This window comes from Pan paniscus, chromosome 10 (genome assembly GCF_029289425.2).
Source record: "Pan paniscus chromosome 10, NHGRI_mPanPan1-v2.0_pri, whole genome shotgun sequence".
NCBI classification, from domain to species: Eukaryota; Metazoa; Chordata; class Mammalia; order Primates; family Hominidae; genus Pan; species Pan paniscus.
The window spans coordinates 59,858,431-60,146,788 of record NC_073259.2 but is presented as its reverse complement, the minus strand read 5'-3'; positions in this window follow the sequence as shown (position 1 = coordinate 60,146,788).

The window sequence follows — 288,358 nt, the reverse complement described above, 5'->3', positions numbered from 1 at the left end:
TTGAACACACCCATTACAAAGTAGTTTCTGAGAATGATTCTGTGTAGTTTTGAAACGGGGTTATTTCAATTTCTAAGATTGGCCTCAAATCGCAGGAAATCTCCACTTGCAATTTCCACAAAAAGAGTGTTTCAAAACTGATCTTTCTAAAGGAAGGTTTAACTCTGTGAGTTGAACACACACCACACAAAGAAGTTACTGAGAATTCTTCTTTCTTGCAGTATATGAAGAAATCCCGTTTCCAACGAAGGCCACAAAGAGGTCTAAATATCCACTTGCAGACTTAAGAAACAGAGTGTTTCCAAACTGCTCTATGAAAAGAAAGGTTAAACTCTGTGAGTTGAACACATCCAGTACAAAGTAGTTTCTGAGAATGATTCTGTGTAGTTTTGAAACGGGGTTCTTTCAATTTCTAAGATTGGCCTCAAATCGCAGGAAATCTCCACTTGCAATTTCCACAAAAAGAGTGTTTCAAAACTGATCTTTCTAATGGAAGGTTTAACTCTGTGTGTTGAACACACACCACACAAAGAAGTTACTGAGAATTCTTCTTTCTTGCAGTATATGAAGAAATCCCGTTTCCAACGAAGGCCACAAAGAGGTCTAAATATCCACTTGCAGACTTAAGAAACAGAGTGTTTCCAAACTGCTCTATGAAAAGAAAGGTTAAACTCTGTGAGTTGAACACATCCAGTACAAGGTAGTTTCTGAGAATGATTCTGTCTAGTTTTTAAACGAGGATATTGCCATTTCTAAGATTGGCCTCAAATCTCTTGAAATCTCCACTTGCAAATTCCACAAAAAGAGTGTTTCAAAACTGCTCTGTCTAAAGGAACGTTCAGCTCTGTGAGTTGAATACAAACAACGCAAAGAAGTTGCTGAGAATTCTTCTGTCTAGCATTCTATGAAGAAATCCCGTTTCCAACGAAGGCCTCAACCAGGTCTAAATATCCACTTGCAGACTTAACAAACAGAGTGTTTTCAAACTGCTCTGTGAAAAGAAAGGTTAAACTCTGTGAGTTGAACACACCCATTACAAAGTAGTTTCTGAGAATGATTCTGTGTAGTTTTGAAACGGGGTTATTTCAATTTCTAAGATTGGCCTCAAATCGCAGGAAATCTCCACTTGCAATTTCCACAAAAAGAGTGTTTCAAAACTGATCTTTCTAAAGGAAGGTTTAACTCTGTGAGTTGAACACACACCACACAAAGAAGTTACTGAGAATTCTTCTTTCTTGCAGTATATGAAGAAATCCCGTTTCCAACGAAGGCCACAAAGAGGTCTAAATATCCACTTGCAGACTTAAGAAACAGAGTGTTTCCAAACTGCTCTATGAAAAGAAAGGTTAAACACTGTGAGTTGAACACATCCAGTACAAAGTAGTTTCTGAGAATGATTCTGTCTACTTTTTAAACGAGGATATTGCCATTTCTAAGATTGCCCTCAAATCTCTTGAAATCTCCACTTGCAAATTCCACAAAAAGAGTGTTTCAAAACTGCTCTGTCTAAAGGAACGTTCAGCTCTGTGAGTTGAATAGAAACAATGCAAAGAATTACTGAGAATTCTTCTGTCTAGCATTTTATGAAGAAATCCCGTTTCCAACGAAGGCCTCAACCAGGTCTAAATATACACTTGCAGACTTAACAAACAGAGTGTTTTCAAACTGCTCTATGAAAAGGAAGGTTAAACTCTGTGAGTTGAAGACACCCATTACAAAGTAGTTTCTGAGAATGATTCTGTGTAGTTTTGAAACGGGGTTCTTTCAATTTCTAAGATTGGCCTCAAATCGCAGGAAATCTCCACTTGCAATTTCCACAAAAAGAGTGTTTCAAAACTGATCTTTCTAAAGGAAGGTTTAACTCTGTGAGTTGAACACACACCACACAAAGAAGTTACTGAGAATTCTTCTTTCTTGCAGTATATGAAGAAATCCCGTTTCCAACGAAGGCCACAAAGAGGTCTAAATATCCACTTGCAGACTTAACAAACAGAGTGTTTCCAAACTGCTCTATGAAAAGAAAGGTTAAACTCTGTGAGTTGAACACCTCCAGTACAAAGTAGTTTCTGAGAATGATTCTGTCTAGTTTTTAAACGAGGATATTGCCATTTCTAAGATTGGCCTCAAATCTCTTGAAATCTCCACTTGCAAATTCCACAAAAAGAGTGTTTCAAAACTGCTCTGTCTAAAGGAACGTTCAGCTCTGTGAGTTGAATACAAACAACGCAAAGAAGTTACTGAGAATTCTTCTGTCTAGCATTCTATGAAGAAATCCCGTTTCCAACGAAGGCCTCAACCAGGTCTAAATATCCACTTGCAGACTTAACAAACAGAGTGTTTTCAAACTGCTCTATGAAAAGGAAGGTTAAACTCTGTGAGTTGAAGACACGCATTACAAAGTAGTTTCTGAGAATGATTCTGTGTAGTTTTGAAACGGGGTTATTTCAATTTCTAAGATTGGCCTCAAATCGCAGGAAATCTCCACTTGCAATTTCCACAAAAAGAGTGTTTCAAAACTGATCTTTCTAAAGGAAGGTTTAACTCTGTGAGTTGAACACACACCACACAAAGAAGTTACTGAGAATTCTTCTTTCTTGCAGTATATGAAGAAATCCCGTTTCCAACGAAGGCCACAAACAGGTCAAAATATCCACTTGCAGAGTTAACAAACAGAGCGTTTCCAAACTGCTCTATGAAAAGAAAGGTTAAACTCTGTGAGTTGAACACATCCAGTACAAAGTAGTTTCTGAGAATGATTCTGTCTAGTTTTTAAACGAGGATATTGCCATTTCTAAGATTGGCCTCAAATCTCTTGAAATCTCCACTTGCAAATTCCACAAAAAGAGTGTTTCAAAACTGCTCTGTCTAAAGGAACGTTCAGCTCTGTGAGTTGAATACAAACAATGCAAAGAAGTTACTGAGAATTCTTCTGTCTAGCATTCTATGAAGAAATCCCGTTTCCAACGAAGGCCTCAACGAGGTCTAAATATCCACTTGCAGACTTAACAAACAGAGTGTTTTCAAACTGCTCTATGAAAAGGAAGGTTAAACTCTGTGAGTTGAACACACCCATTACAAAGTAGTTTCTGAGAATGATTCTGTGTAGTTTTGAAACGGGGTTATTTCAATTTCTAAGATTGGCCTCAAATCGCAGGAAATCTCCACTTGCAATTTCCACAAAAAGAGTGTTTCAAAACTGATCTTTCTAAAGGAAGGTTTAACTCTGTGAGTTGAACACACACCACACAAAGAAGTTACTGAGAATTCTTCTTTCTTGCAGTATATGAAGAAATCCCGTTTCCAACGAAGGCCACAAACAGGTCTAAATATCCACTTGCAGACTTAAGAAACAGAGTGTTTCCAAACTGCTCTATGAAAAGAAAGGTTAAACTCTGTGAGTTGAACACATCCAGTACAAAGTAGTTTCTGAGAATGATTCTGTCTAGTTTTTAAACGAGGATATTGCCATTTCTAAGATTGGCCTCAAATCTCTTGAAATCTCCACTTGCAAATTCCACAAAAAGAGTGTTTCAAAACTGCTCTGTCTAAAGGAACGTTCAGCTCTGTGAGTTGAATACAAACAACGCGAAGAAGTTACTGAGAATTCTTCTGTCAGGCATTCTATGAAGAAATCCCGTTTCCAACGAAGGCCTCAACCAGGTCTAAATATCCAATTGCAGACTTAACAAACAGAGTGTTTTCAAACTGCTCTATGCAAAGAAAGGTTAAACTCTGTGAGTTGAACACACCCATTACAAAGTAGTTTCTGAGAATGATTCTGTGTAGTTTTGAAACGGGGTTATTTCAATTTCTAAGATTGGCCTCAAATCGCAGGAAATCTCCACTTGCAATTTCCACAAAAAGAGTGTTTCAAAACTGATCTTTCTAAAGGAATGTTTATCTCTGTGAGTTGAACACACACCACACAAAGAAGTTACTGAGAATTCTTCTTTCTTGCAGTATATGAAGAAATCCCGTTTCCAACGAAGGCCACAAAGAGGTCTAAATATCCACTTGCAGACTTAACAAACAGAGTGTTTCCAAACTGCTCTATGAAAAGAAAGGTTAAACTCTGTGAGTTGAACACATCCAGTACAAAGTAGTTTCTGAGAATGATTCTGTCTAGTTTTTAAACGAGGATATTGCCATTTCTAAGATTGGCCTCAAATCTCTTGAAATCTCCACTTGCAAATTCCACAAAAAGAGTGTTTCAAAACTGCTCTGTCTAAAGGAACGTTCAGCTCTGTGAGTTGAATACAAACAACGCAAAGAAGTTACTGAGAATTCTTCTGTCTAGCATTCTATGAAGAAATCCCGTTTCCAACGAAGGCCTCAACCAGGTCTAAATATCGACTTGCAGACTTAACAAACTGAGTGTTTTCAAACTGCTCTATGAAAAGGAAGGTTAAACTCTGTGAGTTGAACACACCCATTACAAAGTAGTTTCTGAGAATGATTCTGTGTAGTTTTGAAACGGGGTTCTTTCAATTTCTAAGATTGGCCTCAAATCTCAGGAAATCTCCACTTGCAATTTCCACAAAAAGAGTGTTTCAAAACTGATCTTTCTAAAGGAAGGTTTAACTCTGTGAGTTGAACACACACCACACAAAGAAGTTACTGAGAATTCTTCTTTCTTGCAGTATATGAAGAAATCTCGTTTCCAACGAAGGCCACAAAGAGGTCTAAATATCCACTTGCAGACTTAAGAAACAGAGTGTTTCCAAACTGCTCTATGAAAAGAAAGGTTAAACACTGTGAGTTGAACACATCCAGTACAAAGTAGTTTCTGAGAATGATTCTGTCTAGTTTTTAAACGAGGATATTGCCATTTCTAAGATTGCTCTCAAATCTCTTGAAATCTCCACTTGCAAATTCCACAAAAAGAGTGTTTCAAAACTGCTCTGTCTAAAGGAACGTTCAGCTCTGTGAGTTGAATAGAAACAATGCAAAGAATTACTGAGAATTCTTCTGTCTAGCATTTTATGAAGAAATCCCGTTTCCAACGAAGGCCTCAACCAGGTCTAAATATCCACTTGCAGACTTAACAAACAGAGTGTTTTCAAACTGCTCTATGAAAAGGAAGGTTAAACTCTGTGAGTTGAAGACACCCATTACAAAGTAGTTTCTGAGAATGATTCTGTGTAGTTTTGAAACGGGGTTCTTTCAATTTCTAAGATTGGCCTCAAATCGCAGGAAATCTCCACTTGCAATTTCCACAAAAAGAGTGTTTCAAAACTGATCTTTCTAAAGGAAGGTTTAACTCTGTGAGTTGAACACACACCACACAAAGAAGTTACTGAGAATTCTTCTTTCTTGCAGTATATGAAGAAATCCCGTTTCCAACGAAGGCCACAAAGAGGTCTAAATATCCACTTGCAGACTTAACAAACAGAGTGTTTCCAAACTGCTCTATGAAAAGAAAGGTTAAACTCTGTGAGTTGAACACCTCCAGTACAAAGTAGTTTCTGAGAATGATTCTGTCTAGTTTTTAAACGAGGATATTGCCATTTCTAAGATTGGCCTCAAATCTCTTGAAATCTCCACTTGCAAATTCCACAAAAAGAGTGTTTCAAAACTGCTCTGTCTAAAGGAACGTTCAGCTCTGTGAGTTGAATACAAACAACGCAAAGAAGTTACTGAGAATTCTTCTGTCTAGCATTCTATGAAGAAATCCCGTTTCCAACGAAGGCCTCAACCAGGTCTAAATATCCACTTGCAGACTTAACAAACAGAGTGTTTTCAAACTGCTCTATGAAAAGGAAGGTTAAACTCTGTGAGTTGAAGACACGCATTACAAAGTAGTTTCTGAGAATGATTCTGTGTAGTTTTGAAACGGGGTTATTTCAATTTCTAAGATTGGCCTCAAATCGCAGGAAATCTCCACTTGCAATTTCCACAAAAAGAGTGTTTCAAAACTGATCTTTCTAAAGGAAGGTTTAACTCTGTGAGTTGAACACACACCACACAAAGAAGTTACTGAGAATTCTTCTTTCTTGCAGTATATGAAGAAATCCCGTTTCCAACGAAGGCCACAAACAGGTCAAAATATCCACTTGCAGAGTTAACAAACAGAGCGTTTCCAAACTGCTCTATGAAAAGAAAGGTTAAACTCTGTGAGTTGAACACATCCAGTACAAAGTAGTTTCTGAGAATGATTCTGTCTAGTTTTTAAACGAGGATATTGCCATTTCTAAGATTGGCCTCAAATCTCTTGAAATCTCCACTTGCAAATTCCACAAAAAGAGTGTTTCAAAACTGCTCTGTCTAAAGGAACGTTCAGCTCTGTGAGTTGAATACAAACAACGCAAAGAAGTTACTGAGAATTCTTCTGTCTAGCATTCTATGAAGAAATCCCGTTTCCAACGAAGGCCTCAACGAGGTCTAAATATCCACTTGCAGACTTAACAAACAGAGTGTTTTCAAACTGCTCTATGAAAAGGAAGGTTAAACTCTGTGAGTTGAACACACCCATTACAAAGTAGTTTCTGAGAATGATTCTGTGTAGTTTTGAAACGGGGTTATTTCAATTTCTAAGATTGGCCTCAAATCGCAGGAAATCTCCACTTGCAATTTCCACAAAAAGAGTGTTTCAAAACTGATCTTTCTAAAGGAAGGTTTAACTCTGTGAGTTGAACACACACCACACAAAGAAGTTACTGAGAATTCTTCTTTCTTGCAGTATATGAAGAAATCCCGTTTCCAACGAAGGCCACAAACAGGTCTAAATATCCACTTGCAGACTTAAGAAACAGAGTGTTTCCAAACTGCTCTATGAAAAGAAAGGTTAAACTCTGTGAGTTGAACACATCCAGTACAAAGTAGTTTCTGAGAATGATTCTGTCTAGTTTTTAAACGAGGATATTGCCATTTCTAAGATTGGCCTCAAATCTCTTGAAATCTCCACTTGCAAATTCCACAAAAAGAGTGTTTCAAAACTGCTCTGTCTAAAGGAACGTTCAGCTCTGTGAGTTGAATACAAACAACGCGAAGAAGTTACTGAGAATTCTTCTGTCAGGCATTCTATGAAGAAATCCCGTTTCCAACGAAGGCCTCAACCAGGTCTAAATATCCAATTGCAGACTTAACAAACAGAGTGTTTTCAAACTGCTCTATGCAAAGAAAGGTTAAACTCTGTGAGTTGAACACACCCATTACAAAGTAGTTTCTGAGAATGATTCTGTGTAGTTTTGAAACGGGGTTATTTCAATTTCTAAGATTAGCCTCAAATCGCAGGAAATCTCCACTTGCAATTTCCACAAAAAGAGTGTTTCAAAACTGATATTTCTAAAGGAATGTTTATCTCTGTGAGTTGAACACACACCACACAAAGAAGTTACTGAGAATTCTTCTTTCTTGCAGTATATGAAGAAATCCCGTTTCCAACGAAGGCCACAAAGAGGTCTAAATATCCACTTGCAGACTTAACAAACAGAGTGTTTCCAAACTGCTCTATGAAAAGAAAGGTTAAACTCTGTGAGTTGAACACATCCAGTACAAAGTAGTTTCTGAGAATGATTCTGTCTAGTTTTTAAACGAGGATATTGCCATTTCTAAGATTGGCCTCAAATCTCTTGAAATCTCCACTTGCAAATTCCACAAAAAGAGTGTTTCAAAACTGCTCTGTCTAAAGGAACGTTCAGCTCTGTGAGTTGAATACAAACAACGCAAAGAAGTTACTGAGAATTCTTCTGTCTAGCATTCTATGAAGAAATCCCGTTTCCAACGAAGGCCTCAACCAGGTCTAAATATCGACTTGCAGACTTAACAAACTGAGTGTTTTCAAACTGCTCTATGAAAAGGAAGGTTAAACTCTGTGAGTTGAACACACCCATTACAAAGTAGTTTCTGAGAATGATTCTGTGTAGTTTTGAAACGGGGTTCTTTCAATTTCTAAGATTGGCCTCAAATCTCAGGAAATCTCCACTTGCAATTTCCACAAAAAGAGTGTTTCAAAACTGATCTTTCTAAAGGAAGGTTTAACTCTGTGAGTTGAACACACACCACACAAAGAAGTTACTGAGAATTCTTCTTTCTTGCACTATATGAAGAAATCTCGTTTCCAACGAAGGCCACAAAGAGGTCTAAATATCCACTTGCAGACTTAAGAAACAGAGTGTTTCCAAACTGCTCTATGAAAAGAAAGGTTAAAGACTGTGAGTTGAACACATCCAGTACAAAGTAGTTTCTGAGAATGATTCTGTCTAGTTTTTAAACGAGGATATTGCCATTTCTAAGATTGCTCTCAAATCTCTTGAAATCTCCACTTGCAAATTCCACAAAAAGAGTGTTTCAAAACTGCTCTGTCTAAAGGAACGTTCAGCTCTGTGAGTTGAATAGAAACAATGCAAAGAATTACTGAGAATTCTTCTGTCTAGCATTTTATGAAGAAATCCCGTTTCCAACGAAGGCCTCAACCAGGTCTAAATATCCACTTGCAGACTTAACAAACAGAGTGTTTTCAAACTGCTCTATGAAAAGGAAGGTTAAACTGTGTGAGTTGAAGACACCCATTACAAAGTAGTTTCTGAGAATGATTCTGTGTAGTTTTGAAACGGGGTTCTTTCAATTTCTAAGATTGGCCTCAAATCGCAGGAAATCTCCACTTGCAATTTCCACAAAAAGAGTGTTTCAAAACTGATCTTTCTAAAGGAAGGTTTAACTCTGTGAGTTGAACACACACCACACAAAGAAGTTACTGAGAATTCTTCTTTCTTGCAGTATATGAAGAAATCCCGTTTCCAACGAAGGCCACAAACAGGTCAAAATATCCACTTGCAGAGTTAACAAACAGAGCGTTTCCAAACTGCTCTATGAAAAGAAAGGTTAAACTCTGTGAGTTGAACACATCCAGTACAAAGTAGTTTCTGAGAATGATTCTGTCTAGTTTTTAAACGAGGATATTGCCATTTCTAAGATTGGCCTCAAATCTCTTGAAATCTCCACTTGCAAATTCCACAAAAAGAGTGTTTCAAAACTGCTCTGTCTAAAGGAACGTTCAGCTCTGTGAGTTGAATACAAACAACGCAAAGAAGTTACTGAGAATTCTTCTGTCTAGCATTCTATGAAGAAATCCCGTTTCCAACGAAGGCCTCAACCAGGTCTAAATATCCACTTGCAGACTTAACAAACAGAGTGTTTTCAAACTGCTCTATGAAAAGGAAGGTTAAACTCTGTGAGTTGAACACACCCATTACAAAGTAGTTTCTGAGAATGATTCTGTGTAGTTTTGAAACGGGGTTCTTTCAATTTCTAAGATTGGCCTCAAATCGCAGGAAATCTCCACTTGCAATTTCCACAAAAAGAGTGTTTCAAAACTGATCTTTCTAAAGGAAGGTTTAACTCTGTGAGTTGAACACACACCACACAAAGAAGTTACTGAGAATTCTTCTTTCTTGCAGTATATGAAGAAATCCCGTTTCCAACGAAGGCCACAAACAGGTCTAAATATCCACTTGCAGACTTAAGAAACAGAGTGTTTCCAAACTGCTCTATGAAAAGAAAGGTTAAACTCTGTGAGTTGAACACATTCAGTACAAAGTAGTTTCTCAGAATGATTCTGTCTAGTTTTTAAACGAGGATATTGCCATTTCTAAGATTGGCCTCAAATCTCTTGAAATCTCCACTTGCAAATTCCACAAAAAGAGTGTTTCAAAACTGCTCTGTCTAAAGGAACGTTCAGCTCTGTGAGTTGAATACAAACAACGCGAAGAAGTTACTGAGAATTCTTCTGTCAGGCATTCTATGAAGAAATCCCGTTTCCAACGAAGGCCTCAACCAGGTCTAAATATCCAATTGCAGACTTAACAAACAGAGTGTTTTCAAACTGCTCTATGAAAAGAAAGGTTAAACTCTGTGAGTTGAACACACCCATTACAAAGTAGTTTCTGAGAATGATTCTGTGTAGTTTTGAAACGGGGTTATTTCAATTTCTAAGATTGGCCTCAAATCGCAGGAAATCTCCACTTGCAATTTCCACAAAAAGAGTGTTTCAAAACTGATCTTTCTAAAGGAATGTTTATCTCTGTGAGTTGAACACACACCACACAAAGAAGTTACTGAGAATTCTTCTTTCTTGCAGTATATGAAGAAATCCCGTTTCCAACGAAGGCCACAAAGAGGTCTAAATATCCACTTGCAGACTTAACAAACAGAGTGTTTCCAAACTGCTCTATGAAAAGGAAGGTTAAACTCTGTGAGTTGAACACATCCAGTACAAAGTAGTTTCTGAGAATGATTCTGTCTAGTTTTTAAACGAGGATATTGCCATTTCTAAGATTGGCCTCAAATCTCTTGAAATCTCCACTGGCAAATTCCACAAAAAGAGTGTTTCAAAACTGCTCTGTCTAAAGGAACGTTCAGCTCTGTGAGTTGAATACAAACAACGCAAAGAAGTTACTGAGAATTCTTCTGTCTAGCATTCTATGAAGAAATCCCGTTTCCAACGAAGGCCTCAACCAGGTCTAAATATCCACTTGCAGACTTAACAAACAGAGTGTTTTCAAACTGCTCTATGAAAAGGAAGGTTAAACTCTGTGAGTTGAACACACCCATTACAAAGTAGTTTCTGAGAATGATTCTGTGTAGTTTTGAAACGGGGTTCTTTCAATTTCTAAGATTGGCCTCAAATCTCAGGAAATCTCCACTTGCAATTTCCACAAAAAGAGTGTTTCAAAACTGATCTTTCTAAAGGAAGGTTTAACTCTGTGAGTTGAACACACACCACACAAAGAAGTTACTGAGAATTCTTCTTTCTTGCAGTATATGAAGAAATCCCGTTTCCAACGAAGGCCACAAAGAGGTCTAAATATCCACTTGCAGACTTAAGAAACAGAGTGTTTCCAAACTGCTCTATGAAAAGAAAGGTTAAACTCTGTGAGTTGAACACATCCAGTACAAAGTAGTTTCTGAGAATGATTCTGTCTAGTTTTTAAACGAGGATATTGCCATTTCTAAGATTGGCCTCAAATCTCTTGAAATCTCCACTTGCAAATTCCACAAAAAGAGTGTTTCAAAACTGCTCTGTCTAAAGGAACGTTCAGCTCTGTGAGTTGAATACAAACAACGCAAAGAAGTTACTGAGAATTCTTCTGTCTAGCATTCTATGAAGAAATCCCGTTTCCAACGAAGGCCTCAACCAGGTCTAAATATCGACTTGCAGACTTAACAAACTGAGTGTTTTCAAACTGCTCTATGAAAAGGAAGGTTAAACTCTGTGAGTTGAACACACCCATTACAAAGTAGTTTCTGAGAATGATTCTGTGTAGTTTTGAAACGGGGTTCTTTCAATTTCTAAGATTGGCCTCAAATCTCAGGAAATCTCCACTTGCAATTTCCACAAAAAGAGTGTTTCAAAACTGATCTTTCTAAAGGAAGGTTTAACTCTGTGAGTTGAACACACACCACACAAAGAAGTTACTGAGAATTCTTCTTTCTTGCAGTATATGAAGAAATCTCGTTTCCAACGAAGGCCACAAAGAGGTCTAAATATCCACTTGCAGACTTAAGAAACAGAGTGTTTCCAAACTGCTCTATGAAAAGAAAGGTTAAACACTGTGAGTTGAACACATCCAGTACAAAGTAGTTTCTGAGAATGATTCTGTCTAGTTTTTAAACGAGGATATTGCCATTTCTAAGATTGCTCTCAAATCTCTTGAAATCTCCACTTGCAAATTCCACAAAAAGAGTGTTTCAAAACTGCTCTGTCTAAAGGAACGTTCAGCTCTGTGAGTTGAATAGAAACAATGCAAAGAATTACTGAGAATTCTTCTGTCTAGCATTTTATGAAGAAATCCCGTTTCCAACGAAGGCCTCAACCAGGTCTAAATATCCACTTGCAGACTTAACAAACAGAGTGTTTTCAAACTGCTCTATGAAAAGGAAGGTTAAACTCTGTGAGTTGAAGACACCCATTACAAAGTAGTTTCTGAGAATGATTCTGTGTAGTTTTGAAACGGGGTTCTTTCAATTTCTAAGATTGGCCTCAAATCGCAGGAAATCTCCACTTGCAATTTCCACAAAAAGAGTGTTTCAAAACTGATCTTTCTAAAGGAAGGTTTAACTCTGTGAGTTGAACACACACCACACAAAGAAGTTACTGAGAATTCTTCTTTCTTGCAGTATATGAAGAAATCCCGTTTCCAACGAAGGCCACAAACAGGTCAAAATATCCACTTGCAGAGTTAACAAACAGAGCGTTTCCAAACTGCTCTATGAAAAGAAAGGTTAAACTCTGTGAGTTGAACACATCCAGTACAAAGTAGTTTCTGAGAATGATTCTGTCTAGTTTTTAAACGAGGATATTGCCATTTCTAAGATTGGCCTCAAATCTCTTGAAATCTCCACTTGCAAATTCCACAAAAAGAGTGTTTCAAAACTGCTCTGTCTAAAGGAACGTTCAGCTCTGTGAGTTGAATACAAACAACGCAAAGAAGTTACTGAGAATTCTTCTGTCTAGCATTCTATGAAGAAATCCCGTTTCCAACGAAGGCCTCAACCAGGTCTAAATATCCACTTGCAGACTTAACAAACAGAGTGTTTTCAAACTGCTCTATGAAAAGGAAGGTTAAACTCTGTGAGTTGAACACACCCATTACAAAGTAGTTTCTGAGAATGATTCTGTGTAGTTTTGAAACGGGGTTCTTTCAATTTCTAAGATTGGCCTCAAATCGCAGGAAATCTCCACTTGCAATTTCCACAAAAAGAGTGTTTCAAAACTGATCTTTCTAAAGGAAGGTTTAACTCTGTGAGTTGAACACACACCACACAAAGAAGTTACTGAGAATTCTTCTTTCTTGCAGTATATGAAGAAATCCCGTTTCCAACGAAGGCCACAAAGAGGTCTAAATATCCACTTGCAGACTTAAGAAACAGAGTGTTTCCAAACTGCTCTATGAAAAGAAAGGTTAAACACTGTGAGTTGAACACATCCAGTACAAAGTAGTTTCTGAGAATGATTCTGTCTAGTTTTTAAACGAGGATATTGCCATTTCTAAGATTGCCCTCAAATCTCTTGAAATCTCCACTTGCAAATTCCACAAAAAGAGTGTTTCAAAACTGCTCTGTCTAAAGGAACGTTCAGCTCTGTGAGTTGAATAGAAACAATGCAAAGAATTACTGAGAATTCTTCTGTCTAGCATTTTATGAAGAAATCCCGTTTCCAACGAAGGCCTCAACCAGGTCTAAATATCCACTTGCAGACTTAACAAACAGAGTGTTTTCAAACTGCTCTATGAAAAGGAAGGTTAAACTCTGTGAGTTGAAGACACCCATTACAAAGTAGTTTCTGAGAATGATTCTGTGTAGTTTTGAAACGGGGTTCTTTCAATTTCTAAGATTGGCCTCAAATCGCAGGAAATCTCCACTTGCAATTTCCACAAAAAGAGTGTTTCAAAACTGATCTTTCTAAAGGAAGGTTTAACTCTGTGAGTTGAACACACACCACACAAAGGAGTTACTGAGAATTCTTCTTTCTTGCAGTATATGAAGAAATCCCGTTTCCAACGAAGGCCACAAAGAGGTCTAAATATCCACTTGCAGACTTAACAAACAGAGTGTTTCCAAACTGCTCTATGAAAAGAAAGGTTAAACTCTGTGAGTTGAACACCTCCAGTACAAAGTAGTTTCTGAGAATGATTCTGTCTAGTTTTTAAACGAGGATATTGCCATTTCTATGATTGGCCTCAAATCTCTTGAAATCTCCACTTGCAAATTCCACAAAAAGAGTGTTTCAAAACTGCTCTGTCTAAAGGAACGTTCAGCTCTGTGAGTTGAATACAAACAACGCAAAGGAGTTACTGAGAATTCTTCTGTCTAGCATTCTATGAAGAAATCCCGTTTCCAACGAAGGCCTCAACCAGGTCTAAATATCCACTTGCAGACTTAACAAACAGAGTGTTTTCAAACTGCTCTATGAAAAGGAAGGTTAAACTCTGTGAGTTGAACACACCCATTACAAAGTAGTTTCTGAGAATGATTCTGTGTAGTTTTGAAACGGGGTTATTTCAATTTCTAAGATTGGCCTCAAATCGCAGGAAATCTCCACTTGCAATTTCCACAAAAAGAGTGTTTCAAAACTGATCTTTCTAAAGGAAGGTTTAACTCTGTGAGTTGAACACACACCACACAAAGAAGTTACTGAGAATTCTTCTTTCTTGCAGTATATGAAGAAATCCCGTTTCCAACGAAGGCCACAAACAGGTCAAAATATCCACTTGCAGAGTTAACAAACAGAGCGTTTCCAAACTGCTCTATGAAAAGAAAGGTTAAACTCTGTGAGTTGAACACATCCAGTACAAAGTAGTTTCTGAGAATGATTCTGTCTAGTTTTTAAACGAGGATATTGCCATTTCTAAGATTGGCCTCAAATCTCTTGAAATCTCCACTTGCAAATTCCACAAAAAGAGTGTTTCAAAACTGCTCTGTCTAAAGGAACGTTCAGCTCTGTGAGTTGAATACAAACAACGCAAAGAAGTTACTGAGAATTCTTCTGTCTAGCATTCTATGAAGAAATCCCGTTTCCAACGAAGGCCTCAACCAGGTCTAAATATCCACTTGCAGACTTAACAAACAGAGTGTTTTCAAACTGCTCTATGAAAAGGAAGGTTAAACTCTGTGAGTTGAACACACCCATTACAAAGTAGTTTCTGAGAATGATTCTGTGTAGTTTTGAAACGGGGTTATTTCAATTTCTAAGATTGGCCTCAAATCGCAGGAAATCTCCACTTGCAATTTCCACAAAAAGAGTGTTTCAAAACTGATCTTTCTAAAGGAAGGTTTAACTCTGTGAGTTGAACACACACCACACAAAGAAGTTACTGAGAATTCTTCTTTCTAAAGGAAGGTTTAACTCTGTGAGTTGAACACACACCACACAAAGAAGTTACTGAGAATTCTTCTTTCTTGCAGTATATGAAGAAATCCCGTTTCCAACGAAGGCCACAAACAGGTCAAAATATCCACTTGCAGAGTTAACAAACAGAGCGTTTCCAAACTGCTCTATGAAAAGAAAGGTTAAACTCTGTGAGTTGAACACATCCAGTACAAAGTAGTTTCTGAGAATGATTCTGTCTAGTTTTTAAACGAGGATATTGCCATTTCTAAGATTGGCCTCAAATCTCTTGAAATCTCCACTTGCAAATTCCACAAAAAGAGTGTTTCAAAACTGCTCTGTCTAAAGGAACGTTCAGCTCTGTGAGTTGAATACAAACAACGCAAAGAAGTTACTGAGAATTCTTCTGTCTAGCATTCTATGAAGAAATCCCGTTTCCAACGAAGGCCTCAACCAGGTCTAAATATCCACTTGCAGACTTAACAAACAGAGTGTTTTCAAACTGCTCTATGAAAAGGAAGGTTAAACTCTGTGAGTTGAACACACCCATTACAAAGTAGTTTCTGAGAATGATTCTGTGTAGTTTTGAAACGGGGTTATTTCAATTTCTAAGATTGGCCTCAAATCGCAGGAAATCTCCACTTGCAATTTCCACAAAAAGAGTGTTTCAAAACTGATCTTTCTAAAGGAAGGTTTAACTCTGTGAGTTGAACACACACCACACAAAGAAGTTACTGAGAATTCTTCTTTCTTGCAGTATATGAAGAAATCCCGTTTCCAACGAAGGCCACAAACAGGTCTAAATATCCACTTGCAGACTTAAGAAACAGAGTGTTTCCAAACTGCTCTATGAAAAGAAAGGTTAAACTCTGTGAGTTGAACACATCCAGTACAAAGTAGTTTCTGAGAATGATTCTGTCTAGTTTTTAAACGAGGATATTGCCATTTCTAAGATTGGCCTCAAATCTCTTGAAATCTCCACTTGCAAATTCCACAAAAAGAGTGTTTCAAAACTGCTCTGTCTAAAGGAACGTTCAGCTCTGTGAGTTGAATACAAACAACGCGAAGAAGTTACTGAGAATTCTTCTGTCAGGCATTCTATGAAGAAATCCCGTTTCCAACGAAGGCCTCAACCAGGTCTAAATATCCAATTGCAGACTTAACAAACAGAGTGTTTTCAAACTGCTCTATGCAAAGAAAGGTTAAACTCTGTGAGTTGAACACACCCATTACAAAGTAGTTTCTGAGAATGATTCTGTGTAGTTTTGAAACGGGGTTATTTCAATTTCTAAGATTGGCCTCAAATCGCAGGAAATCTCCACTTGCAATTTCCACAAAAAGAGTGTTTCAAAACTGATCTTTCTAAAGGAATGTTTATCTCTGTGAGTTGAACACACACCACACAAAGAAGTTACTGAGAATTCTTCTTTCTTGCAGTATATGAAGAAATCCCGTTTCCAACGAAGGCCACAAAGAGGTCTAAATATCCACTTGCAGACTTAACAAACAGAGTGTTTCCAAACTGCTCTATGAAAAGAAAGGTTAAACTCTGTGAGTTGAACACATCCAGTACAAAGTAGTTTCTGAGAATGATTCTGTCTAGTTTTTAAACGAGGATATTGCCATTTCTAAGATTGGCCTCAAATCTCTTGAAATCTCCACTGGCAAATTCCACAAAAAGAGTGTTTCAAAACTGCTCTGTCTAAAGGAACGTTCAGCTCTGTGAGTTGAATACAAACAATGCAAAGACGTTTCTGAGAATTCTTCTGTCTAGCATTTTATGAAGAAATCCCGTTTCCAACGAAGGCCTCAACCAGGTCTAAATATCCACTTGCAGACTTAACAAACAGAGTGTTTTCAAACTGCTCTATGAAAAGAAAGGTTAAACTCTGTGAGTTGAAGACACCCATTACAAAGTAGTTTCTGAGAATGATTCTGTGTAGTTTTGAAACGGGGTTATTTCAATTTCTAAGATTGGCCTCAAATCGCAGGAAATCTCCACTTGCAATTTCCACAAAAAGAGTGTTTCAAAACTGATCTTTCTAAAGGAAGGTTTAACTCTGTGAGTTGAACACACACCACACAAAGAAGTTACTGAGAATTCTTCTTTCTTGCAGTATATGAAGAAATCCCGTTTCCAACGAAGGCCACAAACAGGACTAAATATCCACTTGCAGACTTAACAACAAGTGTTTCCAAACTGCTCTATGAAAAGAAAGGTTAAACTCTGTGAGTTGAACACATCCAGTACAAAGTAGTTTCTGAGAATGATTCTGTCTAGTTTTTAAACGAGGATATTGCCATTTCTAAGATTGGCCTCAAATCTCTTGAAATGTCCACATGCAAATTCCACAAAAAGAGTGTTTCAAAACTGCTCTGTCTAAAGGAACGTTCAGCTCTGTGAGTTGAATACAAACAATGCAAAGACGTTTCTGAGAATTCTTCTGTCTAGCATTTTATGAAGAAATCCCGTTTCCAACGAAGGCCTCAACCAGGTCTAAATATCCACTTGCAGACTTAACAAACAGAGTGTTTTCAAACTGCTCTATGAAAAGAAAGGTTAAACTCTGTGAGTTGAACACACCCATTACAAAGTAGTTTCTGAGAATGATTCTGTGTAGTTTTGAAACGGGGTTATTTCAATTTCTAAGATTGGCCTCAAATCGCAGGAAATCTCCACTTGCAATTTCCACAAAAAGAGTGTTTCAAAACTGATCTTTCTAAAGGAAGGTTTAACTCTGTGAGTTGAACACACACCACACAAAGAAGTTACTGAGAATTCTTCTTTCTTGCAGTATATGAAGAAATCCCGTTTCCAACGAAGGCCACAAACAGGACTAAATATCCACTTGCAGACTTAACAACAAGTGTTTCCAAACTGCTCTATGAAAAGAAAGGTTAAACTCTGTGAGTTGAACACATCCAGTACAAAGTAGTTTCTGAGAATGATTCTGTCTAGTTTTTAAACGAGGATATTGCCATTTCTAAGATTGGCCTCAAATCTCTTGAAATGTCCACATGCAAATTCCACAAAAAGAGTGTTTCAAAACTGCTCTGTCTAAAGGAACGTTCAGCTCTGTGAGTTGAATACAAACAATGCAAAGACGTTTCTGAGAATTCTTCTGTCTAGCATTTTATGAAGAAATCCCGTTTCAAACGAAGGCCTCAACCAGGTCTAAATATCCACTTGCAGACTTAACAAACAGAGTGTTTTCAAACTGCTCTATGAAAAGAAAGGTTAAACTCTGTGAGTTGAACACACCCATTACAAAGTAGTTTCTGAGAATGATTCTGTGTAGTTTTGAAACGGGGTTATTTCAATTTCTAAGATTGGCCTCAAATCGCAGGAAATCTCCACTTGCAATTTCCACAAAAAGAGTGTTTCAAAACTGATCTTTCTAAAGGAAGGTTTAACTCTGTGAGTTGAACACACACCACACAAAGAAGTTACTGAGAATTCTTCTTTCTTGCAGTATATGAAGAAATCCCGTTTCCAACGAAGGCCACAAACAGGACTAAATATCCACTTGCAGACTTAACAAAAAGTGTTTCCAAACTGCTCTATGAAAAGAAAGGTTAAACTCTGTGAGTTGAACACATCCAGTACAAAGTAGTTTCTGAGAATGATTCTGTCTAGTTTTTAAACGAGGATATTGCCATTTCTAAGATTGCCCTCAAATCTCTTGAAATCTCCACTTGCAAATTCCACAAAAAGAGTGTTTCAAAACTGCTCTGTCTAAAGGAACGTTCAGCTCGGTGAGTTGAATAGAAACAATGCAAAGAATTACTGAGAATTCTTCTGTCTAGCATTTTATGAAGAAATCCCGTTTACAACGAAGGCCTCAACCAGGTCTAAATATCCACTTGCAGACTTAACAAACAGAGTGTTTTCAAACTGCTCTATGAAAAGGAAGGTTAAACTCTGTGAGTTGAAGACACCCATTAGAAAGTAGTTTCTGAGAATGATTCTGTGTAGTTTTGAAACGGGGTTCTTTCAATTTCTAAGATTGGCCTCAAATCGCAGGAAATCTCCACTTGCAATTTCCACAAAAAGAGTGTTTCAAAACTGATCTTTCTAAAGGAAGGTTGAACTCTGTGAGTTGAACACACACCACACAAAGAAGTTACTGAGAATTCTTCTTTCTTGCAGTATATGAAGAAATCCCGTTTCCAACGAAGGCCACAAAGAGGTCTAAATATCCACTTGCAGACTTAAGAAACAGAGTGTTTCCAAACTGCTCTATGAAAAGAAAGGTTAAACTCTGTGAGTTGAACACCTCCAGTACAAAGTAGTTTCTGAGAATGATTCTGTCTAGTTTTTAAACGAGGATATTGCCATTTCTAAGATTGCCCTCAAATCTCTTGAAATCTCCACTTGCAAATTCCACAAAAAGAGTGTTTCAAAACTGCTCTGTCTAAAGGAACGTTCAGCTCTGTGAGTTGAATAGAAACAATGCAAAGAATTACTGAGAATTCTTCTGTCTAGCATTTTATGAAGAAATCCCGTTTCCAACGAAGGCCTCAACCAGGTCTAAATATCCTCTTGCAGACTTAACAAACAGAGTGTTTTCAAACTGCTCTATGAAAAGGAAGGTTAAACTCTGTGAGTTGAAGACACCCATTAGAAAGTAGTTTCTGAGAATGATTCTGTGTAGTTTTGAAACGGGGTTCTTTCAATTTCTAAGATTGGCCTCAAATCGCAGGAAATCTCCACTTGCAATTTCCACAAAAAGAGTGTTTCAAAACTGATCTTTCTAAAGGAAGGTTTAACTCTGTGAGTTGAACACACACCACACAAAGAAGTTACTGAGAATTCTTCTTTCTTGCAGTATATGAAAAAATCCCGTTTCCAACGAAGGCCACAAAGAGGTCTAAATATCCACTTGCAGACTTAAGAAACAGAGTGTTTCCAAACTGCTCTATGAAAAGAAAGGTTAAACTCTGTGAGTTGAACACCTCCAGTACAAAGTAGTTTCTGAGAATGATTCTGTCTAGTTTTTAAACGAGGATATTGCCATTTCTAAGATTGGACTCAAATCTCTTGAAATCTCCACTTGCAAATTCCACAAAAAGAGTGTTTCAAAACTGCTCTGTCTAAAGGAACGTTCAGCTCTGTGAGTTGAATACAAACAACGCAAAGAAGTTACTGAGAATTCTTCTGTCTAGCATTCTATGACGAAATCCCGTTTCCAACGATGGCCTCAACCAGGTCTAAATATCCACTTGCAGACTTAACAAACAGAGTGTTTTCAAACTGCTCTATGAAAAGGAAGGTTAAACTCTGTGAGTTGAAGACACCCATTACAAAGTAGTTTCTGAGAATGATTCTGTGTAGTTTTGAAACGGGGTTCTTTCAATTTCTAAGATTGGCCTCAAATCGCAGGAAATCTCCACTTGCAATTTCCACAAAAAGAGTGTTTCAAAACTGATCTTTCTAAAGGAAGGTTTAACTCTGTGAGTTGAACACACACCACACAAAGAAGTTACTGAGAATTCTTCTTTCTTGCAGTATATGAGGAAATCCCGTTTCCAACGAAGGCCACAAAGAGGTCTAAATATCCACTTGCAGACTTAACAAACAGAGTGTTTCCAAACTGCTCTATGAAAAGAAAGGTTAAACTCTGTGAGTTGAACACCTCCAGTACAAAGTAGTTTCTGAGAATGATTCTGTCTAGTTTTTAAACGAGGATATTGCCATTTCTAAGATTGGCCTCAAATCTCTTGAAATCTCCACTTGCAAATTCCACAAAAAGAGTGTTTCCAAACTGCTCTGTCTAAAGGAACGTTCAGCTCTGTGAGTTGAATACAAACAACGCAAAGAAGTTACTGAGAATTCTTCTGTCTAGCATTCTATGAAGAAATCCCGTTTCCAACGAAGGCCTCAACCAGGTCTAAATATCCACTTGCAGACTTAACAAACAGAGTGTTTTCAAACTGCTCTATGAAAAGAAAGGTTAAACTCTGTGAGTTGAACACACCCATTACAAAGTAGTTTCTGAGAATGATTCTGTGTAGTTTTGAAACGGGGTTCTTTCAATTTCTAAGATTGGTCTCAAATCGCAGGAAATCTCCACTTGCAATTTCCACAAAAAGAGTGTTTCAAAACTGATCTTTCTAAAGGAAGGTTTAACTCTGTGAGTTGAACACACACCACACAAAGAAGTTACTGAGAATTCTTCTTTCTTGCAGTATATGAAGAAATCCCGTTTCCAACGAAGGCCACAAAGAGGTCTAAATATCCACTTGCAGACTTAAGAAACAGAGTGTTTCCAAACTGCTCTATGAAAAGTAAGGTTAAACTCTGTGAGTTGAACACATCCAGTACAAAGTAGTTTCTGAGAATGATTCTGTCTAGTTTTTAAACGAGGATATTGCCATTTCTAATATTGGCCTCAAATCTCTTGAAATCTCCACTTGCAAATTCCACAAAAAGAGTGTTTCAAAACTGCTCTGTCTAAACGAACGTTCAGCTCTGTGAGTTGAATACAAACAATGCAAAGAAGTTACTGAGAATTCTTCTGTCTAGCATTCTATGAAGAAATCCCATTTCCAACGAAGGCCTCAACCAGGTCTAAATATCCACTTGCAGACTTAACAAACAGAGTGTTTTCAAACTGCTCTATGAAAAGAAAGGTTAAACTCTGTGAGTTGAACACACCCATTACAAAGTAGTTTCTGAGAATGATTCTGTGTAGTTTTGAAATGGGGTTCTTTCAATTTCTAAGATTGGCCTCAAATCGCAGGAAATCTCCACTTGCAATTTCCACAAAAAGAGTGTTTCAAAACTGATCTTTCTAAAGGAAGGTTTAACTCTGTGAGTTGAACACACACCACACAAAGAAGTTACTGAGAATTCTTCTTTCTTGCAGTATATGAAGAAATCCCGTTTCCAACGAAGGCCACAAACAGGTCAAAATATCCACTTGCAGAGTTAACAAACAGAGCGTTTCCAAACTGCTCTATGAAAAGAAAGGTTAAACTCTGTGAGTTGAACACATCCAGTACAAAGTAGTTTCTGAGAATGATTCTGTCTAGTTTTTAAACGAGGATATTGCCATTTCTAAGATTGCCCTCAAATCTCTTGAAATCTCCACTTGCAAATTCCACAAAAAGAGTGTTTCAAAACTGCTCTGTCTAAAGGAACGTTCAGCTCTGTGAGTTGAATAGAAACAATGCAAAGAATTACTGAGAATTCTTCTGTCTAGCATTTTATGAAGAAATCCCGTTTCCAACGAAGGCCTCAACCAGGTCTAAATATCCACTTGCAGACTTAACAAACAGAGTGTTTTCAAACTGCTCTATGAAAAGGAAGGTTAAACTCTGTGAGTTGAAGACACCCATTAGAAAGTAGTTTCTGAGAATGATTCTGTGTAGTTTTGAAACGGGGTTCTTTCAATTTCTAAGATTGGCCTCAAATCGCAGGAAATCTCCACTTGCAATTTCCACAAAAAGAGTGTTTCAAAACTGATCTTTCTAAAGGAAGGTTTAACTCTGTGAGTTGAGCACACACCACACAAAGAAGTTACTGAGAATTCTTCTTTCTTGCAGTATATGAAGAAATCCCGTTTCCAACGAAGGCCACAAAGAGGTCTAAATATCCACTTGCAGACTTAAGAAACAGAGTGTTTCCAAACTGCTCTATGAAAAGAAAGGTTAAACTCTGTGAGTTGAACACCTCCAGTACAAAGTAGTTTCTGAGAATGATTCTGTCTAGTTTTTAAACGAGGATATTGCCATTTCTAAGATTGGCCTCAAATCTCTTGAAATCTCCACTTGCAAATTCCACAAAAAGAGTGTTTCAAAACTGCTCTGTCTAAAGGAACGTTCAGCTCTGTGAGTTGAATACAAACAACGCAAAGAAGTTACTGAGAATTCTTCTGTCTAGCATTCTATGAAGAAATCCCGTTTCCAACGAAGGCCTCAACCAGGTCTAAATATCCACTTGCAGACTTAACAAACAGAGTGTTTTCAAACTGCTCTATGAAAAGAAAGGTTAAACTCTGTGAGTTGAACACACCCATTACAAAGTAGTTTCTGAGAATGATTCTGTGTAGTTTTGAAACGGGGTTCTTTCAATTTCTAAGATTGGTCTCAAATCGCAGGAAATCTCCACTTGCAATTTCCACAAAAAGAGTGTTTCAAAACTGATCTTTCTAAAGGAAGGTTTAACTCTGTGAGTTGAACACACACCACACAAAGAAGTTACTGAGAATTCTTCTTTCTTGCAGTATATGAAGAAATCCCGTTTCCAACGAAGGCCACAAAGAGGTCTAAATATCCACTTGCAGACTTAAGAAACAGAGTGTTTCCAAACTGCTCTATGAAAAGTAAGGTTAAACTCTGTGAGTTGAACACATCCAGTACAAAGTAGTTTCTGAGAATGATTCTGTCTAGTTTTTAAACGAGGATATTGCCATTTCTAAGATTGGCCTCAAATCTCTTGAAATCTCCACTTGCAAATTCCACAAAAAGAGTGTTTCAAAACTGCTCTGTCTAAACGAACGTTCAGCTCTGTGAGTTGAATACAAACAATGCAAAGAAGTTACTGAGAATTCTTCTGTCTAGCATTCTATGAAGAAATCCCATTTCCAACGAAGGCCTCAACCAGGTCTAAATATCCACTTGCAGACTTAACAAACAGAGTGTTTTCAAACTGCTCTATGAAAAGGAAGGTTAAACTCTGTGAGTTGAAGACACCCATTACAAAGTAGTTTCTGAGAATGATTCTGTGTAGTGTTGAAACGGGGTTATTTCAATTTCTAAGATTGGCCTCAAATCGCAGGAAATCTCCACTTGCAATTTCCACAAAAAGAGTGTTTCAAAACTGATCTTTCTAAAGGAAGGTTTAACTCTGTGAGTTGAACACACACTACACAAAGAAGTTACTGAGAATTCTTCTTTCTTGCAGTATATGAAGAAATCCCGTTTCCAACGAAGGCCACAAAGAGGTCTAAATATCCACTTGCAGACTTAACAAACAGAGTGTTTCCAAACTGCTCTATGAAAAGAAAGGTTAAACTCTGTGAGTTGAACACCTCCAGTACAAAGTAGTTTCTGAGAATGATTCTGTCTAGTTTTTAAACGAGGATATTGCCATTTCTAAGATTGGCCTCAAATCTCTTGAAATCTCCACTTGCAAATTCCACAAAAAGAGTGTTTCAAAACTGCTCTGTCTAAAGGAACGTTCAGCTCTGTGAGTTGAATACAAACAACGCAAAGAAGTTACTGAGAATTCTTCTGTCTAGCATTCTATGAAGAAATCCCGTTTCCAACGAAGGCCTCAACCAGGTCTAAATATCCACTTGCAGACTTAACAAACAGAGTGTTTTCAAACTGCTCTATGAAAAGAAAGGTTAAACTCTGTGAGTTGAACACACCCATTACAAAGTAGTTTCTGAGAATGATTCTGTGTAGTTTTGAAACGGGGTTCTTTCAATTTCTAAGATTGGTCTCAAATCGCAGGAAATCTCCACTTGCAATTTCCACAAAAAGAGTGTTTCAAAACTGATCTTTCTAAAGGAAGGTTTAACTCTGTGAGTTGAACACACACCACACAAAGAAGTTACTGAGAATTCTTCTTTCTTGCAGTATATGAAGAAATCCCGTTTCCAACGAAGGCCACAAAGAGGTCTAAATATCCACTTGCAGACTTAAGAAACAGAGTGTTTCCAAACTGCTCTATGAAAAGTAAGGTTAAACTCTGTGAGTTGAACACATCCAGTACAAAGTAGTTTCTGAGAATGATTCTGTCTAGTTTTTAAACGAGGATATTGCCATTTCTAAGATTGGCCTCAAATCTCTTGAAATCTCCACTTGCAAATTCCACAAAAAGAGTGTTTCAAAACTGCTCTGTCTAAAGTAACGTTCAGCTCTGTGAGTTGAATACAAACAATGCAAAGAAGTTACTGACAATTCTTCTGTCTACCATTCTATGAAGAAATCCCATTTCCAACGAAGGCCTCAACCAGGTCTAAATATCCACTTGCAGACTTAACAAACAGAGTGTTTTCAAACTGCTCTATGAAAAGAAAGGTTAAACTCTGTGAGTTGAACACACCAATTACAAAGTAGTTTCTGAGAATGATTCTGTGTAGTTTTGAAACGGGGTTCTTTCAATTTCTAAGATTGGCCTCAAATCGCAGGAAATCTCCACTTGCAATTTCCACAAAAAGAGTGTTTCAAAACTGATCTTTCTAAAGGAAGGTTTAACTCTGTGAGTTGAACACACACCACACAACGAAGTTACTGAGAATTCTTCTTTCTTGCAGTATATGAAGAAATCCCGTTTCCAACGAAGGCCACAAAGAGGTCTAAATATCCACTTGCAGACTTAAGAAACAGAGTGTTTCCAAACTGCTCTATGAAAAGAAAGGTTAAACTCTGTGAGTTGAACACCTCCAGTACAAAGTAGTTTCTGAGAATGATTCTGTCTAGTTTTTAAACGAGGATATTGCCATTTCTAAGATTGGCCTCAAATCTCTTGAAATCTCCACTTGCAAATTCCACAAAAAGAGTGTTTCAAAACTGCTCTGTCTAAAGGAACGTTCAGCTCTGTGAGTTGAATACAAACAACGCAAAGAAGTTACTGAGAATTCTTCTGTCTAGCATTCTATGAAGAAATCCCGTTTCCAACGAAGGCCTCAACCAGGTCTAAATATCCACTTGCAGACTTAACAAACAGAGTGTTTTCAAACTGCTCTATGAAAAGAAAGGTTAAACTCTGTGAGTTGAACACACCCATTACAAAGTAGTTTCTGAGAATGATTCTGTGTAGTTTTGAAACGGGGTTCTTTCAATTTCTAAGATTGGTCTCAAATCGCAGGAAATCTCCACTTGCAATTTCCACAAAAAGAGTGTTTCAAAACTGATCTTTCTAAAGGAAGGTTTAACTCTGTGAGTTGAACACACACCACACAAAGAAGTTACTGAGAATTCTTCTTTCTTGCAGTATATGAAGAAATCCCGTTTCCAACGAAGGCCACAAACAGGTCAAAATATCCACTTGCAGAGTTAACAAACAGAGCGTTTCCAAACTGCTCTATGAAAAGAAAGGTTAAACTCTGTGAGTTGAACACATCCAGTACAAAGTAGTTTCTGAGAATGATTCTGTCTAGTTTTTAAACGAGGATATTGCCATTTCTAAGATTGGCCTCAAATCTCTTGAAATCTCCACTTGCAAATTCCACAAAAAGAGTGTTTCAAAACTGCTCTGTCTAAAGGAACGTTCAGCTCTGTGAGTTGAATACAAACAACGCAAAGAAGTTACTGAGAATTCTTCTGTCTAGCATTCTATGAAGAAATCCCGTTTCCAACGAAGGCCTCAACGAGGTCTAAATATCCACTTGCAGACTTAACAAACAGAGTGTTTTCAAACTGCTCTATGAAAAGGAAGGTTAAACTCTGTGAGTTGAACACACCCATTACAAAGTAGTTTCTGAGAATGATTCTGTGTAGTTTTGAAACGGGGTTATTTCAATTTCTAAGATTGGCCTCAAATCGCAGGAAATCTCCACTTGCAAATTCCACAAAAAGAGTGTTTCAAAACTGCTCTGTCTAAAGGAACGTTCAGCTCTGTGAGTTGAATACAAACAAGGCAAAGAAGTTACTGAGAATTCTTCTGTCTAGCATTCTATGAAGAAATCCCGTTTCCAACGAAGGCCTCAACCATGTCTAAATATCCACTTGCAGACTTAACAAACAGAGTGTTTTCAAACTGCTCTATGAAAAGAAAGGTTAAACTCTGTGAGTTGAACACACCCATTACAAAGTAGTTTCTGAGAATGATTCTGTGTAGTTTTGAAACGGGGTTCTTTCAATTTCTAAGATTGGCCTCAAATCGCAGGAAATCTCCACTTGCAATTTCCACAAAAAGAGTGTTTCAAAACTGATCTTTCTAAAGGAAGGTTTAACTCTGTGAGTTGAACACACACCACAAAAAGAAGTTGCTGAGAATTCTTCTTTCTTGCAGTATATGAAGAAATCCCGTTTCCAACGAAGGCCACAAACAGGTCAAAATATCCACTTGCAGACTTAAGAAACAGAGTGTTTCCAAACTGCTCTATGAAAAGAAAGGTTAAACTCTGTGAGTTGAACACATCCAGTACAAAGTAGTTTCTGAGAATGATTCTGTCTAGTTTTTAAACGAGGATATTGCCATTTCTAAGATTGGCCTCAAATCTCTTGAAATCTCCACTTGCAAATTCCACAAAAAGAGTGTTTCAAAACTGCTCTGTCTAAAGGAACGTTCAGCTCTGTGAGTTGAATACAAACAACGCAAAGAAGTTACTGAGAATTCTTCTGTCTAGCATTCTATGAAGAAATCCCGTTTCCAACGAAGGCCTCAACCAGGTCTAAATATCCACTTGCAGACTTAACAAACAGAGTGTTTTCAAACTGCTCTATGAAAAGAAAGGTTAAACTCTGTGAGTTGAACACACCCATTACAAAGTAGTTTCTGAGAATGATTCTGTGTAGCTTTGAAACGGGGTTATTTCAATTTCTAAGATTGGCCTCAAATCGCAGGAAATCTCCACTTGCAATTTCCACAAAAAGAGTGTTTCAAAACTGATCTTTCTAAAGGAAGGTTTAACTCTGTGAGTTGAACACACACCACACAAAGAAGTTACTGAGAATTCTTCTTTCTTGCAGTATATGAAGAAATCCCGTTTCCAACGAAGGCCACAAAGAGGTCTAAATATCCACTTGCAGACTTAAGAAACAGAGTGTTTCCAAACTGCTCTATGAAAAGTAAGGTTAAACTCTGTGAGTTGAACACATCCAGTACAAAGTAGTTTCTGAGAATGATTCTGTCTAGTTTTTAAACGAGGATATTGCCATTTCTAAGATTGGCCTCAAATCTCTTGAAATCTCCACTTGCAAATTCCACAAAAAGAGTGTTTCAAAACTGCTCTGTCTAAAGGAACGTTCAGCTCTGTGAGTTGAATACAAACAATGCAAAGAAGTTACTGACAATTCTTCTGTCTACCATTCTATGAAGAAATCCCATTTCCAACGAAGGCCTCAACCAGGTCTAAATATCCACTTGCAGACTTAACAAACAGAGTGTTTTCAAACTGCTCTATGAAAAGAAAGGTTAAACTCTGTGAGTTGAACACACCAATTACAAAGTAGTTTCTGAGAATGATTCTGTGTAGTTTTGAAACGGGGTTCTTTCAATTTCTAAGATTGGCCTCAAATCGCAGGAAATCTCCACTTGCAATTTCCACAAAAAGAGTGTTTCAAAACTGATCTTTCTAAAGGAAGGTTTAACTCTGTGAGTTGAACACACACCACACAACGAAGTTACTGAGAATTCTTCTTTCTTGCAGTATATGAAGAAATCCCGTTTCCAACGAAGGCCACAAAGAGGTCTAAATATCCACTTGCAGACTTAAGAAACAGAGTGTTTCCAAACTGCTCTATGAAAAGAAAGGTTAAACTCTGTGAGTTGAACACCTCCAGTACAAAGTAGTTTCTGAGAATGATTCTGTCTAGTTTTTAAACGAGGATATTGCCATTTCTAAGATTGGCCTCAAATCTCTTGAAATCTCCACTTGCAAATTCCACAAAAAGAGTGTTTCAAAACTGCTCTGTCTAAAGGAACGTTCAGCTCTGTGAGTTGAATACAAACAACGCAAAGAAGTTACTGAGAATTCTTCTGTCTAGCATTCTATGAAGAAATCCCGTTTCCAACGAAGGCCTCAACCAGGTCTAAATATCCACTTGCAGACTTAACAAACAGAGTGTTTTCAAACTGCTCTATGAAAAGAAAGGTTAAACTCTGTGAGTTGAACACACCCATTACAAAGTAGTTTCTGAGAATGATTCTGTGTAGTTTTGAAACGGGGTTCTTTCAATTTCTAAGATTGGTCTCAAATCGCAGGAAATCTCCACTTGCAATTTCCACAAAAAGAGTGTTTCAAAACTGATCTTTCTAAAGGAAGGTTTAACTCTGTGAGTTGAACACACACCACACAAAGAAGTTACTGAGAATTCTTCTTTCTTGCAGTATATGAAGAAATCCCGTTTCCAACGAAGGCCACAAACAGGTCAAAATATCCACTTGCAGAGTTAACAAACAGAGCGTTTCCAAACTGCTCTATGAAAAGAAAGGTTAAACTCTGTGAGTTGAACACATCCAGTACAAAGTAGTTTCTGAGAATGATTCTGTCTAGTTTTTAAACGAGGATATTGCCATTTCTAAGATTGGCCTCAAATCTCTTGAAATCTCCACTTGCAAATTCCACAAAAAGAGTGTTTCAAAACTGCTCTGTCTAAAGGAACGTTCAGCTCTGTGAGTTGAATACAAACAACGCAAAGAAGTTACTGAGAATTCTTCTGTCTAGCATTCTATGAAGAAATCCCGTTTCCAACGAAGGCCTCAACGAGGTCTAAATATCCACTTGCAGACTTAACAAACAGAGTGTTTTCAAACTGCTCTATGAAAAGGAAGGTTAAACTCTGTGAGTTGAACACACCCATTACAAAGTAGTTTCTGAGAATGATTCTGTGTAGTTTTGAAACGGGGTTATTTCAATTTCTAAGATTGGCCTCAAATCGCAGGAAATCTCCACTTGCAAATTCCACAAAAAGAGTGTTTCAAAACTGCTCTGTCTAAAGGAACGTTCAGCTCTGTGAGTTGAATACAAACAAGGCAAAGAAGTTACTGAGAATTCTTCTGTCTAGCATTCTATGAAGAAATCCCGTTTCCAACGAAGGCCTCAACCATGTCTAAATATCCACTTGCAGACTTAACAAACAGAGTGTTTTCAAACTGCTCTATGAAAAGAAAGGTTAAACTCTGTGAGTTGAACACACCCATTACAAAGTAGTTTCTGAGAATGATTCTGTGTAGTTTTGAAACGGGGTTCTTTCAATTTCTAAGATTGGCCTCAAATCGCAGGAAATCTCCACTTGCAATTTCCACAAAAAGAGTGTTTCAAAACTGATCTTTCTAAAGGAAGGTTTAACTCTGTGAGTTGAACACACACCACAAAAAGAAGTTGCTGAGAATTCTTCTTTCTTGCAGTATATGAAGAAATCCCGTTTCCAACGAAGGCCACAAACAGGTCAAAATATCCACTTGCAGACTTAAGAAACAGAGTGTTTCCAAACTGCTCTATGAAAAGAAAGGTTAAACTCTGTGAGTTGAACACATCCAGTACAAAGTAGTTTCTGAGAATGATTCTGTCTAGTTTTTAAACGAGGATATTGCCATTTCTAAGATTGGCCTCAAATCTCTTGAAATCTCCACTTGCAAATTCCACAAAAAGAGTGTTTCAAAACTGCTCTGTCTAAAGGAACGTTCAGCTCTGTGAGTTGAATACAAACAACGCAAAGAAGTTACTGAGAATTCTTCTGTCTAGCATTCTATGAAGAAATCCCGTTTCCAACGAAGGCCTCAACCAGGTCTAAATATCCACTTGCAGTCTTAACAAACAGAGTGTTTTCAAACTGCTCTATGAAAAGAAAGGTTAAACTCTGTGAGTTGAACACACCCATTACAAAGTAGTTTCTGAGAATGATTCTGTGTAGTTTTGAAACGGGGTTATTTCAATTTCTAAGATTGGCCTCAAATCGCAGGAAATCTCCACTTGCAATTTCCACAAAAAGAGTGTTTCAAAACTGATCTTTCTAAAGGAAGGTTTAACTCTGTGAGTTGAACACACACCACACAAAGAAGTTACTGAGAATTCTTCTTTCTTGCAGTATATGAAGAAATCCCGTTTCCAACGAAGGCCACAAAGAGGTCTAAATATCCACTTGCAGACTTAACAAACAGAGTGTTTCCAAACTGCTCTATGAAAAGAAAGGTTAAACTCTGTGAGTTGAACACATCCAGTACAAAGTAATTTCTGAGAATGATTCTGTCTAGTATTAAAACGAGGATATTGCCATTTCTAAGATTGGCCTCAAATCTCTTGAAATCTCCACTTGCAAATTCCACAAAAAGAGTGTTTCAAACTGCTCTGTCTAAAGGAACGTTCAGCTCTGTGAGTTGAATACAAACAACGCAAAGAAGTTACTGAGAATTCTTCTGTCTAGCATTCTATGAAGAAATCCCGTTTCCATCGAAGGCCTCAAACAGGTCTAAATATCCACTTGCAGACTTAACAAACAGAGTGTTTTCAAACTGCTCTATGAAAAGAAAGGTTAAAGTCTGTGAGTTGAACACACCCATTACAAAGTAGTTTCTGAGAATGATTCTGTGTAGTTTTGAAACGGGGTTCTTTCAATTTCTAAGATTGGCCTCAAATCGCAGGAAATCTCCCCTTGCAATTTCCACAAAAAGAGTGTTTCAAAACTGCTCTGTCTAAAGGAACGTTCAGCTCTGTGAGTTGAATACAAACAATGCAAAGAAGTTACTGAGAATTCTTCTGTCTAGCATTTTATGAAGAAATCCCATTTCCAACGAAGGCCTCAACCAGGTCTAAATATCCACTTGCAGACTTAACAAACAGAGTGTTTTCAAACTGCTCTGTGAAAAGGGTGGTTAAACTCTGTGAGTTGAACACACCCATTACAAAGTAGTTTCTGAGAATGATTCTGTGTAGCTTTGAAACGGGGTTCTTTCAATTTCTAAGATTGGCCTCAAATCGCAGGAAATCTCCACTTGCAATTTCCACAAAAAGAGTGTTTCAAAACTGATCTTTCTAAAGGAAGGTTTAACTCTGTGAGTTGAACACACACCACACAAAGAAGTTACTGAGAATTCTTCTTTCTTGCAGTATATGAAGAAATCCCGTTTCCAACGAAGGCCACAAACAGGACTAAATATCCACTTGCAGACTTAACAAAAAGTGTTTCCAAACTGCTCTATGAAAAGAAAGGTTAAACTCTGTGAGTTGAACACATGCAGTACAAAGTAGTTTCTGAGAATGATTCTGTCTAGTTTTAAAACGAGGATATTGCCATTTCTAAGATTGGCCTCAAATCTCTTGAAATCTCCACTTGCAAATTCCACAAAAAGAGTGTTTCAAAACTGCTCTGTCTACAGGAACGTTCAGCTCTGTGAGTTGAATAGAAACAATGCAAAGAATTACTGAGAATTCTTCTGTCTAGCATTTTATGAAGAAATCCCGTTTCCAACGAAGGCCTCAACCAGGTCTAAATATCCACTTGCAGACTTAACAAACAGAGTGTTTTCAAACTGCTCTATGAAAAGGAAGGTTAAACTCTTGAGTTGAAGACACCCATTACAAAGTAGTTTCTGAGAATGATTCTGTGTAGTTTTGAAACGGGGTTATTTCAATTTCTAAGATTGGCCTCAAATCGCAGGAAATCTCCACTTGCAATTTCCACAAAAAGAGTGTTTCAAAACTGATCTTTCTAAAGGAAGGTTTAACTCTGTGAGTTGAACACACACCACACAAAGAAGTTACTGAGAATTCTTCTTTCTTGCAGTATATGAAGAAATCCCGTTTCCAACGAAGGCCAAAAAGAGGTCTAAATATCCACTTGCAGACTTAACAAACAGAGTGTTTCCAAACTGCTCTATGAAAAGAAAGGTTAAACTCTGTGAGTTGAACACCTCCAGTACAAAGTAGTTTCTGAGAATGATTCTGTCTAGTTTTTAAACGAGGATATTGCCATTTCTAAGATTGGCCTCAAATCTCTTGAAATCTCCACTTGCAAATTCCACAAAAAGAGTGTTTCAAAACTGCTCTGTCTAAAGGAACGTTCAGCTCTGTGAGTTGAATACAAACAACGCAAAGAAGTTACTGAGAATTCTTCTGTCTAGCATTCTATGAAGAAATCCCGTTTCCAACGAAGGCCTCTACCAGGTCTAAATATCCACTTGCAGACTTAACAAACAGAGTGTTTTCAAACTGCTCTATGAAAAGAAAGGTTAAACTCTGTGAGTTGAACACACCCATTACAAAGTAGTTTCTGAGAATGATTCTGTGTAGTTTTGAAACGGGGTTCTTTCAATTTCTAAGATTGGCCTCAAATCGCAGGAAATCTCCACTTGCAATTTCCACAAAAAGAGTGTTTCAAAACTGATCTTTCTAAAGGAAGGTTTAACTCTGTGAGTTGAACACACACCACAAAAAGAAGTTGCTGAGAATTCTTCTTTCTTGCAGTATATGAAGAAATCCCGTTTCCAACGAAGGCCACAAACAGGTCAAAATATCCACTTGCAGACTTAAGAAACAGAGTGTTTCCAAACTGCTCTATGAAAAGAAAGGTTAAACTCTGTGAGTTGAACACATCCAGTACAAAGTAGTTTCTGAGAATGATTCTGTCTAGTTTTTAAACGAGGATATTGCCATTTCTAAGATTGGCCTCAAATCTCTTGAAATCTCCACTTGCAAATTCCACAAAAAGAGTGTTTCAAAACTGCTCTGTCTAAAGGAACGTTCAGCTCTGTGAGTTGAATACAAACAACGCAAAGAAGTTACTGAGAATTCTTCTGTCTAGCATTCTATGAAGAAATCCCGTTTCCAACGAAGGCCTCAACCAGGTCTAAATATCCACTTGCAGACTTTAACAAACAGAGTGTTTTCAAACTGCTCTATGAAAAGAAAGGTTAAACTCTGTGAGTTGAACACACCCATTACAAAGTAGTTTCTGAGAATGATTCTGTGTAGTTTTGAAACGGGGTTATTTCAATTTCTAAGATTGGCCTCAAATCGCAGGAAATCTCCACTTGCAATTTCCACAAAAAGAGTGTTTCAAAACTGATCTTTCTAAAGGAAGGTTTAACTCTGTGAGTTGAACACACACCACACAAAGAAGTTACTGAGAATTCTTCTTTCTTGCAGTATATGAAGAAATCCCGTTTCCAACGAAGGCCACAAAGAGGTCTAAATATCCACTTGCAGACTTAACAAACAGAGTGTTTCCAAACTGCTCTATGAAAAGAAAGGTTAAACTCTGTGAGTTGAACACATCCAGTACAAAGTAGTTTCTGAGAATGATTCTGTCTAGTTTTAAAACGAGGATATTGCCATTTCTAAGATTGGCCTCAAATCTCTTGAAATCTCCACTTGCAAATTCCACAAAAAGAGTGTTTCAAACTGCTCTGTCTAAAGGAACGTTCAGCTCTGTGAGTTGAATACAAACAACGCAAAGAAGTTACTGAGAATTCTTCTGTCTAGCATTCTATGAAGAAATCCCGTTTCCATCGAAGGCCTCAACCAGGTCTAAATATCCACTTGCAGACTTAACAAACAGAGTGTTTTCAAACTGCTCTATGAAAAGAAAGGTTAAACTCTGTGAGTTGAACACACCCATTACAAAGTAGTTTCTGAGAATGATTCTGTGTAGTTTTGAAACGGGGTTATTTCAATTTCTAAGATTGGCCTCAAATCTCAGGAAATCTCCACTTGCAATTTCCACAAAAAGAGTGTTTCAAAACTGATCTTTCTAAAGGAAGGTTTAACTCTGTGAGTTGAACACACACCACACAAAGAAGTTACTGAGAATTCTTCTTTCTTGCAGTATATGAAGAAATCCCGTTTCCAACGAAGGCCACAAAGAGGTCTAAATATCCACTTGCAGACTTAACAAACAGAGTGTTTCCAAACTGCTCTATGAAAAGAAAGGTTAAACTCTGTGAGTTGAACACATCCAGTACAAAGTAGTTTCTGAGAATGATTCTGTCTAGTTTTAAAACGAGGATATTGCCATTTCTAAGATTGGCCTCAAATCTCTTGAAATCTCCACTTGCAAATTCCACAAAAAGAGTGTTTCAAACTGCTCTGTCTAAAGGAACGTTCAGCTCTGTGAGTTGAATACAAACAACGCAAAGAAGTTACTGAGAATTCTTCTGTCTAGCATTCTATGAAGAAATCCCGTTTCCATCGAAGGCCTCAACCAGGTCTAAATATCCACTTGCAGACTTAACAAACAGAGTGTTTTCAAACTGCTCTATGAAAAGAAAGGTTAAAGTCTGTGAGTTGAACACACCCATTACAAAGTAGTTTCTGAGAATGATTCTGTGTAGTTTTGAAACGGGGTTCTTTCAATTTCTAAGATTGGCCTCAAATCGCAGGAAATCTCCCCTTGCAATTTCCACAAAAAGAGTGTTTCAAAACTGCTCTGTCTAAAGGAACGTTCAGCTCTGTGAGTTGAATACAAACAATGCAAAGAAGTTACTGAGAATTCTTCTGTCTAGCATTTTATGAAGAAATCCCATTTCCAACGAAGGCCTCAACCAGGTCTAAATATCCACTTGCAGACTTAACAAACAGAGTGTTTTCAAACTGCTCTGTGAAAAGGGTGGTTAAACTCTGTGAGTTGAACACACCCATTACAAAGTAGTTTCTGAGAATGATTCTGTGTAGCTTTGAAACGGGGTTCTTTCAATTTCTAAGATTGGCCTCAAATCGCAGGAAATCTCCACTTGCAATTTCCACAAAAAGAGTGTTTCAAAACTGATCTTTCTAAAGGAAGGTTTAACTCTGTGAGTTGAACACACACCACACAAAGAAGTTACTGAGAATTCTTCTTTCTTGCAGTATATGAAGAAATCCCGTTTCCAACGAAGGCCACAAACAGGACTAAATATCCACTTGCAGACTTAACAAAAAGTGTTTCCAAACTGCTCTATGAAAAGAAAGGTTAAACTCTGTGAGTTGAACACATCCAGTACAAAGTAGTTTCTGAGAATGATTCTGTCTAGTTTTAAAACGAGGATATTGCCATTTCTAAGATTGGCCTCAAATCTCTTGAAATCTCCACTTGCAAATTCCACAAAAAGAGTGTTTCAAAACTGCTCTGTCTACAGGAACGTTCAGCTCTGTGAGTTGAATAGAAACAATGCAAAGAATTACTGAGAATTCTTCTGTCTAGCATTTTATGAAGAAATCCCGTTTCCAACGAAGGCCTCAACCAGGTCTAAATATCCACTTGCAGACTTAACAAACAGAGTGTTTTCAAACTGCTCTATGAAAAGGAAGGTTAAACTCTTGAGTTGAAGACACCCATTACAAAGTAGTTTCTGAGAATGATTCTGTGTAGTTTTGAAACGGGGTTATTTCAATTTCTAAGATTGGCCTCAAATCGCAGGAAATCTCCACTTGCAATTTCCACAAAAAGAGTGTTTCAAAACTGATCTTTCTAAAGGAAGGTTTAACTCTGTGAGTTGAACACACACCACACAAAGAAGTTACTGAGAATTCTTCTTTCTTGCAGTATATGAAGAAATCCCGTTTCCAACGAAGGCCACAAAGAGGTCTAAATATCCACTTGCAGACTTAACAAACAGAGTGTTTCCAAACTGCTCTATGAAAAGAAAGGTTAAACTCTGTGAGTTGAACACCTCCAGTACAAAGTAGTTTCTGAGAATGATTCTGTCTAGTTTTTAAACGAGGATATTGCCATTTCTAAGATTGGCCTCAAATCTCTTGAAATCTCCACTTGCAAATTCCACAAAAAGAGTGTTTCAAAACTGCTCTGTCTAAAGGAACGTTCAGCTCTGTGAGTTGAATACAAACAACGCAAAGAAGTTACTGAGAATTCTTCTGTCTAGCATTCTATGAAGAAATCCCGTTTCCAACGAAGGCCTCTACCAGGTCTAAATATCCACTTGCAGACTTAACAAACAGAGTGTTTTCAAACTGCTCTATGAAAAGAAAGGTTAAACTCTGTGAGTTGAACACACCCATTACAAAGTAGTTTCTGAGAATGATTCTGTGTAGTTTTGAAACGGGGTTCTTTCAATTTCTAAGATTGGCCTCAAATCGCAGGAAATCTCCACTTGCAATTTCCACAAAAAGAGTGTTTCAAAACTGATCTTTCTAAAGGAAGGTTTAACTCTGTGAGTTGAACACACACCACAAAAAGAAGTTGCTGAGAATTCTTCTTTCTTGCAGTATATGAAGAAATCCCGTTTCCAACGAAGGCCACAAACAGGTCAAAATATCCACTTGCAGACTTAACAAACAGAGTGTTTCCAAACTGCTCTATGAAAAGAAAGTTTAAACTCTGTGAGTTGAACACATCCAGTACAAAGTAGTTTCTGAGAATGATTCTGTCTAGTTTTTAAACGAGGATATTGCCATTTCTAAGATTGGCCTCAAATCTCTTGAAATCTCCACTTGCAAATTCCACAAAAAGAGTGTTTCAAAACTGCTCTGTCTAAAGGAACGTTCAGCTCTGTGAGTTGAATACAAACAACGCAAAGAAGTTACTGAGAATTCTTCTGTCTAGCATTCTATGAAGAAATCCCGTTTCCAACGAAGGCCTCAACCAGGTCTAAATATCCACTTGCAGACTTAACAAACAGAGTGTTTTCAAACTGCTCTATGAAAAGAAAGGTTAAACTCTGTGAGTTGAACACACCCATTACAAAGTAGTTTCTGAGAATGATTCTGTGTAGCTTTGAAACGGGGTTATTTCAATTTCTAAGATTGGCCTCAAATCGCAGGAAATCTCCACTTGCAATTTCCACAAAAAGAGTGTTTCAAAACTGATCTTTCTAAAGGAATGTTTAACTCTGTGAGTTGAACACACACCACACAAAGAAGTTACTGAGAATTCTTCTTTCTTGCAGTATATGAAGAAATCCCGTTTCCAACGAAGGCCACAAAGAGGTCTAAATATCCACTTGCAGACTTAAGAAACAGAGTGTTTCCAAACTGCTCTATGAAAAGTAAGGTTAAACTCTGTGAGTTGAACACATCCAGTACAAAGTAGTTTCTGAGAATGATTCTGTCTAGTTTTTAAACGAGGATATTGCCATTTCTAAGATTGGCCTCAAATCTCTTGAAATCTCCACTTGCAAATTCCACAAAAAGAGTGTTTCAAAACTGCTCTGTCTAAAGGAACGTTCAGCTCTGTGAGTTGAATACAAACAATGCAAAGAAGTTACTGACAATTCTTCTGTCTACCATTCTATGAAGAAATCCCATTTCCAACGAAGGCCTCAACCAGGTCTAAATATCCACTTGCAGACTTAACAAACAGAGTGTTTTCAAACTGCTCTATGAAAAGAAAGGTTAAACTCTGTGAGTTGAACACACCAATTACAAAGTAGTTTCTGAGAATGATTCTGTGTAGTTTTGAAACGGGGTTCTTTCAATTTCTAAGATTGGCCTCAAATCGCAGGAAATCTCCACTTGCAATTTCCACAAAAAGAGTGTTTCAAAACTGATCTTTCTAAAGGAAGGTTTAACTCTGTGAGTTGAACACACACCACACAACGAAGTTACTGAGAATTCTTCTTTCTTGCAGTATATGAAGAAATCCCGTTTCCAACGAAGGCCACAAAGAGGTCTAAATATCCACTTGCAGACTTAAGAAACAGAGTGTTTCCAAACTGCTCTATGAAAAGAAAGGTTAAACTCTGTGAGTTGAACACCTCCAGTACAAAGTAGTTTCTGAGAATGATTCTGTCTAGTTTTTAAACGAGGATATTGCCATTTCTAAGATTGGCCTCAAATCTCTTGAAATCTCCACTTGCAAATTCCACAAAAAGAGTGTTTCAAAACTGCTCTGTCTAAAGGAACGTTCAGCTCTGTGAGTTGAATACAAACAACGCAAAGAAGTTACTGAGAATTCTTCTGTCTAGCATTCTATGAAGAAATCCCGTTTCCAACGAAGGCCTCAACCAGGTCTAAATATCCACTTGCAGACTTAACAAACAGAGTGTTTTCAAACTGCTCTATGAAAAGAAAGGTTAAACTCTGTGAGTTGAACACACCCATTACAAAGTAGTTTCTGAGAATGATTCTGTGTAGTTTTGAAACGGGGTTCTTTCAATTTCTAAGATTGGTCTCAAATCGCAGGAAATCTCCACTTGCAATTTCCACAAAAAGAGTGTTTCAAAACTGATCTTTCTAAAGGAAGGTTTAACTCTGTGAGTTGAACACACACCACACAAAGAAGTTACTGAGAATTCTTCTTTCTTGCAGTATATGAAGAAATCCCGTTTCCAACGAAGGCCACAAACAGGTCAAAATATCCACTTGCAGAGTTAACAAACAGAGCGTTTCCAAACTGCTCTATGAAAAGAAAGGTTAAACTCTGTGAGTTGAACACATCCAGTACAAAGTAGTTTCTGAGAATGATTCTGTCTAGTTTTTAAACGAGGATATTGCCATTTCTAAGATTGGCCTCAAATCTCTTGAAATCTCCACTTGCAAATTCCACAAAAAGAGTGTTTCAAAACTGCTCTGTCTAAAGGAACGTTCAGCTCTGTGAGTTGAATACAAACAACGCAAAGAAGTTACTGAGAATTCTTCTGTCTAGCATTCTATGAAGAAATCCCGTTTCCAACGAAGGCCTCAACGAGGTCTAAATATCCACTTGCAGACTTAACAAACAGAGTGTTTTCAAACTGCTCTATGAAAAGGAAGGTTAAACTCTGTGAGTTGAACACACCCATTACAAAGTAGTTTCTGAGAATGATTCTGTGTAGTTTTGAAACGGGGTTATTTCAATTTCTAAGATTGGCCTCAAATCGCAGGAAATCTCCACTTGCAAATTCCACAAAAAGAGTGTTTCAAAACTGCTCTGTCTAAAGGAACGTTCAGCTCTGTGAGTTGAATACAAACAAGGCAAAGAAGTTACTGAGAATTCTTCTGTCTAGCATTCTATGAAGAAATCCCGTTTCCAACGAAGGCCTCAACCATGTCTAAATATCCACTTGCAGACTTAACAAACAGAGTGTTTTCAAACTGCTCTATGAAAAGAAAGGTTAAACTCTGTGAGTTGAACACACCCATTACAAAGTAGTTTCTGAGAATGATTCTGTGTAGTTTTGAAACGGGGTTCTTTCAATTTCTAAGATTGGCCTCAAATCGCAGGAAATCTCCACTTGCAATTTCCACAAAAAGAGTGTTTCAAAACTGATCTTTCTAAAGGAAGGTTTAACTCTGTGAGTTGAACACACACCACAAAAAGAAGTTGCTGAGAATTCTTCTTTCTTGCAGTATATGAAGAAATCCCGTTTCCAACGAAGGCCACAAACAGGTCAAAATATCCACTTGCAGACTTAAGAAACAGAGTGTTTCCAAACTGCTCTATGAAAAGAAAGGTTAAACTCTGTGAGTTGAACACATCCAGTACAAAGTAGTTTCTGAGAATGATTCTGTCTAGTTTTTAAACGAGGATATTGCCATTTCTAAGATTGGCCTCAAATCTCTTGAAATCTCCACTTGCAAATTCCACAAAAAGAGTGTTTCAAAACTGCTCTGTCTAAAGGAACGTTCAGCTCTGTGAGTTGAATACAAACAACGCAAAGAAGTTACTGAGAATTCTTCTGTCTAGCATTCTATGAAGAAATCCCGTTTCCAACGAAGGCCTCAACCAGGTCTAAATATCCACTTGCAGTCTTAACAAACAGAGTGTTTTCAAACTGCTCTATGAAAAGAAAGGTTAAACTCTGTGAGTTGAACACACCCATTACAAAGTAGTTTCTGAGAATGATTCTGTGTAGTTTTGAAACGGGGTTATTTCAATTTCTAAGATTGGCCTCAAATCGCAGGAAATCTCCACTTGCAATTTCCACAAAAAGAGTGTTTCAAAACTGATCTTTCTAAAGGAAGGTTTAACTCTGTGAGTTGAACACACACCACACAAAGAAGTTACTGAGAATTCTTCTTTCTTGCAGTATATGAAGAAATCCCGTTTCCAACGAAGGCCACAAAGAGGTCTAAATATCCACTTGCAGACTTAACAAACAGAGTGTTTCCAAACTGCTCTATGAAAAGAAAGGTTAAACTCTGTGAGTTGAACACATCCAGTACAAAGTAATTTCTGAGAATGATTCTGTCTAGTATTAAAACGAGGATATTGCCATTTCTAAGATTGGCCTCAAATCTCTTGAAATCTCCACTTGCAAATTCCACAAAAAGAGTGTTTCAAACTGCTCTGTCTAAAGGAACGTTCAGCTCTGTGAGTTGAATACAAACAACGCAAAGAAGTTACTGAGAATTCTTCTGTCTAGCATTCTATGAAGAAATCCCGTTTCCATCGAAGGCCTCAAACAGGTCTAAATATCCACTTGCAGACTTAACAAACAGAGTGTTTTCAAACTGCTCTATGAAAAGAAAGGTTAAAGTCTGTGAGTTGAACACACCCATTACAAAGTAGTTTCTGAGAATGATTCTGTGTAGTTTTGAAACGGGGTTCTTTCAATTTCTAAGATTGGCCTCAAATCGCAGGAAATCTCCCCTTGCAATTTCCACAAAAAGAGTGTTTCAAAACTGCTCTGTCTAAAGGAACGTTCAGCTCTGTGAGTTGAATACAAACAATGCAAAGAAGTTACTGAGAATTCTTCTGTCTAGCATTTTATGAAGAAATCCCATTTCCAACGAAGGCCTCAACCAGGTCTAAATATCCACTTGCAGACTTAACAAACAGAGTGTTTTCAAACTGCTCTGTGAAAAGGGTGGTTAAACTCTGTGAGTTGAACACACCCATTACAAAGTAGTTTCTGAGAATGATTCTGTGTAGCTTTGAAACGGGGTTCTTTCAATTTCTAAGATTGGCCTCAAATCGCAGGAAATCTCCACTTGCAATTTCCACAAAAAGAGTGTTTCAAAACTGATCTTTCTAAAGGAAGGTTTAACTCTGTGAGTTGAACACACACCACACAAAGAAGTTACTGAGAATTCTTCTTTCTTGCAGTATATGAAGAAATCCCGTTTCCAACGAAGGCCACAAACAGGACTAAATATCCACTTGCAGACTTAACAAAAAGTGTTTCCAAACTGCTCTATGAAAAGAAAGGTTAAACTCTGTGAGTTGAACACATCCAGTACAAAGTAGTTTCTGAGAATGATTCTGTCTAGTTTTAAAACGAGGATATTGCCATTTCTAAGATTGGCCTCAAATCTCTTGAAATCTCCACTTGCAAATTCCACAAAAAGAGTGTTTCAAAACTGCTCTGTCTACAGGAACGTTCAGCTCTGTGAGTTGAATAGAAACAATGCAAAGAATTACTGAGAATTCTTCTGTCTAGCATTTTATGAAGAAATCCCGTTTCCAACGAAGGCCTCAACCAGGTCTAAATATCCACTTGCAGACTTAACAAACAGAGTGTTTTCAAACTGCTCTATGAAAAGGAAGGTTAAACTCTTGAGTTGAAGACACCCATTACAAAGTAGTTTCTGAGAATGATTCTGTGTAGTTTTGAAACGGGGTTATTTCAATTTCTAAGATTGGCCTCAAATCGCAGGAAATCTCCACTTGCAATTTCCACAAAAAGAGTGTTTCAAAACTGATCTTTCTAAAGGAAGGTTTAACTCTGTGAGTTGAACACACACCACACAAAGAAGTTACTGAGAATTCTTCTTTCTTGCAGTATATGAAGAAATCCCGTTTCCAACGAAGGCCAAAAAGAGGTCTAAATATCCACTTGCAGACTTAACAAACAGAGTGTTTCCAAACTGCTCTATGAAAAGAAAGGTTAAACTCTGTGAGTTGAACACCTCCAGTACAAAGTAGTTTCTGAGAATGATTCTGTCTAGTTTTTAAACGAGGATATTGCCATTTCTAAGATTGGCCTCAAATCTCTTGAAATCTCCACTTGCAAATTCCACAAAAAGAGTGTTTCAAAACTGCTCTGTCTAAAGGAACGTTCAGCTCTGTGAGTTGAATACAAACAACGCAAAGAAGTTACTGAGAATTCTTCTGTCTAGCATTCTATGAAGAAATCCCGTTTCCAACGAAGGCCTCTACCAGGTCTAAATATCCACTTGCAGACTTAACAAACAGAGTGTTTTCAAACTGCTCTATGAAAAGAAAGGTTAAACTCTGTGAGTTGAACACACCCATTAAAAAGTAGTTTCTGAGAATGATTCTGTGTAGTTTTGAAACGGGGTTCTTTCAATTTCTAAGATTGGCCTCAAATCGCAGGAAATCTCCACTTGCAATTTCCACAAAAAGAGTGTTTCAAAACTGATCTTTCTAAAGGAAGGTTTAACTCTGTGAGTTGAACACACACCACAAAAAGAAGTTGCTGAGAATTCTTCTTTCTTGCAGTATATGAAGAAATCCCGTTTCCAACGAAGGCCACAAACAGGTCAAAATATCCACTTGCAGACTTAACAAACAGAGTGTTTCCAAACTGCTCTATGAAAAGAAAGGTTAAACTCTGTGAGTTGAACACATCCAGTACAAAGTAGTTTCTGAGAATGATTCTGTCTAGTTTTTAAACGAGGATATTGCCATTTCTAAGATTGGCCTCAAATCTCTTGAAATCTCCACTTGCAAATTCCACAAAAAGAGTGTTTCAAAACTGCTCTGTCTAAAGGAACGTTCAGCTCTGTGAGTTGAATACAAACAACGCAAAGAAGTTACTGAGAATTCTTCTGTCTAGCATTCTATGAAGAAATCCCGTTTCCAACGAAGGCCTCAACCAGGTCTAAATATCCACTTGCAGACTTTAACAAACAGAGTGTTTTCAAACTGCTCTATGAAAAGAAAGGTTAAACTCTGTGAGTTGAACACACCCATTACAAAGTAGTTTCTGAGAATGATTCTGTGTAGTTTTGAAACGGGGTTATTTCAATTTCTAAGATTGGCCTCAAATCGCAGGAAATCTCCACTTGCAATTTCCACAAAAAGAGTGTTTCAAAACTGATCTTTCTAAAGGAAGGTTTAACTCTGTGAGTTGAACACACACCACACAAAGAAGTTACTGAGAATTCTTCTTTCTTGCAGTATATGAAGAAATCCCGTTTCCAACGAAGGCCACAAAGAGGTCTAAATATCCACTTGCAGACTTAACAAACAGAGTGTTTCCAAACTGCTCTATGAAAAGAAAGGTTAAACTCTGTGAGTTGAACACATCCAGTACAAAGTAGTTTCTGAGAATGATTCTGTCTAGTTTTAAAACGAGGATATTGCCATTTCTAAGATTGGCCTCAAATCTCTTGAAATCTCCACTTGCAAATTCCACAAAAAGAGTGTTTCAAACTGCTCTGTCTAAAGGAACGTTCAGCTCTGTGAGTTGAATACAAACAACGCAAAGAAGTTACTGAGAATTCTTCTGTCTAGCATTCTATGAAGAAATCCCGTTTCCATCGAAGGCCTCAACCAGGTCTAAATATCCACTTGCAGACTTAACAAACAGAGTGTTTTCAAACTGCTCTATGAAAAGAAAGGTTAAACTCTGTGAGTTGAACACACCCATTACAAAGTAGTTTCTGAGAATGATTCTGTGTAGTTTTGAAACGGGGTTATTTCAATTTCTAAGATTGGCCTCAAATCTCAGGAAATCTCCACTTGCAATTTCCACAAAAAGAGTGTTTCAAAACTGATCTTTCTAAAGGAAGGTTTAACTCTGTGAGTTGAACACACACCACACAAAGAAGTTACTGAGAATTCTTCTTTCTTGCAGTATATGAAGAAATCCCGTTTCCAACGAAGGCCACAAAGAGGTCTAAATATCCACTTGCAGACTTAACAAACAGAGTGTTTCCAAACTGCTCTATGAAAAGAAAGGTTAAACTCTGTGAGTTGAACACATCCAGTACAAAGTAGTTTCTGAGAATGATTCTGTCTAGTTTTAAAACGAGGATATTGCCATTTCTAAGATTGGCCTCAAATCTCTTGAAATCTCCACTTGCAAATTCCACAAAAAGAGTGTTTCAAACTGCTCTGTCTAAAGGAACGTTCAGCTCTGTGAGTTGAATACAAACAACGCAAAGAAGTTACTGAGAATTCTTCTGTCTAGCATTCTATGAAGAAATCCCGTTTCCATCGAAGGCCTCAACCAGGTCTAAATATCCACTTGCAGACTTAACAAACAGAGTGTTTTCAAACTGCTCTATGAAAAGAAAGGTTAAAGTCTGTGAGTTGAACACACCCATTACAAAGTAGTTTCTGAGAATGATTCTGTGTAGTTTTGAAACGGGGTTCTTTCAATTTCTAAGATTGGCCTCAAATCGCAGGAAATCTCCCCTTGCAATTTCCACAAAAAGAGTGTTTCAAAACTGCTCTGTCTAAAGGAACGTTCAGCTCTGTGAGTTGAATACAAACAATGCAAAGAAGTTACTGAGAATTCTTCTGTCTAGCATTTTATGAAGAAATCCCATTTCCAACGAAGGCCTCAACCAGGTCTAAATATCCACTTGCAGACTTAACAAACAGAGTGTTTTCAAACTGCTCTGTGAAAAGGGTGGTTAAACTCTGTGAGTTGAACACACCCATTACAAAGTAGTTTCTGAGAATGATTCTGTGTAGCTTTGAAACGGGGTTCTTTCAATTTCTAAGATTGGCCTCAAATCGCAGGAAATCTCCACTTGCAATTTCCACAAAAAGAGTGTTTCAAAACTGATCTTTCTAAAGGAAGGTTTAACTCTGTGAGTTGAACACACACCACACAAAGAAGTTACTGAGAATTCTTCTTTCTTGCAGTATATGAAGAAATCCCGTTTCCAACGAAGGCCACAAACAGGACTAAATATCCACTTGCAGACTTAACAAAAAGTGTTTCCAAACTGCTCTATGAAAAGAAAGGTTAAACTCTGTGAGTTGAACACATCCAGTACAAAGTAGTTTCTGAGAATGATTCTGTCTAGTTTTAAAACGAGGATATTGCCATTTCTAAGATTGGCCTCAAATCTCTTGAAATCTCCACTTGCAAATTCCACAAAAAGAGTGTTTCAAAACTGCTCTGTCTACAGGAACGTTCAGCTCTGTGAGTTGAATAGAAACAATGCAAAGAATTACTGAGAATTCTTCTGTCTAGCATTTTATGAAGAAATCCCGTTTCCAACGAAGGCCTCAACCAGGTCTAAATATCCACTTGCAGACTTAACAAACAGAGTGTTTTCAAACTGCTCTATGAAAAGGAAGGTTAAACTCTTGAGTTGAAGACACCCATTACAAAGTAGTTTCTGAGAATGATTCTGTGTAGTTTTGAAACGGGGTTATTTCAATTTCTAAGATTGGCCTCAAATCGCAGGAAATCTCCACTTGCAATTTCCACAAAAAGAGTGTTTCAAAACTGATCTTTCTAAAGGAAGGTTTAACTCTGTGAGTTGAACACACACCACACAAAGAAGTTACTGAGAATTCTTCTTTCTTGCAGTATATGAAGAAATCCCGTTTCCAACGAAGGCCACAAAGAGGTCTAAATATCCACTTGCAGACTTAACAAACAGAGTGTTTCCAAACTGCTCTATGAAAAGAAAGGTTAAACTCTGTGAGTTGAACACCTCCAGTACAAAGTAGTTTCTGAGAATGATTCTGTCTAGTTTTTAAACGAGGATATTGCCATTTCTAAGATTGGCCTCAAATCTCTTGAAATCTCCACTTGCAAATTCCACAAAAAGAGTGTTTCAAAACTGCTCTGTCTAAAGGAACGTTCAGCTCTGTGAGTTGAATACAAACAACGCAAAGAAGTTACTGAGAATTCTTCTGTCTAGCATTCTATGAAGAAATCCCGTTTCCAACGAAGGCCTCTACCAGGTCTAAATATCCACTTGCAGACTTAACAAACAGAGTGTTTTCAAACTGCTCTATGAAAAGAAAGGTTAAACTCTGTGAGTTGAACACACCCATTACAAAGTAGTTTCTGAGAATGATTCTGTGTAGTTTTGAAACGGGGTTCTTTCAATTTCTAAGATTGGCCTCAAATCGCAGGAAATCTCCACTTGCAATTTCCACAAAAAGAGTGTTTCAAAACTGATCTTTCTAAAGGAAGGTTTAACTCTGTGAGTTGAACACACACCACAAAAAGAAGTTGCTGAGAATTCTTCTTTCTTGCAGTATATGAAGAAATCCCGTTTCCAACGAAGGCCACAAACAGGTCAAAATATCCACTTGCAGACTTAACAAACAGAGTGTTTCCAAACTGCTCTATGAAAAGAAAGTTTAAACTCTGTGAGTTGAACACATCCAGTACAAAGTAGTTTCTGAGAATGATTCTGTCTAGTTTTTAAACGAGGATATTGCCATTTCTAAGATTGGCCTCAAATCTCTTGAAATCTCCACTTGCAAATTCCACAAAAAGAGTGTTTCAAAACTGCTCTGTCTAAAGGAACGTTCAGCTCTGTGAGTTGAATACAAACAACGCAAAGAAGTTACTGAGAATTCTTCTGTCTAGCATTCTATGAAGAAATCCCGTTTCCAACGAAGGCCTCAACCAGGTCTAAATATCCACTTGCAGACTTTAACAAACAGAGTGTTTTCAAACTGCTCTATGAAAAGAAAGGTTAAACTCTGTGAGTTGAACACACCCATTACAAAGTAGTTTCTGAGAATGATTCTGTGTAGTTTTGAAACGGGGTTATTTCAATTTCTAAGATTGGCCTCAAATCGCAGGAAATCTCCACTTGCAATTTCCACAAAAAGAGTGTTTCAAAACTGATCTTTCTAAAGGAAGGTTTAACTCTGTGAGTTGAACACACACCACACAAAGAAGTTACTGAGAATTCTTCTTTCTTGCAGTATATGAAGAAATCCCGTTTCCAACGAAGGCCACAAAGAGGTCTAAATATCCACTTGCAGACTTAACAAACAGAGTGTTTCCAAACTGCTCTATGAAAAGAAAGGTTAAACTCTGTGAGTTGAACACATCCAGTACAAAGTAGTTTCTGAGAATGATTCTGTCTAGTTTTAAAACGAGGATATTGCCATTTCTAAGATTGGCCTCAAATCTCTTGAAATCTCCACTTGCAAATTCCACAAAAAGAGTGTTTCAAACTGCTCTGTCTAAAGGAACGTTCAGCTCTGTGAGTTGAATACAAACAACGCAAAGAAGTTACTGAGAATTCTTCTGTCTAGCATTCTATGAAGAAATCCCGTTTCCATCGAAGGCCTCAACCAGGTCTAAATATCCACTTGCAGACTTAACAAACAGAGTGTTTTCAAACTGCTCTATGAAAAGAAAGGTTAAACTCTGTGAGTTGAACACACCCATTACAAAGTAGTTTCTGAGAATGATTCTGTGTAGTTTTGAAACGGGGTTATTTCAATTTCTAAGATTGGCCTCAAATCGCAGGAAATCTCCCCTTGCAATTTCCACAAAAAGAGTGTTTCAAAACTGATCTTTCTAAAGGAAGGTTTAACTCTGTGAGTTGAACACACACCACACAAAGAAGTTACTGAGAATTCTTCTTTCTTGCAGTATATGAAGAAATCCCGTTTCCAACGAAGGCCACAAAGAGGTCTAAATATCCACTTGCAGACTTAAGAAACAGAGTGTTTCCAAACTGCTCTATGAAAAGAAAGGTTAAACTCTGTGAGTTGAACACATCCAGTACAAAGTAGTTTCTGAGAATGATTCTGTGTAGTTTTGAAACGGGGTTCTTTCAATTTCTAAGATTGGCCTCAAATCGCAGGAAATCTCCACTTGCAATTTCCACAAAAAGAGTGTTTCAAAACTGATCTTTCTAATGGAAGGTTTAACTCTGTGTGTTGAACACACACCACACAAAGAAGTTACTGAGAATTCTTCTTTCTTGCAGTATATGAAGAAATCCCGTTTCCAACGAAGGCCACAAAGAGGTCTAAATATCCACTTGCAGACTTAAGAAACAGAGTGTTTCCAAACTGCTCTATGAAAAGAAAGGTTAAACTCTGTGAGTTGAACACATCCAGTACAAGGTAGTTTCTGAGAATGATTCTGTCTAGTTTTTAAACGAGGATATTGCCATTTCTAAGATTGGCCTCAAATCTCTTGAAATCTCCACTTGCAAATTCCACAAAAAGAGTGTTTCAAAACTGCTCTGTCTAAAGGAACGTTCAGCTCTGTGAGTTGAATACAAACAACGCAAAGAAGTTGCTGAGAATTCTTCTGTCTAGCATTCTATGAAGAAATCCCGTTTCCAACGAAGGCCTCAACCAGGTCTAAATATCCACTTGCAGACTTAACAAACAGAGTGTTTTCAAACTGCTCTGTGAAAAGAAAGGTTAAACTCTGTGAGTTGAACACACCCATTACAAAGTAGTTTCTGAGAATGATTCTGTGTAGTTTTGAAACGGGGTTATTTCAATTTCTAAGATTGGCCTCAAATCGCAGGAAATCTCCACTTGCAATTTCCACAAAAAGAGTGTTTCAAAACTGATCTTTCTAAAGGAAGGTTTAACTCTGTGAGTTGAACACACACCACACAAAGAAGTTACTGAGAATTCTTCTTTCTTGCAGTATATGAAGAAATCCCGTTTCCAACGAAGGCCACAAAGAGGTCTAAATATCCACTTGCAGACTTAAGAAACAGAGTGTTTCCAAACTGCTCTATGAAAAGAAAGGTTAAACACTGTGAGTTGAACACATCCAGTACAAAGTAGTTTCTGAGAATGATTCTGTCTACTTTTTAAACGAGGATATTGCCATTTCTAAGATTGCCCTCAAATCTCTTGAAATCTCCACTTGCAAATTCCACAAAAAGAGTGTTTCAAAACTGCTCTGTCTAAAGGAACGTTCAGCTCTGTGAGTTGAATAGAAACAATGCAAAGAATTACTGAGAATTCTTCTGTCTAGCATTTTATGAAGAAATCCCGTTTCCAACGAAGGCCTCAACCAGGTCTAAATATCCACTTGCAGACTTAACAAACAGAGTGTTTTCAAACTGCTCTATGAAAAGGAAGGTTAAACTCTGTGAGTTGAAGACACCCATTACAAAGTAGTTTCTGAGAATGATTCTGTGTAGTTTTGAAACGGGGTTCTTTCAATTTCTAAGATTGGCCTCAAATCGCAGGAAATCTCCACTTGCAATTTCCACAAAAAGAGTGTTTCAAAACTGATCTTTCTAAAGGAAGGTTTAACTCTGTGAGTTGAACACACACCACACAAAGAAGTTACTGAGAATTCTTCTTTCTTGCAGTATATGAAGAAATCCCGTTTCCAACGAAGGCCACAAAGAGGTCTAAATATCCACTTGCAGACTTAACAAACAGAGTGTTTCCAAACTGCTCTATGAAAAGAAAGGTTAAACTCTGTGAGTTGAACACCTCCAGTACAAAGTAGTTTCTGAGAATGATTCTGTCTAGTTTTTAAACGAGGATATTGCCATTTCTAAGATTGGCCTCAAATCTCTTGAAATCTCCACTTGCAAATTCCACAAAAAGAGTGTTTCAAAACTGCTCTGTCTAAAGGAACGTTCAGCTCTGTGAGTTGAATACAAACAACGCAAAGAAGTTACTGAGAATTCTTCTGTCTAGCATTCTATGAAGAAATCCCGTTTCCAACGAAGGCCTCAACCAGGTCTAAATATCCACTTGCAGACTTAACAAACAGAGTGTTTTCAAACTGCTCTATGAAAAGAAAGGTTAAACTCTGTGAGTTGAACACACCCATTACAAAGTAGTTTCTGAGAATGATTCTGTGTAGTTTTGAAACGGGGTTCTTTCAATTTCTAAGATTGGCCTCAAATCGCAGGAAATCTCCACTTGCAATTTCCACAAAAAGAGTGTTTCAAAACTGATCTTTCTAAAGGAAGGTTTAACTCTGTGAGTTGAACACACACCACAAAAAGAAGTTGCTGAGAATTCTTCTTTCTTGCAGTATATGAAGAAATCCCGTTTCCAACGAAGGCCACAAACAGGTCAAAATATCCACTTGCAGACTTAACAAACAGAGTGTTTCCAAACTGCTCTATGAAAAGAAAGTTTAAACTCTGTGAGTTGAACACATCCAGTACAAAGTAGTTTCTGAGAATGATTCTGTCTAGTTTTTAAACGAGGATATTGCCATTTCTAAGATTGGCCTCAAATCTCTTGAAATCTCCACTTGCAAATTCCACAAAAAGAGTGTTTCAAAACTGCTCTGTCTAAAGGAACGTTCAGCTCTGTGAGTTGAATACAAACAATGCAAAGAAGTTACTGAGAATTCTTCTGTCTAGCATTCTATGAAGAAATCCCGTTTCCAACGAAGGCCTCAACCAGGTCTAAATATCCACTTGCAGACTTTAACAAACAGAGTGTTTTCAAACTGCTCTATGAAAAGAAAGGTTAAACTCTGTGAGTTGAACACACCCATTACAAAGTAGTTTCTGAGAATGATTCTGTGTAGTTTTGAAACGGGGTTATTTCAATTTCTAAGATTGGCCTCAAATCGCAGGAAATCTCCACTTGCAATTTCCACAAAAAGAGTGTTTCAAAACTGATCTTTCTAAAGGAAGGTTTAACTCTGTGAGTTGAACACACACCACACAAAGAAGTTACTGAGAATTCTTCTTTCTTGCAGTATATGAAGAAATCCCGTTTCCAACGAAGGCCACAAAGAGGTCTAAATATCCACTTGCAGACTTAACAAACAGAGTGTTTCCAAACTGCTCTATGAAAAGAAAGGTTAAACTCTGTGAGTTGAACACATCCAGTACAAAGTAGTTTCTGAGAATGATTCTGTCTAGTTTTAAAACGAGGATATTGCCATTTCTAAGATTGGCCTCAAATCTCTTGAAATCTCCACTTGCAAATTCCACAAAAAGAGTGTTTCAAACTGCTCTGTCTAAAGGAACGTTCAGCTCTGTGAGTTGAATACAAACAACGCAAAGAAGTTACTGAGAATTCTTCTGTCTAGCATTCTATGAAGAAATCCCGTTTCCATCGAAGGCCTCAACCAGGTCTAAATATCCACTTGCAGACTTAACAAACAGAGTGTTTTCAAACTGCTCTATGAAAAGAAAGGTTAAACTCTGTGAGTTGAACACACCCATTACAAAGTAGTTTCTGAGAATGATTCTGTGTAGTTTTGAAACGGGGTTATTTCAATTTCTAAGATTGGCCTCAAATCGCAGGAAATCTCCCCTTGCAATTTCCACAAAAAGAGTGTTTCAAAACTGATCTTTCTAAAGGAAGGTTTAACTCTGTGAGTTGAACACACACCACACAAAGAAGTTACTGAGAATTCTTCTTTCTTGCAGTATATGAAGAAATCCCGTTTCCAACGAAGGCCACAAAGAGGTCTAAATATCCACTTGCAGACTTAAGAAACAGAGTGTTTCCAAACTGCTCTATGAAAAGAAAGGTTAAACTCTGTGAGTTGAACACATCCAGTACAAAGTAGTTTCTGAGAATGATTCTGTGTAGTTTTGAAACGGGGTTCTTTCAATTTCTAAGATTGGCCTCAAATCGCAGGAAATCTCCACTTGCAATTTCCACAAAAAGAGTGTTTCAAAACTGATCTTTCTAATGGAAGGTTTAACTCTGTGTGTTGAACACACACCACACAAAGAAGTTACTGAGAATTCTTCTTTCTTGCAGTATATGAAGAAATCCCGTTTCCAACGAAGGCCACAAAGAGGTCTAAATATCCACTTGCAGACTTAAGAAACAGAGTGTTTCCAAACTGCTCTATGAAAAGAAAGGTTAAACTCTGTGAGTTGAACACATCCAGTACAAGGTAGTTTCTGAGAATGATTCTGTCTAGTTTTTAAACGAGGATATTGCCATTTCTAAGATTGGCCTCAAATCTCTTGAAATCTCCACTTGCAAATTCCACAAAAAGAGTGTTTCAAAACTGCTCTGTCTAAAGGAACGTTCAGCTCTGTGAGTTGAATACAAACAACGCAAAGAAGTTGCTGAGAATTCTTCTGTCTAGCATTCTATGAAGAAATCCCGTTTCCAACGAAGGCCTCAACCAGGTCTAAATATCCACTTGCAGACTTAACAAACAGAGTGTTTTCAAACTGCTCTGTGAAAAGAAAGGTTAAACTCTGTGAGTTGAACACACCCATTACAAAGTAGTTTCTGAGAATGATTCTGTGTAGTTTTGAAACGGGGTTATTTCAATTTCTAAGATTGGCCTCAAATCGCAGGAAATCTCCACTTGCAATTTCCACAAAAAGAGTGTTTCAAAACTGATCTTTCTAAAGGAAGGTTTAACTCTGTGAGTTGAACACACACCACACAAAAAGTTACTGAGAATTCTTCTTTCTTGCAGTATATGAAGAAATCCCGTTTCCAACGAAGGCCACAAAGAGGTCTAAATATCCACTTGCAGACTTAAGAAACAGAGTGTTTCCAAACTGCTCTATGAAAAGAAAGGTTAAACACTGTGAGTTGAACACATCCAGTACAAAGTAGTTTCTGAGAATGATTCTGTCTACTTTTTAAACGAGGATATTGCCATTTCTAAGATTGCCCTCAAATCTCTTGAAATCTCCACTTGCAAATTCCACAAAAAGAGTGTTTCAAAACTGCTCTGTCTAAAGGAACGTTCAGCTCTGTGAGTTGAATAGAAACAATGCAAAGAATTACTGAGAATTCTTCTGTCTAGCATTTTATGAAGAAATCCCGTTTCCAACGAAGGCCTCAACCAGGTCTAAATATCCACTTGCAGACTTAACAAACAGAGTGTTTTCAAACTGCTCTATGAAAAGGAAGGTTAAACTCTGTGAGTTGAAGACACCCATTACAAAGTAGTTTCTGAGAATGATTCTGTGTAGTTTTGAAACGGGGTTCTTTCAATTTCTAAGATTGGCCTCAAATCGCAGGAAATCTCCACTTGCAATTTCCACAAAAAGAGTGTTTCAAAACTGATCTTTCTAAAGGAAGGTTTAACTCTGTGAGTTGAACACACACCACACAAAGAAGTTACTGAGAATTCTTCTTTCTTGCAGTATATGAAGAAATCCCGTTTCCAACGAAGGCCACAAAGAGGTCTAAATATCCACTTGCAGACTTAACAAACAGAGTGTTTCCAAACTGCTCTATGAAAAGAAAGGTTAAACTCTGTGAGTTGAACACCTCCAGTACAAAGTAGTTTCTGAGAATGATTCTGTCTAGTTTTTAAACGAGGATATTGCCATTTCTAAGATTGGCCTCAAATCTCTTGAAATCTCCACTTGCAAATTCCACAAAAAGAGTGTTTCAAAACTGCTCTGTCTAAAGGAACGTTCAGCTCTGTGAGTTGAATACAAACAACGCAAAGAAGTTACTGAGAATTCTTCTGTCTAGCATTCTATGAAGAAATCCCGTTTCCAACGAAGGCCTCAACCAGGTCTAAATATCCACTTGCAGACTTAACAAACAGAGTGTTTTCAAACTGCTCTATGAAAAGGAAGGTTAAACTCTGTGAGTTGAAGACACGCATTACAAAGTAGTTTCTGAGAATGATTCTGTGTAGTTTTGAAACGGGGTTATTTCAATTTCTAAGATTGGCCTCAAATCGCAGGAAATCTCCACTTGCAATTTCCACAAAAAGAGTGTTTCAAAACTGATCTTTCTAAAGGAAGGTTTAACTCTGTGAGTTGAACACACACCACACAAAGAAGTTACTGAGAATTCTTCTTTCTTGCAGTATATGAAGAAATCCCGTTTCCAACGAAGGCCACAAACAGGTCAAAATATCCACTTGCAGAGTTAACAAACAGAGCGTTTCCAAACTGCTCTATGAAAAGAAAGGTTAAACTCTGTGAGTTGAACACATCCAGTACAAAGTAGTTTCTGAGAATGATTCTGTCTAGTTTTTAAACGAGGATATTGCCATTTCTAAGATTGGCCTCAAATCTCTTGAAATCTCCACTTGCAAATTCCACAAAAAGAGTGTTTCAAAACTGCTCTGTCTAAAGGAACGTTCAGCTCTGTGAGTTGAATACAAACAACGCAAAGAAGTTACTGAGAATTCTTCTGTCTAGCATTCTATGAAGAAATCCCGTTTCCAACGAAGGCCTCAACGAGGTCTAAATATCCACTTGCAGACTTAACAAACAGAGTGTTTTCAAACTGCTCTATGAAAAGGAAGGTTAAACTCTGTGAGTTGAACACACCCATTACAAAGTAGTTTCTGAGAATGATTCTGTGTAGTTTTGAAACGGGGTTATTTCAATTTCCAAGATTGGCCTCAAATCGCAGGAAATCTCCACTTGCAATTTCCACAAAAAGAGTGTTTCAAAACTGATCTTTCTAAAGGAAGGTTTAACTCTGTGAGTTGAACACACACCACACAAAGAAGTTACTGAGAATTCTTCTTTCTTGCAGTATATGAAGAAATCCCGTTTCCAACGAAGGCCACAAACAGGTCTAAATATCCACTTGCAGACTTAAGAAACAGAGTGTTTCCAAACTGCTCTATGAAAAGAAAGGTTAAACTCTGTGAGTTGAACACATCCAGTACAAAGTAGTTTCTGAGAATGATTCTGTCTAGTTTTTAAACGAGGATATTGCCATTTCTAAGATTGGCCTCAAATCTCTTGAAATCTCCACTTGCAAATTCCACAAAAAGAGTGTTTCAAAACTGCTCTGTCTAAAGGAACGTTCAGCTCTGTGAGTTGAATACAAACAACGCGAAGAAGTTACTGAGAATTCTTCTGTCAGGCATTCTATGAAGAAATCCCGTTTCCAACGAAGGCCTCAACCAGGTCTAAATATCCAATTGCAGACTTAACAAACAGAGTGTTTTCAAACTGCTCTATGCAAAGAAAGGTTAAACTCTGTGAGTTGAACACACCCATTACAAAGTAGTTTCTGAGAATGATTCTGTGTAGTTTTGAAACGGGGTTATTTCAATTTCTAAGATTGGCCTCAAATCGCAGGAAATCTCCACTTGCAGTTTCCACAAAAAGAGTGTTTCAAAACTGATCTTTCTAAAGGAATGTTTATCTCTGTGAGTTGAACACACACCACACAAAGAAGTTACTGAGAATTCTTCTTTCTTGCAGTATATGAAGAAATCCCGTTTCCAACGAAGGCCACAAAGAGGTCTAAATATCCACTTGCAGACTTAACAAACAGAGTGTTTCCAAACTGCTCTATGAAAAGAAAGGTTAAACTCTGTGAGTTGAACACATCCAGTACAAAGTAGTTTCTGAGAATGATTCTGTCTAGTTTTTAAACGAGGATATTGCCATTTCTAAGATTGGCCTCAAATCTCTTGAAATCTCCACTTGCAAATTCCACAAAAAGAGTGTTTCAAAACTGCTCTGTCTAAAGGAACGTTCAGCTCTGTGAGTTGAATACAAACAACGCAAAGAAGTTACTGAGAATTCTTCTGTCTAGCATTCTATGAAGAAATCCCGTTTCCAACGAAGGCCTCAACCAGGTCTAAATATCGACTTGCAGACTTAACAAACTGAGTGTTTTCAAACTGCTCTATGAAAAGGAAGGTTAAACTCTGTGAGTTGAACACACCCATTACAAAGTAGTTTCTGAGAATGATTCTGTGTAGTTTTGAAACGGGGTTCTTTCAATTTCTAAGATTGGCCTCAAATCTCAGGAAATCTCCACTTGCAATTTCCACAAAAAGAGTGTTTCAAAACTGATCTTTCTAAAGGAAGGTTTAACTCTGTGAGTTGAACACACACCACACAAAGAAGTTACTGAGAATTCTTCTTTCTTGCAGTATATGAAGAAATCTCGTTTCCAACGAAGGCCACAAAGAGGTCTAAATATCCACTTGCAGACTTAAGAAACAGAGTGTTTCCAAACTGCTCTATGAAAAGAAAGGTTAAACACTGTGAGTTGAACACATCCAGTACAAAGTAGTTTCTGAGAATGATTCTGTCTAGTTTTTAAACGAGGATATTGCCATTTCTAAGATTGCTCTCAAATCTCTTGAAATCTCCACTTGCAAATTCCACAAAAAGAGTGTTTCAAAACTGCTCTGTCTAAAGGAACGTTCAGCTCTGTGAGTTGAATACAAACAACGCAAAGAAGTTACTGAGAATTCTTCTGTCTAGCATTCTATGAAGAAATCCCGTTTCCAACGAAGGCCTCAACGAGGTCTAAATATCCACTTGCAGACTTAACAAACAGAGTGTTTTCAAACTGCTCTATGAAAAGGAAGGTTAAACTCTGTGAGTTGAACACACCCATTACAAAGTAGTTTCTGAGAATGATTCTGTGTAGTTTTGAAACGGGGTTATTTCAATTTCCAAGATTGGCCTCAAATCGCAGGAAATCTCCACTTGCAATTTCCACAAAAAGAGTGTTTCAAAACTGATCTTTCTAAAGGAAGGTTTAACTCTGTGAGTTGAACACACACCACACAAAGAAGTTACTGAGAATTCTTCTTTCTTGCAGTATATGAAGAAATCCCGTTTCCAACGAAGGCCACAAACAGGTCTAAATATCCACTTGCAGACTTAAGAAACAGAGTGTTTCCAAACTGCTCTATGAAAAGAAAGGTTAAACTCTGTGAGTTGAACACATCCAGTACAAAGTAGTTTCTGAGAATGATTCTGTCTAGTTTTTAAACGAGGATATTGCCATTTCTAAGATTGGCCTCAAATCTCTTGAAATCTCCACTTGCAAATTCCACAAAAAGAGTGTTTCAAAACTGCTCTGTCTAAAGGAACGTTCAGCTCTGTGAGTTGAATACAAACAACGCGAAGAAGTTACTGAGAATTCTTCTGTCAGGCATTCTATGAAGAAATCCCGTTTCCAACGAAGGCCTCAACCAGGTCTAAATATCCAATTGCAGACTTAACAAACAGAGTGTTTTCAAACTGCTCTATGCAAAGAAAGGTTAAACTCTGTGAGTTGAACACACCCATTACAAAGTAGTTTCTGAGAATGATTCTGTGTAGTTTTGAAACGGGGTTATTTCAATTTCTAAGATTGGCCTCAAATCGCAGGAAATCTCCACTTGCAATTTCCACAAAAAGAGTGTTTCAAAACTGATCTTTCTAAAGGAATGTTTATCTCTGTGAGTTGAACACACACCACACAAAGAAGTTACTGAGAATTCTTCTTTCTTGCAGTATATGAAGAAATCCCGTTTCCAACGAAGGCCACAAAGAGGTCTAAATATCCACTTGCAGACTTAACAAACAGAGTGTTTCCAAACTGCTCTATGAAAAGAAAGGTTAAACTCTGTGAGTTGAACACATCCAGTACAAAGTAGTTTCTGAGAATGATTCTGTCTAGTTTTTAAACGAGGATATTGCCATTTCTAAGATTGGCCTCAAATCTCTTGAAATCTCCACTTGCAAATTCCACAAAAAGAGTGTTTCAAAACTGCTCTGTCTAAAGGAACGTTCAGCTCTGTGAGTTGAATACAAACAACGCAAAGAAGTTACTGAGAATTCTTCTGTCTAGCATTCTATGAAGAAATCCCGTTTCCAACGAAGGCCTCAACCAGGTCTAAATATCGACTTGCAGACTTAACAAACTGAGTGTTTTCAAACTGCTCTATGAAAAGGAAGGTTAAACTCTGTGAGTTGAACACACCCATTACAAAGTAGTTTCTGAGAATGATTCTGTGTAGTTTTGAAACGGGGTTCTTTCAATTTCTAAGATTGGCCTCAAATCTCAGGAAATCTCCACTTGCAATTTCCACAAAAAGAGTGTTTCAAAACTGATCTTTCTAAAGGAAGGTTTAACTCTGTGAGTTGAACACACACCACACAAAGAAGTTACTGAGAATTCTTCTTTCTTGCAGTATATGAAGAAATCTCGTTTCCAACGAAGGCCACAAAGAGGTCTAAATATCCACTTGCAGACTTAAGAAACAGAGTGTTTCCAAACTGCTCTATGAAAAGAAAGGTTAAACACTGTGAGTTGAACACATCCAGTACAAAGTAGTTTCTGAGAATGATTCTGTCTAGTTTTTAAACGAGGATATTGCCATTTCTAAGATTGCTCTCAAATCTCTTGAAATCTCCACTTGCAAATTCCACAAAAAGAGTGTTTCAAAACTGCTCTGTCTAAAGGAACGTTCAGCTCTGTGAGTTGAATAGAAACAATGCAAAGAATTACTGAGAATTCTTCTGTCTAGCATTTTATGAAGAAATCCCGTTTCCAACGAAGGCCTCAACCAGGTCTAAATATCCACTTGCAGACTTAACAAACAGAGTGTTTTCAAACTGCTCTATGAAAAGGAAGGTTAAACTCTGTGAGTTGAAGACACCCATTACAAAGTAGTTTCTGAGAATGATTCTGTGTAGTTTTGAAACGGGGTTCTTTCAATTTCTAAGATTGGCCTCAAATCGCAGGAAATCTCCACTTGCAATTTCCACAAAAAGAGTGTTTCAAAACTGATCTTTCTAAAGGAAGGTTTAACTCTGTGAGTTGAACACACACCACACAAAGAAGTTACTGAGAATTCTTCTTTCTTGCAGTATATGAAGAAATCCCGTTTCCAACGAAGGCCACAAAGAGGTCTAAATATCCACTTGCAGACTTAACAAACAGAGTGTTTCCAAACTGCTCTATGAAAAGAAAGGTTAAACTCTGTGAGTTGAACACCTCCAGTACAAAGTAGTTTCTGAGAATGATTCTGTCTAGTTTTTAAACGAGGATATTGCCATTTCTAAGATTGGCCTCAAATCTCTTGAAATCTCCACTTGCAAATTCCACAAAAAGAGTGTTTCAAAACTGCTCTGTCTAAAGGAACGTTCAGCTCTGTGAGTTGAATACAAACAACGCAAAGAAGTTACTGAGAATTCTTCTGTCTAGCATTCTATGAAGAAATCCCGTTTCCAACGAAGGCCTCAACCAGGTCTAAATATCCACTTGCAGACTTAACAAACAGAGTGTTTTCAAACTGCTCTATGAAAAGGAAGGTTAAACTCTGTGAGTTGAAGACACGCATTACAAAGTAGTTTCTGAGAATGATTCTGTGTAGTTTTGAAACGGGGTTATTTCAATTTCTAAGATTGGCCTCAAATCGCAGGAAATCTCCACTTGCAATTTCCACAAAAAGAGTGTTTCAAAACTGATCTTTCTAAAGGAAGGTTTAACTCTGTGAGTTGAACACACACCACACAAAGAAGTTACTGAGAATTCTTCTTTCTTGCAGTATATGAAGAAATCCCGTTTCCAACGAAGGCCACAAACAGGTCAAAATATCCACTTGCAGAGTTAACAAACAGAGCGTTTCCAAACTGCTCTATGAAAAGAAAGGTTAAACTCTGTGAGTTGAACACATCCAGTACAAAGTAGTTTCTGAGAATGATTCTGTCTAGTTTTTAAACGAGGATATTGCCATTTCTAAGATTGGCCTCAAATCTCTTGAAATCTCCACTTGCAAATTCCACAAAAAGAGTGTTTCAAAACTGCTCTGTCTAAAGGAACGTTCAGCTCTGTGAGTTGAATACAAACAACGCAAAGAAGTTACTGAGAATTCTTCTGTCTAGCATTCTATGAAGAAATCCCGTTTCCAACGAAGGCCTCAACGAGGTCTAAATATCCACTTGCAGACTTAACAAACAGAGTGTTTTCAAACTGCTCTATGAAAAGGAAGGTTAAACTCTGTGAGTTGAACACACCCATTACAAAGTAGTTTCTGAGAATGATTCTGTGTAGTTTTGAAACGGGGTTATTTCAATTTCTAAGATTGGCCTCAAATCGCAGGAAATCTCCACTTGCAATTTCCACAAAAAGAGTGTTTCAAAACTGATCTTTCTAAAGGAAGGTTTAACTCTGTGAGTTGAACACACACCACACAAAGAAGTTACTGAGAATTCTTCTTTCTTGCAGTATATGAAGAAATCCCGTTTCCAACGAAGGCCACAAACAGGTCTAAATATCCACTTGCAGACTTAAGAAACAGAGTGTTTCCAAACTGCTCTATGAAAAGAAAGGTTAAACTCTGTGAGTTGAACACATCCAGTACAAAGTAGTTTCTGAGAATGATTCTGTCTAGTTTTTAAACGAGGATATTGCCATTTCTAAGATTGGCCTCAAATCTCTTGAAATCTCCACTTGCAAATTCCACAAAAAGAGTGTTTCAAAACTGCTCTGTCTAAAGGAACGTTCAGCTCTGTGAGTTGAATACAAACAACGCAAAGAAGTTACTGAGAATTCTTCTGTCTAGCATTCTATGAAGAAATCCCGTTTCCAACGAAGGCCTCAACCAGGTCTAAATATCCACTTGCAGACTTTAACAAACAGAGTGTTTTCAAACTGCTCTATGAAAAGAAAGGTTAAACTCTGTGAGTTGAACACACCCATTACAAAGTAGTTTCTGAGAATGATTCTGTGTAGTTTTGAAACGGGGTTATTTCAATTTCTAAGATTGGCCTCAAATCGCAGGAAATCTCCACTTGCAATTTCCACAAAAAGAGTGTTTCAAAACTGATCTTTCTAAAGGAAGGTTTAACTCTGTGAGTTGAACACACACCACACAAAGAAGTTACTGAGAATTCTTCTTTCTTGCAGTATATGAAGAAATCCCGTTTCCAACGAAGGCCACAAAGAGGTCTAAATATCCACTTGCAGACTTAACAAACAGAGTGTTTCCAAACTGCTCTATGAAAAGAAAGGTTAAACTCTGTGAGTTGAACACATCCAGTACAAAGTAGTTTCTGAGAATGATTCTGTCTAGTTTTAAAACGAGGATATTGCCATTTCTAAGATTGGCCTCAAATCTCTTGAAATCTCCACTTGCAAATTCCACAAAAAGAGTGTTTCAAACTGCTCTGTCTAAAGGAACGTTCAGCTCTGTGAGTTGAATACAAACAACGCAAAGAAGTTACTGAGAATTCTTCTGTCTAGCATTCTATGAAGAAATCCCGTTTCCATCGAAGGCCTCAACCAGGTCTAAATATCCACTTGCAGACTTAACAAACAGAGTGTTTTCAAACTGCTCTATGAAAAGAAAGGTTAAACTCTGTGAGTTGAACACACCCATTACAAAGTAGTTTCTGAGAATGATTCTGTGTAGTTTTGAAACGGGGTTATTTCAATTTCTAAGATTGGCCTCAAATCGCAGGAAATCTCCCCTTGCAATTTCCACAAAAAGAGTGTTTCAAAACTGATCTTTCTAAAGGAAGGTTTAACTCTGTGAGTTGAACACACACCACACAAAGAAGTTACTGAGAATTCTTCTTTCTTGCAGTATATGAAGAAATCCCGTTTCCAACGAAGGCCACAAAGAGGTCTAAATATCCACTTGCAGACTTAAGAAACAGAGTGTTTCCAAACTGCTCTATGAAAAGAAAGGTTAAACTCTGTGAGTTGAACACATCCAGTACAAAGTAGTTTCTGAGAATGATTCTGTGTAGTTTTGAAACGGGGTTCTTTCAATTTCTAAGATTGGCCTCAAATCGCAGGAAATCTCCACTTGCAATTTCCACAAAAAGAGTGTTTCAAAACTGATCTTTCTAATGGAACGTTTAACTCTGTGTGTTGAACACACACCACACAAAGAAGTTACTGAGAATTCTTCTTTCTTGCAGTATATGAAGAAATCCCGTTTCCAACGAAGGCCACAAAGAGGTCTAAATATCCACTTGCAGACTTAAGAAACAGAGTGTTTCCAAACTGCTCTATGAAAAGAAAGGTTAAACTCTGTGAGTTGAACACATCCAGTACAAGGTAGTTTCTGAGAATGATTCTGTCTAGTTTTTAAACGAGGATATTGCCATTTCTAAGATTGGCCTCAAATCTCTTGAAATCTCCACTTGCAAATTCCACAAAAAGAGTGTTTCAAAACTGCTCTGTCTAAAGGAACGTTCAGCTCTGTGAGTTGAATACAAACAACGCAAAGAAGTTGCTGAGAATTCTTCTGTCTAGCATTCTATGAAGAAATCCCGTTTCCAACGAAGGCCTCAACCAGGTCTAAATATCCACTTGCAGACTTAACAAACAGAGTGTTTTCAAACTGCTCTGTGAAAAGAAAGGTTAAACTCTGTGAGTTGAACACACCCATTACAAAGTAGTTTCTGAGAATGATTCTGTGTAGTTTTGAAACGGGGTTATTTCAATTTCTAAGATTGGCCTCAAATCGCAGGAAATCTCCACTTGCAATTTCCACAAAAAGAGTGTTTCAAAACTGATCTTTCTAAAGGAAGGTTTAACTCTGTGAGTTGAACACACACCACACAAAGAAGTTACTGAGAATTCTTCTTTCTTGCAGTATATGAAGAAATCCCGTTTCCAACGAAGGCCACAAAGAGGTCTAAATATCCACTTGCAGACTTAAGAAACAGAGTGTTTCCAAACTGCTCTATGAAAAGAAAGGTTAAACACTGTGAGTTGAACACATCCAGTACAAAGTAGTTTCTGAGAATGATTCTGTCTACTTTTTAAACGAGGATATTGCCATTTCTAAGATTGCCCTCAAATCTCTGGAAATCTCCACTTGCAAATTCCACAAAAAGAGTGTTTCAAAACTGCTCTGTCTAAAGGAACGTTCAGCTCTGTGAGTTGAATAGAAACAATGCAAAGAATTACTGAGAATTCTTCTGTCTAGCATTCTATGAAGAAATCCCGTTTCCAACGAAGGCCTCAACCAGGTCTAAATATCGACTTGCAGACTTAACAAACTGAGTGTTTTCAAACTGCTCTATGAAAAGGAAGGTTAAACTCTGTGAGTTGAACACACCCATTACAAAGTAGTTTCTGAGAATGATTCTGTGTAGTTTTGAAACGGGGTTCTTTCAATTTCTAAGATTGGCCTCAAATCTCAGGAAATCTCCACTTGCAATTTCCACAAAAAGAGTGTTTCAAAACTGATCTTTCTAAAGGAAGGTTTAACTCTGTGAGTTGAACACACACCACACAAAGAAGTTACTGAGAATTCTTCTTTCTTGCAGTATATGAAGAAATCTCGTTTCCAACGAAGGCCACAAAGAGGTCTAAATATCCACTTGCAGACTTAAGAAACAGAGTGTTTCCAAACTGCTCTATGAAAAGAAAGGTTAAACACTGTGAGTTGAACACATCCAGTACAAAGTAGTTTCTGAGAATGATTCTGTCTAGTTTTTAAACGAGGATATTGCCATTTCTAAGATTGCTCTCAAATCTCTTGAAATCTCCACTTGCAAATTCCACAAAAAGAGTGTTTCAAAACTGCTCTGTCTAAAGGAACGTTCAGCTCTGTGAGTTGAATAGAAACAATGCAAAGAATTACTGAGAATTCTTCTGTCTAGCATTTTATGAAGAAATCCCGTTTCCAACGAAGGCCTCAACCAGGTCTAAATATCCACTTGCAGACTTAACAAACAGAGTGTTTTCAAACTGCTCTATGAAAAGGAAGGTTAAACTCTGTGAGTTGAAGACACCCATTACAAAGTAGTTTCTGAGAATGATTCTGTGTAGTTTTGAAACGGGGTTCTTTCAATTTCTAAGATTGGCCTCAAATCGCAGGAAATCTCCACTTGCAATTTCCACAAAAAGAGTGTTTCAAAACTGATCTTTCTAAAGGAAGGTTTAACTCTGTGAGTTGAACACACACCACACAAAGAAGTTACTGAGAATTCTTCTTTCTTGCAGTATATGAAGAAATCCCGTTTCCAACGAAGGCCACAAAGAGGTCTAAATATCCACTTGCAGACTTAACAAACAGAGTGTTTCCAAACTGCTCTATGAAAAGAAAGGTTAAACTCTGTGAGTTGAACACCTCCAGTACAAAGTAGTTTCTGAGAATGATTCTGTCTAGTTTTTAAACGAGGATATTGCCATTTCTAAGATTGGCCTCAAATCTCTTGAAATCTCCACTTGCAAATTCCACAAAAAGAGTGTTTCAAAACTGCTCTGTCTAAAGGAACGTTCAGCTCTGTGAGTTGAATACAAACAACGCAAAGAAGTTACTGAGAATTCTTCTGTCTAGCATTCTATGAAGAAATCCCGTTTCCAACGAAGGCCTCAACCAGGTCTAAATATCCACTTGCAGACTTAACAAACAGAGTGTTTTCAAACTGCTCTATGAAAAGGAAGGTTAAACTCTGTGAGTTGAAGACACGCATTACAAAGTAGTTTCTGAGAATGATTCTGTGTAGTTTTGAAACGGGGTTATTTCAATTTCTAAGATTGGCCTCAAATCGCAGGAAATCTCCACTTGCAATTTCCACAAAAAGAGTGTTTCAAAACTGATCTTTCTAAAGGAAGGTTTAACTCTGTGAGTTGAACACACACCACACAAAGAAGTTACTGAGAATTCTTCTTTCTTGCAGTATATGAAGAAATCCCGTTTCCAACGAAGGCCACAAACAGGTCAAAATATCCACTTGCAGAGTTAACAAACAGAGCGTTTCCAAACTGCTCTATGAAAAGAAAGGTTAAACTCTGTGAGTTGAACACATCCAGTACAAAGTAGTTTCTGAGAATGATTCTGTCTAGTTTTTAAACGAGGATATTGCCATTTCTAAGATTGGCCTCAAATCTCTTGAAATCTCCACTTGCAAATTCCACAAAAAGAGTGTTTCAAAACTGCTCTGTCTAAAGGAACGTTCAGCTCTGTGAGTTGAATACAAACAACGCAAAGAAGTTACTGAGAATTCTTCTGTCTAGCATTCTATGAAGAAATCCCGTTTCCAACGAAGGCCTCAACGAGGTCTAAATATCCACTTGCAGACTTAACAAACAGAGTGTTTTCAAACTGCTCTATGAAAAGGAAGGTTAAACTCTGTGAGTTGAACACACCCATTACAAAGTAGTTTCTGAGAATGATTCTGTGTAGTTTTGAAACGGGGTTATTTCAATTTCTAAGATTGGCCTCAAATCGCAGGAAATCTCCACTTGCAATTTCCACAAAAAGAGTGTTTCAAAACTGATCTTTCTAAAGGAAGGTTTAACTCTGTGAGTTGAACACACACCACACAAAGAAGTTACTGAGAATTCTTCTTTCTTGCAGTATATGAAGAAATCCCGTTTCCAACGAAGGCCACAAACAGGTCTAAATATCCACTTGCAGACTTAAGAAACAGAGTGTTTCCAAACTGCTCTATGAAAAGAAAGGTTAAACTCTGTGAGTTGAACACATCCAGTACAAAGTAGTTTCTGAGAATGATTCTGTCTAGTTTTTAAACGAGGATATTGCCATTTCTAAGATTGGCCTCAAATCTCTTGAAATCTCCACTTGCAAATTCCACAAAAAGAGTGTTTCAAAACTGCTCTGTCTAAAGGAACGTTCAGCTCTGTGAGTTGAATACAAACAACGCAAAGAAGTTACTGAGAATTCTTCTGTCTAGCATTCTATGAAGAAATCCCGTTTCCAACGAAGGCCTCAACCAGGTCTAAATATCCACTTGCAGACTTTAACAAACAGAGTGTTTTCAAACTGCTCTATGAAAAGAAAGGTTAAACTCTGTGAGTTGAACACACCCATTACAAAGTAGTTTCTGAGAATGATTCTGTGTAGTTTTGAAACGGGGTTATTTCAATTTCTAAGATTGGCCTCAAATCGCAGGAAATCTCCACTTGCAATTTCCACAAAAAGAGTGTTTCAAAACTGATCTTTCTAAAGGAAGGTTTAACTCTGTGAGTTGAACACACACCACACAAAGAAGTTACTGAGAATTCTTCTTTCTTGCAGTATATGAAGAAATCCCGTTTCCAACGAAGGCCACAAAGAGGTCTAAATATCCACTTGCAGACTTAACAAACAGAGTGTTTCCAAACTGCTCTATGAAAAGAAAGGTTAAACTCTGTGAGTTGAACACATCCAGTACAAAGTAGTTTCTGAGAATGATTCTGTCTAGTTTTAAAACGAGGATATTGCCATTTCTAAGATTGGCCTCAAATCTCTTGAAATCTCCACTTGCAAATTCCACAAAAAGAGTGTTTCAAACTGCTCTGTCTAAAGGAACGTTCAGCTCTGTGAGTTGAATACAAACAACGCAAAGAAGTTACTGAGAATTCTTCTGTCTAGCATTCTATGAAGAAATCCCGTTTCCATCGAAGGCCTCAACCAGGTCTAAATATCCACTTGCAGACTTAACAAACAGAGTGTTTTCAAACTGCTCTATGAAAAGAAAGGTTAAACTCTGTGAGTTGAACACACCCATTACAAAGTAGTTTCTGAGAATGATTCTGTGTAGTTTTGAAACGGGGTTATTTCAATTTCTAAGATTGGCCTCAAATCGCAGGAAATCTCCCCTTGCAATTTCCACAAAAAGAGTGTTTCAAAACTGATCTTTCTAAAGGAAGGTTTAACTCTGTGAGTTGAACACACACCACACAAAGAAGTTACTGAGAATTCTTCTTTCTTGCAGTATATGAAGAAATCCCGTTTCCAACGAAGGCCACAAAGAGGTCTAAATATCCACTTGCAGACTTAAGAAACAGAGTGTTTCCAAACTGCTCTATGAAAAGAAAGGTTAAACTCTGTGAGTTGAACACATCCAGTACAAAGTAGTTTCTGAGAATGATTCTGTGTAGTTTTGAAACGGGGTTCTTTCAATTTCTAAGATTGGCCTCAAATCGCAGGAAATCTCCACTTGCAATTTCCACAAAAAGAGTGTTTCAAAACTGATCTTTCTAATGGAACGTTTAACTCTGTGTGTTGAACACACACCACACAAAGAAGTTACTGAGAATTCTTCTTTCTTGCAGTATATGAAGAAATCCCGTTTCCAACGAAGGCCACAAAGAGGTCTAAATATCCACTTGCAGACTTAAGAAACAGAGTGTTTCCAAACTGCTCTATGAAAAGAAAGGTTAAACTCTGTGAGTTGAACACATCCAGTACAAGGTAGTTTCTGAGAATGATTCTGTCTAGTTTTTAAACGAGGATATTGCCATTTCTAAGATTGGCCTCAAATCTCTTGAAATCTCCACTTGCAAATTCCACAAAAAGAGTGTTTCAAAACTGCTCTGTCTAAAGGAACGTTCAGCTCTGTGAGTTGAATACAAACAACGCAAAGAAGTTGCTGAGAATTCTTCTGTCTAGCATTCTATGAAGAAATCCCGTTTCCAACGAAGGCCTCAACCAGGTCTAAATATCCACTTGCAGACTTAACAAACAGAGTGTTTTCAAACTGCTCTGTGAAAAGAAAGGTTAAACTCTGTGAGTTGAACACACCCATTACAAAGTAGTTTCTGAGAATGATTCTGTGTAGTTTTGAAACGGGGTTATTTCAATTTCTAAGATTGGCCTCAAATCGCAGGAAATCTCCACTTGCAATTTCCACAAAAAGAGTGTTTCAAAACTGATCTTTCTAAAGGAAGGTTTAACTCTGTGAGTTGAACACACACCACACAAAGAAGTTACTGAGAATTCTTCTTTCTTGCAGTATATGAAGAAATCCCGTTTCCAACGAAGGCCACAAAGAGGTCTAAATATCCACTTGCAGACTTAAGAAACAGAGTGTTTCCAAACTGCTCTATGAAAAGAAAGGTTAAACACTGTGAGTTGAACACATCCAGTACAAAGTAGTTTCTGAGAATGATTCTGTCTACTTTTTAAACGAGGATATTGCCATTTCTAAGATTGCCCTCAAATCTCTTGAAATCTCCACTTGCAAATTCCACAAAAAGAGTGTTTCAAAACTGCTCTGTCTAAAGGAACGTTCAGCTCTGTGAGTTGAATAGAAACAATGCAAAGAATTACTGAGAATTCTTCTGTCTAGCATTTTATGAAGAAATCCCGTTTCCAACGAAGGCCTCAACCAGGTCTAAATATCCACTTGCAGACTTAACAAACAGAGTGTTTTCAAACTGCTCTATGAAAAGGAAGGTTAAACTCTGTGAGTTGAAGACACCCATTACAAAGTAGTTTCTGAGAATGATTCTGTGTAGTTTTGAAACGGGGTTCTTTCAATTTCTAAGATTGGCCTCAAATCGCAGGAAATCTCCACTTGCAATTTCCACAAAAAGAGTGTTTCAAAACTGATCTTTCTAAAGGAAGGTTTAACTCTGTGAGTTGAACACACACCACACAAAGAAGTTACTGAGAATTCTTCTTTCTTGCAGTATATGAAGAAATCCCGTTTCCAACGAAGGCCACAAAGAGGTCTAAATATCCACTTGCAGACTTAACAAACAGAGTGTTTCCAAACTGCTCTATGAAAAGAAAGGTTAAACTCTGTGAGTTGAACACCTCCAGTACAAAGTAGTTTCTGAGAATGATTCTGTCTAGTTTTTAAACGAGGATATTGCCATTTCTAAGATTGGCCTCAAATCTCTTGAAATCTCCACTTGCAAATTCCACAAAAAGAGTGTTTCAAAACTGCTCTGTCTAAAGGAACGTTCAGCTCTGTGAGTTGAATACAAACAACGCAAAGAAGTTACTGAGAATTCTTCTGTCTAGCATTCTATGAAGAAATCCCGTTTCCAACGAAGGCCTCAACCAGGTCTAAATATCCACTTGCAGACTTAACAAACAGAGTGTTTTCAAACTGCTCTATGAAAAGGAAGGTTAAACTCTGTGAGTTGAAGACACGCATTACAAAGTAGTTTCTGAGAATGATTCTGTGTAGTTTTGAAACGGGGTTATTTCAATTTCTAAGATTGGCCTCAAATCGCAGGAAATCTCCACTTGCAATTTCCACAAAAAGAGTGTTTCAAAACTGATCTTTCTAAAGGAAGGTTTAACTCTGTGAGTTGAACACACACCACACAAAGAAGTTACTGAGAATTCTTCTTTCTTGCAGTATATGAAGAAATCCCGTTTCCAACGAAGGCCACAAACAGGTCAAAATATCCACTTGCAGAGTTAACAAACAGAGCGTTTCCAAACTGCTCTATGAAAAGAAAGGTTAAACTCTGTGAGTTGAACACATCCAGTACAAAGTAGTTTCTGAGAATGATTCTGTCTAGTTTTTAAACGAGGATATTGCCATTTCTAAGATTGGCCTCAAATCTCTTGAAATCTCCACTTGCAAATTCCACAAAAAGAGTGTTTCAAAACTGCTCTGTCTAAAGGAACGTTCAGCTCTGTGAGTTGAATACAAAGAACGCAAAGAAGTTACTGAGAATTCTTCTGTCTAGCATTCTATGAAGAAATCCCGTTTCCAACGAAGGCCTCAACGAGGTCTAAATATCCACTTGCAGACTTAACAAACAGAGTGTTTTCAAACTGCTCTATGAAAAGGAAGGTTAAACTCTGTGAGTTGAACACACCCATTACAAAGTAGTTTCTGAGAATGATTCTGTGTAGTTTTGAAACGGGGTTATTTCAATTTCCAAGATTGGCCTCAAATCGCAGGAAATCTCCACTTGCAATTTCCACAAAAAGAGTGTTTCAAAACTGATCTTTCTAAAGGAAGGTTTAACTCTGTGAGTTGAACACACACCACACAAAGAAGTTACTGAGAATTCTTCTTTCTTGCAGTATATGAAGAAATCCCGTTTCCAACGAAGGCCACAAACAGGTCTAAATATCCACTTGCAGACTTAAGAAACAGAGTGTTTCCAAACTGCTCTATGAAAAGAAAGGTTAAACTCTGTGAGTTGAACACATCCAGTACAAAGTAGTTTCTGAGAATGATTCTGTCTAGTTTTTAAACGAGGATATTGCCATTTCTAAGATTGGCCTCAAATCTCTTGAAATCTCCACTTGCAAATTCCACAAAAAGAGTGTTTCAAAACTGCTCTGTCTAAAGGAACGTTCAGCTCTGTGAGTTGAATACAAACAACGCGAAGAAGTTACTGAGAATTCTTCTGTCAGGCATTCTATGAAGAAATCCCGTTTCCAACGAAGGCCTCAACCAGGTCTAAATATCCAATTGCAGACTTAACAAACAGAGTGTTTTCAAACTGCTCTATGCAAAGAAAGGTTAAACTCTGTGAGTTGAACACACCCATTACAAAGTAGTTTCTGAGAATGATTCTGTGTAGTTTTGAAACGGGGTTATTTCAATTTCTAAGATTGGCCTCAAATCGCAGGAAATCTCCACTTGCAATTTCCACAAAAAGAGTGTTTCAAAACTGATCTTTCTAAAGGAATGTTTATCTCTGTGAGTTGAACACACACCACACAAAGAAGTTACTGAGAATTCTTCTTTCTTGCAGTATATGAAGAAATCCCGTTTCCAACGAAGGCCACAAAGAGGTCTAAATATCCACTTGCAGACTTAACAAACAGAGTGTTTCCAAACTGCTCTATGAAAAGAAAGGTTAAACTCTGTGAGTTGAACACATCCAGTACAAAGTAGTTTCTGAGAATGATTCTGTCTAGTTTTTAAACGAGGATATTGCCATTTCTAAGATTGGCCTCAAATCTCTTGAAATCTCCACTTGCAAATTCCACAAAAAGAGTGTTTCAAAACTGCTCTGTCTAAAGGAACGTTCAGCTCTGTGAGTTGAATACAAACAACGCAAAGAAGTTACTGAGAATTCTTCTGTCTAGCATTCTATGAAGAAATCCCGTTTCCAACGAAGGCCTCAACCAGGTCTAAATATCGACTTGCAGACTTAACAAACTGAGTGTTTTCAAACTGCTCTATGAAAAGGAAGGTTAAACTCTGTGAGTTGAACACACCCATTACAAAGTAGTTTCTGAGAATGATTCTGTGTAGTTTTGAAACGGGGTTCTTTCAATTTCTAAGATTGGCCTCAAATCTCAGGAAATCTCCACTTGCAATTTCCACAAAAAGAGTGTTTCAAAACTGATCTTTCTAAAGGAAGGTTTAACTCTGTGAGTTGAACACACACCACACAAAGAAGTTACTGAGAATTCTTCTTTCTTGCAGTATATGAAGAAATCTCGTTTCCAACGAAGGCCACAAAGAGGTCTAAATATCCACTTGCAGACTTAAGAAACAGAGTGTTTCCAAACTGCTCTATGAAAAGAAAGGTTAAACACTGTGAGTTGAACACATCCAGTACAAAGTAGTTTCTGAGAATGATTCTGTCTAGTTTTTAAACGAGGATATTGCCATTTCTAAGATTGCTCTCAAATCTCTTGAAATCTCCACTTGCAAATTCCACAAAAAGAGTGTTTCAAAACTGCTCTGTCTAAAGGAACGTTCAGCTCTGTGAGTTGAATAGAAACAATGCAAAGAATTACTGAGAATTCTTCTGTCTAGCATTTTATGAAGAAATCCCGTTTCCAACGAAGGCCTCAACCAGGTCTAAATATCCACTTGCAGACTTAACAAACAGAGTGTTTTCAAACTGCTCTATGAAAAGGAAGGTTAAACTCTGTGAGTTGAAGACACCCATTACAAAGTAGTTTCTGAGAATGATTCTGTGTAGTTTTGAAACGGGGTTCTTTCAATTTCTAAGATTGGCCTCAAATCGCAGGAAATCTCCACTTGCAATTTCCACAAAAAGAGTGTTTCAAAACTGATCTTTCTAAAGGAAGGTTTAACTCTGTGAGTTGAACACACACCACACAAAGAAGTTACTGAGAATTCTTCTTTCTTGCAGTATATGAAGAAATCCCGTTTCCAACGAAGGCCACAAAGAGGTCTAAATATCCACTTGCAGACTTAACAAACAGAGTGTTTCCAAACTGCTCTATGAAAAGAAAGGTTAAACTCTGTGAGTTGAACACCTCCAGTACAAAGTAGTTTCTGAGAATGATTCTGTCTAGTTTTTAAACGAGGATATTGCCATTTCTAAGATTGGCCTCAAATCTCTTGAAATCTCCACTTGCAAATTCCACAAAAAGAGTGTTTCAAAACTGCTCTGTCTAAAGGAACGTTCAGCTCTGTGAGTTGAATACAAACAACGCAAAGAAGTTACTGAGAATTCTTCTGTCTAGCATTCTATGAAGAAATCCCGTTTCCAACGAAGGCCTCAACCAGGTCTAAATATCCACTTGCAGACTTAACAAACAGAGTGTTTTCAAACTGCTCTATGAAAAGGAAGGTTAAACTCTGTGAGTTGAAGACACGCATTACAAAGTAGTTTCTGAGAATGATTCTGTGTAGTTTTGAAACGGGGTTATTTCAATTTCTAAGATTGGCCTCAAATCGCAGGAAATCTCCACTTGCAATTTCCACAAAAAGAGTGTTTCAAAACTGATCTTTCTAAAGGAAGGTTTAACTCTGTGAGTTGAACACACACCACACAAAGAAGTTACTGAGAATTCTTCTTTCTTGCAGTATATGAAGAAATCCCGTTTCCAACGAAGGCCACAAACAGGTCAAAATATCCACTTGCAGAGTTAACAAACAGAGCGTTTCCAAACTGCTCTATGAAAAGAAAGGTTAAACTCTGTGAGTTGAACACATCCAGTACAAAGTAGTTTCTGAGAATGATTCTGTCTAGTTTTTAAACGAGGATATTGCCATTTCTAAGATTGGCCTCAAATCTCTTGAAATCTCCACTTGCAAATTCCACAAAAAGAGTGTTTCAAAACTGCTCTGTCTAAAGGAACGTTCAGCTCTGTGAGTTGAATACAAACAACGCAAAGAAGTTACTGAGAATTCTTCTGTCTAGCATTCTATGAAGAAATCCCGTTTCCAACGAAGGCCTCAACGAGGTCTAAATATCCACTTGCAGACTTAACAAACAGAGTGTTTTCAAACTGCTCTATGAAAAGGAAGGTTAAACTCTGTGAGTTGAACACACCCATTACAAAGTAGTTTCTGAGAATGATTCTGTGTAGTTTTGAAACGGGGTTATTTCAATTTCTAAGATTGGCCTCAAATCGCAGGAAATCTCCACTTGCAATTTCCACAAAAAGAGTGTTTCAAAACTGATCTTTCTAAAGGAAGGTTTAACTCTGTGAGTTGAACACACACCACACAAAGAAGTTACTGAGAATTCTTCTTTCTTGCAGTATATGAAGAAATCCCGTTTCCAACGAAGGCCACAAACAGGTCTAAATATCCACTTGCAGACTTAAGAAACAGAGTGTTTCCAAACTGCTCTATGAAAAGAAAGGTTAAACTCTGTGAGTTGAACACATCCAGTACAAAGTAGTTTCTGAGAATGATTCTGTCTAGTTTTTAAACGAGGATATTGCCATTTCTAAGATTGGCCTCAAATCTCTTGAAATCTCCACTTGCAAATTCCACAAAAAGAGTGTTTCAAAACTGCTCTGTCTAAAGGAACGTTCAGCTCTGTGAGTTGAATACAAACAACGCGAAGAAGTTACTGAGAATTCTTCTGTCAGGCATTCTATGAAGAAATCCCGTTTCCAACGAAGGCCTCAACCAGGTCTAAATATCCAATTGCAGACTTAACAAACAGAGTGTTTTCAAACTGCTCTATGCAAAGAAAGGTTAAACTCTGTGAGTTGAACACACCCATTACAAAGTAGTTTCTGAGAATGATTCTGTGTAGTTTTGAAACGGGGTTATTTCAATTTCTAAGATTAGCCTCAAATCGCAGGAAATCTCCACTTGCAATTTCCACAAAAAGAGTGTTTCAAAACTGATCTTTCTAAAGGAATGTTTATCTCTGTGAGTTGAACACACACCACACAAAGAAGTTACTGAGAATTCTTCTTTCTTGCAGTATATGAAGAAATCCCGTTTCCAACGAAGGCCACAAAGAGGTCTAAATATCCACTTGCAGACTTAACAAACAGAGTGTTTCCAAACTGCTCTATGAAAAGAAAGGTTAAACTCTGTGAGTTGAACACATCCAGTACAAAGTAGTTTCTGAGAATGATTCTGTCTAGTTTTTAAACGAGGATATTGCCATTTCTAAGATTGGCCTCAAATCTCTTGAAATCTCCACTTGCAAATTCCACAAAAAGAGTGTTTCAAAACTGCTCTGTCTAAAGGAACGTTCAGCTCTGTGAGTTGAATACAAACAACGCAAAGAAGTTACTGAGAATTCTTCTGTCTAGCATTCTATGAAGAAATCCCGTTTCCAACGAAGGCCTCAACCAGGTCTAAATATCGACTTGCAGACTTAACAAACTGAGTGTTTTCAAACTGCTCTATGAAAAGGAAGGTTAAACTCTGTGAGTTGAACACACCCATTACAAAGTAGTTTCTGAGAATGATTCTGTGTAGTTTTGAAACGGGGTTCTTTCAATTTCTAAGATTGGCCTCAAATCTCAGGAAATCTCCACTTGCAATTTCCACAAAAAGAGTGTTTCAAAACTGATCTTTCTAAAGGAAGGTTTAACTCTGTGAGTTGAACACACACCACACAAAGAAGTTACTGAGAATTCTTCTTTCTTGCAGTATATGAAGAAATCTCGTTTCCAACGAAGGCCACAAAGAGGTCTAAATATCCACTTGCAGACTTAAGAAACAGAGTGTTTCCAAACTGCTCTATGAAAAGAAAGGTTAAAGACTGTGAGTTGAACACATCCAGTACAAAGTAGTTTCTGAGAATGATTCTGTCCAGTTTTTAAACGAGGATATTGCCATTTCTAAGATTGCTCTCAAATCTCTTGAAATCTCCACTTGCAAATTCCACAAAAAGAGTGTTTCAAAACTGCTCTGTCTAAAGGAACGTTCAGCTCTGTGAGTTGAATAGAAACAATGCAACGAATTACTGAGAATTCTTCTGTCTAGCATTTTATGAAGAAATCCCGTTTCCAACGAAGGCCTCAACCAGGTCTAAATATCCACTTGCAGACTTAACAAACAGAGTGTTTTCAAACTGCTCTATGAAAAGGAAGGTTAAACTCTGTGAGTTGAAGACACCCATTACAAAGTAGTTTCTGAGAATGATTCTGTGTAGTTTTGAAACGGGGTTCTTTCAATTTCTAAGATTGGCCTCAAATCGCAGGAAATCTCCACTTGCAATTTCCACAAAAAGAGTGTTTCAAAACTGATCTTTCTAAAGGAAGGTTTAACTCTGTGAGTTGAACACACACCACACAAAGAAGTTACTGAGAATTCTTCTTTCTTGCAGTATATGAAGAAATCCCGTTTCCAACGAAGGCCACAAACAGGTCAAAATATCCACTTGCAGAGTTAACAAACAGAGCGTTTCCAAACTGCTCTATGAAAAGAAAGGTTAAACTCTGTGAGTTGAACACATCCAGTACAAAGTAGTTTCTGAGAATGATTCTGTCTAGTTTTTAAACGAGGATATTGCCATTTCTAAGATTGGCCTCAAATCTCTTGAAATCTCCACTTGCAAATTCCACAAAAAGAGTGTTTCAAAACTGCTCTGTCTAAAGGAACGTTCAGCTCTGTGAGTTGAATACAAACAACGCAAAGAAGTTACTGAGAATTCTTCTGTCTAGCATTCTATGAAGAAATCCCGTTTCCAACGAAGGCCTCAACCAGGTCTAAATATCCACTTGCAGACTTAACAAACAGAGTGTTTTCAAACTGCTCTATGAAAAGGAAGGTTAAACTCTGTGAGTTGAACACACCCATTACAAAGTAGTTTCTGAGAATGATTCTGTGTAGTTTTGAAACGGGGTTCTTTCAATTTCTAAGATTGGCCTCAAATCGCAGGAAATCTCCACTTGCAATTTCCACAAAAAGAGTGTTTCAAAACTGATCTTTCTAAAGGAAGGTTTAACTCTGTGAGTTGAACACACACCACACAAAGAAGTTACTGAGAATTCTTCTTTCTTGCAGTATATGAAGAAATCCCGTTTCCAACGAAGGCCACAAACAGGTCTAAATATCCACTTGCAGACTTAAGAAACAGAGTGTTTCCAAACTGCTCTATGAAAAGAAAGGTTAAACTCTGTGAGTTGAACACATTCAGTACAAAGTAGTTTCTGAGAATGATTCTGTCTAGTTTTTAAACGAGGATATTGCCATTTCTAAGATTGGCCTCAAATCTCTTGAAATCTCCACTTGCAAATTCCACAAAAAGAGTGTTTCAAAACTGCTCTGTCTAAAGGAACGTTCAGCTCTGTGAGTTGAATACAAACAACGCGAAGAAGTTACTGAGAATTCTTCTGTCAGGCATTCTATGAAGAAATCCCGTTTCCAACGAAGGCCTCAACCAGGTCTAAATATCCAATTGCAGACTTAACAAACAGAGTGTTTTCAAACTGCTCTATGAAAAGAAAGGTTAAACTCTGTGAGTTGAACACACCCATTACAAAGTAGTTTCTGAGAATGATTCTGTGTAGTTTTGAAACGGGGTTATTTCAATTTCTAAGATTGGCCTCAAATCGCAGGAAATCTCCACTTGCAATTTCCACAAAAAGAGTGTTTCAAAACTGATCTTTCTAAAGGAATGTTTATCTCTGTGAGTTGAACACACACCACACAAAGAAGTTACTGAGAATTCTTCTTTCTTGCAGTATATGAAGAAATCCCGTTTCCAACGAAGGCCACAAAGAGGTCTAAATATCCACTTGCAGACTTAACAAACAGAGTGTTTCCAAACTGCTCTATGAAAAGAAAGGTTAAACTCTGTGAGTTGAACACATCCAGTACAAAGTAGTTTCTGAGAATGATTCTGTCTAGTTTTTAAACGAGGATATTGCCATTTCTAAGATTGGCCTCAAATCTCTTGAAATCTCCACTGGCAAATTCCACAAAAAGAGTGTTTCAAAACTGCTCTGTCTAAAGGAACGTTCAGCTCTGTGAGTTGAATACAAACAACGCAAAGAAGTTACTGAGAATTCTTCTGTCTAGCATTCTATGAAGAAATCCCGTTTCCAACGAAGGCCTCAACCAGGTCTAAATATCCACTTGCAGACTTAACAAACAGAGTGTTTTCAAACTGCTCTATGAAAAGGAAGGTTAAACTCTGTGAGTTGAACACACCCATTACAAAGTAGTTTCTGAGAATGATTCTGTGTAGTTTTGAAACGGGGTTCTTTCAATTTCTAAGATTGGCCTCAAATCTCAGGAAATCTCCACTTGCAATTTCCACAAAAAGAGTGTTTCAAAACTGATCTTTCTAAAGGAAGGTTTAACTCTGTGAGTTGAACACACACCACACAAAGAAGTTACTGAGAATTCTTCTTTCTTGCAGTATATGAAGAAATCCCGTTTCCAACGAAGGCCACAAAGAGGTCTAAATATCCACTTGCAGACTTAAGAAACAGAGTGTTTCCAAACTGCTCTATGAAAAGAAAGGTTAAAGACTGTGAGTTGAACACATCCAGTACAAAGTAGTTTCTGAGAATGATTCTGTCTAGTTTTTAAACGAGGATATTGCCATTTCTAAGATTGCTCTCAAATCTCTTGAAATCTCCACTTGCAAATTCCACAAAAAGAGTGTTTCAAAACTGCTCTGTCTAAAGGAACGTTCAGCTCTGTGAGTTGAATAGAAACAATGCAACGAATTACTGAGAATTCTTCTGTCTAGCATTTTATGAAGAAATCCCGTTTCCAACGAAGGCCTCAACCAGGTCTAAATATCCACTTGCAGACTTAACAAACAGAGTGTTTTCAAACTGCTCTATGAAAAGGAAGGTTAAACTCTGTGAGTTGAAGACACCCATTACAAAGTAGTTTCTGAGAATGATTCTGTGTAGTTTTGAAACGGGGTTCTTTCAATTTCTAAGATTGGCCTCAAATCGCAGGAAATCTCCACTTGCAATTTCCACAAAAAGAGTGTTTCAAAACTGATCTTTCTAAAGGAAGGTTTAACTCTGTGAGTTGAACACACACCACACAAAGAAGTTACTGAGAATTCTTCTTTCTTGCAGTATATGAAGAAATCCCGTTTCCAACGAAGGCCACAAACAGGTCAAAATATCCACTTGCAGAGTTAACAAACAGAGCGTTTCCAAACTGCTCTATGAAAAGAAAGGTTAAACTCTGTGAGTTGAACACATCCAGTACAAAGTAGTTTCTGAGAATGATTCTGTCTAGTTTTTAAACGAGGATATTGCCATTTCTAAGATTGGCCTCATATCTCTTGAAATCTCCACTTGCAAATTCCACAAAAAGAGTGTTTCAAAACTGCTCTGTCTAAAGGAACGTTCAGCTCTGTGAGTTGAATACAAACAACGCAAAGAAGTTACTGAGAATTCTTCTGTCTAGCATTCTATGAAGAAATCCCGTTTCCAACGAAGGCCTCAACCAGGTCTAAATATCCACTTGCAGACTTAACAAACAGAGTGTTTTCAAACTGCTCTATGAAAAGGAAGGTTAAACTCTGTGAGTTGAACACACCCATTACAAAGTAGTTTCTGAGAATGATTCTGTGTAGTTTTGAAACGGGGTTATTTCAATTTCCAAGATTGGCCTCAAATCGCAGGAAATCTCCACTTGCAATTTCCACAAAAAGAGTGTTTCAAAACTGATCTTTCTAAAGGAAGGTTTAACTCTGTGAGTTGAACACACACCACACAAAGAAGTTACTGAGAATTCTTCTTTCTTGCAGTATATGAAGAAATCCCGTTTCCAACGAAGGCCACAAACAGGTCTAAATATCCACTTGCAGACTTAAGAAACAGAGTGTTTCCAAACTGCTCTATGAAAAGAAAGGTTAAACTCTGTGAGTTGAACACATCCAGTACAAAGTAGTTTCTGAGAATGATTCTGTCTAGTTTTTAAACGAGGATATTGCCATTTCTAAGATTGGCCTCAAATCTCTTGAAATCTCCACTTGCAAATTCCACAAAAAGAGTGTTTCAAAACTGCTCTGTCTAAAGGAACGTTCAGCTCTGTGAGTTGAATACAAACAACGCGAAGAAGTTACTGAGAATTCTTCTGTCAGGCATTCTATGAAGAAATCCCGTTTCCAACGAAGGCCTCAACCAGGTCTAAATATCCAATTGCAGACTTAACAAACAGAGTGTTTTCAAACTGCTCTATGCAAAGAAAGGTTAAACTCTGTGAGTTGAACACACCCATTACAAAGTAGTTTCTGAGAATGATTCTGTGTAGTTTTGAAACGGGGTTATTTCAATTTCTAAGATTGGCCTCAAATCGCAGGAAATCTCCACTTGCAATTTCCACAAAAAGAGTGTTTCAAAACTGATCTTTCTAAAGGAATGTTTATCTCTGTGAGTTGAACACACACCACACAAAGAAGTTACTGAGAATTCTTCTTTCTTGCAGTATATGAAGAAATCCCGTTTCCAACGAAGGCCACAAAGAGGTCTAAATATCCACTTGCAGACTTAACAAACAGAGTGTTTCCAAACTGCTCTATGAAAAGAAAGGTTAAACTCTGTGAGTTGAACACATCCAGTACAAAGTAGTTTCTGAGAATGATTCTGTCTAGTTTTTAAACGAGGATATTGCCATTTCTAAGATTGGCCTCAAATCTCTTGAAATCTCCACTTGCAAATTCCACAAAAAGAGTGTTTCAAAACTGCTCTGTCTAAAGGAACGTTCAGCTCTGTGAGTTGAATACAAACAACGCAAAGAAGTTACTGAGAATTCTTCTGTCTAGCATTCTATGAAGAAATCCCGTTTCCAACGAAGGCCTCAACCAGGTCTAAATATCCACTTGCAGACTTAACAAACAGAGTGTTTTCAAACTGCTCTATGAAAAGGAAGGTTAAACTCTGTGAGTTGAACACACCCATTACAAAGTAGTTTCTGAGAATGATTCTGTGTAGTTTTGAAACGGGGTTCTTTCAATTTCTAAGATTGGCCTCAAATCGCAGGAAATCTCCACTTGCAATTTCCACAAAAAGAGTGTTTCAAAACTGATCTTTCTAAAGGAAGGTTTAACTCTGTGAGTTGAACACACACCACACAAAGAAGTTACTGAGAATTCTTCTTTCTTGCAGTATATGAAGAAATCCCGTTTCCAACGAAGGCCACAAACAGGTCAAAATATCCACTTGCAGAGTTAACAAACAGAGCGTTTCCAAACTGCTCTATGAAAAGAAAGGTTAAACTCTGTGAGTTGAACACATCCAGTACAAAGTAGTTTCTGAGAATGATTCTGTCTAGTTTTTAAACGAGGATATTGCCATTTCTAAGATTGGCCTCAAATCTCTTGAAATCTCCACTTGCAAATTCCACAAAAAGAGTGTTTCAAAACTGCTCTGTCTAAAGGAACGTTCAGCTCTGTGAGTTGAATACAAACAACGCAAAGAAGTTACTGAGAATTCTTCTGTCTAGCATTCTATGAAGAAATCCCGTTTCCAACGAAGGCCTCAACCAGGTCTAAATATCCACTTGCAGACTTAACAAACAGAGTGTTTTCAAACTGCTCTATGAAAAGGAAGGTTAAACTCTGTGAGTTGAACACACCCATTACAAAGTAGTTTCTGAGAATGATTCTGTGTAGTTTTGAAACGGGGTTCTTTCAATTTCTAAGATTGGCCTCAAATCGCAGGAAATCTCCACTTGCAATTTCCACAAAAAGAGTGTTTCAAAACTGATCTTTCTAAAGGAAGGTTTAACTCTGTGAGTTGAACACACACCACACAAAGAAGTTACTGAGAATTCTTCTTTCTTGCAGTATATGAAGAAATCCCGTTTCCAACGAAGGCCACAAACAGGTCTAAATATCCACTTGCAGACTTAAGAAACAGAGTGTTTCCAAACTGCTCTATGAAAAGAAAGGTTAAACTCTGTGAGTTGAACACATTCAGTACAAAGTAGTTTCTGAGAATGATTCTGTCTAGTTTTTAAACGAGGATATTGCCATTTCTAAGATTGGCCTCAAATCTCTTGAAATCTCCACTTGCAAATTCCACAAAAAGAGTGTTTCAAAACTGCTCTGTCTAAAGGAACGTTCAGCTCTGTGAGTTGAATACAAACAACGCGAAGAAGTTACTGAGAATTCTTCTGTCAGGCATTCTATGAAGAAATCCCGTTTCCAACGAAGGCCTCAACCAGGTCTAAATATCCAATTGCAGACTTAACAAACAGAGTGTTTTCAAACTGCTCTATGAAAAGAAAGGTTAAACTCTGTGAGTTGAACACACCCATTACAAAGTAGTTTCTGAGAATGATTCTGTGTAGTTTTGAAACGGGGTTATTTCAATTTCTAAGATTGGCCTCAAATCGCAGGAAATCTCCACTTGCAATTTCCACAAAAAGAGTGTTTCAAAACTGATCTTTCTAAAGGAATGTTTATCTCTGTGAGTTGAACACACACCACACAAAGAAGTTACTGAGAATTCTTCTTTCTTGCAGTATATGAAGAAATCCCGTTTCCAACGAAGGCCACAAAGAGGTCTAAATATCCACTTGCAGACTTAACAAACAGAGTGTTTCCAAACTGCTCTATGAAAAGAAAGGTTAAACTCTGTGAGTTGAACACATCCAGTACAAAGTAGTTTCTGAGAATGATTCTGTCTAGTTTTTAAACGAGGATATTGCCATTTCTAAGATTGGCCTCAAATCTCTTGAAATCTCCACTGGCAAATTCCACAAAAAGAGTGTTTCAAAACTGCTCTGTCTAAAGGAACGTTCAGCTCTGTGAGTTGAATACAAACAACGCAAAGAAGTTACTGAGAATTCTTCTGTCTAGCATTCTATGAAGAAATCCCGTTTCCAACGAAGGCCTCAACCAGGTCTAAATATCCACTTGCAGACTTAACAAACAGAGTGTTTTCAAACTGCTCTATGAAAAGGAAGGTTAAACTCTGTGAGTTGAACACACCCATTACAAAGTAGTTTCTGAGAATGATTCTGTGTAGTTTTGAAACGGGGTTCTTTCAATTTCTAAGATTGGCCTCAAATCTCAGGAAATCTCCACTTGCAATTTCCACAAAAAGAGTGTTTCAAAACTGATCTTTCTAAAGGAAGGTTTAACTCTGTGAGTTGAACACACACCACACAAAGAAGTTACTGAGAATTCTTCTTTCTTGCAGTATATGAAGAAATCCCGTTTCCAACGAAGGCCACAAAGAGGTCTAAATATCCACTTGCAGACTTAAGAAACAGAGTGTTTCCAAACTGCTCTATGAAAAGAAAGGTTAAAGACTGTGAGTTGAACACATCCAGTACAAAGTAGTTTCTGAGAATGATTCTGTCTAGTTTTTAAACGAGGATATTGCCATTTCTAAGATTGCTCTCAAATCTCTTGAAATCTCCACTTGCAAATTCCACAAAAAGAGTGTTTCAAAACTGCTCTGTCTAAAGGAACGTTCAGCTCTGTGAGTTGAATAGAAACAATGCAACGAATTACTGAGAATTCTTCTGTCTAGCATTTTATGAAGAAATCCCGTTTCCAACGAAGGCCTCAACCAGGTCTAAATATCCACTTGCAGACTTAACAAACAGAGTGTTTTCAAACTGCTCTATGAAAAGGAAGGTTAAACTCTGTGAGTTGAAGACACCCATTACAAAGTAGTTTCTGAGAATGATTCTGTGTAGTTTTGAAACGGGGTTCTTTCAATTTCTAAGATTGGCCTCAAATCGCAGGAAATCTCCACTTGCAATTTCCACAAAAAGAGTGTTTCAAAACTGATCTTTCTAAAGGAAGGTTTAACTCTGTGAGTTGAACACACACCACACAAAGAAGTTACTGAGAATTCTTCTTTCTTGCAGTATATGAAGAAATCCCGTTTCCAACGAAGGCCACAAACAGGTCAAAATATCCACTTGCAGAGTTAACAAACAGAGCGTTTCCAAACTGCTCTATGAAAAGAAAGGTTAAACTCTGTGAGTTGAACACATCCAGTACAAAGTAGTTTCTGAGAATGATTCTGTCTAGTTTTTAAACGAGGATATTGCCATTTCTAAGATTGGCCTCAAATCTCTTGAAATCTCCACTTGCAAATTCCACAAAAAGAGTGTTTCAAAACTGCTCTGTCTAAAGGAACGTTCAGCTCTGTGAGTTGAATACAAACAACGCAAAGAAGTTACTGAGAATTCTTCTGTCTAGCATTCTATGAAGAAATCCCGTTTCCAACGAAGGCCTCAACCAGGTCTAAATATCCACTTGCAGACTTAACAAACAGAGTGTTTTCAAACTGCTCTATGAAAAGGAAGGTTAAACTCTGTGAGTTGAACACACCCATTACAAAGTAGTTTCTGAGAATGATTCTGTGTAGTTTTGAAACGGGGTTATTTCAATTTCCAAGATTGGCCTCAAATCGCAGGAAATCTCCACTTGCAATTTCCACAAAAAGAGTGTTTCAAAACTGATCTTTCTAAAGGAAGGTTTAACTCTGTGAGTTGAACACACACCACACAAAGAAGTTACTGAGAATTCTTCTTTCTTGCAGTATATGAAGAAATCCCGTTTCCAACGAAGGCCACAAACAGGTCTAAATATCCACTTGCAGACTTAAGAAACAGAGTGTTTCCAAACTGCTCTATGAAAAGAAAGGTTAAACTCTGTGAGTTGAACACATCCAGTACAAAGTAGTTTCTGAGAATGATTCTGTCTAGTTTTTAAACGAGGATATTGCCATTTCTAAGATTGGCCTCAAATCTCTTGAAATCTCCACTTGCAAATTCCACAAAAAGAGTGTTTCAAAACTGCTCTGTCTAAAGGAACGTTCAGCTCTGTGAGTTGAATACAAACAACGCGAAGAAGTTACTGAGAATTCTTCTGTCAGGCATTCTATGAAGAAATCCCGTTTCCAACGAAGGCCTCAACCAGGTCTAAATATCCAATTGCAGACTTAACAAACAGAGTGTTTTCAAACTGCTCTATGCAAAGAAAGGTTAAACTCTGTGAGTTGAACACACCCATTACAAAGTAGTTTCTGAGAATGATTCTGTGTAGTTTTGAAACGGGGTTATTTCAATTTCTAAGATTGGCCTCAAATCGCAGGAAATCTCCACTTGCAATTTCCACAAAAAGAGTGTTTCAAAACTGATCTTTCTAAAGGAATGTTTATCTCTGTGAGTTGAACACACACCACACAAAGAAGTTACTGAGAATTCTTCTTTCTTGCAGTATATGAAGAAATCCCGTTTCCAACGAAGGCCACAAAGAGGTCTAAATATCCACTTGCAGACTTAACAAACAGAGTGTTTCCAAACTGCTCTATGAAAAGAAAGGTTAAACTCTGTGAGTTGAACACATCCAGTACAAAGTAGTTTCTGAGAATGATTCTGTCTAGTTTTTAAACGAGGATATTGCCATTTCTAAGATTGGCCTCAAATCTCTTGAAATCTCCACTTGCAAATTCCACAAAAAGAGTGTTTCAAAACTGCTCTGTCTAAAGGAACGTTCAGCTCTGTGAGTTGAATACAAACAACGCAAAGAAGTTACTGAGAATTCTTCTGTCTAGCATTCTATGAAGAAATCCCGTTTCCAACGAAGGCCTCAACCAGGTCTAAATATCCACTTGCAGACTTAACAAACAGAGTGTTTTCAAACTGCTCTATGAAAAGGAAGGTTAAACTCTGTGAGTTGAACACACCCATTACAAAGTAGTTTCTGAGAATGATTCTGTGTAGTTTTGAAACGGGGTTCTTTCAATTTCTAAGATTGGCCTCAAATCTCAGGAAATCTCCACTTGCAATTTCCACAAAAAGAGTGTTTCAAAACTGATCTTTCTAAAGGAAGGTTTAACTCTGTGAGTTGAACACACACCACACAAAGAAGTTACTGAGAATTCTTCTTTCTTGCAGTATATGAAGAAATCCCGTTTCCAACGAAGGCCACAAAGAGGTCTAAATATCCACTTGCAGACTTAAGAAACAGAGTGTTTCCAAACTGCTCTATGAAAAGAAAGGTTAAACACTGTGAGTTGAACACATCCAGTACAAAGTAGTTTCTGAGAATGATTCTGTCTAGTTTTTAAACGAGGATATTGCCATTTCTAAGATTGCCCTCAAATCTCTTGAAATCTCCACTTGCAAATTCCACAAAAAGAGTGTTTCAAAACTGCTCTGTCTAAAGGAACGTTCAGCTCTGTGAGTTGAATAGAAACAATGCAAAGAATTACTGAGAATTCTTCTGTCTAGCATTTTATGAAGAAATCCCGTTTCCAACGAATGCCTCAACCAGGTCTAAATATCCACTTGCAGACTTAACAAACAGAGTGTTTTCAAACTGCTCTATGAAAAGGAAGGTTAAACTCTGTGAGTTGAAGACACCCATTACAAAGTAGTTTCTGAGAATGATTCTGTGTAGTTTTGAAACGGGGTTCTTTCAATTTCTAAGATTGGCCTCAAATCGCAGGAAATCTCCACTTGCAATTTCCACAAAAAGAGTGTTTCAAAACTGATCTTTCTAAAGGAAGGTTTAACTCTGTGAGTTGAACACACACCACACAAAGGAGTTACTGAGAATTCTTCTTTCTTGCAGTATATGAAGAAATCCCGTTTCCAACGAAGGCCACAAAGAGGTCTAAATATCCACTTGCAGACTTAACAAACAGAGTGTTTCCAAACTGCTCTATGAAAAGAAAGGTTAAACTCTGTGAGTTGAACACCTCCAGTACAAAGTAGTTTCTGAGAATGATTCTGTCTAGTTTTTAAACGAGGATATTGCCATTTCTAAGATTGGCCTCAAATCTCTTGAAATCTCCACTTGCAAATTCCACAAAAAGAGTGTTTCAAAACTGCTCTGTCTAAAGGAACGTTCAGCTCTGTGAGTTGAATACAAACAACGCAAAGAAGTTACTGAGAATTCTTCTGTCTAGCATTCTATGAAGAAATCCCGTTTCCAACGAAGGCCTCAACCAGGTCTAAATATCCACTTGCAGACTTAACAAACAGAGTGTTTTCAAACTGCTCTATGAAAAGGAAGGTTAAACTCTGTGAGTTGAAGACACGCATTACAAAGTAGTTTCTGAGAATGATTCTGTGTAGTTTTGAAACGGGGTTATTTCAATTTCTAAGATTGGCCTCAAATCGCAGGAAATCTCCACTTGCAATTTCCACAAAAAGAGTGTTTCAAAACTGATCTTTCTAAAGGAAGGTTTAACTCTGTGAGTTGAACACACACCACACAAAGAAGTTACTGAGAATTCTTCTTTCTTGCAGTATATGAAGAAATCCCGTTTCCAACGAAGGCCACAAACAGGTCAAAATATCCACTTGCAGAGTTAACAAACAGAGCGTTTCCAAACTGCTCTATGAAAAGAAAGGTTAAACTCTGTGAGTTGAACACATCCAGTACAAAGTAGTTTCTGAGAATGATTCTGTCTAGTTTTTAAACGAGGATATTGCCATTTCTAAGATTGGCCTCAAATCTCTTGAAATCTCCACTTGCAAATTCCACAAAAAGAGTGTTTCAAAACTGCTCTGTCTAAAGGAACGTTCAGCTCTGTGAGTTGAATACAAACAACGCAAAGAAGTTACTGAGAATTCTTCTGTCTAGCATTCTATGAAGAAATCCCGTTTCCAACGAAGGCCTCAACCAGGTCTAAATATCCACTTGCAGACTTAACAAACAGAGTGTTTTCAAACTGCTCTATGAAAAGGAAGGTTAAACTCTGTGAGTTGAACACACCCATTACAAAGTAGTTTCTGAGAATGATTCTGTGTAGTTTTGAAACGGGGTTATTTCAATTTCTAAGATTGGCCTCAAATCGCAGGAAATCTCCACTTGCAATTTCCACAAAAAGAGTGTTTCAAAACTGATCTTTCTAAAGGAAGGTTTAACTCTGTGAGTTGAACACACACCACACAAAGAAGTTACTGAGAATTCTTCTTTCTAAAGGAAGGTTTAACTCTGTGAGTTGAACACACACCACACAAAGAAGTTACTGAGAATTCTTCTTTCTTGCAGTATATGAAGAAATCCCGTTTCCAACGAAGGCCAGAAAGAGGTCTAAATATCCACTTGCAGATTTAACAAACAGAGTGTTTCCAAACTGCTCTATGAAAAGAAAGGTTAAACTCTGTGAGTTGAACACATCCAGTGCAAAGTAGTTTCTGAGAATGATTCTGTCTAGTTTTTAAACGACGATATTGCCATTTCTAAGATTGGCCTCAAATCTCTTGAAATCTCCACTTGCAAATTCCACAAAAAGAGTGTTTCAAAACTGCTCTGTCTAAAGGAACGTTCAGCTCTGTGAGTTGAATACAAACAATGCAAAGAAGTTACTGAGAATTCTTCTGTCTAGCATTTTATGAAGAAATCCCATTTCCAACGAAGGCCTCAACCAGGTCTAAATATGCACTTGCAGACTTAACAAACAGAGTGTTTTCAAACTGCTCTGTGAAAAGGGTGGTTAAACTCTGTGAGTTGAACACACCCATTACAAAGTAGTTTCTGAGAATGATTCTGTGTAGCTTTGAAACGGGGTTCTTTCAATTTCTAAGATTGGCCTCAAATCGCAGGAAATCTCCACTTGCAATTTCCACAAAAAGAGTGTTTCAAAACTGATCTTTCTAAAGGAAGGTTTAAATCTGTGAGTTGAACACACACCACACAAAGAAGTTACTGAGAATTCTTCTTTCTTGCAGTATATGAAGAAATCCCGTTTCCAACGATGGCCACAAACAGGACTAAATATCCACTTGCAGACTTAACAAAAAGTGTTTCCAAACTGCTCTATGAAAAGAAAGGTTAAACTCTGTGAGTTGAACACCTCCAGTACAAAGTAGTTTCTGAGAATGATTCTGTCTAGTTTTTAAACGAGGATATTGCCATTTCTAAGATTGGCCTCAAATCTCTTGAAATCTCCACTTGCAAATTCCACAAAAAGAGTGTTTCAAAACTGCTCTGTCTAAAGGAACGTTCAGCTCTGTGAGTTGAATACAAACAACGCAAAGAAGTTACTGAGAATTCTTCTGTCTAGCATTCTATGAAGAAATCCCGTTTCCAACGAAGGCCTCAACCAGGTCTAAATATCCACTTGCAGACTTAACAAACAGAGTGTTTTCAAACTGCTCTATGAAAAGGAAGGTTAAACTCTGTGAGTTGAAGACACGCATTACAAAGTAGTTTCTGAGAATGATTCTGTGTAGTTTTGAAACGGGGTTATTTCAATTTCTAAGATTGGCCTCAAATCGCAGGAAATCTCCACTTGCAATTTCCACAAAAAGAGTGTTTCAAAACTGATCTTTCTAAAGGAAGGTTTAACTCTGTGAGTTGAACACACACCACACAAAGAAGTTACTGAGAATTCTTCTTTCTTGCAGTATATGAAGAAATCCCGTTTCCAACGAAGGCCACAAACAGGTCAAAATATCCACTTGCAGAGTTAACAAACAGAGCGTTTCCAAACTGCTCTATGAAAAGAAAGGTTAAACTCTGTGAGTTGAACACATCCAGTACAAAGTAGTTTCTGAGAATGATTCTGTCTAGTTTTTAAACGAGGATATTGCCATTTCTAAGATTGGCCTCAAATCTCTTGAAATCTCCACTTGCAAATTCCACAAAAAGAGTGTTTCAAAACTGCTCTGTCTAAAGGAACGTTCAGCTCTGTGAGTTGAATACAAACAACGCAAAGAAGTTACTGAGAATTCTTCTGTCTAGCATTCTATGAAGAAATCCCGTTTCCAACGAAGGCCTCAACCAGGTCTAAATATCCACTTGCAGACTTAACAAACAGAGTGTTTTCAAACTGCTCTATGAAAAGGAAGGTTAAACTCTGTGAGTTGAACACACCCATTACAAAGTAGTTTCTGAGAATGATTCTGTGTAGTTTTGAAACGGGGTTATTTCAATTTCTAAGATTGGCCTCAAATCGCAGGAAATCTCCACTTGCAATTTCCACAAAAAGAGTGTTTCAAAACTGATCTTTCTAAAGGAAGGTTTAACTCTGTGAGTTGAACACACACCACACAAAGAAGTTACTGAGAATTCTTCTTTCTAAAGGAAGGTTTAACTCTGTGAGTTGAACACACACCACACAAAGAAGTTACTGAGAATTCTTCTTTCTTGCAGTATATGAAGAAATCCCGTTTCCAACGAAGGCCACAAAGAGGTCTAAATATCCACTTGCAGATTTAACAAACAGAGTGTTTCCAAACTGCTCTATGAAAAGAAAGGTTAAACTCTGTGAGTTGAACACATCCAGTGCAAAGTAGTTTCTGAGAATGATTCTGTCTAGTTTTTAAACGACGATATTGCCATTTCTAAGATTGGCCTCAAATCTCTTGAAATCTCCACTTGCAAATTCCACAAAAAGAGTGTTTCAAAACTGCTCTGTCTAAAGGAACGTTCAGCTCTGTGAGTTGAATACAAACAATGCAAAGAAGTTACTGAGAATTCTTCTGTCTAGCATTTTATGAAGAAATCCCATTTCCAACGAAGGCCTCAACCAGGTCTAAATATGCACTTGCAGACTTAACAAACAGAGTGTTTTCAAACTGCTCTGTGAAAAGGGTGGTTAAACTCTGTGAGTTGAACACACCCATTACAAAGTAGTTTCTGAGAATGATTCTGTGTAGCTTTGAAACGGGGTTCTTTCAATTTCTAAGATTGGCCTCAAATCGCAGGAAATCTCCACTTGCAATTTCCACAAAAAGAGTGTTTCAAAACTGATCTTTCTAAAGGAAGGTTTAAATCTGTGAGTTGAACACACACCACACAAAGAAGTTACTGAGAATTCTTCTTTCTTGCAGTATATGAAGAAATCCCGTTTCCAACGATGGCCACAAACAGGACTAAATATCCACTTGCAGACTTAACAAAAAGTGTTTCCAAACTGCTCTATGAAAAGAAAGGTTAAACTCTGTGAGTTGAACACCTCCAGTACAAAGTAGTTTCTGAGAATGATTCTGTCTAGTTTTTAAACGAGGATATTGCCATTTCTAAGATTGGCCTCAAATCTCTTGAAATCTCCACTTGCAAATTCCACAAAAAGAGTGTTTCAAAACTGCTCTGTCTAAAGGAACGTTCAGCTCTGTGAGTTGAATACAAACAACGCAAAGAAGTTACTGAGAATTCTTCTGTCTAGCATTCTATGAAGAAATCCCGTTTCCAACGAAGGCCTCAACCAGGTCTAAATATCCACTTGCAGACTTAACAAACAGAGTGTTTTCAAACTGCTCTATGAAAAGGAAGGTTAAACTCTGTGAGTTGAAGACACGCATTACAAAGTAGTTTCTGAGAATGATTCTGTGTAGTTTTGAAACGGGGTTATTTCAATTTCTAAGATTGGCCTCAAATCGCAGGAAATCTCCACTTGCAATTTCCACAAAAAGAGTGTTTCAAAACTGATCTTTCTAAAGGAAGGTTTAACTCTGTGAGTTGAACACACACCACACAAAGAAGTTACTGAGAATTCTTCTTTCTTGCAGTATATGAAGAAATCCCGTTTCCAACGAAGGCCACAAACAGGTCAAAATATCCACTTGCAGAGTTAACAAACAGAGCGTTTCCAAACTGCTCTATGAAAAGAAAGGTTAAACTCTGTGAGTTGAACACATCCAGTACAAAGTAGTTTCTGAGAATGATTCTGTCTAGTTTTTAAACGAGGATATTGCCATTTCTAAGATTGGCCTCAAATCTCTTGAAATCTCCACTTGCAAATTCCACAAAAAGAGTGTTTCAAAACTGCTCTGTCTAAAGGAACGTTCAGCTCTGTGAGTTGAATACAAACAACGCAAAGAAGTTACTGAGAATTCTTCTGTCTAGCATTCTATGAAGAAATCCCGTTTCCAACGAAGGCCTCAACGAGGTCTAAATATCCACTTGCAGACTTAACAAACAGAGTGTTTTCAAACTGCTCTATGAAAAGGAAGGTTAAACTCTGTGAGTTGAAGACACCCATTACAAAGTAGTTTCTGAGAATGATTCTGTGTAGTTTTGAAACGGGGTTATTTCAATTTCTAAGATTGGCCTCAAATCGCAGGAAATCTCCACTTGCAATTTCCACAAAAAGAGTGTTTCAAAACTGATCTTTCTAAAGGAAGGTTTAACTCTGTGAGTTGAACACACACCACACAAAGAAGTTACTGAGAATTCTTCTTTCTTGCAGTATATGAAGAAATCCCGTTTCCAACGAAGGCCACAAACAGGTCTAAATATCCACTTGCAGACTTAAGACACAGAGTGTTTCCAAACTGCTCTATGAAAAGAAAGGTTAAACTCTGTGAGTTGAACACATCCAGTACAAAGTAGTTTCTGAGAATGATTCTGTCTAGTTTTTAAACGAGGATATTGCCATTTCTAAGATTGGCCTCAAATCTCTTGAAATCTCCACTTGCAAATTCCACAAAAAGAGTGTTTCAAAACTGCTCTGTCTAAAGGAACGTTCAGCTCTGTGAGTTGAATACAAACAACGCGAAGAAGTTACTGAGAATTCTTCTGTCAGGCATTCTATGAAGAAATCCCGTTTCCAACGAAGGCCTCAACCAGGTCTAAATATCCAATTGCAGACTTAACAAACAGAGTGTTTTCAAACTGCTCTATGCAAAGAAAGGTTAAACTCTGTGAGTTGAACACACCCATTACAAAGTAGTTTCTGAGAATGATTCTGTGTAGTTTTGAAACGGGGTTATTTCAATTTCTAAGATTAGCCTCAAATCGCAGGAAATCTCCACTTGCAATTTCCACAAAAAGAGTGTTTCAAAACTGATCTTTCTAAAGGAATGTTTATCTCTGTGAGTTGAACACACACCACACAAAGAAGTTACTGAGAATTCTTCTTTCTTGCAGTATATGAAGAAATCCCGTTTCCAACGAAGGCCACAAAGAGGTCTAAATATCCACTTGCAGACTTAACAAACAGAGTGTTTCCAAACTGCTCTATGAAAAGAAAGGTTAAACTCTGTGAGTTGAACACATCCAGTACAAAGTAGTTTCTGAGAATGATTCTGTCTAGTTTTTAAACGAGGATATTGCCATTTCTAAGATTGGCCTCAAATCTCTTGAAATCTCCACTTGCAAATTCCACAAAAAGAGTGTTTCAAAACTGCTCTGTCTAAAGGAACGTTCAGCTCTGTGAGTTGAATACAAACAACGCAAAGAAGTTACTGAGAATTCTTCTGTCTAGCATTCTATGAAGAAATCCCGTTTCCAACGAAGGCCTCAACCAGGTCTAAATATCGACTTGCAGACTTAACAAACTGAGTGTTTTCAAACTGCTCTATGAAAAGGAAGGTTAAACTCTGTGAGTTGAACACACCCATTACAAAGTAGTTTCTGAGAATGATTCTGTGTAGTTTTGAAACGGGGTTCTTTCAATTTCTAAGATTGGCCTCAAATCTCAGGAAATCTCCACTTGCAATTTCCACAAAAAGAGTGTTTCAAAACTGATCTTTCTAAAGGAAGGTTTAACTCTGTGAGTTGAACACACACCACACAAAGAAGTTACTGAGAATTCTTCTTTCTTGCAGTATATGAAGAAATCTCGTTTCCAACGAAGGCCACAAAGAGGTCTAAATATCCACTTGCAGACTTAAGAAACAGAGTGTTTCCAAACTGCTCTATGAAAAGAAAGGTTAAACACTGTGAGTTGAACACATCCAGTACAAAGTAGTTTCTGAGAATGATTCTGTCTACTTTTTAAACGAGGATATTGCCATTTCTAAGATTGCCCTCAAATCTCTTGAAATCTCCACTTGCAAATTCCACAAAAAGAGTGTTTCAAAACTGCTCTGTCTAAAGGAACGTTCAGCTCTGTGAGTTGAATAGAAACAATGCAAAGAATTACTGAGAATTCTTCTGTCTAGCATTTTATGAAGAAATCCCGTTTCCAACGAAGGCCTCAACCAGGTCTAAATATCCACTTGCAGACTTAACAAACAGAGTGTTTTCAAACTGCTCTATGAAAAGGAAGGTTAAACTCTGTGAGTTGAAGACACCCATTACAAAGTAGTTTCTGAGAATGATTCTGTGTAGTTTTGAAACGGGGTTCTTTCAATTTCTAAGATTGGCCTCAAATCGCAGGAAATCTCCACTTGCAATTTCCACAAAAAGAGTGTTTCAAAACTGATCTTTCTAAAGGAAGGTTTAACTCTGTGAGTTGAACACACACCACACAAAGAAGTTACTGAGAATTCTTCTTTCTTGCAGTATATGAAGAAATCCCGTTTCCAACGAAGGCCACAAACAGGTCAAAATATCCACTTGCAGAGTTAACAAACAGAGCGTTTCCAAACTGCTCTATGAAAAGAAAGGTTAAACTCTGTGAGTTGAACACATCCAGTACAAAGTAGTTTCTGAGAATGATTCTGTCTAGTTTTTAAACGAGGATATTGCCATTTCTAAGATTGGCCTCAAATCTCTTGAAATCTCCACTTGCAAATTCCACAAAAAGAGTGTTTCAAAACTGCTCTGTCTAAAGGAACGTTCAGCTCTGTGAGTTGAATACAAACAACGCAAAGAAGTTACTGAGAATTCTTCTGTCTAGCATTCTATGAAGAAATCCCGTTTCCAACGAAGGCCTCAACCAGGTCTAAATATCCACTTGCAGACTTAACAAACAGAGTGTTTTCAAACTGCTCTATGAAAAGGAAGGTTAAACTCTGTGAGTTGAACACACCCATTACAAAGTAGTTTCTGAGAATGATTCTGTGTAGTTTTGAAACGGGGTTCTTTCAATTTCTAAGATTGGCCTCAAATCGCAGGAAATCTCCACTTGCAATTTCCACAAAAAGAGTGTTTCAAAACTGATCTTTCTAAAGGAAGGTTTAACTCTGTGAGTTGAACACACACCACACAAAGGAGTTACTGAGAATTCTTCTTTCTTGCAGTATATGAAGAAATCCCGTTTCCAACGAAGGCCACAAAGAGGTCTAAATATCCACTTGCAGACTTAACAAACAGAGTGTTTCCAAACTGCTCTATGAAAAGAAAGGTTAAACTCTGTGAGTTGAACACCTCCAGTACAAAGTAGTTTCTGAGAATGATTCTGTCTAGTTTTTAAACGAGGATATTGCCATTTCTAAGATTGGCCTCAAATCTCTTGAAATCTCCACTTGCAAATTCCACAAAAAGAGTGTTTCAAAACTGCTCTGTCTAAAGGAACGTTCAGCTCTGTGAGTTGAATACAAACAACGCAAAGAAGTTACTGAGAATTCTTCTGTCTAGCATTCTATGAAGAAATCCCGTTTCCAACGAAGGCCTCAACCAGGTCTAAATATCCACTTGCAGACTTAACAAACAGAGTGTTTTCAAACTGCTCTATGAAAAGGAAGGTTAAACTCTGTGAGTTGAAGACACGCATTACAAAGTAGTTTCTGAGAATGATTCTGTGTAGTTTTGAAACGGGGTTATTTCAATTTCTAAGATTGGCCTCAAATCGCAGGAAATCTCCACTTGCAATTTCCACAAAAAGAGTGTTTCAAAACTGATCTTTCTAAAGGAAGGTTTAACTCTGTGAGTTGAACACACACCACACAAAGAAGTTACTGAGAATTCTTCTTTCTTGCAGTATATGAAGAAATCCCGTTTCCAACGAAGGCCACAAACAGGTCAAAATATCCACTTGCAGAGTTAACAAACAGAGCGTTTCCAAACTGCTCTATGAAAAGAAAGGTTAAACTCTGTGAGTTGAACACATCCAGTACAAAGTAGTTTCTGAGAATGATTCTGTCTAGTTTTTAAACGAGGATATTGCCATTTCTAAGATTGGCCTCAAATCTCTTGAAATCTCCACTTGCAAATTCCACAAAAAGAGTGTTTCAAAACTGCTCTGTCTAAAGGAACGTTCAGCTCTGTGAGTTGAATACAGACAACGCAAAGAAGTTACTGAGAATTCTTCTGTCTAGCATTCTATGAAGAAATCCCGTTTCCAACGAAGGCCTCAACCAGGTCTAAATATCCACTTGCAGACTTAACAAACAGAGTGTTTTCAAACTGCTCTATGAAAAGGAAGGTTAAACTCTGTGAGTTGAACACACCCATTACAAAGTAGTTTCTGAGAATGATTCTGTGTAGTTTTGAAACGGGGTTATTTCAATTTCTAAGATTGGCCTCAAATCGCAGGAAATCTCCACTTGCAATTTCCACAAAAAGAGTGTTTCAAAACTGATCTTTCTAAAGGAAGGTTTAACTCTGTGAGTTGAACACACACCACACAAAGAAGTTACTGAGAATTCTTCTTTCTAAAGGAAGGTTTAACTCTGTGAGTTGAACACACACCACACAAAGAAGTTACTGAGAATTCTTCTTTCTTGCAGTATATGAAGAAATCCCGTTTCCAACGAAGGCCACAAAGAGGTCTAAATATCCACTTGCAGACTTAACAAACAGAGTGTTTCCAAACTGCTCTATGAAAAGAAAGGTTAAACTCTGTGAGTTGAACACATCCAGTGCAAAGTAGTTTCTGAGAATGATTCTGTCTAGTTTTTAAACGACGATATTGCCATTTCTAAGATTGGCCTCAAATCTCTTGAAATCTCCACTTGCAAATTCCACAAAAAGAGTGTTTCAAAACTGCTCTGTCTAAAGGAACGTTCAGCTCTGTGAGTTGAATACAAACAATGCAAAGAAGTTACTGAGAATTCTTCTGTCTAGCATTTTATGAAGAAATCCCATTTCCAACGAAGGCCTCAACCAGGTCTAAATATGCACTTGCAGACTTAACAAACAGAGTGTTTTCAAACTGCTCTGTGAAAAGGGTGGTTAAACTCTGTGAGTTGAACACACCCATTACAAAGTAGTTTCTGAGAATGATTCTGTGTAGCTTTGAAACGGGGTTCTTTCAATTTCTAAGATTGGCCTCAAATCGCAGGAAATCTCCACTTGCAATTTCCACAAAAAGAGTGTTTCAAAACTGATCTTTCTAAAGGAAGGTTTAAATCTGTGAGTTGAACACACACCACACAAAGAAGTTACTGAGAATTCTTCTTTCTTGCAGTATATGAAGAAATCCCGTTTCCAACGATGGCCACAAACAGGACTAAATATCCACTTGCAGACTTAACAAAAAGTGTTTCCAAACTGCTCTATGAAAAGAAAGGTTAAACTCTGTGAGTTGAACACCTCCAGTACAAAGTAGTTTCTGAGAATGATTCTGTCTAGTTTTTAAACGAGGATATTGCCATTTCTAAGATTGGCCTCAAATCTCTTGAAATCTCCACTTGCAAATTCCACAAAAAGAGTGTTTCAAAACTGCTCTGTCTAAAGGAACGTTCAGCTCTGTGAGTTGAATACAAACAACGCAAAGAAGTTACTGAGAATTCTTCTGTCTAGCATTCTATGAAGAAATCCCGTTTCCAACGAAGGCCTCAACCAGGTCTAAATATCCACTTGCAGACTTAACAAACAGAGTGTTTTCAAACTGCTCTATGAAAAGGAAGGTTAAACTCTGTGAGTTGAAGACACCCATTACAAAGTAGTTTCTGAGAATGATTCTGTGTAGTTTTGAAACGGGGTTATTTCAATTTCTAAGATTGGCCTCAAATCGCAGGAAATCTCCACTTGCAATTTCCACAAAAAGAGTGTTTCAAAACTGATCTTTCTAAAGGAAGGTTTAACTCTGTGAGTTGAACACACACCACACAAAGAAGTTACTGAGAATTCTTCTTTCTTGCAGTATATGAAGAAATCCCGTTTCCAACGAAGGCCACAAAGAGGTCTAAATATCCACTTGCAGACTTAACAAACAGAGTGTTTCCAAACTGCTCTATGAAAAGAAAGGTTAAACTCTGTGAGTTGAACACCTCCAGTACAAAGTAGTTTCTGAGAATGATTCTGTCTAGTTTTTAAACGAGGATATTGCCATTTCTAGGATTGGCCTCAAATCCCTTGAAATCTCCACTTGCAAATTCCACAAAAAGAGTGTTTCAAAACTGCTCTGTCTAAAGGAACGTTCAGCTCTGTGAGTTGAATACAAACAACGCAAAGAAGTTACTGAGAATTCTTCTGTCTAGCATTCTATGAAGAAATCCCGTTTCCAACGAAGGCCTCAACCAGGTCTAAATATCCACTTGCAGACTTAACAAACAGAGTGTTTTCAAACTGCTCTATGAAAAGAAAGGTTAAACTCTGTGAGTTGAACACACCCATTACAAAGTAGTTTCTGAGAATGATTCTGTGTAGTTTTGAAACGGGGTTCTTTCAATTTCTAAGATTGGCCTCAAATCGCAGGAAATCTCCACTTGCAATTTCCACAAAAAGAGTGTTTCAAAACTGATCTTTCTAAAGGAAGGTTTAACTCTGTGTGTTGAACACACACCACACAAAGAAGTTACTGAGAATTCTTCTTTCTTGCAGTATATGAAGAAATCCCGTTTCCAACGAAGGCCACAAAGAGGTCTAAATATCCACTTGCAGACTTAAGAAACAGAGTGTTTCCAAACTGCTCTATGAAAAGAAAGGTTAAACTCTGTGAGTTGAACACACCCATTACAAAGTAGTTTCTGAGAATGATTCTGTGTAGTTTTGAAACTGGGTTCTTTCAATTTCTAAGATTGGCCTCAAATCGCAGGAAATCTCCACTTGCAATTTCCACAAAAAGAGTGTTTCAAAACTGATCTTTCTAAAGGAAGTTTTAACTCTGTGTGTTGAACACACACCACACAAAGAAGTTACTGAGAATTCTTCTTTCTTGCAGTATATGAAGAAATCCCGTTTCCAACGAAGGCCACAAAGAGGTCTAAATATCCACTTGCAGACTTAAGAAACAGAGTGTTTCCAAACTGCTCTATGAAAAGAAAGGTTAAACTCTGTGAGTTGAACACATCCAGTACAAGGTAGTTTCTGAGAATGATTCTGTCTAGTTTTTAAACGAGGATATTGCCATTTCTAAGATTGGCCTCAAATCTCTTGAAATCTCCACTTGCAAATTCCACAAAAAGAGTGTTTCAAAACTGCTCTGTCTAAAGGAACGTTCAGCTCTGTGAGTTGAATACAAACAACGCAAAGAAGTTGCTGAGAATTATTCTGTCTAGCATTCTATGAAGAAATCCCGTTTCCAACCAAGGCCTCAACCAGGTCTAAATATCCACTTGCAGACTTAACAAACAGAGTGTTTTCAAACTGCTCTATGAAAAGAAAGGTTAAACTCTGTGAGTTGAACACACCCATTACAAAGTAGTTTCTGAGAATGATTCTGTGTAGTTTTGAAACGGGGTTATTTCAATTTCTAAGATTGGCCTCAAATCGCAGGAAATCTCCACTTGCAATTTCCACAAAAAGAGTGTTTCAAAACTGGTCTTTCTAAAGGAAGGTTTAACTCTGTGAGTTGAACACACACCACACAAAGAAGTTACTGAGAATTCTTCTTTCTTGCAGTATATGAAGAAATCCCGTTTCCAACGAAGGCCACAAAGAGGTCTAAATATCCACTTGCAGACTTAACAAACAGAGTGTTTCCAAACTGCTCTATGAAAAGAAAGGTTAAACTCTGTGAGTTGAACACATCCAGTACAAAGTAGTTTCTGAGAATGATTCTGTCTAGTTTTTAAACGAGGATATTGCCATTTCTAAGATTGGCCTCAAATCTCTTGAAATCTCCACTTGCAAATTCCACAAAAAGAGTGTTTCAAAACTGCTCTGTCTAAAGGAACGTTCAGCTCTGTGAGTTGAATACAAACAACGCAAAGAAGTTACTGAGAATTCTTCTGTCTAGCATTCTATGAAGAAATCCCGTTTCCAACGAAGGCCTCAACCAGGTCTAAATATCCACTTGCAGACTTAACAAACAGAGTGTTTTCAAACTGCTCTATGAAAAGGAAGGTTAAACTCTGTGAGTTGAACACACCCATTACAAAGTAGTTTCTGAGAATGATTCTGTGTAGTTTTGAAACGGGGTTCTTTCAATTTCTAAGATTGGCCTCAAATCTCAGGAAATCTCCACTTGCAATTTCCACAAAAAGAGTGTTTCAAAACTGATCTTTCTAAAGGAAGGTTTAACTCTGTGAGTTGAACACACACCACACAAAGAAGTTACTGAGAATTCTTCTTTCTTGCAGTATATGAAGAAATCCCGTTTCCAACGAAGGCCACAAAGAGGTCTAAATATCCACTTGCAGACTTAAGAAACAGAGTGTTTCCAAACTGCTCTATGAAAAGAAAGGTTAAACACTGTGAGTTGAACACATCCAGTACAAAGTAGTTTCTGAGAATGATTCTGTCTACTTTTTAAACGAGGATATTGCCATTTCTAAGATTGCCCTCAAATCTCTTGAAATCTCCACTTGCAAATTCCACAAAAAGAGTGTTTCAAAACTGCTCTGTCTAAAGGAACGTTCAGCTCTGTGAGTTGAATAGAAACAATGCAAAGAATTACTGAGAATTCTTCTGTCTAGCATTTTATGAAGAAATCCCGTTTCCAACGAAGGCCTCAACCAGGTCTAAATATCCACTTGCAGACTTAACAAACAGAGTGTTTTCAAACTGCTCTATGAAAAGGAAGGTTAAACTCTGTGAGTTGAACACACCCATTACAAAGTAGTTTCTGAGAATGATTCTGTGTAGTTTTGAAACGGGGTTCTTTCAATTTCTAAGATTGGCCTCAAATCGCAGGAAATCTCCACTTGCAATTTCCACAAAAAGAGTGTTTCAAAACTGATCTTTCTAAAGGAAGGTTTAACTCTGTGAGTTGAACACACACCACACAAAGAAGTTACTGAGAATTCTTCTTTCTTGCAGTATATGAAGAAATCCCGTTTCCAACGAAGGCCACAAAGAGGTCTAAATATCCACTTGCAGACTTAACAAACAGAGTGTTTCCAAACTGCTCTATGAAAAGAAAGGTTAAACTCTGTGAGTTGAACACCTCCAGTACAAAGTAGTTTCTGAGAATGATTCTGTCTAGTTTTTAAACGAGGATATTGCCATTTCTAAGATTGGCCTCAAATCTCTTGAAATCTCCACTTGCAAATTCCACAAAAAGAGTGTTTCAAAACTGCTCTGTCTAAAGGAACGTTCAGCTCTGTGAGTTGAATACAAACAACGCAAAGAAGTTACTGAGAATTCTTCTGTCTAGCATTCTATGAAGAAATCCCGTTTCCAACGAAGGCCTCAACGAGGTCTAAATATCCACTTGCAGACTTAACAAACAGAGTGTTTTCAAACTGCTCTATGAAAAGGAAGGTTAAACTCTGTGAGTTGAACACACCCATTACAAAGTAGTTTCTGAGAATGATTCTGTGTAGTTTTGAAACGGGGTTATTTCAATTTCCAAGATTGGCCTCAAATCGCAGGAAATCTCCACTTGCAATTTCCACAAAAAGAGTGTTTCAAAACTGATCTTTCTAAAGGAAGGTTTAACTCTGTGAGTTGAACACACACCACACAAAGAAGTTACTGAGAATTCTTCTTTCTTGCAGTATATGAAGAAATCCCGTTTCCAACGAAGGCCACAAACAGGTCTAAATATCCACTTGCAGACTTAAGAAACAGAGTGTTTCCAAACTGCTCTATGAAAAGAAAGGTTAAACTCTGTGAGTTGAACACATCCAGTACAAAGTAGTTTCTGAGAATGATTCTGTCTAGTTTTTAAACGAGGATATTGCCATTTCTAAGATTGGCCTCAAATCTCTTGAAATCTCCACTTGCAAATTCCACAAAAAGAGTGTTTCAAAACTGCTCTGTCTAAAGGAACGTTCAGCTCTGTGAGTTGAATACAAACAACGCGAAGAAGTTACTGAGAATTCTTCTGTCAGGCATTCTATGAAGAAATCCCGTTTCCAACGAAGGCCTCAACCAGGTCTAAATATCCAATTGCAGACTTAACAAACAGAGTGTTTTCAAACTGCTCTATGCAAAGAAAGGTTAAACTCTGTGAGTTGAACACACCCATTACAAAGTAGTTTCTGAGAATGATTCTGTGTAGTTTTGAAACGGGGTTATTTCAATTTCTAAGATTGGCCTCAAATCGCAGGAAATCTCCACTTGCAATTTCCACAAAAAGAGTGTTTCAAAACTGATCTTTCTAAAGGAATGTTTATCTCTGTGAGTTGAACACACACCACACAAAGAAGTTACTGAGAATTCTTCTTTCTTGCAGTATATGAAGAAATCCCGTTTCCAACGAAGGCCACAAAGAGGTCTAAATATCCACTTGCAGACTTAACAAACAGAGTGTTTCCAAACTGCTCTATGAAAAGAAAGGTTAAACTCTGTGAGTTGAACACATCCAGTACAAAGTAGTTTCTGAGAATGATTCTGTCTAGTTTTTAAACGAGGATATTGCCATTTCTAAGATTGGCCTCAAATCTCTTGAAATCTCCACTTGCAAATTCCACAAAAAGAGTGTTTCAAAACTGCTCTGTCTAAAGGAACGTTCAGCTCTGTGAGTTGAATACAAACAACGCAAAGAAGTTACTGAGAATTCTTCTGTCTAGCATTCTATGAAGAAATCCCGTTTCCAACGAAGGCCTCAACCAGGTCTAAATATCGACTTGCAGACTTAACAAACTGAGTGTTTTCAAACTGCTCTATGAAAAGGAAGGTTAAACTCTGTGAGTTGAACACACCCATTACAAAGTAGTTTCTGAGAATGATTCTGTGTAGTTTTGAAACGGGGTTCTTTCAATTTCTAAGATTGGCCTCAAATCTCAGGAAATCTCCACTTGCAATTTCCACAAAAAGAGTGTTTCAAAACTGATCTTTCTAAAGGAAGGTTTAACTCTGTGAGTTGAACACACACCACACAAAGAAGTTACTGAGAATTCTTCTTTCTTGCAGTATATGAAGAAATCTCGTTTCCAACGAAGGCCACAAAGAGGTCTAAATATCCACTTGCAGACTTAAGAAACAGAGTGTTTCCAAACTGCTCTATGAAAAGAAAGGTTAAACACTGTGAGTTGAACACATCCAGTACAAAGTAGTTTCTGAGAATGATTCTGTCTAGTTTTTAAACGAGGATATTGCCATTTCTAAGATTGCTCTCAAATCTCTTGAAATCTCCACTTGCAAATTCCACAAAAAGAGTGTTTCAAAACTGCTCTGTCTAAAGGAACGTTCAGCTCTGTGAGTTGAATAGAAACAATGCAAAGAATTACTGAGAATTCTTCTGTCTAGCATTTTATGAAGAAATCCCGTTTCCAACGAAGGCCTCAACCAGGTCTAAATATCCACTTGCAGACTTAACAAACAGAGTGTTTTCAAACTGCTCTATGAAAAGGAAGGTTAAACTCTGTGAGTTGAAGACACCCATTACAAAGTAGTTTCTGAGAATGATTCTGTGTAGTTTTGAAACGGGGTTCTTTCAATTTCTAAGATTGGCCTCAAATCGCAGGAAATCTCCACTTGCAATTTCCACAAAAAGAGTGTTTCAAAACTGATCTTTCTAAAGGAAGGTTTAACTCTGTGAGTTGAACACACACCACACAAAGAAGTTACTGAGAATTCTTCTTTCTTGCAGTATATGAAGAAATCCCGTTTCCAACGAAGGCCACAAAGAGGTCTAAATATCCACTTGCAGACTTAACAAACAGAGTGTTTCCAAACTGCTCTATGAAAAGAAAGGTTAAACTCTGTGAGTTGAACACCTCCAGTACAAAGTAGTTTCTGAGAATGATTCTGTCTAGTTTTTAAACGAGGATATTGCCATTTCTAAGATTGGCCTCAAATCTCTTGAAATCTCCACTTGCAAATTCCACAAAAAGAGTGTTTCAAAACTGCTCTGTCTAAAGGAACGTTCAGCTCTGTGAGTTGAATACAAACAACGCAAAGAAGTTACTGAGAATTCTTCTGTCTAGCATTCTATGAAGAAATCCCGTTTCCAACGAAGGCCTCAACCAGGTCTAAATATCCACTTGCAGACTTAACAAACAGAGTGTTTTCAAACTGCTCTATGAAAAGGAAGGTTAAACTCTGTGAGTTGAAGACACGCATTACAAAGTAGTTTCTGAGAATGATTCTGTGTAGTTTTGAAACGGGGTTATTTCAATTTCTAAGATTGGCCTCAAATCGCAGGAAATCTCCACTTGCAATTTCCACAAAAAGAGTGTTTCAAAACTGATCTTTCTAAAGGAAGGTTTAACTCTGTGAGTTGAACACACACCACACAAAGAAGTTACTGAGAATTCTTCTTTCTTGCAGTATATGAAGAAATCCCGTTTCCAACGAAGGCCACAAACAGGTCAAAATATCCACTTGCAGAGTTAACAAACAGAGCGTTTCCAAACTGCTCTATGAAAAGAAAGGTTAAACTCTGTGAGTTGAACACATCCAGTACAAAGTAGTTTCTGAGAATGATTCTGTCTAGTTTTTAAACGAGGATATTGCCATTTCTAAGATTGGCCTCAAATCTCTTGAAATCTCCACTTGCAAATTCCACAAAAAGAGTGTTTCAAAACTGCTCTGTCTAAAGGAACGTTCAGCTCTGTGAGTTGAATACAAACAACGCAAAGAAGTTACTGAGAATTCTTCTGTCTAGCATTCTATGAAGAAATCCCGTTTCCAACGAAGGCCTCAACGAGGTCTAAATATCCACTTGCAGACTTAACAAACAGAGTGTTTTCAAACTGCTCTATGAAAAGGAAGGTTAAACTCTGTGAGTTGAACACACCCATTACAAAGTAGTTTCTGAGAATGATTCTGTGTAGTTTTGAAACGGGGTTATTTCAATTTCTAAGATTGGCCTCAAATCGCAGGAAATCTCCACTTGCAATTTCCACAAAAAGAGTGTTTCAAAACTGATCTTTCTAAAGGAAGGTTTAACTCTGTGAGTTGAACACACACCACACAAAGAAGTTACTGAGAATTCTTCTTTCTTGCAGTATATGAAGAAATCCCGTTTCCAACGAAGGCCACAAACAGGTCTAAATATCCACTTGCAGACTTAAGAAACAGAGTGTTTCCAAACTGCTCTATGAAAAGAAAGGTTAAACTCTGTGAGTTGAACACACCCATTACAAAGTTGTTTCTGAGAATGATTCTGTGTAGTTTTGAAACTGGGTTCTTTCAATTTCTAAGATTGGCCTCAAATCGCAGGAAATCTCCACTTGCAATTTCCACAAAAAGAGTGTTTCAAAACTGATCTTTCTAAAGGAAGTTTTAACTCTGTGTGTTGAACACACACCACACAAAGAAGTTACTGAGAATTCTTCTTTCTTGCAGTATATGAAGAAATCCCGTTTCCAACGAAGGCCACAAAGAGGTCTAAATATCCACTTGCAGACTTAAGAAACAGAGTGTTTCCAAACTGCTCTATGAAAAGAAAGGTTAAACTCTGTGAGTTGAACACATCCAGTACAAGGTAGTTTCTGAGAATGATTCTGTCTAGTTTTTAAACGAGGATATTGCCATTTCTAAGATTGGCCTCAAATCTCTTGAAATCTCCACTTGCAAATTCCACAAAAAGAGTGTTTCAAAACTGCTCTGTCTAAAGGAACGTTCAGCTCTGTGAGTTGAATACAAACAACGCAAAGAAGTTGCTGAGAATTATTCTGTCTAGCATTCTATGAAGAAATCCCGTTTCCAACGAAGGCCTCAACCAGGTCTAAATATCCACTTGCAGACTTAACAAACAGAGTGTTTTCAAACTGCTCTATGAAAAGAAAGGTTAAACTCTGTGAGTTGAACACACCCATTACAAAGTAGTTTCTGAGAATGATTCTGTGTAGTTTTGAAACGGGGTTATTTCAATTTCTAAGATTGGCCTCAAATCGCAGGAAATCTCCACTTGCAATTTCCACAAAAAGAGTGTTTCAAAACTGGTCTTTCTAAAGGAAGGTTTAACTCTGTGAGTTGAACACACACCACACAAAGAAGTTACTGAGAATTCTTCTTTCTTGCAGTATATGAAGAAATCCCGTTTCCAACGAAGGCCACAAAGAGGTCTAAATATCCACTTGCAGACTTAACAAACAGAGTGTTTCCAAACTGCTCTATGAAAAGAAAGGTTAAACTCTGTGAGTTGAACACATCCAGTACAAAGTAGTTTCTGAGAATGATTCTGTCTAGTTTTTAAACGAGGATATTGCCATTTCTAAGATTGGCCTCAAATCTCTTGAAATCTCCACTTGCAAATTCCACAAAAAGAGTGTTTCAAAACTGCTCTGTCTAAAGGAACGTTCAGCTCTGTGAGTTGAATACAAACAACGCAAAGAAGTTACTGAGAATTCTTCTGTCTAGCATTCTATGAAGAAATCCCGTTTCCAACGAAGGCCTCAACCAGGTCTAAATATCCACTTGCAGACTTAACAAACAGAGTGTTTTCAAACTGCTCTATGAAAAGGAAGGTTAAACTCTGTGAGTTGAACACACCCATTACAAAGTAGTTTCTGAGAATGATTCTGTGTAGTTTTGAAACGGGGTTCTTTCAATTTCTAAGATTGGCCTCAAATCTCAGGAAATCTCCACTTGCAATTTCCACAAAAAGAGTGTTTCAAAACTGATCTTTCTAAAGGAAGGTTTAACTCTGTGAGTTGAACACACACCACACAAAGAAGTTACTGAGAATTCTTCTTTCTTGCAGTATATGAAGAAATCCCGTTTCCAACGAAGGCCACAAAGAGGTCTAAATATCCACTTGCAGACTTAAGAAACAGAGTGTTTCCAAACTGCTCTATGAAAAGAAAGGTTAAACACTGTGAGTTGAACACATCCAGTACAAAGTAGTTTCTGAGAATGATTCTGTCTACTTTTTAAACGAGGATATTGCCATTTCTAAGATTGCCCTCAAATCTCTTGAAATCTCCACTTGCAAATTCCACAAAAAGAGTGTTTCAAAACTGCTCTGTCTAAAGGAACGTTCAGCTCTGTGAGTTGAATAGAAACAATGCAAAGAATTACTGAGAATTCTTCTGTCTAGCATTTTATGAAGAAATCCCGTTTCCAACGAAGGCCTCAACCAGGTCTAAATATCCACTTGCAGACTTAACAAACAGAGTGTTTTCAAACTGCTCTATGAAAAGGAAGGTTAAACTCTGTGAGTTGAACACACCCATTACAAAGTAGTTTCTGAGAATGATTCTGTGTAGTTTTGAAACGGGGTTCTTTCAATTTCTAAGATTGGCCTCAAATCGCAGGAAATCTCCACTTGCAATTTCCACAAAAAGAGTGTTTCAAAACTGATCTTTCTAAAGGAAGGTTTAACTCTGTGAGTTGAACACACACCACACAAAGAAGTTACTGAGAATTCTTCTTTCTTGCAGTATATGAAGAAATCCCGTTTCCAACGAAGGCCACAAAGAGGTCTAAATATCCACTTGCAGACTTAACAAACAGAGTGTTTCCAAACTGCTCTATGAAAAGAAAGGTTAAACTCTGTGAGTTGAACACCTCCAGTACAAAGTAGTTTCTGAGAATGATTCTGTCTAGTTTTTAAACGAGGATATTGCCATTTCTAAGATTGGCCTCAAATCTCTTGAAATCTCCACTTGCAAATTCCACAAAAAGAGTGTTTCAAAACTGCTCTGTCTAAAGGAACGTTCAGCTCTGTGAGTTGAATACAAACAACGCAAAGAAGTTACTGAGAATTCTTCTGTCTAGCATTCTATGAAGAAATCCCGTTTCCAACGAAGGCCTCAACGAGGTCTAAATATCCACTTGCAGACTTAACAAACAGAGTGTTTTCAAACTGCTCTATGAAAAGGAAGGTTAAACTCTGTGAGTTGAACACACCCATTACAAAGTAGTTTCTGAGAATGATTCTGTGTAGTTTTGAAACGGGGTTATTTCAATTTCCAAGATTGGCCTCAAATCGCAGGAAATCTCCACTTGCAATTTCCACAAAAAGAGTGTTTCAAAACTGATCTTTCTAAAGGAAGGTTTAACTCTGTGAGTTGAACACACACCACACAAAGAAGTTACTGAGAATTCTTCTTTCTTGCAGTATATGAAGAAATCCCGTTTCCAACGAAGGCCACAAACAGGTCTAAATATCCACTTGCAGACTTAAGAAACAGAGTGTTTCCAAACTGCTCTATGAAAAGAAAGGTTAAACTCTGTGAGTTGAACACATCCAGTACAAAGTAGTTTCTGAGAATGATTCTGTCTAGTTTTTAAACGAGGATATTGCCATTTCTAAGATTGGCCTCAAATCTCTTGAAATCTCCACTTGCAAATTCCACAAAAAGAGTGTTTCAAAACTGCTCTGTCTAAAGGAACGTTCAGCTCTGTGAGTTGAATACAAACAACGCGAAGAAGTTACTGAGAATTCTTCTGTCAGGCATTCTATGAAGAAATCCCGTTTCCAACGAAGGCCTCAACCAGGTCTAAATATCCAATTGCAGACTTAACAAACAGAGTGTTTTCAAACTGCTCTATGCAAAGAAAGGTTAAACTCTGTGAGTTGAACACACCCATTACAAAGTAGTTTCTGAGAATGATTCTGTGTAGTTTTGAAACGGGGTTATTTCAATTTCTAAGATTGGCCTCAAATCGCAGGAAATCTCCACTTGCAATTTCCACAAAAAGAGTGTTTCAAAACTGATCTTTCTAAAGGAATGTTTATCTCTGTGAGTTGAACACACACCACACAAAGAAGTTACTGAGAATTCTTCTTTCTTGCAGTATATGAAGAAATCCCGTTTCCAACGAAGGCCACAAAGAGGTCTAAATATCCACTTGCAGACTTAACAAACAGAGTGTTTCCAAACTGCTCTATGAAAAGAAAGGTTAAACTCTGTGAGTTGAACACATCCAGTACAAAGTAGTTTCTGAGAATGATTCTGTCTAGTTTTTAAACGAGGATATTGCCATTTCTAAGATTGGCCTCAAATCTCTTGAAATCTCCACTTGCAAATTCCACAAAAAGAGTGTTTCAAAACTGCTCTGTCTAAAGGAACGTTCAGCTCTGTGAGTTGAATACAAACAACGCAAAGAAGTTACTGAGAATTCTTCTGTCTAGCATTCTATGAAGAAATCCCGTTTCCAACGAAGGCCTCAACCAGGTCTAAATATCGACTTGCAGACTTAACAAACTGAGTGTTTTCAAACTGCTCTATGAAAAGGAAGGTTAAACTCTGTGAGTTGAACACACCCATTACAAAGTAGTTTCTGAGAATGATTCTGTGTAGTTTTGAAACGGGGTTCTTTCAATTTCTAAGATTGGCCTCAAATCTCAGGAAATCTCCACTTGCAATTTCCACAAAAAGAGTGTTTCAAAACTGATCTTTCTAAAGGAAGGTTTAACTCTGTGAGTTGAACACACACCACACAAAGAAGTTACTGAGAATTCTTCTTTCTTGCAGTATATGAAGAAATCTCGTTTCCAACGAAGGCCACAAAGAGGTCTAAATATCCACTTGCAGACTTAAGAAACAGAGTGTTTCCAAACTGCTCTATGAAAAGAAAGGTTAAACACTGTGAGTTGAACACATCCAGTACAAAGTAGTTTCTGAGAATGATTCTGTCTAGTTTTTAAACGAGGATATTGCCATTTCTAAGATTGCTCTCAAATCTCTTGAAATCTCCACTTGCAAATTCCACAAAAAGAGTGTTTCAAAACTGCTCTGTCTAAAGGAACGTTCAGCTCTGTGAGTTGAATAGAAACAATGCAAAGAATTACTGAGAATTCTTCTGTCTAGCATTTTATGAAGAAATCCCGTTTCCAACGAAGGCCTCAACCAGGTCTAAATATCCACTTGCAGACTTAACAAACAGAGTGTTTTCAAACTGCTCTATGAAAAGGAAGGTTAAACTCTGTGAGTTGAAGACACCCATTACAAAGTAGTTTCTGAGAATGATTCTGTGTAGTTTTGAAACGGGGTTCTTTCAATTTCTAAGATTGGCCTCAAATCGCAGGAAATCTCCACTTGCAATTTCCACAAAAAGAGTGTTTCAAAACTGATCTTTCTAAAGGAAGGTTTAACTCTGTGAGTTGAACACACACCACACAAAGAAGTTACTGAGAATTCTTCTTTCTTGCAGTATATGAAGAAATCCCGTTTCCAACGAAGGCCACAAAGAGGTCTAAATATCCACTTGCAGACTTAACAAACAGAGTGTTTCCAAACTGCTCTATGAAAAGAAAGGTTAAACTCTGTGAGTTGAACACCTCCAGTACAAAGTAGTTTCTGAGAATGATTCTGTCTAGTTTTTAAACGAGGATATTGCCATTTCTAAGATTGGCCTCAAATCTCTTGAAATCTCCACTTGCAAATTCCACAAAAAGAGTGTTTCAAAACTGCTCTGTCTAAAGGAACGTTCAGCTCTGTGAGTTGAATACAAACAACGCAAAGAAGTTACTGAGAATTCTTCTGTCTAGCATTCTATGAAGAAATCCCGTTTCCAACGAAGGCCTCAACCAGGTCTAAATATCCACTTGCAGACTTAACAAACAGAGTGTTTTCAAACTGCTCTATGAAAAGGAAGGTTAAACTCTGTGAGTTGAAGACACGCATTACAAAGTAGTTTCTGAGAATGATTCTGTGTAGTTTTGAAACGGGGTTATTTCAATTTCTAAGATTGGCCTCAAATCGCAGGAAATCTCCACTTGCAATTTCCACAAAAAGAGTGTTTCAAAACTGATCTTTCTAAAGGAAGGTTTAACTCTGTGAGTTGAACACACACCACACAAAGAAGTTACTGAGAATTCTTCTTTCTTGCAGTATATGAAGAAATCCCGTTTCCAACGAAGGCCACAAACAGGTCAAAATATCCACTTGCAGAGTTAACAAACAGAGCGTTTCCAAACTGCTCTATGAAAAGAAAGGTTAAACTCTGTGAGTTGAACACATCCAGTACAAAGTAGTTTCTGAGAATGATTCTGTCTAGTTTTTAAACGAGGATATTGCCATTTCTAAGATTGGCCTCAAATCTCTTGAAATCTCCACTTGCAAATTCCACAAAAAGAGTGTTTCAAAACTGCTCTGTCTAAAGGAACGTTCAGCTCTGTGAGTTGAATACAAACAACGCAAAGAAGTTACTGAGAATTCTTCTGTCTAGCATTCTATGAAGAAATCCCGTTTCCAACGAAGGCCTCAACCAGGTCTAAATATCCACTTGCAGACTTAACAAACAGAGTGTTTTCAAACTGCTCTATGAAAAGGAAGGTTAAACTCTGTGAGTTGAACACACCCATTACAAAGTAGTTTCTGAGAATGATTCTGTGTAGTTTTGAAACGGGGTTATTTCAATTTCTAAGATTGGCCTCAAATCGCAGGAAATCTCCACTTGCAATTTCCACAAAAAGAGTGTTTCAAAACTGATCTTTCTAAAGGAAGGTTTAACTCTGTGAGTTGAACACACACCACACAAAGAAGTTACTGAGAATTCTTCTTTCTTGCAGTATATGAAGAAATCCCGTTTCCAACGAAGGCCACAAACAGGTCTAAATATCCACTTGCAGACTTAAGAAACAGAGTGTTTCCAAACTGCTCTATGAAAAGAAAGGTTAAACTCTGTGAGTTGAACACATCCAGTACAAAGTAGTTTCTGAGAATGATTCTGTCTAGTTTTTAAACGAGGATATTGCCATTTCTAAGATTGGCCTCAAATCTCTTGAAATCTCCACTTGCAAATTCCACAAAAAGAGTGTTTCAAAACTGCTCTGTCTAAAGGAACGTTCAGCTCTGTGAGTTGAATACAAACAACGCAAAGAAGTTACTGAGAATTCTTCTGTCTAGCATTCTATGAAGAAATCCCGTTTCCAACGAAGGCCTCAACCAGGTCTAAATATCCAATTGCAGACTTAACAAACAGAGTGTTTTCAAACTGCTCTATGCAAAGAAAGGTTAAACTCTGTGAGTTGAACACACCCATTACAAAGTAGTTTCTGAGAATGATTCTGTGTAGTTTTGAAACGGGGTTATTTCAATTTCTAAGATTAGCCTCAAATCGCAGGAAATCTCCACTTGCAATTTCCACAAAAAGAGTGTTTCAAAACTGATCTTTCTAAAGGAATGTTTATCTCTGTGAGTTGAACACACACCACACAAAGAAGTTACTGAGAATTCTTCTTTCTTGCAGTATATGAAGAAATCCCGTTTCCAACGAAGGCCACAAAGAGGTCTAAATATCCACTTGCAGACTTAACAAACAGAGTGTTTCCAAACTGCTCTATGAAAAGAAAGGTTAAACTCTGTGAGTTGAACACATCCAGTACAAAGTAGTTTCTGAGAATGATTCTGTCTAGTTTTTAAACGAGGATATTGCCATTTCTAAGATTGGCCTCAAATCTCTTGAAATCTCCACTTGCAAATTCCACAAAAAGAGTGTTTCAAAACTGCTCTGTCTAAAGGAACGTTCAGCTCTGTGAGTTGAATACAAACAACGCAAAGAAGTTACTGAGAATTCTTCTGTCTAGCATTCTATGAAGAAATCCCGTTTCCAACGAAGGCCTCAACCAGGTCTAAATATCGACTTGCAGACTTAACAAACTGAGTGTTTTCAAACTGCTCTATGAAAAGGAAGGTTAAACTCTGTGAGTTGAACACACCCATTACAAAGTAGTTTCTGAGAATGATTCTGTGTAGTTTTGAAACGGGGTTCTTTCAATTTCTAAGATTGGCCTCAAATCTCAGGAAATCTCCACTTGCAATTTCCACAAAAAGAGTGTTTCAAAACTGATCTTTCTAAAGGAAGGTTTAACTCTGTGAGTTGAACACACACCACACAAAGAAGTTACTGAGAATTCTTCTTTCTTGCAGTATATGAAGAAATCTCGTTTCCAACGAAGGCCACAAAGAGGTCTAAATATCCACTTGCAGACTTAAGAAACAGAGTGTTTCCAAACTGCTCTATGAAAAGAAAGGTTAAAGACTGTGAGTTGAACACATCCAGTACAAAGTAGTTTCTGAGAATGATTCTGTCTAGTTTTTAAACGAGGATATTGCCATTTCTAAGATTGCTCTCAAATCTCTTGAAATCTCCACTTGCAAATTCCACAAAAAGAGTGTTTCAAAACTGCTCTGTCTAAAGGAACGTTCAGCTCTGTGAGTTGAATAGAAACAATGCAACGAATTACTGAGAATTCTTCTGTCTAGCATTTTATGAAGAAATCCCGTTTCCAACGAAGGCCTCAACCAGGTCTAAATATCCACTTGCAGACTTAACAAACAGAGTGTTTTCAAACTGCTCTATGAAAAGGAAGGTTAAACTCTGTGAGTTGAAGACACCCATTACAAAGTAGTTTCTGAGAATGATTCTGTGTAGTTTTGAAACGGGGTTCTTTCAATTTCTAAGATTGGCCTCAAATCGCAGGAAATCTCCACTTGCAATTTCCACAAAAAGAGTGTTTCAAAACTGATCTTTCTAAAGGAAGGTTTAACTCTGTGAGTTGAACACACACCACACAAAGAAGTTACTGAGAATTCTTCTTTCTTGCAGTATATGAAGAAATCCCGTTTCCAACGAAGGCCACAAACAGGTCAAAATATCCACTTGCAGAGTTAACAAACAGAGCGTTTCCAAACTGCTCTATGAAAAGAAAGGTTAAACTCTGTGAGTTGAACACATCCAGTACAAAGTAGTTTCTGAGAATGATTCTGTCTAGTTTTTAAACGAGGATATTGCCATTTCTAAGATTGGCCTCAAATCTCTTGAAATCTCCACTTGCAAATTCCACAAAAAGAGTGTTTCAAAACTGCTCTGTCTAAAGGAACGTTCAGCTCTGTGAGTTGAATACAAACAACGCAAAGAAGTTACTGAGAATTCTTCTGTCTAGCATTCTATGAAGAAATCCCGTTTCCAACGAAGGCCTCAACCAGGTCTAAATATCCACTTGCAGACTTAACAAACAGAGTGTTTTCAAACTGCTCTATGAAAAGGAAGGTTAAACTCTGTGAGTTGAACACACCCATTACAAAGTAGTTTCTGAGAATGATTCTGTGTAGTTTTGAAACGGGGTTATTTCAATTTCCAAGATTGGCCTCAAATCGCAGGAAATCTCCACTTGCAATTTCCACAAAAAGAGTGTTTCAAAACTGATCTTTCTAAAGGAAGGTTTAACTCTGTGAGTTGAACACACACCACACAAAGAAGTTACTGAGAATTCTTCTTTCTTGCAGTATATGAAGAAATCCCGTTTCCAACGAAGGCCACAAACAGGTCTAAATATCCACTTGCAGACTTAAGAAACAGAGTGTTTCCAAACTGCTCTATGAAAAGAAAGGTTAAACTCTGTGAGTTGAACACATCCAGTACAAAGTAGTTTCTGAGAATGATTCTGTCTAGTTTTTAAACGAGGATATTGCCATTTCTAAGATTGGCCTCAAATCTCTTGAAATCTCCACTTGCAAATTCCACAAAAAGAGTGTTTCAAAACTGCTCTGTCTAAAGGAACGTTCAGCTCTGTGAGTTGAATACAAACAACGCGAAGAAGTTACTGAGAATTCTTCTGTCAGGCATTCTATGAAGAAATCCCGTTTCCAACGAAGGCCTCAACCAGGTCTAAATATCCAATTGCAGACTTAACAAACAGAGTGTTTTCAAACTGCTCTATGCAAAGAAAGGTTAAACTCTGTGAGTTGAACACACCCATTACAAAGTAGTTTCTGAGAATGATTCTGTGTAGTTTTGAAACGGGGTTATTTCAATTTCTAAGATTGGCCTCAAATCGCAGGAAATCTCCACTTGCAATTTCCACAAAAAGAGTGTTTCAAAACTGATCTTTCTAAAGGAATGTTTATCTCTGTGAGTTGAACACACACCACACAAAGAAGTTACTGAGAATTCTTCTTTCTTGCAGTATATGAAGAAATCCCGTTTCCAACGAAGGCCACAAAGAGGTCTAAATATCCACTTGCAGACTTAACAAACAGAGTGTTTCCAAACTGCTCTATGAAAAGAAAGGTTAAACTCTGTGAGTTGAACACATCCAGTACAAAGTAGTTTCTGAGAATGATTCTGTCTAGTTTTTAAACGAGGATATTGCCATTTCTAAGATTGGCCTCAAATCTCTTGAAATCTCCACTTGCAAATTCCACAAAAAGAGTGTTTCAAAACTGCTCTGTCTAAAGGAACGTTCAGCTCTGTGAGTTGAATACAAACAACGCAAAGAAGTTACTGAGAATTCTTCTGTCTAGCATTCTATGAAGAAATCCCGTTTCCAACGAAGGCCTCAACCAGGTCTAAATATCCACTTGCAGACTTAACAAACAGAGTGTTTTCAAACTGCTCTATGAAAAGGAAGGTTAAACTCTGTGAGTTGAACACACCCATTACAAAGTAGTTTCTGAGAATGATTCTGTGTAGTTTTGAAACGGGGTTCTTTCAATTTCTAAGATTGGCCTCAAATCTCAGGAAATCTCCACTTGCAATTTCCACAAAAAGAGTGTTTCAAAACTGATCTTTCTAAAGGAAGGTTTAACTCTGTGAGTTGAACACACACCACACAAAGAAGTTACTGAGAATTCTTCTTTCTTGCAGTATATGAAGAAATCCCGTTTCCAACGAAGGCCACAAAGAGGTCTAAATATCCACTTGCAGACTTAAGAAACAGAGTGTTTCCAAACTGCTCTATGAAAAGAAAGGTTAAACACTGTGAGTTGAACACATCCAGTACAAAGTAGTTTCTGAGAATGATTCTGTCTAGTTTTTAAACGAGGATATTGCCATTTCTAAGATTGCCCTCAAATCTCTTGAAATCTCCACTTGCAAATTCCACAAAAAGAGTGTTTCAAAACTGCTCTGTCTAAAGGAACGTTCAGCTCTGTGAGTTGAATAGAAACAATGCAAAGAATTACTGAGAATTCTTCTGTCTAGCATTTTATGATGAAATCCCGTTTCCAACGAATGCCTCAACCAGGTCTAAATATCCACTTGCAGACTTAACAAACAGAGTGTTTTCAAACTGCTCTATGAAAAGGAAGGTTAAACTCTGTGAGTTGAAGACACCCATTACAAAGTAGTTTCTGAGAATGATTCTGTGTAGTTTTGAAACGGGGTTCTTTCAATTTCTAAGATTGGCCTCAAATCGCAGGAAATCTCCACTTGCAATTTCCACAAAAAGAGTGTTTCAAAACTGATCTTTCTAAAGGAAGGTTTAACTCTGTGAGTTGAACACACACCACACAAAGGAGTTACTGAGAATTCTTCTTTCTTGCAGTATATGAAGAAATCCCGTTTCCAACGAAGGCCACAAAGAGGTCTAAATATCCACTTGCAGACTTAACAAACAGAGTGTTTCCAAACTGCTCTATGAAAAGAAAGGTTAAACTCTGTGAGTTGAACACCTCCAGTACAAAGTAGTTTCTGAGAATGATTCTGTCTAGTTTTTAAACGAGGATATTGCCATTTCTAAGATTGGCCTCAAATCTCTTGAAATCTCCACTTGCAAATTCCACAAAAAGAGTGTTTCAAAACTGCTCTGTCTAAAGGAACGTTCAGCTCTGTGAGTTGAATACAAACAACGCAAAGAAGTTACTGAGAATTCTTCTGTCTAGCATTCTATGAAGAAATCCCGTTTCCAACGAAGGCCTCAACCAGGTCTAAATATCCACTTGCAGACTTAACAAACAGAGTGTTTTCAAACTGCTCTATGAAAAGGAAGGTTAAACTCTGTGAGTTGAAGACACGCATTACAAAGTAGTTTCTGAGAATGATTCTGTGTAGTTTTGAAACGGGGTTATTTCAATTTCTAAGATTGGCCTCAAATCGCAGGAAATCTCCACTTGCAATTTCCACAAAAAGAGTGTTTCAAAACTGATCTTTCTAAAGGAAGGTTTAACTCTGTGAGTTGAACACACACCACACAAAGAAGTTACTGAGAATTCTTCTTTCTTGCAGTATATGAAGAAATCCCGTTTCCAACGAAGGCCACAAACAGGTCAAAATATCCACTTGCAGAGTTAACAAACAGAGCGTTTCCAAACTGCTCTATGAAAAGAAAGGTTAAACTCTGTGAGTTGAACACATCCAGTACAAAGTAGTTTCTGAGAATGATTCTGTCTAGTTTTTAAACGAGGATATTGCCATTTCTAAGATTGGCCTCAAATCTCTTGAAATCTCCACTTGCAAATTCCACAAAAAGAGTGTTTCAAAACTGCTCTGTCTAAAGGAACGTTCAGCTCTGTGAGTTGAATACAAACAACGCAAAGAAGTTACTGAGAATTCTTCTGTCTAGCATTCTATGAAGAAATCCCGTTTCCAACGAAGGCCTCAACCAGGTCTAAATATCCACTTGCAGACTTAACAAACAGAGTGTTTTCAAACTGCTCTATGAAAAGGAAGGTTAAACTCTGTGAGTTGAACACACCCATTACAAAGTAGTTTCTGAGAATGATTCTGTGTAGTTTTGAAACGGGGTTATTTCAATTTCTAAGATTGGCCTCAAATCGCAGGAAATCTCCACTTGCAATTTCCACAAAAAGAGTGTTTCAAAACTGATCTTTCTAAAGGAAGGTTTAACTCTGTGAGTTGAACACACACCACACAAAGAAGTTACTGAGAATTCTTCTTTCTAAAGGAAGGTTTAACTCTGTGAGTTGAACACACACCACACAAAGAAGTTACTGAGAATTCTTCTTTCTTGCAGTATATGAAGAAATCCCGTTTCCAACGAAGGCCACAAAGAGGTCTAAATATCCACTTGCAGATTTAACAAACAGAGTGTTTCCAAACTGCTCTATGAAAAGAAAGGTTAAACTCTGTGAGTTGAACACATCCAGTGCAAAGTAGTTTCTGAGAATGATTCTGTCTAGTTTTTAAACGACGATATTGCCATTTCTAAGATTGGCCTCAAATCTCTTGAAATCTCCACTTGCAAATTCCACAAAAAGAGTGTTTCAAAACTGCTCTGTCTAAAGGAACGTTCAGCTCTGTGAGTTGAATACAAACAATGCAAAGAAGTTACTGAGAATTCTTCTGTCTAGCATTTTATGAAGAAATCCCATTTCCAACGAAGGCCTCAACCAGGTCTAAATATGCACTTGCAGACTTAACAAACAGAGTGTTTTCAAACTGCTCTGTGAAAAGGGTGGTTAAACTCTGTGAGTTGAACACACCCATTACAAAGTAGTTTCTGAGAATGATTCTGTGTAGCTTTGAAACGGGGTTCTTTCAATTTCTAAGATTGGCCTCAAATCGCAGGAAATCTCCACTTGCAATTTCCACAAAAAGAGTGTTTCAAAACTGATCTTTCTAAAGGAAGGTTTAAATCTGTGAGTTGAACACACACCACACAAAGAAGTTACTGAGAATTCTTCTTTCTTGCAGTATATGAAGAAATCCCGTTTCCAACGATGGCCACAAACAGGACTAAATATCCACTTGCAGACTTAACAAAAAGTGTTTCCAAACTGCTCTATGAAAAGAAAGGTTAAACTCTGTGAGTTGAACACCTCCAGTACAAAGTAGTTTCTGAGAATGATTCTGTCTAGTTTTTAAACGAGGATATTGCCATTTCTAAGATTGGCCTCAAATCTCTTGAAATCTCCACTTGCAAATTCCACAAAAAGAGTGTTTCAAAACTGCTCTGTCTAAAGGAACGTTCAGCTCTGTGAGTTGAATACAAACAACGCAAAGAAGTTACTGAGAATTCTTCTGTCTAGCATTCTATGAAGAAATCCCGTTTCCAACGAAGGCCTCAACCAGGTCTAAATATCCACTTGCAGACTTAACAAACAGAGTGTTTTCAAACTGCTCTATGAAAAGGAAGGTTAAACTCTGTGAGTTGAAGACACGCATTACAAAGTAGTTTCTGAGAATGATTCTGTGTAGTTTTGAAACGGGGTTATTTCAATTTCTAAGATTGGCCTCAAATCGCAGGAAATCTCCACTTGCAATTTCCACAAAAAGAGTGTTTCAAAACTGATCTTTCTAAAGGAAGGTTTAACTCTGTGAGTTGAACACACACCACACAAAGAAGTTACTGAGAATTCTTCTTTCTTGCAGTATATGAAGAAATCCCGTTTCCAACGAAGGCCACAAACAGGTCAAAATATCCACTTGCAGAGTTAACAAACAGAGCGTTTCCAAACTGCTCTATGAAAAGAAAGGTTAAACTCTGTGAGTTGAACACATCCAGTACAAAGTAGTTTCTGAGAATGATTCTGTCTAGTTTTTAAACGAGGATATTGCCATTTCTAAGATTGGCCTCAAATCTCTTGAAATCTCCACTTGCAAATTCCACAAAAAGAGTGTTTCAAAACTGCTCTGTCTAAAGGAACGTTCAGCTCTGTGAGTTGAATACAAACAACGCAAAGAAGTTACTGAGAATTCTTCTGTCTAGCATTCTATGAAGAAATCCCGTTTCCAACGAAGGCCTCAACCAGGTCTAAATATCCACTTGCAGACTTAACAAACAGAGTGTTTTCAAACTGCTCTATGAAAAGGAAGGTTAAACTCTGTGAGTTGAACACACCCATTACAAAGTAGTTTCTGAGAATGATTCTGTGTAGTTTTGAAACGGGGTTATTTCAATTTCTAAGATTGGCCTCAAATCGCAGGAAATCTCCACTTGCAATTTCCACAAAAAGAGTGTTTCAAAACTGATCTTTCTAAAGGAAGGTTTAACTCTGTGAGTTGAACACACACCACACAAAGAAGTTACTGAGAATTCTTCTTTCTAAAGGAAGGTTTAACTCTGTGAGTTGAACACACACCACACAAAGAAGTTACTGAGAATTCTTCTTTCTTGCAGTATATGAAGAAATCCCGTTTCCAACGAAGGCCACAAAGAGGTCTAAATATCCACTTGCAGATTTAACAAACAGAGTGTTTCCAAACTGCTCTATGAAAAGAAAGGTTAAACTCTGTGAGTTGAACACATCCAGTGCAAAGTAGTTTCTGAGAATGATTCTGTCTAGTTTTTAAACGACGATATTGCCATTTCTAAGATTGGCCTCAAATCTCTTGAAATCTCCACTTGCAAATTCCACAAAAAGAGTGTTTCAAAACTGCTCTGTCTAAAGGAACGTTCAGCTCTGTGAGTTGAATACAAACAATGCAAAGAAGTTACTGAGAATTCTTCTGTCTAGCATTTTATGAAGAAATCCCATTTCCAACGAAGGCCTCAACCAGGTCTAAATATGCACTTGCAGACTTAACAAACAGAGTGTTTTCAAACTGCTCTGTGAAAAGGGTGGTTAAACTCTGTGAGTTGAACACACCCATTACAAAGTAGTTTCTGAGAATGATTCTGTGTAGCTTTGAAACGGGGTTCTTTCAATTTCTAAGATTGGCCTCAAATCGCAGGAAATCTCCACTTGCAATTTCCACAAAAAGAGTGTTTCAAAACTGATCTTTCTAAAGGAAGGTTTAAATCTGTGAGTTGAACACACACCACACAAAGAAGTTACTGAGAATTCTTCTTTCTTGCAGTATATGAAGAAATCCCGTTTCCAACGATGGCCACAAACAGGACTAAATATCCACTTGCAGACTTAACAAAAAGTGTTTCCAAACTGCTCTATGAAAAGAAAGGTTAAACTCTGTGAGTTGAACACCTCCAGTACAAAGTAGTTTCTGAGAATGATTCTGTCTAGTTTTTAAACGAGGATATTGCCATTTCTAAGATTGGCCTCAAATCTCTTGAAATCTCCACTTGCAAATTCCACAAAAAGAGTGTTTCAAAACTGCTCTGTCTAAAGGAACGTTCAGCTCTGTGAGTTGAATACAAACAACGCAAAGAAGTTACTGAGAATTCTTCTGTCTAGCATTCTATGAAGAAATCCCGTTTCCAACGAAGGCCTCAACCAGGTCTAAATATCCACTTGCAGACTTAACAAACAGAGTGTTTTCAAACTGCTCTATGAAAAGGAAGGTTAAACTCTGTGAGTTGAAGACACGCATTACAAAGTAGTTTCTGAGAATGATTCTGTGTAGTTTTGAAACGGGGTTATTTCAATTTCTAAGATTGGCCTCAAATCGCAGGAAATCTCCACTTGCAATTTCCACAAAAAGAGTGTTTCAAAACTGATCTTTCTAAAGGAAGGTTTAACTCTGTGAGTTGAACACACACCACACAAAGAAGTTACTGAGAATTCTTCTTTCTTGCAGTATATGAAGAAATCCCGTTTCCAACGAAGGCCACAAACAGGTCAAAATATCCACTTGCAGAGTTAACAAACAGAGCGTTTCCAAACTGCTCTATGAAAAGAAAGGTTAAACTCTGTGAGTTGAACACATCCAGTACAAAGTAGTTTCTGAGAATGATTCTGTCTAGTTTTTAAACGAGGATATTGCCATTTCTAAGATTGGCCTCAAATCTCTTGAAATCTCCACTTGCAAATTCCACAAAAAGAGTGTTTCAAAACTGCTCTGTCTAAAGGAACGTTCAGCTCTGTGAGTTGAATACAAACAACGCAAAGAAGTTACTGAGAATTCTTCTGTCTAGCATTCTATGAAGAAATCCCGTTTCCAACGAAGGCCTCAACGAGGTCTAAATATCCACTTGCAGACTTAACAAACAGAGTGTTTTCAAACTGCTCTATGAAAAGGAAGGTTAAACTCTGTGAGTTGAACACACCCATTACAAAGTAGTTTCTGAGAATGATTCTGTGTAGTTTTGAAACGGGGTTATTTCAATTTCTAAGATTGGCCTCAAATCGCAGGAAATCTCCACTTGCAATTTCCACAAAAAGAGTGTTTCAAAACTGATCTTTCTAAAGGAAGGTTTAACTCTGTGAGTTGAACACACACCACACAAAGAAGTTACTGAGAATTCTTCTTTCTTGCAGTATATGAAGAAATCCCGTTTCCAACGAAGGCCACAAACAGGTCTAAATATCCACTTGCAGACTTAAGACACAGAGTGTTTCCAAACTGCTCTATGAAAAGAAAGGTTAAACTCTGTGAGTTGAACACATCCAGTACAAAGTAGTTTCTGAGAATGATTCTGTCTAGTTTTTAAACGAGGATATTGCCATTTCTAAGATTGGCCTCAAATCTCTTGAAATCTCCACTTGCAAATTCCACAAAAAGAGTGTTTCAAAACTGCTCTGTCTAAAGGAACGTTCAGCTCTGTGAGTTGAATACAAACAACGCGAAGAAGTTACTGAGAATTCTTCTGTCAGGCATTCTATGAAGAAATCCCGTTTCCAACGAAGGCCTCAACCAGGTCTAAATATCCAATTGCAGACTTAACAAACAGAGTGTTTTCAAACTGCTCTATGCAAAGAAAGGTTAAACTCTGTGAGTTGAACACACCCATTACAAAGTAGTTTCTGAGAATGATTCTGTGTAGTTTTGAAACGGGGTTATTTCAATTTCTAAGATTAGCCTCAAATCGCAGGAAATCTCCACTTGCAATTTCCACAAAAAGAGTGTTTCAAAACTGATCTTTCTAAAGGAATGTTTATCTCTGTGAGTTGAACACACACCACACAAAGAAGTTACTGAGAATTCTTCTTTCTTGCAGTATATGAAGAAATCCCGTTTCCAACGAAGGCCACAAAGAGGTCTAAATATCCACTTGCAGACTTAACAAACAGAGTGTTTCCAAACTGCTCTATGAAAAGAAAGGTTAAACTCTGTGAGTTGAACACATCCAGTACAAAGTAGTTTCTGAGAATGATTCTGTCTAGTTTTTAAACGAGGATATTGCCATTTCTAAGATTGGCCTCAAATCTCTTGAAATCTCCACTTGCAAATTCCACAAAAAGAGTGTTTCAAAACTGCTCTGTCTAAAGGAACGTTCAGCTCTGTGAGTTGAATACAAACAACGCAAAGAAGTTACTGAGAATTCTTCTGTCTAGCATTCTATGAAGAAATCCCGTTTCCAACGAAGGCCTCAACCAGGTCTAAATATCGACTTGCAGACTTAACAAACTGAGTGTTTTCAAACTGCTCTATGAAAAGGAAGGTTAAACTCTGTGAGTTGAACACACCCATTACAAAGTAGTTTCTGAGAATGATTCTGTGTAGTTTTGAAACGGGGTTCTTTCAATTTCTAAGATTGGCCTCAAATCTCAGGAAATCTCCACTTGCAATTTCCACAAAAAGAGTGTTTCAAAACTGATCTTTCTAAAGGAAGGTTTAACTCTGTGAGTTGAACACACACCACACAAAGAAGTTACTGAGAATTCTTCTTTCTTGCAGTATATGAAGAAATCTCGTTTCCAACGAAGGCCACAAAGAGGTCTAAATATCCACTTGCAGACTTAAGAAACAGAGTGTTTCCAAACTGCTCTATGAAAAGAAAGGTTAAACACTGTGAGTTGAACACATCCAGTACAAAGTAGTTTCTGAGAATGATTCTGTCTAGTTTTTAAACGAGGATATTGCCATTTCTAAGATTGCTCTCAAATCTCTTGAAATCTCCACTTGCAAATTCCACAAAAAGAGTGTTTCAAAACTGCTCTGTCTAAAGGAACGTTCAGCTCTGTGAGTTGAATAGAAACAATGCAAAGAATTACTGAGAATTCTTCTGTCTAGCATTTTATGAAGAAATCCCGTTTCCAACGAAGGCCTCAACCAGGTCTAAATATCCACTTGCAGACTTAACAAACAGAGTGTTTTCAAACTGCTCTATGAAAAGGAAGGTTAAACTCTGTGAGTTGAAGACACCCATTACAAAGTAGTTTCTGAGAATGATTCTGTGTAGTTTTGAAACGGGGTTCTTTCAATTTCTAAGATTGGCCTCAAATCGCAGGAAATCTCCACTTGCAATTTCCACAAAAAGAGTGTTTCAAAACTGATCTTTCTAAAGGAAGGTTTAACTCTGTGAGTTGAACACACACCACACAAAGAAGTTACTGAGAATTCTTCTTTCTTGCAGTATATGAAGAAATCCCGTTTCCAACGAAGGCCACAAACAGGTCAAAATATCCACTTGCAGAGTTAACAAACAGAGCGTTTCCAAACTGCTCTATGAAAAGAAAGGTTAAACTCTGTGAGTTGAACACATCCAGTACAAAGTAGTTTCTGAGAATGATTCTGTCTAGTTTTTAAACGAGGATATTGCCATTTCTAAGATTGGCCTCAAATCTCTTGAAATCTCCACTTGCAAATTCCACAAAAAGAGTGTTTCAAAACTGCTCTGTCTAAAGGAACGTTCAGCTCTGTGAGTTGAATACAAACAACGCAAAGAAGTTACTGAGAATTCTTCTGTCTAGCATTCTATGAAGAAATCCCGTTTCCAACGAAGGCCTCAACCAGGTCTAAATATCCACTTGCAGACTTAACAAACAGAGTGTTTTCAAACTGCTCTATGAAAAGGAAGGTTAAACTCTGTGAGTTGAACACACCCATTACAAAGTAGTTTCTGAGAATGATTCTGTGTAGTTTTGAAACGGGGTTCTTTCAATTTCTAAGATTGGCCTCAAATCGCAGGAAATCTCCACTTGCAATTTCCACAAAAAGAGTGTTTCAAAACTGATCTTTCTAAAGGAAGGTTTAACTCTGTGAGTTGAACACACACCACACAAAGGAGTTACTGAGAATTCTTCTTTCTTGCAGTATATGAAGAAATCCCGTTTCCAACGAAGGCCACAAAGAGGTCTAAATATCCACTTGCAGACTTAACAAACAGAGTGTTTCCAAACTGCTCTATGAAAAGAAAGGTTAAACTCTGTGAGTTGAACACCTCCAGTACAAAGTAGTTTCTGAGAATGATTCTGTCTAGTTTTTAAACGAGGATATTGCCATTTCTAAGATTGGCCTCAAATCTCTTGAAATCTCCACTTGCAAATTCCACAAAAAGAGTGTTTCAAAACTGCTCTGTCTAAAGGAACGTTCAGCTCTGTGAGTTGAATACAAACAACGCAAAGAAGTTACTGAGAATTCTTCTGTCTAGCATTCTATGAAGAAATCCCGTTTCCAACGAAGGCCTCAACCAGGTCTAAATATCCACTTGCAGACTTAACAAACAGAGTGTTTTCAAACTGCTCTATGAAAAGGAAGGTTAAACTCTGTGAGTTGAAGACACGCATTACAAAGTAGTTTCTGAGAATGATTCTGTGTAGTTTTGAAACGGGGTTATTTCAATTTCTAAGATTGGCCTCAAATCGCAGGAAATCTCCACTTGCAATTTCCACAAAAAGAGTGTTTCAAAACTGATCTTTCTAAAGGAAGGTTTAACTCTGTGAGTTGAACACACACCACACAAAGAAGTTACTGAGAATTCTTCTTTCTTGCAGTATATGAAGAAATCCCGTTTCCAACGAAGGCCACAAACAGGTCAAAATATCCACTTGCAGAGTTAACAAACAGAGCGTTTCCAAACTGCTCTATGAAAAGAAAGGTTAAACTCTGTGAGTTGAACACATCCAGTACAAAGTAGTTTCTGAGAATGATTCTGTCTAGTTTTTAAACGAGGATATTGCCATTTCTAAGATTGGCCTCAAATCTCTTGAAATCTCCACTTGCAAATTCCACAAAAAGAGTGTTTCAAAACTGCTCTGTCTAAAGGAACGTTCAGCTCTGTGAGTTGAATACAAACAACGCAAAGAAGTTACTGAGAATTCTTCTGTCTAGCATTCTATGAAGAAATCCCGTTTCCAACGAAGGCCTCAACCAGGTCTAAATATCCACTTGCAGACTTAACAAACAGAGTGTTTTCAAACTGCTCTATGAAAAGGAAGGTTAAACTCTGTGAGTTGAACACACCCATTACAAAGTAGTTTCTGAGAATGATTCTGTGTAGTTTTGAAACGGGGTTATTTCAATTTCTAAGATTGGCCTCAAATCGCAGGAAATCTCCACTTGCAATTTCCACAAAAAGAGTGTTTCAAAACTGATCTTTCTAAAGGAAGGTTTAACTCTGTGAGTTGAACACACACCACACAAAGAAGTTACTGAGAATTCTTCTTTCTAAAGGAAGGTTTAACTCTGTGAGTTGAACACACACCACACAAAGAAGTTACTGAGAATTCTTCTTTCTTGCAGTATATGAAGAAATCCCGTTTCCAACGAAGGCCACAAAGAGGTCTAAATATCCACTTGCAGACTTAACAAACAGAGTGTTTCCAAACTGCTCTATGAAAAGAAAGGTTAAACTCTGTGAGTTGAACACATCCAGTGCAAAGTAGTTTCTGAGAATGATTCTGTCTAGTTTTTAAACGACGATATTGCCATTTCTAAGATTGGCCTCAAATCTCTTGAAATCTCCACTTGCAAATTCCACAAAAAGAGTGTTTCAAAACTGCTCTGTCTAAAGGAACGTTCAGCTCTGTGAGTTGAATACAAACAATGCAAAGAAGTTACTGAGAATTCTTCTGTCTAGCATTTTATGAAGAAATCCCATTTCCAACGAAGGCCTCAACCAGGTCTAAATATGCACTTGCAGACTTAACAAACAGAGTGTTTTCAAACTGCTCTGTGAAAAGGGTGGTTAAACTCTGTGAGTTGAACACACCCATTACAAAGTAGTTTCTGAGAATGATTCTGTGTAGCTTTGAAACGGGGTTCTTTCAATTTCTAAGATTGGCCTCAAATCGCAGGAAATCTCCACTTGCAATTTCCACAAAAAGAGTGTTTCAAAACTGATCTTTCTAAAGGAAGGTTTAAATCTGTGAGTTGAACACACACCACACAAAGAAGTTACTGAGAATTCTTCTTTCTTGCAGTATATGAAGAAATCCCGTTTCCAACGATGGCCACAAACAGGACTAAATATCCACTTGCAGACTTAACAAAAAGTGTTTCCAAACTGCTCTATGAAAAGAAAGGTTAAACTCTGTGAGTTGAACACCTCCAGTACAAAGTAGTTTCTGAGAATGATTCTGTCTAGTTTTTAAACGAGGATATTGCCATTTCTAAGATTGGCCTCAAATCTCTTGAAATCTCCACTTGCAAATTCCACAAAAAGAGTGTTTCAAAACTGCTCTGTCTAAAGGAACGTTCAGCTCTGTGAGTTGAATACAAACAACGCAAAGAAGTTACTGAGAATTCTTCTGTCTAGCATTCTATGAAGAAATCCCGTTTCCAACGAAGGCCTCAACCAGGTCTAAATATCCACTTGCAGACTTAACAAACAGAGTGTTTTCAAACTGCTCTATGAAAAGGAAGGTTAAACTCTGTGAGTTGAAGACACCCATTACAAAGTAGTTTCTGAGAATGATTCTGTGTAGTTTTGAAACGGGGTTCTTTCAATTTCTAAGATTGGCCTCAAATCGCAGGAAATCTCCACTTGCAATTTCCACAAAAAGAGTGTTTCAAAACTGATCTTTCTAAAGGAAGGTTTAACTCTGTGAGTTGAACACACACCACACAAAGAAGTTACTGAGAATTCTTCTTTCTTGCAGTATATGAAGAAATCCCGTTTCCAACGAAGGCCACAAAGAGGTCTAAATATCCACTTGCAGACTTAACAAACAGAGTGTTTCCAAACTGCTCTATGAAAAGAAAGGTTAAACTCTGTGAGTTGAACACCTCCAGTACAAAGTAGTTTCTGAGAATGATTCTGTCTAGTTTTTAAACGAGGATATTGCCATTTCTAAGATTGGCCTCAAATCTCTTGAAATCTCCACTTGCAAATTCCACAAAAAGAGTGTTTCAAAACTGCTCTGTCTAAAGGAACGTTCAGCTCTGTGAGTTGAATACAAACAACGCAAAGAAGTTACTGAGAATTCTTCTGTCTAGCATTCTATGAAGAAATCCCGTTTCCAACGAAGGCCTCAACCAGGTCTAAATATCCACTTGCAGACTTAACAAACAGAGTGTTTTCAAACTGCTCTATGAAAAGGAAGGTTAAACTCTGTGAGTTGAAGACACGCATTACAAAGTAGTTTCTGAGAATGATTCTGTGTAGTTTTGAAACGGGGTTATTTCAATTTCTAAGATTGGCCTCAAATCGCAGGAAATCTCCACTTGCAATTTCCACAAAAAGAGTGTTTCAAAACTGATCTTTCTAAAGGAAGGTTTAACTCTGTGAGTTGAACACACACCACACAAAGAAGTTACTGAGAATTCTTCTTTCTTGCAGTATATGAAGAAATCCCGTTTCCAACGAAGGCCACAAACAGGTCAAAATATCCACTTGCAGAGTTAACAAACAGAGCGTTTCCAAACTGCTCTATGAAAAGAAAGGTTAAACTCTGTGAGTTGAACACATCCAGTACAAAGTAGTTTCTGAGAATGATTCTGTCTAGTTTTTAAACGAGGATATTGCCATTTCTAAGATTGGCCTCAAATCTCTTGAAATCTCCACTTGCAAATTCCACAAAAAGAGTGTTTCAAAACTGCTCTGTCTAAAGGAACGTTCAGCTCTGTGAGTTGAATACAAACAACGCAAAGAAGTTACTGAGAATTCTTCTGTCTAGCATTCTATGAAGAAATCCCGTTTCCAACGAAGGCCTCAACGAGGTCTAAATATCCACTTGCAGACTTAACAAACAGAGTGTTTTCAAACTGCTCTATGAAAAGGAAGGTTAAACTCTGTGAGTTGAACACACCCATTACAAAGTAGTTTCTGAGAATGATTCTGTGTAGTTTTGAAACGGGGTTATTTCAATTTCTAAGATTGGCCTCAAATCGCAGGAAATCTCCACTTGCAATTTCCACAAAAAGAGTGTTTCAAAACTGATCTTTCTAAAGGAAGGTTTAACTCTGTGAGTTGAACACACACCACACAAAGAAGTTACTGAGAATTCTTCTTTCTTGCAGTATATGAAGAAATCCCGTTTCCAACGAAGGCCACAAACAGGTCTAAATATCCACTTGCAGACTTAAGAAACAGAGTGTTTCCAAACTGCTCTATGAAAAGAAAGGTTAAACTCTGTGAGTTGAACACATCCAGTACAAAGTAGTTTCTGAGAATGATTCTGTCTAGTTTTTAAACGAGGATATTGCCATTTCTAAGATTGGCCTCAAATCTCTTGAAATCTCCACTTGCAAATTCCACAAAAAGAGTGTTTCAAAACTGCTCTGTCTAAAGGAACGTTCAGCTCTGTGAGTTGAATACAAACAACGCGAAGAAGTTACTGAGAATTCTTCTGTCAGGCATTCTATGAAGAAATCCCGTTTCCAACGAAGGCCTCAACCAGGTCTAAATATCCAATTGCAGACTTAACAAACAGAGTGTTTTCAAACTGCTCTATGCAAAGAAAGGTTAAACTCTGTGAGTTGAACACACCCATTACAAAGTAGTTTCTGAGAATGATTCTGTGTAGTTTTGAAACGGGGTTATTTCAATTTCTAAGATTAGCCTCAAATCGCAGGAAATCTCCACTTGCAATTTCCACAAAAAGAGTGTTTCAAAACTGATCTTTCTAAAGGAATGTTTATCTCTGTGAGTTGAACACACACCACACAAAGAAGTTACTGAGAATTCTTCTTTCTTGCAGTATATGAAGAAATCCCGTTTCCAACGAAGGCCACAAAGAGGTCTAAATATCCACTTGCAGACTTAACAAACAGAGTGTTTCCAAACTGCTCTATGAAAAGAAAGGTTAAACTCTGTGAGTTGAACACATCCAGTACAAAGTAGTTTCTGAGAATGATTCTGTCTAGTTTTTAAACGAGGATATTGCCATTTCTAAGATTGGCCTCAAATCTCTTGAAATCTCCACTTGCAAATTCCACAAAAAGAGTGTTTCAAAACTGCTCTGTCTAAAGGAACGTTCAGCTCTGTGAGTTGAATACAAACAACGCAAAGAAGTTACTGAGAATTCTTCTGTCTAGCATTCTATGAAGAAATCCCGTTTCCAACGAAGGCCTCAACCAGGTCTAAATATCGACTTGCAGACTTAACAAACTGAGTGTTTTCAAACTGCTCTATGAAAAGGAAGGTTAAACTCTGTGAGTTGAACACACCCATTACAAAGTAGTTTCTGAGAATGATTCTGTGTAGTTTTGAAACGGGGTTCTTTCAATTTCTAAGATTGGCCTCAAATCTCAGGAAATCTCCACTTGCAATTTCCACAAAAAGAGTGTTTCAAAACTGATCTTTCTAAAGGAAGGTTTAACTCTGTGAGTTGAACACACACCACACAAAGAAGTTACTGAGAATTCTTCTTTCTTGCAGTATATGAAGAAATCTCGTTTCCAACGAAGGCCACAAAGAGGTCTAAATATCCACTTGCAGACTTAAGAAACAGAGTGTTTCCAAACTGCTCTATGAAAAGAAAGGTTAAAGACTGTGAGTTGAACACATCCAGTACAAAGTAGTTTCTGAGAATGATTCTGTCTAGTTTTTAAACGAGGATATTGCCATTTCTAAGATTGCTCTCAAATCTCTTGAAATCTCCACTTGCAAATTCCACAAAAAGAGTGTTTCAAAACTGCTCTGTCTAAAGGAACGTTCAGCTCTGTGAGTTGAATAGAAACAATGCAACGAATTACTGAGAATTCTTCTGTCTAGCATTTTATGAAGAAATCCCGTTTCCAACGAAGGCCTCAACCAGGTCTAAATATCCACTTGCAGACTTAACAAACAGAGTGTTTTCAAACTGCTCTATGAAAAGGAAGGTTAAACTCTGTGAGTTGAAGACACCCATTACAAAGTAGTTTCTGAGAATGATTCTGTGTAGTTTTGAAACGGGGTTCTTTCAATTTCTAAGATTGGCCTCAAATCGCAGGAAATCTCCACTTGCAATTTCCACAAAAAGAGTGTTTCAAAACTGATCTTTCTAAAGGAAGGTTTAACTCTGTGAGTTGAACACACACCACACAAAGAAGTTACTGAGAATTCTTCTTTCTTGCAGTATATGAAGAAATCCCGTTTCCAACGAAGGCCACAAACAGGTCAAAATATCCACTTGCAGAGTTAACAAACAGAGCGTTTCCAAACTGCTCTATGAAAAGAAAGGTTAAACTCTGTGAGTTGAACACATCCAGTACAAAGTAGTTTCTGAGAATGATTCTGTCTAGTTTTTAAACGAGGATATTGCCATTTCTAAGATTGGCCTCAAATCTCTTGAAATCTCCACTTGCAAATTCCACAAAAAGAGTGTTTCAAAACTGCTCTGTCTAAAGGAACGTTCAGCTCTGTGAGTTGAATACAAACAACGCAAAGAAGTTACTGAGAATTCTTCTGTCTAGCATTCTATGAAGAAATCCCGTTTCCAACGAAGGCCTCAACCAGGTCTAAATATCCACTTGCAGACTTAACAAACAGAGTGTTTTCAAACTGCTCTATGAAAAGGAAGGTTAAACTCTGTGAGTTGAACACACCCATTACAAAGTAGTTTCTGAGAATGATTCTGTGTAGTTTTGAAACGGGGTTCTTTCAATTTCTAAGATTGGCCTCAAATCGCAGGAAATCTCCACTTGCAATTTCCACAAAAAGAGTGTTTCAAAACTGATCTTTCTAAAGGAAGGTTTAACTCTGTGAGTTGAACACACACCACACAAAGAAGTTACTGAGAATTCTTCTTTCTTGCAGTATATGAAGAAATCCCGTTTCCAACGAAGGCCACAAACAGGTCTAAATATCCACTTGCAGACTTAAGAAACAGAGTGTTTCCAAACTGCTCTATGAAAAGAAAGGTTAAACTCTGTGAGTTGAACACATTCAGTACAAAGTAGTTTCTGAGAATGATTCTGTCTAGTTTTTAAACGAGGATATTGCCATTTCTAAGATTGGCCTCAAATCTCTTGAAATCTCCACTTGCAAATTCCACAAAAAGAGTGTTTCAAAACTGCTCTGTCTAAAGGAACGTTCAGCTCTGTGAGTTGAATACAAACAACGCGAAGAAGTTACTGAGAATTCTTCTGTCAGGCATTCTATGAAGAAATCCCGTTTCCAACGAAGGCCTCAACCAGGTCTAAATATCCAATTGCAGACTTAACAAACAGAGTGTTTTCAAACTGCTCTATGAAAAGAAAGGTTAAACTCTGTGAGTTGAACACACCCATTACAAAGTAGTTTCTGAGAATGATTCTGTGTAGTTTTGAAACGGGGTTATTTCAATTTCTAAGATTGGCCTCAAATCGCAGGAAATCTCCACTTGCAATTTCCACAAAAAGAGTGTTTCAAAACTGATCTTTCTAAAGGAATGTTTATCTCTGTGAGTTGAACACACACCACACAAAGAAGTTACTGAGAATTCTTCTTTCTTGCAGTATATGAAGAAATCCCGTTTCCAACGAAGGCCACAAAGAGGTCTAAATATCCACTTGCAGACTTAACAAACAGAGTGTTTCCAAACTGCTCTATGAAAAGAAAGGTTAAACTCTGTGAGTTGAACACATCCAGTACAAAGTAGTTTCTGAGAATGATTCTGTCTAGTTTTTAAACGAGGATATTGCCATTTCTAAGATTGGCCTCAAATCTCTTGAAATCTCCACTGGCAAATTCCACAAAAAGAGTGTTTCAAAACTGCTCTGTCTAAAGGAACGTTCAGCTCTGTGAGTTGAATACAAACAACGCAAAGAAGTTACTGAGAATTCTTCTGTCTAGCATTCTATGAAGAAATCCCGTTTCCAACGAAGGCCTCAACCAGGTCTAAATATCCACTTGCAGACTTAACAAACAGAGTGTTTTCAAACTGCTCTATGAAAAGGAAGGTTAAACTCTGTGAGTTGAACACACCCATTACAAAGTAGTTTCTGAGAATGATTCTGTGTAGTTTTGAAACGGGGTTCTTTCAATTTCTAAGATTGGCCTCAAATCTCAGGAAATCTCCACTTGCAATTTCCACAAAAAGAGTGTTTCAAAACTGATCTTTCTAAAGGAAGGTTTAACTCTGTGAGTTGAACACACACCACACAAAGAAGTTACTGAGAATTCTTCTTTCTTGCAGTATATGAAGAAATCCCGTTTCCAACGAAGGCCACAAACAGGTCTAAATATCCACTTGCAGACTTAAGAAACAGAGTGTTTCCAAACTGCTCTATGAAAAGAAAGGTTAAAGACTGTGAGTTGAACACATCCAGTACAAAGTAGTTTCTGAGAATGATTCTGTCTAGTTTTTAAACGAGGATATTGCCATTTCTAAGATTGCTCTCAAATCTCTTGAAATCTCCACTTGCAAATTCCACAAAAAGAGTGTTTCAAAACTGCTCTGTCTAAAGGAACGTTCAGCTCTGTGAGTTGAATAGAAACAATGCAACGAATTACTGAGAATTCTTCTGTCTAGCATTTTATGAAGAAATCCCGTTTCCAACGAAGGCCTCAACCAGGTCTAAATATCCACTTGCAGACTTAACAAACAGAGTGTTTTCAAACTGCTCTATGAAAAGGAAGGTTAAACTCTGTGAGTTGAAGACACCCATTACAAAGTAGTTTCTGAGAATGATTCTGTGTAGTTTTGAAACGGGGTTCTTTCAATTTCTAAGATTGGCCTCAAATCGCAGGAAATCTCCACTTGCAATTTCCACAAAAAGAGTGTTTCAAAACTGATCTTTCTAAAGGAAGGTTTAACTCTGTGAGTTGAACACACACCACACAAAGAAGTTACTGAGAATTCTTCTTTCTTGCAGTATATGAAGAAATCCCGTTTCCAACGAAGGCCACAAACAGGTCAAAATATCCACTTGCAGAGTTAACAAACAGAGCGTTTCCAAACTGCTCTATGAAAAGAAAGGTTAAACTCTGTGAGTTGAACACATCCAGTACAAAGTAGTTTCTGAGAATGATTCTGTCTAGTTTTTAAACGAGGATATTGCCATTTCTAAGATTGGCCTCAAATCTCTTGAAATCTCCACTTGCAAATTCCACAAAAAGAGTGTTTCAAAACTGCTCTGTCTAAAGGAACGTTCAGCTCTGTGAGTTGAATACAAACAACGCAAAGAAGTTACTGAGAATTCTTCTGTCTAGCATTCTATGAAGAAATCCCGTTTCCAACGAAGGCCTCAACCAGGTCTAAATATCCACTTGCAGACTTAACAAACAGAGTGTTTTCAAACTGCTCTATGAAAAGGAAGGTTAAACTCTGTGAGTTGAACACACCCATTACAAAGTAGTTTCTGAGAATGATTCTGTGTAGTTTTGAAACGGGGTTATTTCAATTTCCAAGATTGGCCTCAAATCGCAGGAAATCTCCACTTGCAATTTCCACAAAAAGAGTGTTTCAAAACTGATCTTTCTAAAGGAAGGTTTAACTCTGTGAGTTGAACACACACCACACAAAGAAGTTACTGAGAATTCTTCTTTCTTGCAGTATATGAAGAAATCCCGTTTCCAACGAAGGCCACAAACAGGTCTAAATATCCACTTGCAGACTTAAGAAACAGAGTGTTTCCAAACTGCTCTATGAAAAGAAAGGTTAAACTCTGTGAGTTGAACACATCCAGTACAAAGTAGTTTCTGAGAATGATTCTGTCTAGTTTTTAAACGAGGATATTGCCATTTCTAAGATTGGCCTCAAATCTCTTGAAATCTCCACTTGCAAATTCCACAAAAAGAGTGTTTCAAAACTGCTCTGTCTAAAGGAACGTTCAGCTCTGTGAGTTGAATACAAACAACGCGAAGAAGTTACTGAGAATTCTTCTGTCAGGCATTCTATGAAGAAATCCCGTTTCCAACGAAGGCCTCAACCAGGTCTAAATATCCAATTGCAGACTTAACAAACAGAGTGTTTTCAAACTGCTCTATGCAAAGAAGGGTTAAACTCTGTGAGTTGAACACACCCATTACAAAGTAGTTTCTGAGAATGATTCTGTGTAGTTTTGAAACGGGGTTATTTCAATTTCTAAGATTGGCCTCAAATCGCAGGAAATCTCCACTTGCAATTTCCACAAAAAGAGTGTTTCAAAACTGATCTTTCTAAAGGAATGTTTATCTCTGTGAGTTGAACACACACCACACAAAGAAGTTACTGAGAATTCTTCTTTCTTGCAGTATATGAAGAAATCCCGTTTCCAACGAAGGCCACAAAGAGGTCTAAATATCCACTTGCAGACTTAACAAACAGAGTGTTTCCAAACTGCTCTATGAAAAGAAAGGTTAAACTCTGTGAGTTGAACACATCCAGTACAAAGTAGTTTCTGAGAATGATTCTGTCTAGTTTTTAAACGAGGATATTGCCATTTCTAAGATTGCCCTCAAATCTCTTGAAATCTCCACTTGCAAATTCCACAAAAAGAGTGTTTCAAAACTGCTCTGTCTAAAGGAACGTTCAGCTCTGTGAGTTGAATAGAAACAATGCAAAGAATTACTGAGAATTCTTCTGTCTAGCATTTTATGAAGAAATCCCGTTTCCAACGAATGCCTCAACCAGGTCTAAATATCCACTTGCAGACTTAACAAACAGAGTGTTTTCAAACTGCTCTATGAAAAGGAAGGTTAAACTCTGTGAGTTGAAGACACCCATTACAAAGTAGTTTCTGAGAATGATTCTGTGTAGTTTTGAAACGGGGTTCTTTCAATTTCTAAGATTGGCCTCAAATCGCAGGAAATCTCCACTTGCAATTTCCACAAAAAGAGTGTTTCAAAACTGATCTTTCTAAAGGAAGGTTTAACTCTGTGAGTTGAACACACACCACACAAAGGAGTTACTGAGAATTCTTCTTTCTTGCAGTATATGAAGAAATCCCGTTTCCAACGAAGGCCACAAAGAGGTCTAAATATCCACTTGCAGACTTAACAAACAGAGTGTTTCCAAACTGCTCTATGAAAAGAAAGGTTAAACTCTGTGAGTTGAACACCTCCAGTACAAAGTAGTTTCTGAGAATGATTCTGTCTAGTTTTTAAACGAGGATATTGCCATTTCTAAGATTGGCCTCAAATCTCTTGAAATCTCCACTTGCAAATTCCACAAAAAGAGTGTTTCAAAACTGCTCTGTCTAAAGGAACGTTCAGCTCTGTGAGTTGAATACAAACAACGCAAAGAAGTTACTGAGAATTCTTCTGTCTAGCATTCTATGAAGAAATCCCGTTTCCAACGAAGGCCTCAACCAGGTCTAAATATCCACTTGCAGACTTAACAAACAGAGTGTTTTCAAACTGCTCTATGAAAAGGAAGGTTAAACTCTGTGAGTTGAAGACACGCATTACAAAGTAGTTTCTGAGAATGATTCTGTGTAGTTTTGAAACGGGGTTATTTCAATTTCTAAGATTGGCCTCAAATCGCAGGAAATCTCCACTTGCAATTTCCACAAAAAGAGTGTTTCAAAACTGATCTTTCTAAAGGAAGGTTTAACTCTGTGAGTTGAACACACACCACACAAAGAAGTTACTGAGAATTCTTCTTTCTTGCAGTATATGAAGAAATCCCGTTTCCAACGAAGGCCACAAACAGGTCAAAATATCCACTTGCAGAGTTAACAAACAGAGCGTTTCCAAACTGCTCTATGAAAAGAAAGGTTAAACTCTGTGAGTTGAACACATCCAGTACAAAGTAGTTTCTGAGAATGATTCTGTCTAGTTTTTAAACGAGGATATTGCCATTTCTAAGATTGGCCTCAAATCTCTTGAAATCTCCACTTGCAAATTCCACAAAAAGAGTGTTTCAAAACTGCTCTGTCTAAAGGAACGTTCAGCTCTGTGAGTTGAATACAAACAACGCAAAGAAGTTACTGAGAATTCTTCTGTCTAGCATTCTATGAAGAAATCCCGTTTCCAACGAAGGCCTCAACCAGGTCTAAATATCCACTTGCAGACTTAACAAACAGAGTGTTTTCAAACTGCTCTATGAAAAGGAAGGTTAAACTCTGTGAGTTGAACACACCCATTACAAAGTAGTTTCTGAGAATGATTCTGTGTAGTTTTGAAACGGGGTTATTTCAATTTCTAAGATTGGCCTCAAATCGCAGGAAATCTCCACTTGCAATTTCCACAAAAAGAGTGTTTCAAAACTGATCTTTCTAAAGGAAGGTTTAACTCTGTGAGTTGAACACACACCACACAAAGAAGTTACTGAGAATTCTTCTTTCTAAAGGAAGGTTTAACTCTGTGAGTTGAACACACACCACACAAAGAAGTTACTGAGAATTCTTCTTTCTTGCAGTATATGAAGAAATCCCGTTTCCAACGAAGGCCACAAAGAGGTCTAAATATCCACTTGCAGATTTAACAAACAGAGTGTTTCCAAACTGCTCTATGAAAAGAAAGGTTAAACTCTGTGAGTTGAACACATCCAGTGCAAAGTAGTTTCTGAGAATGATTCTGTCTAGTTTTTAAACGACGATATTGCCATTTCTAAGATTGGCCTCAAATCTCTTGAAATCTCCACTTGCAAATTCCACAAAAAGAGTGTTTCAAAACTGCTCTGTCTAAAGGAACGTTCAGCTCTGTGAGTTGAATACAAACAATGCAAAGAAGTTACTGAGAATTCTTCTGTCTAGCATTTTATGAAGAAATCCCATTTCCAACGAAGGCCTCAACCAGGTCTAAATATGCACTTGCAGACTTAACAAACAGAGTGTTTTCAAACTGCTCTGTGAAAAGGGTGGTTAAACTCTGTGAGTTGAACACACCCATTACAAAGTAGTTTCTGAGAATGATTCTGTGTAGCTTTGAAACGGGGTTCTTTCAATTTCTAAGATTGGCCTCAAATCGCAGGAAATCTCCACTTGCAATTTCCACAAAAAGAGTGTTTCAAAACTGATCTTTCTAAAGGAAGGTTTAAATCTGTGAGTTGAACACACACCACACAAAGAAGTTACTGAGAATTCTTCTTTCTTGCAGTATATGAAGAAATCCCGTTTCCAACGATGGCCACAAACAGGACTAAATATCCACTTGCAGACTTAACAAAAAGTGTTTCCAAACTGCTCTATGAAAAGAAAGGTTAAACTCTGTGAGTTGAACACCTCCAGTACAAAGTAGTTTCTGAGAATGATTCTGTCTAGTTTTTAAACGAGGATATTGCCATTTCTAAGATTGGCCTCAAATCTCTTGAAATCTCCACTTGCAAATTCCACAAAAAGAGTGTTTCAAAACTGCTCTGTCTAAAGGAACGTTCAGCTCTGTGAGTTGAATACAAACAACGCAAAGAAGTTACTGAGAATTCTTCTGTCTAGCATTCTATGAAGAAATCCCGTTTCCAACGAAGGCCTCAACCAGGTCTAAATATCCACTTGCAGACTTAACAAACAGAGTGTTTTCAAACTGCTCTATGAAAAGGAAGGTTAAACTCTGTGAGTTGAAGACACGCATTACAAAGTAGTTTCTGAGAATGATTCTGTGTAGTTTTGAAACGGGGTTATTTCAATTTCTAAGATTGGCCTCAAATCGCAGGAAATCTCCACTTGCAATTTCCACAAAAAGAGTGTTTCAAAACTGATCTTTCTAAAGGAAGGTTTAACTCTGTGAGTTGAACACACACCACACAAAGAAGTTACTGAGAATTCTTCTTTCTTGCAGTATATGAAGAAATCCCGTTTCCAACGAAGGCCACAAACAGGTCAAAATATCCACTTGCAGAGTTAACAAACAGAGCGTTTCCAAACTGCTCTATGAAAAGAAAGGTTAAACTCTGTGAGTTGAACACATCCAGTACAAAGTAGTTTCTGAGAATGATTCTGTCTAGTTTTTAAACGAGGATATTGCCATTTCTAAGATTGGCCTCAAATCTCTTGAAATCTCCACTTGCAAATTCCACAAAAAGAGTGTTTCAAAACTGCTCTGTCTAAAGGAACGTTCAGCTCTGTGAGTTGAATACAAACAACGCAAAGAAGTTACTGAGAATTCTTCTGTCTAGCATTCTATGAAGAAATCCCGTTTCCAACGAAGGCCTCAACCAGGTCTAAATATCCACTTGCAGACTTAACAAACAGAGTGTTTTCAAACTGCTCTATGAAAAGGAAGGTTAAACTCTGTGAGTTGAACACACCCATTACAAAGTAGTTTCTGAGAATGATTCTGTGTAGTTTTGAAACGGGGTTATTTCAATTTCTAAGATTGGCCTCAAATCGCAGGAAATCTCCACTTGCAATTTCCACAAAAAGAGTGTTTCAAAACTGATCTTTCTAAAGGAAGGTTTAACTCTGTGAGTTGAACACACACCACACAAAGAAGTTACTGAGAATTCTTCTTTCTAAAGGAAGGTTTAACTCTGTGAGTTGAACACACACCACACAAAGAAGTTACTGAGAATTCTTCTTTCTTGCAGTATATGAAGAAATCCCGTTTCCAACGAAGGCCACAAAGAGGTCTAAATATCCACTTGCAGATTTAACAAACAGAGTGTTTCCAAACTGCTCTATGAAAAGAAAGGTTAAACTCTGTGAGTTGAACACATCCAGTGCAAAGTAGTTTCTGAGAATGATTCTGTCTAGTTTTTAAACGACGATATTGCCATTTCTAAGATTGGCCTCAAATCTCTTGAAATCTCCACTTGCAAATTCCACAAAAAGAGTGTTTCAAAACTGCTCTGTCTAAAGGAACGTTCAGCTCTGTGAGTTGAATACAAACAATGCAAAGAAGTTACTGAGAATTCTTCTGTCTAGCATTTTATGAAGAAATCCCATTTCCAACGAAGGCCTCAACCAGGTCTAAATATGCACTTGCAGACTTAACAAACAGAGTGTTTTCAAACTGCTCTGTGAAAAGGGTGGTTAAACTCTGTGAGTTGAACACACCCATTACAAAGTAGTTTCTGAGAATGATTCTGTGTAGCTTTGAAACGGGGTTCTTTCAATTTCTAAGATTGGCCTCAAATCGCAGGAAATCTCCACTTGCAATTTCCACAAAAAGAGTGTTTCAAAACTGATCTTTCTAAAGGAAGGTTTAAATCTGTGAGTTGAACACACACCACACAAAGAAGTTACTGAGAATTCTTCTTTCTTGCAGTATATGAAGAAATCCCGTTTCCAACGATGGCCACAAACAGGACTAAATATCCACTTGCAGACTTAACAAAAAGTGTTTCCAAACTGCTCTATGAAAAGAAAGGTTAAACTCTGTGAGTTGAACACCTCCAGTACAAAGTAGTTTCTGAGAATGATTCTGTCTAGTTTTTAAACGAGGATATTGCCATTTCTAAGATTGGCCTCAAATCTCTTGAAATCTCCACTTGCAAATTCCACAAAAAGAGTGTTTCAAAACTGCTCTGTCTAAAGGAACGTTCAGCTCTGTGAGTTGAATACAAACAACGCAAAGAAGTTACTGAGAATTCTTCTGTCTAGCATTCTATGAAGAAATCCCGTTTCCAACGAAGGCCTCAACCAGGTCTAAATATCCACTTGCAGACTTAACAAACAGAGTGTTTTCAAACTGCTCTATGAAAAGGAAGGTTAAACTCTGTGAGTTGAAGACACGCATTACAAAGTAGTTTCTGAGAATGATTCTGTGTAGTTTTGAAACGGGGTTATTTCAATTTCTAAGATTGGCCTCAAATCGCAGGAAATCTCCACTTGCAATTTCCACAAAAAGAGTGTTTCAAAACTGATCTTTCTAAAGGAAGGTTTAACTCTGTGAGTTGAACACACACCACACAAAGAAGTTACTGAGAATTCTTCTTTCTTGCAGTATATGAAGAAATCCCGTTTCCAACGAAGGCCACAAACAGGTCAAAATATCCACTTGCAGAGTTAACAAACAGAGCGTTTCCAAACTGCTCTATGAAAAGAAAGGTTAAACTCTGTGAGTTGAACACATCCAGTACAAAGTAGTTTCTGAGAATGATTCTGTCTAGTTTTTAAACGAGGATATTGCCATTTCTAAGATTGGCCTCAAATCTCTTGAAATCTCCACTTGCAAATTCCACAAAAAGAGTGTTTCAAAACTGCTCTGTCTAAAGGAACGTTCAGCTCTGTGAGTTGAATACAAACAACGCAAAGAAGTTACTGAGAATTCTTCTGTCTAGCATTCTATGAAGAAATCCCGTTTCCAACGAAGGCCTCAACGAGGTCTAAATATCCACTTGCAGACTTAACAAACAGAGTGTTTTCAAACTGCTCTATGAAAAGGAAGGTTAAACTCTGTGAGTTGAACACACCCATTACAAAGTAGTTTCTGAGAATGATTCTGTGTAGTTTTGAAACGGGGTTATTTCAATTTCTAAGATTGGCCTCAAATCGCAGGAAATCTCCACTTGCAATTTCCACAAAAAGAGTGTTTCAAAACTGATCTTTCTAAAGGAAGGTTTAACTCTGTGAGTTGAACACACACCACACAAAGAAGTTACTGAGAATTCTTCTTTCTTGCAGTATATGAAGAAATCCCGTTTCCAACGAAGGCCACAAACAGGTCTAAATATCCACTTGCAGACTTAAGACACAGAGTGTTTCCAAACTGCTCTATGAAAAGAAAGGTTAAACTCTGTGAGTTGAACACATCCAGTACAAAGTAGTTTCTGAGAATGATTCTGTCTAGTTTTTAAACGAGGATATTGCCATTTCTAAGATTGGCCTCAAATCTCTTGAAATCTCCACTTGCAAATTCCACAAAAAGAGTGTTTCAAAACTGCTCTGTCTAAAGGAACGTTCAGCTCTGTGAGTTGAATACAAACAACGCGAAGAAGTTACTGAGAATTCTTCTGTCAGGCATTCTATGAAGAAATCCCGTTTCCAACGAAGGCCTCAACCAGGTCTAAATATCCAATTGCAGACTTAACAAACAGAGTGTTTTCAAACTGCTCTATGCAAAGAAAGGTTAAACTCTGTGAGTTGAACACACCCATTACAAAGTAGTTTCTGAGAATGATTCTGTGTAGTTTTGAAACGGGGTTATTTCAATTTCTAAGATTAGCCTCAAATCGCAGGAAATCTCCACTTGCAATTTCCACAAAAAGAGTGTTTCAAAACTGATCTTTCTAAAGGAATGTTTATCTCTGTGAGTTGAACACACACCACACAAAGAAGTTACTGAGAATTCTTCTTTCTTGCAGTATATGAAGAAATCCCGTTTCCAACGAAGGCCACAAAGAGGTCTAAATATCCACTTGCAGACTTAACAAACAGAGTGTTTCCAAACTGCTCTATGAAAAGAAAGGTTAAACTCTGTGAGTTGAACACATCCAGTACAAAGTAGTTTCTGAGAATGATTCTGTCTAGTTTTTAAACGAGGATATTGCCATTTCTAAGATTGGCCTCAAATCTCTTGAAATCTCCACTTGCAAATTCCACAAAAAGAGTGTTTCAAAACTGCTCTGTCTAAAGGAACGTTCAGCTCTGTGAGTTGAATACAAACAACGCAAAGAAGTTACTGAGAATTCTTCTGTCTAGCATTCTATGAAGAAATCCCGTTTCCAACGAAGGCCTCAACCAGGTCTAAATATCGACTTGCAGACTTAACAAACTGAGTGTTTTCAAACTGCTCTATGAAAAGGAAGGTTAAACTCTGTGAGTTGAACACACCCATTACAAAGTAGTTTCTGAGAATGATTCTGTGTAGTTTTGAAACGGGGTTCTTTCAATTTCTAAGATTGGCCTCAAATCTCAGGAAATCTCCACTTGCAATTTCCACAAAAAGAGTGTTTCAAAACTGATCTTTCTAAAGGAAGGTTTAACTCTGTGAGTTGAACACACACCACACAAAGAAGTTACTGAGAATTCTTCTTTCTTGCAGTATATGAAGAAATCTCGTTTCCAACGAAGGCCACAAAGAGGTCTAAATATCCACTTGCAGACTTAAGAAACAGAGTGTTTCCAAACTGCTCTATGAAAAGAAAGGTTAAACACTGTGAGTTGAACACATCCAGTACAAAGTAGTTTCTGAGAATGATTCTGTCTAGTTTTTAAACGAGGATATTGCCATTTCTAAGATTGCTCTCAAATCTCTTGAAATCTCCACTTGCAAATTCCACAAAAAGAGTGTTTCAAAACTGCTCTGTCTAAAGGAACGTTCAGCTCTGTGAGTTGAATAGAAACAATGCAAAGAATTACTGAGAATTCTTCTGTCTAGCATTTTATGAAGAAATCCCGTTTCCAACGAAGGCCTCAACCAGGTCTAAATATCCACTTGCAGACTTAACAAACAGAGTGTTTTCAAACTGCTCTATGAAAAGGAAGGTTAAACTCTGTGAGTTGAAGACACCCATTACAAAGTAGTTTCTGAGAATGATTCTGTGTAGTTTTGAAACGGGGTTCTTTCAATTTCTAAGATTGGCCTCAAATCGCAGGAAATCTCCACTTGCAATTTCCACAAAAAGAGTGTTTCAAAACTGATCTTTCTAAAGGAAGGTTTAACTCTGTGAGTTGAACACACACCACACAAAGAAGTTACTGAGAATTCTTCTTTCTTGCAGTATATGAAGAAATCCCGTTTCCAACGAAGGCCACAAACAGGTCAAAATATCCACTTGCAGAGTTAACAAACAGAGCGTTTCCAAACTGCTCTATGAAAAGAAAGGTTAAACTCTGTGAGTTGAACACATCCAGTACAAAGTAGTTTCTGAGAATGATTCTGTCTAGTTTTTAAACGAGGATATTGCCATTTCTAAGATTGGCCTCAAATCTCTTGAAATCTCCACTTGCAAATTCCACAAAAAGAGTGTTTCAAAACTGCTCTGTCTAAAGGAACGTTCAGCTCTGTGAGTTGAATACAAACAACGCAAAGAAGTTACTGAGAATTCTTCTGTCTAGCATTCTATGAAGAAATCCCGTTTCCAACGAAGGCCTCAACCAGGTCTAAATATCCACTTGCAGACTTAACAAACAGAGTGTTTTCAAACTGCTCTATGAAAAGGAAGGTTAAACTCTGTGAGTTGAACACACCCATTACAAAGTAGTTTCTGAGAATGATTCTGTGTAGTTTTGAAACGGGGTTCTTTCAATTTCTAAGATTGGCCTCAAATCGCAGGAAATCTCCACTTGCAATTTCCACAAAAAGAGTGTTTCAAAACTGATCTTTCTAAAGGAAGGTTTAACTCTGTGAGTTGAACACACACCACACAAAGGAGTTACTGAGAATTCTTCTTTCTTGCAGTATATGAAGAAATCCCGTTTCCAACGAAGGCCACAAAGAGGTCTAAATATCCACTTGCAGACTTAACAAACAGAGTGTTTCCAAACTGCTCTATGAAAAGAAAGGTTAAACTCTGTGAGTTGAACACCTCCAGTACAAAGTAGTTTCTGAGAATGATTCTGTCTAGTTTTTAAACGAGGATATTGCCATTTCTAAGATTGGCCTCAAATCTCTTGAAATCTCCACTTGCAAATTCCACAAAAAGAGTGTTTCAAAACTGCTCTGTCTAAAGGAACGTTCAGCTCTGTGAGTTGAATACAAACAACGCAAAGAAGTTACTGAGAATTCTTCTGTCTAGCATTCTATGAAGAAATCCCGTTTCCAACGAAGGCCTCAACCAGGTCTAAATATCCACTTGCAGACTTAACAAACAGAGTGTTTTCAAACTGCTCTATGAAAAGGAAGGTTAAACTCTGTGAGTTGAAGACACGCATTACAAAGTAGTTTCTGAGAATGATTCTGTGTAGTTTTGAAACGGGGTTATTTCAATTTCTAAGATTGGCCTCAAATCGCAGGAAATCTCCACTTGCAATTTCCACAAAAAGAGTGTTTCAAAACTGATCTTTCTAAAGGAAGGTTTAACTCTGTGAGTTGAACACACACCACACAAAGAAGTTACTGAGAATTCTTCTTTCTTGCAGTATATGAAGAAATCCCGTTTCCAACGAAGGCCACAAACAGGTCAAAATATCCACTTGCAGAGTTAACAAACAGAGCGTTTCCAAACTGCTCTATGAAAAGAAAGGTTAAACTCTGTGAGTTGAACACATCCAGTACAAAGTAGTTTCTGAGAATGATTCTGTCTAGTTTTTAAACGAGGATATTGCCATTTCTAAGATTGGCCTCAAATCTCTTGAAATCTCCACTTGCAAATTCCACAAAAAGAGTGTTTCAAAACTGCTCTGTCTAAAGGAACGTTCAGCTCTGTGAGTTGAATACAAACAACGCAAAGAAGTTACTGAGAATTCTTCTGTCTAGCATTCTATGAAGAAATCCCGTTTCCAACGAAGGCCTCAACCAGGTCTAAATATCCACTTGCAGACTTAACAAACAGAGTGTTTTCAAACTGCTCTATGAAAAGGAAGGTTAAACTCTGTGAGTTGAACACACCCATTACAAAGTAGTTTCTGAGAATGATTCTGTGTAGTTTTGAAACGGGGTTATTTCAATTTCTAAGATTGGCCTCAAATCGCAGGAAATCTCCACTTGCAATTTCCACAAAAAGAGTGTTTCAAAACTGATCTTTCTAAAGGAAGGTTTAACTCTGTGAGTTGAACACACACCACACAAAGAAGTTACTGAGAATTCTTCTTTCTAAAGGAAGGTTTAACTCTGTGAGTTGAACACACACCACACAAAGAAGTTACTGAGAATTCTTCTTTCTTGCAGTATATGAAGAAATCCCGTTTCCAACGAAGGCCACAAAGAGGTCTAAATATCCACTTGCAGACTTAACAAACAGAGTGTTTCCAAACTGCTCTATGAAAAGAAAGGTTAAACTCTGTGAGTTGAACACATCCAGTGCAAAGTAGTTTCTGAGAATGATTCTGTCTAGTTTTTAAACGACGATATTGCCATTTCTAAGATTGGCCTCAAATCTCTTGAAATCTCCACTTGCAAATTCCACAAAAAGAGTGTTTCAAAACTGCTCTGTCTAAAGGAACGTTCAGCTCTGTGAGTTGAATACAAACAATGCAAAGAAGTTACTGAGAATTCTTCTGTCTAGCATTTTATGAAGAAATCCCATTTCCAACGAAGGCCTCAACCAGGTCTAAATATGCACTTGCAGACTTAACAAACAGAGTGTTTTCAAACTGCTCTGTGAAAAGGGTGGTTAAACTCTGTGAGTTGAACACACCCATTACAAAGTAGTTTCTGAGAATGATTCTGTGTAGCTTTGAAACGGGGTTCTTTCAATTTCTAAGATTGGCCTCAAATCGCAGGAAATCTCCACTTGCAATTTCCACAAAAAGAGTGTTTCAAAACTGATCTTTCTAAAGGAAGGTTTAAATCTGTGAGTTGAACACACACCACACAAAGAAGTTACTGAGAATTCTTCTTTCTTGCAGTATATGAAGAAATCCCGTTTCCAACGATGGCCACAAACAGGACTAAATATCCACTTGCAGACTTAACAAAAAGTGTTTCCAAACTGCTCTATGAAAAGAAAGGTTAAACTCTGTGAGTTGAACACCTCCAGTACAAAGTAGTTTCTGAGAATGATTCTGTCTAGTTTTTAAACGAGGATATTGCCATTTCTAAGATTGGCCTCAAATCTCTTGAAATCTCCACTTGCAAATTCCACAAAAAGAGTGTTTCAAAACTGCTCTGTCTAAAGGAACGTTCAGCTCTGTGAGTTGAATACAAACAACGCAAAGAAGTTACTGAGAATTCTTCTGTCTAGCATTCTATGAAGAAATCCCGTTTCCAACGAAGGCCTCAACCAGGTCTAAATATCCACTTGCAGACTTAACAAACAGAGTGTTTTCAAACTGCTCTATGAAAAGGAAGGTTAAACTCTGTGAGTTGAAGACACCCATTACAAAGTAGTTTCTGAGAATGATTCTGTGTAGTTTTGAAACGGGGTTATTTCAATTTCTAAGATTGGCCTCAAATCGCAGGAAATCTCCACTTGCAATTTCCACAAAAAGAGTGTTTCAAAACTGATCTTTCTAAAGGAAGGTTTAACTCTGTGAGTTGAACACACACCACACAAAGAAGTTACTGAGAATTCTTCTTTCTTGCAGTATATGAAGAAATCCCGTTTCCAACGAAGGCCACAAAGAGGTCTAAATATCCACTTGCAGACTTAACAAACAGAGTGTTTCCAAACTGCTCTATGAAAAGAAAGGTTAAACTCTGTGAGTTGAACACCTCCAGTACAAAGTAGTTTCTGAGAATGATTCTGTCTAGTTTTTAAACGAGGATATTGCCATTTCTAGGATTGGCCTCAAATCCCTTGAAATCTCCACTTGCAAATTCCACAAAAAGAGTGTTTCAAAACTGCTCTGTCTAAAGGAACGTTCAGCTCTGTGAGTTGAATACAAACAACGCAAAGAAGTTACTGAGAATTCTTCTGTCTAGCATTCTATGAAGAAATCCCGTTTCCAACGAAGGCCTCAACCAGGTCTAAATATCCACTTGCAGACTTAACAAACAGAGTGTTTTCAAACTGCTCTATGAAAAGAAAGGTTAAACTCTGTGAGTTGAACACACCCATTACAAAGTAGTTTCTGAGAATGATTCTGTGTAGTTTTGAAACGGGGTTCTTTCAATTTCTAAGATTGCCCTCAAATCGCAGGAAATCTCCACTTGCAATTTCCACAAAAAGAGTGTTTCAAAACTGATCTTTCTAAAGGAAGGTTTAACTCTGTGTGTTGAACACACACCACACAAAGAAGTTACTGAGAATTCTTCTTTCTTGCAGTATATGAAGAAATCCCGTTTCCAACGAAGGCCACAAAGAGGTCTAAATATCCACTTGCAGACTTAAGAAACAGAGTGTTTCCAAACTGCTCTATGAAAAGAAAGGTTAAACTCTGTGAGTTGAACACACCCATTACAAAGTAGTTTCTGAGAATGATTCTGTGTAGTTTTGAAACTGGGTTCTTTCAATTTCTAAGATTGGCCTCAAATCGCAGGAAATCTCCACTTGCAATTTCCACAAAAAGAGTGTTTCAAAACTGATCTTTCTAAAGGAAGGTTTAACTCTGTGTGTTGAACACACACCACACAAAGAAGTTACTGAGAATTCTTCTTTCTTGCAGTATATGAAGAAATCCCGTTTCCAACGAAGGCCACAAAGAGGTCTAAATATCCACTTGCAGACTTAAGAAACAGAGTGTTTCCAAACTGCTCTATGAAAAGAAAGGTTAAACTCTGTGAGTTGAACACATCCAGTACAAGGTAGTTTCTGAGAATGATTCTGTCTAGTTTTTAAACGAGGATATTGCCATTTCTAAGATTGGCCTCAAATCTCTTGAAATCTCCACTTGCAAATTCCACAAAAAGAGTGTTTCAAAACTGCTCTGTCTAAAGGAACGTTCAGCTCTGTGAGTTGAATACAAACAACGCAAAGAAGTTGCTGAGAATTATTCTGTCTAGCATTCTATGAAGAAATCCCGTTTCCAACGAAGGCCTCAACCAGGTCTAAATATCCACTTGCAGACTTAACAAACAGAGTGTTTTCAAACTGCTCTATGAAAAGAAAGGTTAAACTCTGTGAGTTGAACACACCCATTACAAAGTAGTTTCTGAGAATGATTCTGTGTAGTTTTGAAACGGGGTTATTTCAATTTCTAAGATTGGCCTCAAATCGCAGGAAATCTCCACTTGCAATTTCCACAAAAAGAGTGTTTCAAAACTGGTCTTTCTAAAGGAAGGTTTAACTCTGTGAGTTGAACACACACCACACAAAGAAGTTACTGAGAATTCTTCTTTCTTGCAGTATATGAAGAAATCCCGTTTCCAACGAAGGCCACAAAGAGGTCTAAATATCCACTTGCAGACTTAACAAACAGAGTGTTTCCAAACTGCTCTATGAAAAGAAAGGTTAAACTCTGTGAGTTGAACACCTCCAGTACAAAGTAGTTTCTGAGAATGATTCTGTCTAGTTTTTAAACGAGGATATTGCCATTTCTAAGATTGGCCTCAAATCTCTTGAAATCTCCACTTGCAAATTCCACAAAAAGAGTGTTTCAAAACTGCTCTGTCTAAAGGAACGTTCAGCTCTGTGAGTTGAATACAAACAACGCAAAGAAGTTACTGAGAATTCTTCTGTCTAGCATTCTATGAAGAAATCCCGTTTCCAACGAAGGCCTCAACCAGGTCTAAATATCCACTTGCAGACTTAACAAACAGAGTGTTTTCAAACTGCTCTATGAAAAGGAAGGTTAAACTCTGTGAGTTGAAGACACGCATTACAAAGTAGTTTCTGAGAATGATTCTGTGTAGTTTTGAAACGGGGTTCTTTCAATTTCTAAGATTGGCCTCAAATCGCAGGAAATCTCCACTTGCAATTTCCACAAAAAGAGTGTTTCAAAACTGATCTTTCTAAAGGAAGGTTTAACTCTGTGAGTTGAACACACACCACACAAAGAAGTTACTGAGAATTCTTCTTTCTTGCAGTATATGAAGAAACCCCGTTTCCAACGAAGGCCACAAACAGGTCAAAATATCCACTTGCAGAGTTAACAAACAGAGCGTTTCCAAACTGCTCTATGAAAAGAAAGGTTAAACTCTGTGAGTTGAACACATCCAGTACAAAGTAGTTTCTGAGAATGATTCTGTCTAGTTTTTAAACGAGGATATTGCCATTTCTAAGATTGGCCTCAAATCTCTTGAAATCTCCACTTGCAAATTCCACAAAAAGAGTGTTTCAAAACTGCTCTGTCTAAAGGAAAGTTCAGCTCTGTGAGTTGAATACAAACAACGCAAAGAAGTTACTGAGAATTCTTCTGTCTAGCATTCTATGAAGAAATCCCGTTTCCAACGAAGGCCTCAACCAGGTCTAAATATCCACTTGCAGACTTAACAAACAGAGTGTTTTCAAACTGCTCTATGAAAAGGAAGGTTAAACTCTGTGAGTTGAACACACCCATTACAAAGTAGTTTCTGAGAATGATTCTGTGTAGTTTTGAAACGGGGTTATTTCAATTTCTAAGACTGGCCTCAAATCGCAGGAAATCTCCACTTGCAATTTCCACAAAAAGAGTGTTTCAAAACTGATCTTTCTAAAGGAAGGTTTAACTCTGTGAGTTGAACACACACCACACAAAGAAGTTACTGAGAATTCTTCTTTCTAAAGGAAGGTTTAACTCTGTGAGTTGAACACACACCACACAAAGAAGTTACTGAGAATTCTTCTTTCTTGCAGTATATGAAGAAATCCCGTTTCCAACGAAGGCCACAAAGAGGTCTAAATATCCACTTGCAGACTTAACAAACAGAGTGTTTCCAAACTGCTCTATGAAAAGAAAGGTTAAACTCTGTGAGTTGAACACATCCAGTGCAAAGTAGTTTCTGAGAATGATTCTGTCTAGTTTTTAAACGACGATATTGCCATTTCTAAGATTGGCCTCAAATCTCTTGAAATCTCCACTTGCAAATTCCACAAAAAGAGTGTTTCAAAACTGCTCTGTCTAAAGGAACGTTCAGCTCTGTGAGTTGAATACAAACAATGCAAAGAAGTTACTGAGAATTCTTCTGTCTAGCATTTCATGAAGAAATCCCATTTCCAACGAAGGCCTCAACCAGGTCTAAATATCCACTTGCAGACTTAACAAACAGAGTGTTTTCAAACTGCTCTGTGAAAAGGGTGGTTAAACTCTGTGAGTTGAACACACCCATTACAAAGTAGTTTCTGAGAATGATTCTGTGTAGCTTTGAAACGGGGTTCTTTCAATTTCTGATTGGCCTCAAATCGCAGGAAATCTCCACTTGCAATTTCCACAAAAAGAGTGTTTCAAAACTGATCTTTCTAAAGGAAGGTTTAACTCTGTGAGTTGAACACACATCACAAAAAGAAGTTGCTGAGAATTCTTCTTTCTTGCAGTATATGAAGAAATCCCGTTTCCAACGAAGGCCACAAACAGGTCAAAATATCCACTTGCAGACTTAACAAACAGAGTGTTTCCAAACTGCTCTATGAAAAGAAAGGTTAAACTCTGTGAGTTGAACACATCCAGTACAAAGTAGTTTCTGAGAATGATTCTGTCTAGTTTTAAAACGAGGATATTGGCATTTCTAAGATTGGCCTCAAATCTCTTGAAATCTCCACTTGCAAATTCCAGAAAAAGAGTGTTTCAAACTGCTCTGTCTAAAGGAACGTTCAGCTCTGTGAGTTGAATACAAACAACGCAAAGAAGTTACTGAGAATTCTTCTGTCTAGCATTCTATGAAGAAATCCCGTTTCCATCGAAGGCCTCAACCAGGTCTAAATATCCACTTGCAGACTTAACAAACAGAGTGTTTTCAAACTGCTCTATGAAAAGAAAGGTTAAACTCTGTGAGTTGAACACACCCATTACAAAGTAGTTTCTGAGAATGATTCTGTGTAGTTTTGAAACGGGGTTATTTCAATTTCTAAGATTGGCCTCAAATCGCAGGAAATCTCCCCTTGCAATTTCCACAAAAAGAGTGTTTCAAAACTGATCTTTCTAAAGGAAGGTTTAACTCTGTGAGTTGAACACACACCACACAAAGAAGTTACTGAGAATTCTTCTTTCTTGCAGTATATGAAGAAATCCCGTTTCCAACGAAGGCCACAAAGAGGTCTAAATATCCACTTGCAGACTTAAGAAACAGAGTGTTTCCAAACTGCTCTATGAAAAGAAAGGTTAAACTCTGTGAGTTGAACACACCCATTACAAAGTAGTTTCTGAGAATGATTCTGTGTAGTTTTGAAACGGGGTTCTTTCAATTTCTAAGATTGGCCTCAAATCGCAGGAAATCTCCACTTGCAATTTCCACAAAAAGAGTGTTTCAAAACTGATCTTTCTAAAGGAAGGTTTAACTCTGTGTGTTGAACACACACCACACAAAGAAGTTACTGAGAATTCTTCTTTCTTGCAGTATATGAAGAAATCCCGTTTCCAACGAAGGCCACAAAGAGGTCTAAATATCCACTTGCAGACTTAAGAAACAGAGTGTTTCCAAACTGCTCTATGAAAAGAAAGGTTAAACTCTGTGAGTTGAACACATCCAGTACAAGGTAGTTTCTGAGAATGATTCTGTCTAGTTTTTAAACGAGGATATTGCCATTTCTAAGATTGGCCTCAAATCTCTTGAAATCTCCACTTGCAAATTCCACAAAAAGAGTGTTTCAAAACTGCTCTGTCTAAAGGAACGTTCAGCTCTGTGAGTTGAATACAAACAACGCAAAGAAGTTGCTGAGAATTATTCTGTCTAGCATTCTATGAAGAAATCCCGTTTCCAACGAAGGCCTCAACCAGGTCTAAATATCCACTTGCAGACTTAACAAACAGAGTGTTTTCAAACTGCTCTATGAAAAGAAAGGTTAAACTCTGTGAGTTGAACACACCCATTACAAAGTAGTTTCTGAGAATGATTCTGTGTAGTTTTGAAACGGGGTTATTTCAATTTCTAAGATTGGCCTCAAATCGCAGGAAATCTCCACTTGCAATTTCCACAAAAAGAGTGTTTCAAAACTGATCTTTCTAAAGGAAGGTTTAACTCTGTGAGTTGAACACACACCACACAAAGAAGTTACTGAGAATTCTTCTTTCTTGCAGTATATGAAGAAATCCCGTTTCCAACGAAGGCCACAAACAGGTCAAAATATCCACTTGCAGAGTTAACAAACAGAGCGTTTCCAAACTACTGTATGAAAAGAAAGGTTAAACTCTGTGAGTTGAACACATCCAGTACAAAGTAGTTTCTGAGAATGATTCTGTCTAGTTTTTAAACGAGGATATTGCCATTTCTAAGATTGGCCTCAAATCTCTTGAAATCTCCACTTGCAAATTCCACAAAAAGAGTGTTTCAAAACTGCTCTGTCTAAAGGAACGTTCAGCTCTGTGAGTTGAATACAAACAACGCAAAGAAGTTACTGAGAATTCTTCTGTCTAGCATTCTATGAAGAAATCCCGTTTCCAACGAAGGCCTCAACCAGGTCTAAATATCCACTTGCAGACTTAACAAACAGAGTGTTTTCAAACTGCTCTATGAAAAGGAAGGTTAAACTCTGTGAGTTGAACACACCCATTACAAAGTAGTTTCTGAGAATGATTCTGTGTAGTTTTGAAACGGGGTTATTTCAATTTCTAAGATTGGCCTCAAATCGCAGGAAATCTCCACTTGCAATTTCCACAAAAAGAGTGTTTCAAAACTGATCTTTCTAAAGGAAGGTTTAACTCTGTGAGTTGAACACACACCACACAAAGAAGTTACTGAGAATTCTTCTTTCTTGCAGTATATGAAGAAATCCCGTTTCCAACGAAGGCCACAAACAGGTCTAAATATCCACTTGCAGACTTAAGAAACAGAGTGTTTCCAAACTGCTCTATGAAAAGAAAGGTTAAACTCTGTGAGTTGAACACATCCAGTACAAAGTAGTTTCTGAGAATGATTCTGTCTAGTTTTTAAACGAGGATATTGCCATTTCTAAGATTGGCCTCAAATCTCTTGAAATCTCCACTTGCAAATTCCACAAAAAGAGTGTTTCAAAACTGCTCTGTCTAAAGGAACGTTCAGCTCTGTGAGTTGAATACAAACAACGCAAAGAAGTTACTGAGAATTCTTCTGTCTAGCATTCTATGAAGAAATCCCGTTTCCAACGAAGGCCTCAACCAGGTCTAAATATCCACTTGCAGACTTAACAAACAGAGTGTTTTCAAACTGCTCTATGAAAAGGAAGGTTAAACTCTGTGAGTTGAACACACCCATTACAAAGTAGTTTCTGAGAATGATTCTGTGTAGTTTTGAAACGGGGTTATTTCAATTTCTAAGATTGGCCTCAAATCGCAGGAAATCTCCACTTGCAATTTCCACAAAAAGAGTGTTTCAAAACTGATCTTTCTAAAGGAAGGTTTAACTCTGTGAGTTGAACACACACCACACAAAGAAGTTACTGAGAATTCTTCTTTCTTGCAGTATATGAAGAAATCCCGTTTCCAACGAAGGCCACAAACAGGTCAAAATATCCACTTGCAGAGTTAACAAACAGAGCGTTTCCAAACTGCTCTATGAAAAGAAAGGTTAAACTCTGTGAGTTGAACACATCCAGTACAAAGTAGTTTCTGAGAATGATTCTGTCTAGTTTTTAAACGAGGATATTGCCATTACTAAGATTGGCCTCAAATCTCTTGAAATCTCCACTTGCAAATTCCACAAAAAGAGTGTTTCAAAACTGCTCTGTCTAAAGTAACGTTCAGCTCTGTGAGTTGAATACAAACAACGCAAAGAAGTTACTGAGAATTCTTCTGTCTAGCATTCTATGAAGAAATCCCGTTTCCAACGAAGGCCTCAACGACGTCTAAATATCCACTTGCAGACTTAAGAAACAGAGTGTTTTCAAACTGCTCTATGAAAAGGAAGGTTAAACTCTGTGAGTTGAACACACCCATTACAAAGTAGTTTCTGAGAATGATTCTGTGTAGTTTTGAAACGGGGTTATTTCAATTTCTAAGATTGGCCTCAAATCGCAGGAAATCTCCACTTGCAATTTCCACAAAAAGAGTGTTTCAAAACTGATCTTTCTAAAGGAAGGTTTAACTCTGTGAGTTGAACACACACCACACAAAGAAGTTACTGAGAATTCTTCTTTCTTGCAGTATATGAAGAAATCCCGTTTCCAACGAAGGCCACAAACAGGTCTAAATATCCACTTGCAGACTTAAGAAACAGAGTGTTTCCAAACTGCTCTATGAAAAGAAAGGTTAAACTCTGTGAGTTGAACACATCCAGTACAAAGTAGTTTCTGAGAATGATTCTGTCTAGTTTTTAAACGAGGATATTGCCATTTCTAAGATTGGCCTCAAATCTCTTGAAATCTCCACTTGCAAATTCCACAAAAAGAGTGTTTCAAAACTGCTCTGTCTAAAGGAACGTTCAGCTCTGTGAGTTGAATACAAACAACGGAAAGAAGTTACTGAGAATTCTTCTGTCTAGCATTCTATGAAGAAATCCCGTTTCCAACGAAGGCCTCAACCAGGTCTAAATATCCACTTGCAGACTTAAAAAACAGAGTGTTTTCAAACTGCTCTATGAAAAGGAAGGTTAAACTCTGTGAGTTGAACACACCCATTACAAAGTAGTTTCTGAGAATGATTCTGTGTAGTTTTGAAACGGGGTTATTTCAATTTCTAAGATTGGCCTCAAATCGCAGGAAATCTCCACTTGCAATTTCCACAAAAAGAGTGTTTCAAAACTGATCTTTCTAAAGGAAGGTTTAACTCTGTGAGTTGAACACACACCACACAAAGAAGTTACTGAGAATTCTTCTTTCTTGCAGTATATGAAGAAATCCCGTTTCCAACGAAGGCCACAAACAGGTCAAAATATCCACTTGCAGAGTTAACAAACAGAGTGTTTCCAAACTACTGTATGAAAAGAAAGGTTAAACTCTGTGAGTTGAACACATCCAGTACAAAGTAGTTTCTGAGAATGATTCTGTCTAGTTTTTAAACGAGGATATTGCCTTTACTAAGATTGGCCTCAAATCTCTTGAAATCTCCACTTGCAAATTCCACAAAAAGAGTGTTTCAAAACTGCTCTGTCTAAAGGAACGTTCAGCTCTGTGAGTTGAATACAAACAACGCAAAGAAGTTACTGAGAATTCTTCTGTCTAGCATTCTATGAAGAAATCCCGTTTCCAACGAAGGCCTCAACGAGGTCTAAATAACCACTTGCAGACTTAAGAAACAGAGTGTTTTCAAACTGCTCTATGAAAAGGAAGGTTAAACTCTGTGAGTTGAACACACCCATTACAAAGTAGTTTCTGAGAATGATTCTGTGTAGTTTTGAAACGGGGTTATTTCAATTTCTAAGATTGGCCTCAAATCGCAGGAAATCTCCACTTGCAATTTCCACAAAAAGAGTGTTTCAAAACTGATCTTTCTAAAGGAAGGTTTAACTCTGTGAGTTGAACACACACCACACAAAGAAGTTACTGAGAATTCTTCTTTCTTGCAGTATATGAAGAAATCCCGTTTCCAACGAAGGCCACAAAGAGGTCTAAATATCCACTTGCAGACTTAACAAACAGAGTGTTTCCAAACTGCTCTATGAAAAGAAAGGTTAAACTCTGTGAGTTGAACACATCCAGTACAAAGTAGTTTCTGAGAATGATTCTGTCTAGTTTTAAAACGAGGATATTGCCATTTCTAAGATTGGCCTCAAATCTCTTGAAATCTCCACTTGCAAATTCCACAAAAAGAGTGTTTCAAACTGCTCTGTCTAAAGGAACGTTCAGCTCTGTGAGTTGAATACAAACAACGCAAAGAAGTTACTGAGAATTCTTCTGTCTAGCATTCTATGAAGAAATCCCGTTTCCATCGAAGGCCTCAACCAGGTCTAAATATCCACTTGCAGACTTAACAAACAGAGTGTTTTCAAACTGCTCTATGAAAAGAAAGGTTAAACTCTGTGAGTTGAACACACCCATTACAAAGTAGTTTCTGAGAATGATTCTGTGTAGTTTTGAAACGGGGTTATTTCAATTTCTAAGATTGGCCTCAAATCGCAGGAAATCTCCCCTTGCAATTTCCACAAAAAGAGTGTTTCAAAACTGATCTTTCTAAAGGAAGGTTTAACTCTGTGAGTTGAACACACACCACACAAAGAAGTTACTGAGAATTCTTCTTTCTTGCAGTATATGAAGAAATCCCGTTTCCAACGAAGGCCACAAAGAGGTCTAAATATCCACTTGCAGACTTAAGAAACAGAGTGTTTCCAAACTGCTCTATGAAAAGAAAGGTTAAACTCTGTGAGTTGAACACATCCAGTACAAAGTAGTTTCTGAGAATGATTCTGTGTAGTTTTGAAACGGGGTTCTTTCAATTTCTAAGATTGGCCTCAAATCGCAGGAAATCTCCACTTGCAATTTCCACAAAAAGAGTGTTTCAAAACTGATCTTTCTAATGGAAGGTTTAACTCTGTGTGTTGAACACACACCACACAAAGAAGTTACTGAGAATTCTTCTTTCTTGCAGTATATGAAGAAATCCCGTTTCCAACGAAGGCCACAAAGAGGTCTAAATATCCACTTGCAGACTTAAGAAACAGAGTGTTTCCAAACTGCTCTATGAAAAGAAAGGTTAAACTCTGTGAGTTGAACACATTCAGTACAAGGTAGTTTCTGAGAATGATTCTGTCTAGTTTTTAAACGAGGATATTGCCATTTCTAAGATTGGCCTCAAATCTCTTGAAATCTCCACTTGCAAATTCCACAAAAAGAGTGTTTCAAAACTGCTCTGTCTAAAGGAACGTTCAGCTCTGTGAGTTGAATACAAACAACGCAAAGAAGTTGCTGAGAATTCTTCTGTCTAGCATTCTATGAAGAAATCCCGTTTCCAACGAAGGCCTCAACCAGGTCTAAATATCCACTTGCAGACTTAACAAACAGAGTGTTTTCAAACTGCTCTGTGAAAAGAAAGGTTAAACTCTGTGAGTTGAACACACCCATTACAAAGTAGTTTCTGAGAATGATTCTGTGTAGTTTTGAAACGGGGTTATTTCAATTTCTAAGATTGGCCTCAAATCGCAGGAAATCTCCACTTGCAATTTCCACAAAAAGAGTGTTTCAAAACTGATCTTTCTAAAGGAAGGTTTAACTCTGTGAGTTGAACACACACCACACAAAGAAGTTACTGAGAATTCTTCTTTCTTGCAGTATATGAAGAAATCCCGTTTCCAACGAAGGCCACAAAGAGGTCTAAATATCCACTTGCAGACTTAAGAAACAGAGTGTTTCCAAACTGCTCTATGAAAAGAAAGGTTAAACACTGTGAGTTGAACACATCCAGTACAAAGTAGTTTCTGAGAATGATTCTGTCTACTTTTTAAACGAGGATATTGCCATTTCTAAGATTGCCCTCAAATCTCTTGAAATCTCCACTTGCAAATTCCACAAAAAGAGTGTTTCAAAACTGCTCTGTCTAAAGGAACGTTCAGCTCTGTGAGTTGAATAGAAACAATGCAAAGAATTACTGAGAATTCTTCTGTCTAGCATTTTATGAAGAAATCCCGTTTCCAACGAAGGCCTCAACCAGGTCTAAATATCCACTTGCAGACTTAACAAACAGAGTGTTTTCAAACTGCTCTATGAAAAGGAAGGTTAAACTCTGTGAGTTGAAGACACCCATTACAAAGTAGTTTCTGAGAATGATTCTGTGTAGTTTTGAAACGGGGTTCTTTCAATTTCTAAGATTGGCCTCAAATCGCAGGAAATCTCCACTTGCAATTTCCACAAAAAGAGTGTTTCAAAACTGATCTTTCTAAAGGAAGGTTTAACTCTGTGAGTTGAACACACACCACACAAAGAAGTTACTGAGAATTCTTCTTTCTTGCAGTATATGAAGAAATCCCGTTTCCAACGAAGGCCACAAAGAGGTCTAAATATCCACTTGCAGACTTAACAAACAGAGTGTTTCCAAACTGCTCTATGAAAAGAAAGGTTAAACTCTGTGAGTTGAACACCTCCAGTACAAAGTAGTTTCTGAGAATGATTCTGTCTAGTTTTTAAACGAGGATATTGCCATTTCTAAGATTGGCCTCAAATCTCTTGAAATCTCCACTTGCAAATTCCACAAAAAGAGTGTTTCAAAACTGCTCTGTCTAAAGGAACGTTCAGCTCTGTGAGTTGAATACAAACAACGCAAAGAAGTTACTGAGAATTCTTCTGTCTAGCATTCTATGAAGAAATCCCGTTTCCAACGAAGGCCTCAACCAGGTCTAAATATCCACTTGCAGACTTAACAAACAGAGTGTTTTCAAACTGCTCTATGAAAAGGAAGGTTAAACTCTGTGAGTTGAACACACCCATTACAAAGTAGTTTCTGAGAATGATTCTGTGTAGTTTTGAAACGGGGTTCTTTCAATTTCTAAGATTGGCCTCAAATCGCAGGAAATCTCCACTTGCAATTTCCACAAAAAGAGTGTTTCAAAACTGATCTTTCTAAAGGAAGGTTTAACTCTGTGAGTTGAACACACACCACACAAAGAAGTTACTGAGAATTCTTCTTTCTTGCAGTATATGAAGAAATCCCGTTTCCAACGAAGGCCACAAAGAGGTCTAAATATCCACTTGCAGACTTAAGAAACAGAGTGTTCCCAGACTGCTCTATGAAAAGAAAGGTTAAACACTGTGAGTTGAACACATCCAGTACAAAGTAGTTTCTGAGAATGATTCTGTCTAGTTTTTAAACGAGGATATTGCCATTTCTAAGATTGCCCTCAAATCTCTTGAAATCTCCACTTGCAAATTCCACAAAAAGAGTGTTTCAAAACTGCTCTGTCTAAAGGAACGTTCAGCTCTGTGAGTTGAATAGAAACAATGCAAAGAATTACTGAGAATTCTTCTGTCTAGCATTTTATGAAGAAATCCCGTTTCCAACGAAGGCCTCAACCAGGTCTAAATATCCACTTGCAGACTTAACAAACAGAGTGTTTTCAAACTGCTCTATGAAAAGGAAGGTTAAACTCTGTGAGTTGAAGACACCCATTACAAAGTAGTTTCTGAGAATGATTCTGTGTAGTTTTGAAACGGGGTTCTTTCAATTTCTAAGATTGGCCTCAAATCGCAGGAAATCTCCACTTGCAATTTCCACAAAAAGAGTGTTTCAAAACTGATCTTTCTAAAGGAAGGTTTAACTCTGTGAGTTGAAGACACACCACACAAAGGAGTTACTGAGAATTCTTCTTTCTTGCAGTATATGAAGAAATCCCGTTTCCAACGAAGGCCACAAAGAGGTCTAAATATCCACTTGCAGACTTAACAAACAGAGTGTTTCCAAACTGCTCTATGAAAAGAAAGGTTAAACTCTGTGAGTTGAACACCTCCAGTACAAAGTAGTTTCTGAGAATGATTCTGTCTAGTTTTTAAACGAGGATATTGCCATTTCTAAGATTGGCCTCAAATCTCTTGAAATCTCCACTTGCAAATTCCACAAAAAGAGTGTTTCAAAACTGCTCTGTCTAAAGGAACGTTCAGCTCTGTGAGTTGAATACAAACAACGCAAAGAAGTTACTGAGAATTCTTCTGTCTAGCATTCTATGAAGAAATCCCGTTTCCAACGAAGGCCTCAACCAGGTCTAAATATCCACTTGCAGACTTAACAAACAGAGTGTTTTCAAACTGCTCTATGAAAAGGAAGGTTAAACTCTGTGAGTTGAAGACACGCATTACAAAGTAGTTTCTGAGAATGATTCTGTGTAGTTTTGAAACGGGGTTATTTCAATTTCTAAGATTGGCCTCAAATCGCAGGAAATCTCCACTTGCAATTTCCACAAAAAGAGTGTTTCAAAACTGATCTTTCTAAAGGAAGGTTTAACTCTGTGAGTTGAACACACACCACACAAAGAAGTTACTGAGAATTCTTCTTTCTTGCAGTATATGAAGAAATCCCGTTTCCAACGAAGGCCACAAACAGGTCAAAATATCCACTTGCAGAGTTAACAAACAGAGCGTTTCCAAACTGCTCTATGAAAAGAAAGGTTAAACTCTGTGAGTTGAACACATCCAGTACAAAGTAGTTTCTGAGAATGATTCTGTCTAGTTTTTAAACGAGGATATTGCCATTTCTAAGATTGGCCTCAAATCTCTTGAAATCTCCACTTGCAAATTCCACAAAAAGAGTGTTTCAAAACTGCTCTGTCTAAAGGAACGTTCAGCTCTGTGAGTTGAATACAAACAACGCAAAGAAGTTACTGAGAATTCTTCTGTCTAGCATTCTATGAAGAAATCCCGTTTCCAACGAAGGCCTCAACCAGGTCTAAATATCCACTTGCAGACTTAACAAACAGAGTGTTTTCAAACTGCTCTATGAAAAGGAAGGTTAAACTCTGTGAGTTGAACACACCCATTACAAAGTAGTTTCTGAGAATGATTCTGTGTAGTTTTGAAACGGGGTTATTTCAATTTCTAAGATTGGCCTCAAATCGCAGGAAATCTCCACTTGCAATTTCCACAAAAAGAGTGTTTCAAAACTGATCTTTCTAAAGGAAGGTTTAACTCTGTGAGTTGAACACACACCACACAAAGAAGTTACTGAGAATTCTTCTTTCTAAAGGAAGGTTTAACTCTGTGAGTTGAACACACACCACACAAAGAAGTTACTGAGAATTCTTCTTTCTTGCAGTATATGAAGAAATCCCGTTTCCAACGAAGGCCACAAAGAGGTCTAAATATCCACTTGCAGACTTAACAAACAGAGTGTTTCCAAACTGCTCTATGAAAAGAAAGGTTAAAATCTGTGAGTTGAACACATCCAGTGCAAAGTAGTTTCTGAGAATGATTCTGTCTAGTTTTTAAACGACGATATTGCCATTTCTAAGATTGGCCTCAAATCTCTTGAAATCTCCACTTGCAAATTCCACAAAAAGAGTGTTTCAAAACTGCTCTGTCTAAAGGAACGTTCAGCTCTGTGAGTTGAATACAAACAATGCAAAGAAGTTACTGAGAATTCTTCTGTCTAGCATTTTATGAAGAAATCCCATTTCCAACGAAGGCCTCAACCAGGTCTAAATATGCACTTGCAGACTTAACAAACAGAGTGTTTTCAAACTGCTCTGTGAAAAGGGTGGTTAAACTCTGTGAGTTGAACACACCCATTACAAAGTAGTTTCTGAGAATGATTCTGTGTAGCTTTGAAACGGGGTTCTTTCAATTTCTAAGATTGGCCTCAAATCGCAGGAAATCTCCACTTGCAATTTCCACAAAAAGAGTGTTTCAAAACTGATCTTTCTAAAGGAAGGTTTAAATCTGTGAGTTGAACACACACCACACAAAGAAGTTACTGAGAATTCTTCTTTCTTGCAGTATATGAAGAAATCCCGTTTCCAACGATGGCCACAAACAGGACTAAATATCCACTTGCAGACTTAACAAAAAGTGTTTCCAAACTGCTCTATGAAAAGAAAGGTTAAACTCTGTGAGTTGAACACCTCCAGTACAAAGTAGTTTCTGAGAATGATTCTGTCTAGTTTTTAAACGAGGATATTGCCATTTCTAAGATTGGCCTCAAATCTCTTGAAATCTCCACTTGCAAATTCCACAAAAAGAGTGTTTCAAAACTGCTCTGTCTAAAGGAACGTTCAGCTCTGTGAGTTGAATACAAACAACGCAAAGAAGTTACTGAGAATTCTTCTGTCTAGCATTCTATGAAGAAATCCCGTTTCCAACGAAGGCCTCAACCAGGTCTAAATATCCACTTGCAGACTTAACAAACAGAGTGTTTTCAAACTGCTCTATGAAAAGGAAGGTTAAACTCTGTGAGTTGAAGACACCCATTACAAAGTAGTTTCTGAGAATGATTCTGTGTAGTTTTGAAACGGGGTTATTTCAATTTCTAAGATTGGCCTCAAATCGCAGGAAATCTCCACTTGCAATTTCCACAAAAAGAGTGTTTCAAAACTGATCTTTCTAAAGGAAGGTTTAACTCTGTGAGTTGAACACACACCACACAAAGAAGTTACTGAGAATTCTTCTTTCTTGCAGTATATGAAGAAATCCCGTTTCCAACGAAGGCCACAAAGAGGTCTAAATATCCACTTGCAGACTTAACAAACAGAGTGTTTCCAAACTGCTCTATGAAAAGAAAGGTTAAACTCTGTGAGTTGAACACCTCCAGTACAAAGTAGTTTCTGACAATGATTCTGTCTAGTTTTTAAACGAGGATATTGCCATTTCTAGGATTGGCCTCAAATCCCTTGAAATCTCCACTTGCAAATTCCACAAAAAGAGTGTTTCAAAACTGCTCTGTCTAAAGGAACGTTCAGCTCTGTGAGTTGAATACAAACAACGCAAAGAAGTTACTGAGAATTCTTCTGTCTAGCATTCTATGAAGAAATCCCGTTTCCAACGAAGGCCTCAACCAGGTCTAAATATCCACTTGCAGACTTAACAAACAGAGTGTTTTCAAACTGCTCTATGAAAAGAAAGGTTAAACTCTGTGAGTTGAACACACCCATTACAAAGTAGTTTCTGAGAATGATTCTGTGTAGTTTTGAAACGGGGTTCTTTCAATTTCTAAGATTGGCCTCAAATCGCAGGAAATCTCCACTTGCAATTTCCACAAAAAGAGTGTTTCAAAACTGATCTTTCTAAAGGAAGGTTTAACTCTGTGTGTTGAACACACACCACACAAAGAAGTTACTGAGAATTCTTCTTTCTTGCAGTATATGAAGAAATCCCGTTTCCAACGAAGGCCACAAAGAGGTCTAAATATCCACTTGCAGACTTAAGAAACAGAGTGTTTCCAAACTGCTCTATGAAAAGAAAGGTTAAACTCTGTGAGTTGAACACACCCATTACAAAGTAGTTTCTGAGAATGATTCTGTGTAGTTTTGAAACTGGGTTCTTTCAATTTCTAAGATTGGCCTCAAATCGCAGGAAATCTCCACTTGCAATTTCCACAAAAAGAGTGTTTCAAAACTGATCTTTCTAAAGGAAGGTTTAACTCTGTGTGTTGAACACACACCACACAAAGAAGTTACTGAGAATTCTTCTTTCTTGCAGTATATGAAGAAATCCCGTTTCCAACGAAGGCCACAAAGAGGTCTAAATATCCACTTGCAGACTTAAGAAACAGAGTGTTTCCAAACTGCTCTATGAAAAGAAAGGTTAAACTCTGTGAGTTGAACACATCCAGTACAAGGTAGTTTCTGAGAATGATTCTGTCTAGTTTTTAAACGAGGATATTGCCATTTCTAAGATTGGCCTCAAATCTCTTGAAATCTCCACTTGCAAATTCCACAAAAAGAGTGTTTCAAAACTGCTCTGTCTAAAGGAACGTTCAGCTCTGTGAGTTGAATACAAACAACGCAAAGAAGTTGCTGAGAATTATTCTGTCTAGCATTCTATGAAGAAATCCCGTTTCCAACGAAGGCCTCAACCAGGTCTAAATATCCACTTGCAGACTTAACAAACAGAGTGTTTTCAAACTGCTCTATGAAAAGAAAGGTTAAACTCTGTGAGTTGAACACACCCATTACAAAGTAGTTTCTGAGAATGATTCTGTGTAGTTTTGAAACGGGGTTCTTTCAATTTCTAAGATTGGCCTCAAATCGCAGGAAATCTCCACTTGCAATTTCCACAAAAAGAGTGTTTCAAAACTGATCTTTCTAAAGGAAGGTTTAACTCTGTGTGTTGAACACACACCACACAAAGAAGTTACTGAGAATTCTTCTTTCTTGCAGTATATGAAGAAATCCCGTTTCCAACGAAGGCCACAAAGAGGTCTAAATATCCACTTGCAGACTTAAGAAACAGAGTGTTTCCAAACTGCTCTATGAAAAGAAAGGTTAAACTCTGTGAGTTGAACACACCCATTACAAAGTAGTTTCTGAGAATGATTCTGTGTAGTTTTGAAACTGGGTTCTTTCAATTTCTAAGATTGGCCTCAAATCGCAGGAAATCTCCACTTGCAATTTCCACAAAAAGAGTGTTTCAAAACTGATCTTTCTAAAGGAAGGTTTAACTCTGTGTGTTGAACACACACCACACAAAGAAGTTACTGAGAATTCTTCTTTCTTGCAGTATATGAAGAAATCCCGTTTCCAACGAAGGCCACAAAGAGGTCTAAATATCCACTTGCAGACTTAAGAAACAGAGTGTTTCCAAACTGCTCTATGAAAAGAAAGGTTAAACTCTGTGAGTTGAACACATCCAGTACAAGGTAGTTTCTGAGAATGATTCTGTCTAGTTTTTAAACGAGGATATTGCCATTTCTAAGATTGGCCTCAAATCTCTTGAAATCTCCACTTGCAAATTCCACAAAAAGAGTGTTTCAAAACTGCTCTGTCTAAAGGAACGTTCAGCTCTGTGAGTTGAATACAAACAACGCAAAGAAGTTGCTGAGAATTATTCTGTCTAGCATTCTATGAAGAAATCCCGTTTCCAACGAAGGCCTCAACCAGGTCTAAATATCCACTTGCAGACTTAACAAACAGAGTGTTTTCAAACTGCTCTATGAAAAGAAAGGTTAAACTCTGTGAGTTGAACACACCCATTACAAAGTAGTTTCTGAGAATGATTCTGTGTAGTTTTGAAACGGGGTTATTTCAATTTCTAAGATTGGCCTCAAATCGCAGGAAATCTCCACTTGCAATTTCCACAAAAAGAGTGTTTCAAAACTGGTCTTTCTAAAGGAAGGTTTAACTCTGTGAGTTGAACACACACCACACAAAGAAGTTACTGAGAATTCTTCTTTCTTGCAGTATATGAAGAAATCCCGTTTCCAACGAAGGCCACAAAGAGGTCTAAATATCCACTTGCAGACTTAACAAACAGAGTGTTTCCAAACTGCTCTATGAAAAGAAAGGTTAAACTCTGTGAGTTGAACACATCCAGTACAAAGTAGTTTCTGAGAATGATTCTGTCTAGTTTTTAAACGAGGATATTGCCATTTCTAAGATTGGCCTCAAATCTCTTGAAATCTCCACTTGCAAATTCCACAAAAAGAGTGTTTCAAAACTGCTCTGTCTAAAGGAACGTTCAGCTCTGTGAGTTGAATACAAACAACGCAAAGAAGTTACTGAGAATTCTTCTGTCTAGCATTCTATGAAGAAATCCCGTTTCCAACGAAGGCCTCAACCAGGTCTAAATATCCACTTGCAGACTTAACAAACAGAGTGTTTTCAAACTGCTCTATGAAAAGGAAGGTTAAACTCTGTGAGTTGAACACACCCATTACAAAGTAGTTTCTGAGAATGATTCTGTGTAGTTTTGAAACGGGGTTCTTTCAATTTCTAAGATTGGCCTCAAATCTCAGGAAATCTCCACTTGCAATTTCCACAAAAAGAGTGTTTCAAAACTGATCTTTCTAAAGGAAGGTTTAACTCTGTGAGTTGAACACACACCACACAAAGAAGTTACTGAGAATTCTTCTTTCTTGCAGTATATGAAGAAATCCCGTTTCCAACGAAGGCCACAAAGAGGTCTAAATATCCACTTGCAGACTTAAGAAACAGAGTGTTTCCAAACTGCTCTATGAAAAGAAAGGTTAAACACTGTGAGTTGAACACATCCAGTACAAAGTAGTTTCTGAGAATGATTCTGTCTACTTTTTAAACGAGGATATTGCCATTTCTAAGATTGCCCTCAAATCTCTTGAAATCTCCACTTGCAAATTCCACAAAAAGAGTGTTTCAAAACTGCTCTGTCTAAAGGAACGTTCAGCTCTGTGAGTTGAATAGAAACAATGCAAAGAATTACTGAGAATTCTTCTGTCTAGCATTTTATGAAGAAATCCCGTTTCCAACGAAGGCCTCAACCAGGTCTAAATATCCACTTGCAGACTTAACAAACAGAGTGTTTTCAAACTGCTCTATGAAAAGGAAGGTTAAACTCTGTGAGTTGAAGACACGCATTACAAAGTAGTTTCTGAGAATGATTCTGTGTAGTTTTGAAACGGGGTTATTTCAATTTCTAAGATTGGCCTCAAATCGCAGGAAATCTCCACTTGCAATTTCCACAAAAAGAGTGTTTCAAAACTGATCTTTCTAAAGGAAGGTTTAACTCTGTGAGTTGAACACACACCACACAAAGAAGTTACTGAGAATTCTTCTTTCTTGCAGTATATGAAGAAATCCCGTTTCCAACGAAGGCCACAAACAGGTCAAAATATCCACTTGCAGAGTTAACAAACAGAGCGTTTCCAAACTGCTCTATGAAAAGAAAGGTTAAACTCTGTGAGTTGAACACATCCAGTACAAAGTAGTTTCTGAGAATGATTCTGTCTAGTTTTTAAACGAGGATATTGCCATTTCTAAGATTGGCCTCAAATCTCTTGAAATCTCCACTTGCAAATTCCACAAAAAGAGTGTTTCAAAACTGCTCTGTCTAAAGGAACGTTCAGCTCTGTGAGTTGAATACAAACAACGCAAAGAAGTTACTGAGAATTCTTCTGTCTAGCATTCTATGAAGAAATCCCGTTTCCAACGAAGGCCTCAACCAGGTCTAAATATCCACTTGCAGACTTAACAAACAGAGTGTTTTCAAACTGCTCTATGAAAAGGAAGGTTAAACTCTGTGAGTTGAACACACCCATTACAAAGTAGTTTCTGAGAATGATTCTGTGTAGTTTTGAAACGGGGTTATTTCAATTTCTAAGATTGGCCTCAAATCGCAGGAAATCTCCACTTGCAATTTCCACAAAAAGAGTGTTTCAAAACTGATCTTTCTAAAGGAAGGTTTAACTCTGTGAGTTGAACACACACCACACAAAGAAGTTACTGAGAATTCTTCTTTCTTGCAGTATATGAAGAAATCCCGTTTCCAACGAAGGCCACAAACAGGTCTAAATATCCACTTGCAGACTTAAGAAACAGAGTGTTTCCAAACTGCTCTATGAAAAGAAAGGTTAAACTCTGTGAGTTGAACACATCCAGTACAAAGTAGTTTCTGAGAATGATTCTGTCTAGTTTTTAAACGAGGATATTGCCATTTCTAAGATTGGCCTCAAATCTCTTGAAATCTCCACTTGCAAATTCCACAAAAAGAGTGTTTCAAAACTGCTCTGTCTAAAGGAACGTTCAGCTCTGTGAGTTGAATACAAACAACGCGAAGAAGTTACTGAGAATTCTTCTGTCAGGCATTCTATGAAGAAATCCCGTTTCCAACGAAGGCCTCAACCAGGTCTAAATATCCAATTGCAGACTTAACAAACAGAGTGTTTTCAAACTGCTCTATGCAAAGAAAGGTTAAACTCTGTGAGTTGAACACACCCATTACAAAGTAGTTTCTGAGAATGATTCTGTGTAGTTTTGAAACGGGGTTATTTCAATTTCTAAGATTGGCCTCAAATCGCAGGAAATCTCCACTTGCAATTTCCACAAAAAGAGTGTTTCAAAACTGATCTTTCTAAAGGAATGTTTATCTCTGTGAGTTGAACACACACCACACAAAGAAGTTACTGAGAATTCTTCTTTCTTGCAGTATATGAAGAAATCCCGTTTCCAACGAAGGCCACAAAGAGGTCTAAATATCCACTTGCAGACTTAACAAACAGAGTGTTTCCAAACTGCTCTATGAAAAGAAAGGTTAAACTCTGTGAGTTGAACACATCCAGTACAAAGTAGTTTCTGAGAATGATTCTGTCTAGTTTTTAAACGAGGATATTGCCATTTCTAAGATTGGCCTCAAATCTCTTGAAATCTCCACTGGCAAATTCCACAAAAAGAGTGTTTCAAAACTGCTCTGTCTAAAGGAACGTTCAGCTCTGTGAGTTGAATACAAACAACGCAAAGAAGTTACTGAGAATTCTTCTGTCTAGCATTCTATGAAGAAATCCCGTTTCCAACGAAGGCCTCAACCAGGTCTAAATATCCACTTGCAGACTTAACAAACAGAGTGTTTTCAAACTGCTCTATGAAAAGGAAGGTTAAACTCTGTGAGTTGAAGACACCCATTACAAAGTAGTTTCTGAGAATGATTCTGTGTAGTTTTGAAACGGGGTTCTTTCAATTTCTAAGATTGGCCTCAAATCGCAGGAAATCTCCACTTGCAATTTCCACAAAAAGAGTGTTTCAAAACTGATCTTTCTAAAGGAAGGTTTAACTCTGTGAGTTGAACACACACCACACAAAGGAGTTACTGAGAATTCTTCTTTCTTGCAGTATATGAAGAAATCCCGTTTCCAACGAAGGCCACAAAGAGGTCTAAATATCCACTTGCAGACTTAACAAACAGAGTGTTTCCAAACTGCTCTATGAAAAGAAAGGTTAAACTCTGTGAGTTGAACACCTCCAGTACAAAGTAGTTTCTGAGAATGATTCTGTCTAGTTTTTAAACGAGGATATTGCCATTTCTAAGATTGGCCTCAAATCTCTTGAAATCTCCACTTGCAAATTCCACAAAAAGAGTGTTTCAAAACTGCTCTGTCTAAAGGAACGTTCAGCTCTGTGAGTTGAATACAAACAACGCAAAGAAGTTACTGAGAATTCTTCTGTCTAGCATTCTATGAAGAAATCCCGTTTCCAACGAAGGCCTCAACCAGGTCTAAATATCCACTTGCAGACTTAACAAACAGAGTGTTTTCAAACTGCTCTATGAAAAGGAAGGTTAAACTCTGTGAGTTGAACACACCCATTACAAAGTAGTTTCTGAGAATGATTCTGTGTAGTTTTGAAACGGGGTTATTTCAATTTCTAAGATTGGCCTCAAATCGCAGGAAATCTCCACTTGCAATTTCCACAAAAAGAGTGTTTCAAAACTGATCTTTCTAAAGGAAGGTTTAACTCTGTGAGTTGAACACACACCACACAAAGAAGTTACTGAGAATTCTTCTTTCTTGCAGTATATGAAGAAATCCCGTTTCCAACGAAGGCCACAAACAGGTCTAAATATCCACTTGCAGACTTAAGAAACAGAGTGTTTCCAAACTGCTCTATGAAAAGAAAGGTTAAACTCTGTGAGTTGAACACATCCAGTACAAAGTAGTTTCTGAGAATGATTCTGTCTAGTTTTTAAACGAGGATATTGCCATTTCTAAGATTGGCCTCAAATCTCTTGAAATCTCCACTTGCAAATTCCACAAAAAGAGTGTTTCAAAACTGCTCTGTCTAAAGGAACGTTCAGCTCTGTGAGTTGAATACAAACAACGCGAAGAAGTTACTGAGAATTCTTCTGTCAGGCATTCTATGAAGAAATCCCGTTTCCAACGAAGGCCTCAACCAGGTCTAAATATCCAATTGCAGACTTAACAAACAGAGTGTTTTCAAACTGCTCTATGCAAAGAAAGGTTAAACTCTGTGAGTTGAACACACCCATTACAAAGTAGTTTCTGAGAATGATTCTGTGTAGTTTTGAAACGGGGTTATTTCAATTTCTAAGATTGGCCTCAAATCGCAGGAAATCTCCACTTGCAATTTCCACAAAAAGAGTGTTTCAAAACTGATCTTTCTAAAGGAATGTTTATCTCTGTGAGTTGAACACACACCACACAAAGAAGTTACTGAGAATTCTTCTTTCTTGCAGTATATGAAGAAATCCCGTTTCCAACGAAGGCCACAAAGAGGTCTAAATATCCACTTGCAGACTTAACAAACAGAGTGTTTCCAAACTGCTCTATGAAAAGAAAGGTTAAACTCTGTGAGTTGAACACATCCAGTACAAAGTAGTTTCTGAGAATGATTCTGTCTAGTTTTTAAACGAGGATATTGCCATTTCTAAGATTGGCCTCAAATCTCTTGAAATCTCCACTGGCAAATTCCACAAAAAGAGTGTTTCAAAACTGCTCTGTCTAAAGGAACGTTCAGCTCTGTGAGTTGAATACAAACAACGCAAAGAAGTTACTGAGAATTCTTCTGTCTAGCATTCTATGAAGAAATCCCGTTTCCAACGAAGGCCTCAACCAGGTCTAAATATCCACTTGCAGACTTAACAAACAGAGTGTTTTCAAACTGCTCTATGAAAAGGAAGGTTAAACTCTGTGAGTTGAAGACACCCATTACAAAGTAGTTTCTGAGAATGATTCTGTGTAGTTTTGAAACGGGGTTCTTTCAATTTCTAAGATTGGCCTCAAATCGCAGGAAATCTCCACTTGCAATTTCCACAAAAAGAGTGTTTCAAAACTGATCTTTCTAAAGGAAGGTTTAACTCTGTGAGTTGAACACACACCACACAAAGGAGTTACTGAGAATTCTTCTTTCTTGCAGTATATGAAGAAATCCCGTTTCCAACGAAGGCCACAAAGAGGTCTAAATATCCACTTGCAGACTTAACAAACAGAGTGTTTCCAAACTGCTCTATGAAAAGAAAGGTTAAACTCTGTGAGTTGAACACCTCCAGTACAAAGTAGTTTCTGAGAATGATTCTGTCTAGTTTTTAAACGAGGATATTGCCATTTCTAAGATTGGCCTCAAATCTCTTGAAATCTCCACTTGCAAATTCCACAAAAAGAGTGTTTCAAAACTGCTCTGTCTAAAGGAACGTTCAGCTCTGTGAGTTGAATACAAACAACGCAAAGAAGTTACTGAGAATTCTTCTGTCTAGCATTCTATGAAGAAATCCCGTTTCCAACGAAGGCCTCAACCAGGTCTAAATATCCACTTGCAGACTTAACAAACAGAGTGTTTTCAAACTGCTCTATGAAAAGGAAGGTTAAACTCTGTGAGTTGAAGACACGCATTACAAAGTAGTTTCTGAGAATGATTCTGTGTAGTTTTGAAACGGGGTTATTTCAATTTCTAAGATTGGCCTCAAATCGCAGGAAATCTCCACTTGCAATTTCCACAAAAAGAGTGTTTCAAAACTGATCTTTCTAAAGGAAGGTTTAACTCTGTGAGTTGAACACACACCACACAAAGAAGTTACTGAGAATTCTTCTTTCTTGCAGTATATGAAGAAATCCCGTTTCCAACGAAGGCCACAAACAGGTCAAAATATCCACTTGCAGAGTTAACAAACAGAGCGTTTCCAAACTGCTCTATGAAAAGAAAGGTTAAACTCTGTGAGTTGAACACATCCAGTACAAAGTAGTTTCTGAGAATGATTCTGTCTAGTTTTTAAACGAGGATATTGCCATTTCTAAGATTGGCCTCAAATCTCTTGAAATCTCCACTTGCAAATTCCACAAAAAGAGTGTTTCAAAACTGCTCTGTCTAAAGGAACGTTCAGCTCTGTGAGTTGAATACAAACAACGCAAAGAAGTTACTGAGAATTCTTCTGTCTAGCATTCTATGAAGAAATCCCGTTTCCAACGAAGGCCTCAACCAGGTCTAAATATCCACTTGCAGACTTAACAAACAGAGTGTTTTCAAACTGCTCTATGAAAAGGAAGGTTAAACTCTGTGAGTTGAACACACCCATTACAAAGTAGTTTCTGAGAATGATTCTGTGTAGTTTTGAAACGGGGTTATTTCAATTTCTAAGATTGGCCTCAAATCGCAGGAAATCTCCACTTGCAATTTCCACAAAAAGAGTGTTTCAAAACTGATCTTTCTAAAGGAAGGTTTAACTCTGTGAGTTGAACACACACCACACAAAGAAGTTACTGAGAATTCTTCTTTCTAAAGGAAGGTTTAACTCTGTGAGTTGAACACACACCACACAAAGAAGTTACTGAGAATTCTTCTTTCTTGCAGTATATGAAGAAATCCCGTTTCCAACGAAGGCCACAAAGAGGTCTAAATATCCACTTGCAGACTTAACAAACAGAGTGTTTCCAAACTGCTCTATGAAAAGAAAGGTTAAACTCTGTGAGTTGAACACATCCAGTGCAAAGTAGTTTCTGAGAATGATTCTGTCTAGTTTTTAAACGACGATATTGCCATTTCTAAGATTGGCCTCAAATCTCTTGAAATCTCCACTTGCAAATTCCACAAAAAGAGTGTTTCAAAACTGCTCTGTCTAAAGGAACGTTCAGCTCTGTGAGTTGAATACAAACAATGCAAAGAAGTTACTGAGAATTCTTCTGTCTAGCATTTTATGAAGAAATCCCATTTCCAACGAAGGCCTCAACCAGGTCTAAATATCCACTTGCAGACTTAACAAACAGAGTGTTTTCAAACTGCTCTGTGAAAAGGGTGGTTAAACTCTGTGAGTTGAACACACCCATTACAAAGTAGTTTCTGAGAATGATTCTGTGTAGCTTTGAAACGGGGTTCTTTCAATTTCTGATTGGCCTCAAATCGCAGGAAATCTCCACTTGCAATTTCCACAAAAAGAGTGTTTCAAAACTGATCTTTCTAAAGGAAGGTTTAACTCTGTGAGTTGAACACACACCACACAAAGAAGTTACTGAGAATTCTTCTTTCTTGCAGTATATGAAGAAATCCCGTTTCCAACGATGGCCACAAACAGGACTAAATATCCACTTGCAGACTTAACAAAAAGTGTTTCCAAACTGCTCTATGAAAAGAAAGGTTAAACTCTGTGAGTTGAACACCTCCAGTACAAAGTAGTTTCTGAGAATGATTCTGTCTAGTTTTTAAACGAGGATATTGCCATTTCTAAGATTGGCCTCAAATCTCTTGAAATCTCCACTTGCAAATTCCACAAAAAGAGTGTTTCAAAACTGCTCTGTCTAAAGGAACGTTCAGCTCTGTGAGTTGAATACAAACAACGCAAAGAAGTTACTGAGAATTCTTCTGTCTAGCATTCTATGAAGAAATCCCGTTTCCAACGAAGGCCTCAACCAGGTCTAAATATCCACTTGCAGACTTAACAAACAGAGTGTTTTCAAACTGCTCTATGAAAAGGAAGGTTAAACTCTGTGAGTTGAAGACACCCATTACAAAGTAGTTTCTGAGAATGATTCTGTGTAGTTTTGAAACGGGGTTCTTTCAATTTCTAAGATTGGCCTCAAATCGCAGGAAATCTCCACTTGCAATTTCCACAAAAAGAGTGTTTCAAAACTGATCTTTCTAAAGGAAGGTTTAACTCTGTGAGTTGAACACACACCACACAAAGAAGTTACTGAGAATTCTTCTTTCTTGCAGTATATGAAGAAATCCCGTTTCCAACGAAGGCCACAAAGAGGTCTAAATATCCACTTGCAGACTTAACAAACAGAGTGTTTCCAAACTGCTCTATGAAAAGAAAGGTTAAACTCTGTGAGTTGAACACCTCCAGTACAAAGTAGTTTCTGAGAATGATTCTGTCTAGTTTTTAAACGAGGATATTGCCATTTCTAAGATTGGCCTCAAATCTCTTGAAATCTCCACTTGCAAATTCCACAAAAAGAGTGTTTCAAAACTGCTCTGTCTAAAGGAACGTTCAGCTCTGTGAGTTGAATACAAACAACGCAAAGAAGTTACTGAGAATTCTTCTGTCTAGCATTCTATGAAGAAATCCCGTTTCCAACGAAGGCCTCAACCAGGTCTAAATATCCACTTGCAGACTTAACAAACAGAGTGTTTTCAAACTGCTCTATGCAAAGAAAGGTTAAACTCTGTGAGTTGAACACACCCATTAAAAAGTAGTTTCTGAGAATGATTCTGTGTAGTTTTGAAACGGGGTTATTTCAATTTCTAAGATTGGCCTCAAATCGCAGGAAATCTCCACTTGCAATTTCCACAAAAAGAGTGTTTCAAAACTGATCTTTCTAAAGGAAGGTTTAACTCTGTGAGTTGAACACACATCACAAAAAGAAGTTGCTGAGAATTCTTCTTTCTTGCAGTATATGAAGAAATCCCGTTTCCAACGAAGGCCACAAACAGGTCAAAATATCCACTTGCAGACTTAACAAACAGAGTGTTTCCAAACTGCTCTATGAAAAGAAAGGTTAAACTCTGTGAGTTGAACACATCCAGTACAAAGTAGTTTCTGAGAATGATTCTGTCTAGTTTTAAAACGAGGATATTGGCATTTCTAAGATTGGCCTCAAATCTCTTGAAATCTCCACTTGCAAATTCCAGAAAAAGAGTGTTTCAAACTGCTCTGTCTAAAGGAACGTTCAGCTCTGTGAGTTGAATACAAACAACGCAAAGAAGTTACTGAGAATTCTTCTGTCTAGCATTCTATGAAGAAATCCCGTTTCCATCGAAGGCCTCAACCAGGTCTAAATATCCACTTGCAGACTTAACAAACAGAGTGTTTTCAAACTGCTCTATGAAAAGAAAGGTTAAACTCTGTGAGTTGAACACACCCATTACAAAGTAGTTTCTGAGAATGATTCTGTGTAGTTTTGAAACGGGGTTATTTCAATTTCTAAGATTGGCCTCAAATCGCAGGAAATCTCCCCTTGCAATTTCCACAAAAAGAGTGTTTCAAAACTGATCTTTCTAAAGGAAGGTTTAACTCTGTGAGTTGAACACACACCACACAAAGAAGTTACTGAGAATTCTTCTTTCTTGCAGTATATGAAGAAATCCCGTTTCCAACGAAGGCCACAAAGAGGTCTAAATATCCACTTGCAGACTTAAGAAACAGAGTGTTTCCAAACTGCTCTATGAAAAGAAAGGTTAAACTCTGTGAGTTGAACACACCCATTACAAAGTAGTTTCTGAGAATGATTCTGTGTAGTTTTGAAACGGGGTTCTTTCAATTTCTAAGATTGGCCTCAAATCGCAGGAAATCTCCACTTGCAATTTCCACAAAAAGAGTGTTTCAAAACTGATCTTTCTAAAGGAAGGTTTAACTCTGTGTGTTGAACACACACCACACAAAGAAGTTACTGAGAATTCTTCTTTCTTGCAGTATATGAAGAAATCCCGTTTCCAACGAAGGCCACAAAGAGGTCTAAATATCCACTTGCAGACTTAAGAAACAGAGTGTTTCCAAACTGCTCTATGAAAAGAAAGGTTAAACTCTGTGAGTTGAACACATCCAGTACAAGGTAGTTTCTGAGAATGATTCTGTCTAGTTTTTAAACGAGGATATTGCCATTTCTAAGATTGGCCTCAAATCTCTTGAAATCTCCACTTGCAAATTCCACAAAAAGAGTGTTTCAAAACTGCTCTGTCTAAAGGAACGTTCAGCTCTGTGAGTTGAATACAAACAACGCAAAGAAGTTGCTGAGAATTATTCTGTCTAGCATTCTATGAAGAAATCCCGTTTCCAACGAAGGCCTCAACCAGGTCTAAATATCCACTTGCAGACTTAACAAACAGAGTGTTTTCAAACTGCTCTATGAAAAGAAAGGTTAAACTCTGTGAGTTGAACACACCCATTACAAAGTAGTTTCTGAGAATGATTCTGTGTAGTTTTGAAACGGGGTTATTTCAATTTCTAAGATTGGCCTCAAATCGCAGGAAATCTCCACTTGCAATTTCCACAAAAAGAGTGTTTCAAAACTGATCTTTCTAAAGGAAGGTTTAACTCTGTGAGTTGAACACACACCACACAAAGAAGTTACTGAGAATTCTTCTTTCTTGCAGTATATGAAGAAATCCCGTTTCCAACGAAGGCCACAAACAGGTCAAAATATCCACTTGCAGAGTTAACAAACAGAGCGTTTCCAAACTACTGTATGAAAAGAAAGGTTAAACTCTGTGAGTTGAACACATCCAGTACAAAGTAGTTTCTGAGAATGATTCTGTCTAGTTTTTAAACGAGGATATTGCCATTTCTAAGATTGGCCTCAAATCTCTTGAAATCTCCACTTGCAAATTCCACAAAAAGAGTGTTTCAAAACTGCTCTGTCTAAAGGAACGTTCAGCTCTGTGAGTTGAATACAAACAACGCAAAGAAGTTACTGAGAATTCTTCTGTCTAGCATTCTATGAAGAAATCCCGTTTCCAACGAAGGCCTCAACGAGGTCTAAATATCCACTTGCAGACTTAACAAACAGAGTGTTTTCAAACTGCTCTATGAAAAGGAAGGTTAAACTCTGTGAGTTGAACACACCCATTACAAAGTAGTTTCTGAGAATGATTCTGTGTAGTTTTGAAACGGGGTTATTTCAATTTCTAAGATTGGCCTCAAATCGCAGGAAATCTCCACTTGCAATTTCCACAAAAAGAGTGTTTCAAAACTGATCTTTCTAAAGGAAGGTTTAACTCTGTGAGTTGAACACACACCACACAAAGAAGTTACTGAGAATTCTTCTTTCTTGCAGTATATGAAGAAATCCCGTTTCCAACGAAGGCCACAAACAGGTCTAAATATCCACTTGCAGACTTAAGAAACAGAGTGTTTCCAAACTGCTCTATGAAAAGAAAGGTTAAACTCTGTGAGTTGAACACATCCAGTACAAAGTAGTTTCTGAGAATGATTCTGTCTAGTTTTTAAACGAGGATATTGCCATTTCTAAGATTGGCCTCAAATCTCTTGAAATCTCCACTTGCAAATTCCACAAAAAGAGTGTTTCAAAACTGCTCTGTCTAAAGGAACGTTCAGCTCTGTGAGTTGAATACAAACAACGCAAAGAAGTTACTGAGAATTCTTCTGTCTAGCATTCTATGAAGAAATCCCGTTTCCAACGAAGGCCTCAACCAGGTCTAAATATCCACTTGCAGACTTAACAAACAGAGTGTTTTCAAACTGCTCTATGAAAAGGAAGGTTAAACTCTGTGAGTTGAACACACCCATTACAAAGTAGTTTCTGAGAATGATTCTGTGTAGTTTTGAAACGGGGTTATTTCAATTTCTAAGATTGGCCTCAAATCGCAGGAAATCTCCACTTGCAATTTCCACAAAAAGAGTGTTTCAAAACTGATCTTTCTAAAGGAAGGTTTAACTCTGTGAGTTGAACACACACCACACAAAGAAGTTACTGAGAATTCTTCTTTCTTGCAGTATATGAAGAAATCCCGTTTCCAACGAAGGCCACAAACAGGTCAAAATATCCACTTGCAGAGTTAACAAACAGAGCGTTTCCAAACTACTGTATGAAAAGAAAGGTTAAACTCTGTGAGTTGAACACATCCAGTACAAAGTAGTTTCTGAGAATGATTCTGTCTAGTTTTTAAACGAGGATATTGCCATTACTAAGATTGGCCTCAAATCTCTTGAAATCTCCACTTGCAAATTCCACAAAAAGAGTGTTTCAAAACTGCTCTGTCTAAAGTAACGTTCAGCTCTGTGAGTTGAATACAAACAACGCAAAGAAGTTACTGAGAATTCTTCTGTCTAGCATTCTATGAAGAAATCCCGTTTCCAACGAAGGCCTCAACGACGTCTAAATATCCACTTGCAGACTTAAGAAACAGAGTGTTTTCAAACTGCTCTATGAAAAGGAAGGTTAAACTCTGTGAGTTGAACACACCCATTAAAAAGTAGTTTCTGAGAATGATTCTGTGTAGTTTTGAAACGGGGTTATTTCAATTTCTAAGATTGGCCTCAAATCGCAGGAAATCTCCACTTGCAATTTCCACAAAAAGAGTGTTTCAAAACTGATCTTTCTAAAGGAAGGTTTAACTCTGTGAGTTGAACACACACCACACAAAGAAGTTACTGAGAATTCTTCTTTCTTGCAGTATATGAAGAAATCCCGTTTCCAACGAAGGCCACAAACAGGTCTAAATATCCACTTGCAGACTTAAGAAACAGAGTGTTTCCAAACTGCTCTATGAAAAGAAAGGTTAAACTCTGTGAGTTGAACACATCCAGTACAAAGTAGTTTCTGAGAATGATTCTGTCTAGTTTTTAAACGAGGATATTGCCATTTCTAAGATTGGCCTCAAATCTCTTGAAATCTCCACTTGCAAATTCCACAAAAAGAGTGTTTCAAAACTGCTCTGTCTAAAGGAACGTTCAGCTCTGTGAGTTGAATACAAACAACGGAAAGAAGTTACTGAGAATTCTTCTGTCTAGCATTCTATGAAGAAATCCCGTTTCCAACGAAGGCCTCAACCAGGTCTAAATATCCACTTGCAGACTTAAAAAACAGAGTGTTTTCAAACTGCTCTATGAAAAGGAAGGTTAAACTCTGTGAGTTGAACACACCCATTACAAAGTAGTTTCTGAGAATGATTCTGTGTAGTTTTGAAACGGGGTTATTTCAATTTCTAAGATTGGCCTCAAATCGCAGGAAATCTCCACTTGCAATTTCCACAAAAAGAGTGTTTCAAAACTGATCTTTCTAAAGGAAGGTTTAACTCTGTGAGTTGAACACACACCACACAAAGAAGTTACTGAGAATTCTTCTTTCTTGCAGTATATGAAGAAATCCCGTTTCCAACGAAGGCCACAAACAGGTCAAAATATCCACTTGCAGAGTTAACAAACAGAGTGTTTCCAAACTACTGTATGAAAAGAAAGGTTAAACTCTGTGAGTTGAACACATCCAGTACAAAGTAGTTTCTGAGAATGATTCTGTCTAGTTTTTAAACGAGGATATTGCCTTTACTAAGATTGGCCTCAAATCTCTTGAAATCTCCACTTGCAAATTCCACAAAAAGAGTGTTTCAAAACTGCTCTGTCTAAAGGAACGTTCAGCTCTGTGAGTTGAATACAAACAACGCAAAGAAGTTACTGAGAATTCTTCTGTCTAGCATTCTATGAAGAAATCCCGTTTCCAACGAAGGCCTCAACGAGGTCTAAATAACCACTTGCAGACTTAAGAAACAGAGTGTTTTCAAACTGCTCTATGAAAAGGAAGGTTAAACTCTGTGAGTTGAACACACCCATTACAAAGTAGTTTCTGAGAATGATTCTGTGTAGTTTTGAAACGGGGTTATTTCAATTTCTAAGATTGGCCTCAAATCGCAGGAAATCTCCACTTGCAATTTCCACAAAAAGAGTGTTTCAAAACTGATCTTTCTAAAGGAAGGTTTAACTCTGTGAGTTGAACACACACCACACAAAGAAGTTACTGAGAATTCTTCTTTCTTGCAGTATATGAAGAAATCCCGTTTCCAACGAAGGCCACAAAGAGGTCTAAATATCCACTTGCAGACTTAACAAACAGAGTGTTTCCAAACTGCTCTATGAAAAGAAAGGTTAAACTCTGTGAGTTGAACACATCCAGTACAAAGTAGTTTCTGAGAATGATTCTGTCTAGTTTTAAAACGAGGATATTGCCATTTCTAAGATTGGCCTCAAATCTCTTGAAATCTCCACTTGCAAATTCCACAAAAAGAGTGTTTCAAACTGCTCTGTCTAAAGGAACGTTCAGCTCTGTGAGTTGAATACAAACAACGCAAAGAAGTTACTGAGAATTCTTCTGTCTAGCATTCTATGAAGAAATCCCGTTTCCATCGAAGGCCTCAACCAGGTCTAAATATCCACTTGCAGACTTAACAAACAGAGTGTTTTCAAACTGCTCTATGAAAAGAAAGGTTAAACTCTGTGAGTTGAACACACCCATTACAAAGTAGTTTCTGAGAATGATTCTGTGTAGTTTTGAAACGGGGTTATTTCAATTTCTAAGATTGGCCTCAAATCGCAGGAAATCTCCCCTTGCAATTTCCACAAAAAGAGTGTTTCAAAACTGATCTTTCTAAAGGAAGGTTTAACTCTGTGAGTTGAACACACACCACACAAAGAAGTTACTGAGAATTCTTCTTTCTTGCAGTATATGAAGAAATCCCGTTTCCAACGAAGGCCACAAAGAGGTCTAAATATCCACTTGCAGACTTAAGAAACAGAGTGTTTCCAAACTGCTCTATGAAAAGAAAGGTTAAACTCTGTGAGTTGAACACATCCAGTACAAAGTAGTTTCTGAGAATGATTCTGTGTAGTTTTGAAACGGGGTTCTTTCAATTTCTAAGATTGGCCTCAAATCGCAGGAAATCTCCACTTGCAATTTCCACAAAAAGAGTGTTTCAAAACTGATCTTTCTAATGGAAGGTTTAACTCTGTGTGTTGAACACACACCACACAAAGAAGTTACTGAGAATTCTTCTTTCTTGCAGTATATGAAGAAATCCCGTTTCCAACGAAGGCCACAAAGAGGTCTAAATATCCACTTGCAGACTTAAGAAACAGAGTGTTTCCAAACTGCTCTATGAAAAGAAAGGTTAAACTCTGTGAGTTGAACACATCCAGTACAAGGTAGTTTCTGAGAATGATTCTGTCTAGTTTTTAAACGAGGATATTGCCATTTCTAAGATTGGCCTCAAATCTCTTGAAATCTCCACTTGCAAATTCCACAAAAAGAGTGTTTCAAAACTGCTCTGTCTAAAGGAACGTTCAGCTCTGTGAGTTGAATACAAACAACGCAAAGAAGTTGCTGAGAATTCTTCTGTCTAGCATTCTATGAAGAAATCCCGTTTCCAACGAAGGCCTCAACCAGGTCTAAATATCCACTTGCAGACTTAACAAACAGAGTGTTTTCAAACTGCTCTGTGAAAAGAAAGGTTAAACTCTGTGAGTTGAACACACCCATTACAAAGTAGTTTCTGAGAATGATTCTGTGTAGTTTTGAAACGGGGTTATTTCAATTTCTAAGATTGGCCTCAAATCGCAGGAAATCTCCACTTGCAATTTCCACAAAAAGAGTGTTTCAAAACTGATCTTTCTAAAGGAAGGTTTAACTCTGTGAGTTGAACACACACCACACAAAGAAGTTACTGAGAATTCTTCTTTCTTGCAGTATATGAAGAAATCCCGTTTCCAACGAAGGCCACAAAGAGGTCTAAATATCCACTTGCAGACTTAAGAAACAGAGTGTTTCCAAACTGCTCTATGAAAAGAAAGGTTAAACACTGTGAGTTGAACACATCCAGTACAAAGTAGTTTCTGAGAATGATTCTGTCTACTTTTTAAACGAGGATATTGCCATTTCTAAGATTGCCCTCAAATCTCTTGAAATCTCCACTTGCAAATTCCACAAAAAGAGTGTTTCAAAACTGCTCTGTCTAAAGGAACGTTCAGCTCTGTGAGTTGAATAGAAACAATGCAAAGAATTACTGAGAATTCTTCTGTCTAGCATTTTATGAAGAAATCCCGTTTCCAACGAAGGCCTCAACCAGGTCTAAATATACACTTGCAGACTTAACAAACAGAGTGTTTTCAAACTGCTCTATGAAAAGAAAGGTTAAACTCTGTGAGTTGAACACACCCATTACAAAGTAGTTTCTGAGAATGATTCTGTGTAGTTTTGAAACGGGGTTCTTTCAATTTCTAAGATTGGCCTCAAATCGCAGGAAATCTCCACTTGCAATTTCCACAAAAAGAGTGTTTCAAAACTGATCTTTCTAAAGGAAGGTTTAACTCTGTGAGTTGAACACACACCACACAAAGAAGTTACTGAGAATTCTTCTTTCTTGCAGTATATGAAGAAATCCCGTTTCCAACGAAGGCCACAAAGAGGTCTAAATATCCACTTGCAGACTTAACAAACAGAGTGTTTCCAAACTGCTCTATGAAAAGAAAGGTTAAACTCTGTGAGTTGAACACCTCCAGTACAAAGTAGTTTCTGAGAATGATTCTGTCTAGTTTTTAAACGAGGATATTGCCATTTCTAAGATTGGCCTCAAATCTCTTGAAATCTCCACTTGCAAATTCCACAAAAAGAGTGTTTCAAAACTGCTCTGTCTAAAGGAACGTTCAGCTCTGTGAGTTGAATACAAACAACGCAAAGAAGTTACTGAGAATTCTTCTGTCTAGCATTCTATGAAGAAATCCCGTTTCCAACGAAGGCCTCAACCAGGTCTAAATATCCACTTGCAGACTTAACAAACAGAGTGTTTTCAAACTGCTCTATGAAAAGGAAGGTTAAACTCTGTGAGTTGAAGACACGCATTACAAAGTAGTTTCTGAGAATGATTCTGTGTAGTTTTGAAACGGGGTTATTTCAATTTCTAAGATTGGCCTCAAATCGCAGGAAATCTCCACTTGCAATTTCCACAAAAAGAGTGTTTCAAAACTGATCTTTCTAAAGGAAGGTTTAACTCTGTGAGTTGAACACACACCACACAAAGAAGTTACTGAGAATTCTTCTTTCTTGCAGTATATGAAGAAATCCCGTTTCCAACGAAGGCCACAAACAGGTCAAAATATCCACTTGCAGAGTTAACAAACAGAGCGTTTCCAAACTGCTCTATGAAAAGAAAGGTTAAACTCTGTGAGTTGAACACATCCAGTACAAAGTAGTTTCTGAGAATGATTCTGTCTAGTTTTTAAACGAGGATATTGCCATTTCTAAGATTGGCCTCAAATCTCTTGAAATCTCCACTTGCAAATTCCACAAAAAGAGTGTTTCAAAACTGCTCTGTCTAAAGGAACGTTCAGCTCTGTGAGTTGAATACAAACAATGCAAAGAAGTTACTGAGAATTCTTCTGTCTAGCATTCTATGAAGAAATCCCGTTTCCAACGAAGGCCTCAACGAGGTCTAAATATCCACTTGCAGACTTAACAAACAGAGTGTTTTCAAACTGCTCTATGAAAAGGAAGGTTAAACTCTGTGAGTTGAACACACCCATTACAAAGTAGTTTCTGAGAATGATTCTGTGTAGTTTTGAAACGGGGTTATTTCAATTTCTAAGATTGGCCTCAAATCGCAGGAAATCTCCACTTGCAATTTCCACAAAAAGAGTGTTTCAAAACTGATCTTTCTAAAGGAAGGTTTAACTCTGTGAGTTGAACACACACCACACAAAGAAGTTACTGAGAATTCTTCTTTCTTGCAGTATATGAAGAAATCCCGTTTCCAACGAAGGCCACAAACAGGTCTAAATATCCACTTGCAGACTTAAGAAACAGAGTGTTTCCAAACTGCTCTATGAAAAGAAAGGTTAAACTCTGTGAGTTGAACACATCCAGTACAAAGTAGTTTCTGAGAATGATTCTGTCTAGTTTTTAAACGAGGATATTGCCATTTCTAAGATTGGCCTCAAATCTCTTGAAATCTCCACTTGCAAATTCCACAAAAAGAGTGTTTCAAAACTGCTCTGTCTAAAGGAACGTTCAGCTCTGTGAGTTGAATACAAACAACGCGAAGAAGTTACTGAGAATTCTTCTGTCAGGCATTCTATGAAGAAATCCCGTTTCCAACGAAGGCCTCAACCAGGTCTAAATATCCAATTGCAGACTTAACAAACAGAGTGTTTTCAAACTGCTCTATGCAAAGAAAGGTTAAACTCTGTGAGTTGAACACACCCATTACAAAGTAGTTTCTGAGAATGATTCTGTGTAGTTTTGAAACGGGGTTATTTCAATTTCTAAGATTGGCCTCAAATCGCAGGAAATCTCCACTTGCAATTTCCACAAAAAGAGTGTTTCAAAACTGATCTTTCTAAAGGAATGTTTATCTCTGTGAGTTGAACACACACCACACAAAGAAGTTACTGAGAATTCTTCTTTCTTGCAGTATATGAAGAAATCCCGTTTCCAACGAAGGCCACAAAGAGGTCTAAATATCCACTTGCAGACTTAACAAACAGAGTGTTTCCAAACTGCTCTATGAAAAGAAAGGTTAAACTCTGTGAGTTGAACACATCCAGTACAAAGTAGTTTCTGAGAATGATTCTGTCTAGTTTTTAAACGAGGATATTGCCATTTCTAAGATTGGCCTCAAATCTCTTGAAATCTCCACTTGCAAATTCCACAAAAAGAGTGTTTCAAAACTGCTCTGTCTAAAGGAACGTTCAGCTCTGTGAGTTGAATACAAACAACGCAAAGAAGTTACTGAGAATTCTTCTGTCTAGCATTCTATGAAGAAATCCCGTTTCCAACGAAGGCCTCAACCAGGTCTAAATATCGACTTGCAGACTTAACAAACTGAGTGTTTTCAAACTGCTCTATGAAAAGGAAGGTTAAACTCTGTGAGTTGAACACACCCATTACAAAGTAGTTTCTGAGAATGATTCTGTGTAGTTTTGAAACGGGGTTCTTTCAATTTCTAAGATTGGCCTCAAATCTCAGGAAATCTCCACTTGCAATTTCCACAAAAAGAGTGTTTCAAAACTGATCTTTCTAAAGGAAGGTTTAACTCTGTGAGTTGAACACACACCACACAAAGAAGTTACTGAGAATTCTTCTTTCTTGCAGTATATGAAGAAATCTCGTTTCCAACGAAGGCCACAAAGAGGTCTAAATATCCACTTGCAGACTTAAGAAACAGAGTGTTTCCAAACTGCTCTATGAAAAGAAAGGTTAAACACTGTGAGTTGAACACATCCAGTACAAAGTAGTTTCTGAGAATGATTCTGTCTAGTTTTTAAACGAGGATATTGCCATTTCTAAGATTGCTCTCAAATCTCTTGAAATCTCCACTTGCAAATTCCACAAAAAGAGTGTTTCAAAACTGCTCTGTCTAAAGGAACGTTCAGCTCTGTGAGTTGAATAGAAACAATGCAAAGAATTACTGAGAATTCTTCTGTCTAGCATTTTATGAAGAAATCCCGTTTCCAACGAAGGCCTCAACCAGGTCTAAATATCCACTTGCAGACTTAACAAACAGAGTGTTTTCAAACTGCTCTATGAAAAGGAAGGTTAAACTCTGTGAGTTGAAGACACCCATTACAAAGTAGTTTCTGAGAATGATTCTGTGTAGTTTTGAAACGGGGTTCTTTCAATTTCTAAGATTGGCCTCAAATCGCAGGAAATCTCCACTTGCAATTTCCACAAAAAGAGTGTTTCAAAACTGATCTTTCTAAAGGAAGGTTTAACTCTGTGAGTTGAACACACACCACACAAAGAAGTTACTGAGAATTCTTCTTTCTTGCAGTATATGAAGAAATCCCGTTTCCAACGAAGGCCACAAAGAGGTCTAAATATCCACTTGCAGACTTAACAAACAGAGTGTTTCCAAACTGCTCTATGAAAAGAAAGGTTAAACTCTGTGAGTTGAACACCTCCAGTACAAAGTAGTTTCTGAGAATGATTCTGTCTAGTTTTTAAACGAGGATATTGCCATTTCTAAGATTGGCCTCAAATCTCTTGAAATCTCCACTTGCAAATTCCACAAAAAGAGTGTTTCAAAACTGCTCTGTCTAAAGGAACGTTCAGCTCTGTGAGTTGAATACAAACAACGCAAAGAAGTTACTGAGAATTCTTCTGTCTAGCATTCTATGAAGAAATCCCGTTTCCAACGAAGGCCTCAACCAGGTCTAAATATCCACTTGCAGACTTAACAAACAGAGTGTTTTCAAACTGCTCTATGAAAAGGAAGGTTAAACTCTGTGAGTTGAAGACACGCATTACAAAGTAGTTTCTGAGAATGATTCTGTGTAGTTTTGAAACGGGGTTATTTCAATTTCTAAGATTGGCCTCAAATCGCAGGAAATCTCCACTTGCAATTTCCACAAAAAGAGTGTTTCAAAACTGATCTTTCTAAAGGAAGGTTTAACTCTGTGAGTTGAACACACACCACACAAAGAAGTTACTGAGAATTCTTCTTTCTTGCAGTATATGAAGAAATCCCGTTTCCAACGAAGGCCACAAACAGGTCAAAATATCCACTTGCAGAGTTAACAAACAGAGCGTTTCCAAACTGCTCTATGAAAAGAAAGGTTAAACTCTGTGAGTTGAACACATCCAGTACAAAGTAGTTTCTGAGAATGATTCTGTCTAGTTTTTAAACGAGGATATTGCCATTTCTAAGATTGGCCTCAAATCTCTTGAAATCTCCACTTGCAAATTCCACAAAAAGAGTGTTTCAAAACTGCTCTGTCTAAAGGAACGTTCAGCTCTGTGAGTTGAATACAAACAACGCAAAGAAGTTACTGAGAATTCTTCTGTCTAGCATTCTATGAAGAAATCCCGTTTCCAACGAAGGCCTCAACGAGGTCTAAATATCCACTTGCAGACTTAACAAACAGAGTGTTTTCAAACTGCTCTATGAAAAGGAAGGTTAAACTCTGTGAGTTGAACACACCCATTACAAAGTAGTTTCTGAGAATGATTCTGTGTAGTTTTGAAACGGGGTTATTTCAATTTCTAAGATTGGCCTCAAATCGCAGGAAATCTCCACTTGCAATTTCCACAAAAAGAGTGTTTCAAAACTGATCTTTCTAAAGGAAGGTTTAACTCTGTGAGTTGAACACACACCACACAAAGAAGTTACTGAGAATTCTTCTTTCTTGCAGTATATGAAGAAATCCCGTTTCCAACGAAGGCCACAAACAGGTCTAAATATCCACTTGCAGACTTAAGAAACAGAGTGTTTCCAAACTGCTCTATGAAAAGAAAGGTTAAACTCTGTGAGTTGAACACATCCAGTACAAAGTAGTTTCTGAGAATGATTCTGTCTAGTTTTTAAACGAGGATATTGCCATTTCTAAGATTGGCCTCAAATCTCTTGAAATCTCCACTTGCAAATTCCACAAAAAGAGTGTTTCAAAACTGCTCTGTCTAAAGGAACGTTCAGCTCTGTGAGTTGAATACAAACAACGCGAAGAAGTTACTGAGAATTCTTCTGTCAGGCATTCTATGAAGAAATCCCGTTTCCAACGAAGGCCTCAACCAGGTCTAAATATCCAATTGCAGACTTAACAAACAGAGTGTTTTCAAACTGCTCTATGCAAAGAAAGGTTAAACTCTGTGAGTTGAACACACCCATTACAAAGTAGTTTCTGAGAATGATTCTGTGTAGTTTTGAAACGGGGTTATTTCAATTTCTAAGATTAGCCTCAAATCGCAGGAAATCTCCACTTGCAATTTCCACAAAAAGAGTGTTTCAAAACTGATATTTCTAAAGGAATGTTTATCTCTGTGAGTTGAACACACACCACACAAAGAAGTTACTGAGAATTCTTCTTTCTTGCAGTATATGAAGAAATCCCGTTTCCAACGAAGGCCACAAAGAGGTCTAAATATCCACTTGCAGACTTAACAAACAGAGTGTTTCCAAACTGCTCTATGAAAAGAAAGGTTAAACTCTGTGAGTTGAACACATCCAGTACAAAGTAGTTTCTGAGAATGATTCTGTCTAGTTTTTAAACGAGGATATTGCCATTTCTAAGATTGGCCTCAAATCTCTTGAAATCTCCACTTGCAAATTCCACAAAAAGAGTGTTTCAAAACTGCTCTGTCTAAAGGAACGTTCAGCTCTGTGAGTTGAATACAAACAACGCAAAGAAGTTACTGAGAATTCTTCTGTCTAGCATTCTATGAAGAAATCCCGTTTCCAACGAAGGCCTCAACGAGGTCTAAATAACCACTTGCAGACTTAAGAAACAGAGTGTTTTCAAACTGCTCTATGAAAAGGAAGGTTAAACTCTGTGAGTTGAACACACCCATTACAAAGTAGTTTCTGAGAATGATTCTGTGTAGTTTTGAAACGGGGTTATTTCAATTTCTAAGATTGGCCTCAAATCGCAGGAAATCTCCACTTGCAATTTCCACAAAAAGAGTGTTTCAAAACTGATCTTTCTAAAGGAAGGTTTAACTCTGTGAGTTGAACACACACCACACAAAGAAGTTACTGAGAATTCTTCTTTCTTGCAGTATATGAAGAAATCCCGTTTCCAACGAAGGCCACAAAGAGGTCTAAATATCCACTTGCAGACTTAACAAACAGAGTGTTTCCAAACTGCTCTATGAAAAGAAAGGTTAAACTCTGTGAGTTGAACACATCCAGTACAAAGTAGTTTCTGAGAATGATTCTGTCTAGTTTTAAAACGAGGATATTGCCATTTCTAAGATTGGCCTCAAATCTCTTGAAATCTCCACTTGCAAATTCCACAAAAAGAGTGTTTCAAACTGCTCTGTCTAAAGGAACGTTCAGCTCTGTGAGTTGAATACAAACAACGCAAAGAAGTTACTGAGAATTCTTCTGTCTAGCATTCTATGAAGAAATCCCGTTTCCATCGAAGGCCTCAACCAGGTCTAAATATCCACTTGCAGACTTAACAAACAGAGTGTTTTCAAACTGCTCTATGAAAAGAAAGGTTAAACTCTGTGAGTTGAACACACCCATTACAAAGTAGTTTCTGAGAATGATTCTGTGTAGTTTTGAAACGGGGTTATTTCAATTTCTAAGATTGGCCTCAAATCGCAGGAAATCTCCCCTTGCAATTTCCACAAAAAGAGTGTTTCAAAACTGATCTTTCTAAAGGAAGGTTTAACTCTGTGAGTTGAACACACACCACACAAAGAAGTTACTGAGAATTCTTCTTTCTTGCAGTATATGAAGAAATCCCGTTTCCAACGAAGGCCACAAAGAGGTCTAAATATCCACTTGCAGACTTAAGAAACAGAGTGTTTCCAAACTGCTCTATGAAAAGAAAGGTTAAACTCTGTGAGTTGAACACATCCAGTACAAAGTAGTTTTTGAGAATGATTCTGTGTAGTTTTGAAACGGGGTTCTTTCAATTTCTAAGATTGGCCTCAAATCGCAGGAAATCTCCACTTGCAATTTCCACAAAAAGAGTGTTTCAAAACTGATCTTTCTAATGGAAGGTTTAACTCTGTGTGTTGAACACACACCACACAAAGAAGTTACTGAGAATTCTTCTTTCTTGCAGTATATGAAGAAATCCCGTTTCCAACGAAGGCCACAAAGAGGTCTAAATATCCACTTGCAGACTTAAGAAACAGAGTGTTTCCAAACTGCTCTATGAAAAGAAAGGTTAAACTCTGTGAGTTGAACACATCCAGTACAAGGTAGTTTCTGAGAATGATTCTGTCTAGTTTTTAAACGAGGATATTGCCATTTCTAAGATTGGCCTCAAATCTCTTGAAATCTCCACTTGCAAATTCCACAAAAAGAGTGTTTCAAAACTGCTCTGTCTAAAGGAACGTTCAGCTCTGTGAGTTGAATACAAACAACGCAAAGAAGTTGCTGAGAATTCTTCTGTCTAGCATTCTATGAAGAAATCCCGTTTCCAACGAAGGCCTCAACCAGGTCTAAATATCCACTTGCAGACTTAACAAACAGAGTGTTTTCAAACTGCTCTGTGAAAAGAAAGGTTAAACTCTGTGAGTTGAACACACCCATTACAAAGTAGTTTCTGAGAATGATTCTGTGTAGTTTTGAAACGGGGTTATTTCAATTTCTAAGATTGGCCTCAAATCGCAGGAAATCTCCACTTGCAATTTCCACAAAAAGAGTGTTTCAAAACTGATCTTTCTAAAGGAAGGTTTAACTCTGTGAGTTGAACACACACCACACAAAGAAGTTACTGAGAATTCTTCTTTCTTGCAGTATATGAAGAAATCCCGTTTCCAACGAAGGCCACAAAGAGGTCTAAATATCCACTTGCAGACTTAAGAAACAGAGTGTTTCCAAACTGCTCTATGAAAAGAAAGGTTAAACACTGTGAGTTGAACACATCCAGTACAAAGTAGTTTCTGAGAATGATTCTGTCTACTTTTTAAACGAGGATATTGCCATTTCTAAGATTGCCCTCAAATCTCTTGAAATCTCCACTTGCAAATTCCACAAAAAGAGTGTTTCAAAACTGCTCTGTCTAAAGGAACGTTCAGCTCTGTGAGTTGAATAGAAACAATGCAAAGAATTACTGAGAATTCTTCTGTCTAGCATTTTATGAAGAAATCCCGTTTCCAACGAAGGCCTCAACCAGGTCTAAATATACACTTGCAGACTTAACAAACAGAGTGTTTTCAAACTGCTCTATGAAAAGGAAGGTTAAACTCTGTGAGTTGAAGACACCCATTACAAAGTAGTTTCTGAGAATGATTCTGTGTAGTTTTGAAACGGGGTTCTTTCAATTTCTAAGATTGGCCTCAAATCGCAGGAAATCTCCACTTGCAATTTCCACAAAAAGAGTGTTTCAAAACTGATCTTTCTAAAGGAAGGTTTAACTCTGTGAGTTGAACACACACCACACAAAGAAGTTACTGAGAATTCTTCTTTCTTGCAGTATATGAAGAAATCCCGTTTCCAACGAAGGCCACAAAGAGGTCTAAATATCCACTTGCAGACTTAACAAACAGAGTGTTTCCAAACTGCTCTATGAAAAGAAAGGTTAAACTCTGTGAGTTGAACACCTCCAGTACAAAGTAGTTTCTGAGAATGATTCTGTCTAGTTTTTAAACGAGGATATTGCCATTTCTAAGATTGGCCTCAAATCTCTTGAAATCTCCACTTGCAAATTCCACAAAAAGAGTGTTTCAAAACTGCTCTGTCTAAAGGAACGTTCAGCTCTGTGAGTTGAATACAAACAACGCAAAGAAGTTACTGAGAATTCTTCTGTCTAGCATTCTATGAAGAAATCCCGTTTCCAACGAAGGCCTCAACCAGGTCTAAATATCCACTTGCAGACTTAACAAACAGAGTGTTTTCAAACTGCTCTATGAAAAGGAAGGTTAAACTCTGTGAGTTGAAGACACGCATTACAAAGTAGTTTCTGAGAATGATTCTGTGTAGTTTTGAAACGGGGTTATTTCAATTTCTAAGATTGGCCTCAAATCGCAGGAAATCTCCACTTGCAATTTCCACAAAAAGAGTGTTTCAAAACTGATCTTTCTAAAGGAAGGTTTAACTCTGTGAGTTGAACACACACCACACAAAGAAGTTACTGAGAATTCTTCTTTCTTGCAGTATATGAAGAAATCCCGTTTCCAACGAAGGCCACAAACAGGTCAAAATATCCACTTGCAGAGTTAACAAACAGAGCGTTTCCAAACTGCTCTATGAAAAGAAAGGTTAAACTCTGTGAGTTGAACACATCCAGTACAAAGTAGTTTCTGAGAATGATTCTGTCTAGTTTTTAAACGAGGATATTGCCATTTCTAAGATTGGCCTCAAATCTCTTGAAATCTCCACTTGCAAATTCCACAAAAAGAGTGTTTCAAAACTGCTCTGTCTAAAGGAACGTTCAGCTCTGTGAGTTGAATACAAACAATGCAAAGAAGTTACTGAGAATTCTTCTGTCTAGCATTCTATGAAGAAATCCCGTTTCCAACGAAGGCCTCAACGAGGTCTAAATATCCACTTGCAGACTTAACAAACAGAGTGTTTTCAAACTGCTCTATGAAAAGGAAGGTTAAACTCTGTGAGTTGAACACACCCATTACAAAGTAGTTTCTGAGAATGATTCTGTGTAGTTTTGAAACGGGGTTATTTCAATTTCTAAGATTGGCCTCAAATCGCAGGAAATCTCCACTTGCAATTTCCACAAAAAGAGTGTTTCAAAACTGATCTTTCTAAAGGAAGGTTTAACTCTGTGAGTTGAACACACACCACACAAAGAAGTTACTGAGAATTCTTCTTTCTTGCAGTATATGAAGAAATCCCGTTTCCAACGAAGGCCACAAACAGGTCTAAATATCCACTTGCAGACTTAAGAAACAGAGTGTTTCCAAACTGCTCTATGAAAAGAAAGGTTAAACTCTGTGAGTTGAACACATCCAGTACAAAGTAGTTTCTGAGAATGATTCTGTCTAGTTTTTAAACGAGGATATTGCCATTTCTAAGATTGGCCTCAAATCTCTTGAAATCTCCACTTGCAAATTCCACAAAAAGAGTGTTTCAAAACTGCTCTGTCTAAAGGAACGTTCAGCTCTGTGAGTTGAATACAAACAACGCGAAGAAGTTACTGAGAATTCTTCTGTCAGGCATTCTATGAAGAAATCCCGTTTCCAACGAAGGCCTCAACCAGGTCTAAATATCCAATTGCAGACTTAACAAACAGAGTGTTTTCAAACGGCTCTATGCAAAGAAAGGTTAAACTCTGTGAGTTGAACACACCCATTACAAAGTAGTTTCTGAGAATGATTCTGTGTAGTTTTGAAACGGGGTTATTTCAATTTCTAAGATTGGCCTCAAATCGCAGGAAATCTCCACTTGCAATTTCCACAAAAAGAGTGTTTCAAAACTGATCTTTCTAAAGGAATGTTTATCTCTGTGAGTTGAACACACACCACACAAAGAAGTTACTGAGAATTCTTCTTTCTTGCAGTATATGAAGAAATCCCGTTTCCAACGAAGGCCACAAAGAGGTCTAAATATCCACTTGCAGACTTAACAAACAGAGTGTTTCCAAACTGCTCTATGAAAAGAAAGGTTAAACTCTGTGAGTTGAACACATCCAGTACAAAGTAGTTTCTGAGAATGATTCTGTCTAGTTTTTAAACGAGGATATTGCCATTTCTAAGATTGGCCTCAAATCTCTTGAAATCTCCACTTGCAAATTCCACAAAAAGAGTGTTTCAAAACTGCTCTGTCTAAAGGAACGTTCAGCTCTGTGAGTTGAATACAAACAACGCAAAGAAGTTACTGAGAATTCTTCTGTCTAGCATTCTATGAAGAAATCCCGTTTCCAACGAAGGCCTCAACCAGGTCTAAATATCGACTTGCAGACTTAACAAACTGAGTGTTTTCAAACTGCTCTATGAAAAGGAAGGTTAAACTCTGTGAGTTGAACACACCCATTACAAAGTAGTTTCTGAGAATGATTCTGTGTAGTTTTGAAACGGGGTTCTTTCAATTTCTAAGATTGGCCTCAAATCTCAGGAAATCTCCACTTGCAATTTCCACAAAAAGAGTGTTTCAAAACTGATCTTTCTAAAGGAAGGTTTAACTCTGTGAGTTGAACACACACCACACAAAGAAGTTACTGAGAATTCTTCTTTCTTGCAGTATATGAAGAAATCTCGTTTCCAACGAAGGCCACAAAGAGGTCTAAATATCCACTTGCAGACTTAAGAAACAGAGTGTTTCCAAACTGCTCTATGAAAAGAAAGGTTAAACACTGTGAGTTGAACACATCCAGTACAAAGTAGTTTCTGAGAATGATTCTGTCTAGTTTTTAAACGAGGATATTGCCATTTCTAAGATTGCTCTCAAATCTCTTGAAATCTCCACTTGCAAATTCCACAAAAAGAGTGTTTCAAAACTGCTCTGTCTAAAGGAACGTTCAGCTCTGTGAGTTGAATAGAAACAATGCAAAGAATTACTGAGAATTCTTCTGTCTAGCATTTTATGAAGAAATCCCGTTTCCAACGAAGGCCTCAACCAGGTCTAAATATCCACTTGCAGACTTAACAAACAGAGTGTTTTCAAACTGCTCTATGAAAAGGAAGGTTAAACTCTGTGAGTTGAAGACACCCATTACAAAGTAGTTTCTGAGAATGATTCTGTGTAGTTTTGAAACGGGGTTCTTTCAATTTCTAAGATTGGCCTCAAATCGCAGGAAATCTCCACTTGCAATTTCCACAAAAAGAGTGTTTCAAAACTGATCTTTCTAAAGGAAGGTTTAACTCTGTGAGTTGAACACACACCACACAAAGAAGTTACTGAGAATTCTTCTTTCTTGCAGTATATGAAGAAATCCCGTTTCCAACGAAGGCCACAAAGAGGTCTAAATATCCACTTGCAGACTTAACAAACAGAGTGTTTCCAAACTGCTCTATGAAAAGAAAGGTTAAACTCTGTGAGTTGAACACCTCCAGTACAAAGTAGTTTCTGAGAATGATTCTGTCTAGTTTTTAAACGAGGATATTGCCATTTCTAAGATTGGCCTCAAATCTCTTGAAATCTCCACTTGCAAATTCCACAAAAAGAGTGTTTCAAAACTGCTCTGTCTAAAGGAACGTTCAGCTCTGTGAGTTGAATACAAACAACGCAAAGAAGTTACTGAGAATTCTTCTGTCTAGCATTCTATGAAGAAATCCCGTTTCCAACGAAGGCCTCAACCAGGTCTAAATATCCACTTGCAGACTTAACAAACAGAGTGTTTTCAAACTGCTCTATGAAAAGGAAGGTTAAACTCTGTGAGTTGAAGACACGCATTACAAAGTAGTTTCTGAGAATGATTCTGTGTAGTTTTGAAACGGGGTTATTTCAATTTCTAAGATTGGCCTCAAATCGCAGGAAATCTCCACTTGCAATTTCCACAAAAAGAGTGTTTCAAAACTGATCTTTCTAAAGGAAGGTTTAACTCTGTGAGTTGAACACACACCACACAAAGAAGTTACTGAGAATTCTTCTTTCTTGCAGTATATGAAGAAATCCCGTTTCCAACGAAGGCCACAAACAGGTCAAAATATCCACTTGCAGAGTTAACAAACAGAGCGTTTCCAAACTGCTCTATGAAAAGAAAGGTTAAACTCTGTGAGTTGAACACATCCAGTACAAAGTAGTTTCTGAGAATGATTCTGTCTAGTTTTTAAACGAGGATATTGCCATTTCTAAGATTGGCCTCAAATCTCTTGAAATCTCCACTTGCAAATTCCACAAAAAGAGTGTTTCAAAACTGCTCTGTCTAAAGGAACGTTCAGCTCTGTGAGTTGAATACAAACAACGCAAAGAAGTTACTGAGAATTCTTCTGTCTAGCATTCTATGAAGAAATCCCGTTTCCAACGAAGGCCTCAACGAGGTCTAAATATCCACTTGCAGACTTAACAAACAGAGTGTTTTCAAACTGCTCTATGAAAAGGAAGGTTAAACTCTGTGAGTTGAACACACCCATTACAAAGTAGTTTCTGAGAATGATTCTGTGTAGTTTTGAAACGGGGTTATTTCAATTTCTAAGATTGGCCTCAAATCGCAGGAAATCTCCACTTGCAATTTCCACAAAAAGAGTGTTTCAAAACTGATCTTTCTAAAGGAAGGTTTAACTCTGTGAGTTGAACACACACCACACAAAGAAGTTACTGAGAATTCTTCTTTCTTGCAGTATATGAAGAAATCCCGTTTCCAACGAAGGCCACAAACAGGTCTAAATATCCACTTGCAGACTTAAGAAACAGAGTGTTTCCAAACTGCTCTATGAAAAGAAAGGTTAAACTCTGTGAGTTGAACACATCCAGTACAAAGTAGTTTCTGAGAATGATTCTGTCTAGTTTTTAAACGAGGATATTGCCATTTCTAAGATTGGCCTCAAATCTCTTGAAATCTCCACTTGCAAATTCCACAAAAAGAGTGTTTCAAAACTGCTCTGTCTAAAGGAACGTTCAGCTCTGTGAGTTGAATACAAACAACGCGAAGAAGTTACTGAGAATTCTTCTGTCAGGCATTCTATGAAGAAATCCCGTTTCCAACGAAGGCCTCAACCAGGTCTAAATATCCAATTGCAGACTTAACAAACAGAGTGTTTTCAAACTGCTCTATGCAAAGAAAGGTTAAACTCTGTGAGTTGAACACACCCATTACAAAGTAGTTTCTGAGAATGATTCTGTGTAGTTTTGAAACGGGGTTATTTCAATTTCTAAGATTAGCCTCAAATCGCAGGAAATCTCCACTTGCAATTTCCACAAAAAGAGTGTTTCAAAACTGATATTTCTAAAGGAATGTTTATCTCTGTGAGTTGAACACACACCACACAAAGAAGTTACTGAGAATTCTTCTTTCTTGCAGTATATGAAGAAATCCCGTTTCCAACGAAGGCCACAAAGAGGTCTAAATATCCACTTGCAGACTTAACAAACAGAGTGTTTCCAAACTGCTCTATGAAAAGAAAGGTTAAACTCTGTGAGTTGAACACATCCAGTACAAAGTAGTTTCTGAGAATGATTCTGTCTAGTTTTTAAACGAGGATATTGCCATTTCTAAGATTGGCCTCAAATCTCTTGAAATCTCCACTTGCAAATTCCACAAAAAGAGTGTTTCAAAACTGCTCTGTCTAAAGGAACGTTCAGCTCTGTGAGTTGAATACAAACAACGCAAAGAAGTTACTGAGAATTCTTCTGTCTAGCATTCTATGAAGAAATCCCGTTTCCAACGAAGGCCTCAACCAGGTCTAAATATCGACTTGCAGACTTAACAAACTGAGTGTTTTCAAACTGCTCTATGAAAAGGAAGGTTAAACTCTGTGAGTTGAACACACCCATTACAAAGTAGTTTCTGAGAATGATTCTGTGTAGTTTTGAAACGGGGTTCTTTCAATTTCTAAGATTGGCCTCAAATCTCAGGAAATCTCCACTTGCAATTTCCACAAAAAGAGTGTTTCAAAACTGATCTTTCTAAAGGAAGGTTTAACTCTGTGAGTTGAACACACACCACACAAAGAAGTTACTGAGAATTCTTCTTTCTTGCACTATATGAAGAAATCTCGTTTCCAACGAAGGCCACAAAGAGGTCTAAATATCCACTTGCAGACTTAAGAAACAGAGTGTTTCCAAACTGCTCTATGAAAAGAAAGGTTAAAGACTGTGAGTTGAACACATCCAGTACAAAGTAGTTTCTGAGAATGATTCTGTCTAGTTTTTAAACGAGGATATTGCCATTTCTAAGATTGCTCTCAAATCTCTTGAAATCTCCACTTGCAAATTCCACAAAAAGAGTGTTTCAAAACTGCTCTGTCTAAAGGAACGTTCAGCTCTGTGAGTTGAATAGAAACAATGCAAAGAATTACTGAGAATTCTTCTGTCTAGCATTTTATGAAGAAATCCCGTTTCCAACGAAGGCCTCAACCAGGTCTAAATATCCACTTGCAGACTTAACAAACAGAGTGTTTTCAAACTGCTCTATGAAAAGGAAGGTTAAACTGTGTGAGTTGAAGACACCCATTACAAAGTAGTTTCTGAGAATGATTCTGTGTAGTTTTGAAACGGGGTTCTTTCAATTTCTAAGATTGGCCTCAAATCGCAGGAAATCTCCACTTGCAATTTCCACAAAAAGAGTGTTTCAAAACTGATCTTTCTAAAGGAAGGTTTAACTCTGTGAGTTGAACACACACCACACAAAGAAGTTACTGAGAATTCTTCTTTCTTGCAGTATATGAAGAAATCCCGTTTCCAACGAAGGCCACAAACAGGTCAAAATATCCACTTGCAGAGTTAACAAACAGAGCGTTTCCAAACTGCTCTATGAAAAGAAAGGTTAAACTCTGTGAGTTGAACACATCCAGTACAAAGTAGTTTCTGAGAATGATTCTGTCTAGTTTTTAAACGAGGATATTGCCATTTCTAAGATTGGCCTCAAATCTCTTGAAATCTCCACTTGCAAATTCCACAAAAAGAGTGTTTCAAAACTGCTCTGTCTAAAGGAACGTTCAGCTCTGTGAGTTGAATACAAACAACGCAAAGAAGTTACTGAGAATTCTTCTGTCTAGCATTCTATGAAGAAATCCCGTTTCCAACGAAGGCCTCAACCAGGTCTAAATATCCACTTGCAGACTTAACAAACAGAGTGTTTTCAAACTGCTCTATGAAAAGGAAGGTTAAACTCTGTGAGTTGAACACACCCATTACAAAGTAGTTTCTGAGAATGATTCTGTGTAGTTTTGAAACGGGGTTCTTTCAATTTCTAAGATTGGCCTCAAATCGCAGGAAATCTCCACTTGCAATTTCCACAAAAAGAGTGTTTCAAAACTGATCTTTCTAAAGGAAGGTTTAACTCTGTGAGTTGAACACACACCACACAAAGAAGTTACTGAGAATTCTTCTTTCTTGCAGTATATGAAGAAATCCCGTTTCCAACGAAGGCCACAAACAGGTCTAAATATCCACTTGCAGACTTAAGAAACAGAGTGTTTCCAAACTGCTCTATGAAAAGAAAGGTTAAACTCTGTGAGTTGAACACATTCAGTACAAAGTAGTTTCTCAGAATGATTCTGTCTAGTTTTTAAACGAGGATATTGCCATTTCTAAGATTGGCCTCAAATCTCTTGAAATCTCCACTTGCAAATTCCACAAAAAGAGTGTTTCAAAACTGCTCTGTCTAAAGGAACGTTCAGCTCTGTGAGTTGAATACAAACAACGCGAAGAAGTTACTGAGAATTCTTCTGTCAGGCATTCTATGAAGAAATCCCGTTTCCAACGAAGGCCTCAACCAGGTCTAAATATCCAATTGCAGACTTAACAAACAGAGTGTTTTCAAACTGCTCTATGAAAAGAAAGGTTAAACTCTGTGAGTTGAACACATCCAGTACAAAGTAGTTTCTGAGAATGATTCTGTCTAGTTTTTAAACGAGGATATTGCCATTTCTAAGATTGGCCTCAAATCTCTTGAAATCTCCACTGGCAAATTCCACAAAAAGAGTGTTTCAAAACTGCTCTGTCTAAAGGAACGTTCAGCTCTGTGAGTTGAATACAAACAACGCAAAGAAGTTACTGAGAATTCTTCTGTCTAGCATTCTATGAAGAAATCCCGTTTCCAACGAAGGCCTCAACCAGGTCTAAATATCCACTTGCAGACTTAACAAACAGAGTGTTTTCAAACTGCTCTATGAAAAGGAAGGTTAAACTCTGTGAGTTGAACACACCCATTACAAAGTAGTTTCTGAGAATGATTCTGTGTAGTTTTGAAACGGGGTTCTTTCAATTTCTAAGATTGGCCTCAAATCGCAGGAAATCTCCACTTGCAATTTCCACAAAAAGAGTGTTTCAAAACTGATCTTTCTAAAGGAAGGTTTAACTCTGTGAGTTGAACACACACCACACAAAGAAGTTACTGAGAATTCTTCTTTCTTGCAGTATATGAAGAAATCCCGTTTCCAACGAAGGCCACAAAGAGGTCTAAATATCCACTTGCAGACTTAAGAAACAGAGTGTTTCCAAACTGCTCTATGAAAAGAAAGGTTAAACTCTGTGAGTTGAACACATCCAGTACAAAGTAGTTTCTGAGAATGATTCTGTCTAGTTTTTAAACGAGGATATTGCCATTTCTAAGATTGGCCTCAAATCTCTTGAAATCTCCACTTGCAAATTCCACAAAAAGAGTGTTTCAAAACTGCTCTGTCTAAAGGAACGTTCAGCTCTGTGAGTTGAATACAAACAACGCAAAGAAGTTACTGAGAATTCTTCTGTCTAGCATTCTATGAAGAAATCCCGTTTCCAACGAAGGCCTCAACCAGGTCTAAATATCGACTTGCAGACTTAACAAACTGAGTGTTTTCAAACTGCTCTATGAAAAGGAAGGTTAAACTCTGTGAGTTGAACACACCCATTACAAAGTAGTTTCTGAGAATGATTCTGTGTAGTTTTGAAACGGGGTTCTTTCAATTTCTAAGATTGGCCTCAAATCTCAGGAAATCTCCACTTGCAATTTCCACAAAAAGAGTGTTTCAAAACTGATCTTTCTAAAGGAAGGTTTAACTCTGTGAGTTGAACACACACCACACAAAGAAGTTACTGAGAATTCTTCTTTCTTGCAGTATATGAAGAAATCTCGTTTCCAACGAAGGCCACAAAGAGGTCTAAATATCCACTTGCAGACTTAAGAAACAGAGTGTTTCCAAACTGCTCTATGAAAAGAAAGGTTAAACACTGTGAGTTGAACACATCCAGTACAAAGTAGTTTCTGAGAATGATTCTGTCTAGTTTTTAAACGAGGATATTGCCATTTCTAAGATTGCTCTCAAATCTCTTGAAATCTCCACTTGCAAATTCCACAAAAAGAGTGTTTCAAAACTGCTCTGTCTAAAGGAACGTTCAGCTCTGTGAGTTGAATAGAAACAATGCAAAGAATTACTGAGAATTCTTCTGTCTAGCATTTTATGAAGAAATCCCGTTTCCAACGAAGGCCTCAACCAGGTCTAAATATCCACTTGCAGACTTAACAAACAGAGTGTTTTCAAACTGCTCTATGAAAAGGAAGGTTAAACTCTGTGAGTTGAAGACACCCATTACAAAGTAGTTTCTGAGAATGATTCTGTGTAGTTTTGAAACGGGGTTCTTTCAATTTCTAAGATTGGCCTCAAATCGCAGGAAATCTCCACTTGCAATTTCCACAAAAAGAGTGTTTCAAAACTGATCTTTCTAAAGGAAGGTTTAACTCTGTGAGTTGAACACACACCACACAAAGAAGTTACTGAGAATTCTTCTTTCTTGCAGTATATGAAGAAATCCCGTTTCCAACGAAGGCCACAAACAGGTCAAAATATCCACTTGCAGAGTTAACAAACAGAGCGTTTCCAAACTGCTCTATGAAAAGAAAGGTTAAACTCTGTGAGTTGAACACATCCAGTACAAAGTAGTTTCTGAGAATGATTCTGTCTAGTTTTTAAACGAGGATATTGCCATTTCTAAGATTGGCCTCAAATCTCTTGAAATCTCCACTTGCAAATTCCACAAAAAGAGTGTTTCAAAACTGCTCTGTCTAAAGGAACGTTCAGCTCTGTGAGTTGAATACAAACAACGCAAAGAAGTTACTGAGAATTCTTCTGTCTAGCATTCTATGAAGAAATCCCGTTTCCAACGAAGGCCTCAACCAGGTCTAAATATCCACTTGCAGACTTAACAAACAGAGTGTTTTCAAACTGCTCTATGAAAAGGAAGGTTAAACTCTGTGAGTTGAACACACCCATTACAAAGTAGTTTCTGAGAATGATTCTGTGTAGTTTTGAAACGGGGTTCTTTCAATTTCTAAGATTGGCCTCAAATCGCAGGAAATCTCCACTTGCAATTTCCACAAAAAGAGTGTTTCAAAACTGATCTTTCTAAAGGAAGGTTTAACTCTGTGAGTTGAACACACACCACACAAAGAAGTTACTGAGAATTCTTCTTTCTTGCAGTATATGAAGAAATCCCGTTTCCAACGAAGGCCACAAAGAGGTCTAAATATCCACTTGCAGACTTAAGAAACAGAGTGTTTCCAAACTGCTCTATGAAAAGAAAGGTTAAACACTGTGAGTTGAACACATCCAGTACAAAGTAGTTTCTGAGAATGATTCTGTCTAGTTTTTAAACGAGGATATTGCCATTTCTAAGATTGCCCTCAAATCTCTTGAAATCTCCACTTGCAAATTCCACAAAAAGAGTGTTTCAAAACTGCTCTGTCTAAAGGAACGTTCAGCTCTGTGAGTTGAATAGAAACAATGCAAAGAATTACTGAGAATTCTTCTGTCTAGCATTTTATGAAGAAATCCCGTTTCCAACGAAGGCCTCAACCAGGTCTAAATATCCACTTGCAGACTTAACAAACAGAGTGTTTTCAAACTGCTCTATGAAAAGGAAGGTTAAACTCTGTGAGTTGAAGACACCCATTACAAAGTAGTTTCTGAGAATGATTCTGTGTAGTTTTGAAACGGGGTTCTTTCAATTTCTAAGATTGGCCTCAAATCGCAGGAAATCTCCACTTGCAATTTCCACAAAAAGAGTGTTTCAAAACTGATCTTTCTAAAGGAAGGTTTAACTCTGTGAGTTGAACACACACCACACAAAGGAGTTACTGAGAATTCTTCTTTCTTGCAGTATATGAAGAAATCCCGTTTCCAACGAAGGCCACAAAGAGGTCTAAATATCCACTTGCAGACTTAACAAACAGAGTGTTTCCAAACTGCTCTATGAAAAGAAAGGTTAAACTCTGTGAGTTGAACACCTCCAGTACAAAGTAGTTTCTGAGAATGATTCTGTCTAGTTTTTAAACGAGGATATTGCCATTTCTAAGATTGGCCTCAAATCTCTTGAAATCTCCACTTGCAAATTCCACAAAAAGAGTGTTTCAAAACTGCTCTGTCTAAAGGAACGTTCAGCTCTGTGAGTTGAATACAAACAACGCAAAGGAGTTACTGAGAATTCTTCTGTCTAGCATTCTATGAAGAAATCCCGTTTCCAACGAAGGCCTCAACCAGGTCTAAATATCCACTTGCAGACTTAACAAACAGAGTGTTTTCAAACTGCTCTATGAAAAGGAAGGTTAAACTCTGTGAGTTGAAGACACGCATTACAAAGTAGTTTCTGAGAATGATTCTGTGTAGTTTTGAAACGGGGTTATTTCAATTTCTAAGATTGGCCTCAAATCGCAGGAAATCTCCACTTGCAATTTCCACAAAAAGAGTGTTTCAAAACTGATCTTTCTAAAGGAAGGTTTAACTCTGTGAGTTGAACACACACCACACAAAGAAGTTACTGAGAATTCTTCTTTCTTGCAGTATATGAAGAAATCCCGTTTCCAACGAAGGCCACAAACAGGTCAAAATATCCACTTGCAGAGTTAACAAACAGAGCGTTTCCAAACTGCTCTATGAAAAGAAAGGTTAAACTCTGTGAGTTGAACACATCCAGTACAAAGTAGTTTCTGAGAATGATTCTGTCTAGTTTTTAAACGAGGATATTGCCATTTCTAAGATTGGCCTCAAATCTCTTGAAATCTCCACTTGCAAATTCCACAAAAAGAGTGTTTCAAAACTGCTCTGTCTAAAGGAACGTTCAGCTCTGTGAGTTGAATACAAACAACGCAAAGAAGTTACTGAGAATTCTTCTGTCTAGCATTCTATGAAGAAATCCCGTTTCCAACGAAGGCCTCAACCAGGTCTAAATATCCACTTGCAGACTTAACAAACAGAGTGTTTTCAAACTGCTCTATGAAAAGGAAGGTTAAACTCTGTGAGTTGAACACACCCATTACAAAGTAGTTTCTGAGAATGATTCTGTGTAGTTTTGAAACGGGGTTATTTCAATTTCTAAGATTGGCCTCAAATCGCAGGAAATCTCCACTTGCAATTTCCACAAAAAGAGTGTTTCAAAACTGATCTTTCTAAAGGAAGGTTTAACTCTGTGAGTTGAACACACACCACACAAAGAAGTTACTGAGAATTCTTCTTTCTAAAGGAAGGTTTAACTCTGTGAGTTGAACACACACCACACAAAGAAGTTACTGAGAATTCTTCTTTCTTGCAGTATATGAAGAAATCCCGTTTCCAACGAAGGCCACAAACAGGTCAAAATATCCACTTGCAGAGTTAACAAACAGAGCGTTTCCAAACTGCTCTATGAAAAGAAAGGTTAAACTCTGTGAGTTGAACACATCCAGTACAAAGTAGTTTCTGAGAATGATTCTGTCTAGTTTTTAAACGAGGATATTGCCATTTCTAAGATTGGCCTCAAATCTCTTGAAATCTCCACTTGCAAATTCCACAAAAAGAGTGTTTCAAAACTGCTCTGTCTAAAGGAACGTTCAGCTCTGTGAGTTGAATACAAACAACGCAAAGAAGTTACTGAGAATTCTTCTGTCTAGCATTCTATGAAGAAATCCCGTTTCCAACGAAGGCCTCAACCAGGTCTAAATATCCACTTGCAGACTTAACAAACAGAGTGTTTTCAAACTGCTCTATGAAAAGGAAGGTTAAACTCTGTGAGTTGAACACACCCATTACAAAGTAGTTTCTGAGAATGATTCTGTGTAGTTTTGAAACGGGGTTATTTCAATTTCTAAGATTGGCCTCAAATCGCAGGAAATCTCCACTTGCAATTTCCACAAAAAGAGTGTTTCAAAACTGATCTTTCTAAAGGAAGGTTTAACTCTGTGAGTTGAACACACACCACACAAAGAAGTTACTGAGAATTCTTCTTTCTTGCAGTATATGAAGAAATCCCGTTTCCAACGAAGGCCACAAACAGGTCTAAATATCCACTTGCAGACTTAAGAAACAGAGTGTTTCCAAACTGCTCTATGAAAAGAAAGGTTAAACTCTGTGAGTTGAACACATCCAGTACAAAGTAGTTTCTGAGAATGATTCTGTCTAGTTTTTAAACGAGGATATTGCCATTTCTAAGATTGGCCTCAAATCTCTTGAAATCTCCACTTGCAAATTCCACAAAAAGAGTGTTTCAAAACTGCTCTGTCTAAAGGAACGTTCAGCTCTGTGAGTTGAATACAAACAACGCGAAGAAGTTACTGAGAATTCTTCTGTCAGGCATTCTATGAAGAAATCCCGTTTCCAACGAAGGCCTCAACCAGGTCTAAATATCCAATTGCAGACTTAACAAACAGAGTGTTTTCAAACTGCTCTATGCAAAGAAAGGTTAAACTCTGTGAGTTGAACACACCCATTACAAAGTAGTTTCTGAGAATGATTCTGTGTAGTTTTGAAACGGGGTTATTTCAATTTCTAAGATTGGCCTCAAATCGCAGGAAATCTCCACTTGCAATTTCCACAAAAAGAGTGTTTCAAAACTGATCTTTCTAAAGGAATGTTTATCTCTGTGAGTTGAACACACACCACACAAAGAAGTTACTGAGAATTCTTCTTTCTTGCAGTATATGAAGAAATCCCGTTTCCAACGAAGGCCACAAAGAGGTCTAAATATCCACTTGCAGACTTAACAAACAGAGTGTTTCCAAACTGCTCTATGAAAAGAAAGGTTAAACTCTGTGAGTTGAACACATCCAGTACAAAGTAGTTTCTGAGAATGATTCTGTCTAGTTTTTAAACGAGGATATTGCCATTTCTAAGATTGGCCTCAAATCTCTTGAAATCTCCACTGGCAAATTCCACAAAAAGAGTGTTTCAAAACTGCTCTGTCTAAAGGAACGTTCAGCTCTGTGAGTTGAATACAAACAACGCAAAGAAGTTACTGAGAATTCTTCTGTCTAGCATTCTATGAAGAAATCCCGTTTCCAACGAAGGCCTCAACCAGGTCTAAATATCCACTTGCAGACTTAACAAACAGAGTGTTTTCAAACTGCTCTATGAAAAGGAAGGTTAAACTCTGTGAGTTGAAGACACCCATTACAAAGTAGTTTCTGAGAATGATTCTGTGTAGTTTTGAAACGGGGTTCTTTCAATTTCTAAGATTGGCCTCAAATCGCAGGAAATCTCCACTTGCAATTTCCACAAAAAGAGTGTTTCAAAACTGATCTTTCTAAAGGAAGGTTTAACTCTGTGAGTTGAACACACACCACACAAAGGAGTTACTGAGAATTCTTCTTTCTTGCAGTATATGAAGAAATCCCGTTTCCAACGAAGGCCACAAAGAGGTCTAAATATCCACTTGCAGACTTAACAAACAGAGTGTTTCCAAACTGCTCTATGAAAAGAAAGGTTAAACTCTGTGAGTTGAACACCTCCAGTACAAAGTAGTTTCTGAGAATGATTCTGTCTAGTTTTTAAACGAGGATATTGCCATTTCTAAGATTGGCCTCAAATCTCTTGAAATCTCCACTTGCAAATTCCACAAAAAGAGTGTTTCAAAACTGCTCTGTCTAAAGGAACGTTCAGCTCTGTGAGTTGAATACAAACAACGCAAAGAAGTTACTGAGAATTCTTCTGTCTAGCATTCTATGAAGAAATCCCGTTTCCAACGAAGGCCTCAACCAGGTCTAAATATCCACTTGCAGACTTAACAAACAGAGTGTTTTCAAACTGCTCTATGAAAAGGAAGGTTAAACTCTGTGAGTTGAAGACACGCATTACAAAGTAGTTTCTGAGAATGATTCTGTGTAGTTTTGAAACGGGGTTATTTCAATTTCTAAGATTGGCCTCAAATCGCAGGAAATCTCCACTTGCAATTTCCACAAAAAGAGTGTTTCAAAACTGATCTTTCTAAAGGAAGGTTTAACTCTGTGAGTTGAACACACACCACACAAAGAAGTTACTGAGAATTCTTCTTTCTTGCAGTATATGAAGAAATCCCGTTTCCAACGAAGGCCACAAACAGGTCAAAATATCCACTTGCAGAGTTAACAAACAGAGCGTTTCCAAACTGCTCTATGAAAAGAAAGGTTAAACTCTGTGAGTTGAACACATCCAGTACAAAGTAGTTTCTGAGAATGATTCTGTCTAGTTTTTAAACGAGGATATTGCCATTTCTAAGATTGGCCTCAAATCTCTTGAAATCTCCACTTGCAAATTCCACAAAAAGAGTGTTTCAAAACTGCTCTGTCTAAAGGAACGTTCAGCTCTGTGAGTTGAATACAAACAACGCAAAGAAGTTACTGAGAATTCTTCTGTCTAGCATTCTATGAAGAAATCCCGTTTCCAACGAAGGCCTCAACCAGGTCTAAATATCCACTTGCAGACTTAACAAACAGAGTGTTTTCAAACTGCTCTATGAAAAGGAAGGTTAAACTCTGTGAGTTGAACACACCCATTACAAAGTAGTTTCTGAGAATGATTCTGTGTAGTTTTGAAACGGGGTTATTTCAATTTCTAAGATTGGCCTCAAATCGCAGGAAATCTCCACTTGCAATTTCCACAAAAAGAGTGTTTCAAAACTGATCTTTCTAAAGGAAGGTTTAACTCTGTGAGTTGAACACACACCACACAAAGAAGTTACTGAGAATTCTTCTTTCTAAAGGAAGGTTTAACTCTGTGAGTTGAACACACACCACACAAAGAAGTTACTGAGAATTCTTCTTTCTTGCAGTATATGAAGAAATCCCGTTTCCAACGAAGGCCACAAAGAGGTCTAAATATCCACTTGCAGACTTAACAAACAGAGTGTTTCCAAACTGCTCTATGAAAAGAAAGGTTAAACTCTGTGAGTTGAACACATCCAGTGCAAAGTAGTTTCTGAGAATGATTCTGTCTAGTTTTTAAACGACGATATTGCCATTTCTAAGATTGGCCTCAAATCTCTTGAAATCTCCACTTGCAAATTCCACAAAAAGAGTGTTTCAAAACTGCTCTGTCTAAAGGAACGTTCAGCTCTGTGAGTTGAATACAAACAATGCAAAGAAGTTACTGAGAATTCTTCTGTCTAGCATTTTATGAAGAAATCCCATTTCCAACGAAGGCCTCAACCAGGTCTAAATATCCACTTGCAGACTTAACAAACAGAGTGTTTTCAAACTGCTCTGTGAAAAGGGTGGTTAAACTCTGTGAGTTGAACACACCCATTACAAAGTAGTTTCTGAGAATGATTCTGTGTAGCTTTGAAACGGGGTTCTTTCAATTTCTGATTGGCCTCAAATCGCAGGAAATCTCCACTTGCAATTTCCACAAAAAGAGTGTTTCAAAACTGATCTTTCTAAAGGAAGGTTTAACTCTGTGAGTTGAACACACACCACACAAAGAAGTTACTGAGAATTCTTCTTTCTTGCAGTATATGAAGAAATCCCGTTTCCAACGATGGCCACAAACAGGACTAAATATCCACTTGCAGACTTAACAAAAAGTGTTTCCAAACTGCTCTATGAAAAGAAAGGTTAAACTCTGTGAGTTGAACACCTCCAGTACAAAGTAGTTTCTGAGAATGATTCTGTCTAGTTTTTAAACGAGGATATTGCCATTTCTAAGATTGGCCTCAAATCTCTTGAAATCTCCACTTGCAAATTCCACAAAAAGAGTGTTTCAAAACTGCTCTGTCTAAAGGAACGTTCAGCTCTGTGAGTTGAATACAAACAACGCAAAGAAGTTACTGAGAATTCTTCTGTCTAGCATTCTATGAAGAAATCCCGTTTCCAACGAAGGCCTCAACCAGGTCTAAATATCCACTTGCAGACTTAACAAACAGAGTGTTTTCAAACTGCTCTATGAAAAGGAAGGTTAAACTCTGTGAGTTGAAGACACCCATTACAAAGTAGTTTCTGAGAATGATTCTGTGTAGTTTTGAAACGGGGTTCTTTCAATTTCTAAGATTGGCCTCAAATCGCAGGAAATCTCCACTTGCAATTTCCACAAAAAGAGTGTTTCAAAACTGATCTTTCTAAAGGAAGGTTTAACTCTGTGAGTTGAACACACACCACACAAAGAAGTTACTGAGAATTCTTCTTTCTTGCAGTATATGAAGAAATCCCGTTTCCAACGAAGGCCACAAAGTGGTCTAAATATCCACTTGCAGACTTAACAAACAGAGTGTTTCCAAACTGCTCTATGAAAAGAAAGGTTAAACTCTGTGAGTTGAACACCTCCAGTACAAAGTAGTTTCTGAGAATGATTCTGTCTAGTTTTTAAACGAGGATATTGCCATTTCTAAGATTGGCCTCAAATCTCTTGAAATCTCCACTTGCAAATTCCACAAAAAGAGTGTTTCAAAACTGCTCTGTCTAAAGGAACGTTCAGCTCTGTGAGTTGAATACAAACAACGCAAAGAAGTTACTGAGAATTCTTCTGTCTAGCATTCTATGAAGAAATCCCGTTTCCAACGAAGGCCTCAACCAGGTCTAAATATCCACTTGCAGACTTAACAAACAGAGTGTTTTCAAACTGCTCTATGCAAAGAAAGGTTAAACTCTGTGAGTTGAACACACCCATTACAAAGTAGTTTCTGAGAATGATTCTGTGTAGTTTTGAAACGGGGTTATTTCAATTTCTAAGATTGGCCTCAAATCGCAGGAAATCTCCACTTGCAATTTCCACAAAAAGAGTGTTTCAAAACTGATCTTTCTAAAGGAAGGTTTAACTCTGTGAGTTGAACACACATCACAAAAAGAAGTTGCTGAGAATTCTTCTTTCTTGCAGTATATGAAGAAATCCCGTTTCCAACGAAGGCCACAAACAGGTCAAAATATCCACTTGCAGACTTAACAAACAGAGTGTTTCCAAACTGCTCTATGAAAAGAAAGGTTAAACTCTGTGAGTTGAACACATCCAGTACAAAGTAGTTTCTGAGAATGATTCTGTCTAGTTTTAAAACGAGGATATTGGCATTTCTAAGATTGGCCTCAAATCTCTTGAAATCTCCACTTGCAAATTCCAGAAAAAGAGTGGTTCAAACTGCTCTGTCTAAAGGAACGTTCAGCTCTGTGAGTTGAATACAAACAACGCAAAGAAGTTACTGAGAATTCTTCTGTCTAGCATTCTATGAAGAAATCCCGTTTCCATCGAAGGCCTCAACCAGGTCTAAATATCCACTTGCAGACTTAACAAACAGAGTGTTTTCAAACTGCTCTATGAAAAGAAAGGTTAAACTCTGTGAGTTGAACACACCCATTACAAAGTAGTTTCTGAGAATGATTCTGTGTAGTTTTGAAACGGGGTTATTTCAATTTCTAAGATTGGCCTCAAATCGCAGGAAATCTCCCCTTGCAATTTCCACAAAAAGAGTGTTTCAAAACTGATCTTTCTAAAGGAAGGTTTAACTCTGTGAGTTGAACACACACCACACAAAGAAGTTACTGAGAATTCTTCTTTCTTGCAGTATATGAAGAAATCCCGTTTCCAACGAAGGCCACAAAGAGGTCTAAATATCCACTTGCAGACTTAAGAAACAGAGTGTTTCCAAACTGCTCTATGAAAAGAAAGGTTAAACTCTGTGAGTTGAACACACCCATTACAAAGTAGTTTCTGAGAATGATTCTGTGTAGTTTTGAAACGGGGTTCTTTCAATTTCTAAGATTGGCCTCAAATCGCAGGAAATCTCCACTTGCAATTTCCACAAAAAGAGTGTTTCAAAACTGATCTTTCTAAAGGAAGGTTTAACTCTGTGTGTTGAACACACACCACACAAAGAAGTTACTGAGAATTCTTCTTTCTTGCAGTATATGAAGAAATCCCGTTTCCAACGAAGGCCACAAAGAGGTCTAAATATCCACTTGCAGACTTAAGAAACAGAGTGTTTCCAAACTGCTCTATGAAAAGAAAGGTTAAACTCTGTGAGTTGAACACATCCAGTACAAGGTAGTTTCTGAGAATGATTCTGTCTAGTTTTTAAACGAGGATATTGCCATTTCTAAGATTGGCCTCAAATCTCTTGAAATCTCCACTTGCAAATTCCACAAAAAGAGTGTTTCAAAACTGCTCTGTCTAAAGGAACGTTCAGCTCTGTGAGTTGAATACAAACAACGCAAAGAAGTTGCTGAGAATTATTCTGTCTAGCATTCTATGAAGAAATCCCGTTTCCAACGAAGGCCTCAACCAGGTCTAAATATCCACTTGCAGACTTAACAAACAGAGTGTTTTCAAACTGCTCTATGAAAAGAAAGGTTAAACTCTGTGAGTTGAACACACCCATTACAAAGTAGTTTCTGAGAATGATTCTGTGTAGTTTTGAAACGGGGTTATTTCAATTTCTAAGATTGGCCTCAAATCGCAGGAAATCTCCACTTGCAATTTCCACAAAAAGAGTGTTTCAAAACTGATCTTTCTAAAGGAAGGTTTAACTCTGTGAGTTGAACACACACCACACAAAGAAGTTACTGAGAATTCTTCTTTCTTGCAGTATATGAAGAAATCCCGTTTCCAACGAAGGCCACAAACAGGTCAAAATATCCACTTGCAGAGTTAACAAACAGAGCGTTTCCAAACTACTGTATGAAAAGAAAGGTTAAACTCTGTGAGTTGAACACATCCAGTACAAAGTAGTTTCTGAGAATGATTCTGTCTAGTTTTTAAACGAGGATATTGCCATTTCTAAGATTGGCCTCAAATCTCTTGAAATCTCCACTTGCAAATTCCACAAAAAGAGTGTTTCAAAACTGCTCTGTCTAAAGGAACGTTCAGCTCTGTGAGTTGAATACAAACAACGCAAAGAAGTTGCTGAGAATTATTCTGTCTAGCATTCTATGAAGAAATCCCGTTTCCAACGAAGGCCTCAACCAGGTCTAAATATCCACTTGCAGACTTAACAAACAGAGTGTTTTCAAACTGCTCTATGAAAAGAAAGGTTAAACTCTGTGAGTTGAACACACCCATTACAAAGTAGTTTCTGAGAATGATTCTGTGTAGTTTTGAAACGGGGTTATTTCAATTTCTAAGATTGGCCTCAAATCGCAGGAAATCTCCACTTGCAATTTCCACAAAAAGAGTGTTTCAAAACTGATCTTTCTAAAGGAAGGTTTAACTCTGTGAGTTGAACACACACCACACAAAGAAGTTACTGAGAATTCTTCTTTCTTGCAGTATATGAAGAAATCCCGTTTCCAACGAAGGCCACAAACAGGTCAAAATATCCACTTGCAGAGTTAACAAACAGAGCGTTTCCAAACTACTGTATGAAAAGAAAGGTTAAACTCTGTGAGTTGAACACATCCAGTACAAAGTAGTTTCTGAGAATGATTCTGTCTAGTTTTTAAACGAGGATATTGCCATTTCTAAGATTGGCCTCAAATCTCTTGAAATCTCCACTTGCAAATTCCACAAAAAGAGTGTTTCAAAACTGCTCTGTCTAAAGGAACGTTCAGCTCTGTGAGTTGAATACAAACAACGCAAAGAAGTTACTGAGAATTCTTCTGTCTAGCATTCTATGAAGAAATCCCGTTTCCAACGAAGGCCTCAACGAGGTCTAAATATCCACTTGCAGACTTAACAAACAGAGTGTTTTCAAACTGCTCTATGAAAAGGAAGGTTAAACTCTGTGAGTTGAACACACCCATTACAAAGTAGTTTCTGAGAATGATTCTGTGTAGTTTTGAAACGGGGTTATTTCAATTTCTAAGATTGGCCTCAAATCGCAGGAAATCTCCACTTGCAATTTCCACAAAAAGAGTGTTTCAAAACTGATCTTTCTAAAGGAAGGTTTAACTCTGTGAGTTGAACACACACCACACAAAGAAGTTACTGAGAATTCTTCTTTCTTGCAGTATATGAAGAAATCCCGTTTCCAACGAAGGCCACAAACAGGTCTAAATATCCACTTGCAGACTTAAGAAACAGAGTGTTTCCAAACTGCTCTATGAAAAGAAAGGTTAAACTCTGTGAGTTGAACACATCCAGTACAAAGTAGTTTCTGAGAATGATTCTGTCTAGTTTTTAAACGAGGATATTGCCATTTCTAAGATTGGCCTCAAATCTCTTGAAATCTCCACTTGCAAATTCCACAAAAAGAGTGTTTCAAAACTGCTCTGTCTAAAGGAACGTTCAGCTCTGTGAGTTGAATACAAACAACGCAAAGAAGTTACTGAGAATTCTTCTGTCTAGCATTCTATGAAGAAATCCCGTTTCCAACGAAGGCCTCAACCAGGTCTAAATATCCACTTGCAGACTTAACAAACAGAGTGTTTTCAAACTGCTCTATGAAAAGGAAGGTTAAACTCTGTGAGTTGAACACACCCATTACAAAGTAGTTTCTGAGAATGATTCTGTGTAGTTTTGAAACGGGGTTATTTCAATTTCTAAGATTGGCCTCAAATCGCAGGAAATCTCCACTTGCAATTTCCACAAAAAGAGTGTTTCAAAACTGATCTTTCTAAAGGAAGGTTTAACTCTGTGAGTTGAACACACACCACACAAAGAAGTTACTGAGAATTCTTCTTTCTTGCAGTATATGAAGAAATCCCGTTTCCAACGAAGGCCACAAACAGGTCTAAATATCCACTTGCAGACTTAAGAAACAGAGTGTTTCCAAACTGCTCTATGAAAAGAAAGGTTAAACTCTGTGAGTTGAACACATCCAGTACAAAGTAGTTTCTGAGAATGATTCTGTCTAGTTTTTAAACGAGGATATTGCCATTTCTAAGATTGGCCTCAAATCTCTTGAAATCTCCACTTGCAAATTCCACAAAAAGAGTGTTTCAAAACTGCTCTGTCTAAAGGAACGTTCAGCTCTGTGAGTTGAATACAAACAACGCAAAGAAGTTACTGAGAATTCTTCTGTCTAGCATTCTATGAAGAAATCCCGTTTCCAACGAAGGCCTCAACCAGGTCTAAATATCCACTTGCAGACTTAAAAAACAGAGTGTTTTCAAACTGCTCTATGAAAAGGAAGGTTAAACTCTGTGAGTTGAACACACCCATTACAAAGTAGTTTCTGAGAATGATTCTGTGTAGTTTTGAAACGGGGTTATTTCAATTTCTAAGATTGGCCTCAAATCGCAGGAAATCTCCACTTGCAATTTCCACAAAAAGAGTGTTTCAAAACTGATCTTTCTAAAGGAAGGTTTAACTCTGTGAGTTGAACACACACCACACAAAGAAGTTACTGAGAATTCTTCTTTCTTGCAGTATATGAAGAAATCCCGTTTCCAACGAAGGCCACAAACAGGTCAAAATATCCACTTGCAGAGTTAACAAACAGAGTGTTTCCAAACTACTGTATGAAAAGAAAGGTTAAACTCTGTGAGTTGAACACATCCAGTACAAAGTAGTTTCTGAGAATGATTCTGTCTAGTTTTTAAACGAGGATATTGCCATTACTAAGATTGGCCTCAAATCTCTTGAAATCTCCACTTGCAAATTCCACAAAAAGAGTGTTTCAAAACTGCTCTGTCTAAAGGAACGTTCAGCTCTGTGAGTTGAATACAAACAACGCAAAGAAGTTACTGAGAATTCTTCTGTCTAGCATTCTATGAAGAAATCCCGTTTCCAACGAAGGCCTCAACGAGGTCTAAATAACCACTTGCAGACTTAAGAAACAGAGTGTTTTCAAACTGCTCTATGAAAAGGAAGGTTAAACTCTGTGAGTTGAACACACCCATTACAAAGTAGTTTCTGAGAATGATTCTGTGTAGTTTTGAAACGGGGTTATTTCAATTTCTAAGATTGGCCTCAAATCGCAGGAAATCTCCACTTGCAATTTCCACAAAAAGAGTGTTTCAAAACTGATCTTTCTAAAGGAAGGTTTAACTCTGTCAGTTGAACACACACCACACAAAGAAGTTACTGAGAATTCTTCTTTCTTGCAGTATATGAAGAAATCCCGTTTCCAACGAAGGCCACAAACAGGTCTAAATATCCACTTGCAGACTTAAGAAACAGAGTGTTTCCAAACTGCTCTATGAAAAGAAAGGTTAAACTCTGTGAGTTGAACACATCCAGTACAAAGTAGTTTCTGAGAATGATTCTGTCTAGTTTTTAAACGAGGATATTGCCATTTCTAAGATTGGCCTCAAATCTCTTGAAATCTCCACTTGCAAATTCCACAAAAAGAGTGTTTCAAAACTGCTCTGTCTAAAGGAACGTTCAGCTCTGTGAGTTGAATACAAACAACGCAAAGAAGTTACTGAGAATTCTTCTGTCTAGCATTCTATGAAGAAATCCCGTTTCCAACGAAGGCCTCAACCAGGTCTAAATATCCACTTGCAGACTTAACAAACAGAGTGTTTTCAAACTGCTCTATGAAAAGGAAGGTTAAACTCTGTGAGTTGAACACACCCATTACAAAGTAGTTTCTGAGAATGATTCTGTGTAGTTTTGAAACGGGGCTATTTCAATTTCTAAGATTGGCCTCAAATCGCAGGAAATCTCCACTTGCAATTTCCACAAAAAGAGTGTTTCAAAACTGATCTTTCTAAAGGAAGGTTTAACTCTGTGAGTTGAACACACACCACACAAAGAAGTTACTGAGAATTCTTCTTTCTTGCAGTATATGAAGAAATCCCGTTTCCAACGAAGGCCACAAAGAGGTCTAAATATCCACTTGCAGACTTAAGAAACAGAGTGTTTCCAAACTGCTCTATGAAAAGAAAGGTTAAACACTGTGAGTTGAACACATCCAGTACAAAGTAGTTTCTGAGAATGATTCTGTCTACTTTTTAAACGAGGATATTGCCATTTCTAAGATTGCCCTCAAATCTCTTGAAATCTCCACTTGCAAATTCCACAAAAAGAGTGTTTCAAAACTGCTCTGTCTAAAGGAACGTTCAGCTCTGTGAGTTGAATACAAACAACGCAAAGAAGTTACTGAGAATTCTTCTGTCTAGCATTCTATGAAGAAATCCCGTTTCCAACGAAGGCCTCAACCAGGTCTCAATATCCACTTGCAGACTTAACAAAGAGAGTGTTTTCAAACTGCTCTATGAAAAGGAAGGTTAAACTCTGTGAGTTGAAGACACGCATTACAAAGTAGTTTCTGAGAATGATTCTGTGTAGTTTTGAAACGGGGTTATTTCAATTTCTAAGATTGGCCTCAAATCGCAGGAAATCTCCACTTGCAATTTCCACAAAAAGGGTGTTTCAAAACTGATCTTTCTAAAGGAAGGTTTAACTCTGTGAGTTGAACACACACCACACAAAGAAGTTACTGAGAATTCTTCTTTCTTGCAGTATATGAAGAAATCCCGTTTCCAACGAAGGCCACAAACAGGTCAAAACATCCACTTGCAGAGTTAACAAACAGAGCGTTTCCAAACTGCTCTATGAAAAGAAAGGTTAAACTCTGTGAGTTGAACACATCCAGTACAAAGTAGTTTCTGAGAATGATTCTGTCTAGTTTTTAAACGAGGATATTGCCATTTCTAAGATTGGCCTCAAATCTCTTGAAATCTCCACTTGCAAATTCCACAAAAAGAGTGTTTCAAAACTGCTCTGTCTAAAGGAACGTTCAGCTCTGTGAGTTGAATAGAAACAATGCAAAGAATTACTGAGAATTCTTCTGTCTAGCATTTTATGAAGAAATCCCGTTTCCAACGAAGGCCTCAACCAGGTCTAAATATCCACTTGCAGACTTAACAAACAGAGTGTTTTCAAACTGCTCTATGAAAAGGAAGGTTAAACTCTGTGAGTTGAAGACACCCATTACAAAGTAGTTTCTGAGAATGATTCTGTGTAGTTTTGAAACGGGGTTCTTTCAATTTCTAAGATTGGCCTCAAATCGCAGGAAATCTCCACTTGCAATTTCCACAAAAAGAGTGTTTCAAAACTGATCTTTCTAAAGGAAGGTTTAACTCTGTGAGTTGAACACACACCACACAAAGAAGTTACTGAGAATTCTTCTTTCTTGCAGTATATGAAGAAATCCCGTTTCCAACGAAGGCCACAAAGAGGTCTAAATATCCACTTGCAGACTTAACAAACAGAGTGTTTCCAAACTGCTCTATGAAAAGAAAGGTTAAACTCTGTGAGTTGAACACCTCCAGTACAAAGTAGTTTCTGAGAATGATTCTGTCTAGTTTTTAAACGAGGATATTGCCATTTCTAAGATTGGCCTCAAATCTCTTGAAATCTCCACTTGCAAATTCCACAAAAAGAGTGTTTCAAAACTGCTCTGTCTAAAGGAACGTTCAGCTCTGTGAGTTGAATACAAACAACGCAAAGAAGTTACTGAGAAATCTTCTGTCTAGCATTCTATGAAGAAATCCCGTTTCTAACGAAGGCCTCAACCAGGTCTAAATATCCACTTGCAGACTTAACAAACAGAGTGTTTTCAAACTGCTCTATGAAAAGGAAGGTTAAACTCTGTGAGTTGAAGACACGCATTACAAAGTAGTTTCTGAGAATGATTCTGTGTAGTTTTGAAACGGGGTTATTTCAATTTCTAAGATTGGCCTCAAATCGCAGGAAATCTCCACTTGCAATTTCCACAAAAAGAGTGTTTCAAAACTGATCTTTCTAAAGGAAGGTTTAACTCTGTGAGTTGAACACACACCACACAAAGAAGTTACTGAGAATTCTTCTTTCTTGCAGTATATGAAGAAATCCCGTTTCCAACGAAGGCCACAAACAGGTCAAAATATCCACTTGCAGAGTTAACAAACAGAGCGTTTCCAAACTGCTCTATGAAAAGAAAGGTTAAACTCTGTGAGTTGAACACATCCAGTACAAAGTAGTTTCTGAGAATGATTCTGTCTAGTTTTTAAACGAGGATATTGCCATTTCTAAGATTGGCCTCAAATCTCTTGAAATCTCCACTTGCAAATTCCACAAAAAGAGTGTTTCAAAACTGCTCTGTCTAAAGGAACGTTCAGCTCTGTGAGTTGAATACAAACAACGCAAAGAAGTTACTGAGAATTCTTCTGTCTAGCATTCTATGAAGAAATCCCGTTTCCAACGAAGGCCTCAACGAGGTCTAAATATCCACTTGCAGACTTAACAAACAGAGTGTTTTCAAACTGCTCTATGAAAAGGAAGGTTAAACTCTGTGAGTTGAACACACCCATTACAAAGTAGTTTCTGAGAATGATTCTGTGTAGTTTTGAAACGGGGTTATTTCAATTTCTAAGATTGGCCTCAAATCGCAGGAAATCTCCACTTGCAATTTCCACAAAAAGAGTGTTTCAAAACTGATCTTTCTAAAGGAAGGTTTAACTCTGTGAGTTGAACACACACCACACAAAGAAGTTACTGAGAATTCTTCTTTCTAAAGGAAGGTTTAACTCTGTGAGTTGAACACACACCACACAAAGAAGTTACTGAGAATTCTTCTTTCTTGCAGTATATGAAGAAATCCCGTTTCCAACGAAGGTCACAAAGAGGTCTAAATATCCACTTGCAGACTTAACAAACAGAGTGTTTCCAAACTGCTCTATGAAAAGAAAGGTTAAACTCTGTGAGTTGAACACATCCAGTACAAAGTAGTTTCTGAGAATGATTCTGTCTAGTTTTTAAACGACGATATTGCCATTTCTAAGATTGGCCTCAAATCTCTTGAAATCTCCACTTGCAAATTCCACAAAAAGAGTGTTTCAAAACTGCTCTGTCTAAAGGAACGTTCAGCTCTGTGAGTTGAATACAAACAATGCAAAGAAGTTACTGAGAATTCTTCTGTCTAGCATTTTATGAAGAAATCCCATTTCCAACGAAGGCCTCAACCAGGTCTAAATATCCACTTGCAGACTTAACAAACAGAGTGTTTTCAAACTGCTCTGTGAAAAGGGTGGTTAAACTCTGTGAGTTGAACACACCCATTACAAAGTAGTTTCTGAGAATGATTCTGTGTAGCTTTGAAACGGGGTTCTTTCAATTTCTAAGATAGGCCTCAAATCGCAGGAAATCTCCACTTGCAATTTCCGCAAAAAGAGTGTTTCAAAACTGATCTTTCTAAAGGAAGGTTTAACTCTGTGAGTTGAACACACACCACACAAAGAAGTTACTGAGAATTCTTCTTTCTTGCAGTATATGAAGAAATCCCGTTTCCAACGAAGGCCACAAAGAGGTCTAAATATCCACTTGCAGACTTAACAAACAGAGTGTTTCCAAACTGCTCTATGAAAAGAAAGGTTAAACTCTGTGAGTTGAACACCTCCAGTACAAAGTAGTTTCTGAGAATGATTCTGTCTAGTTTTTAAACGAGGATATTGCCATTTCTAAGATTGGCCTCAAATCTCTTGAAATCTCCACTTGCAAATTCCACAAAAAGAGTGTTTCAAAACTGCTCTGTCTAAAGGAACGTTCAGCTCTGTGAGTTGAATACAAACAACGCAAAGAAGTTACTGAGAATTATTCTGTCTAGCATTCTATGAAGAAATCCCGTTTCCAACGAAGGCCTCAACCAGGTCTAAATATCCACTTGCAGACTTAACAAACAGAGTGTTTTCAAACTGCTCTATGAAAAGAAAGGTTAAACTCTGTGAGTTGAACACACCCATTACAAAGTAGTTTCTGAGAATGATTCTGTGTAGTTTTGAAACGGGGTTATTTCAATTTCTAAGATTGGCCTCAAATCGCAGGAAATCTCCACTTGCAATTTCCACAAAAAGAGTGTTTCAAAACTGATCTTTCTAAAGGAAGGTTTAACTCTGTGAGTTGAACACACACCACACAAAGAAGTTACTGAGAATTCTTCTTTCTTGCAGTATATGAAGAAATCCCGTTTCCAACGAAGGCCACAAACAGGTCTAAATATCCACTTGCAGACTTAACAAACAGAGTGTTTCCAAACTGCTCTATGAAAAGAAAGGTTAAACTCTGTGAGTTGAACACATCCAGTACAAAGTAGTTTCTGAGAATGATTCTGTCTAGTTTTTAAACGAGGATATTGCCATTTCTAAGATTGGCCTCAAATCTCTTGAAATCTCCACTTGCAAAATCCACAAAAAGAGTGTTTCAAAACTGCTCTGTCTAAAGGAACGTTCAGCTCTGTGAGTTGAATACAAACAACGCGAAGAAGTTACTGAGAATTCTTCTGTCAGGCATTCTATGAAGAAATCCCGTTTCCAACGAAGGCCTCAACCAGGTCTAAATATCCAATTGCAGACTTAACAAACAGAGTGTTTTCAAACTGCTCTATGCAAAGAAAGGTTAAACTCTGTGAGTTGAACACACCCATTACAAAGTAGTTTCTGAGAATGATTCTGTGTAGTTTTGAAACGGGGTTATTTCAATTTCTAAGATTGGCCTCAAATCGCAGGAAATCTCCACTTGCAATTTCCACAAAAAGAGTGTTTCAAAACTGATCTTTCTAAAGGAATGTTTATCTCTGTGAGTTGAACACACACCACACAAAGAAGTTACTGAGAATTCTTCTTTCTTGCAGTATATGAAGAAATCCCGTTTCCAACGAAGGCCACAAAGAGGTCTAAATATCCACTTGCAGACTTAACAAACAGAGTGTTTCCAAACTGCTCTATGAAAAGAAAGGTTAAACTCTGTGAGTTGAACACATCCAGTACAAAGTAGTTTCTGAGAATGATTCTGTCTAGTTTTTAAACGAGGATATTGCCATTTCTAAGATTGGCCTCAAATCTCTTGAAATCTCCACTTGCAAATTCCACAAAAAGAGTGTTTCAAAACTGCTCTGTCTAAAGGAACGTTCAGCTCTGTGAGTTGAATACAAACAACGCAAAGAAGTTACTGAGAATTCTTCTGTCTAGCATTCTATGAAGAAATCCCGTTTCCAACGAAGGCCTCAACCAGGTCTAAATATCCACTTGCAGACTTAACAAACAGAGTGTTTTCAAACTGCTCTATGAAAAGGAAGGTTAAACTCTGTGAGTTGAACACACCCATTACAAAGTAGTTTCTGAGAATGATTCTGTGTAGTTTTGAAACGGGGTTATTTCAATTTCTAAGATTGGCCTCAAATCGCAGGAAATCTCCACTTGCAATTTCCACAAAAAGAGTGTTTCAAAACTGATCTTTCTAAAGGAAGGTTTAACTCTGTGAGTTGAACACACACCACACAAAGAAGTTACTGAGAATTCTTCTTTCTTGCAGTATATGAAGAAATCCCGTTTCCAACGAAGGCCACAAACAGGTCAAAATATCCACTTGCAGAGTTAACAAACAGAGCGTTTCCAAACTACTGTATGAAAAGAAAGGTTAAACTCTGTGAGTTGAACACATCCAGTACAAAGTAGTTTCTGAGAATGATTCTGTCTAGTTTTTAAACGAGGATATTGCCATTTCTAAGATTGGCCTCAAATCTCTTGAAATCTCCACTTGCAAATTCCACAAAAAGAGTGTTTCAAAACAGCTCTGTCTAAAGGAACGTTCAGCTCTGTGAGTTGAATACAAACAACGCAAAGAAGTTACTGAGAATTCTTCTGTCTAGCATTCTATGAAGAAATCCCGTTTCCAACGAAGGCCTCAACGAGGTCTAAATATCCACTTGCAGACTTAACAAACAGAGTGTTTTCAAACTGCTCTATGAAAAGGAAGGTTAAACTCTGTGAGTTGAACACACCCATTACAAAGTAGTTTCTGAGAATGATTCTGTGTAGTTTTGAAACGGGGTTATTTCAATTTCTAAGATTGGCCTCAAATCGCAGGAAATCTCCACTTGCAATTTCCACAAAAAGAGTGTTTCAAAACTGATCTTTCTAAAGGAAGGTTTAACTCTGTGAGTTGAACACACACCACACAAAGAAGTTACTGAGAATTCTTCTTTCTTGCAGTATATGAAGAAATCCCGTTTCCAACGAAGGCCACAAAGAGGTATAAATATCCACTTGCAGACTTAAGAAACAGAGTGTTTCCAAACTGCTCTATGAAAAGAAAGGTTAAACTCTGTGAGTTGAACACATCCAGTACAAAGTAGTTTCTGAGAATGATTCTGTCTAGTTTTTAAACGAGGATATTGCCATTTCTAAGATTGGCCTCAAATCTCTTGAAATCTCCACTTGCAAATTCCACAAAAAGAGTGTTTCAAAACTGCTCTGTCTAAAGGAACGTTCAGCTCTGTGAGTTGAATACAAACAACGCAAAGAAGTTACTGAGAATTCTTCTGTCTAGCATTCTATGAAGAAATCCCGTTTCCAACGAAGGCCTCAACCAGGTCTAAATATCCACTTGCAGACTTAACAAACAGAGTGTTTTCAAACTGCTCTATGAAAAGAAAGGTTAAACTCTGTGAGTTGAACACACCCATTACAAAGTAGTTTCTGAGAATGATTCTGTGTAGTTTTGAAACGGGGTTATTTCAATTTCTAAGATTGGCCTCAAATCGCAGGAAATCTCCACTTGCAATTTCCTCAAAAAGAGTGTTTCAAAACTGATCTTTCTAAAGGAAGGTTTAACTCTGTGAGTTGAACACACACCACACAAAGAAGTTACTGAGAATTCTTCTTTCTTGCAGTATATGAAGAAATCCCGTTTCCAACGAAGGCCACAAAGAGGTCTAAATATCCACTTGCAGACTTAAGAAACAGAGTGTTTCCAAACTGCTCTATGAAAAGAAAGGTTAAACTCTGTGAGTTGAACACATCCAGTACAAAGTAGTTTCTGAGAATGATTCTGTCTAGTTTTTAAACGAGGATATTGCCATTTCTAAGATTGGCCTCAAATCTCTTGAAATCTCCACTTGCAAATTCCACAAAAAGAGTGTTTCAAAACTGCTCTGTCTAAAGGAACGTTCAGCTCTGTGAGTTGAATACAAACAATGCAAAGAAGTTACTGAGAATTCTTCTGTCTAGCATTTTATGAAGAAATCCCATTTCCAACGAAGGCCTCAACCAGGTCTAAATATCCACTTGCAGACTTAACAAACAGAGTGTTTTCAAACTGTTCTGTGAAAAGGGTGGTTAAACTCTGTGAGTTGAACACACCCATTACAAAGTAGTTTCTGAGAATGATTCTGTGTAGCTTTGAAACGGGGTTCTTTCAATTTCTAAGATTGGCCTCAAATCGCAGGAAATCTCCACTTGCAATTTCCACAAAAAGAGTGTTTCAAAACTGATCTTTCTAAAGGAAGGTTTAACTCTGTGAGTTGAACACACACCACACAAAGAAGTTATTGAGAATTCTTCTTTCTTGCAGTATATGAAGAAATCCCGTTTCCAACGAAGGCCACAAACAGGACTAAATATCCACTTGCAGACTTAACAAAAAGTGTTTCCAAACTGCTCTATGAAAAGAAAGGTTAAACTCTGTGAGTTGAACACATCCAGTACAAAGTAGTTTCTGAGAATGATTCTGTCTAGTTTTTAAACGAGGATATTGCCATTTCTAAGATTGCCCTCAAATCTCTTGAAATCTCCACTTGCAAATTCCACAAAAAGAGTGTTTCAAAACTGCTCTGTCTAAAGGAACGTTCAGCTCTGTGAGTTGAATAGAAACAATGCAAAGAATTACTGAGAATTCTTCTGTCTAGCATTTTATGAAGAAATCCCGTTTCCAACGAAGGCCTCAACCAGGTCTAAATATCCACTTGTAGACTTAACAAACAGAGTGTTTTCAAACTGCTCTATGAAAAGGAAGGTTAAACTCTGTGAGTTGAAGACACCCATTACAAAGTAGTTTCTGAGAATGATTCTGTGTAGTTTTGAAACGGGGTTCTTTCAATTTCTAAGATTGGCCTCAAATCGCAGGAAATCTCCACTTGCAATTTCCACAAAAAGAGTGTTTCAAAACTGATCTTTCTAAAGGAAGGTTTAACTCTGTGAGTTGAACACACACCACACAAAGAAGTTACTGAGAATTCTTCTTTCTTGCAGTATATGAAGAAATCCCGTTTCCAACGAAGGCCACAAAGAGGTCTAAATATCCACTTGCAGACTTAACAAACAGAGTGTTTCCAATCTGCTCTATGAAAAGAAAGGTTAAACTCTGTGAGTTGAACACATCCAGTACAAAGTAGTTTCTGAGAATGATTCTGTCTAGTTTTTAAACGAGGATATTGCCATTTCTAAGATTGGCCTCAAATCTCTTGAAATCTCCACTTGCAAATTCCACAAAAAGAGTGTTTCAAAACTGCTCTGTCTAAAGGAACGTTCAGCTCTGTGAGTTGAATACAAACAACGCAAAGAAGTTACTGAGAATTCTTCTGTCTAGCATTCTATGAAGAAATCCCGTTTCCAACGAAGGCCTCAACCAGGTCTAAATATCCACTTGCAGACTTAACAAACAGAGTGTTTTCAAACTGCTCTATGAAAAGGAAGGTTAAACTCTGTGAGTTGAAGACACCCATTACAAAGTAGTTTCTGAGAATGATTCTGTGTAGTTTTGAAACGGGGTTATTTCAATTTCTAAGATTGGCCTCAAATCGCAGGAAATCTCCACTTGCAATTTCCACAAAAAGAGTGTTTCAAAACTGATCTTTCTAAAGGAAGGTTTAACTCTGTGAGTTGAACACACACCACACAAAGAAGTTACTGAGAATTCTTCTTTCTTGCAGTATATGAAGAAATCCCGTTTCCAACGAAGGCCACAAAGAGGTCTAAATATCCACTTGCAGACTTAACAAACAGAGTGTTTCCAAACTGCTCTATGAAAAGAAAGGTTAAACTCTGTGAGTTGAACACCTCCAGTACAAAGTAGTTTCTGAGAATGATCCTGTCTAGTTTTTAAACGAGGATATTGCCATTTCTAAGATTGGCCTCAAATCTCTTGAAATCTCCACTTGCAAATTCCACAAAAAGAGTGTTTCAAAACTGCTCTGTCTAAAGGAACGTTCAGCTCTGTGAGTTGAATACAAACAACGCAAAGAAGTTACTGAGAATTCTTCTGTCTAGCATTCTATGAAGAAATCCCGTTTCCAACGAAGGCCTCAACCAGGTCTAAATATCCACTTGCAGACTTAACAAACAGAGTGTTTTCAAACTGCTCTATGAAAAGAAAGGTTAAACTCTGTGAGTTGAACACACCCATTACAAAGTAGTTTCTGAGAATGATTCTGTGTAGTTTTGAAACGGGGTTCTTTCAATTTCTAAGATTGGCCTCAAATCGCAGGAAATCTCCACTTGCAATTTACACAAAAAGAGTGTTTCAAAACTGATCTTTCTAAAGGAAGGTTTAACTCTGTGAGTTGAACACACACCACACAAAGAAGTTACTGAGAATTCTTCTTTCTTGCAGTATATGAAGAAATCCCGTTTCCAACGAAGGCCACAAACAGGTCTAAATATCCACTTGCAGACTTAACAAACAGAGTGTTTCCAAACTGCTCTATGAAAAGAAAGGTTAAACTCTGTGAGTTGAACACATCCAGTACAAAGTAGTTTCTGAGAATGATTCTGTCTAGTTTTTAAACGAGGATATTGCCATTTCTAAGATTGGCCTCAAATCTCTTGAAATCTCCACTTGCAAAATCCACAAAAAGAGTGTTTCAAAACTGCTCTGTCTAAAGGAACGTTCAGCTCTGTGAGTTGAATACAAACAACGCGAAGAAGTTACTGAGAATTCTTCTGTCAGGCATTCTATGAAGAAATCCCGTTTCCAACGAAGGCCTCAACCAGGTCTAAATATCCAATTGCAGACTTAACAAACAGAGTGTTTTCAAACTGCTCTATGCAAAGAAAGGTTAAACTCTGTGAGTTGAACACACCCATTACAAAGTAGTTTCTGAGAATGATTCTGTGTAGTTTTGAAACGGGGTTATTTCAATTTCTAAGATTGGCCTCAAATCGCAGGAAATCTCCACTTGCAATTTCCACAAAAAGAGTGTTTCAAAACTGATCTTTCTAAAGGAATGTTTATCTCTGTGAGTTGAACACACACCACACAAAGAAGTTACTGAGAATTCTTCTTTCTTGCAGTATATGAAGAAATCCCGTTTCCAACGAAGGCCACAAAGAGGTCTAAATATCCACTTGCAGACTTAACAAACAGAGTGTTTCCAAACTGCTCTATGAAAAGAAAGGTTAAACTCTGTGAGTTGAACACATCCAGTACAAAGTAGTTTCTGAGAATGATTCTGTCTAGTTTTTAAACGAGGATATTGCCATTTCTAAGATTGGCCTCAAATCTCTTGAAATCTCCACTTGCAAATTCCACAAAAAGAGTGTTTCAAAACTGCTCTGTCTAAAGGAACGTTCAGCTCTGTGAGTTGAATACAAACAACGCAAAGAAGTTACTGAGAATTCTTCTGTCTAGCATTCTATGAAGAAATCCCGTTTCCAACGAAGGCCTCAACCAGGTCTAAATATCCACTTGCAGACTTAACAAACAGAGTGTTTTCAAACTGCTCTATGAAAAGGAAGGTTAAACTCTGTGAGTTGAACACACCCATTACAAAGTAGTTTCTGAGAATGATTCTGTGTAGTTTTGAAACGGGGTTATTTCAATTTCTAAGATTGGCCTCAAATCGCAGGAAATCTCCACTTGCAATTTCCACAAAAAGAGTGTTTCAAAACTGATCTTTCTAAAGGAAGGTTTAACTCTGTGAGTTGAACACACACCACACAAAGAAGTTACTGAGAATTCTTCTTTCTTGCAGTATATGAAGAAATCCCGTTTCCAACGAAGGCCACAAACAGGTCAAAATATCCACTTGCAGAGTTAACAAACAGAGCGTTTCCAAACTACTGTATGAAAAGAAAGGTTAAACTCTGTGAGTTGAACACATCCAGTACAAAGTAGTTTCTGAGAATGATTCTGTCTAGTTTTTAAACGAGGATATTGCCATTTCTAAGATTGGCCTCAAATCTCTTGAAATCTCCACTTGCAAATTCCACAAAAAGAGTGTTTCAAAACAGCTCTGTCTAAAGGAACGTTCAGCTCTGTGAGTTGAATACAAACAACGCAAAGAAGTTACTGAGAATTCTTCTGTCTAGCATTCTATGAAGAAATCCCGTTTCCAACGAAGGCCTCAACGAGGTCTAAATATCCACTTGCAGACTTAACAAACAGAGTGTTTTCAAACTGCTCTATGAAAAGGAAGGTTAAACTCTGTGAGTTGAACACACCCATTACAAAGTAGTTTCTGAGAATGATTCTGTGTAGTTTTGAAACGGGGTTATTTCAATTTCTAAGATTGGCCTCAAATCGCAGGAAATCTCCACTTGCAATTTCCACAAAAAGAGTGTTTCAAAACTGATCTTTCTAAAGGAAGGTTTAACTCTGTGAGTTGAACACACACCACACAAAGAAGTTACTGAGAATTCTTCTTTCTTGCAGTATATGAAGAAATCCCGTTTCCAACGAAGGCCACAAAGAGGTCTAAATATCCACTTGCAGACTTAAGAAACAGAGTGTTTCCAAACTGCTCTATGAAAAGAAAGGTTAAACTCTGTGAGTTGAACACATCCAGTACAAAGTAGTTTCTGAGAATGATTCTGTCTAGTTTTTAAACGAGGATATTGCCATTTCTAAGATTGGCCTCAAATCTCTTGAAATCTCCACTTGCAAATTCCACAAAAAGAGTGTTTCAAAACTGCTCTGTCTAAAGGAACGTTCAGCTCTGTGAGTTGAATACAAACAACGCAAAGAAGTTACTGAGAATTCTTCTGTCTAGCATTCTATGAAGAAATCCCGTTTCCAACGAAGGCCTCAACCAGGTCTAAATATCCACTTGCAGACTTAACAAACAGAGTGTTTTCAAACTGCTCTATGAAAAGAAAGGTTAAACTCTGTGAGTTGAACACACCCATTACAAAGTAGTTTCTGAGAATGATTCTGTGTAGTTTTGAAACGGGGTTATTTCAATTTCTAAGATTGGCCTCAAATCGCAGGAAATCTCCACTTGCAATTTCCACAAAAAGAGTGTTTCAAAACTGATCTTTCTAAAGGAAGGTTTAACTCTGTGAGTTGAACACACACCACACAAAGAAGTTACTGAGAATTCTTCTTTCTTGCAGTATATGAAGAAATCCCGTTTCCAACGAAGGCCACAAAGAGGTCTAAATATCCACTTGCAGACTTAAGAAACAGAGTGTTTCCAAACTGCTCTATGAAAAGAAAGGTTAAACTCTGTGAGTTGAACACATCCAGTACAAAGTAGTTTCTGAGAATGATTCTGTCTAGTTTTTAAACGAGGATATTGCCATTTCTAAGATTGGCCTCAAATCTCTTGAAATCTCCACTTGCAAATTCCACAAAAAGAGTGTTTCAAAACTGCTCTGTCTAAAGGAACGTTCAGCTCTGTGAGTTGAATACAAACAATGCAAAGAAGTTACTGAGAATTCTTCTGTCTAGCATTTTATGAAGAAATCCCATTTCCAACGAAGGCCTCAACCAGGTCTAAATATCCACTTGCAGACTTAACAAACAGAGTGTTTTCAAACTGTTCTGTGAAAAGGGTGGTTAAACTCTGTGAGTTGAACACACCCATTACAAAGTAGTTTCTGAGAATGATTCTGTGTAGCTTTGAAACGGGGTTCTTTCAAATTCTAAGATTGGCCTCAAATCGCAGGAAATCTCCACTTGCAATTTCCACAAAAAGAGTGTTTCAAAACTGATCTTTCTAAAGGAAGGTTTAACTCTGTGAGTTGAACACACACCACACAAAGAAGTTATTGAGAATTCTTCTTTCTTGCAGTATATGAAGAAATCCCGTTTCCAACGAAGGCCACAAACAGGACTAAATATCCACTTGCAGACTTAACAAAAAGTGTTTCCAAACTGCTCTATGAAAAGAAAGGTTAAACTCTGTGAGTTGAACACATCCAGTACAAAGTAGTTTCTGAGAATGATTCTGTCTAGTTTTTAAACGAGGATATTGCCATTTCTAAGATTGCCCTCAAATCTCTTGAAATCTCCACTTGCAAATTCCACAAAAAGAGTGTTTCAAAACTGCTCTGTCTAAAGGAACGTTCAGCTCTGTGAGTTGAATAGAAACAATGCAAAGAATTACTGAGAATTCTTCTGTCTAGCATTTTATGAAGAAATCCCGTTTCCAACGAAGGCCTCAACCAGGTCTAAATATCCACTTGTAGACTTAACAAACAGAGTGTTTTCAAACTGCTCTATGAAAAGGAAGGTTAAACTCTGTGAGTTGAAGACACCCATTACAAAGTAGTTTCTGAGAATGATTCTGTGTAGTTTTGAAACGGGGTTCTTTCAATTTCTAAGATTGGCCTCAAATCGCAGGAAATCTCCACTTGCAATTTCCACAAAAAGAGTGTTTCAAAACTGATCTTTCTAAAGGAAGGTTTAACTCTGTGAGTTGAACACACACCACACAAAGAAGTTACTGAGAATTCTTCTTTCTTGCAGTATATGAAGAAATCCCGTTTCCAACGAAGGCCACAAAGAGGTCTAAATATCCACTTGCAGACTTAACAAACAGAGTGTTTCCAATCTGCTCTATGAAAAGAAAGGTTAAACTCTGTGAGTTGAACACATCCAGTACAAAGTAGTTTCTGAGAATGATTCTGTCTAGTTTTTAAACGAGGATATTGCCATTTCTAAGATTGGCCTCAAATCTCTTGAAATCTCCACTTGCAAATTCCACAAAAAGAGTGTTTCAAAACTGCTCTGTCTAAAGGAACGTTCAGCTCTGTGAGTTGAATACAAACAACGCAAAGAAGTTACTGAGAATTCTTCTGTCTAGCATTCTATGAAGAAATCCCGTTTCCAACGAAGGCCTCAACCAGGTCTAAATATCCACTTGCAGACTTAACAAACAGAGTGTTTTCAAACTGCTCTATGAAAAGGAAGGTTAAACTCTGTGAGTTGAACACACCCATTACAAAGTAGTTTCTGAGAATGATTCTGTGTAGTTTTGAAACGGGGTTATTTCAATTTCTAAGATTGGCCTCAAATCGCAGGAAATCTCCACTTGCAATTTCCACAAAAAGAGTGTTTCAAAACTGATCTTTCTAAAGGAAGGTTTAACTCTGTGAGTTGAACACACACCACACAAAGAAGTTACTGAGAATTCTTCTTTCTAAAGGAAGGTTTAACTCTGTGAGTTGAACACACACCACACAAAGAAGTTACTGAGAATTCTTCTTTCTTGCAGTATATGAAGAAATCCCGTTTCCAACGAAGGCCACAAAGAGGTCTAAATATCCACTTGCAGACTTAACAAACAGAGTGTTTCCAAACTGCTCTATGAAAAGAAAGGTTAAACTCTGTGAGTTGAACACATCCAGTGCAAAGTAGTTTCTGAGAATGATTCTGTCTAGTTTTTAAACGACGATATTGCCATTTCTAAGATTGGCCTCAAATCTCTTGAAATCTCCACTTGCAAATTCCACAAAAAGAGTGTTTCAAAACTGCTCTGTCTAAAGGAACGTTCAGCTCTGTGAGTTGAATACAAACAATGCAAAGAAGTTACTGAGAATTCTTCTGTCTAGCATTTTATGAAGAAATCCCATTTCCAACGAAGGCCTCAACCAGGTCTAAATATCCACTTGCAGACTTAACAAACAGAGTGTTTTCAAACTGCTCTGTGAAAAGGGTGGTTAAACTCTGTGAGTTGAACACACCCATTACAAAGTAGTTTCTGAGAATGATTCTGTGTAGCTTTGAAACGGGGTTCTTTCAATTTCTGATTGGCCTCAAATCGCAGGAAATCTCCACTTGCAATTTCCACAAAAAGAGTGTTTCAAAACTGATCTTTCTAAAGGAAGGTTTAACTCTGTGAGTTGAACACACACCACACAAAGAAGTTACTGAGAATTCTTCTTTCTTGCAGTATATGAAGAAATCCCGTTTCCAACGATGGCCACAAACAGGACTAAATATCCACTTGCAGACTTAACAAAAAGTGTTTCCAAACTGCTCTATGAAAAGAAAGGTTAAACTCTGTGAGTTGAACACCTCCAGTACAAAGTAGTTTCTGAGAATGATTCTGTCTAGTTTTTAAACGAGGATATTGCCATTTCTAAGATTGGCCTCAAATCTCTTGAAATCTCCACTTGCAAATTCCACAAAAAGAGTGTTTCAAAACTGCTCTGTCTAAAGGAACGTTCAGCTCTGTGAGTTGAATACAAACAACGCAAAGAAGTTACTGAGAATTCTTCTGTCTAGCATTCTATGAAGAAATCCCGTTTCCAACGAAGGCCTCAACCAGGTCTAAATATCCACTTGCAGACTTAACAAACAGAGTGTTTTCAAACTGCTCTATGAAAAGGAAGGTTAAACTCTGTGAGTTGAAGACACCCATTACAAAGTAGTTTCTGAGAATGATTCTGTGTAGTTTTGAAACGGGGTTCTTTCAATTTCTAAGATTGGCCTCAAATCGCAGGAAATCTCCACTTGCAATTTCCACAAAAAGAGTGTTTCAAAACTGATCTTTCTAAAGGAAGGTTTAACTCTGTGAGTTGAACACACACCACACAAAGAAGTTACTGAGAATTCTTCTTTCTTGCAGTATATGAAGAAATCCCGTTTCCAACGAAGGCCACAAAGTGGTCTAAATATCCACTTGCAGACTTAACAAACAGAGTGTTTCCAAACTGCTCTATGAAAAGAAAGGTTAAACTCTGTGAGTTGAACACCTCCAGTACAAAGTAGTTTCTGAGAATGATTCTGTCTAGTTTTTAAACGAGGATATTGCCATTTCTAAGATTGGCCTCAAATCTCTTGAAATCTCCACTTGCAAATTCCACAAAAAGAGTGTTTCAAAACTGCTCTGTCTAAAGGAACGTTCAGCTCTGTGAGTTGAATACAAACAACGCAAAGAAGTTACTGAGAATTCTTCTGTCTAGCATTCTATGAAGAAATCCCGTTTCCAACGAAGGCCTCAACCAGGTCTAAATATCCACTTGCAGACTTAACAAACAGAGTGTTTTCAAACTGCTCTATGCAAAGAAAGGTTAAACTCTGTGAGTTGAACACACCCATTACAAAGTAGTTTCTGAGAATGATTCTGTGTAGTTTTGAAACGGGGTTATTTCAATTTCTAAGATTGGCCTCAAATCGCAGGAAATCTCCACTTGCAATTTCCACAAAAAGAGTGTTTCAAAACTGATCTTTCTAAAGGAAGGTTTAACTCTGTGAGTTGAACACACATCACAAAAAGAAGTTGCTGAGAATTCTTCTTTCTTGCAGTATATGAAGAAATCCCGTTTCCAACGAAGGCCACAAACAGGTCAAAATATCCACTTGCAGACTTAACAAACAGAGTGTTTCCAAACTGCTCTATGAAAAGAAAGGTTAAACTCTGTGAGTTGAACACATCCAGTACAAAGTAGTTTCTGAGAATGATTCTGTCTAGTTTTAAAACGAGGATATTGGCATTTCTAAGATTGGCCTCAAATCTCTTGAAATCTCCACTTGCAAATTCCAGAAAAAGAGTGGTTCAAACTGCTCTGTCTAAAGGAACGTTCAGCTCTGTGAGTTGAATACAAACAACGCAAAGAAGTTACTGAGAATTCTTCTGTCTAGCATTCTATGAAGAAATCCCGTTTCCATCGAAGGCCTCAACCAGGTCTAAATATCCACTTGCAGACTTAACAAACAGAGTGTTTTCAAACTGCTCTATGAAAAGAAAGGTTAAACTCTGTGAGTTGAACACACCCATTACAAAGTAGTTTCTGAGAATGATTCTGTGTAGTTTTGAAACGGGGTTATTTCAATTTCTAAGATTGGCCTCAAATCGCAGGAAATCTCCCCTTGCAATTTCCACAAAAAGAGTGTTTCAAAACTGATCTTTCTAAAGGAAGGTTTAACTCTGTGAGTTGAACACACACCACACAAAGAAGTTACTGAGAATTCTTCTTTCTTGCAGTATATGAAGAAATCCCGTTTCCAACGAAGGCCACAAAGAGGTCTAAATATCCACTTGCAGACTTAAGAAACAGAGTGTTTCCAAACTGCTCTATGAAAAGAAAGGTTAAACTCTGTGAGTTGAACACACCCATTACAAAGTAGTTTCTGAGAATGATTCTGTGTAGTTTTGAAACGGGGTTCTTTCAATTTCTAAGATTGGCCTCAAATCGCAGGAAATCTCCACTTGCAATTTCCACAAAAAGAGTGTTTCAAAACTGATCTTTCTAAAGGAAGGTTTAACTCTGTGTGTTGAACACACACCACACAAAGAAGTTACTGAGAATTCTTCTTTCTTGCAGTATATGAAGAAATCCCGTTTCCAACGAAGGCCACAAAGAGGTCTAAATATCCACTTGCAGACTTAAGAAACAGAGTGTTTCCAAACTGCTCTATGAAAAGAAAGGTTAAACTCTGTGAGTTGAACACATCCAGTACAAGGTAGTTTCTGAGAATGATTCTGTCTAGTTTTTAAACGAGGATATTGCCATTTCTAAGATTGGCCTCAAATCTCTTGAAATCTCCACTTGCAAATTCCACAAAAAGAGTGTTTCAAAACTGCTCTGTCTAAAGGAACGTTCAGCTCTGTGAGTTGAATACAAACAACGCAAAGAAGTTGCTGAGAATTATTCTGTCTAGCATTCTATGAAGAAATCCCGTTTCCAACGAAGGCCTCAACCAGGTCTAAATATCCACTTGCAGACTTAACAAACAGAGTGTTTTCAAACTGCTCTATGAAAAGAAAGGTTAAACTCTGTGAGTTGAACACACCCATTACAAAGTAGTTTCTGAGAATGATTCTGTGTAGTTTTGAAACGGGGTTATTTCAATTTCTAAGATTGGCCTCAAATCGCAGGAAATCTCCACTTGCAATTTCCACAAAAAGAGTGTTTCAAAACTGATCTTTCTAAAGGAAGGTTTAACTCTGTGAGTTGAACACACACCACACAAAGAAGTTACTGAGAATTCTTCTTTCTTGCAGTATATGAAGAAATCCCGTTTCCAACGAAGGCCACAAACAGGTCAAAATATCCACTTGCAGAGTTAACAAACAGAGCGTTTCCAAACTACTGTATGAAAAGAAAGGTTAAACTCTGTGAGTTGAACACATCCAGTACAAAGTAGTTTCTGAGAATGATTCTGTCTAGTTTTTAAACGAGGATATTGCCATTTCTAAGATTGGCCTCAAATCTCTTGAAATCTCCACTTGCAAATTCCACAAAAAGAGTGTTTCAAAACTGCTCTGTCTAAAGGAACGTTCAGCTCTGTGAGTTGAATACAAACAACGCAAAGAAGTTGCTGAGAATTATTCTGTCTAGCATTCTATGAAGAAATCCCGTTTCCAACGAAGGCCTCAACCAGGTCTAAATATCCACTTGCAGACTTAACAAACAGAGTGTTTTCAAACTGCTCTATGAAAAGAAAGGTTAAACTCTGTGAGTTGAACACACCCATTACAAAGTAGTTTCTGAGAATGATTCTGTGTAGTTTTGAAACGGGGTTATTTCAATTTCTAAGATTGGCCTCAAATCGCAGGAAATCTCCACTTGCAATTTCCACAAAAAGAGTGTTTCAAAACTGATCTTTCTAAAGGAAGGTTTAACTCTGTGAGTTGAACACACACCACACAAAGAAGTTACTGAGAATTCTTCTTTCTTGCAGTATATGAAGAAATCCCGTTTCCAACGAAGGCCACAAACAGGTCAAAATATCCACTTGCAGAGTTAACAAACAGAGCGTTTCCAAACTACTGTATGAAAAGAAAGGTTAAACTCTGTGAGTTGAACACATCCAGTACAAAGTAGTTTCTGAGAATGATTCTGTCTAGTTTTTAAACGAGGATATTGCCATTTCTAAGATTGGCCTCAAATCTCTTGAAATCTCCACTTGCAAATTCCACAAAAAGAGTGTTTCAAAACTGCTCTGTCTAAAGGAACGTTCAGCTCTGTGAGTTGAATACAAACAACGCAAAGAAGTTACTGAGAATTCTTCTGTCTAGCATTCTATGAAGAAATCCCGTTTCCAACGAAGGCCTCAACGAGGTCTAAATATCCACTTGCAGACTTAACAAACAGAGTGTTTTCAAACTGCTCTATGAAAAGGAAGGTTAAACTCTGTGAGTTGAACACACCCATTACAAAGTAGTTTCTGAGAATGATTCTGTGTAGTTTTGAAACGGGGTTATTTCAATTTCTAAGATTGGCCTCAAATCGCAGGAAATCTCCACTTGCAATTTCCACAAAAAGAGTGTTTCAAAACTGATCTTTCTAAAGGAAGGTTTAACTCTGTGAGTTGAACACACACCACACAAAGAAGTTACTGAGAATTCTTCTTTCTTGCAGTATATGAAGAAATCCCGTTTCCAACGAAGGCCACAAACAGGTCTAAATATCCACTTGCAGACTTAAGAAACAGAGTGTTTCCAAACTGCTCTATGAAAAGAAAGGTTAAACTCTGTGAGTTGAACACATCCAGTACAAAGTAGTTTCTGAGAATGATTCTGTCTAGTTTTTAAACGAGGATATTGCCATTTCTAAGATTGGCCTCAAATCTCTTGAAATCTCCACTTGCAAATTCCACAAAAAGAGTGTTTCAAAACTGCTCTGTCTAAAGGAACGTTCAGCTCTGTGAGTTGAATACAAACAACGCAAAGAAGTTACTGAGAATTCTTCTGTCTAGCATTCTATGAAGAAATCCCGTTTCCAACGAAGGCCTCAACCAGGTCTAAATATCCACTTGCAGACTTAACAAACAGAGTGTTTTCAAACTGCTCTATGAAAAGGAAGGTTAAACTCTGTGAGTTGAACACACCCATTACAAAGTAGTTTCTGAGAATGATTCTGTGTAGTTTTGAAACGGGGTTATTTCAATTTCTAAGATTGGCCTCAAATCGCAGGAAATCTCCACTTGCAATTTCCACAAAAAGAGTGTTTCAAAACTGATCTTTCTAAAGGAAGGTTTAACTCTGTGAGTTGAACACACACCACACAAAGAAGTTACTGAGAATTCTTCTTTCTTGCAGTATATGAAGAAATCCCGTTTCCAACGAAGGCCACAAACAGGTCTAAATATCCACTTGCAGACTTAAGAAACAGAGTGTTTCCAAACTGCTCTATGAAAAGAAAGGTTAAACTCTGTGAGTTGAACACATCCAGTACAAAGTAGTTTCTGAGAATGATTCTGTCTAGTTTTTAAACGAGGATATTGCCATTTCTAAGATTGGCCTCAAATCTCTTGAAATCTCCACTTGCAAATTCCACAAAAAGAGTGTTTCAAAACTGCTCTGTCTAAAGGAACGTTCAGCTCTGTGAGTTGAATACAAACAACGCAAAGAAGTTACTGAGAATTCTTCTGTCTAGCATTCTATGAAGAAATCCCGTTTCCAACGAAGGCCTCAACCAGGTCTAAATATCCACTTGCAGACTTAAAAAACAGAGTGTTTTCAAACTGCTCTATGAAAAGGAAGGTTAAACTCTGTGAGTTGAACACACCCATTACAAAGTAGTTTCTGAGAATGATTCTGTGTAGTTTTGAAACGGGGTTATTTCAATTTCTAAGATTGGCCTCAAATCGCAGGAAATCTCCACTTGCAATTTCCACAAAAAGAGTGTTTCAAAACTGATCTTTCTAAAGGAAGGTTTAACTCTGTGAGTTGAACACACACCACACAAAGAAGTTACTGAGAATTCTTCTTTCTTGCAGTATATGAAGAAATCCCGTTTCCAACGAAGGCCACAAACAGGTCAAAATATCCACTTGCAGAGTTAACAAACAGAGTGTTTCCAAACTACTGTATGAAAAGAAAGGTTAAACTCTGTGAGTTGAACACATCCAGTACAAAGTAGTTTCTGAGAATGATTCTGTCTAGTTTTTAAACGAGGATATTGCCATTACTAAGATTGGCCTCAAATCTCTTGAAATCTCCACTTGCAAATTCCACAAAAAGAGTGTTTCAAAACTGCTCTGTCTAAAGGAACGTTCAGCTCTGTGAGTTGAATACAAACAACGCAAAGAAGTTACTGAGAATTCTTCTGTCTAGCATTCTATGAAGAAATCCCGTTTCCAACGAAGGCCTCAACGAGGTCTAAATAACCACTTGCAGACTTAAGAAACAGAGTGTTTTCAAACTGCTCTATGAAAAGGAAGGTTAAACTCTGTGAGTTGAACACACCCATTACAAAGTAGTTTCTGAGAATGATTCTGTGTAGTTTTGAAACGGGGTTATTTCAATTTCTAAGATTGGCCTCAAATCGCAGGAAATCTCCACTTGCAATTTCCACAAAAAGAGTGTTTCAAAACTGATCTTTCTAAAGGAAGGTTTAACTCTGTCAGTTGAACACACACCACACAAAGAAGTTACTGAGAATTCTTCTTTCTTGCAGTATATGAAGAAATCCCGTTTCCAACGAAGGCCACAAACAGGTCTAAATATCCACTTGCAGACTTAAGAAACAGAGTGTTTCCAAACTGCTCTATGAAAAGAAAGGTTAAACTCTGTGAGTTGAACACATCCAGTACAAAGTAGTTTCTGAGAATGATTCTGTCTAGTTTTTAAACGAGGATATTGCCATTTCTAAGATTGGCCTCAAATCTCTTGAAATCTCCACTTGCAAATTCCACAAAAAGAGTGTTTCAAAACTGCTCTGTCTAAAGGAACGTTCAGCTCTGTGAGTTGAATACAAACAACGCAAAGAAGTTACTGAGAATTCTTCTGTCTAGCATTCTATGAAGAAATCCCGTTTCCAACGAAGGCCTCAACCAGGTCTAAATATCCACTTGCAGACTTAACAAACAGAGTGTTTTCAAACTGCTCTATGAAAAGGAAGGTTAAACTCTGTGAGTTGAACACACCCATTACAAAGTAGTTTCTGAGAATGATTCTGTGTAGTTTTGAAACGGGGCTATTTCAATTTCTAAGATTGGCCTCAAATCGCAGGAAATCTCCACTTGCAATTTCCACAAAAAGAGTGTTTCAAAACTGATCTTTCTAAAGGAAGGTTTAACTCTGTGAGTTGAACACACACCACACAAAGAAGTTACTGAGAATTCTTCTTTCTTGCAGTATATGAAGAAATCCCGTTTCCAACGAAGGCCACAAAGAGGTCTAAATATCCACTTGCAGACTTAAGAAACAGAGTGTTTCCAAACTGCTCTATGAAAAGAAAGGTTAAACACTGTGAGTTGAACACATCCAGTACAAAGTAGTTTCTGAGAATGATTCTGTCTACTTTTTAAACGAGGATATTGCCATTTCTAAGATTGCCCTCAAATCTCTTGAAATCTCCACTTGCAAATTCCACAAAAAGAGTGTTTCAAAACTGCTCTGTCTAAAGGAACGTTCAGCTCTGTGAGTTGAATACAAACAACGCAAAGAAGTTACTGAGAATTCTTCTGTCTAGCATTCTATGAAGAAATCCCGTTTCCAACGAAGGCCTCAACCAGGTCTCAATATCCACTTGCAGACTTAACAAAGAGAGTGTTTTCAAACTGCTCTATGAAAAGGAAGGTTAAACTCTGTGAGTTGAAGACACGCATTACAAAGTAGTTTCTGAGAATGATTCTGTGTAGTTTTGAAACGGGGTTATTTCAATTTCTAAGATTGGCCTCAAATCGCAGGAAATCTCCACTTGCAATTTCCACAAAAAGGGTGTTTCAAAACTGATCTTTCTAAAGGAAGGTTTAACTCTGTGAGTTGAACACACACCACACAAAGAAGTTACTGAGAATTCTTCTTTCTTGCAGTATATGAAGAAATCCCGTTTCCAACGAAGGCCACAAACAGGTCAAAACATCCACTTGCAGAGTTAACAAACAGAGCGTTTCCAAACTGCTCTATGAAAAGAAAGGTTAAACTCTGTGAGTTGAACACATCCAGTACAAAGTAGTTTCTGAGAATGATTCTGTCTAGTTTTTAAACGAGGATATTGCCATTTCTAAGATTGGCCTCAAATCTCTTGAAATCTCCACTTGCAAATTCCACAAAAAGAGTGTTTCAAAACTGCTCTGTCTAAAGGAACGTTCAGCTCTGTGAGTTGAATAGAAACAATGCAAAGAATTACTGAGAATTCTTCTGTCTAGCATTTTATGAAGAAATCCCGTTTCCAACGAAGGCCTCAACCAGGTCTAAATATCCACTTGCAGACTTAACAAACAGAGTGTTTTCAAACTGCTCTATGAAAAGGAAGGTTAAACTCTGTGAGTTGAAGACACCCATTACAAAGTAGTTTCTGAGAATGATTCTGTGTAGTTTTGAAACGGGGTTCTTTCAATTTCTAAGATTGGCCTCAAATCGCAGGAAATCTCCACTTGCAATTTCCACAAAAAGAGTGTTTCAAAACTGATCTTTCTAAAGGAAGGTTTAACTCTGTGAGTTGAACACACACCACACAAAGAAGTTACTGAGAATTCTTCTTTCTTGCAGTATATGAAGAAATCCCGTTTCCAACGAAGGCCACAAAGAGGTCTAAATATCCACTTGCAGACTTAACAAACAGAGTGTTTCCAAACTGCTCTATGAAAAGAAAGGTTAAACTCTGTGAGTTGAACACCTCCAGTACAAAGTAGTTTCTGAGAATGATTCTGTCTAGTTTTTAAACGAGGATATTGCCATTTCTAAGATTGGCCTCAAATCTCTTGAAATCTCCACTTGCAAATTCCACAAAAAGAGTGTTTCAAAACTGCTCTGTCTAAAGGAACGTTCAGCTCTGTGAGTTGAATACAAACAACGCAAAGAAGTTACTGAGAAATCTTCTGTCTAGCATTCTATGAAGAAATCCCGTTTCTAACGAAGGCCTCAACCAGGTCTAAATATCCACTTGCAGACTTAACAAACAGAGTGTTTTCAAACTGCTCTATGAAAAGGAAGGTTAAACTCTGTGAGTTGAAGACACGCATTACAAAGTAGTTTCTGAGAATGATTCTGTGTAGTTTTGAAACGGGGTTATTTCAATTTCTAAGATTGGCCTCAAATCGCAGGAAATCTCCACTTGCAATTTCCACAAAAAGAGTGTTTCAAAACTGATCTTTCTAAAGGAAGGTTTAACTCTGTGAGTTGAACACACACCACACAAAGAAGTTACTGAGAATTCTTCTTTCTTGCAGTATATGAAGAAATCCCGTTTCCAACGAAGGCCACAAACAGGTCAAAATATCCACTTGCAGAGTTAACAAACAGAGCGTTTCCAAACTGCTCTATGAAAAGAAAGGTTAAACTCTGTGAGTTGAACACATCCAGTACAAAGTAGTTTCTGAGAATGATTCTGTCTAGTTTTTAAACGAGGATATTGCCATTTCTAAGATTGGCCTCAAATCTCTTGAAATCTCCACTTGCAAATTCCACAAAAAGAGTGTTTCAAAACTGCTCTGTCTAAAGGAACGTTCAGCTCTGTGAGTTGAATACAAACAACGCAAAGAAGTTACTGAGAATTCTTCTGTCTAGCATTCTATGAAGAAATCCCGTTTCCAACGAAGGCCTCAACGAGGTCTAAATATCCACTTGCAGACTTAACAAACAGAGTGTTTTCAAACTGCTCTATGAAAAGGAAGGTTAAACTCTGTGAGTTGAACACACCCATTACAAAGTAGTTTCTGAGAATGATTCTGTGTAGTTTTGAAACGGGGTTATTTCAATTTCTAAGATTGGCCTCAAATCGCAGGAAATCTCCACTTGCAATTTCCACAAAAAGAGTGTTTCAAAACTGATCTTTCTAAAGGAAGGTTTAACTCTGTGAGTTGAACACACACCACACAAAGAAGTTACTGAGAATTCTTCTTTCTAAAGGAAGGTTTAACTCTGTGAGTTGAACACACACCACACAAAGAAGTTACTGAGAATTCTTCTTTCTTGCAGTATATGAAGAAATCCCGTTTCCAACGAAGGTCACAAAGAGGTCTAAATATCCACTTGCAGACTTAACAAACAGAGTGTTTCCAAACTGCTCTATGAAAAGAAAGGTTAAACTCTGTGAGTTGAACACATCCAGTACAAAGTAGTTTCTGAGAATGATTCTGTCTAGTTTTTAAACGACGATATTGCCATTTCTAAGATTGGCCTCAAATCTCTTGAAATCTCCACTTGCAAATTCCACAAAAAGAGTGTTTCAAAACTGCTCTGTCTAAAGGAACGTTCAGCTCTGTGAGTTGAATACAAACAATGCAAAGAAGTTACTGAGAATTCTTCTGTCTAGCATTTTATGAAGAAATCCCATTTCCAACGAAGGCCTCAACCAGGTCTAAATATCCACTTGCAGACTTAACAAACAGAGTGTTTTCAAACTGCTCTGTGAAAAGGGTGGTTAAACTCTGTGAGTTGAACACACCCATTACAAAGTAGTTTCTGAGAATGATTCTGTGTAGCTTTGAAACGGGGTTCTTTCAATTTCTAAGATAGGCCTCAAATCGCAGGAAATCTCCACTTGCAATTTCCGCAAAAAGAGTGTTTCAAAACTGATCTTTCTAAAGGAAGGTTTAACTCTGTGAGTTGAACACACACCACACAAAGAAGTTACTGAGAATTCTTCTTTCTTGCAGTATATGAAGAAATCCCGTTTCCAACGAAGGCCACAAAGAGGTCTAAATATCCACTTGCAGACTTAACAAACAGAGTGTTTCCAAACTGCTCTATGAAAAGAAAGGTTAAACTCTGTGAGTTGAACACCTCCAGTACAAAGTAGTTTCTGAGAATGATTCTGTCTAGTTTTTAAACGAGGATATTGCCATTTCTAAGATTGGCCTCAAATCTCTTGAAATCTCCACTTGCAAATTCCACAAAAAGAGTGTTTCAAAACTGCTCTGTCTAAAGGAACGTTCAGCTCTGTGAGTTGAATACAAACAACGCAAAGAAGTTACTGAGAATTATTCTGTCTAGCATTCTATGAAGAAATCCCGTTTCCAACGAAGGCCTCAACCAGGTCTAAATATCCACTTGCAGACTTAACAAACAGAGTGTTTTCAAACTGCTCTATGAAAAGAAAGGTTAAACTCTGTGAGTTGAACACACCCATTACAAAGTAGTTTCTGAGAATGATTCTGTGTAGTTTTGAAACGGGGTTATTTCAATTTCTAAGATTGGCCTCAAATCGCAGGAAATCTCCACTTGCAATTTCCACAAAAAGAGTGTTTCAAAACTGATCTTTCTAAAGGAAGGTTTAACTCTGTGAGTTGAACACACACCACACAAAGAAGTTACTGAGAATTCTTCTTTCTTGCAGTATATGAAGAAATCCCGTTTCCAACGAAGGCCACAAACAGGTCTAAATATCCACTTGCAGACTTAACAAACAGAGTGTTTCCAAACTGCTCTATGAAAAGAAAGTTTAAACTCTGTGAGTTGAACACATCCAGTACAAAGTAGTTTCTGAGAATGATTCTGTCTAGTTTTTAAACGAGGATATTGCCATTTCTAAGATTGGCCTCAAATCTCTTGAAATCTCCACTTGCAAAATCCACAAAAAGAGTGTTTCAAAACTGCTCTGTCTAAAGGAACGTTCAGCTCTGTGAGTTGAATACAAACAACGCGAAGAAGTTACTGAGAATTCTTCTGTCAGGCATTCTATGAAGAAATCCCGTTTCCAACGAAGGCCTCAACCAGGTCTAAATATCCAATTGCAGACTTAACAAACAGAGTGTTTTCAAACTGCTCTATGCAAAGAAAGGTTAAACTCTGTGAGTTGAACACACCCATTACAAAGTAGTTTCTGAGAATGATTCTGTGTAGTTTTGAAACGGGGTTATTTCAATTTCTAAGATTGGCCTCAAATCGCAGGAAATCTCCACTTGCAATTTCCACAAAAAGAGTGTTTCAAAACTGATCTTTCTAAAGGAATGTTTATCTCTGTGAGTTGAACACACACCACACAAAGAAGTTACTGAGAATTCTTCTTTCTTGCAGTATATGAAGAAATCCCGTTTCCAACGAAGGCCACAAAGAGGTCTAAATATCCACTTGCAGACTTAACAAACAGAGTGTTTCCAAACTGCTCTATGAAAAGAAAGGTTAAACTCTGTGAGTTGAACACATCCAGTACAAAGTAGTTTCTGAGAATGATTCTGTCTAGTTTTTAAACGAGGATATTGCCATTTCTAAGATTGGCCTCAAATCTCTTGAAATCTCCACTTGCAAATTCCACAAAAAGAGTGTTTCAAAACTGCTCTGTCTAAAGGAACGTTCAGCTCTGTGAGTTGAATACAAACAACGCAAAGAAGTTACTGAGAATTCTTCTGTCTAGCATTCTATGAAGAAATCCCGTTTCCAACGAAGGCCTCAACCAGGTCTAAATATCCACTTGCAGACTTAACAAACAGAGTGTTTTCAAACTGCTCTATGAAAAGGAAGGTTAAACTCTGTGAGTTGAACACACCCATTACAAAGTAGTTTCTGAGAATGATTCTGTGTAGTTTTGAAACGGGGTTATTTCAATTTCTAAGATTGGCCTCAAATCGCAGGAAATCTCCACTTGCAATTTCCACAAAAAGAGTGTTTCAAAACTGATCTTTCTAAAGGAAGGTTTAACTCTGTGAGTTGAACACACACCACACAAAGAAGTTACTGAGAATTCTTCTTTCTTGCAGTATATGAAGAAATCCCGTTTCCAACGAAGGCCACAAACAGGTCAAAATATCCACTTGCAGAGTTAACAAACAGAGCGTTTCCAAACTACTGTATGAAAAGAAAGGTTAAACTCTGTGAGTTGAACACATCCAGTACAAAGTAGTTTCTGAGAATGATTCTGTCTAGTTTTTAAACGAGGATATTGCCATTTCTAAGATTGGCCTCAAATCTCTTGAAATCTCCACTTGCAAATTCCACAAAAAGAGTGTTTCAAAACAGCTCTGTCTAAAGGAACGTTCAGCTCTGTGAGTTGAATACAAACAACGCAAAGAAGTTACTGAGAATTCTTCTGTCTAGCATTCTATGAAGAAATCCCGTTTCCAACGAAGGCCTCAACGAGGTCTAAATATCCACTTGCAGACTTAACAAACAGAGTGTTTTCAAACTGCTCTATGAAAAGGAAGGTTAAACTCTGTGAGTTGAACACACCCATTACAAAGTAGTTTCTGAGAATGATTCTGTGTAGTTTTGAAACGGGGTTATTTCAATTTCTAAGATTGGCCTCAAATCGCAGGAAATCTCCACTTGCAATTTCCACAAAAAGAGTGTTTCAAAACTGATCTTTCTAAAGGAAGGTTTAACTCTGTGAGTTGAACACACACCACACAAAGAAGTTACTGAGAATTCTTCTTTCTTGCAGTATATGAAGAAATCCCGTTTCCAACGAAGGCCACAAAGAGGTATAAATATCCACTTGCAGACTTAAGAAACAGAGTGTTTCCAAACTGCTCTATGAAAAGAAAGGTTAAACTCTGTGAGTTGAACACATCCAGTACAAAGTAGTTTCTGAGAATGATTCTGTCTAGTTTTTAAACGAGGATATTGCCATTTCTAAGATTGGCCTCAAATCTCTTGAAATCTCCACTTGCAAATTCCACAAAAAGAGTGTTTCAAAACTGCTCTGTCTAAAGGAACGTTCAGCTCTGTGAGTTGAATACAAACAACGCAAAGAAGTTACTGAGAATTCTTCTGTCTAGCATTCTATGAAGAAATCCCGTTTCCAACGAAGGCCTCAACCAGGTCTAAATATCCACTTGCAGACTTAACAAACAGAGTGTTTTCAAACTGCTCTATGAAAAGAAAGGTTAAACTCTGTGAGTTGAACACACCCATTACAAAGTAGTTTCTGAGAATGATTCTGTGTAGTTTTGAAACGGGGTTATTTCAATTTCTAAGATTGGCCTCAAATCGCAGGAAATCTCCACTTGCAATTTCCTCAAAAAGAGTGTTTCAAAACTGATCTTTCTAAAGGAAGGTTTAACTCTGTGAGTTGAACACACACCACACAAAGAAGTTACTGAGAATTCTTCTTTCTTGCAGTATATGAAGAAATCCCGTTTCCAACGAAGGCCACAAAGAGGTCTAAATATCCACTTGCAGACTTAAGAAACAGAGTGTTTCCAAACTGCTCTATGAAAAGAAAGGTTAAACTCTGTGAGTTGAACACATCCAGTACAAAGTAGTTTCTGAGAATGATTCTGTCTAGTTTTTAAACGAGGATATTGCCATTTCTAAGATTGGCCTCAAATCTCTTGAAATCTCCACTTGCAAATTCCACAAAAAGAGTGTTTCAAAACTGCTCTGTCTAAAGGAACGTTCAGCTCTGTGAGTTGAATACAAACAATGCAAAGAAGTTACTGAGAATTCTTCTGTCTAGCATTTTATGAAGAAATCCCATTTCCAACGAAGGCCTCAACCAGGTCTAAATATCCACTTGCAGACTTAACAAACAGAGTGTTTTCAAACTGTTCTGTGAAAAGGGTGGTTAAACTCTGTGAGTTGAACACACCCATTACAAAGTAGTTTCTGAGAATGATTCTGTGTAGCTTTGAAACGGGGTTCTTTCAATTTCTAAGATTGGCCTCAAATCGCAGGAAATCTCCACTTGCAATTTCCACAAAAAGAGTGTTTCAAAACTGATCTTTCTAAAGGAAGGTTTAACTCTGTGAGTTGAACACACACCACACAAAGAAGTTATTGAGAATTCTTCTTTCTTGCAGTATATGAAGAAATCCCGTTTCCAACGAAGGCCACAAACAGGACTAAATATCCACTTGCAGACTTAACAAAAAGTGTTTCCAAACTGCTCTATGAAAAGAAAGGTTAAACTCTGTGAGTTGAACACATCCAGTACAAAGTAGTTTCTGAGAATGATTCTGTCTAGTTTTTAAACGAGGATATTGCCATTTCTAAGATTGCCCTCAAATCTCTTGAAATCTCCACTTGCAAATTCCACAAAAAGAGTGTTTCAAAACTGCTCTGTCTAAAGGAACGTTCAGCTCTGTGAGTTGAATAGAAACAATGCAAAGAATTACTGAGAATTCTTCTGTCTAGCATTTTATGAAGAAATCCCGTTTCCAACGAAGGCCTCAACCAGGTCTAAATATCCACTTGTAGACTTAACAAACAGAGTGTTTTCAAACTGCTCTATGAAAAGGAAGGTTAAACTCTGTGAGTTGAAGACACCCATTACAAAGTAGTTTCTGAGAATGATTCTGTGTAGTTTTGAAACGGGGTTCTTTCAATTTCTAAGATTGGCCTCAAATCGCAGGAAATCTCCACTTGCAATTTCCACAAAAAGAGTGTTTCAAAACTGATCTTTCTAAAGGAAGGTTTAACTCTGTGAGTTGAACACACACCACACAAAGAAGTTACTGAGAATTCTTCTTTCTTGCAGTATATGAAGAAATCCCGTTTCCAACGAAGGCCACAAAGAGGTCTAAATATCCACTTGCAGACTTAACAAACAGAGTGTTTCCAATCTGCTCTATGAAAAGAAAGGTTAAACTCTGTGAGTTGAACACATCCAGTACAAAGTAGTTTCTGAGAATGATTCTGTCTAGTTTTTAAACGAGGATATTGCCATTTCTAAGATTGGCCTCAAATCTCTTGAAATCTCCACTTGCAAATTCCACAAAAAGAGTGTTTCAAAACTGCTCTGTCTAAAGGAACGTTCAGCTCTGTGAGTTGAATACAAACAACGCAAAGAAGTTACTGAGAATTCTTCTGTCTAGCATTCTATGAAGAAATCCCGTTTCCAACGAAGGCCTCAACCAGGTCTAAATATCCACTTGCAGACTTAACAAACAGAGTGTTTTCAAACTGCTCTATGAAAAGGAAGGTTAAACTCTGTGAGTTGAAGACACCCATTACAAAGTAGTTTCTGAGAATGATTCTGTGTAGTTTTGAAACGGGGTTATTTCAATTTCTAAGATTGGCCTCAAATCGCAGGAAATCTCCACTTGCAATTTCCACAAAAAGAGTGTTTCAAAACTGATCTTTCTAAAGGAAGGTTTAACTCTGTGAGTTGAACACACACCACACAAAGAAGTTACTGAGAATTCTTCTTTCTTGCAGTATATGAAGAAATCCCGTTTCCAACGAAGGCCACAAAGAGGTCTAAATATCCACTTGCAGACTTAACAAACAGAGTGTTTCCAAACTGCTCTATGAAAAGAAAGGTTAAACTCTGTGAGTTGAACACCTCCAGTACAAAGTAGTTTCTGAGAATGATCCTGTCTAGTTTTTAAACGAGGATATTGCCATTTCTAAGATTGGCCTCAAATCTCTTGAAATCTCCACTTGCAAATTCCACAAAAAGAGTGTTTCAAAACTGCTCTGTCTAAAGGAACGTTCAGCTCTGTGAGTTGAATACAAACAACGCAAAGAAGTTACTGAGAATTCTTCTGTCTAGCATTCTATGAAGAAATCCCGTTTCCAACGAAGGCCTCAACCAGGTCTAAATATCCACTTGCAGACTTAACAAACAGAGTGTTTTCAAACTGCTCTATGAAAAGAAAGGTTAAACTCTGTGAGTTGAACACACCCATTACAAAGTAGTTTCTGAGAATGATTCTGTGTAGTTTTGAAACGGGGTTCTTTCAATTTCTAAGATTGGCCTCAAATCGCAGGAAATCTCCACTTGCAATTTACACAAAAAGAGTGTTTCAAAACTGATCTTTCTAAAGGAAGGTTTAACTCTGTGAGTTGAACACACACCACACAAAGAAGTTACTGAGAATTCTTCTTTCTTGCAGTATATGAAGAAATCCCGTTTCCAACGAAGGCCACAAACAGGTCTAAATATCCACTTGCAGACTTAACAAACAGAGTGTTTCCAAACTGCTCTATGAAAAGAAAGGTTAAACTCTGTGAGTTGAACACATCCAGTACAAAGTAGTTTCTGAGAATGATTCTGTCTAGTTTTTAAACGAGGATATTGCCATTTCTAAGATTGGCCTCAAATCTCTTGAAATCTCCACTTGCAAAATCCACAAAAAGAGTGTTTCAAAACTGCTCTGTCTAAAGGAACGTTCAGCTCTGTGAGTTGAATACAAACAACGCGAAGAAGTTACTGAGAATTCTTCTGTCAGGCATTCTATGAAGAAATCCCGTTTCCAACGAAGGCCTCAACCAGGTCTAAATATCCAATTGCAGACTTAACAAACAGAGTGTTTTCAAACTGCTCTATGCAAAGAAAGGTTAAACTCTGTGAGTTGAACACACCCATTACAAAGTAGTTTCTGAGAATGATTCTGTGTAGTTTTGAAACGGGGTTATTTCAATTTCTAAGATTGGCCTCAAATCGCAGGAAATCTCCACTTGCAATTTCCACAAAAAGAGTGTTTCAAAACTGATCTTTCTAAAGGAATGTTTATCTCTGTGAGTTGAACACACACCACACAAAGAAGTTACTGAGAATTCTTCTTTCTTGCAGTATATGAAGAAATCCCGTTTCCAACGAAGGCCACAAAGAGGTCTAAATATCCACTTGCAGACTTAACAAACAGAGTGTTTCCAAACTGCTCTATGAAAAGAAAGGTTAAACTCTGTGAGTTGAACACATCCAGTACAAAGTAGTTTCTGAGAATGATTCTGTCTAGTTTTTAAACGAGGATATTGCCATTTCTAAGATTGGCCTCAAATCTCTTGAAATCTCCACTTGCAAATTCCACAAAAAGAGTGTTTCAAAACTGCTCTGTCTAAAGGAACGTTCAGCTCTGTGAGTTGAATACAAACAACGCAAAGAAGTTACTGAGAATTCTTCTGTCTAGCATTCTATGAAGAAATCCCGTTTCCAACGAAGGCCTCAACCAGGTCTAAATATCCACTTGCAGACTTAACAAACAGAGTGTTTTCAAACTGCTCTATGAAAAGGAAGGTTAAACTCTGTGAGTTGAACACACCCATTACAAAGTAGTTTCTGAGAATGATTCTGTGTAGTTTTGAAACGGGGTTATTTCAATTTCTAAGATTGGCCTCAAATCGCAGGAAATCTCCACTTGCAATTTCCACAAAAAGAGTGTTTCAAAACTGATCTTTCTAAAGGAAGGTTTAACTCTGTGAGTTGAACACACACCACACAAAGAAGTTACTGAGAATTCTTCTTTCTTGCAGTATATGAAGAAATCCCGTTTCCAACGAAGGCCACAAACAGGTCAAAATATCCACTTGCAGAGTTAACAAACAGAGCGTTTCCAAACTACTGTATGAAAAGAAAGGTTAAACTCTGTGAGTTGAACACATCCAGTACAAAGTAGTTTCTGAGAATGATTCTGTCTAGTTTTTAAACGAGGATATTGCCATTTCTAAGATTGGCCTCAAATCTCTTGAAATCTCCACTTGCAAATTCCACAAAAAGAGTGTTTCAAAACAGCTCTGTCTAAAGGAACGTTCAGCTCTGTGAGTTGAATACAAACAACGCAAAGAAGTTACTGAGAATTCTTCTGTCTAGCATTCTATGAAGAAATCCCGTTTCCAACGAAGGCCTCAACGAGGTCTAAATATCCACTTGCAGACTTAACAAACAGAGTGTTTTCAAACTGCTCTATGAAAAGGAAGGTTAAACTCTGTGAGTTGAACACACCCATTACAAAGTAGTTTCTGAGAATGATTCTGTGTAGTTTTGAAACGGGGTTATTTCAATTTCTAAGATTGGCCTCAAATCGCAGGAAATCTCCACTTGCAATTTCCACAAAAAGAGTGTTTCAAAACTGATCTTTCTAAAGGAAGGTTTAACTCTGTGAGTTGAACACACACCACACAAAGAAGTTACTGAGAATTCTTCTTTCTTGCAGTATATGAAGAAATCCCGTTTCCAACGAAGGCCACAAAGAGGTCTAAATATCCACTTGCAGACTTAAGAAACAGAGTGTTTCCAAACTGCTCTATGAAAAGAAAGGTTAAACTCTGTGAGTTGAACACATCCAGTACAAAGTAGTTTCTGAGAATGATTCTGTCTAGTTTTTAAACGAGGATATTGCCATTTCTAAGATTGGCCTCAAATCTCTTGAAATCTCCACTTGCAAATTCCACAAAAAGAGTGTTTCAAAACTGCTCTGTCTAAAGGAACGTTCAGCTCTGTGAGTTGAATACAAACAACGCAAAGAAGTTACTGAGAATTCTTCTGTCTAGCATTCTATGAAGAAATCCCGTTTCCAACGAAGGCCTCAACCAGGTCTAAATATCCACTTGCAGACTTAACAAACAGAGTGTTTTCAAACTGCTCTATGAAAAGAAAGGTTAAACTCTGTGAGTTGAACACACCCATTACAAAGTAGTTTCTGAGAATGATTCTGTGTAGTTTTGAAACGGGGTTATTTCAATTTCTAAGATTGGCCTCAAATCGCAGGAAATCTCCACTTGCAATTTCCACAAAAAGAGTGTTTCAAAACTGATCTTTCTAAAGGAAGGTTTAACTCTGTGAGTTGAACACACACCACACAAAGAAGTTACTGAGAATTCTTCTTTCTTGCAGTATATGAAGAAATCCCGTTTCCAACGAAGGCCACAAAGAGGTCTAAATATCCACTTGCAGACTTAAGAAACAGAGTGTTTCCAAACTGCTCTATGAAAAGAAAGGTTAAACTCTGTGAGTTGAACACATCCAGTACAAAGTAGTTTCTGAGAATGATTCTGTCTAGTTTTTAAACGAGGATATTGCCATTTCTAAGATTGGCCTCAAATCTCTTGAAATCTCCACTTGCAAATTCCACAAAAAGAGTGTTTCAAAACTGCTCTGTCTAAAGGAACGTTCAGCTCTGTGAGTTGAATACAAACAATGCAAAGAAGTTACTGAGAATTCTTCTGTCTAGCATTTTATGAAGAAATCCCATTTCCAACGAAGGCCTCAACCAGGTCTAAATATCCACTTGCAGACTTAACAAACAGAGTGTTTTCAAACTGTTCTGTGAAAAGGGTGGTTAAACTCTGTGAGTTGAACACACCCATTACAAAGTAGTTTCTGAGAATGATTCTGTGTAGCTTTGAAACGGGGTTCTTTCAAATTCTAAGATTGGCCTCAAATCGCAGGAAATCTCCACTTGCAATTTCCACAAAAAGAGTGTTTCAAAACTGATCTTTCTAAAGGAAGGTTTAACTCTGTGAGTTGAACACACACCACACAAAGAAGTTATTGAGAATTCTTCTTTCTTGCAGTATATGAAGAAATCCCGTTTCCAACGAAGGCCACAAACAGGACTAAATATCCACTTGCAGACTTAACAAAAAGTGTTTCCAAACTGCTCTATGAAAAGAAAGGTTAAACTCTGTGAGTTGAACACATCCAGTACAAAGTAGTTTCTGAGAATGATTCTGTCTAGTTTTTAAACGAGGATATTGCCATTTCTAAGATTGCCCTCAAATCTCTTGAAATCTCCACTTGCAAATTCCACAAAAAGAGTGTTTCAAAACTGCTCTGTCTAAAGGAACGTTCAGCTCTGTGAGTTGAATAGAAACAATGCAAAGAATTACTGAGAATTCTTCTGTCTAGCATTTTATGAAGAAATCCCGTTTCCAACGAAGGCCTCAACCAGGTCTAAATATCCACTTGTAGACTTAACAAACAGAGTGTTTTCAAACTGCTCTATGAAAAGGAAGGTTAAACTCTGTGAGTTGAAGACACCCATTACAAAGTAGTTTCTGAGAATGATTCTGTGTAGTTTTGAAACGGGGTTCTTTCAATTTCTAAGATTGGCCTCAAATCGCAGGAAATCTCCACTTGCAATTTCCACAAAAAGAGTGTTTCAAAACTGATCTTTCTAAAGGAAGGTTTAACTCTGTGAGTTGAACACACACCACACAAAGAAGTTACTGAGAATTCTTCTTTCTTGCAGTATATGAAGAAATCCCGTTTCCAACGAAGGCCACAAAGAGGTCTAAATATCCACTTGCAGACTTAACAAACAGAGTGTTTCCAATCTGCTCTATGAAAAGAAAGGTTAAACTCTGTGAGTTGAACACATCCAGTACAAAGTAGTTTCTGAGAATGATTCTGTCTAGTTTTTAAACGAGGATATTGCCATTTCTAAGATTGGCCTCAAATCTCTTGAAATCTCCACTTGCAAATTCCACAAAAAGAGTGTTTCAAAACTGCTCTGTCTAAAGGAACGTTCAGCTCTGTGAGTTGAATACAAACAACGCAAAGAAGTTACTGAGAATTCTTCTGTCTAGCATTCTATGAAGAAATCCCGTTTCCAACGAAGGCCTCAACCAGGTCTAAATATCCACTTGCAGACTTAACAAACAGAGTGTTTTCAAACTGCTCTATGAAAAGGAAGGTTAAACTCTGTGAGTTGAAGACACCCATTACAAAGTAGTTTCTGAGAATGATTCTGTGTAGTTTTGAAACGGGGTTATTTCAATTTCTAAGATTGGCCTCAAATCGCAGGAAATCTCCACTTGCAATTTCCACAAAAAGAGTGTTTCAAAACTGATCTTTCTAAAGGAAGGTTTAACTCTGTGAGTTGAACACACACCACACAAAGAAGTTACTGAGAATTCTTCTTTCTTGCAGTATATGAAGAAATCCCGTTTCCAACGAAGGCCACAAAGAGGTCTAAATATCCACTTGCAGACTTAACAAACAGAGTGTTTCCAAACTGCTCTATGAAAAGAAAGGTTAAACTCTGTGAGTTGAACACCTCCAGTACAAAGTAGTTTCTGAGAATGATCCTGTCTAGTTTTTAAACGAGGATATTGCCATTTCTAAGATTGGCCTCAAATCTCTTGAAATCTCCACTTGCAAATTCCACAAAAAGAGTGTTTCAAAACTGCTCTGTCTAAAGGAACGTTCAGCTCTGTGAGTTGAATACAAACAACGCAAAGAAGTTACTGAGAATTCTTCTGTCTAGCATTCTATGAAGAAATCCCGTTTCCAACGAAGGCCTCAACCAGGTCTAAATATCCACTTGCAGACTTAACAAACAGAGTGTTTTCAAACTGCTCTATGAAAAGAAAGGTTAAACTCTGTGAGTTGAACACACCCATTACAAAGTAGTTTCTGAGAATGATTCTGTGTAGTTTTGAAACGGGGTTCTTTCAATTTCTAAGATTGGCCTCAAATCGCAGGAAATCTCCACTTGCAATTTACACAAAAAGAGTGTTTCAAAACTGATCTTTCTAAAGGAAGGTTTAACTCTGTGAGTTGAACACACATCACAAAAAGAATTTGCTGAGAATTCTTCTTTCTTGCAGTATATGAAGAAATCCCGTTTCCAACGAAGGCCACAAACAGGTCAAAATATCCACATGCAGACTTAACAAACAGAGTGTTTCCAAACTGCTCTATGAAAAGAAAGGTTAAACTCTGTGAGTTGAACACATCCAGTACAAAGTAGTTTCTGAGAATGATTCTGTCTAGTTTTTAAACGAGGATATTGCCATTTCTAAGATTGCCCTCAAATCTCTTGAAATCTCCACTTGCAAATTCCACAAAAAGAGTGTTTCAAAACTGCTCTGTCTAAAGGAACGTTCAGCTCTGTGAGTTGAATACAAACAACGCAAAGAAGTTACTGAGAATTCTTCTGTCTAGCATTCTATGAAGAAATCCCGTTTCCAACGAAGGCCTCAACCAGGTCTAAATATCCACTTGCAGACTTAACAAACAGAGTGTTTTCAAACTGCTCTATGAAAAGAAAGGTTAAACTCTGTGAGTTGAACACACCCATTACAAAGTAGTTTCTGAGAATGATTCTGTGTAGTTTTGAAACGGGGTTATTTCAATTTCTAAGATTGGCCTCAAATCGCAGGAAATCTCCACTTGCAATTTCCACAAAAAGAGTGTTTCAAAACTGATCTTTCTAAAGGAAGGTTTAACTCTGTGAGTTGAACACACACCACACAAAGAAGTTACTGAGAATTCTTCTTTCTTGCAGTATATGAAGAAATCCCGTTTCCAACGAAGGCCACAAAGAGGTCTAAATATCCACTTGCAGACTTAAGAAACAGAGTGTTTCCAAACTGCTCTATGAAAAGAAAGGTTAAACTCTGTGAGTTGAACACACCCATTACAAAGTAGTTTCTGAGAATGATTCTGTGTAGTGTTGAAACGGGGTTCTTTCAATTTCTAAGATTGGCCTCAAATCGCAGGAAATCTCCACTTGCAATTTACACAAAAAGAGTGTTTCAAAACTGATCTTTCTAAAGGAAGGTTTAACTCTGTGTGTTGAACACACACCACACAAAGAAGTTACTGAGAATTCTTCTTTCTTGCAGTATATGAAGAAATCCCGTTTCCAACGAAGGCCACAAAGAGGTCTAAATATCCACTTGCAGACTTAAGAAACAGAGTGTTTCCAAACTGCTCTATGAAAAGAAAGGTTAAACTCTGTGAGTTGAACACATCCAGTACAAGGTAGTTTCTGAGAATGATTCTGTCTAGTTTTTAAACGAGGATATTGCCATTTCTAAGATTGGCCTCAAATCTCTTGAAATCTCCACTTGCAAATTCCACAAAAAGAGTGTTTCAAAACAGCTCTGTCTAAAGGAACGTTCAGCTCTGTGAGTTGAATACAAACAACGCAAAGAAGTTACTGAGAATTCTTCTGTCTAGCATTCTATGAAGAAATCCCGTTTCCAACGAAGGCCTCAACGAGGTCTAAATATCCACTTGCAGACTTAACAAACAGAGTGTTTTCAAACTGCTCTATGAAAAGGAAGGTTAAACTCTGTGAGTTGAACACACCCATTACAAAGTAGTTTCTGAGAATGATTCTGTGTAGTTTTGAAACGGGGTTATTTCAATTTCTAAGATTGGCCTCAAATCGCAGGAAATCTCCACTTGCAATTTCCACAAAAAGAGTGTTTCAAAACTGATCTTTCTAAAGGAAGGTTTAACTCTGTGAGTTGAACACACACCACACAAAGAAGTTACTGAGAATTCTTCTTTCTTGCAGTATATGAAGAAATCCCGTTTCCAACGAAGGCCACAAAGAGGTCTAAATATCCACTTGCAGACTTAAGAAACAGAGTGTTTCCAAACTGCTCTATGAAAAGAAAGGTTAAACTCTGTGAGTTGAACACATCCAGTACAAAGTAGTTTCTGAGAATGATTCTGTCTAGTTTTTAAACGAGGATATTGCCATTTCTAAGATTGGCCTCAAATCTCTTGAAATCTCCACTTGCAAATTCCACAAAAAGAGTGTTTCAAAACTGCTCTGTCTAAAGGAACGTTCAGCTCTGTGAGTTGAATACAAACAACGCAAAGAAGTTACTGAGAATTCTTCTGTCTAGCATTCTATGAAGAAATCCCGTTTCCAACGAAGGCCTCAACCAGGTCTAAATATCCACTTGCAGACTTAACAAACAGAGTGTTTTCAAACTGCTCTATGAAAAGAAAGGTTAAACTCTGTGAGTTGAACACACCCATTACAAAGTAGTTTCTGAGAATGATTCTGTGTAGTTTTGAAACGGGGTTATTTCAATTTCTAAGATTGGCCTCAAATCGCAGGAAATCTCCACTTGCAATTTCCACAAAAAGAGTGTTTCAAAACTGATCTTTCTAAAGGAAGGTTTAACTCTGTGAGTTGAACACACACCACACAAAGAAGTTACTGAGAATTCTTCTTTCTTGCAGTATATGAAGAAATCCCGTTTCCAACGAAGGCCACAAAGAGGTCTAAATATCCACTTGCAGACTTAACAAACAGAGTGTTTCCAAACTGCTCTATGAAAAGAAAGGTTAAACTCTGTGAGTTGAACACATCCAGTACAAAGTAGTTTCTGAGAATGATTCTGTCTAGTTTTTAAACGAGGATATTGCCATTTCTAAGATTGGCCTCAAATCTCTTGAAATCTCCACTTGCAAATTCCACAAAAAGAGTGTTTCAAAACTGCTCTGTCTAAAGGAACGTTCAGCTCTGTGAGTTGAATACAAACAATGCAAAGAAGTTACTGAGAATTCTTCTGTCTAGCATTTTATGAAGAAATCCCATTTCCAACGAAGGCCTCAACCAGGTCTAAATATCCACTTGCAGACTTAACAAACAGAGTGTTTTCAAACTGTTCTGTGAAAAGGGTGGTTAAACTCTGTGAGTTGAACACACCCATTACAAAGTAGTTTCTGAGAATGATTCTGTGTAGCTTTGAAACGGGGTTCTTTCAATTTCTAAGATTGGCCTCAAATCGCAGGAAATCTCCACTTGCAATTTCCACAAAAAGAGTGTTTCAAAACTGATCTTTCTAAAGGAAGGTTTAACTCTGTGAGTTGAACACACACCACACAAAGAAGTTATTGAGAATTCTTCTTTCTTGCAGTATATGAAGAAATCCCGTTTCCAACGAAGGCCACAAACAGGACTAAATATCCACTTGCAGACTTAACAAAAAGTGTTTCCAAACTGCTCTATGAAAAGAAAGGTTAAACTCTGTGAGTTGAACACATCCAGTACAAAGTAGTTTCTGAGAATGATTCTGTCTAGTTTTTAAACGAGGATATTGCCATTTCTAAGATTGCCCTCAAATCTCTTGAAATCTCCACTTGCAAATTCCACAAAAAGAGTGTTTCAAAACTGCTCTGTCTAAAGGAACGTTCAGCTCTGTGAGTTGAATAGAAACAATGCAAAGAATTACTGAGAATTCTTCTGTCTAGCATTTTATGAAGAAATCCCGTTTCCAACGAAGGCCTCAACCAGGTCTAAATATCCACTTGTAGACTTAACAAACAGAGTGTTTTCAAACTGCTCTATGAAAAGGAAGGTTAAACTCTGTGAGTTGAAGACACCCATTACAAAGTAGTTTCTGAGAATGATTCTGTGTAGTTTTGAAACGGGGTTCTTTCAATTTCTAAGATTGGCCTCAAATCGCAGGAAATCTCCACTTGCAATTTCCACAAAAAGAGTGTTTCAAAACTGATCTTTCTAAAGGAAGGTTTAACTCTGTGAGTTGAACACACACCACACAAAGAAGTTACTGAGAATTCTTCTTTCTTGCAGTATATGAAGAAATCCCGTTTCCAACGAAGGCCACAAAGAGGTCTAAATATCCACTTGCAGACTTAACAAACAGAGTGTTTCCAATCTGCTCTATGAAAAGAAAGGTTAAACTCTGTGAGTTGAACACATCCAGTACAAAGTAGTTTCTGAGAATGATTCTGTCTAGTTTTTAAACGAGGATATTGCCATTTCTAAGATTGGCCTCAAATCTCTTGAAATCTCCACTTGCAAATTCCACAAAAAGAGTGTTTCAAAACTGCTCTGTCTAAAGGAACGTTCAGCTCTGTGAGTTGAATACAAACAACGCAAAGAAGTTACTGAGAATTCTTCTGTCTAGCATTCTATGAAGAAATCCCGTTTCCAACGAAGGCCTCAACCAGGTCTAAATATCCACTTGCAGACTTAACAAACAGAGTGTTTTCAAACTGCTCTATGAAAAGGAAGGTTAAACTCTGTGAGTTGAAGACACCCATTACAAAGTAGTTTCTGAGAATGATTCTGTGTAGTTTTGAAACGGGGTTATTTCAATTTCTAAGATTGGCCTCAAATCGCAGGAAATCTCCACTTGCAATTTCCACAAAAAGAGTGTTTCAAAACTGATCTTTCTAAAGGAAGGTTTAACTCTGTGAGTTGAACACACACCACACAAAGAAGTTACTGAGAATTCTTCTTTCTTGCAGTATATGAAGAAATCCCGTTTCCAACGAAGGCCACAAAGAGGTCTAAATATCCACTTGCAGACTTAACAAACAGAGTGTTTCCAAACTGCTCTATGAAAAGAAAGGTTAAACTCTGTGAGTTGAACACCTCCAGTACAAAGTAGTTTCTGAGAATGATCCTGTCTAGTTTTTAAACGAGGATATTGCCATTTCTAAGATTGGCCTCAAATCTCTTGAAATCTCCACTTGCAAATTCCACAAAGAGTGTTTCAAAACTGCTCTGTCTAAAGGAACGTTCAGCTCTGTGAGTTGAATACAAACAACGCAAAGAAGTTACTGAGAATTCTTCTGTCTAGCATTCTATGAAGAAATCCCGTTTCCAACGAAGGCCTCAACCAGGTCTAAATATCCACTTGCAGACTTAACAAACAGAGTGTTTTCAAACTGCTCTATGAAAAGAAAGGTTAAACTCTGTGAGTTGAACACACCCATTACAAAGTAGTTTCTGAGAATGATTCTGTGTAGTTTTGAAACGGGGTTCTTTCAATTTCTAAGATTGGCCTCAAATCGCAGGAAATCTCCACTTGCAATTTACACAAAAAGAGTGTTTCAAAACTGATCTTTCTAAAGGAAGGTTTAACTCTGTGAGTTGAACACACATCACAAAAAGAATTTGCTGAGAATTCTTCTTTCTTGCAGTATATGAAAAAATCCCGTTTCCAACGAAGGCCACAAACAGGTCAAAATATCCACTTGCAGACTTAACAAACAGAGTGTTTCCAAACTGCTCTATGAAAAGAAAGGTTAAACTCTGTGAGTTGAACACATCCAGTACAAAGTAGTTTCTGAGAATGATTCTGTCTAGTTTTTAAACGAGGATATTGCCATTTCTAAGATTGCCCTCAAATCTCTTGAAATCTCCACTTGCAAATTCCACAAAAAGAGTGTTTCAAAACTGCTCTGTCTAAAGGAACGTTCAGCTCTGTGAGTTGAATACAAACAACGCAAAGAAGTTACTGAGAATTCTTCTGTCTAGCATTCTATGAAGAAATCCCGTTTCCAACGAAGGCCTCAACCAGGTCTAAATATCCACTTGCAGACTTAACAAACAGAGTGTTTTCAAACTGCTCTATGAAAAGAAAGGTTAAACTCTGTGAGTTGAACACACCCATTACAAAGTAGTTTCTGAGAATGATTCTGTGTAGTTTTGAAACGGGGTTATTTCAATTTCTAAGATTGGCCTCAAATCTCTTTAAATCTCCCCTTGCAATTTCCACAAAAAGAGTGTTTCAAAACTGATCTTTCTAAAGGAAGGTTTAACTCTGTGAGTTGAACACACACCACACAAAGAAGTTACTGAGAATTCTTCTTTCTTGCAGTATATGAAGAAATCCCGTTTCCAACGAAGGCCACAAAGAGGTCTAAATATCCACTTGCAGACTTAAGAAACAGAGTGTTTCCAAACTGCTCTATGAAAAGAAAGGTTAAACTCTGTGAGTTGAACACACCCATTACAAAGTAGTTTCTGAGAATGATTCTGTGTAGTGTTGCAACGGGGTTCTTTCAATTTCTAAGATTGGCCTCAAATCGCAGGAAATCTCCACTTGCAATTTCCACAAAAAGAGTGTTTCAAAACTGATCTTTCTAAAGGAAGGTTTAACTCTGTGTGTTGAACACACACCACACAAAGAAGTTACTGAGAATTCTTCTTTCTTGCAGTATATGAAGAAATCCCGTTTCCAACGAAGGCCACAAAGAGGTCTAAATATCCACTTGCAGACTTAAGAAACAGAGTGTTTCCAAACTGCTCTATGAAAAGAAAGGTTAAACTCTGTGAGTTGAACACATCCAGTACAAGGTAGTTTCTGAGAATGATTCTGTCTAGTTTTTAAACGAGGATATTGCCATTTCTAAGATTGGCCTCAAATCTCTTGAAATCTCCACTTGCAATTTCCACAAAAAGAGTGTTTCAAAACTGATCTTTCTAAAGGAAGGTTTAACTCTGTGTGTTGAACAAACACCACACAAAGAAGTTACTGAGAATTCTTCTTTCTTGCAGTATATGAAGAAATCCCGTTTCCAACGAAGGCCACAAAGAGGTCTAAATATCCACTTGCAGACTTAAGAAACAGAGTGTTTCCAAACTGCTCTATGAAAAGAAAGGTTAAACACTGTGAGTTGAACACATCCAGTACAAAGTAGTTTCTGAGAATGATTCTGTCTAGTTTTTAAACGAGGATATTGCCATTTCTAAGATTGGCCTCAAATCTCTTGAAATCTCCACTTGCAAATTCCACAAAAAGAGTGTTTCAAAACTGCTCTGTCTAAAGGAACGTTCAGCTCTGTGAGTTGAATACAAACAACGCAAAGAAGTTACTGAGAATTCTTCTGTCTAGCATTCTATGAAGAAATCCCGTTTCCAACGAAGGCCTCAACCAGGTCTAAATATCCACTTGCAGACTTAACAAACAGAGTGTTTTCAAACTGCTCTATGAAAAGAAAGGTTAAACTCTGTGAGTTGAACACACCCATTACAAAGTAGTTTCTGAGAATGATTCTGTGTAGTTTTGAAACGGGGTTCTTTCAATTTCTAAGATTGGCCTCAAATCGCAGGAAATCTCCACTTGCAATTTCCACAAAAAGAGTGTTTCAAAACTGATCTTTCTAAAGGAAGGTTTAACTCTGTGAGTTGAACACACACCACACAAAGAAGTTACTGAGAATTCTTCTTTCTTGCAGTATATGAAGAAATCCCGTTTCCAGCGAAGGCCACAAAGAGGTCTAAATATCCACTTGCAGACTTAACAAACAGAGTGTTTCCAAACTGCTCTATGAAAAGAAAGGTTAAACTCTGTGAGTTGAACACATCCAGTACAAAGTAGTTTCTGAGAATGATTCTGTCTAGTTTTAAAACGAGGATATTGCCATTTCTAAGATTGGCCTCAAATCTCTTTAAATCTCCACTTGCAAATTCCAGAAAAAGAGTGTTTCAAACTGCTCTGTCTAAAGGAACGTTCAGCTCTGTGAGTTGAATACAAACAACGCAAAGAAGTTACTGAGAATTCTTCTGTCTAGCATTCTATGAAGAAATACCGTTTCCATCGAAGGCCTCAACCAGGTCTAAATATCCACTTGCAGACTTAACAAACAGAGTGTTTTCAAACTGCTCTATGAAAAGAAAGGTTAAACTCTGTGAGTTGAACACACCCATTACAAAGTAGTTTCTGAGAATGATTCTGTGTAGTTTTGAAACGGGGTTATTTCAATTTCTAAGATTGGCCTCAAATCTCTTTAAATCTCCCCTTGCAATTTCCACAAAAAGAGTGTTTCAAAACTGATCTTTCTAAAGGAAGGTTTAACTCTGTGAGTTGAACACACACCACACCAAGAAGTTACTGAGAATTCTTCTTTCTTGCAGTATATGAAGAAATCCCGTTTCCAACGAAGGCCACAAAGAGGTCTAAATATCCACTTGCAGACTTAAGAAACAGAGTGTTTCCAAACTGCTCTATGAACAGAAAGGTTAAACTCTGTGAGTTGAACACACCCATTACAAAGTAGTTTCTGAGAATGATTCTGTGTAGTGTTGCAACGGGGTTCTTTCAATTTCTAAGATTGGCCTCAAATCGCAGGAAATCTCCACTTGCAATTTCCACAAAAAGAGTGTTTCAAAACTGATCTTTCTAAAGGAAGGTTTAACTCTGTGTGTTGAACACACACCACACAAAGAAGTTACTGAGAATTCTTCTTTCTTGCAGTATATGAAGAAATCCCGTTTCCAACGAAAGCCACAAAGAGGTCTAAATATCCACTTGCAGACTTAAGAAACAGAGTGTTTCCAAACTGCTCTATGAAAAGAAAGGTTAAACTCTGTGAGTTGAACACATCCAGTACAAGGTAGTTTCTGAGAATGATTCTGTCTAGTTTTTAAACGAGGATATTGCCATTTCTAAGATTGGCCTCAAATCTCTTGAAATCTCCACTTGCAATTTCCACAAAAAGAGTGTTTCAAAACTGATCTTTCTAAAGGAAGGTTTAACTCTGTGTGTTGAACAAACAACACACAAAGAAGTTACTGAGAATTCTTCTTTCTTGCAGTATATGAAGAAATCCCGTTTCCAACGAAGGCCACAAAGAGGTCTAAATATCCACTTGCAGACTTAAGAAACAGAGTGTTTCCAAACTGCTCTATGAAAAGAAAGGTTAAACACTGTGAGTTGAACACATCCAGTACAAAGTAGTTTCTGAGAATGATTCTGTCTAGTTTTTAAACGAGGATATTGCCATTTCTAAGGTTGCCCTCAAATCTCTTGAAATCTCCACTTGCAAATTCCACAAAAAGAGTGTTTCAAAACTGCTCTGTCTAAAGGAACGTTCAGCTCTGTGAGTTGAATAGAAACAATGCAAAGAATTACTGAGAATTCTTCTGTCTAGCATTTTATGAAGAAATCCCGTTTCCAACGAAGGCCTCAACCAGGTCTAAATATCCACTTGCAGACTTAACAAACAGAGTGTTTTCAAACTGCTCTATGAAAAGGAAGGTTAAACTCTGTGAGTTGAAGACACCCATTACAAAGTAGTTTCTGAGAATGATTCTGTGTAGTTTTGAAACGGGGTTCTTTCAATTTCTAAGATTGGCCTCAAATCGCAGGAAATCTCCACTTGCAATTTCCACAAAAAGAGTGTTTCAAAACTGATCTTTCTAAAGGAAGGTTTAACTCTGTGAGTTGAACACACAACACATAAAGAAGTTACTGAGAATTCTTCTTTCTTGCAGTATATGAAGAAATCCCATTTCCAACGAAGGCCACAAAGAGGTCTAAATATCCACTTGCAGACTTAACAAACAGAGTGTTTCCAAACTGCTCTATGAAAAGAAAGGTTAAACTCTGTGAGTTAAACACCTCCAGTACAAAGTAGTTTCTGAGAATGATTCTGTCTAGTTTTTAAACGAGGATATTGCCATTTCTAAGATTGGCCTCAAATCTCTTGAAATCTCCACTTGCAAATTCCACAAAAAGAGTGTTTCAAAACTGCTCTGTCTAAAGGAACGTTCAGCTCTGTGAGTTGAATACAAACAACGCAAAGAAGTTACTGAGAATTCTTCTGTCTAGCATTCTATGAAGAAATCCCGTTTCCAACGAAGGCCTCAACCAGGTCTAAATATCCACTTGCAGACTTAACAAACAGAGTGTTTTCAAACTGCTCTATGAAATGAAAGGTTAAACTCTGTGAGTTGAACACACCCATTACAAAGTAGTTTCTGAGAATGATTCTGTGTAGTTTTGAAACGGGGTTATTTCAATTTCTAAGATTGGCCTCAAATCGCAGGAAATCTCCACTTGCAATTTCCACAAAAAGAGTGTTTCAAAACTGATCTTTCTAAAGGAGGGTTTAACTCTGTGAGATGAACACACACCACACAAGGAAGTTACTGAGAATTCTTCTTTCTTGCAGTATATGAAGAAATCCCGTTTCCAACGAAGGCCACAAAGAGGTCTAAATATCCACTTGCAGACTTAAGAAACAGAGTGTTTCCAAACTGCTCTATGAAAAGAAAGGTTAAACACTGTGAGTTGAACACATCCAGTACAAAGTAGTTTCTGAGAATGATTCTGTCTAGTTTTTAAACGAGGATATTGCCATTTCTAAGATTGGCCTCAAATCTCTTGAAATCTCCACTTGCAAATTCCACAAAAAGAGTGTTTCAAAACTGCTCTGTCTAAAGGAACGTTCAGCTCTGTGAGTTGAATACAAACAATGCAAAGAAGTTACTGAGAATTCTTCTGTCTAGCATTCTATGAAGAAATCCCGTTTCCAACGAAGGCCTCAACCAGGTCTAAATATCCACTTGCAGACTTAACAAACAGAGTGTTTTCAAACTGCTCTATGAAAAGAAAGGTTAAACTCTGTGAGTTGAACACACCCATTACAAAGTAGTTTCTGAGAATGATTCTGTGTAGTTTTGAAACGGGGTTCTTTCAATTTCTAAGATTGGCCTCAAATCGCAGGAAATCTCCACTTGCAATTTCCACAAAAAGAGTGTTTCAAAACTGATCTTTCTAAAGGAAGGTTTAACTCTGTGAGTTGAACACACACCACACAAAGAAGTTACTGAGAATTCTTCTTTCTTGCAGTATATGAAGAAATCCCGTTTCCAGCGAAGGCCACAAAGAGGTCTAAATATCCACTTGCAGACTTAACAAACAGAGTGTTTCCAAACTGCTCTATGAAAAGAAAGGTTAAACTCTGTGAGTTGAACACATCCAGTACAAAGTAGTTTCTGAGAATGATTCTGTCTAGTTTTAAAACGAGGATATTGCCATTTCTAAGATTGGCCTCAAATCTCTTTAAATCTCCACTTGCAAATTCCAGAAAAAGAGTGTTTCAAACTGCTCTGTCTAAAGGAACGTTCAGCTCTGTGAGTTGAATACAAACAACGCAAAGAAGTTACTGAGAATTCTTCTGTCTAGCATTCTATGAAGAAATACCGTTTCCATCGAAGGCCTCAACCAGGTCTAAATATCCACTTGCAGACTTAACAAACAGAGTGTTTTCAAACTGCTCTATGAAAAGAAAGGTTAAACTCTGTGAGTTGAACACACCCATTACAAAGTAGTTTCTGAGAATGATTCTGTGTAGTTTTGAAACGGGGTTATTTCAATTTCTAAGATTGGCCTCAAATCTCTTTAAATCTCCCCTTGCAATTTCCACAAAAAGAGTGTTTCAAAACTGATCTTTCTAAAGGAAGGTTTAACTCTGTGAGTTGAACACACACCACACCAAGAAGTTACTGAGAATTCTTCTTTCTTGCAGTATATGAAGAAATCCCGTTTCCAACGAAGGCCACAAAGAGGTCTAAATATCCACTTGCAGACTTAAGAAACAGAGTGTTTCCAAACTGCTCTATGAACAGAAAGGTTAAACTCTGTGAGTTGAACACACCCATTACAAAGTAGTTTCTGAGAATGATTCTGTGTAGTGTTGCAACGGGGTTCTTTCAATTTCTAAGATTGGCCTCAAATCGCAGGAAATCTCCACTTGCAATTTCCACAAAAAGAGTGTTTCAAAACTGATCTTTCTAAAGGAAGGTTTAACTCTGTGTGTTGAACACACACCACACAAAGAAGTTACTGAGAATTCTTCTTTCTTGCAGTATATGAAGAAATCCCGTTTCCAACGAAAGCCACAAAGAGGTCTAAATATCCACTTGCAGACTTAAGAAACAGAGTGTTTCCAAACTGCTCTATGAAAAGAAAGGTTAAACTCTGTGAGTTGAACACATCCAGTACAAGGTAGTTTCTGAGAATGATTCTGTCTAGTTTTTAAACGAGGATATTGCCATTTCTAAGATTGGCCTCAAATCTCTTGAAATCTCCACTTGCAATTTCCACAAAAAGAGTGTTTCAAAACTGATCTTTCTAAAGGAAGGTTTAACTCTGTGTGTTGAACAAACACCACACAAAGAAGTTACTGAGAATTCTTCTTTCTTGCAGTATATGAAGAAATCCCGTTTCCAACGAAGGCCACAAAGAGGTCTAAATATCCACTTGCAGACTTAAGAAACAGAGTGTTTCCAAACTGCTCTATGAAAAGAAAGGTTAAACACTGTGAGTTGAACACATCCAGTACAAAGTAGTTTCTGAGAATGATTCTGTCTAGTTTTTAAACGAGGATATTGCCATTTCTAAGGTTGCCCTCAAATCTCTTGAAATCTCCACTTGCAAATTCCACAAAAAGAGTGTTTCAAAACTGCTCTGTCTAAAGGAACGTTCAGCTCTGTGAGTTGAATAGAAACAATGCAAAGAATTACTGAGAATTCTTCTGTCTAGCATTTTATGAAGAAATCCCGTTTCCAACGAAGGCCTCAACCAGGTCTAAATATCCACTTGCAGACTTAACAAACAGAGTGTTTTCAAACTGCTCTATGAAAAGGAAGGTTAAACTCTGTGAGTTGAAGACACCCATTACAAAGTAGTTTCTGAGAATGATTCTGTGTAGTTTTGAAACGGGGTTCTTTCAATTTCTAAGATTGGCCTCAAATCGCAGGAAATCTCCACTTGCAATTTCCACAAAAAGAGTGTTTCAAAACTGATCTTTCTAAAGGAAGGTTTAACTCTGTGAGTTGAACACACAACACATAAAGAAGTTACTGAGAATTCTTCTTTCTTGCAGTATATGAAGAAATCCCATTTCCAACGAAGGCCACAAAGAGGTCTAAATATCCACTTGCAGACTTAACAAACAGAGTGTTTCCAAACTGCTCTATGAAAAGAAAGGTTAAACTCTGTGAGTTGAACACCTCCAGTACAAAGTAGTTTCTGAGAATGATTCTGTCTAGTTTTTAAACGAGGATATTGCCATTTCTAAGATTGGCCTCAAATCTCTTGAAATCTCCACTTGCAAATTCCACAAAAAGAGTGTTTCAAAACTGCTCTGTCTAAAGGAACGTTCAGCTCTGTGAGTTGAATACAAACAACGCAAAGAAGTTACTGAGAATTCTTCTGTCTAGCATTCTATGAAGAAATCCCGTTTCCAACGAAGGCCTCAACCAGGTCTAAATATCCACTTGCAGACTTAACAAACAGAGTGTTTTCAAACTGCTCTATGAAATGAAAGGTTAAACTCTGTGAGTTGAACACACCCATTACAAAGTAGTTTCTGAGAATGATTCTGTGTAGTTTTGAAACGGGGTTATTTCAATTTCTAAGATTGGCCTCAAATCGCAGGAAATCTCCACTTGCAATTTCCACAAAAAGAGTGTTTCAAAACTGATCTTTCTAAAGGAGGGTTTAACTCTGTGAGATGAACACACACCACACAAGGAAGTTACTGAGAATTCTTCTTTCTTGCAGTATATGAAGAAATCCCGTTTCCAACGAAGGCCACAAAGAGGTCTAAATATCCACTTGCAGAATAACAAACAGAGTGTTTCCAAACTGCTCTATGAAAAGAAAGGTTAAACTCTGTGAGTTGAACACATCCAGTAGAAAGTAGTTTCTGAGAATGATTCTGTCTAGTTTTTAAACGAGGATATTGCCATTTCTAAGATTGGCCTCAAATCTCTTGAAATCTCCACTTGCAAATTCCACAAAAAGAGTGTTTCAAAACTGCTCTGTCTAAAGGAACGTTCAGCTCTGTGAGTTGAATACAAACAATGCAAAGAAGTTACTGCGAATTCTTCTGTCTAGCATTTTATGAAGAAATCCCGTTCCCAAAGAAGGCCTCAACCAGGTCTAAATATCCACTTGCAGACTTAACAAACAGAGTGTTTTGAAACTGCTCTGTGAAAAGGATGGTTAAACTCTGTGAGTTGAACACACCCATTACAAAGTAGTTTCTGAGAATGATTCTGTGTAGCTTTGAAACGGGGTTCTTTCAATTTCTAAGATTGGCCTCAAATGGCAGGAAATCTCCACTTGCAATTTCCACAAAAAGAGTGTTTCAAAACTGATCTTTCTAAAGGAAGGTTTAACTCTGTGAGTTGAACACACACCACACAAAGAAGTTACTGAGAATTCTTCTTTCTTGCAGTATATGAAGAAATCCCGTTTCCAACGAAGGCCACAAAGAGGTCTAAATATCCACTTGCAGACTTAACAAACAGAGTGTTTCCAAACTGCTCTATGAAAAGAAAGGTTAAACTCTGTGAGTTGAACACATCCAGTACAAAGTAGTTTCTGAGAATGATTCTGTCTAGTTTTTAAACGAGGATATTGCCATTTCTAAGATTGGCCTCAAATCTCTTGAAATCTCCACTTGCAAATTCCACAAAAAGAGTGTTTCAAACTGCTCTGTCTAAAGGAACGTTCAGCTCTGTGAGTTGAATAAAAACAACGCCAAGAAGTTACTGAGAATTCTTCTGTCTAGCATTCTATGAAGAAATCCCGTTTCCAACGAAGGCCTCAACCAGGTCTAAATATCCACTTGCAGACTTAACAAACAGAGTGTTTTCAAACTGCTCTATGAAAAGAAAGGTTAAACTCTGTGAGTTGAACACACCCATTACAAAGTAGTTTCTGAGAATGATTCTGTGTAGTTTTGAAACGGGGTTCTTTCAATTTCTAAGATTGGCCTCAAATCGCAGGAAATCTCCACTTGCAATTTCCACAAAAAGAGTGTTTCAAAACTGATCTTTCTAAAGGAAGGTTTAACTCTGTCAGTTGAACACACACCACACAAAGAAGTTACTGAGAATTCTTCTTTCTTGCAGTATATGAAGAAATCCCGTTTCCAGCGAAGGCCACAAAGAGGTCTAAATATCCACTTGCAGACTTAACAAAGAGAGTGTTTCCAAACTGCTCTATGAAAAGAAAGGTTAAACTCTGTGAGTTGAACACATCCAGTACAAAGTAGTTTCTGAGAATGATTCTGTCTAGTTTTAAAACGAGGATATTGCCATTTCTAAGATTGGCCTCAAATCTCTTTAAATCTCCACCTGCAAATTCCAGAAAAAGAGTGTTTCAAACTGCTCTGTCTAAAGGAACGTTCAGCTCTGTGAGTTGAATACAAACAACGCAAAGAAGTTACTGAGAATTCTTCTGTCTAGCATTCTATGAAGAAATACCGTTTCCATCGAAGGCCTCAACCAGGTCTAAATATCCACTTGCAGACTTAACAAACAGAGTGTTTTCAAACTGCTCTATGAAAAGAAAGGTTAAACTCTGTGAGTTGAACACACCCATTACAAAGTAGTTTCTGAGAATGATTCTGTGTAGTTTTGAAACGGGGTTATTTCCATTTCTAAGATTGGCCTCAAATCGCAGGAAATCTCCACTTGCAATTTCCACAAAAAGAGTGTTTCAAAACTGATCTTTCTAAAGGAAGGTTTAACTCTGTGAGTTGAACACACACCACACAAAGAAGTTACTGAGAATTCTTCTTTCTTGCAGTATATGAAGAAATCCCGTTTCCAACGAAGGCCACAAAGAGGTCTAAATATCCACTTGCAGACTTAACAAACAGAGTGTTTCCAAACTGCTCTATGAAAAGAAAGGTTAAACTCTGTGAGTTGAACACATCCAGTACAAAGTAGTTTCTGAGAATGATTCTGTCTAGTTTTTAAACGAGGATATTGCCATTTCTAAGATTGGCCTCAAATCTCTTGAAATCTCCACTTGCAAATTCCACAAAAAGAGTGTTTCAAACTGCTCTGTCTAAAGGAACGTTCAGCTCTGTGAGTTGAATAAAAACAACGCCAACAAGTTACTGAGAATTCTTCTGTCTAGCATTCTATGAAGAAATCCCGTTTCCAACGAAGGCCTCAACCAGGTCTAAATATCCACTTGCAGACTTAACAAACAGAGTGTTTTCAAACTGCTCTATGAAAAGAAAGGTTAAACTCTGTGAGTTGAACACACCCATTACAAAGTAGTTTCTGAGAATGATTCTGTGTAGTTTTGAAACGGGGTTCTTTCAATTTCTAAGATTGGCCTCAAATCGCAGGAAATCTCCACTTGCAATTTCCACAAAAAGAGTGTTTCAAAACTGATCTTTCTAAAGGAAGGTTTAACTCTGTGAGTTGAACACACACCACACAAAGAAGTTACTGAGAATTCTTCTTTCTTGCAGTATATGAAGAAATCCCGTTTCCAGCGAAGGCCACAAAGAGGTCTAAATATCCACTTGCAGACTTAACAAAGAGAGTGTTTCCAAACTGCTCTATGAAAAGAAAGGTTAAACTCTGTGAGTTGAACACATCCAGTACAAAGTAGTTTCTGAGAATGATTCTGTCTAGTTTTAAAACGAGGATATTGCCATTTCTAAGATTGGCCTCAAATCTCTTTAAATCTCCACTTGCAAATTCCAGAAAAAGAGTGTTTCAAACTGCTCTGTCTAAAGGAACGTTCAGCTCTGTGAGTTGAATACAAACAACGCAAAGAAGTTACTGAGAATTCTTCTGTCTAGCATTCTATGAAGAAATACCGTTTCCATCGAAGGCCTCAACCAGGTCTAAATATCCACTTGCAGACTTAACAAACAGAGTGTTTTCAAACTGCTCTATGAAAAGAAAGGTTAAACTCTGTGAGTTGAACACACCCATTACAAAGTAGTTTCTGAGAATGATTCTGTGTAGTTTTGAAACGGGGTTATTTCAATTTCTAAGATTGGCCTCAAATCTCTTTAAATCTCCCCTTGCAATTTCCACAAAAAGAGTGTTTCAAAACTGATCTTTCTAAAGGAAGGTTTAACTCTGTGAGTTGAACACACACCACACCAAGAAGTTACTGAGAATTCTTCTTTCTTGCAGTATATGAAGAAATCCCGTTTCCAACGAAGGCCACAAAGAGGTCTAAATATCCACTTGCAGACTTAAGAAACAGAGTGTTTCCAAACTGCTCTATAAACAGAAAGGTTAAACTCTGTGAGTTGAACACACCCATTACAAAGTAGTTTCTGAGAATGATTCTGTGTAGTGTTGAAACGGGGTTCTTTCAATTTCTAAGATTGGCCTCAAATCGCAGGAAATCTCCACTTGCAATTTCCACAAAAAGAGTGTTTCAAAACTGATCTTTCTAAAGGAAGGTTTAACTCTGTGTGTTGAACACACACCACACAAAGAAGTTACTGAGAATTCTTCTTTCTTGCAGTATATGAAGAAATCCCGTTTCCAACGAAGGCCACAAAGAGGTCTAAATATCCACTTGCAGACTTAAGAAACAGAGTGTTTCCAAACTGCTCTATGAAAAGAAAGGTTAAACTCTGTGAGTTGAACACATCCAGTACAAGGTAGTTTCTGAGAATGATTCTGTCTAGTTTTTAAACGAGGATATTGCCATTTCTAAGATTGGCCTCAAATCTCTTGAAATCTCCACTTGCAATTTCCACAAAAAGAGTGTTTCAAAACTGCTCTGTCTAAAGGAACGTTCAGCTCTGTGAGTTGAATAGAAACAATGCAAAGAATTACTGAGAATTCTTCTGTCTAGCATTTTATGAAGAAATCCCGTTTCCAACGAAGGCCTCAACCAGGTCTAAATATCCACTTGCAGACTTAACAAACAGAGTGTTTTCAAACTGCTCTATGAAAAGGAAGGTTAAACTCTGTGAGTTGAAGACACCCATTACAAAGTAGTTTCTGAGAATGATTCTGTGTAGTTTTGAAACGGGGTTCTTTCAATTTCTAAGATTGGCCTCAAATCGCAGGAAATCTCCACTTGCAATTTCCACAAAAAGAGTGTTTCAAAACTGATCTTTCTAAAGGAAGGTTTAACTCTGTGAGTTGAACACACACCACACAAAGAAGTTACTGAGAATTCTTCTTTCTTGCAGTTTATGAAGAAATCCCGTTTCCAACGAAGGCCACAAAGAGGTCTAAATATCCACTTGCAGACTTAACAAACAGAGTGTTTCCAAACTGCTCTATGAAAAGAAAGGTTAAACTCTGTGAGTTGAACACCTCCAGTACAAAGTAGTTTCTGAGAATGATTCTGTCTAGTTTTTAAACGAGGATATTGCCATTTCTAAGATTGGCCTCAAATCTCTTGAAATCTCCACTTGCAAATTCCACAAAAAGAGTGTTTCAAAACTGCTCTGTCTAAAGGAACGTTCAGCTCTGTGAGTTGAATAAAAACAACGCAAAGAAGTTACTGAGAATTCTTCTGTCTAGCATTCTATGAAGAAATCCCGTTTCCAACGAAGGCCTCAACCAGGTCTAAATATCCACTTGCAGACTTAACAAACAGAGTGTTTTCAAACTGCTCTATGAAAAGGAAGTTTAAACTCTGTGAGTTGAAGACACCCATTACAAAGTAGTTTCTGAGAATGATTCTGTGTAGTTTTGAAACGGGGTTCTTTCAATTTCTAAGATTGGCCTCAAATCGCAGGAAATCTCCACTTGCAATTTCCACAAAAAGAGTGTTTCAAAACTGATCTTTCTAAAGGAAGGTTTAACTCTGTGAGTTGAACACACAACACATAAATAAGTTACTGAGAATTCTTCTTTCTTGCAGTATATGAAGAAATCCCATTTCCAACGAAGGCCACAAAGAGGTCTAAATATCCACTTGCAGACTTAACAAACAGAGTGTTTCCAAACTGCTCTATGAAAAGAAAGGTTAAACTCTGTGAGTTGAACACCTCCAGTACAAAGTAGTTTCTGAGAATGATTCTGTCTAGTTTTTAAACGAGGATATTGCCATTTCTAAGATTGGCCTCAAATCTCTTGAAATCTCCACTTGCAAATTCCACAAAAAGAGTGTTTCAAAACTGCTCTGTCTAAAGGAACGTTCAGCTCTGTGAGTTGAATACAAACAACGCAAAGAAGTTACTGAGAATTCTTCTGTCTAGCATTCTATGAAGAAATCCCGTTTCCAACGAAGGCCTCAACCAGGTCTAAATATCCACTTGCAGACTTAACAAACAGAGTGTTTTCAAACTGCTCTATGAAATGAAAGGTTAAACTCTGTGAGTTGAACACACCCATTACAAAGTAGTTTCTGAGAATGATTCTGTGTAGTTTTGAAACGGGGTTATTTCAATTTCTAAGATTGGCCTCAAATCGCAGGAAATCTCCACTTGCAATTTCCACAAAAAGAGTGTTTCAAAACTGATCTTTCTAAAGGAGGGTTTAACTCTGTGAGATGAACACACACCACACAAGGAAGTTACTGAGAATTCTTCTTTCTTGCAGTATATGAAGAAATCCCGTTTCCAACGAAGGCCACAAAGAGGTCTAAATATCCACTTGCAGAATAACAAACAGAGTGTTTCCAAACTGCTCTATGAAAAGAAAGGTTAAACTCTGTGAGTTGAACACATCCAGTAGAAAGTAGTTTCTGAGAATGATTCTGTCTAGTTTTTAAACGAGGATATTGCCATTTCTAAGATTGGCCTCAAATCTCTTGAAATCTCCACTTGCAAATTCCACAAAAAGAGTGTTTCAAAACTGCTCTGTCTAAAGGAACGTTCAGCTCTGTGAGTTGAATACAAACAATGCAAAGAAGTTACTGCGAATTCTTCTGTCTAGCATTTTATGAAGAAATCCCGTTCCCAAAGAAGGCCTCAACCAGGTCTAAATATCCACTTGCAGACTTAACAAACAGAGTGTTTTGAAACTGCTCTGTGAAAAGGATGGTTAAACTCTGTGAGTTGAACACACCCATTACAAAGTAGTTTCTGAGAATGATTCTGTGTAGCTTTGAAACGGGGTTCTTTCAATTTCTAAGATTGGCCTCAAATGGCAGGAAATCTCCACTTGCAATTTCCACAAAAAGAGTGCTTCAAAACTGATCTTTCTAAAGGAAGGTTTAACTCTGTGAGTTGAACACACACCACACAAAGAAGTTACTGAGAATTCTTCTTTCTTGCAGTATATGAAGAAATCCCGTTTCCAACGAAGGCCACAAAGAGGTCTAAATATCCACTTGCAGACTTAACAAACAGAGTGTTTCCAAACTGCTCTATGAAAAGAAAGGTTGAACTCTGTGAGTTGAACACATCCAGTACAAAGTAGTTTCTGAGAATGATTCTGTCTAGTTTTTAAACGAGGATATTGCCATTTCTAAGATTGGCCTCAAATCTCTTGAAATCTCCACTTGCAAATTCCACAAAAAGAGTGTTTCAAACTGCTCTGTCTAAAGGAACGTTCAGCTCTGTGAGTTGAATAAAAACAACGCCAAGAAGTTACTGAGAATTCTTCTGTCTAGCATTCTATGAAGAAATCCCGTTTCCAACGAAGGCCTCAACCAGGTCTAAATATCCACTTGCAGACTTAACAAACAGAGTGTTTTCAAACTGCTCTATGAAAAGAAAGGTTAAACTCTGTGAGTTGAACACACCCATTACAAAGTAGTTTCTGAGAATGATTCTGTGTAGTTTTGAAACGGGGTTATTTCAATTTCTAAGATTGGCCTCAAATCGCAGGAAATCTCCACTTGCAATTTCCACAAAAAGAGTGTTTCAAAACTGATCTTTCTAAAGGAAGTTTTAACTCTGTCAGTTGAACACACACCACACAAAGAAGTTACTGAGAAGTCTTCTTTCTTGCAGTATATGAAGAAATCCCGTTTCCAACGAAGGCCACAAAGAGGTCTAAATATCCACTTGCAGACTTAAGAAACAGAGTGTTTCCAAACTGCTCTATGAAAAGAAAGGTTAAACTCTGTGAGTTGAACACACCCATTACAAAGTAGTTTCTGAGAATGATTCTGTGTAGTTTTGAAACGGGGTTCTTTCAATTTCTAAGATTGGCCTCAAATCGCAGGAAATCTCCACTTGCAATTTCCACAAAAAGAGTGTTTCAAAACTGATCTTTCTAAAGGAAGGTTTAACTCTGTGAGTTGAACACACACCACACAAAGAAGTTACTGAGAATTCTTCTTTCTTGCAGTATATGAAGAAATCCCGTTTCCAACGAAGGCCACAAACAGGTCTAAATATCCACTTGCAGACTTAACAAACAGAGTGTTTCCAAACTGCTCTATGAAAAGAAAGGTTAAACTCTGTGAGTTGAACACATCCAGTACAAGGTAGTTTCTGAGAATGATTCTGTCTAGTTTTTAAACGAGGATATTGCCATTTCTAAGATTGGCCTCAAATCTCTTGAAATCTCCACTTGCAAATTCCACAAAAAGAGTGTTTCAAAACTGCTCTGTCTAAAGGAACGTTCAGCTCTGTGAGTTGAATACAAAAAACGCAAAGAAGTTGCTGAGAATTCTTCTGTCTAGCATTCTATGAAGAAATCCCGTTTCCTACGAAGGCCTCAACCAGGTCTAAATATCCACTTGCAGACTTAACAAACAGGGTGTTTTCAAACTGCTCTGTGAAAAGAAAGGTTAAACTCTGTGAGTTGAACACACCCATTACAAAGTAGTTTCTGAGAATGATTCTGTGTAGTTTTGAAACGGGGTTATTTCAATTTCTAAGATTGGCCTCAAATCGCAGGAAATCTCCACTTGCAATTTCCACAAAAAGAGTGTTTCAAAACTGATCTTTCTAAAGGAAGGTTTAACTCTGTGAGTTGAACACACACCACACAAAGAAGTTACTGAGAAGTCTTCTTTCTTGCAGTATATGAAGAAATCCCGTTTCCAACGAAGGCCACAAACAGGTCTAAATATCCACTTGCAGACTTAACAAACAGAGTGTTTCCAAACTGCTCTATGAAAAGAAAGGTTAAACTCTGTGAGTTGAACACATCCAGTACAAAGTAGTTTCTGAGAATGATTCTGTCTAGTTTTTAAACGAGGATATTGCCATTTCTAAGATTGGCCTCAAATCTCTTGAAATCTCCACTTGCAAATTCCACAAAAAGAGTGTTTCAAATCTGCTCTGTCTAAAGGAACGTTCAGCTCTGTGAGTTGAATACAAACAACGCGAAGAAGTTACTGAGAATTCTTCTGTCAGGCATTCTATGAAGAAATCCCGTTTCCAACGAAGGCCTCAACCAGGTCTAAGTATCCAATTGCAGACTTAACAAACAGAGTGTTTTCAAACTGCTCTATGCAAAGAAAGGTTAAACTCTGTGAGTTGAACACACCCATTACAAAGTAGTTTCTGAGAATGATTCTGTGTAGTTTTGAAACGGGGTTATTTCAATTTCTAAGATTGGCCTCAAATCGCAGGAAATCTCCACTTGCAATTTCCACAAAAAGAGTGTTTCAAAACTGATCTTTCTAAAGGAAGGTTTAACTCTGTGAGTTGAACACACACCACACAAAGAAGTTACTGAGAATTCTTCTTTCTTGCAGTATATGAAGAAATCCCGTTTCCAACGAAGGCCACAAAGAGGTCTAAATATCCACTTGCAGATTAACAAACAGAGTGTTTCCAAACTGCTCTATGAAAAGAAAGGTTAAACTCTGTGAGTTGAACACATCCAGTACAAAGTAGTTTCTGAGAATGATTCTGTCTAGTTTTTAAACGAGGATATTGCCATTTCTAAGATTGGCCTCAAATCTCTTGAAATGTCCACATGCAAATTCCACAAAAAGAGTGTTTCAAAACTGCTCTGTCTAAAGGAACGTTCAGTTCTGTGAGTTGAATACAAACAATGCAAAGACGTTTCTGAGAATTCTTCTGTCTAGCATTTTAAGAAGAAATCCCGTTTCCAACGAAGGCCTCAACCAGGTCTAAATATCCACTTGCAGACTTAACAAACAGAGTGTTTTCAAACTGCTCTATGAAAAGAAATGTTAAACTCTGTGAGTTGAACACACCCATTACAAAGTAGTTTCTGAGAATGATTCTGTGTAGTTTTGAAACGGGGTTATTTCAATTTCTAAGATTGGCCTCAAATCGCAGGAAATCTCCACTTGCAATTTCCACAAAAAGAGTGTTTCAAAACTGATCTTTCTAAAGGAAGGTTTAACTCTGTGAGTTGAACACACACCACACAAAGAAGTTACTGAGAAGTCTTCTTTCTTGCAGTATATGAAGAAATCCCGTTTCCAACGAAGGCCACAAAGAGGTCTAAATATCCACTTGCAGACTTAACAAACAGAGTGTTTCCAAACTGCTCTATGAAAAGAAAGGTTAAACTCTGTGAGTTGAACACATCCAGTTCAAAGTAGTTTCTGAGAATGATTCTGTCTAGTTTTTAAACGAGGATATTGCCATTTCTAAGATTGGCCTCAAATCTCTTGAAATCTCCACTTGCAAATTCCACAAAAAGAGTGTTTCAAAACTGCTCTGTCTAAAGGAACGTTCAGCTCTGTGAGTTGAATACAAACAATGCAAAGGAGTTACTGAGAATTCTTCTGTCTAGCATTTTATGAAGAAATCCCGTTTCCAACGAGGGCCTCAACCAGGTCTAAATATCCACTTGCAGACTTAACAAACAGAGTATTTTCAAACTGCTCTGTGAAAAGAAAGGTTAAACTCTGTGAGTTGAACACACCCATTACAAAGTAATTTCTGAGAATGATTCTGTGTAGTTTTGAAACGGGGTTCTTTCAATTTCTAAGATTGGTCTGAAATCGCAGGAAATCTCCACTTGCAATTTCCACAAAAAGAGTGTTTCAAAACTGATCTTTCTAAAGGAAGGTTTAACTCTGTGAGTTGAACACACACCACACAAAGAAGTTACTGAGAATTCTTCTTTCTTGCAGTATATGAAGAAATCCCGTTTCCAACGAAGGCCACAAAGAGGTCTAAATATCCACTTGAAGACTTAAGAAACAGAGTGTTTCCAAACTGCTCTATGAAAAGAGAGGTTAAACTCTCTGAGGTGAACACATCCAGTACAAAGTAGTTTCTGAGAATGATTCTGTCTAGTTTTTAAACTAGGATATTGCCATTTCTAAGATTGGCCTCAAATCTCTTGAAATCTCCACTTGCAAATTCCACAAAAAGAGTGTTTCAAAACTGCTCTGTCTAAAGGAACGTTCAGCTCTGTGAGTTGAATAAAAACAACGCAAAGAAGTTACTGAGAATTCTTCTGTCTAGCATTCTATGAAGAAATCCCGTTTCCAACGAAGGCCTCAACCAGGTCTAAATATCCACTTGCAGACTTAACAAACAGAGTGTTTTCAAACTGCTCTATGAAAAGGAAGGTTAAACTCTGTGAGTTGAAGACACCCATTACAAAGTAGTTTCTGAGAATGATTCTGTGTAGTTTTGAAACGGGGTTATTTCAATTTCTAAGATTGGCCTCAAATCGCAGGAAATCACTTGCAATTTCCACAAAAAGAGTGTTTCAAAACTGATCTTTCTAAAGGAAGGTTTAACTCTGTGAGTTGAACACACAACACATAAAGAAGTTACTGAGAATTCTTCTTTCTTGCAGTATATGAAGAAATCCCATTTCCAACGAAGGCCACAAAGAGGTCTAAATATCCAGTTGCAGACTTAACAAACAGAGTGTTTCCAAACTGCTCTATGAAAAGAAAGGTTAAACTCTGTGAGTTGAACACCTCCAGTACAAAGTAGTTTCTGAGAATGATTCTGTCTAGTTTTTAAACGAGGATATTTCCATTTCTAAGATTGGCCTCAAATCTCTTGAAATCTCCACTTGCAAATTCCACAAAAAGAGTGTTTCTAAACTGCTCTGTCTAAAGGAACGTTCAGCTCTGTGAGTTGAATACAAACAACGCAAAGAAGTTACTGAGAATTCTTCTGTCTAGCATTCTATGAAGAAATCCCGTTTCCAACGAAGGCCTCAACCAGGTCTAAATATCCACTTGCAGACTTAACAAACAGAGTGTTTTGAAACTGCTCTGTGAAAAGGATGGTTAAACTCTGTGAGTTGAACACACCCATTACAATGTAGTTTCTGAGAATGATTCTGTGTAGCTTTGAAACGGGGTTCTTTCAATTTCTAAGATTGGCCTCAAATGGCAGGAAATCTCCACTTGCAATTTCCACAAAAAGAGTGTTTCAAAACTGATCTTTCTAAAGGAAGGTTTAACTCTGTGAGTTGAACACACACCACACAAAGAAGTTACTGAGAATTCTTCTTTCTTGCAGTATATGAAGAAATCCCGTTTCCAACGAAGGCCACAAAGAGGTCTAAATATCCACTTGCAGACTTAACAAACAGAGTGTTTCCAAACTGCTCTATGAAAAGAAAGGTTAAACTCTGTGAGTTGAACACATCCAGTACAAAGTAGTTTCTGAGAATGATTCTGTCTAGTTTTTAAACGAGGATATTGCCATTTCTAAGATTGGCCTCAAATCTCTTGAAATCTCCACTTGCAAATTCCACAAAAAGAGTGTTTCAAACTGCTCTGTCTAAAGGAACGTTCAGCTCTGTGAGTTGAATAAAAACAACGCCAAGAAGTTACTGAGAATTCTTCTGTCTAGCATTCTATGAAGAAATCCCGTTTCCAACGAAGGCCTCAACCAGGTCTAAATATCCACTTGCAGACTTAACAAACAGAGTGTTTTCAAACTGCTCTATGAAAAGAAAGGTTAAACTCTGTGAGTTGAACACACCCATTACAAAGTAGTTTCTGAGAATGATTCTGTGTAGTTTTGAAACGGGGTTATTTCAATTTCTAAGATTGGCCTCAAATCGCAGGAAATCTCCACTTGCAATTTCCACAAAAAGAGTGTTTCAAAACTGATCTTTCTAAAGGAAGGTTTAACTCTGTCAGTTGAACACACACCACACAAAGAAGTTACTGAGAAGTCTTCTTTCTTGCAGTATATGAAGAAATCCCGTTTCCAACGAAGGCCACAAAGAGGTCTAAATATCCACTTGCAGACTTAACAAACAGAGTGTTTCCAAACTGCTCTATGAAAAGAAAGGTTAAACTCTGTGAGTTGAACACATCCAGTACAAAGTAGTTTCTGAGAATGATTCTGTCTAGTTTTTAAACGAGGATATTGCCATTTCTAAGATTGGCCTCAAATCTCTTGAAATCTCCACTTGCAAATTCCACAAAAAGAGTGTTTCAAAACTGCTCTGTCTAAAGGAACGTTCAGCTCTGTGAGTTGAATACAAACAACGCAAAGAAGTTACTGAGAATTCTTCTGTCTAGCATTCTATGAAGAAATCCCGTTTCCAACGAAGGCCTCAACCAGGTCTAAATATCCACTTGCAGACTTAACAAACAGAGTGTTTTCAAACTGCTCTATGAAAAGGAAGGTTAAACTCTGTGAGTTGAAGACACCCATTACAAAGTAGTTTCTGAGAATGATTCTGTGTAGTTTTGAAACGGGGTTATTTCAATTTCTAAGATTGGCCTCAAATCGCAGGAAATCTCCACTTGCAATTTCCACAAAAAGAGTGTTTCAAAACTGATCTTTCTAAAGGAAGGTTTAACTCTGTGAGTTGAACACACACCACACAAAGAAGTTACTGAGAATTCTTCTTTCTTGCAGTATATGAAGAAATCCCGTTTCCAACGAAGGCCACAAAGAGGTCTAAATATCCACTTGCAGACTTAACAAACAGAGTGTTTCCAAACTGCTCTATGAAAAGAAAGGTTAAACTCTGTGAGTTGAACACCTCCAGTACAAAGTAGTTTCTGAGAATGATTCTGTCTAGTTTTTAAACGAGGATATTGCCATTTCTAAGATTGGCCTCAAATCTCTTGAAATCTCCACTTGCAAATTCCACAAAAAGAGTGTTTCAAAACTGCTCTGTCTAAAGGAACGTTCAGCTCTGTGAGTTGAATACAAACAACGCAAAGAAGTTACTGAGAATTCTTCTGTCTAGCATTCTATGAAGAAATCCCGTTTCCAACGAAGGCCTCAACCAGGTCTAAATATCCACTTGCAGACTTAACAAACAGAGTGTTTTCAAACTGCTCTATGAAAAGGAAGTTTAAACTCTGTGAGTTGAAGACACCCATTACAAAGTAGTTTCTGAGAATGATTCTGTGTAGTTTTGAAACGGGGTTCTTTCAATTTCTAAGATTGGCCTCAAATCGCAGGAAATCTCCACTTGCAATTTCCACAAAAAGAGTGTTTCAAAACTGATCTTTCTAAAGGAAGGTTTAACTCTGTGAGTTGAACACACATCACAAAAAGAATTTGCTGAGAATTCTTCTTTCTTGCAGTATATGAAGAAATCCCGTTTCCAACGAAGGCCACAAACAGGTCAAAATATCCACTTGCAGACTTAACAAACAGAGTGTTTCCAAACTGCTCTATGAAAAGAAAGGTTAAACTCTGTGAGTTGAACACATCCAGTACAAAGTAGTTTCTGAGAATGATTCTGTCTAGTTTTTAAACGAGGATATTGCCATTTCTAAGATTGGCCTCAAATCTCTTGAAATCTCCACTTGCAAATTCCACAAAAAGAGTGTTTCAAAACTGCTCTGTCTAAAGGAACGTTCAGCTCTGTGAGTTGAATACAAACAACGCAAAGAAGTTACTGAGAATTCTTCTGTCTAGCATTCTATGAAGAAATCCCGTTTCCAACGAAGGCCTCAACCAGGTCTAAATATCCACTTGCAGACTTAACAAACAGAGTGTTTTCAAACTGCTCTATGAAAAGAAAGGTTAAACTCTGTGAGTTGAACACACCCATTACAAAGTAGTTTCTGAGAATGATTCTGTGTAGTTTTGAAACGGGGTTATTTCAATTTCTAAGATTGGCCTCAAATCGCAGGAAATCTCCACTTGCAATTTCCACAAAAAGAGTGTTTCAAAACTGATCTTTCTAAAGGAAGGTTTAACTCTGTGAGTTGAACACACACCACACAAAGAAGTTACTGAGAATTCTTCTTTCTTGCAGTATATGAAGAAATCCCGTTTCCAACGAAGGCCACAAAGAGGTCTAAATATCCACTTGCAGACTTAACAAACAGAGTGTTTCCAAACTGCTCTATGAAAAGAAAGGTTAAACTCTGTGAGTTGAACACATCCAGTACAAAGTAGTTTCTGAGAATGATTCTGTCTAGTTTTAAAACGAGGATATTGGCATTTCTAAGATTGGCCTCAAATCTCTTGAAATCTCCACTTGCAAATTCCAGAAAAAGAGTGTTTCAAACTGCTCTGTCTAAAGGAACGTTCAGCTCTGTGAGTTGAATACAAACAACGCAAAGAAGTTACTGAGAATTCTTCTGTCTAGCATTCTATGAAGAAATCCCGTTTCCATCGAAGGCCTCAACCAGGTCTAAATATCCACTTGCAGACTTAACAAACAGAGTGTTTTCAAACTGCTCTATGAAAAGAAAGGTTAAACTCTGTGAGTTGAACACACCCATTACAAAGTAGTTTCTGAGAATGATTCTGTGTAGTTTTGAAACGGGGTTATTTCAATTTCTAAGATTGGCCTCAAATCGTAGGAAATCTCCCCTTGCAATTTCCACAAAAAGAGTGTTTCAAAACTGATCTTTCTAAAGGAAGGTTTAACTCTGTGAGTTGAACACACACCACACAAAGAAGTTACTGAGAATTCTTCTTTCTTGCAGTATATGAAGAAATCCCGTTTCCAACGAAGGCCACAAAGAGGTCTAAATATCCACTTGCAGACTTAACAAACAGAGTGTTTCCAAACTGCTCTATGAAAAGAAAGGTTAAACTCTGTGAGTTGAACACACCCATTACAAAGTAGTTTCTGAGAATGATTCTGTGTAGTTTTGAAACGGGGTTCTTTCAATTTCTAAGATTGGCCTCAAATCGCAGGAAATCTCCACTTGCAATTTCCACAAAAAGAGTGTTTCAAAACTGATCTTTCTAAAGGAAGGTTTAACTCTGTGAGTTGAACACACATCACAAAAAGAATTTGCTGAGAATTCTTCTTTCTTGCAGTATATGAAGAAATCCCGTTTCCAACGAAGGCCACAAACAGGTCAAAATATCCACTTGCAGACTTAACAAACAGAGTGTTTCCAAACTGCTCTATGAAAAGAAAGGTTAAACTCTGTGAGTTGAACACATCCAGTACAAAGTAGTTTCTGAGAATGATTCTGTCTAGTTTTTAAACGAGGATATTGCCATTTCTAAGATTGGCCTCAAATCTCTTGAAATCTCCACTTGCAAATTCCACAAAAAGAGTGTTTCAAAACTGCTCTGTCTAAAGGAACGTTCAGCTCTGTGAGTTGAATACAAACAACGCAAAGAAGTTACTGAGAATTCTTCTGTCTAGCATTCTATGAAGAAATCCCGTTTCCAACGAAGGCCTCAACCAGGTCTAAATATCCACTTGCAGACTTAACAAACAGAGTGTTTTCAAACTGCTCTATGAAAAGAAAGGTTAAACTCTGTGAGTTGAACACACCCATTACAAAGTAGTTTCTGAGAATGATTCTGTGTAGTTTTGAAACGGGGTTATTTCAATTTCTAAGATTGGCCTCAAATCGCAGGAAATCTCCACTTGCAATTTCCACAAAAAGAGTGTTTCAAAACTGATCTTTCTAAAGGAAGGTTTAACTCTGTGAGTTGAACACACACCACACAAAGAAGTTACTGAGAATTCTTCTTTCTTGCAGTATATGAAGAAATCCCGTTTCCAACGAAGGCCACAGAGAGGTCTAAATATCCACTTGCAGACTTAACAAACAGAGTGTTTCCAAACTGCTCTATGAAAAGAAAGGTTAAACTCTGTGAGTTGAACACATCCAGTACAAAGTAGTTTCTGAGAATGATTCTGTCTAGTTTTAAAACGAGGATATTGGCATTTCTAAGATTGGCCTCAAATCTCTTGAAATCTCCACTTGCAAATTCCAGAAAAAGAGTGTTTCAAACTGCTCTGTCTAAAGGAACGTTCAGCTCTGTGAGTTGAATACAAACAACGCAAAGAAGTTACTGAGAATTCTTCTGTCTAGCATTCTATGAAGAAATCCCGTTTCCATCGAAGGCCTCAACCAGGTCTAAATATCCACTTGCAGACTTAACAAACAGAGTGTTTTCAAACTGCTCTATGAAAAGAAAGGTTAAACTCTGTGAGTTGAACACACCCATTACAAAGTAGTTTCTGAGAATGATTCTGTGTAGTTTTGAAACGGGGTTATTTCAATTTCTAAGATTGGCCTCAAATCGTAGGAAATCTCCCCTTGCAATTTCCACAAAAAGAGTGTTTCAAAACTGATCTTTCTAAAGGAAGGTTTAACTCTGTGAGTTGAACACACACCACACAAAGAAGTTACTGAGAATTCTTCTTTCTTGCAGTATATGAAGAAATCCCGTTTCCAACGAAGGCCACAAAGAGGTCTAAATATCCACTTGCAGACTTAAGAAACAGAGTGTTTCCAAACTGCTCTATGAAAAGAAAGGTTAAACTCTGTGAGTTGAACACACCCATTACAAAGTAGTTTCTGAGAATGATTCTGTGTAGTTTTGAAACGGGGTTCTTTCAATTTCTAAGATTGTCCTCAAATCGCAGGAAATCTCCACTTGCAATTTCCACAAAAAGAGTGTTTCAAAACTGATCTTTCTAAAGGAAGGTTTAACTCTGTGTGTTGAACACACACCACACAAAGAAGTTACTGAGAATTCTTCTTTCTTGCAGTATATGAAGAAATCCCGTTTCCAACGAAGGCCACAAAGAGGTCTAAATATCCACTTGCAGACTTAAGAAACAGAGTGTTTCCAAACTGCTCTATGAAAAGAAAGGTTAAACTCTGTGAGTTGAACACACCCATTACAAAGTAGTTTCTGAGAATGATTCTGTGTAGTTTTGAAACGGGGTTCTTTCAATTTCTAAGATTGGCCTCAAATCGCAGGAAATCTCCACTTGCAATTTCCACAAAAAGAGTGTTTCAAAACTGATCTTTCTAAAGGAAGGTTTAACTCTGTGAGTTGAACACACATCACAAAAAGAATTTGCTGAGAATTCTTCTTTCTTGCAGTATATGAAGAAATCCCGTTTCCAACGAAGGCCACAAACAGGTCAAAATATCCACTTGCAGACTTAACAAACAGAGTGTTTCCAAACTGCTCTATGAAAAGAAAGGTTAAACTCTGTGAGTTGAACACATCCAGTACAAAGTAGTTTCTGAGAATGATTCTGTCTAGTTTTTAAACGAGGATATTGCCATTTCTAAGATTGGCCTCAAATCTCTTGAAATCTCCACTTGCAAATTCCACAAAAAGAGTGTTTCAAAACTGCTCTGTCTAAAGGAACGTTCAGCTCTGTGAGTTGAATACAAACAACGCAAAGAAGTTACTGAGAATTCTTCTGTCTAGCATTCTATGAAGAAATCCCGTTTCCAACGAAGGCCTCAACCAGGTCTAAATATCCACTTGCAGACTTAACAAACAGAGTGTTTTCAAACTGCTCTATGAAAAGAAAGGTTAAACTCTGTGAGTTGAACACACCCATTACAAAGTAGTTTCTGAGAATGATTCTGTGTAGTTTTGAAACGGGGTTATTTCAATTTCTAAGATTGGCCTCAAATCGCAGGAAATCTCCACTTGCAATTTCCACAAAAAGAGTGTTTCAAAACTGATCTTTCTAAAGGAAGGTTTAACTCTGTGAGTTGAACACACACCACACAAAGAAGTTACTGAGAATTCTTCTTTCTTGCAGTATATGAAGAAATCCCGTTTCCAACGAAGGCCACAAAGAGGTCTAAATATCCACTTGCAGACTTAACAAACAGAGTGTTTCCAAACTGCTCTATGAAAAGAAAGGTTAAACTCTGTGAGTTGAACACATCCAGTACAAAGTAGTTTCTGAGAATGATTCTGTCTAGTTTTAAAACGAGGATATTGGCATTTCTAAGATTGGCCTCAAATCTCTTGAAATCTCCACTTGCAAATTCCAGAAAAAGAGTGTTTCAAACTGCTCTGTCTAAAGGAACGTTCAGCTCTGTGAGTTGAATACAAACAACGCAAAGAAGTTACTGAGAATTCTTCTGTCTAGCATTCTATGAAGAAATCCCGTTTCCATCGAAGGCCTCAACCAGGTCTAAATATCCACTTGCAGACTTAACAAACAGAGTGTTTTCAAACTGCTCTGTGAAAAGAAAGGTTAAACTCTGTGAGTTGAACACACCCATTACAAAGTAGTTTCTGAGAATGATTCTGTGTAGTTTTGAAACGGGGTTATTTCAATTTCTAAGATTGGCCTCAAATCGTAGGAAATCTCCCCTTGCAATTTCCACAAAAAGAGTGTTTCAAAACTGATCTTTCTAAAGGAAGGTTTAACTCTGTGAGTTGAACACACACCACACAAAGAAGTTACTGAGAATTCTTCTTTCTTGCAGTATATGAAGAAATCCCGTTTCCAACGAAGGCCACAAAGAGGTCTAAATATCCACTTGCAGACTTAAGAAACAGAGTGTTTCCAAACTGCTCTATGAAAAGAAAGGTTAAACTCTGTGAGTTGAACACACCCATTACAAAGTAGTTTCTGAGAATGATTCTGTGTAGTTTTGAAACGGGGTTCTTTCAATTTCTAAGATTGTCCTCAAATCGCAGGAAATCTCCACTTGCAATTTCCACAAAAAGAGTGTTTCAAAACTGATCTTTCTAAAGGAAGGTTTAACTCTGTGTGTTGAACACACACCACACAAAGAAGTTACTGAGAATTCTTCTTTCTTGCAGTATATGAAGAAATCCCGTTTCCAACGAAGGCCACAAAGAGGTCTAAATATCCACTTGCAGACTTAACAAACAGAGTGTTTCCAAACTGCTCTATGAAAAGAAAGGTTAAACTCTGTGAGTTGAACACATCCAGTACAAGGTAGTTTCTGAGAATGATTCTGTCTAGTTTTTAAACGAGGATATTGCCATTTCTAAGATTGGTCTCAAATCTCTTGAAATCTCCACTTGCAAATTCCACAAAAAGAGTGTTTCAAAACTGCTCTGTCTAAAGGAACGTTCAGCTCTGTGAGTTGAATACAAACAACGCAAAGAAGTTGCTGAGAATTCTTCTGTCTAGCATTCTATGAAGAAATCCCGTTTCCAACGAAGGCCTCAACCAGGTCTAAATATCCACTTGCAGACTTAACAAACAGAGTGTTTTCAAACTGCTCTGTGAAAAGAAAGGTTAAACTCTGTGAGTTGAACACACCCATTACAAAGTAGTTTCTGAGAATGATTCTGTGTAGTTTTGAAACGGGGTTATTTCAATTTCTAAGATTGGCCTCAAATCGCAGGAAATCTCCACTTGCAATTTCCACAAAAAGAGTGTTTCAAAACTGATCTTTCTAAAGGAAGGTTTAACTCTGTGAGTTGAACACACACCACAGAAAGAAGTTACTGAGAATTCTTCTTTCTTGCAGTATATGAAGAAATCCCGTTTCCAACGAAGGCCACAAACAGGTCTAAATATCCACTTGCAGACTTAACAAACAGAGTGTTTCCAAACTGCTCTATGAAAAGAAAGGTTAAACTCTGTGAGTTGAACACATCCAGTACAAAGTAGTTTCTGAGAATGATTCTGTCTAGTTTTTAAACGAGGATGTTGCCATTTCTAAGATTGGCCTCAAATCTCTTGAAATCTCCACTTGCAAAATCCACAAAAAGAGTGTTTCAAAACTGCTCTGTCTAAAGGAACGTTCAGCTCTGTGAGTTGAATACAAACAACGCGAAGAAGTTACTGAGAATTCTTCTGTCAGGCATTCTATGAAGAAATCCCGTTTCCAACGAAGGCCTCAACCAGGTCTAAATATCCAATTGCAGACTTAACAAACAGAGTGTTTTCAAACTGCTCTATGCAAAGAAAGGTTAAACTCTGTGAGTTGAACACACCCATTACAAAGTAGTTTCTGAGAATGATTCTGTGTAGTTTTGAAACGGGGTTATTTCAATTTCTAAGATTGGCCTCAAATCGCAGGAAATCTCCACTTGCAATTTCCACAGAAAGAGTGTTTCAAAACTGATCTTTCTAAAGGAATGTTTATCTCTGTGAGTTGAACACACACCACACAAAGAAGTTACTGAGAATTCTTCTTTCTTGCAGTATATGAAGAAATCCCGTTTCCAACGAAGGCCACAAAGAGGTCTAAATATCCACTTGCAGACTTAACAAACAGAGTGTTTCCAAACTGCTCTATGAAAAGAAAGGTTAAACTCTGTGAGTTGAACACATCCAGTACAAAGTAGTTTCTGAGAATGATTCTGTCTAGTTTTTAAACGAGGATATTGCCATTTCTAAGATTGGCCTCAAATCTCTTGAAATCTCCACTTGCAAATTCCACAAAAAGAGTGTTTCAAAACTGCTCTGTCTAAAGTAACGTTCAGCTCTGTGAGTTGAATACAAACAACGCAAAGAAGTTACTGAGAATTCTTCTTTCTTGCAGTATATGAAGAAATCCCGTTTCCAACGAAGGCCACAAAGAGGTCTAAATATCCACTTGCAGACTTAACAAACAGAGTGTTTCCAAACTGCTCTATGAAAAGAAAGGTTAAACTCTGTGAGTTGAACACATCCAGTACAAAGTAGTTTCTGAGAATGATTCTGTCTAGTTTTAAAACGAGGATATTGGCATTTCTAAGATTGGCCTCAAATCTCTTGAAATCTCCACTTGCAAATTCCAGAAAAAGAGTGTTTCAAACTGCTCTGTCTAAAGGAACGTTCAGCTCTGTGAGTTGAATACAAACAACGCAAAGAAGTTACTGAGAATTCTTCTGTCTAGCATTCTATGAAGAAATCCCGTTTCCATCGAAGGCCTCAACCAGGTCTAAATATCCACTTGCAGACTTAACAAACAGAGTGTTTTCAAACTGCTCTATGAAAAGAAAGGTTAAACTCTGTGAGTTGAACACACCCATTACAAAGTAGTTTCTGAGAATGATTCTGTGTAGTTTTGAAACGGGGTTATTTCAATTTCTAAGATTGGCCTCAAATCGTAGGAAATCTCCCCTTGCAATTTCCACAAAAAGAGTGTTTCAAAACTGATCTTTCTAAAGGAAGGTTTAACTCTGTGAGTTGAACACACACCACACAAAGAAGTTACTGAGAATTCTTCTTTCTTGCAGTATATGAAGAAATCCCGTTTCCAACGAAGGCCACAAAGAGGTCTAAATATCCACTTGCAGACTTAAGAAACAGAGTGTTTCCAAACTGCTCTATGAAAAGAAAGGTTAAACTCTGTGAGTTGAACACACCCATTACAAAGTAGTTTCTGAGAATGATTCTGTGTAGTTTTGAAACGGGGTTCTTTCAATTTCTAAGATTGGCCTCAAATCGCAGGAAATCTCCACTTGCAATTTCCACAAAAAGAGTGTTTCAAAACTGATCTTTCTAAAGGAAGGTTTAACTCTGTGAGTTGAACACACATCACAAAAAGAATTTGCTGAGAATTCTTCTTTCTTGCAGTATATGAAGAAATCCCGTTTCCAACGAAGGCCACAAACAGGTCAAAATATCCACTTGCAGACTTAACAAACAGAGTGTTTCCAAACTGCTCTATGAAAAGAAAGGTTAAACTCTGTGAGTTGAACACATCCAGTACAAAGTAGTTTCTGAGAATGATTCTGTCTAGTTTTTAAACGAGGATATTGCCATTTCTAAGATTGGCCTCAAATCTCTTGAAATCTCCACTTGCAAATTCCACAAAAAGAGTGTTTCAAAACTGCTCTGTCTAAAGGAACGTTCAGCTCTGTGAGTTGAATACAAACAACGCAAAGAAGTTACTGAGAATTCTTCTGTCTAGCATTCTATGAAGAAATCCCGTTTCCAACGAAGGCCTCAACCAGGTCTAAATATCCACTTGCAGACTTAACAAACAGAGTGTTTTCAAACTGCTCTATGAAAAGAAAGGTTAAACTCTGTGAGTTGAACACACCCATTACAAAGTAGTTTCTGAGAATGATTCTGTGTAGTTTTGAAACGGGGTTATTTCAATTTCTAAGATTGGCCTCAAATCGCAGGAAATCTCCACTTGCAATTTCCACAAAAAGAGTGTTTCAAAACTGATCTTTCTAAAGGAAGGTTTAACTCTGTGAGTTGAACACACACCACACAAAGAAGTTACTGAGAATTCTTCTTTCTTGCAGTATATGAAGAAATCCCGTTTCCAACGAAGGCCACAAAGAGGTCTAAATATCCACTTGCAGACTTAACAAACAGAGTGTTTCCAAACTGCTCTATGAAAAGAAAGGTTAAACTCTGTGAGTTGAACACATCCAGTACAAAGTAGTTTCTGAGAATGATTCTGTCTAGTTTTAAAACGAGGATATTGGCATTTCTAAGATTGGCCTCAAATCTCTTGAAATCTCCACTTGCAAATTCCAGAAAAAGAGTGTTTCAAACTGCTCTGTCTAAAGGAACGTTCAGCTCTGTGAGTTGAATACAAACAACGCAAAGAAGTTACTGAGAATTCTTCTGTCTAGCATTCTATGAAGAAATCCCGTTTCCATCGAAGGCCTCAACCAGGTCTAAATATCCACTTGCAGACTTAACAAACAGAGTGTTTTCAAACTGCTCTGTGAAAAGAAAGGTTAAACTCTGTGAGTTGAACACACCCATTACAAAGTAGTTTCTGAGAATGATTCTGTGTAGTTTTGAAACGGGGTTATTTCAATTTCTAAGATTGGCCTCAAATCGTAGGAAATCTCCCCTTGCAATTTCCACAAAAAGAGTGTTTCAAAACTGATCTTTCTAAAGGAAGGTTTAACTCTGTGAGTTGAACACACACCACACAAAGAAGTTACTGAGAATTCTTCTTTCTTGCAGTATATGAAGAAAGCCCGTTTCCAACGAAGGCCACAAAGAGGTCTAAATATCCACTTGCAGACTTAAGAAACAGAGTGTTTCCAAACTGCTCTATGAAAAGAAAGGTTAAACTCTGTGAGTTGAACACACCCATTACAAAGTAGTTTCTGAGAATGATTCTGTGTAGTTTTGAAACGGGGTTCTTTCAATTTCTAAGATTGTCCTCAAATCGCAGGAAATCTCCACTTGCAATTTCCACAAAAAGAGTGTTTCAAAACTGATCTTTCTAAAGGAAGGTTTAACTCTGTGTGTTGAACACACACCACACAAAGAAGTTACTGAGAATTCTTCTTTCTTGCAGTATATGAAGAAATCCCGTTTCCAACGAAGGCCACAAAGAGGTCTAAATATCCACTTGCAGACTTAACAAACAGAGTGTTTCCAAACTGCTCTATGAAAAGAAAGGTTAAACTCTGTGAGTTGAACACATCCAGTACAAGGTAGTTTCTGAGAATGATTCTGTCTAGTTTTTAAACGAGGATATTGCCATTTCTAAGATTGGTCTCAAATCTCTTGAAATCTCCACTTGCAAATTCCACAAAAAGAGTGTTTCAAAACTGCTCTGTCTAAAGGAACGTTCAGCTCTGTGAGTTGAATACAAACAACGCAAAGAAGTTGCTGAGAATTCTTCTGTCTAGCATTCTATGAAGAAATCCCGTTTCCAACGAAGGCCTCAACCAGGTCTAAATATCCACTTGCAGACTTAACAAACAGAGTGTTTTCAAACTGCTCTGTGAAAAGAAAGGTTAAACTCTGTGAGTTGAACACACCCATTACAAAGTAGTTTCTGAGAATGATTCTGTGTAGTTTTGAAACGGGGTTATTTCAATTTCTAAGATTGGCCTCAAATCGCAGGAAATCTCCACTTGCAATTTCCACAAAAAGAGTGTTTCAAAACTGATCTTTCTAAAGGAAGGTTTAACTCTGTGAGTTGAACACACACCACACAAAGAAGTTACTGAGAATTCTTCTTTCTTGCAGTATATGAAGAAATCCCGTTTCCAACGAAGGCCACAAACAGGTCTAAATATCCACTTGCAGACTTAACAAACAGAGTGTTTCCAAACTGCTCTATGAAAAGAAAGGTTAAACTCTGTGAGTTGAACACATCCAGTACAAAGTAGTTTCTGAGAATGATTCTGTCTAGTTTTTAAACGAGGATGTTGCCATTTCTAAGATTGGCCTCAAATCTCTTGAAATCTCCACTTGCAAAATCCACAAAAAGAGTGTTTCAAAACTGCTCTGTCTAAAGGAACGTTCAGCTCTGTGAGTTGAATACAAACAACGCGAAGAAGTTACTGAGAATTCTTCTGTCAGGCATTCTATGAAGAAATCCCGTTTCCAACGAAGGCCTCAACCAGGTCTAAATATCCAATTGCAGACTTAACAAACAGAGTGTTTTCAAACTGCTCTATGCAAAGAAAGGTTAAACTCTGTGAGTTGAACACACCCATTACAAAGTAGTTTCTGAGAATGATTCTGTGTAGTTTTGAAACGGGGTTATTTCAATTTCTAAGATTGGCCTCAAATCGCAGGAAATCTCCACTTGCAATTTCCACAGAAAGAGTGTTTCAAAACTGATCTTTCTAAAGGAATGTTTATCTCTGTGAGTTGAACACACACCACACAAAGAAGTTACTGAGAATTCTTCTTTCTTGCAGTATATGAAGAAATCCCGTTTCCAACGAAGGCCACAAAGAGGTCTAAATATCCACTTGCAGACTTAACAAACAGAGTGTTTCCAAACTGCTCTATGAAAAGAAAGGTTAAACTCTGTGAGTTGAACACATCCAGTACAAAGTAGTTTCTGAGAATGATTCTGTCTAGTTTTTAAACGAGGATATTGCCATTTCTAAGATTGGCCTCAAATCTCTTGAAATCTCCACTTGCAAATTCCACAAAAAGAGTGTTTCAAAACTGCTCTGTCTAAAGTAACGTTCAGCTCTGTGAGTTGAATACAAACAACGCAAAGAAGTTACTGAGAATTCTTCTTTCTTGCAGTATATGAAGAAATCCCGTTTCCAACGAAGGCCACAAAGAGGTCTAAATATCCACTTGCAGACTTAACAAACAGAGTGTTTCCAAACTGCTCTATGAAAAGAAAGGTTAAACTCTGTGAGTTGAACACATCCAGTACAAAGTAGTTTCTGAGAATGATTCTGTCTAGTTTTAAAACGAGGATATTGGCATTTCTAAGATTGGCCTCAAATCTCTTGAAATCTCCACTTGCAAATTCCAGAAAAAGAGTGTTTCAAACTGCTCTGTCTAAAGGAACGTTCAGCTCTGTGAGTTGAATACAAACAACGCAAAGAAGTTACTGAGAATTCTTCTGTCTAGCATTCTATGAAGAAATCCCGTTTCCATCGAAGGCCTCAACCAGGTCTAAATATCCACTTGCAGACTTAACAAACAGAGTGTTTTCAAACTGCTCTATGAAAAGAAAGGTTAAACTCTGTGAGTTGAACACACCCATTACAAAGTAGTTTCTGAGAATGATTCTGTGTAGTTTTGAAACGGGGTTATTTCAATTTCTAAGATTGGCCTCAAATCGTAGGAAATCTCCCCTTGCAATTTCCACAAAAAGAGTGTTTCAAAACTGATCTTTCTAAAGGAAGGTTTAACTCTGTGAGTTGAACACACACCACACAAAGAAGTTACTGAGAATTCTTCTTTCTTGCAGTATATGAAGAAATCCCGTTTCCAACGAAGGCCACAAAGAGGTCTAAATATCCACTTGCAGACTTAAGAAACAGAGTGTTTCCAAACTGCTCTATGAAAAGAAAG